At 40.9% G+C, this 288,358-nt stretch overlaps 3 protein-coding genes across 7 annotated transcripts in view; 2 read left to right on the top strand and 1 right to left on the bottom strand.

Annotated features, from left to right (window-relative positions):
* AGO3 (Argonaute 3) overlaps positions 1-107,405 on the top strand; it is a 431,904-nt gene extending 324,499 nt beyond the window's left edge. The window contains exons 14-21 of the mRNA XM_068374249.1: positions 11,619-11,813; positions 12,547-12,771; positions 33,072-33,254; positions 34,314-34,502; positions 44,269-44,373; positions 75,654-75,794; positions 96,482-96,589; positions 106,902-107,405. Coding sequence (XP_068230350.1) covers positions 11,619-11,813; positions 12,547-12,771; positions 33,072-33,254; positions 34,314-34,502; positions 44,269-44,373; positions 75,654-75,794; positions 96,482-96,568 — 1,125 coding nt within the window. The 3' untranslated portion in view covers positions 96,569-96,589; positions 106,902-107,405. The remainder of the gene's footprint in view (positions 1-11,618; positions 11,814-12,546; positions 12,772-33,071; positions 33,255-34,313; positions 34,503-44,268; positions 44,374-75,653; positions 75,795-96,481; positions 96,590-106,901) is intronic.
* A 53,224-nt stretch (positions 107,406-160,629) lies between these two features.
* On the bottom strand, positions 160,630-282,873 carry LOC137641561 (protein CASP-like). Of its 5 annotated transcripts, none has more exons than XM_068374245.1 (9): positions 282,737-282,852; positions 241,827-243,081; positions 227,167-227,397; positions 207,414-207,577; positions 180,986-181,073; positions 176,419-176,565; positions 170,526-170,648; positions 169,731-169,892; positions 160,630-161,894 (listed from the first exon to the last, which is right to left on the bottom strand). In XM_068374245.1, exons 2-9 carry the CDS (start codon positions 243,057-243,059, stop codon positions 161,646-161,648), a joined length of 2,397 nt encoding a protein of 798 aa, XP_068230346.1. In that variant the 5' UTR covers positions 243,060-243,081; positions 282,737-282,852; the 3' UTR covers positions 160,630-161,645. The 5 variants fall into 5 exon arrangements, with proteins under 5 accessions (XP_068230346.1, XP_068230345.1, XP_068230347.1 ...); XM_068374244.1 differs by having other exon boundaries at positions 282,742-282,813; XM_068374246.1 differs by lacking the exons at positions 160,630-161,894; positions 169,731-169,892; positions 170,526-170,648; ... (3 more) ...; positions 227,167-227,397; positions 241,827-243,081 and adding an exon at positions 262,925-269,823 and having other exon boundaries at positions 282,737-282,873.
* Positions 219,896-221,916, top strand: LOC137640401 (tigger transposable element-derived protein 1-like). The gene has a single exon (XM_068372962.1). The coding sequence runs from the start codon at positions 220,834-220,836 to the stop codon at positions 221,914-221,916; it is 1,083 nt and encodes a 360-aa protein (XP_068229063.1). The 5' UTR covers positions 219,896-220,833.
* Positions 282,874-288,358: the final 5,485 nt, after the last annotated feature.

The raw sequence follows: 288,358 nt of genomic DNA, 5'->3' as shown, positions 1-288,358 counted from the left end.
TCTCTCTCTCTCTCTCTCTCTCTCTCTCATTCTTCTTTATTGTTAGTGTTAGAGACATCTATTAATTTGAGAGAGAGAGAGAGAGAGAGAGAGAGAGAGAGAGAGAGAGATTAAACAAAAATGTGTTGTGTACATATGATTTTTTACAGCATCAATGAGTTGAAAGACAATTAAATGTAACTAAAAGAGCAATATCAGCGAATCTGAATTCCTTTATTAACTAAAACACACACACACAGGTGTAGGAATTCCTACACAGGTGGAGACACGATCAGCGAGGAGGTAGAGATGGTGGCTGCGATAGCGTACCATAACTTACACTACGGAAACTTTAATCTAACTTAGCTTATTTATTTTATTTTCATTTTTATATTTCATATTTTTCACACTTTTTTTCTTTTTGATTTTTAATTTTCAAAAGTGATGAGTTACGGTACGTTATTGCAGTCACCATCTCTACCTCCTCGCCGACCGTCTGTCTCCTACTGCGTTGGAATTCCTACACCTGTGTATGTGTGTTTGTGCATACACACGAGTGTGTTTGTATCAATATTTGTTTTAGTTAATAAAGGAATTCAGATTCGCTAATAATACTTTCTTAGTTACATTTAATTATCTTTTAACTCATTGATGCTGTTAAAAATTATATGTACTGTAAACACATTTTTGTTTATTCTCTCTCTCTCTCTCTCTCTCTCTCTCTCTCTCTCTTCGCTGTTAGAGTATTAGAGACGTCTCTAATACTCTAACAGCGAAGAGAGAGAGAGAGAGAGAGAGAGAGAGAGAGAGAAGATATTTTATTTAAAGAGCATGTTAATGCTATGTTTAGAGAGAAACAGAAATAGAGAAAGGACTTTTTTAAAAGAGGTTGTTAATGCTATCTTGGTTTTCTTTGCTTCACTTTTCTCTTTCTTTCTGTTCATCACGCTGGCCCTTCTCACAAATGATCGTTTCCAACAATCTTTTTGTCCTTTATCCCTATCAACTTAAGGCGTTCAATCTCTTCCAGGGTATTGCTACGATGTCTTGAAATAATGGTGATCCCCTTCAATGGTTTGACTGCTTTAATGGCTGCCTTCTGCTTGATGATCGTCGAGATCGTAGACCTATTCCGGCCATATTGTTTAGCCATATCACTTACATGCACACTGCTCTCCTGTTTTTCTATAATTTCTTGCTTCAATTCTAATGAAAGAATTGCCTTCTTCCTTTTCTCACCACTACCTTTACTGATACTTAGCTTCTTAGGCACCATGATTATAGGAAAAATCAAAAAGGAAATGTGAGAAAAGGAAGATAATAAGCACTGTTAATAACAGACCGAACAGAGGACAACCACACGATACAAACAAGAACAGAGAACAGAGCACTCAACGCTCAATGGCGTCCCTCCCACGTGCTGCCATCTACCGGTGTAAACAAGATCTACATCGGATGTTGGAGCATGACTTCGGGTGTCGAGACAAAAATTTTATGGAATTTTACTTCGGATGTTGGAACAATCGTATGTAGAGGTTCGACTGTAATTGTAATAAGTATATATGATACTAAATCAATCATTCCAAACTGCTATGTGAAATTATCTTTCTCGTTAACTAGCAGTAAATTAGTTGTTTGGCAACTATTTTTTCTACAGCAGCTGCTGCTTACCTACTAGCTAATGTGAATTTTAAGTTTATTAAATAAAGTTTTTTTTTTCCTTTGTTTAAACCTGTTTGCATCATTGTTTTGTGTATATCATAGTAAGATACCCGTAACCTGCTAATTTTGAAGTCTCGGAAAACCACCACTACCCCCATCTCTAGCAAATAAGGTAAACATTCCTAGTTGTTCAAAACACATTTTTTTTTTGGTAAGGGGAAGTATTTTAACAGAAAAAATTCATTCTTATTTTCATTTTACTTGAACGCACCACTACAGTGTATGATTATACTGAGCATATTATATGCTGAAGTCAATCCTTCCTAACTAATATGTAAGGAAAATTATTTACCTGTATAAATATGGAAAATTATAGGATTTGGTCGATTAGGCTAAGCCTACCAACAGGTTCACACAGAGCCCAATTATAGCACAGTCGAACCTCTCGATACGAAAGAATCTGTTTACGAAATTTTCGCTCTGGGAAACGAGATGCAAACGAGACTCATCACGAAAAATGTTTTGGACAACGAAAGGAGGTAGGGTGCGAGAGCCCGACCGTGTCCAAGACTGATTTTAAAATTAGCGCCACCATCCCATAAACTCGCTACCATCCTCCCGTGCTCCCATTGGTTATCTCCCTACTCGGATGCTAGTTACCACCATGAGATCATGCTCTCCTATTGCTCAGCATCTACGCATTAGCGTTCCTATGTCTTTTCGTTTCAGCAGCGGTATCGTACGCATTGACTTATTGTTTGTGATTTCGCTTTGTAGCAAGTGTACAATACTGTATCATGTCTGATATTACGTTACATCATTAGCCATGGGCCCCAAGAAAGTCGCTGATGTCAAGGGAAAGAAGAGGATGATGCTTTCCATGGAGATGAAGATGGAAATAATCAAGAAATACAAGGTTGGCATGCGGTTAAGAGTACTGGCCAAGGAATATGGCCGAAATCCGTCTATGATAGGAATGCTCCTGAAGCAGAAGGTAGCTATCAAAGGAGCAGCACCTTCTAAGGCTGTGACTGTTTTCTCCAGCAAGAGGAGCCACATCCACAATGAGATAGAGAGACTGGTGCTTTTCTGGATAAAGGACAAAGAAATGGCTGGAGACACTATAGCACCGAAGCCATAAGCTGCCAGAAAGCCAGCGCCATTTTCGATGATATCGTGCATGCTCAGACCGAAGCAGAGAGCAGAAGAAGAAGGAACATTGAAGCAGGAACCTCGAGAGTTCAAGGCTTCTTGTGGGTGGTTTGAAAAATTCAAGAGACGCTTGCTTCGCTTGGGAATTTATTCGGTGGTGCGTCATGGGGAGGCTGCAAGCTTGGACACAAAAGCGGCCGAAGCCTTTGTTAAGACGTTCGACGAGTTGACTGTCCGGAAGGTTGCAGTCCCCAGCAAGTCTTCAATTGCGACGAGACTGGGCTTTTTGGGGAAAAAAATGCCTTGTCGAACTTACATCACGGCAGAAGAAAAGAGGCTACCTGGGCATGAGCTTATGAAGAACAGGCTTACCCTTGCACTCTGTGCAAATGCCAGCGGGGATTGCAAGGTGAAACCCTTGTTGCTGTATCACTCCGATACTCCTCGAGCCTTCATGACCCACAAAGTCACTAAGGAAAATCTAAACTTGTTGTGGAGGGCTAATGGAAAAGTCATGGCAACAAGACTTTTGTTTATTGAGTAGACAAATATTTGTTTTGGCCCGATTGTAAGAAAGTATTGGGAAGAGAAGTGCCTCCTTATGAAATGCCAGCTGGTGCCGGACAATGCCCCTGCTCACCCTCCTGCCCTCGACGAAGATATTGTAGCAGAGTATTCCTTCATCAAGGGTTTCTCATCTTCCACCGAACACCACCCCTCTTCTCCAGCCCATGGACCAGAGAGTGATTTCAAATTTTAAGAAGCTTTATAAGAAATATCTCTTAAGAGATGTTTTGAAATCATTGAGAGCACAAACCTCACCCTCCATCAGTTTTGGAAGGAGCATTTTGATATATGCCTCTAAATCATCAATCAAGCTTGGCCAGAGATTTTGAGACGCACCTTGAACTCCGCTTGGAAGAAGCTGTGGCCTTATGCCGTCTCCGCACGAGATTTCAAGGGCTTCCACGGAGACCAAGCTGAAGCCGATTCTAAAAATGTGGACAATCCAGAACCGGTTGCTCAATCTGAAGTTGCCGAGATCATTACGCTCGGGAAGTCCATGCGTCTGGAAGTAGTTAAGCTTATCGAGGAGCACAAAGAGGAACTTATGACGGATGACCTGAATGAGTTGGAGGTCATGCGAGTGAAGGTCGTTCAGGAAGAGTAGACCAAGAACAAACTAGACCCTTGGAAAATCCTCCAAAACAAATTGATTGGCTGGAAACTTGGAAAATACAGATAGAATTAAAACTATAACACTAGTAAATCTGGGAAACTAGCAAAGCCACAGAGAAAGAGAAAAAGGGTAAGAAATTTCCTCAGTGTGGCTCAATTCAATGCTTAGTTAGAAACAAAATGGAAAACATCTGGGTGATGATAGCTGATTAGGAACTACAGCAGATATCATAGGCATTACCGAGACCTGGATTCAAGAAAAAACTAAAGAATTTATCGGAGAATGTGAAATCCCAGGTTTCAAGCTTTTCAAGAAGGAGTGCCTTATCCAAAAAGGGAGGGGTAATGCTCTATGTTAAAAATCACTTAAACCCCATAGAAATTAAATTAGAAACCAAATGTGAAGTGACAGGTGTAAATATTAACACCATAGGGAAAAACATGTCCATGCTAGTAATATAAAGACATCCACATAAAACACAAGAGTAAGACGAAGAGCTGTATTGACAACTTGGATAAGAAGTTGACAATAATCTAGCTGTCCGAATGGCAGACTTCAATGCAGCAGTAAACTGGGACACGGAAGTCTACATCAAACACAGAGGGACATAGGCTACTAGAATTTGTTGACAATGAATTCCTCCATCAATGGGTCGATAAACCAACCAGGAGAAACAACATACTAGATATTGTGCTAATAACAGAAGAAAATTTAGTATCCAGTGTTTCAGTAGGAAAAAATATTGGCAAAAGTGACCACAAAATAGTTGGGTTTTAGGTAAATATTCCTCATCTAAAAGAAATTAAAATTATAAAACAGCTAGACTACAGATGTAGTAACTGGATAAAACTGAAGGAATACACCAAAAATTTAGAATATGATGAAACAGGGAACATCAATACACAATGGGACTCATTTGAAGAAATGTATAAAGAAAAAAGGGCTGAATATATACTACATAGAATAATTTTACCAAATGGAATAGCCAATGCAATAAGAAGTAGACAGGAAACAAAGCAATGGGTCCACAGCCTTCAATTCGTGAAATATCCGAGCACAAGAAATTAAGCTGAAAAGAAAACTAGTTAGAATGGCCAAGAACAATGAAGAGTGGCTTCATCTAGTAAAGAACACCCAAAAGAATTTCTTGCATATATAAACAGTAGAAAATCAATAAAAAACAACACCCGCCCATTAAGAAACTTAGAGGGTAATGTGATAAAAAAATTATTTGGGAAAAGCTGAGCTGATGAATGCATATTTCACAATTGTTCTCACTAAGGTAGAATCAACGACCATCCCCGAACCAGCTATCAAATATGAAGGGCAAAATCATTAAATAGAATCACCTTTACAATGGATGATGTCAAAGAGGAAATAAAGGGACCCTGTAAATCCAAGACACCAGGTCCAGATACTATTCATCCAAGAGAGATAATAGAACTAGATGAGAAGATAACACCACACTTTTACAAAATGTTCCAAAAGACAGCCAACAAAAGAAAGGTACCACAACGATGGAAACTAGGCAATGTTCCTCCAATCTACAAGAAGGGACCAAAAGAAGAGCCTTGCAACTATTGACTTGTGTATCTAACTTCAGTACCTTGCGAAATATTTTAATCAATTATAGTAGATTCAATAGTAGAACATATGGAGAAAAACGCTCTGCTGATAGACAGCCAACAGAGCTTTAGGCAAAAAAGATCATGTGTTACATCTTTTGGAATTTTTTCCAAATATTTAGCATTTATGACAAAAGCAGGGCAATAGACATCATATACCAAGATCTTCAAAAGGCTTTTGACAAACTTCCTCATAAAAAATTAATGTTCAAAATTAGATCGTTAGGCATTATTGACGATCCAGCTGAATGGATTGAAAATTGGCTAACAAACAGAAAAGAGAAAGTTGTGGGGAGCTATTACAAGCGGAGTACCTCAAGGGTCCGTCCTTTGCACATTGCTATTTTTTATCTACGTTACCGACATAGATTTAGGATTAACTAGTAGAATAGCCAAATTTGCCGACGATATTAAACTAGGCATAATTATTGCGAACCCAAAAGATGTAGAAGCCTTAAGAGAGGATCTTTGAAGCTAGGAGAATGACAGAAAATCACAAATGCCTTTCAACTGTGGGAAATGTGAAGTCATGCTTATAGGTTGTAGTAACCCACACTCAGATTACTCACTGCTGGGTAATAAAATAGAAAGAGTAGACCAGGAGGAAGACTAGTATAATTATCAGCAAGGATTTGAAGCTCACCAAACAGAGCATAAAGGCTAAAAAGAAAGCACAAAAACCAATAGGTTACATAAGAGATAATTCAAATAAAACAAAGCCACTGCACTACATCTGTATACATCACTAGTAAGACCCCATCTAGAATATGGAGTCCAATTCTGGGCTCCAAGTATTCAGAAGGATATAGATAGTTTGGAAGCAGTGCAAGCTAAGCTAAAACCAAACTAGTTCCAACACTAAGGCAATTTGGATATAAATGGAGGATGGAACGTTTGAACTTGTTTGATCTACAAACTTGATGATTAAGGGGACAGTTAATAGAGGCATTCAGAATTCTTAAAGGAATAACAAATGTAGATTATAACAATCTGTGCACGCTTAACACACATCAGTCAAGAGGTAACTGATACGAACGGGAATTGAAAAAATACAACACCACTCATTGAGGCAATGTCTTTATATACAAAATAGCATATACTGTACTTGGAATAGACTTCCAGCGGATGTAGTAAACGTGTTCAAGAAAAAGTTAGACAAGATCATAAGAACTCTCTAAATGCTTAAAGTAAGTTGCTCTACCAAAGAGCAAGTGGGCTCTCTGCGGATAGACTAAAAAGTCTTTGAGACATCCAAAATCCTTGTAACATACACACACACTCTCTCTCTCTCTCTCTCTCTCTCTCTCTCTCTCTCTCTCTCTCTCTCTCTCTCTCTCTCTCTCTCTCAACAGATTTAACAGAAGTCTTCGTTTCATTAGAAAGTGTCAGATAAATACTGTACACAATATAAACTTTTACTTTGCTTAAATCTATTTTGATTGTAGGCAGGGATTAAGATGTCATTCAATTTTGTCAGCTGATCTGTAGTTTTAGCTGACAACATCATGTATACGAACCAAAAGATGTCTGAAATATCTTGGTTTTCAATGTTATCTGAACTTCGTTTGATAATTTTTGTACTTTTCTATAGTCAATTCAAGATGTATTTTAACAAACAGAATATTGTTGATATGATTTTACTCCTTATTACATAATCCTTAAAAAAATAAAAACACTGTCCAACAAACTGTCGACCAGTTTCTTATGAAATGTATATCGAACAACAACAGACTAAACAACTGTTGATGCTGACGATCCACAGCCCTCTACATACGTGATGTAAACAAAAATTTTAGTAGGAAACTTGAAGCAAGAGGAATGCCTAGTAATAATAAATAAGCAATTGATACTATTAAAGATGGCTGGGGGATACAGGCAATATAAATGGTAATTGGTTATGTTTTAAGAATGCCATTATAGGAACCATAACAGATATTGTTTTCTGCAAAACCACTTATGAAAGAAGACATAAGCAAACAGCTTGGTGAACTGAAGATCTACAATTGGCAGTTAAAGAGAAAATTAAAAGATTTAGAAAATGGATGAAGGCATGCCACGCCGAAGACAGAGACAATTGTAACACGGCAAAGCTGGAAGTTGAAAGGGTAAAGCGAATTGCTAATTAAGAATCATTTGAGCAAATAGGAAATGATCTGGAAAATGATTTTGATGGCACAAAAGCAGCTCATATACCATATGACAAAAAATTATAGGAAAGAGTCACAACCCCATCGTATGCAATTAAAGATGAGAATGAAGAAAACTTACTTACAGAGCCAAGGGACATTGTGCTTAGGTGGAGGAATCATTTTGAAAATCTCTTGAACCCACCTGGGTAAGATCTTGAAGAATTTGAAATTAACTACCAATTGAATGACAGTGATGAGCCTGACTTAATGATAGATGAACTAAATAAAGCTCTGAAAAAGATGATAAATGGTAAAGCTCCATACCTGCTGAATTGCTAAAGAATTTGGGAGATGCAGGAACTTTTTGGTTCCTTGAATTTTGTGTTGGTTTCTGGAATGGTGGGAGAAATCTAGATGAAGGAAGACTTTGTATTATATGTCCTGTATACAAAAAAAGGACAAGACAAACTGGTCAAATTTTAGAGGCATATCCTTCATGCCGCATGCCTTAAAATTTATGAAAGAATGCTTGAAAGTAGACTTGAAGAATGCGTGAAACAAACTTTGTGAGTGGCAGTGCGGATTCAGTCCTAATTGAGGAACTAATGCCTTAATATTTGCCCTTAAAATGATAATTGAGAAGACTTGGGAGTGGGACAGAGAAATATAGCTTTCATTGACCTTGAGAAAGCTTTTGACCAATTATCAAGGATGAAATTATGGGATGTACTAGATGATGATTATTACAATATACCCCTAAATTAAAAAGAACAATACATGGTACATACCACAACACAAGATGCCGAGTGAAGACTCTGGGAGCTGGACATGATTGGTCCTCTTAAGTTTGGTGTAAGACGGGGAAGTGTGTTGCCCCGCTATTATTTATAATATACATAGATAAGTGCATGCATGTAATACATGATGAGAGAGCAATTACTCTAGCTTACGCAGATGATAAAGCTGTTATAGCTGATACCCTAGAAGACCTTCAGATATCATTGATAAAAAGGATTGATGTTCTAACAGCAAAAGGAATGAAAATCAATAAGGAAAAAATGGAAGTAATGGTAGTGTGAAGAACACCAGATGAAATTGCTCTCTCTCTCTGGAAGACCATACATTGAAACAATGCAGACAGTTTACATATCTTGGAGTAGTGTTTAGTGAAGAAAATGACTTGGAAATTGAAATAGACCACCAAATAACGAAATTCAACAATAACTTGAGAATGTTATACCCACTTTTGAAAGACCGTTATGTAGCGGTCTTTGGTTATAGTAAGAGTAAAAGAGTTAAAATGCTTATGTACACATCATTATTGTGGCTAATTTTAATGTATTGGCATGAATCATGGGCCCTTACAAGTAAAACCAAAAGCAAATTACAAGCCGCAGAAATGAGAGTTCTACGTTCGATTAAGGGAGTCGCAAGACTTGATAGATTGAGGAATAATGACATCGAAAATGAAGTGGGTATTGAGAGTATATTAGATTTGATAGAAAGAGGCCTGGTACGTTGGTATTGACATGTTAAAAGAATGAAAGATCAGATACTCAAAACAATTCTTATAATGGGCACCAGATGGTAGAAGGCCCGTAGGAAGACCAAGAATTAGATGAAGGGACAGCATTAAGATGACAATAGAGAAACGAGGATCATTTGTTCAAGAGATTGAAAAACAGCAAGTGTATATGGACCGCGTGGAATGGAGAAGATTCTGTAAACTGGGGTATGACAATTGACAAGCTTTTGGCTTACCTGTCGTCTGGTGAGAAGTGAGAGTACTACATTAAAAACTGAAATGTGTTTGAATAGATTATTAACCTTTGTCTTGCTCTCGCTCTTAGGTGGGAAATTGCACACACACACATACATATAGCAGGGTCCCAAATTATGTGAGAATTTGGTCGACAAATGGCCCCTTATAAATGGATAATTGGATAATCACATATTTCGAAACACACACACCAGAAATAATTCCATTAGGACCATAGCAAACAGAAACTTGCCTATTCAAATGTGTTTACCACCCATTTTCATTTCTTTCTATGTACTATGCTGTATTTTTTCTAATATTAAATTTATTTTATAAATAGATAAAACATTTAAAATGTTTTAAAGTTACTAATTTTAATTAGACAGCTGGTGAATAGCAAAACCGTCACTGTATAGACTAGCTTTTGTTGTATCATTGAAAATCCAAAATTAATGAAATAAAGGGGATTATATAATGCCTTTCCTATGCACCCCAAAAAGCACACCATCAAAATCAGAATCCGTTGTTTTGTTAACATTCATCTCTGATCATAGGGAAGAAACGAAGGCCTTCACACATCTGCGTTTAGGTTAGTTTTTGTGGCAGCAGCTATCTTACCAAGTATTGATTACATGAAGATTTTTTTATTACTAATGTTGTTTTACTTAATTTTTCTTAGAACTTCGAAATAATTGAATGCAATTTACATTATGTTTTTTCTAAACACGCCGCCTAAAATGGAAACCTTCCGTTTGCTTACTGTACGTTCTATCGTCGATCATATGAACAAACAAATGCATTAAAACAAATGATCAAGGTGATAACCAATGATATAGAGCTTTTAGTAAATGTTATGTTATTATAAATGTATAACTTACCTTTTCCATATAAATTCCTGCATACGTAGCAAAACACGAAAACCATTTTGTTTGCTTTTATGCCACAATAACAAACTGCCACTAACAACAGTATGATAATATACGATAATGCTAAACTTAGGAAGGATAGTTGTCCATTCCATTTCCAAAATACTTTTCCTAACTTCAGTTATAAGTCGGTTTGATTTCGTATCAACTTGTACCACCCTCAGGTATGGAACCATATACAAAAAAAAAAAAAAGAGAGAATAAAGTATTAGACTGGTTTTGGGAGTCATCGAACAATTGGGTTACCACCATAACGTTCCATGTGACAGAGATTGTGCGAGATTGGAGAAAGTGAGGATAATTTGAATCACGATTAATTTTTAATACCAATGCATATACCTAACCCTCTGATGTAGCGTTTTATTACCATTGTGCATACTTAAAAAGCTGACAAAATACATTTATCGTGCCCTAAACGACTCCTATAGCGCACCCTGGTTGATCTATAAATATCTGATCACAGCCAAAAGTAAAACAAAAAGAAGTCAGCAACACTCGATTGTTAAAATACTCGTAATTTAAAACTAAAAGTACATAAATATTTTCTTAAAGCACAATTAACTTTCTAAATAGTAACAATTTTTCTAGAGTGCAATGATCTCATAAAAAATAGCAGTTTGTTGATGAAATCGGAGGCCTTGTTTTAAGTTACCATTAAAATAGTTATTCAGCAATGTACTGTAAAAATGCCAGATTGTAAGGATCTACATTTACAAATATGTGCATATATGTATCCATAAATTGTTTACTCTTTTTCTGTACTACTTTAGATTATAAAATTTGTTTGTATGCTTGAAGTAGAATCTTTTTACCCATTTATTAATAAAAAATAAAAACATTTGTGAATAAAACACAGAACTGGCCTTATATGAAGTTTAGCTTAGTTTGACTTAGGTAATTTTTTGCCTTATGTCGGTTCTCCTGGCACAAATTACTGACTTAGGGCGAGGTGTACCTATGGAAATATTTTCATTATCTTTAAAATAACTTTTTAAATGAGGGCTGAGTCATGCCTTGCAGGGACTACTATTATTCAATTTTGTTTTCAAAACTCAAAAGAAAGTAATAGATATTGTTGAACATGTATACTAAATTTGATTTGCAAGAAAGACCAATTTCCCATGGCTTTTTGTGCAGCTACCTGCAAATAATATACCATCCAAGTGATCATTTCATACGTCTCAATTATTCATTACCATTTAACAGGTGGATCTCAAACCAAAATGTTGGTTGATTATGTACTTCCACAAAGATGAGCAACGTGCCAATAAGTTTGCTGACATGTTAAGGCAAGTCACTCGTTGCATGGGTATTCAAGTGGGAGAGCCTAGTCTAGTTCGTTTGCAGAATGATAGAATAGACACTTACGTCAATAGCCTAAAGCAGTTTTACCATGATAAGGTTTGTGTTTTAAGTTTATATTTATGAAAGTTACATGTTAATAGTGATGATAAACTTTAAATCTGTTAATGATAGATGTGAGTAGTAGAATATAAAGGGAAATCTTCCACAATGTTTTTTTATGCCTGGAATTGTAGTAAATACCATTATGATAATTTTATTATATTGAATTGCCTATCATAGTAGTTTTTATGGAATTTGTTGGAGAGGCTTTACCTCATAATTGAAAGTAAGATTTATATTTTACTAAGTTTTTTTTCAGTACATTTCAGTGTGAATCTGCTCTTTGGTTTTGTAAGATTTGAATAAGATTGCTACTGTACTATACTTTTAAAGGCCTTGATGTAACAGGAAAATTTTGCTGCAATTTTGTTGGTTAAATAAATGTCTTATTTTATTGCTACACTTGATATACCATAACTTGTTAACATTGACCAGCATCATTAAAGAACAACAAATCCTTCACTTGAGCTCCTTCAGAATCTAGAAATCTGTGACTTTCTAATCTGGTTAAGTTTGTACTGTATCATCTTGTAATTCCCTCTGTTTTTTCATTTAATAGATATGAATACATATACTGTAATTGACCAAGATCATCTCTTTCCTGCACTTGCAAATAGATGAGTGAATTTACACAATGTATAGAATCAGATGAAGTTTGGGTTTAATTTTAGCAATGTTCATGTATCCAATTATAATTTTTACCATGATTTATTTTTTATTTATATTCTAGTTGCAGATAGCCGTCATCATTTTCACTACTCCACGTGAAGATCGTTACTCTGCTGTGAAACGTTTGGCATGCCTTGAGCTTAAGCTACCAACACAGTGTATCAATTCCCGCACAATCAGTCAAGACACTAAATTGAGATCCGTCACTCAGAAGATTGCTTTACAAATAAATTGCAAATTAGGAGGTGAACTCTGGGCGCTGAAAATTCCAATGACTGGCTTGATGGTAAGGTTTTCCACTCTAATAGCATTATGTTCTTGGTGCTGAAATATTTTCAAAATCAAATTTTTTTTTTTACAGAAAAGTTCATACCACATGTTTGGAACTAATTTCACTATATACTCATGTTTGTGTTTATATGTTTATATATATATATATATATATATATATATATATATATATATATATATATATATATATATATATATTATATATATATATATATATATATATATATATATATTTATTTATTTATTTATTCATATATATATATATATATATATATATATATATATATATATATATATATATATATTTATATATATATATATATATATATATATATATATATATATATATATATATATATATATATATATATATGTGTGTGTGTGTGTATATTTATGTGTATATATACATATATATGTATATTTACTTGTGTGTGTATATATATATATATATATATATATATATATATATATATATATATATATGTATATATATATATATATATATATATATATATATATATATATATATATATATATATATATATAATATCTCTTATCATTTTATATTATACTTTGATGTTACAGTTTCTTCTAACCTTAATCCTGGTCCCAAATTGTTAATCCTCTTTGGTGTCATCCATTCATGTACACCTACAGTCTGTCATCAAATACTTATTTTACAGAAGTTATCACTGAAATTTGTGGTACCATCCAAGTAAGTGTAGGTGCTGAGCCTAATGAACAATATATTAAGAAAATATAATAGCAGCACATATGTAGGACTGATTAAGCAGACATTTGTCACTTAGTGAGCATTTGCATTGTTTATAAGTCATACTAAACTTTTTTGTACAGCATACATACTGTAATAAAGAAGTGTTCTTGTTTATTTTTATACATAAAAGGTGATGTTTACAAAAATTCAATTTGAAGTAGAGTCTTTAACATATTTATACTTTTTATGATTATCAAAACTTACCTTATTTATAACTTTTGCATAATTTTCACTTTTTGATTACTTTCAATTGTTACAAAGATATTCTGCTTATATCATGAAAAAGTTTAATCATTTCTTGACCTAATGCCATGAAGTAGAAGACATCAAAGACTGGTCTCTAAGCTCTTAAAACTTTAGCTACTATTTACAGATAGTTGTAGAAGCTTGAGTCATGAGCAGTCACTTCCACGACGGTGAAGTGAATTAATGACCTGGACGAGGTTTTGATGTACGTAGTGAAATTTCTTTGGAAATATGCTAAAGAAGGATCCCTTTCTAATGAGAGGCTATTTCCAGAACCTAAGGTTTTGCTTGTAAGAACTCCAAGTGCTGCAGGAAAAGTAACAACCAACTATCCACTGGTGTGTGGGCCGTATCCACTCATTAGAAACCGCTTAGTAACCATTGCAGTTTTTGGTAGATGTTCATAGTTTTCTCACAGGCAGAGAGATGAGGATTCAACTACTATATTGATTTGGCATTCGTTGTCCTTGTCAAAGTCTCGGTAGATTGGAACTGTGCAGGATTCTTACTATTAGAGTTTTATCTTCTTACATGAATAGGTCTAACTAAATTCAGGTAAATATCTGCTCTTAAAATAAGTTGCAGATTTGCCTTGTCAAATAAGGAACCAGGAGTAAGCAAAATGTCTTGTCTTTGTCAAGCCAAACCAGACTTGCTCAGAGCAAGGATGCTTTCCTCTTCATTGTCAAACTGTGAACTGTATTGATTACCTCACCATATATCCGAGTGTTCCATCAAGGTACTTGAAAACCAAGAGGCTTCATTTCAGGCATCAGAATGAAAGTTAAAGCTTGAACCATTTTGCATATAACATTTTAGGGGAGTGACAATCCCATTGAAACTGTTGTTTTGGGATTGTTTGAAATGTTTCCTAATTTTTTGGTTCTCAACCAATTTAAAGATAATTTTTATAACAAAATACCATAAATCGGGTTTTTCTTACCAATCCTTATTTTCTATGTCAATTTTCCCCTAACTTTTTGATAATAGTAAAGAATACTGTTTTCATATACGGTTTTATCTTTTTCTAAAGACTAGCTATGTTTATTTGTGGCATCGGGTTTTCACATTTGAATGGGAAATATTGGTCGTTGAGCAAAAAAAGTTGTGATAATCTCAGAAAATTTTTTGTTTTTGAGAAATCTGCCATCAGTATTTTTTTTTCTTTTTCTTTTTTAGAAATTGTCTCATTGACTCATGATGAATTAGTGTGGGCTTTTAGCGGTAATTATAACTCACCATTGATCATAAGAATATATCATATTTCAGGCTTATTTACTAAGCAGTGATAAGCTCTACCCTCAAATCTAGAAATGTATATGCTACATATACCAAATGCCCACACATGGTTTTAAGATGTTGCTTGCACAATATATTCTCATTAACGTACTTTCTGGGAAGATTTTAGACTATTCATGTTTTGTTATTGTCTGAAACTTTATATATCTGTCACCATAACCATAACAAAAGTTTTAAATACAGTATATAAAATATCAGACAAAAGAATACAGGTATTGCTCGACTTGGGACCGAGAGATGAGTCGTAAGTTGAGTTGGCCGTATGTCGAACTAGAAAAGTGAAGTTTCCGTAGATTTATTTTGATACGTTATGATTCGGCAATCATCTGGATCATATTTTGTCATTATTTTCTTACTGTATCATAATTCCATTTTCTTGTTTCATAGGATATCATATGCTCTTTAAATGCATTATTGTATTCTATTCATCAATTTTGGAAGCATTTTACAATCGAGTACTGAAAATTTTGTTTACCTTTGGTTATGATCAGCTGATCTGAAAGTGCCGCTACCTACCGTATCAAAATATGGCGTACATACGTATGGCATGTTTTTTTATCATTTCTTAACTTATTGGAAATATCTTCATGATGAATATTACATCAACGCCAATATGTTACAGGAAATCAGTTTCCATACAGTTCGTCTAATCATTAGGTATAATGCGAAATCGTTGTAGCTCTTTCTGTGTGTGTGTGCGCGCTCGCTCTCGCAATCGCATACGGGTAGTTCATTTTTAAAGCTTCATACAGTATTGTAGTTCAATATTAAGCCTTTATATTTCATTAGACATTACTGTGTTTAATTGTGGTTTATTAAAGAACGTTTATATTTTATTTTTCAATTTCTTGAGCATATCAATAATCAACAAATACTTTTGATTTACTTGCGGTTGGCATCAGCTGATCTCAAGGTCACGCTGCCGTATTACTATTATGAGCACATATATATAGTGCGAATAATACTGATTTATATAATTTTCTTGATATTCGAAATTTCTTCATAATGCATATTACATCAGTGCCAATATGTTATAGGGTATCACATTTTCCATACAGTTCGTTTATAGACCTTATTATTAGTTATAAAAGGAATACTCTCTCTCTCTCTCTCTCTCTCTCTCTCTCTCTCTCTCTCTCTCTCTCTCTCTCTCTCTCTCTCTCTCTCTATTATTATTAAAAAATTCTATATATCATTATTCGATGTTTTGATTATGGGAATAGTAACGCATCGGATGGAAATCACTTGATTTGTCTCTTGCCTTCCGCCAGAAATATGACGTCATCAGACTTTTTTCTTAGCTTTACGGTAAGTTGTACTAATCTTATAACTAATGATACAGACCACTAAAACACTTGATATCGTTACTGGGCGTTTCGATGATGGGAATGCTGTAATAAGATTACTCGGTAGCAATGAAAGGAAATCATTCGGTTTGTCAGCGCACTTCCGCCAGATACATGACGTCACAAGTCACGTGACGTAATCTCTACGAAGAATGACAAGCAAAATATGTAAATTCATTTTCTTTGTTTCTCGCAAGAAATGAAAAGAAAATATTAACTTTTAACAAACAAAAGTATTTTATTTTATAATGTAAAAGGAAATATATTATTTTCAAGAAAATATTTGCTCTAAAAGTATATTTTCTTTAGATAAACATTGATCCATTATCAGAGATTAAAAAAGTAGCGTACAGTCAAATTTATGCTACGTAGTACTCATGACAACCGATACAGACCCTCAAAATACTTTGTATCGTTATTTAATATTTCGATAATGGAAATACTAATATTAATCGTTAGCCTATTGGAAGGAAATCACTGTATTGCCCGGAAGCTTTCCGCCAGTGATGTGACCTCACCAGACATAATATGAACTCGACAGATATTAAAACTTTTCTTAATGTATTTTTAACTGAAAATGAATACTGAATATTAACAATAAAAGAAAATAATAATTTACCAAGATAAATCAGTTTATATGTATACAAGAAAATAGATTATTTTCAAGGAAATATTTGTCCTATTTCTGATAAACTTGTGACGTCATCACCCTGAAAAAATGGTGGTAAAGTCGAATAGTCGTATGTCGCATAGGTCGTAAGTCGAGCAATACCTGTATAGGTTTCAAAGATTTTTTTTAGAGATTGGCTTAAATTACTTTAGTATGCATAATTATGGGCTTTCAATGGTATTTCCTTAACAGTGTGGATCATAAGGACATAGTCAACATATTTCAAGATTATTTACTAAATAATGGTGAGCCCCTTCCCTCAGTTCCAGAATATTATATGCTATATGTAACAAATGCCCACATATGAGTAGGACATAACTACTATACAGGTACTCCTCATAGAATAACCTCTCGTTTAACATTTACGAATGTACAGTAGCAGCATAGTCGTGTGCGTAAATTTACACATTGTGTTTGATACGTTAGGCGGAGGTAGCTGGCAGTGAAGACACTTTAGGTACCTGGACGACTGGCTTCTATCCGAGTCAAGATCACAATTCATTTGTCACAGGAACCTCCTATTCAATTTTTGTCAAGAGCTGGGGTTAAACTTCAAGGAGTCCATTCTCCGCCTCCAATGCCGTATACGGTACATGGCCGTGGATATGGACTCTTCCCATGCCAGAGTGTATCCATCCTCAGGTAGAGTCCAGAGGTTGACAGGTTGCTGCTCTTATTTTGGAAAAGAATTTTGAAGATCCCTGAGATGTGGAGACAGAACTCTCATGCTGGCTAAAGGAGTACACTGTTAGCCAGATCTAACCTACAGGTTCCAACTCCAGAGCTTCTCTTTATTTCAGATACTTCTCACCAAAGATGGTGAGTTCATCTATGAAGTGAGAGATTTCAGCTACATGATTACAGAAAGACAAATCCTTCAACATGAATTAGCCAGAGCTGAAAGCAGCGTACCTCACATGACTCCACTTTTCAGAGAGAGACAATCAAGGGTCACTTGATAGTGTTGATGAGTGACAACACAACTGTAGTGACTAGCATCTACAAACACGGGGCTCTGTATCCCATCTGCTGTGCCAGCTAGCAGTGGGAATTCTACTTTGGGCCCAACTAAATGCCATTCACCCTTCAGTACAATTTATTCCAGAGAAGAAGATCATGATTGCAGACAATCTGAGCCTACTACGACAATAGTTGGTTCAGAATGGTCTCTGAATCTTCAAGTGGTAATGAGTCTCCTGCCTTTGGTAGGTTTCCCGATTAAAGACATTCGCTACTCATCCGAACAACAAACTCCCTGTGTATTGTTCTCCAGTTGTAGACCCAGCTACAATGATGGGGGATGCATTTTTAAATATTAAATTTAGCCGGTGAATATATAAATAGCTTACGTCTCCGACGGTCGACAGATTCCAAAAACTCGCGAGCGATCGCCATGAAGGTTGTCGGGTGTGCCTACCAGCGCCGACTATCGGCCAGATACCGCATATACTTCTCAACCAAACCAGTTCTTCTCTGTCGGTGGTCCAGACAACATTGGTTCCGCTCGCACTTGACCTCAAGTTTCTACCGATTGGTGAAGTACTTGGTTTAAATTGCTTTCGCTGTGTTGGTTTTCTTCGATAAAACTCTTGAAACCCTTTTTTGATTATTGTTGATGAACTTGGCTTTCCCTTGGATTTTCTTCAGATTTTCATAATGGCTCACCCTTCTCCTGTCTATCGTAAATGTGCGAAAGACTGTAACAAACGTCTTCCAAAAGCTTCCCTCGATCCTCATACTGTTTGTGCTAATTGCCGGGGTAAATCTTTTCAATTAGGGGATCGATGTGAGGAATGTGTGATTTTATCGGAATTCGTGTGGTTGGAGTATGAGAAATATACTCGGAAACTCGAAAGAGATAGGGTGAGAAGAAGCTCTTCTAGATCTATAGATTTTTCCTCTTCCCATGCCCCTGAACCTAATCCTTCTCCTGTAGTGGTAGTTTCAGAACCCCCTATTGGCACTCATGAACCTTCTATGCGTGAAATGTTATTGGCTATTCAAGCGTTGGGTGAGAAGGTTGAAACCTTGGCATCGGACAGGAACCAGCTTATGTCCGACGTTAATCTTTTAAAGGGTCAAAGTGGTAAAGTGGAAAGTCAAAGTGGTAAAGTGGAAAGTGCGGCAAATGTGTTTAGTGTTGTGACAGAGGGTTCGTCTGTTCGTGCTTGTCACTTGCCTAGTCCGAGATCTTTTTCAAGCTCCCCTGCACCAGGGAGAAGGAATGTCGTAGGACTTAAGGGAGTGAGAGGTGTAAACCAACGTACAGACGTTCCCTCAAAGGTATCAGACGTTGCTCTTCAAGCACGTCCTTACCATAAGACGGGAAAAACTAAGTTCTCCTCGTCTTCCGATGATTCGTTTCATAAGAAGCCTTGGCGTAAGGTTTCAAGACCTTTAAAACGCAAGTCAGTCCCTTCAGGATAGGTCCAGCGTCCTGGCTGTAGTCATTAGGACAGCTCTGACCGTATTCAGTCATCGGATGGCTGTTCTCCTGTTAAGCGTAAACGTGACGCTGAGTCCGAGGGTCTCGTTCGGTGCGATGACTTGCATGCACAGACGTTGCCGACGTCTCGGCCCGTTTCGACTCCCGTTGACCCTAAGTGGAGTGTCTTACAAGACATGCAGTTGAAACTTTCATCCTTAATGGAAGTTTATGATCATGACCAGGTTCGTAAAGATCCTTTGCTTGCGGTTCGTCAGTCCAGCAAGCGTGACTCAGGTCTTCAACCGCCTAAGCGTGATTTGTCTCGTCATTTTGACGTTAGCTCTAATGTTAGCGGTGCTGTTAAACGTGACTCTGATTGTGTTCCTCGTCAGTCACGTCAGTTACGTGACGTTGAACTTCAATTTCCGCAGTCACAGCGTGACGTTCAGCAGCCGTCACCGCAGTCCCGACGTGACGTTCGTCGGCCGACTCCGTTGTCCCGACGTGACGTCGAACGTCAGTCGCCGCGGTCTGGTGTTGTTTTTCAACCTCAAGATCTGCAGTCTGTGCAGTCCCGACGTGACGTCGGACGTCAGTCGCTACAGTCTGTTGTTGTTTTTCAACCTCAAGACTTTCAGTCTTTGCAGTCTCGGCGTGACGTCGTTACCTCTGCTTTTGCTGCGGCTCCTTCGCGTATTGATGTAGCCTGTCAATCGTTGCCGCCTCGGCATGCTTTGCTTTCTCCGTGTAGCAAGACTTTGCCTTTGTCGGATGATGTTCCTTCGGATGAGGAAGTTGTTGATCCCCTTCCTGCTGATGTTCCTTTGGGGATCCTTTCGGATGGAGAGGAGCCTAGGGTTGCCCAGCAATCCCTTGACTTTAAAAAGATAATGCTTATCTTTAAGGATCTGTTTCCCGATCATTTTGTTACTGCTGCTCCTCGTTCACCTCCATCTGAATTCATGTTGGGCATGACTTCTTCGACTCCGTCGTTTACGAAGTTGGTGCTCTCTCGCTCTTCTAAGAGAGCCTTGCGTTTGTTGGGAGACTGGTTAATGTCCAGGAGGAGTTTAGGGAAGTCCTCTTTTGCCTTTCCCCCTTTCAAATTGGCTTCTCGTGCGAGCGTCTGGTATGACACGGGAAAAGTTCTCGGCTTGGGGGTGCCTGCCTCTGCCCAGGGAGACTTCTCAAGCCTTGTAGGCTCTCCTCGTCGTCTGGCCATGAGACGCTCGAAGGTTTGCTGGTCCTCTACAGATCTGGATCATCTCCTTAAAGGAATTTTCCGTGCCTTCGAGGTTTTCAGTTTTTTGGATTGGTCCCTGTGAGCCTTGAGTAGGAAGGTCTCGTCAGCGGACAGGGATGTCTCTATTCAGATAATGTCTTGCATGGACAAGGCAATAAGGGATGACTCTATTGAACTGGCTGCTACATTCACAGCAGGGGTTCTTAAGAAGAGAGAGACTCTGTGTTCTTTTCTTTCTGTAGGGGTCACTCCTTGTCAGAAGTCAGAACTTCTCTTTGCTCCCTTATCTTCTACTTTGTTCCCTCAACAGCTTATTAGAGATATCGCGGCGTCTCTTGTTCAGAAGGACACTCATGATTTAATAACCACGTCTGCTCGTAAGGTTTTACCTTCGTCTTCTCATGTCAGCAGACCTAAGTTTGACACGCCAGCGGCTAGGTTTATCCCGCCTTTTCGTGGCAGAGCCCCCAGTAGGGGAGGCTCTCGTGCCGATAGCAAGCGAGGCAAGAAGAGAGGATCTAGATCCTCACGTGGCAGAGTCTGACTGCCCACGTCCTCAGACAGCAGTAGGTGCCAGATTGACCAACTTCTGGCAGGCCTGGGAGAAGAGGGGTGCAGACCGGGAGTCTGTTTTGTTGCTGAAGGAGGGTTACAAAATTCCTTTTGTACGAAGACCTCCTCTTGTGAAAGTTCCGATAGACCTCTCTCCCAGGTATCGAGAGGAGACAAAGAGACGGGTTACATCTTCAGGTGTGTCTATTGTTAGAAAAGGGGGCGGTGTCGAAAGTCTCGGACCTTCAATCCCCAGGTTTTTCCAACTGTCTCTTCCTGGTTCCGAAGAACACAGGAGGTTGGAGGCCAGTGCTGGATGTAAGTGCTCTCAACGTGTTTGTTGTAATAACAAAGTTCACGATGGAGACCACCAAATCCGTTTTGGCAGCTGTCGCGGTCAGAGAGGGCGACTGGATGGTCTCTATCGACCTGCAGGATGCGTACTTCCACATTCCGATACATCCAAATTCTCAACATTATCTGAGGTTTGTGTACAGGAAGGTGGTGTATTAATTCCGAGCACTGTGCTTCGGCCTCAGCCCTGCACCTCTTGTTTTTACGAGGCTCATGCGGAATGTAGCGAAGTTCCTACATTTATCGGGGATGAGAGCCTCCCTGTATTTGGACGACTGGTTGCTCAGAGCGTCGTCCCGTCATCGCTGTCTGCAGGACCTACAGTGGACTTTGGATCTTGCGAAAGAGTTAGGTCTCTTGGTGAACATGGAGAAGTCGCAACTGACTCCATCCCAGACCATTCTCTATTTGGGGATGGAGATACAGAGTCGAGTTTTTCGGGCTTTTCTGTCTGCCAACAGGATCGAGCAGGCTTTGCTCAAAGTCCGTCTCGTGCAAGAGAAAAACAGTTGCTCTGTGAGAGATTGGATGAGCCTCCTGGGGACTCTTTCGTCGCTGGAACAGTTTATCTCTCTAGGGAGACTCAACCTGCGCCCTCTCCAGTTCCACCTAGTCATCCATTGGAACAAGGAGAAGGGTTTAGAGACGGTCTCGATTCCAATCTCCGATCCAGTCAAGACTAGTCTAGCTTGGTGGGACAGCAATATAAGATTTCGGGAAGGTCTTTCTCTGGCAGTCAAGAACCCACACCATGTGTTGTTTTCAGACGCATCGGATTTGGGTTGGGGGGCGACTCTGGACAATCTGGAATGCTTGGGTCTTTGGTCCGCAGACCAGAGGAGTCTTCACATAAACTGCAAAGAGCTTTTAGCAGTCCATCTAGCGTTAAGGAGTTTCGAGAGTCTGATTGGAAACAAGGTGGTGGAGGTGAATGCAGACAATACCACGGCCTTGGTTTACATATCGAAGCAAGGTGGCACTCACTCCCACTCTCTTTTCGTCATCGCAAGGGACCTTCTCATTTGGTCAAAAGATAGAAACCTCTCTTTTGACGAGATTCGTCCAAGGGGAGTTGAATGTCTTAGCGGACTGTCTCAGTCGAAGAGGACAGGTGATTCCTACGGAGTGGATGCTCCACAAGGATGTGTGCGAGAGACTTTGGATGACTTGGGGTCAACCCACCATCGATCTCTTTGCGACCTCGTTGACAAAAAGGCTCCCGACTTATTGCTCTCCGGTCCCAGATCCAGAGGCGGCCCACATAGACGCTTTTCTTCTGGACTGGTCTCACCTGGACGTTTATGCCTTTCCACCTTTCAAGATCCTAAACAGGGTGCTGCAGAAGTTCGCCTCTCACGAAGGGACCAGGTTGACGTTGGTTGCTCCCCTCTGGCCCGCGAGAGAGTGGTTCACAGAGGTACTTCTATGGCTAGTAGACATTCCAAGAAGTCTGCCGTTGCGGATGGATCTCTTGCGGCAGCCTCACGTAAAGAGATTTCATCAAAGCCTCCCCGCGCTTCGTCTAACTGCCTTCAGACTATCGAAAGACTCTCTAGAGCTCGAGGGTTTTCGAAGGAGGCAGCTAGAGCGATCGTGAGGGCAAGAAGATCCTCTTCCATCAGGATCTATCAGTCTAAATGGGAGGTATTTAGAGACTGGTGCAAGTCCTCCTCTATTTCCTCTTCCAGTGCCTCTGTAGCGCAGATTGCAGATTTTCTGCTTTATCTGAGAAACGGTCGCTCCCTCTCTGCATCTACCATTAAAGGCTACAGAAGCATGTTAGCTTCTGTTTTCCGGCATAGAGGTTTGGATCTTTCTAATAACAAAGATCTTCAAGACCTGCTTAAGTTTTTCGAGACTTCCAAGGAGCGTCATATTTCTACTCCTGCTTGGAACTTGGACGTGGTCCTACAGTTCCTTATGTCAGACAGGTTTGAACCGTTAAATTCAGCCTCCCTGAAGGATCTTACCCTCAAGACACTTTTCTTGGTGAGCTTGGCTTCAGCGAAAAGGGTTAGTGAGATACATGCTTTTGGCAAGAATATCGGCTTCTCCGCTAATAAAGCAGTATGTTCTCTTCAACTTGGTTTTTTTGGACAAGAATGAACTTCCGTCTCGTCCTTGGCCTAAATCATTTGAAATCCCCAGTCTTTCTGAGATTGTGGGGAATGAAGTTGAAAGAGTGCTGTGCCCCGTTAGAGCTCTTAAATTTTATTTATCCAGAACTAAACCGCTGCGAGGTTGTTCAGAGGCTTTATGGTGCTCCGTTAAAAAGCCCTCTTTGCCCATGTCTAAGAATGCGTTGTCTTATTTTATTAGACTTTTGATTAGAGAGGCACACTCTCATTTAAGTGAGAAGGATTGTAATTTACTTAATGTCAAGGCTTATGAAGTTAGAGCGATAGCAACTTCGATAGCGTTTAAGCAAAATAGATCCCTTAAAAGTATTATGGACGCGACCTTTTGGAGAAGCAAGTCGGTGTTTGCTTCATATTACTTGAAAGATGTCCAGACTCTTTATGAGGACTGCTACAAGTTGGGACCATTCGAAGCAGCGAGTGCAGTAGTGGGTGAAGGTTCTACCACTACATTCCCCTAATCCCAATATCCTTTTAATCTACTCTTAAGATTTTTAATCTTGTTTTGGGTTGTACGGGAAACTAAGAAGTCTTTCACAATCTTTTGATTTGGCGTGTGGTCAAAATATTGTTTCTTGAGAGCGCCCAGATTAAGGGTATTGATGAGGCCCTGCTGTAGGAGTGTTCACCCTGGTTATAGCAGCTCCGGGGAAGTCTTTCAGCATCCTAAGAGGATCGCTGGGCTTCGTGAGGATAGCGGACTAATGAGGCAGAGTAATCATCAGAGTCAGCTTCCTTATCAGGTACCTATACTTAAGTTTGTTTTTTTGAATATTTGTCAAAAACTCTTGAGCATATACGCCTTTATTGTTTTAATACTGGTCTCTACCCACCACCATGGGTGTGAATCAGCTATTTATATATTCATAGGCTAAGTTTAATATTTAAAAATGATATTTTCAATTTAAAATAAATTTTTGAATATACTTACCCGGTGAATATATATAATTAAAGACCCTCCCTTGCTCCCCGATAGAGACCCTACAGACTGAGAAAAACTGGTTTGGTTAAGAAGTATATGCGGTATCTGGCCGATAGTCGGCGCTGGTGGGCACACCCGACAACCTTCATGGCGATCGCTCGCGAGTTTTTGGAATCTGTCGACCGTCGGAGACGTAAGCTATTTATATATTCACCGGGTAAGTATATTCAAAAATTTATTTTAAATTGAAAATATCATTTTAACACCCCTGGGAAGGAATGGACATTTATGCCTTTTTCTCATTCTGCCTGCTTCATCAGGTGCTGAACAAAATCAGGTCATTAAAAAATCTAGCAGTAACATTAGAATGGCCCAACCTTTTACATCAGCCTTACATAAAAAAAGTTTTGCAAAGCAGCTCACTGCCTATCTCTTCATGGCTGGAGGTTATCCCCCTGAGAAAGGCTTTCAAAATAGAGTGCGAAGCAACTTTCAAGGTACATCCGCAAGTGCTCCGCAGCGGAGGGATCTTTTTTTTTTTTTTTTTTTTTTTTTTTTATGAGTTAGAATTATTAGTATCACACTATTATTAATTTTTCCGCAATTGGTGTTATAGAAGGGGAATTTCTCCACTCAATACCACTATTCTATAGATTGCAGACTAGTTTTTCTATAGGAGATACCTCTCTCATTCATACCTGTATAAGCATATCGCTCAGTGCTAAGCCAGGTTTTTAGACTGAAGGGAATTGATCTCTTGTTCTTGTTGGAACTCCCAGTTTTGATGAGGAGTTTTGAGCATTCTTGTCCACCTAGAGAACTCAAACCCCCTCCTTGGAGTGCGATTAAGTTTCAGATTGAGACCTTACTCTCAAGACGGTCTTCCTTCTAGCTTTAGCTTCTTCAGAGAGAGTGACCGAGCTACATGGCCTTTTTTATCTTGTTTCACACTCCAAGGTTTGGAGAGATCTGTCTTTCTCTTTTCTACTGTCAAGACTGAAAGTCTATCAATAAATGATAATAGATTTGACTCCCCATATCAGCGATCAAGAAGGTAATTGATGGTCTGGACATTTTGTTACTTTGTTCTATGAGCATAGTTCGTTGTTTCTCTAAAAAAAAAAAAAAAAAGTTTTCTTGCATCCATCCATCACTAACTCGTTTGTAACACAAGTTGAAATAAGAAGGGGGTAACCAGAAATACCATATCTTTCTGGTTACATGAAGTCATACTTAAAGCATATACAGTCAGCCCTCCTAATTCGGGTGGGTTAGGTAGCAGAGACAAGTATGAAGATCAAGAATCCACGAATACTTGCTGCTTTAAGGTTGGATAACTAATCGCTATACCAACTAGCGGCCCATTGCCTACGTGTGGTTGACTAATGCACTAAGTAATGTCTATATTATTATCTTTTACTAGGTTTCTGTCACAGTATAAGTATTTTATAAATGAATGAACACATTTCAATAAGTGTATAGTACAAATGCACAAGAGTGTATTATAGACTATAAACGGTAAGGCTGCAGCATAGTACAGTATGTAACACTACAGTAGTCCTTGTGACGCTTATAATAATAATACACTGTTGTTCTTATCTAATATAACAATCGATGATATTGTAGTATATACGGTATTACTGTAATATATGTATAGTACTAAATTATGCCTCAGAAAGTTGGAGCCTTTCCAAAGTCTTAGAACATAAGCTAGTTGCAACTCAAAGCACTATGTAAAGAATAATGATGGGATAACACTTTAAAGACAGAAAAAGAGCAACATAGATGCAAGAGCAAACTAAAGTAGAGGATATTCTAACAACATGAAGGAAAAAGAAATGGACATGGCCAGGACATGTGAAAATGACAGACAATAGATGAACATCAAGAATAGCAGAATAACCCCAGAAATTGTAAAAGAAGCATTGGGAAGGAAGAGAAGGCGATAGATTGATGAACCATGGAAGTTTGTGGGCGTTGACTGGCACAGAAAGACCATGAACAGCCCCAAGTGGAAGGACATGTCTGAGAGCTTTGTTCTACAGTAGACTCGTAACAGCTGATGATGATGATGATGATGGGAAAAACGAAATACTGTATATAGATAGGAAAAATACAAATTAGCATGTATAGTACAATCGCTACAGTACAGCTGGGCAGTGAGGGAAGGGGTGTGAAGCAAGCCGGGTGCAAAGCAACTAGGTCTGTTTGAAACTGTCGCAGAGCGAGATTACTTCTTTCTTACGAACCTGCGAACGAAATTTTTTATTTAATAGGTTATACGCTTCTCTGTATTGCAAAATTGCGAAGAAAGAACCTATAGATATGGGGCCCCTCCCAAAACACAGAATATACATGGTGTTTCCGCAGCCTTAGCGTTCCTCAAAAACCACTCATTAGCTCAAATTCTTTGTGCTTTTGTTCGGAGAGACAAACCACCTTCACCGCACATTACTTAAAAGACGGCACCTGCAGATCACTGGATACTTTTTTTGGGCCCAGTGGTAGCTGCACACTAAATAGTCTGAGACTTACTGTATACCTTTGCCAGATTGTTAACAATTTATCACAATTGATAATTTTTCTCAGCATAAGTATGTATGAGAGAATAAATAAATCCTTCTTTCACTTTCAAGCATCCCTTCCTTGTAGTATCAGCATGAAAGGAATAAACTACAAATTTTAGAAATTTTTATATTTCTTAGCTATACAATCCTTAGTCATTAAATCTCTATGTCCTGCCTCATCCATCCCTCAAGTCTCAACCATAAGCAAATGATGTGAGTTTCACTGACGCAGTCGCTCCTACCTTGTCATTTAAATAGGTAACAGTTCTAGCTCTGCTTTCTATGACCATACAATAATAAAAGAAAATGAGCTCTTTTTCACCTTAGTTGGTTACCATAGCAACCTCACTGCTGGGCGCCGTTCGCGGCTACCAATAGGCTTCACTTATCTACTGGTAGCTGCTAAGAGAAAAGGTCGCCCCTTTACTATTATGATTGACTTGATCCACACCATATTTCCACTTATAGAGCTTGGTGCTTAGTGCTTGTGTCTTTTCCTTATCATTGTCACTAAGAGTGCTTATAATTATCTGTGCTACGCTTGTGCTTACCAATGTTTAATGCTGTTGCAAACGATATTCTGTAAAATCTCCACATGGGTTTTGTTGTGAGTTTCCGTCCTCCCAGTGTGGAAGATTTCTTTCTCGGTGCAAGTAATGAGCTAAGAGAGATTGTTCTCCTTCTTCATCTTCTTCCAATAATGGTAAAAAGTGTAAGCTTTGTTCTGATTGAAAGCTATCCCCTCTCCTACTCCTTCATATCTTGAACCTTCTGAGGTGCCAGTTACGGAGGACGACTTTTATATTGATAACCTATTGATCATAATTTATATGTATTATCATCTGATATTGATCTTGTGACTAGTGATCCCGAATTGATGCTAGTGACAGGCCTCGGCTTGCTGAACCGGATCCAATCCCATTATCCTTGGTCAATGATTATTCAGAAAGGCATAGATCTCCTTTGCCTCCCTCTAGTATATTGAGGGGTGAACCCTATAGGGTTAATTTTATCCAGTGTTGACTTTAACTTTTGAGATATCTTGCATCAATGCATCAGAAGTCCCCTGTTCCCGTACGGGGAACCTCTAGAGTCAAGACTTATCCCCCCCCCACCTCCCCCTTCATACGACAGCAGTCCTGTTGGAGAATATACTTTATCCTTGGCCCGCTTGTAAGACAGGGTCCTCGGCACTGCTCTTCTTCCATGAATTCTCTGGACTTGTCCCAGAACTTCCCATTGTACAGTGTATTGAGATTGGTCGGACCGCTTCGACCGTGTACACAACCACAACTTTGATCAGACCAAGTTGCTCTGAACCTATTGTGTCTTCTCCTTCCAAACAAACTGCTTGGTAGTCAAAAGTAACAATACATTCACTAACTCCGCGCGTGTTGTCCATACCAAACCCACCTCAGAGATGCTCTCAGGCAAACAAGTCTAAACACACAACAGTGCCCACGTGTGATGACGTCCCTAAACGTGCCGCCATTTCAACGTGTAATGATATTCTTCCCCATGGTGGCTATTATCTTATGTCATTTGATAATATACGTTCTGATCATGCTTGATTTTAGTGCTGCCTTTGACCGTGTTAATCATGAGGCCCTTGTTTTCAAACTGAAACAGTTGGGAGTGGGTGGGTCGTTTCTTAGCATTATTATTGATTTTTTAAGTAATAGATCTCAAAGAGTTGTTGTTGATGGGCACCATAGTGATTATAGGAATGTGATATCCGGTGTTCCACAGGGTAGTGTTCTTGGCCCATTACTTTTCATACTATATACACATGACATGTGGTTTGGCCTAGAAAACAAGCTTGTTGCATATGCAGATGATGCCACTCTCTTTGCATCAATTCCATCCCCTGAATGTAGATCTAGGGTTGGTGAATCCCTTAATAGAGATTTAGCTAGAATTAGTGCATGGTGCAAATTATGGGGTATGAAGTTGAATCCTAACAAAACTCAAAGTATGATTGTAAGTAGGTCAAGGACGGTGGTTCCTCAACATCCGGATCTCAGTATTGATAATGTTTCTTTAAATATGTATGACTCTTTCAAAATTTTAGGTGTGATTCTCGACAGTAAATTTACTTTTGAGAAACATATAAGGTCTGTGTCTTCTTCAATCTCACAAAAAATAGGCTTATTGAGAAAGTCTTTTAAGATTTTCGGTGATCAATCTATTCTGAAGAAGTGTTTTAATTCTTTCATTCTACCTTGTTTTGAGTATTGTTCTCCTGTCTGGTCTTCAGCTGCTGATTCTCATCTTAATTTGTTGGACAGAAACTTACGGTCTATTAAATTTCTTATTCCTGATCTAGATATTAATCTCTGGCACCGTCGTTCAATTAGTTCATTATGTATGTTGCATAAGATTTTTCACAACTCTGACCATCCTTTACATTCAGATCTCCCTGGACAATTCTATCCTGTTCGTAATACTAGGCAGGCAGTTAATTCTAATAGCCAGGCCTTCTCCATCACGAGGCTCAATACTACGCAGTACTCTGGAAGTTTTGTTCCAGCTGTGACCGGGTTGTGGAATGGTCTTCCTAGTCGGGTGGTTGAATCAGTGGAACTTCAGGAGTTCAAAGTTGGAGCAAATGCTTTTTTGTTGACCAGGCGGACATAGTCTTTTTATAGTTTATTTATGACATATTTGTTTTTGATGTTGTTGATAGTTTATTATATGACATGTCTGTTTTGACGTTGTTTCTTATTTTAGAATGATTTATTGTTAATTTGTTCTCTTCATTTATTTATTTCCTTATTTCCTTTCCTCACTGGGCTATTTTTCCCTGTTGGAGCCCCTGGGCTTATAGCATCTTGCTTTTCCAACTAGGGTTGTAGCTTGGATAGTAATAATAATAATAATAATGCTGCCATGACCCAAGGTTGTGTGTGAATGGAACCCCTTATGGTATTGTTCCATTTTTAGCTTCAACTCGATATTGGGTAGCTTCGGCTTACAATCCTCAACAACGTTTGGTTATATGAATGACAAACCTGTCACCTTACCTCAATGTACTCACACAAGTACCCGGCCTAATGTTCGTATTGATTTGAGTTTTGCATGTTTCTTCAGAACAAGAAAAATTTTATTTTTTCATGTGAATCATCCTTTCAGGCTCAAAAGGCACCATAATCATTTCCCCCCATTTTCCCTTGTGATTCCCCATCTGAAACATAATGTCACAGTAATTAGATGCCTTAGGCACGGTCCTCATCGGAGATGCCCTAAGTTACCAGCCTCAGAGAAATCCTCTACAGATTGAGTTCGGAAAGTGAATTCCATTTCATTCCCTTGTAAACTGCTTCAAGTAGAAACTCATATACTAGAAGACAGCATGACTCCTCACTTTCTTTCTCCACCTCCTCTTCTCTCCATTCACTGAATGTTGTTAGAGAGAGGAAAGACGTTCCAAGAAACATTTAATCTTCAAACAAGTATGGCATGGTAGAACCACCAGTTACCCCTAAAGTGGAGCCACTCGTGATCAGGATATCATATTAATGACTGTCCGGAAAACCTCACTGCACACACGGGCACCAGCACCAGGTCAGCTGATGTAGCTCTCCTCAAGGTTCCAATGTCTAGTCCTGAAGCATCACTTTTCATAAAGATCATGAGCCTAATTCATGGCTTGGGCGGCTTAAATGAGCCCTCTCACATGGAAATCCCTAATAAGCGGTGCATTATAAACGCATTATTCCCTCAATCTGGAAGCCAAAAACATAGGTTTGCCCTGGCACTCTCTAATCAGACTTGAAACGTGTTACAGTAGACTTATTTAAACCAAGTCTCAGCTTCGGAGAACTTGCTTAAAACAAGCAGGTCTTCCAAGTTGCCTTCTTGGCCCTTTCATGCCAGGGGAGATTTCATGTCCACCCAGTGTATCTAGCTACAAGTTACCTAACCTCCCCTCCATCTTTTGGGGTCCAAAAATATGGAGGTAGCAGTTATATCTGCTATTGATGCCTGGACCTGGTGAGACCACTGGTCAGGAACAGTATCACACTTCTTGACAGAAAATCTGCATGCTGAGTGTCCTGAAACAATTTGAAGACTTCCCAAGGTCAGGAACCAAGGCTGTAAAATTCTTAATTCATCAGTCTGTCTCCATTTGGGGCAACTACGTTCTAAGAGGATGGCAACGCCTTTTTAGCTAGATGCACTAAACAGTTGTCCTCTGTGGACACTTTGTGTGAGGGACTCCAACCTGGTGGAATCCCTTTCTATTTTTCTCTCCATCAGATCTGGCCACTGCCTTAGTAAATCACAAAGTTGGTCAGAGCTGCGGCACTGAGGATGCCCCCTTCCCCCCTATCTCCATGGAACCCATTTTTTTTTTAAATCAACCAGCAAAGATTTCTTCCTTCTACAGACTTTCAACAGCCTAGGAGGTAAAATTCTCAGCCTACCTTTAGCCATAGAGGACACTCCTCCGACCGTAGAGGTCGTGGCCGTAGAGGGTGCTCTTAGGGAGGGCATTTCTCGCAACTTACCACCAGTACGGGGATGCCTACAAAGCCCTAGGTTTAGGTGGCAGCTCTTCAGGACCGATCCTTAGACCATGATAGCTCTGCATTCAGGATATCGGGTTCCATTTATAGACTGCCTGCTCCCCTCTGATTCTTAACTCATTGGAGGCTCAGTAAAGGACCTCCTCTTGCTAGAGGGGGTGTTTAAGACATAGTTCAAACCATCTTTAGTGGAAGTCTTTGATCACTTTCTGGGCATCCTCAGTCATCTAAGCTTAGTAGAAAATCTGATGGGAGGCTGGAGACACATCATAAGTTTGTCCCATTTTAATTTATTTGTCTTACAAACAAGGTTAAAAAGTGGAGACCTCAGCCATTGTTATTCAGGTAATAAGGAAAAACAACTTCCTTCAGACCATAGACCTAAAGGATGAGTACATTTAAGTTCCCATCCATCCTGCCTCAAGGAAATACCTAAAATTTCCCTTTTGAGACAGAATTTTCCACTTCAAAGTGTTAGGCTTCACCCCGTCAACAGCACCTCAGGTCTTTACCAGGAAGATATCTGGACTACTGGCTTCTAGCAGTCTTTCGAACCCTGCATATAAAACGCAGGATTTCCTCCTCAACTTTTGCAAGGACTTTGGTATTCAACTAAATCTAGAAACCAGTCTCATCCTCCCACAGTCTATCAGACATCTATGCATGTGTGTCAACTCAACCCAGGCCAAAGCATTTCTATCTACCAACAGGGTAGCAAGATTGAGGAATGTGGCAGGAACTTTCTTGAAAGAAATCACTTCCTACCCATTCTTGGTAAAGCTTCTGGGACACCTCACCTCATTGGAGAAGGTAATCCCCTTTGGGTAAATGCCTCTTACTCGGTGCACGGAACTCTGAAAAAGCCATTACTATTCTCGTATCCATAGACAAAAAGACTGCAGCATCTGATACATTTGAAGACCTTGAGTTTGGGATAAATATGAGTGGTTGATTTTTATTAATATAATTTTTTTTTCACATTAAGAACTTAATTTTCATAAATTTAATTGCAAGGGATTCCAAAGGTAATTTCTTGGATTTGCTTTTAAAAACAATGTGTACTGTTGGCTCAGCAGGTGTACAATTTTCACTGTAATTATTTCATTGTATTTGTGATGGATGTATTCTGAGTATAAAGATTAGATACTATATACCAGAAAATATTTTATAGCAATATCCAAAACTACAATAAAAATCTATAGAAGTGTCTCTACTTTTCCTCAAAGGTATGTGGCATTGATGTATATCACGACCCATCAAGGAGGGGTGCTTCAGTAGTTGGTTTTGTTGCATCTATGAATAATACCCTAACTCGGTGGTTTTCCAATACCAGCTTTCAGCACCCTGGTGATGAAATTGTTCATGGTCTGAAGATTGCTCTCCTTGAAGCTTTACGTAGATATCATGGCGTAAGTTTTTTTCTGTATTATTAGTAGCCCTATTAACTAGATTAATTCTAATGTAAGTGAATCTCACAAGATATCCTTTATATAAAGAAATATGTTATTATATAAAGGGTAAAGTGAATGAGTTGAGTTGACACATTGGATGCAAATAGGTTGATTCAGGTCTCAATATATTTAGTGTACATTATTTTATAACAAGACTGGCAAATGTATTACGTCAATGATAGAAACCTCAAGTGTACTGACATTGTACTGTTTCTAGTTCAACGTGAAGGTCATTACAGGTGGTATATCACATTAGCTGAAAACAATGGACTAAATATCTTTGTGAAAATGAATAAACATGTGGCAAAGACAAAGATATAAGAGCAGGCGTAGAAAAGTAATACTGTATAGTAAATCATATATGGTAAAAAAAATTTAAAAGATATGAATTATTGGTAATTAGAAAAGGTAACTGGAAATGTATTTAAGTAGACCTGTTTTTTTTTAGGAGTTTTACTTATCATAGAGGGAGGGGATTAATTATAAGAGAATTTTTATAAAAATAGTGTAGATTTGAGAGAAGCTATTTAGATGTTGGTATAGACGTGAAGAAGAGGTTTGAAAAAAATATTATTTTTAGGGATAGCCAAGGAAGGAAGACTAAAAGGAAACATTTAGGGAGGGAATGATAAGTATTATCGAGTTAGAGAATAGCCTCAAACTTTAACCTTCCTGTTTTTATAAAAAGATTACAAGCCTATAATAATTTAGGATTTTCAGCTATTGCAGTATGACCTGATATGCAACACCCACGATTGCCAGTAATTTATTGTGCTTTACATATTATGAAAATTAATTATTGAATAGAGTAAGCCTAAGTACAGTACTATACAACCTTGCCACACCTTCCAAGCTTTAGGTCTGTGAAGAAAATTGTTCTTGTATACCATCAAAGGCAGTATACTACTGTTCATTGTTAGCCATTACTTTCACATTAATAATTTTGGAGACAATTCAAATTTTGATTGTAGTACTCAATATGTTATCTTTTTTTTTAATGGTAGTTTTTTCTTGCAGCTTCATCATTCCCTGCCTAGAACAATTATTGTGTACAGAGATGGGGTTAGTGATGGGCAGCTAAAGTTAGTGGAAGACCATGAGGTTCCACAAGTTGCATCCATTTTCCAAAACTTTGATTCATATGAACCAAAATTATCATATATTGTTGTTCAGAAGAAACTCAACACAAGAATATTTGCTTCAATGGTAAGTGAACTTTAATTTTTTTAGGTTAATCCGAGTAATGACAGTACAGGTATTCTACCACTCAAATCTAAAGCTATTTGGTAAGGTTGTATAATGATATAGGTACTCCTCATTTAGCGACCCCTCGTTTAACAACCATTCAAAGTAATGACACTTTTCCGAGCAGTCTGATATCTGTTCAACTACAGTCTCATGAAGTTACGACGTGCAGAGTGCAGCGGCACCACAGTTTTGAGCAGTGTATGCGACGGCAACCAACGGAAATCAAAAGGAGAACTTTTGAGTGTTAGAAATCACCAAATACAGCATAATGTTGAAAACCACAAGTCAAAACGTGAAATTTTGAATTAGAAATCGTCCAGTAATATTGCATGGTATTAAAAATCAATAAAGAACACAAGTCAAAATATAAAATGTAGATTTACAAATCGCCAAATACAGCGTAATGTTAAAATCCACAGGTCAAAAAGTGAAAACTTACTTGAAAAACTACATAATTCTGTACACCATCATAATAAAAATTGCGATTGAACAAAAATCATTACAAGAAACTTAACAAGTTAAAATCGCCAAATAATACTGTATGATTCAGGAAATTAGTGAGGATATTGGCAATACTATTGTGACCTTGAAGTTGGCTAACAACAAAACCAAAATGGAAACTATCTCTGATGGCTGTTGTTAGAATATGCCTTAAATTGATAATAGATTATTTATTAGCTGAGGAGATTTACCAGTCAAGTGAATTCATTATAGAAAAGCACAAATATTAAAGGAAGTTCAGTTAATATTGGAAAGCCAGAATTATTTTAGACTTCTTTCAGTACATACAGTATACATTCTGATTTCGTCTAAGGCTAAAACTAGAGGTAAGCTGGTGAAATAGAATTTTGTAGTTGAGGTCCAGGATACTATCAGACGTATATTTAAATGAACTTTAGAGATATACTGTGTAGTATTTTATTGAGGCTTCTAAAAGGAAACAAAAATGTTATTTGTGATCAAGGCTGGTAGTACGCTACGGTATAGAAGGTTTCCCATACTTTCTAGAGTTTGCGGCAAAATTGGTGATACTTTTTCATTTTTGCATCAGACGAGCATTGTTCTTGAGTTGCTACTTAGTATTAATACTTATGTTTCCCTTTGTAAAATTGAGTATGTATGAGACAACGTTGGTCTATTATGTAAAATTTTATCATTGAAAAATATTAGATTGTTGAATAAACCATGCTAGAATAATATTTCAGAAAAAAAATTAAATACGCTAGCATAGCACGAATCTCTCTGTCACCATGACTCCGTGAGACTGACTATTTGGGGAACTGGCTGTCTGATAGAGGAAGTGGAAAAAGGAAGGCGAGGGAAAATAATTTAAGCTTAGCCCTTCAGTCTAATGCTAACAGTTTATAAATTCGGAATATGAATTCAAAGTTATTTAATTTTGCTAATGTCGTTTTGTGTATAAAGTAAAAGTTAGTTAGGGTCGTGGTTTCGAAACTTCCAATAATTTATTAAAAGCCATAGCCTAGGTTATAGTTAATGCTACTGATATAGGTCTAGTTTCCCGAAGGGTTTCTTCAGGGAGAGGAAATAAGGATAATTAGATAAGTAAGTAAGCGAGTTGGTGAGTTATCTTCACTATTAGAAATGTAATTAATTCTACCTCTATTATTGGTTATAATGTATAGAATCTATAATAACAACATATCTCAAATAATAAGGATAGTAATGATGATAATAAGAATAATATGGTTTATTAATCTTAAACATTCTCTATTACTTGGTTTATTAATGACTTTAGGAAGTTTCATCTTTTGAGATTTACTTATGATTTAGTTAGACCAAACTTGTGAAGGTTTAAGTGGCTCAGTTTGCCTCTTCTCGCCTTGCGTCGCCTTACTGTTATATGCACCCATTTCGTACTTTTGATTATATAATTCTTATTAAGCCTATAGGCCTAGAAAAAATAAAGAAGGATGTAAAACACACTTAAGACTGGGGAGAAATTTTACAAATCATACTTTATGGCCAAATAGACACCCTTTGATGTGAATATATATTGCAACTATTTGACATATAGCCATGCCCTAGTATGCTATAAAGCCAAGACTACAAGTAAAATCATTAAAGGTTGAGTAAACGATAGGCCACTGTAATTTAATAAAACATACCTATAATTCTTTGAAATACATAGGCTTACGGGAAGATAAAACAGGCACATTCCAGTAAAACAATTAGAATAAAGACAATTTCATCTTTTAAAGATGTCATTATTTTGTATAAGGGGAAGGGAGATGTGCATGAGTGTTGTAATTCAAGAGGTATTAGTTTGTTGAGTGTAGTTGGAAAAGTGTATGGTAGAGTAATGATTAATAGGATTAAGGATAAAACAGAGAATGCAATCTTAGAAGTACAGAGTGGTTTTAGAAGAGGTAGGGGATGTATGAATCAGATTTTTACAGTAAGGCAGATATGCAAGAAATATTTAGCAAAAGGTAGGGAGGTGTATGTTGCGTTTATGGATCTGGAGAAAGCGTATGATAGAGTTGATAGGGAAGCAATGCGGAATGTGATGAGGTCATATGGAGTTGGTGGAAGGTTGTTGCAAGCAGTGAAAAGTTTCTACAAAGATAGTAAAGCATGTGTTAGGATAGGAAATGAAGTGAATGATTGGTTTCCGGTGAGAGTGGGGCTGAGACAGGGATGTGTGATGTCGCCGTGGTTGTTTAACTTGTATGTTGATGGAGTGGTGAGAGAGGTGAATGCTCGAGTGCTTGGACGAGGATTAAAACTGGTAGACGAGAATGACCATGAATGGGAGGTAAATCAGTTTTTGTTTGCGGATGATACTGTACTGGTTGCAGACACAAAAGAGAAGCTTGGCCGATTAGTGTCAGAATTTGGAAGTGTGTGGGAGAAGGAAGTTGAGAGTTAATGTGGGTAAGAGTAAGGTTATGAGATGTACGAGAAGGGAAGGTGGTGCAAGGTTAAATGTCATGTTGAATGGAGAGTTACTTAAGGAGGTGGATCAGTTTAAGTATTTGGGGTCTGTTGTTGCAGCAAATGGTGGAGTGGAAGCAGATGTACGTCAGAGAGTGAATGAAGGATGCAAAGTGTTAGGGGCAGTTAAGGGAGTAGTAAAGAATAGAGGGTTGGGCATGAATGTAAAGAGAGTTCTATATAAGAAAGTGATTGTACTAACTGTGATGTATGGATCAGAGTTGTGGGGAATAAAAGTGAGGGAGAGACAGAAATTGAATGTGTTTGAGATGAAGTGTCTAAGGAGTATGGCTGGTGTATCTCGAGTAGATAGGGTAAGGAACGAAGTGGTGAGAGTGAGAACGGGTGTGAGAAATGAGTTAGCAGCTAGAGTGGATATGAATGTGTTGAGGTGGTTTGGCCATGTTGAGAGAATGGAAAATGGCTGTCTGCTAAAGAAGGTGATGAATGCAAGAGTTGATGGGAGAAGTACAAGGGGAAGGCCAAGGTTTGGGTGGATGGATGGAGTGAAGAAAGCTCTGGGTGATAGGAGGATAGATGTGAGAGAGGCAAGAGAGCGTGCTAGAAATAGGAATGAATGGCGAGCGATTGTGACGCAGTTCCGGTAGGCCCTGCTGCTTCCTCCGGTGCCTTAGATGACCACGGAGGTAGCAGCAGTATGGGATTCAGCATTATGAAGCTTCATCTGTGGTGGATAACAGGGGTGGGTGGGCTGTGGCACCCTAGCAGCACCAGCTGAACACGGTTGAGTCCCTTGTCAGGCTGGGGGGAACGTAGAGAGTAGAGGTCCCCTTTTTGTTTTTGTTTCATTTGTTGATGTCTGCTACCCCCCAAAATTGGGGGAAGTGCCTTGGTATATGTATATATGTATGTATTATTTTATGGTATAATATGCTTAGGCAACTCTCCCCCCCCCCCTCTCTCTCTCTCTCTCTCTCTCTCTCTCTCTCTCTCTCTCTCTCTCTCTCTCTCTCTCTCTCTCTCTCTCTCTCTCTCTCTCTCTCTCATATATTTATATATATATATATAAAATATTTGCTTATGATGGCCTGTCTGCTATATTAACCTGGAAATGATTATATAAATGAATGTTTGGATATGAAAATTAGTTAACTCTTTGTTTCCTTGAGCGGTCAAGTAGCTGGGTCTCCCATCTCCTAGGATGGCTTTTTAATCTTTCTCCATTGCATTGTTTTAGCCATATATACACAGTTGTTTCGAGGATTGGTTATGTCTTTATTTTTGAAAATCTGGTGAAATACCGCTCAACTAAAGCTATAGTTTCCTGTCGCGGTTGGTTAGCTCAAATCATGTGTGACAGATGACTATACATGTAGCGTACTTTGTGAGACTGTGACTGAGTGTGTCTGTGTCACCGCGACACTGCCACTGTGCCAGTTGATGTCTCGTTAAACTCCGGCCACAATTACATTTCCGATATGTTCCTTATGTTAAATATATTACTATGGTGGTTGAAAATTCAGACTATAAGTAATTGATTTTTTTATCATAATTTAAAATTATTAGGTCAATTTTTTCATAATGAACAAGCCGATATATTGATAAAATATTAGCATTAATTCTCTAAAATCATGCTTAATGAACTATAGCTTTTATTATTATTTTTAGTATTATCATTATTATTATTATTATTATTATTATTATTATTATTATTATTATTATTATTATTATTATTATTATTATTATTACTACTACTACTACTACTACCCTAGTTGGAAAAGCAAGATGCTATAAGCCCAAGGGCCCCAATAAGGAAAAATAGCCCAGTGAGGAAAGGAAATAAGGAAATTAATTAATGATGAGAACAAATTAACAAAAAATCATTCTAAAAACAGTAACAACGTCAAAACAGATATGTCCTATATAAACTATTAACAACGTCAAAAACAGATATGTCATATATAAACTATAAAATGACTCATGTCAGCCTGTGCAACATGAAAACATTTGCTCCAACTTTGAACTTTTGAAGTTTTACTGATTCAACTACCCGATTAGGAAGATCATTCCACAACTTGGTAACAGTTCGAATAAAACTTCTAGAATACTGTGTAGTATTGAGCCTCATGATGGGAAAGGCCTGGCTATTAGAATTAACTGGCTGCCTAGTATTACAAACAGGATAGAATTGTCCAGGAAGATCTGAATGTAAAGGATGGTCAGAGTTATGAAAAATCTTATGCAACATGCATAATGAACTAATTGAACGACGGTGCCAGAGATTAATATCTAGGTCAGGAATGAGAAATTTAATAGACCATAAGTTTCTGTCCAACAAATTAAGATGAGAATCAGCAGCTGAGCACCAGACAGGAGAACAATACTCAAAACAGGGTAGAATGAAAGAATTAAAACACTTCTTCAGAATAGATTGATCACCGAAAATCTTTTAAGACTTTCTCAATAAGCCAATTTTTTGTGCAATTGAAGAAGACACAACCTAATGTGTTTGTCAAAAGTAAATTTGCTGTCGAGAATCACACCTAAAATTTTAAAAGAGTCATAACAAATTTAAAGAAACATTATCAATGCTGAGATCCGGATGTTGAGGAGCCAGCAAAGTTTTAAAATGCTTCGTCCTAGGAACCTAGTCTCATTAGAAATGTAACGAATGTAAGAGTTGCCAGTTAATGACATTCGAACAAAAATCACTGAATTTAAGTATCGCTAGTTTTGCTGCATACTGTACCGTAAGTTCGTACCGTACCCTCAATTATTTTTCCGTACCGTACTGTATGGAAAAAATAACGTACTGTAATTCCGTACTTTTATCTTACTATAACCTAGCTCAATCTAAACGATTAGAATCCACTCCAATCTAAACGATTAGAATCCACTCTTTATGAAAATTTCAAATTTAATAAGGGCAAATTAGCATGGGAACATCATATGCGCATGTGTCTATATTAAGTGGTAATAAACTTAATGATAATAAAAATTATGATAATGATAGTATTAACAATAACAGCGATGATGTCAATACTTATGATAAATTTAGTAATAGCTCCTAGTGATTTATAGTTACAATAGAACTTTTACCTCTGCTACTCACTCTACTACTACTGCCATTGCTACTACTATTGCTGCTAATACTTCTGCCATTACTACTAGTAGTAATGATAAAAATAAAGTCTAGAAGAGTCTAATCATCGATGGAACTTGAACCAATACCTGTCGTTTCCAAGTAATTTGTAACAAAAATCATTCTTCTCAACATTCATAATGGCAGCATGCATCCGGAAAACATATTAGTTCAAACTGATTATGTAACTCCTATTGCCTCTTAGAAACATCAGGGCATCTATTATATCAGCGTACATAGTCCTACTTAGTTTTAATTCATTTAGAATGTACCTCAAAATGGAGAATGTATATTATACACTCACTGGGATGACAGAAAGTGCAATAATTGGAGGAGTTGTCATAATTATAATATCTTGCTTGTTTATGTACGTGGGTTTAGAAAGGGAAAGAGATAAACTTTCTTGATGTGTAATCTCTGATCAGCTACATGTGAATGCGTGAATGTAAATTTGTTTGTGAGTGAGTATACTTGTGGAAAGAAGAGACCTCGATCATTTGTTTTAATGCGTTCATTTGCTCTTTATGATCGACAAGGGAGGTACAGTAAACAAACGTTAGGTTTTTGTTTTAGGCGGCGTCTTTAGGAAAAAAAAACATATGAATCGTTTTAATTTCATTTATTTCGAAGTTCTAAGAAAAATTAAGTAAAACAACATTGGTAATAACAAAATCAAAATCATCTTATAATCAATACTTGGTAAGATAGCTGTTGCTGCAAAAATTAACCTAAACACAGATGTGTAAAGGTGTTCGTTTCTTTGCTATGATCAGAGATGAACGTAAACAAAACAACGGATTCCGATTTTGATGGTGTGCCTTTTGGTGTGGTTAGGAAATACATTATATAAAAAGCGATTATTTCGTTAATTTTGGATTTTCAATGATACAACAAAAGCTATACAGTGATGGTTTTGCTATTCACTAGTTGTCTTACACAAGATATGACTTAAACTTATTAAAATTACTTCTAATTTTAGGTCGTGTTATAAGGGGAAATATATGGTATTTACACCCTTCCTGATAATATCAACCTTTTTCAAGTTATTAAAACTTTAAAACATTTTAAATGTTTTAGCTTCAGTATTTATAAGAACAATTTAATATTAGAAAAAATTAAAAAATGTACAGAGAAAGAAATGAAAATGGGTGGGAAACGCGTTTGAATGGGCAATTTTCTGTTTGCCATGGCCCTACTGGAATTATTCCTGTTATTTGTTTCAAAATATGCGATTTTCCATTTATGCGGGGCCATTTATCGACTAAATTCTTGCAAAATTCGGGACCCTATCGTATATTATAACTATCATTGCACTATCATTGTTCATGAATCGAGATATATATATATATATATATATATATATATATATATATATATATATGTGTGTGTGTGTGTGTGTGTGTGTGTGTGTGTCTCTCTCTCTCTCTCTCTCTCTCTCTCTCTCTCTCTCTCTCTCTCTCTCTCTCTCTCTCTCTCTCTCATATGACACTTTTGTTTCTTCACAAAGTCAACTAAGTACTCGCTGATGGACCTAGAAATATTTCAACTTCTTGAACAACTATGGTGTGCTATAGCAGTCATAAAGGTATTTGGGCAGCCTTGAAAGTATGTGCGATAGTAATAAAACGCTATAGCAGCGTGGTAAGTTGTAATGATGTTTTTATCAGTATAATATTAATTTTTCTTTACAAATCCATTAAGATTCAAATTATCCTCACTTCACCAATCTCGCACTATCTGTGACATGGAACATTATAGTGGTAACCCAATTGTTTGATAACTTTAATTTAAAACTAGTCTAGTACTTTCCCCTTTATTGTTGATAGTTCCATAATTGATGTGGGTACTAGTTGATTTGAAATCAAACTGACTTATAACTGAAGATTTGAAAAGTATTTTGGAAAAGGAATGTTGTATAATTACCCTGTGTTAAAGTTTATAATTATGGTAAATTATCATACTGTCATTAATGGCTGCTAGTTATTTTTGATTAAACGCAAACAAAATGGTTTTCCTGTTTTATGATGTGTGTAGGAATTTTTATGGATTCGTTAAGTAAAATATTTGCAATAGCATTACTTAAAGCTCTTATTATCATTAGTTATCACTTCGATGATTGGATGTGCAAATCCATTTGTTTGTTTGTTATGATTGACGATGAGTTTTAAACAAGTGGAAACGTTTTAGGTGGCTTATTTAGGAAAAACCTGATATAAAATCGCATTCATTCAATATTTTTTGTAAGTTCTAATTGAAAAGAAGTAAAACAGCATTAGTAATAACAAAATCATTATATGATCAATGTTTGGCAAGATATCTGCTGCAAAGACCAACCTAGACACTGATGTGTAAATGTATTTGTTTGTTCGTTATTATCAGAGATTAACGTAAGCAAAATGATGGATTTTTTCCATATTAGAAGACTTGTTTAGGAAAAGCATGATATAAAATCCCCTTTTAGTTAGTTAGAAGTTTTAAATGATACAGCTAAAGCTAGTCTTTACATTGATGGTTATGCAATTCACCATTCGTCTTATGCAACAAATGTGACCTCTAAATTCATGAAAATTTGTCCTCATTTTAGGACGTCCTATATGCGAAGGTATACGGTATTTATACCCATCCCAGGTGTAAATTTAACCTTTTTCAAGGTATTACTACTTTAAAACCTCTTTGATGTTTTATTTTTATGAACAATGTAATAGAAGAAATAATTTTAGTACATTGAAATTATTGAAAATAGGTAATAAAAACTTTTGAATGGGTAAGTCGTCGTTTGCTTTGGCCCTAATGGAGTTAAACCGGTTATGTGTTTTGAGATATGTGATTTTTAATTTGTAAGGCTTTGGATCGACCAGTCTCACATAATTGGGGATCCTACCGTATTTGTGAAAAGCAATAGTATTGGAACCGAGTAAGGTGCATCATTGAAAGAATGCAGAGATTGCAACCGAGGAGGAGGAGGGACAGTTTGACAAAACTCAATCTTCTAAGTGAAATTATAGAGAAATTAAGGATGTAGGAAACCTTGAAAAGTTTTGTAGAAAAAACTCCCGGGTAAAGCTTTGACAGGCTAAGAAGCGATTCTATTTACTGACAATTTGGTGATGCATTTCCATGACCTTTTAAAGAAAAGAACAAGGCAGTCCTCTGTAGATAGATTCCTTATCAAAACTGAGCATAAAGAGAGTGATAAAAGATGACCAAGTGTCAAGAAAGTGAGGACATGACCCACAAGATGCCAGTTGTCAAAATAGTTTACTGTAATTTGGTAATTTTAACAGGATGCCCTAATAATATATAGATTTGAAGAGGGCCAAGCCTTTCCAGTTTTTAAAGATTGATAGAGTACCAGTTTTGAAAAGAAATTTTATGTACGGCATTATCAATGTATGTTTATTATAATGATTTCTTTACTCTATGATATAGCTTAAACTTCTGCATGAATTTTATTTCAGCCTACTTTTCGGTGCAGCTTGTTGGATTGTTTTCATTATCTTTATTTCTACTTGAATTTTGCTTGCCTGTTATACAGTACTTGCATGAATGTGTGCTAGAAGGGACATATTGGGAAGAATAATTAGTACAAAGAACAATGGTAAAGTTGTTTTTTTGCAACAATTCTGCTAATTAATAGCTTATGAAGAATGTTTTTAATTCCAGAGTGGTAGAGATTTGAGTAATCCACCTCCTGGGTCAGTTGTAGACCATACCATAACAAGACGTTACTGGTATGATTTTCTACTAGTATCCCAGCATGTGAGGCAGGTACAGTACCATATCATTCATTCCAACCTTTTGACCTTTAGGAGGCTATTACCATAATGTTAATTCCTTATGTGATTAAAAAAAAAAAGTTAAGGCATATACTGTATAAGTTCTTATACAGCAAGAGAAAGGCTTAGAAAAGAAATTTATGGAGTTTTAATTCTTTAGCTAAATTACATTATATACTGTATGCTCTACAATTACTTTGTTCCACTTCAAACCCATTGTTGATAATTGGCCTTTTTTATTGCATTCAAATATTGCAGATGTGTCAGTCCATCTTTAAAGTTAGGTTTGGTACTTACCAGGTTTAGGCAGGATAAAACCTTTTCACTCTGGTGTTTCCAATAAATTTCAATTGAATATTTTGAACTTTTCATTTAAAATATTCTTCATTCTTTCTGCTTCATTTTTATTTTGTATATATTTCTTCTTGAATTTTACTCAATATTCATAAACCTCTCTGTTAGAATGCTAACCCAAAGATAATAAAAGGCAGAAACAAATCTTCACATTGTAGAATGGTATTGTTATCATTTATTGGTGGTTTTACTGAATTTCAGAAGATATACCATTCCCATCCTGATTTGGGTGAACCTAATATCCAGCAAATTGGTATTAAGTAAAGTAAGGTTTATATAAACCCATTTTCTGGGTCGACCTGTGACGGCCGGTGAAAAAGTCCTTCTTTCTACTTTTTCTGATATAAATCTTCCAAATATACCAGAGAAAAATAAAAGCATGGAATGCAGAGGTTACTACCCTCGCGCGAGCACCTCGTGAGTGTCTTGTATACATCAGGGGCGTGTGAAAACCACTATTCACAGGCTGTTTTCCAACAGGTCTCTCTTCAGAAATAGATTTTTCCTTCGTCAAAATCCCTTAATTTAACATTTAGCATTATCTTCTCCTGATGTGTGTAAAATTAGAGTTCGTTTGTGATTGCAGAAAAATACAAGGTGTGAGAATTTATGTGGTTGAGGTGCTATCCTTTATTAGTATTATAATTTGAGAAGGATACAGGCAGTATAACAGCTAGATTGGAAATGAGGTTAGTTAGGTCCCAGCCACTTTTTTTTTTATATATAAATCTTAAAAAAATGTATTCCTTCCTACGTCCATTTGCCCCCAAGTTCAAGCCTATATGAAGTGAAACTTAGCTTTATAAATGATGGTTTTTTTTAGATAATGTGTTATATTAAGGTATACTCCATAGTGTTTCTGCATTTTTACATACAGTGGAACTTTGGTACTCGAACAACTTACAACTCGAGTAAATCGGTATTCAGCCAAAAAAATTTAGTTCAAAATGTCTCCGAATTCGAACAAATTTTCGTAACTTGACCAGCTGAGTCTACCCAAACTGCCAACTTCACAGCATCAGTTTAAGCCAGCCTGCCATCGAAGGAGGACTTGCGGGCTGCTCCCTTGTATTTTAGATTATGCTAATATGAAGTTTTGGGCCTTTTTTCATTAACTCTGGGCATTCATTATGGGTCCAAAGAAAGCCAGAAGTGAACAGAAAGAGAAGAGGAAAACAGTGAGAACAACAATTGAACTAAAAAAGGGAGTAATTGCCAAATTTGAAAATGGCGTTCTTGTTTCGTGTCTTGCTGTGCAGTAGGGTATTCCAAAATACACGATTTCAACTTTCCTCAAGAACAAAAAAGTGATAAAGGTAGCTAATGTTGGAAAAGGTGTGACTTTGATAATGAAGCAAAGGTTTCAAGTAATGGAGGAAATGGAAAAGCAGCTGCTAATATTCATCAGGGAAAAGGAGTTAACCGGTGATAGCATTAGTGAAGCTTTTATTTGCGAAAAAGCCTTACAAATTTATGGTGACCTAGAAAAGAAAATGCGTGATACAAGTGCCGAAAGTGAAACATTTACGTTCAAAGCCAGTAGAGGTTGGTTCGAGAAATTAAAAAGCAAAACTGGCATACATCGTGTAACAAGACATGGCAAGGGAGCAAGTTCAAACAAAGCTGCAGCCAAAAGCTTTGTTAAAGAACTTAATGCTTATGCAGTATGAAGGAAGAACAGTTTCTTCCTCAACAGGTTTTCAATTGTTATTCTGGAAATAAATGCCGGCAAGTATGTAGATTACAAAGGAAGAAAAATCACTGCCCGGACACAAACCTATGAAGGATAGGCACACACTTTTGTTGTGTGCAAATGCTAGGGGTGAATGTAAAATAAAACCTTTGGTTGTCTATCATTCAGACAACCCTTGGGTATTTAAAAAGAACAACATAATGAAAAGTAAATTGCCATTTATGTTCCAGGCAAACACAAAGGCATGGGTGACCAGACAGATTTTCAATGAGTGGGTGCACGAGGTGTTTGCCCCAAGTGAAGGAATATCTAACGGCAAAGATCTGCCAATAAAATCCATGTTAATCAGGACAATGCTCCTGCTCACCCCAAGTTTAGAGGATGAATTCAGTTTCAACAAAGTTAAATTCCTGCTGCTGAATACGACTCCGGTTCTTCAGTCCATGGACCAACAGGTCATTTTGAATTTAAAAAAACTACAAAATCTCTTTTCCAAAAGTGTTTCAAAGTGACTAATGACACACAGCTAATACGTTGAGAATTCTTGAAAGAACACTTTAGTATCTTGAGCTGTGTGAATGTCATTGACAGTGCTTGGATTGCTGTAACGTACCGCATGTTGAATTCGGGATAGAGAAACCTGGGGTCAGAATGTGTACCAAAGAGAGATTTTGAGGGATTTCAGTGTGAATTGGATTCTCTAGTCAAAGAAAGTGCTGTCATTGATGGTATTTTGACCATGGGAAAAAATTTGGGACTTGCGGTCAAAAAAGAGCACATTGATGAGCTTGTGGAAGGACACTTTACCGAGTTAACAACCGAAGAGTTATTGCATCAACAGCAACAGCAGCAGAAGGATATGGTAGAACACCTTTCACCAGAAGAGGATGAAGGAAGGGAGGAGGTTCCAAGTGCCTCAATCAATAAAATGTGTGAAAACTTGGGTGAACTGCAGCCTTTTGTTGAGAAATATCATCTGGACACAGTTGTTGTAAATCGTTCCGTGAACATTTTTAATGTGTGTGTTATGTCCCACTTCAGGAGAATAGCTCAATGAAGAAAAAATCGGTTTACGATGGATAGGTTTTTGATTAGAGAAAAATTACAGGCAACTGCTGAGATTGAGTCACAAGAGCAAAAGAGGCAGAGAAGGGTAAAAACTCCTGAAAGCAGGTTATTATTATTATTATTATGACTGTATTACACTCTAAGCTACAACCCTAGTTGGAAAAGTAGGATGCTATAAGCCCAGGGGCCCCAGTGAGGAAAGGAAACAAGGAAAAATAAAATATATTAAAAACAGTAACATCATCTAAAAAAAATATTTCCTATATTAAGCTATAAAAACTTTGACAAAACAAGAGATAGTGAAATCAGATAGAATAGTGTGCTCGAGTGTACCCTCAAGTAAGGGAACTCTAACCTAAGACAGTGGAAGACCATGGTACAGGGGCTATGGCACTATCCAAGACTAGAGAACAATGGTTTGATTTTGGAGTGTCCTTCTCCTAGAAGAGCTGCTTACCGTAGCAAAAGAGTGTCTTCCACCCTTACTAAGAGGTAAGTAGCCTCTGAACAATTAGAGTACAGTAGTTAACCGCTTGGGTGAAGAAGAATTGTTTGGTAATCAGTGTTGTCAGGTGTATGAGGACAGAGGAGAATCTGTAAAGAATATGCCATACTATTAGGTGTATGTGGAGACAAAGGGAAAATGAACTGTAACCAGAGAGAAGGATCCAATGTAGTACTGTCTGGCCAGTCAAAGGACCCCATAACTCGTTAGCGGTAGTATCTCAATGGGTGGCTGGTGCCCTGGCCAACTTACTGCTTTCATGGAAGGGGGACTCTCCTTCAAAGCACTAATCCTCCTCCTCCATCTCCATTCCTGTATGCCATCATGCCGCAGTTACAAAGGTAAGCAAATAATACAAAAAGGGTTTAAACTTACTTTATTATGCATTTAGTTTTGAATGTGAACATTTATCTGGTGCTTGGGAACAAGTTAATCTAGTTTACTTTATGTCTTATGGGAAAAATTGTTTCGGTTCTCGACCACAATTCCAGAACGAATTATGATCGAGAACCGAGGTATTACTGTAGTGTCTCAATGCCTGTTCCTTTGTCTGCCAAAGTCACAAGTGTATACCAAGCTAAAAAAATTGTTTTGATGAAGGAGAAACCTTTTTTTGGGGAGGTCCCTTACAGTCTCCAAAAATTTACCGTGAAAGGCTAGAACAGGGAATTAAATACAACAAGAAAATACCTAAGGGTCCAGATTGAGAGGTTTTCTCTTTGGTCGGGTTACCTCCTGTAGGTGCCACTACGAGCTTTACGTGTTTAGTTTTGATTTGTTTCAAGTACTGCTTAATAAATATTTCATGTCCAGACCAAACCAAAGCTCTGTATGTTCTGAGATTTTATATAAGCAAAAAAAGCCGTGAAGCAATTTATCTCACATCATGAGTGATTTTAGGGATGGGGAGAGGATCTGCCTTTATGATGAGGGAGGTCATTAGAATAGGGATAGCCCTTATAGAAAAGGGCTTATTGATCTGGGTATTTTCAAATGCAGTACCATCATCGGATGTGGATCTCTACAGGTATAACTGCAGATAGGTACTGGACTGAGGTTGCTATCCTTTGACTATAGAGTCATGACATGAAGAGGATTCTGCCTCTGGAGAAGCTTTTCATTATTGGTTTAAAAAGAGCCAGGTTTTATTGTAATGCTGCCAATACAGATTCTTGCTCCCAAAGCTATAGCTATTAGAAAAGTAGCTTCCTGAAGTAACACTGTGGGAAACAATAGTATTAGATAACTTGATAAAAAATTCAACCCAATTGAGAGACCAAGAAACCAAAGGAGTAGTTTGTTGGGATGGTTGTTTTTAAGACAAAAGATTGTGTAGTCTAGTGGAACATGTCTGAGTTTAACTCCTACTTGAGAAGTTTTTTCAAAGCAGATATATAATGTAAAATTCTGGATGGTTCAAGTTTTCTTTCTTCAAAATGTGACTAGAAAGGAGGCTAAACATAAAGGTTATTATATAGAAAGAAGGAAGCAGAGATACTGTATTCTAATTCCCGCTTGTCTGACAAAGCTGTGCTGATCGAAGGTTTGACTTTGTCCTTAGACACTGGAATAGAGAAAATTATGAGCCATTCAGTCAGAGTGATGTCACCAGTACCAATGTCCCAAAATACTCTGGAGGAATCTTCAAGACCTTTTGAATCATGCTCATTGGAGGTATAGGTGCAAGTGTATTAGTATGTGTATGTACAAGTGTATGTGTATGTGTACTCTGCTCTTGTCTAAGTATAGGGCATCTCTTGTCACATCCAGGGGATCCACATTCAGAGCTATATAAAGAGAAAGTTTAAAGGTCCACGACTATCTCAAACATTTAGAAACAAAGCTCTGTTCCCACAGAGAAAAGGTCTAATGCTTTTGAAAACGAAGACAGCTCCTACCTGTGGAAGTTCACTAATGAGGTCCTTGACCTCTGCAAAATGAACTGGTACTCATCTCTCCTCTTTGCTGCATCCAAGAGTTTTTTATATATAAAAAAAATGCTGAAGTACTCAGAGATTGAAGCTCAGTCTGAGAAGGTTGGAATTGTAACTTTCTATCACTAAGAAAACATGTTTGTCGACTAGTGCAGTTTGGGTTGAGGGTTTCATGCAAGTTGCCTTGGGAACTCTTGCTGGGACAGAAAACTTCTCTGTTGAAGACAAGTATTAGTTATAAAGGGTTTAGCCTTAGCTATATCCACTAAGGATTGGGGGAAGAGGTGTTCATACAAAGGGTTGCTATAGAGGAACTTCTCCATGAATGAAGAAAGTATACAGACATTTGTGGGGATTATAAAGACTACTCCTTATCATGTCATGTGTAATGAGCTAGTAGAACGATTCAATGTAACATTGAAGGAGATGTGTGCAGACAACCCAAGGTAATGGCATCAGTATCTTGCACCCTTGTTGTTTGCACACAGGCATACCACAAAGGAGTACAAAGTTTTTGCCCTTTGAACATAAGTTTGATCCTACTGTTCATTTGTTGAGAGAGTAGTTATTCTCTGCTTACTGCTTCTCCATGATATTGGTCCACCTGCCAAGATGATTACAAATCCAGAGATATATTTTCTTCCATCATGATCATCTGCATGGTCTGCATCCACCCATGCTGTTATATGTTCTTGAGATTTCTGGTAGCAAATGGCTAAATTTAGAGTCATCTTGAGATATCGTAGCAGATGTTTTGCAGTCTTCAGATTTTGTTAGAGAGGGTCTTGATTTTTCTGGCATAGTGCTGCTGTGGCAAAAGCTATGTCAGGCCTAGTATAATTTACTAGGTGTAACAAGCTACCAGTGATTCCTCTGTATTCTTTTACATGACATACCTCATCTTCTGGGACTCCTTTTCTAAAATTTAGTGCTAATGGCATTGATAACCCTTTCAATTCAGCAAGATTTTGATTTACCAACTCTTCTTGAATGTAGTGTGTCTGATGGATCAGCATTGTTGATGGATCTTCTCTGGTGTATTTCATGGAAAGAATATTTGATGCCTCTCCTAGATGTTTTACGGCTTAATAATTCTGTAATTCTTTCTTGAAATATCACATCATCTGAACTTCCAACAGTGGTAAAATCATCTACATGAATAGCGATAATTGTTGTTTTTGCTTCATTATTGTTGACACATCTGTCAAATTCAGATTTATTCGGGCCCATTTTTGTCAGCTTCTTGTTTAGCTCTTTATTCCAATTTCTACCACTTTGAAGTAAGCCATAGATACTTTTCTCTACTTCACAAACAAATTGTTTTCTGTTTGCAACTTCATAACCCTTTGGTTGTTCCATAAAAATACTTCCTTCTGTCCACTGTTGAGATAGGCTGAATTAACAAGCTGTTCAACAGACCATGAATGTTCAGCAGCTATTGCAAGTAACGGTCTAATGCTCGATTTCCTCACTACAGGAGCATTAGTCTCAATGTAGTCCACACCAGGTGTTAGGCAGAACCCTCTGGCCACATGTCTTGCATTGTGTACATTTACCACACCAAGTTCATTGTATTTTCTTCTGAATACCCACTTGCAATCAATCACTTTGTGGCCTGTTGGTCTTGGCACTATTTTCCAGGTGTCCTTGCTTTCTAACGCTTCCATTTCTTGCAGCATCCCACTTGTCTTTGTCAGGACAATTGAGTGCTTCTTCGACAGTCAATGGGTCGTTCGGAAAATGCTGGAAATCTGTACTGACCTTGCAACGTTGGCACTTCCTTGGTTTCATTTGGGATCTTTTCAAATTAGGTTCCTCGTCATGGTTCTCTTGATGATTTAAATTTTCTTGTTTTTCAGGAATTTCTTCTTGATTTTCTTTACTGTTCTCCCAGTTTTCAGGCTTGTCTTCTTGATTATCTTCCCTGTTTCTATTGCTTGTTTCATCATCGGAGAAATGGTTCTTCCAATCAGTGTTGTTATCAGTGTCCGGATCAGATAAGAAGAGTGTTACTGTTTGCTTCTTGGTTGTGGTTCATACTGCTGATTTCTTTATCTTGAAAGGGTAAATCTCATCTTTAAAGTCAACGTTAATGGCATCGATCATGTCTTATTTGTTGATGTTGCACAACTTTAATCCCTTTGGTTTAGACAAGCCCTCATGTAGACATCTTTCTGCTTGAACTTCTAGCTATGGAGTCTCCCTTAGCTTAGCCCAAGCCAAACACTGATGTATTTCAGGTCATCACGTTTGAGGTTTCTCTCATTCCACAGCATGAATGGAATTTCGTTTATGCCCATTGACATTATTCTATTCTTGATGTAATTTGCATGAAGAATGACTTCAGTCCAGAATTTGTGAAGTACTCCAGACTATATTATCATGCATCTTGCTATGACCAGCAAACGCTGGTTTAGGCGTTCAGCCCTTACATTGTGCTGAGGAAAGAACGCGATTGTCAGCCGTCTCTATATTCCCTTCTCTAAGAAAAACCAAGAATTCCTTGCTGACAATACTGTCTCCCATTATCAGTGTGGAGGCATTGCAAAAGTCTGTTGTGTTTCCTCTTTGTCTTGGCCATGTATTCCTTGAATTTCTCCATTCTTTAATTTTTGGTTATTGTAGCAATTTCACCTTACCTTGAATGGTTGTCCAAAAAGGTGTCTAAGTAATGTCTTCCACTTGCATTTGATGATGGTTCAGGAATCTGACAAACATCACTATGTACTATTTCTAGTACTTCACTACTACTTGATTCACTTGCAGGCATTGGCTTATTTTTGGACTTACCTTCCATTCATGTTGTGCAGTATTCAAGTTTTCCTTTTGCTTCACAAACTTTGGGTAAGGGTTGTACATGTCCAAATCTGTGCCACAAATTTGTCGTTACTCTATTTCCTGTGATTTCTATATTTTCATTGTACTTGAATTTTCTTTCATTTCCTTGTAAAATTTTCTTGGCTTTGCATTGATACATCTTTGCTGCTTCATTCCAGTATCCTTTCAGAAAGATTTCTTTTACATCTCATTTGTTTGACACCTTTGTAGATACACAACTTGAAACCGTTTTCATCAAATTTTCTTTTAGACATCAGGTTTTGATCTAAATTAGGAGCATAGTGTACTTGTAATTTCATCTCATATCCACCATACTGGTCTTTCATTTTCATAATCACTACACCTCTGCCTAGAACTGAAGACTTTTCCATTGCCCTACTTTATATTACCTGTGATACTATTGTCAAAATCAACAAGTATGTCTTTATGAGATGTCATGTGATCACTAGTACTAGAATCGAAGCTCCATATTAATTTAAGATATTCTTTCGCTGATGACTTGTTCATAATGGCATCAACTTTTTCGTCTTTTCGCTTTCATTTTCAGTTGGTGCAGCAATTGCCTTTGTATCTATTCTGGTTTTGGCAACTTTTCCTGAAAGCTCCTCTTCTTTGGATTCACTTTCTCTGTCTATCACTGTCATATTGTGTTCTTCCCCGATATTTTTCTGCTTTTATTTTGTCTCTTCCTTACTGTCTTCTTTCTTCTGTCTCTTCTTTCTTCACTTTCTCTTCTTTCTTCATTATCTCTTTCTTCAAAATTTGGACAGTATTTTGCTGTACTGTATGTCCAGGTAGGCATGGCAGACAAATCTTTTGTCCTCTCTCTTAAAGCCTCTTGCGCCTTCTCTTTTATAATTTGTGCTTGAATTTTCAAGTTCTTTTCTTGAATCTCTTCTAAAGTTTGTTTTATAAACTGAAAGATTCTCTTCGTTTCTTGCCTCAAGTTTATCTTGCCTTTCCTCTAAAAGCAGTACTGACTACAGTTTTGATATTTAAATCTTCAATTTTTGAGAACTGTGATTTTAACAAAATTTGATATTTGGGAATATGTTTAAGACCTCCCGGCACAAACACAACTACCATTGAGTCTCCAATTGAGCCATTTCTTCCCCTAAAGCAGCATTTACATCTCTGGCCAATCTGATTACATACGCTATATAGTCCCTCATTGACATTTCTTCAGTTTTCTTTTGCATCTGCACAGTTCTAGCACAACAATTTGAAATGTATTCTTTTTTGGTGTGGATATCGCTTAAAATAGCCCACGCATGTTTTGCTTGTGTGCATTCAAGGATGTTGTTCAGATCTAAATTATCCACTTGTGTAATATAACTCAGCTCATCTTTATTTCTTTGAAATTGCATTTGCGTCCAGTCGTCTTGATCCTCAGCATATCCTAGATCTAAAGATTCCCACCACCTCTTCTGAGTGAGACCTGCTCTAGTTTATTTTTGCCCAATAGAAATAATTAGATTCATAAAAAATTTAGTCTTTTTCAATCTTCGTCTTCGCCCGCCATTCTCCGTACCTTGCTCTTTTCACGATGTAGTACATGATGTCGTTCTAAATCCAAAATGTTCCCCTCTTTTTATGAGATTTATTCCACTGTTGGCGTACCCTGGACCCATAATCTGTTAAAGTTTGCTTTTGGCCATGTGTAATATTTCTCTTTTCTTAATTACATATTCTCTCTTATACTTTCTATCTACTTTCATGAGTCAGATTAACTAAAACACACCTCTACACTTGTGGTTTGTTTACATTATGGTAAGGAAACGACAGACATTGGCATTTGCTGCTGCTGCCAGGCGGTCAAGCTGAAATTAAATAATTACAAAGAAACAAAACGGAGAATCACATAATTAGATTATTTTAACAGAAGGCAAATCGCAAATTAAGTGATTTCCCTTCAATCCATTACCGATTAACATTAGTGTTCCCATAATCGATACATTGAGCAATGATACAAAATTTCTAACAATATCTGAATTAAAAATCTAAATACGGAAAGTGAGAGAAAGAGAAATGAAGGTATTCATATGATAACTAATAGTAACCTATTGCATAAAACAATCATACACTCGCAGTTTTGCTACAAGTACTCTCGCAGCTCGATAATTTCAAACTAACTGTACACCTTTGCACTCAGGATCCTTCGCGCCATTTTCCTTTCCACACACAGCACAACACCCTCTCTTTATCTCACTTGGCCTCAGTCTTGCATCGCCTCTCCTCACGTGTGCATATCCCACTTTGTTCCTTTTTGTGCAGGATCACATTTTGGTGTAAGGAACCTGTACACAACTAGTGTGCTTATAGTGACTTTAGTACATACATACATATACCAAATGCACTTCCCCCAATTTTGGGGGGTAGCCGACATCAGCAAGAAACAAAAAAAAAAAGGGGACCTCTACTCTCTACGTTCCTCCAGCCTAACCAGGGACTCAGCCGAGTTCAGCTGGTACTGCTAGGGTGCCACACATTTCCACCACATATGAAGCTTCATACTGCTGAGTCCCCTACTGCTGCTACCTCCGCGGTCATCTAAGGCACCGGAGGAAGCAGCAGGGCCTACCGGAACTGCGTCACAATCGCTCGCCATTCATTCCTATTTCTAGCACGCTCTCTTGCCTCTCTCACATCTATCCTCCTATCACCCAGAGCTTTCTTCACACCATCCATCCACCCAAACCTTGGCCTTCCTCTTGTACTTCTCCCATCAACTCTTGCATTCATCACCTTCTTTAGCAGACAGCCATTTTCCATTCTCTCAACATGGCCAAACCACCTCAACACATTCATATCCACTCTAGCCGCTAACTTATTTCTTACACCCGTTCTCACCCTCACCACTTCGTTCCTAACCCTATCTACTCGAGATACACCAGCCATACTCCTCAGACACTTCATCTCAAACACATTCAATTTCTGTCTCTCCATCACTTCATTCCCCACAACTCCAATCCATACATCACAGTTGGTACAATCACTTTCTCATATAGAACTCTCTTTACATTCATGCCCCACCCTCTATTTTTTACTACTCCCTTAACTGCCCCCAACACTTTGCAACCTTCATTGACTCTCTGACGTACATCTGCTTCCACTCCACCATTTGCTGCAACAACAGACCCCAAGTACTTAAACTGATCCACCTCCTCAAGTAACTCTCCATTCAACATGACATTCAACCTTGCACCACCTTCCCTTCTCATACATCTCATAACCTTACTCTTACCCACATTAACTCTCAACTTCCTTCTCTCACACACCCTTCCAAATTCTGTCACTAGTCGGTCAAGCTTCTCTTCTGTGTCTGCTACCAGTACAGTATCATCCGCAAACAACAACTGATTTACCTCCCATTCATGATCATTCTCGCCTACCAGTTTTAATCCTCGTCCAAGCACTCGAGCATTCACCTCTCTCACCACTCCGTCAACATATAAGTTAAACAACCACGGCGACATCACACATCCCTGTCTCAGCCCCACTCTCACCGGAAACCAATCGCTCACTTCATTTCCTATTCTAACACATGCTTTACTACCTTTGTAGAAACTTTTCACTGCTTGCAACAACCTTCCACCAACTCCATATAACCTCATCACATTCCACATTGCTTCCCTATCAACTCTTATCATATGCTTTCTCCAGATCCATAAACGCAACATACACCTCCTTACCTTTTGCTAAATATTTCTCGCATATCTGCCTAACTGTAAAAATCTGATTCATACAACCCCTACCTCTTCTAAAACCACCCTGTACTTCCAAGATTGCATTCTCTGTTTTATCCTTAATCCTATTAATCAGTATTCTACCATACACTTTTCCAACTACACTCAACAAACTAATACCTCTTGAATTACAACACTCATGCACATCTCCCTTACCCTTATATAGTGGTACAATACATGCACAGACCCAATCTACTGGTACCATTGACAACACAAAACACACATTAAACAATCTCACCAACCATTCAAGTACAGTCACACCCCCTTCCTTCAACATCTCAGCTTTCACACCATCCATACCAGATGCTTTTCCTACTCTCGTTTCATCTATTGCTCTCCTCACTTCCTCTATTGTAATCTCTCTCTCATTCTCATCTCCCATCACTGGCACCTCAACACCTGGAACAGCAATTATATCTGCCTCCCTATCATCCTCAACATTCAGCAAACTTTCAAAATATTCCGCCCACCTTTTCCTTGCCTCCTCTCCTTTTAACAACCTTCCATTTCCATCTTTCACTGTCTCTTCAATTCTTGCGCCGGCCTTCCTTACTCTCTTCACTTCTTTCCAAAACTACTTCTTATCCTCTTCATATGACTGACCCAGTCCCTGACCCCACCTCAGGTCAGCTGCCCTTTTTGCCTCACGTACCTTGCGCTTTACTTCCACCTTTTTCTCTCTATATTTTTCATACTTCTCTATACTATTACTCTGCAGCCATTCTTCAAAAGCCCTCTTTTTCTCTTCCACTTTTACCTTCACTCCTTCATTCCACCATTCACTGCCCTTCGTCATGCTGCCTCCAACAACCTTCTTGCCACATACATCACTTGCAATCCCAACAAGTATGTTAGCACTCAAGAAATAAGGAGCCACTGCACCTCTTTAAAACCTTTCTACGCAAGGTCTGCGGCCTACGTAAGCTATGTGTGAAGGTATGAAGAAGTGTGACTTGTCCTAGAAAGTTGTTCTGAAGTTCTTTAGATGGAAACCTGTAGACTAGGACTTTCCCAATACCACCTCGTCAGGGTATGGGGACGTAACAGTATTAATATTAATACTAGGAACACGAGGGAGCATGGTTTAACTGCAGTGGTTTGAGGTCAGCTATGCAGAGAACCCAGGATGCTGCTTTCCCCAAGGGAGAGGATGATGAAGAAAAGAATAAGGGCCAGTCAAACCTTTTCATTCATGTAGACTAAAACCGGGTAACAATGCCCTCAGCCTTCTGCTACTTGTCCAATAAGGAGCTTGAGGTTTTAAACCAGCTGTTGTGCAGCCACCACAGGACCGATAGAGAAAGTATCGAGTCTCCTGTGGGTCACGTCTTGCAGGTAGTGGGATGTGAATGGGGTCTGCCGTTTCCACACCCCAGCTTGAAGAACCTGTGGCACTGAAAAATTTCTTTTGAAGGCCAGGGACGTAGCTATGGCCCTGACATCAGGTGCGACGTGGCGGAGGGGGTATGGAATCAGTGCCAGGTTAATGACCTTACGAATCCATGCAGAAATGGTGTTCTTGGTGACCCTCCTCTTAGTCCTTCCTGTGCTGACGAATAGTGCTGGCACACAAGGACGGGCTGCGGCTGTTCTCTTGAGGTACGGCCTCAAGCTCCTTACTGGGCATAGTAAGAGATGGTCTGGGTTATCTGTTACAGTACGGAGACTAGAAATCCGGAAGGAGTCGAATTGAGGATCCACTACTCCCGGGTTCTGAGTCTTAGCAATAAACTCAGGGACGAAGCTGAACATTACCTCCCCCCATCCCCTTGAATGGGCGATGTCATACTAGAGACCATGAAGTTCGGTGACTCGCTTGGCCAAGGCCAAAGCTAGCAGAAACACAGTCTTCCAAGTTGGGTGGCGATCTGATGTCTGGCTTAATGGTTCATAGGGAGGTCTCTTAGGAGACCTGAGAACTCGAACTACGTTCCATGGGGGAGGTCTCACTTCTGACTGAGGGCAGGTAAGTTCATAACTCCGTATGAGTAGAGAAAGTTCTAGCGATGAAGAAATGTCCATTCCTTTCAGTCTGAAGGCAAGGCTTAAGGCTGAGCGATAGCCTTTCACTGGCGAGACTGATAGGCGTATTTCTTCACGCAAATACACGAGGAACTCCGCTATTGCTGGAATAATGGCAACGAGTGGAGAGATACCCCTTCCACAACACCAACCACAGAAGACTTTCCCTTTTGCCTGGTAGACTGCTGCTGATGACTTCCACAGGTGTCCAGACATTCTGATTGCAACCTGTAGCAAAAATCCTCTCTCAGAGAGCAGATGCAGGATAGTCTCCAGGCGTGAAATGATAGCGAAGCTACGGATTTGTGGAAGATGTTGGCGTGTGGTGGTTTGAGTAGATTGTGTCATGGAGGGAGTTCTCTTGGCAGCTCCGTTAGAAGTTGCAGAAGGTCCGGGAACCATTCTGCGTAATGCCATAGCGTAGGAGGGTCATTGAAAGATTGACCGATGTTTTGGTCTTGTTGAGTACCCTCCTCATCAGACAGAATGGGGGAAAGGCGTAAACGTCGATGTTGTCCCACTGTTGTTGGAAAGCATCTTGCCAGAGAGCCTTGGGGTCTGGATCTGGGGAACAGTACAGCGGGAGCCTGAAGTTCAGGGCTGTTGCGAAGAGGTCTACAGTCGGAGAAGCCCACAAAGTCAGGACTTTGTTGGCTACTAGATGATCCAAAGACCACTCGGTACTCACTATCTGAGATGCTTAGCTCAGGTTGTCGGTGAGTACATTCCTTTTGCCCGGAATGAGGCGTGCCGATAGTGGTATCGAGTAGATTTCAGCCCATCTCAGTATCTCTACTTCTAGATGGGATAGTTGCTGCAAAAAAGTACTTCCTTGTTTGTTGATGTAGGCCACTACTGTGGTGTTTTCCCTCATCACCACCACAGAGTGACTTGCCAGGTACTGTTGGAACTTTTGAAGGGCTAGAAAGACGGCCTTCATCTTTAGGAGATTTATGTGGAGGTACTTTTCTGACTCTGACCAGAGGCCTGAGGTTGTGTGGTGCAGCACGTGGTCCCCCACCCTTTTTTTGAACTGTCTGTAAATAGCATTAAATCTGGGGGGAGAACGAGAAGATCCACCCTCTTTCGTAGGTTCTCGTCTGCCACCCACCACCCACCACTGGAGGTCCATCCGCAGGTCCCATGGGGATCTGGATGTCCTAGGAGTCGTAAGCTTGATTTCTTCGGGACTTGAGTCGCCACTGGAGGGATTTCAACTGGAGGCGACCATTGGGAACTAGATGGGCCAGTGATGAAAGGTGACCGAGGAGACGTAACCACGATTGGGCTGGAAGTTCTTCTCGTCTGGGAAAAGATCTTGCGACCTTCCTCAGCCTTGCTATCCTGTCGTCTGATGGGAAAGGCTTTGTGGAGAGTGGTGTCTATAATCATGTCTAAGTATACCAATCTTTGAGTGGGAAGCAGGGAAGACTTCTCGTGATTTACCATGATCCCCAGATCTTGGCAAAGTCTCAAAAGTGTGTCTCGGTGTTGAAGAAGGGTTGACACCGAGTCTGCTTGGATTAACCAGTCGTCCAGATAACGGAGGAGACGGATGCCAATCCTGTGTGTCTAAGATGATACTAGGGTGAACACTCCGGTGAAGACTTGTGGTGCTGTGAAAAGACAGCACAGCACCTTAAACTGGTATTTTCTGTTGTCCAGGCTGAATCCTAAGTACTTCCTTGAAGATGGATAGACTGGGGGATCTGGAAGTACACGTCCTTTAGGTCCAAGGTGCACATGAAGTCTTGCAGTCTTGCTGCTAGTCTGATCGTGTCTACCATCTCCATGCTGAACGGAGGTTGTTTGACAAACTTGTTCAGAGCTGAGAGGTCGATGACTGGTTTTCAGCCTCCAGACTCTTTACAAGAAAGAGTCGACTGAAGAAGCCCGGGGATCCGTCGAGGACCTCTTGGAAAGCGCCCTTCTTCAACAGGGTTTGGACTTCTCCCCGAAGGGTTTGCCCCCTTGCCGATCCCATGGCAAGGGAGTTCAATGAGACTGGATTCGTGATCAGGGGAGGTAGAGATGTTATGAATGGGACGCGATATCCTAGACTGATCACGGAGATTGTCCAGGAATCGGCCCCGATTTGCTTCTACCTGTTTGAGCAACTTTTTAGACATCCCCCCACTGGTGGAAATGCAGGGGGACTGCCTATCCTAGCGTTTGTGTCCTCGGCTGCTCCCTCTAGGATTTTTGCCTCCCCTGGAGGACTTTTTGCCTTAACTTTCTTTGACAGGAAAGGGCTTAGACACCATTGTCTTCACTGCTGTTGTCGTCGTAGTGCTTTTGGCTGGACGGGACTGTTGTGGTGCTGGAGGCTTATAGGGGGTGGATGTTAAAACCTTATGAAGGAGGGAGTCTTGATGTGACTTTCTCCACCTCTCAGCAGCATGTTCATCATCCTTAGGCTCGAATAAGTCAGACCCCTCCATGGAGGAATGTCTGAGCCTATTGATCTCTGCGCTAGGGACCTTATGATGGAATCTCTCAGCTACTGCATCCCAACATTTCAGGATGGTATTTGCCGAAAAATTCGAGACTTGGGGGGCCAGAAACTCAATCATGCGAATACCTGAGAGAAGGAAGGTTTCCATAGCTTTCCTGGTACGTTCCTTGGAGAAATCCTCTGAACGTATCAGGATACCTAAGGTCCCCAACCAATTATCGAGCCACGAAGTAGCTTGCATAGCACACTTTGTGACCTCCCGATTGAGAATCTCGGCTGCCGAGAACGAGACCTGCCGGTTGGAGAGTCTCTCAAGAGGGACTCCCCTGGTTAGTGGTGAAGTGGAAGAGCTAAACAATGCTTCTCTAGGATCTTGAAGTACCTCCTCTGCTGTACGCGAGGAGGTGGGAGGAGCTTGTTGGTGGTACCGGAGCGGTTAGAGGAGGACATCTCGGAGAGCTGCTGGGAGATCTTGTCCCTGGTACTCTTACCCCTTGAGACCAGGGCAGGGCTGCACTTGTTTTACAGGGCTTTTGAGTACCAAAGACGTGGTCTAAGACCGTGTCTTTGCCCTCTCGAGGAGGGATCTCTGGGTCGGAAAACCTGTTGAGAGCTCTCATTAGAGTGAGAACTTGCCAAAACGCATGTTCTGACTCTTGCTGGTCTCCTCCTGTTGTAGGACTTGCAACAAAGTCTCCTTCTATCCCCGAAGGCTCTTCTCGTGGGGAATCGCGGACATTCCCCGAGTGGCTAGCTGGCTCCATCCTAGCCTTAGTGGAGGACTTAGGCAATACAGTGAACCCTCGTTTATCGCGGTAGATAGGTTCCAGACCCGGCCGCGATAAATGAAAATCCGCGAAGTAGTGACACCATATTTACCTATTTATTTAACATGTATATTCGAACTTTTAAAACCTTCCCTTGTACGTAGTACTGTTAACAAACTACCCTTTAATGTACAGAATACTTAATGCACAGAATACTTAATGCATGTACTACAGTACCCTAAACTAAAACAGGCACAAATATTAAAGGCGATTTTATATCATGCGTTTCCTAAACACGCTAAAAAGCACGATAAAAAATGACAACCAATGTTTTGTTTACGTTCATCTCTGATCATAATGAAGAAACAAACTCATTTAGTGTACACATATATGTATAGGTTAGTTTTTGTATCGATTATATTGATTATACAGTATGTTGATTTTGTTATTACCAATGTTTTACTTAATTTTTCTTAGGACTTCCAAATGAAATGTTTTTCTTTATGACGCCGCCTGAAACGACGGCGTTATAAAGTACTGTACGCTCAGTAAACAACCACGCTCAGAACAAAGAAGGCATTTAACGTGCATGATGAAAGTGATAAATAATGATATTTACAGTAAAAGCATTTACAAAATATGTTATTACAAATATAATTTACCGTATCTATATAAAATCATACAGTACTGTACAGTACATATTGTACGTAGCAAAGCAGGAAAACAATTTACGAGAGAGAGAGAGAGAGAGAGAGAGAGATTGTTTTAGGTACGTACTGTAAATGTAAATTTTAAACAAAAAAAATCAATTTACGAGAGAGAGAGAGAGAGAGATTGTTTTACGTACGTAAATGTAAATTTTAAACAAAAAAAAAAATATGATAGGTTACAACATGTAGACTTTTAAAACCTTCCCTTTAACTTAATGCATACAGTACTAAACTATAAAACAGGCACAAATATTAAAATGTTAGAATATTAAAGTAAAAAATAAAGATTGTTACTGTACTCACCACGAAAGAAGTTCAAGAAAAACTTGAATGATGATGGCTATGAATTTGCTGCACAGTAGAAATGATGATGATGAAGCTGATGATGTCTTCTACTGTGCAGCCAATGATAGTATTTTACGTCTCTTCAGACGGAGGTGTCTTTTCCTGGGACACCCCTTCAACTTCTTCAATTTCTTCCGAAGGCGTACTAGCAGGAGGAACTGGCTCTTTTTTGCGAGGCTGGAAGAACATTGTGATCGGAAGTTGCTGCCGCTGCTTCTTTTTTCGATCTAAGAGCATCCTGTAGGGAGTCATGATGTCATCGACCTTGTTGGAGAATTGCATAGACCGAACCATATCATCGTCCCACTCTTGCAACATTTCTTTCACCTCCTTTATATGGTTGCAGACCTTGGCAAGCCGTTCTAGTGTTAAGCCCGTTTCTTCGACATTTTCTTGGGTCTCTTCCTGGGTTTCACTCTCTTCTTCGCTTGCCGATTTCGTCAGGTCTTCTAGGTCTGCGTCAGTTAGCGGCTGGGAATGGCAGTCCAACAACTCGTCGACGTCTTCAGTCGTCATGTCGCCAAACCCGTTACCTCCAATTATGGCAGCCAACTGCACAGATTTGCGTATTGCAGAATGTTGGATTTCCGACGGAGTAAATCCCTCGTCGTCGTAAACAATCTGGGGCCACAACTTCTTCCAGCTCGCATTCACAGTTGCAGGTTTCATCTCTTGCAGTGCCTTCTGAATATTCTTCAGGCACGTGGCTATGGTGTACTGCCGCCAGTACGCCTTCAAGTTAAAATCTTCATCCTCATCATCTTGGGCAGCATCCACACGCAACGAGGTCCGCCAAGGTATTCTTCGTGTAGAGGGCCTTAAACGCCCTGATAACCCCCTGGTCCATCGGTTGAATTAATGACGTGGTGTTGGGTGGCAGGAACTCAACTTGAACGCCCTCACGCGACAGGTCAGTTGCGTGTCCACCAGCGTTATCCATAAGGAGAAGGATCTTGAATGGCAAGCCCTTCTCTACGAGATATTCATTGACTTGCGGGATGAAACACTGGTGGAACCAGTTGGAGGTCAGCATCTTTGTAAACCATGCTTTTGGATTATGCATCTAGTACACGGGAAGGAGATTCTTATTCTTATTTTTCAAAGCACGAGGATTTTTCGACTTATAATTAAGCCCCGGCTTTAGCAAAAATCCAGCAGCATTGCCACACATCACGAGGGTAACGCGATCCTTGAATGCTTTAAAGCCAGAGGCTTTGGCTTCCTCTTTGAACAGGAAAGTTCGCGACGGCATTCTCTTCCAAAACAAGCCGGTCTCATCCATATTAAACACTTGTTCCGGCTTGTATCCACCTTCGGCGATAATATTCTTGAACGTCTGGTTCACGTAAGTTTCAGCAGCGGCAGTATCAGCCGAAGCAGCCTCGCCATGCAGGGAAACGCTTTTCAGGGCGAAGCGTTTCTGAAACTTCGCGAACCATCCTTTGCTGGCGGAAAAACATTGTTTCTGAGGCTGGGAATCGGTGGATGTCCATGGTTGAGGTTCATCTGCATCATCATCTTTTTCAGCATGGTTGCCGTCGTCGTCTTTAGGTTCCTTTGCAGCAAAATTCTCATACAAGCTCAAAGCCTTTGTTCGGATGGTGTTCGTATCCAAGGCTATGTTCTTCTTCCGGCAGTCGGCAATCCACACAGCTAAAGCGCCTTCCATGCGTACGATCGTTTTATTACGCGTTGTAACGACTCGCTTCGCTGATCTGCTAAAGGTGATTGCAGCCGTCTTTCTAATGTTCGCCTCGTCCTCCTTGATATAGCGAACAGTGGATTCGTTGATTCCAAAATGGCGTGCTGCGGCCGCGTAGCTTCTACCGTCTTTCAACATATCGAGAAGTGTCACCTTCTCAGCAGTCGTCATCATCCTTCGGTGGCGTTTAGGCTCACTACCAGCCTTAGTAGAAGCAGAACGCTTGGGAGGCATTGTACAGTAGGATTTACACAGAAAGTTCAACAAAAAGTTCAACTTTAAACAGTCGCACACAGCACAGATTAAAGTTCACAAACTAAAGAACGTCTACTCAGCGATACGGCGTAAGAGAAAGTGGCCGCGAACAGAGCCTGGAAGCTGGAGATGCGGGCTAAACACCAATCACAGGCTAGATAACAAAACATGAGTTCTGATTCGTCATCTATCAGCGCTTGAACCAATCACAACCCGTCTTATATGATGCGTAGGTTACCAACTCAAAGTACAAGATACTGTACGTACAGTATTAATAATAATAATAAATAATGATGATAATACAGTAATAATAATAATAATAATGATAATAATAATAACAATAATAATTTTATTAACAACAACAACAATAATAATAATAATAACAATAATAATAGCTTTACGTATGCTATTTTATTCTTTTGTAGGATGTGTCTCTCTCTCTCTCTCTCTCTCTCTCTCTCTCTCTCTCTCTCTCTCTCTCTCTCTCTCTCTCTCTCTCTCTTTCGTACGCTTATTCGAGATGTGATTTTTGCAACAAAGAATATTATTGGATGCAGTACTACGTACGTATACATACAAAAGATTCATGGAAAAGAAGCACATCCATTACATTTGTAGTATAGTAGTAGCCATCAGCAGCCTTACACCATTCTAATATGGTATGACTGCATCTGATTTGCGTTTCATGTTCGATTTAATTTTACTACGTACTGTATACAGTACTGAATTATCGTATGATCACATTCTCTTTTCGTGTTTTATTTCTTTCTGTGTTGAATTATATATCATATGTAATGCAATGAACAATCAGTAAGAGCAGATATTGCTAATTACAGTATTAATGGAATTACAGGTATCGAAATACAGTATCGTATTTGGGGTCTTCAGATATCGCGGTATTTTCGAAATTTCCGGAAAATCCGCGATATGTATATATATATGGGTTATGGAAAAAACACGCGAAGTGGTGAATCCGCGATGGTCGAACCGCGAAGTAGCGAGGGTTCACTGTATTTTGGAGTCTTTGGATTCCTCCCTAGGAAGGATGTAAGACTCCAACATTGAAGAGGGTGGCATGTTCCTTCCAATCCCTGCCTGTGTGGAACTCTCGGTGCAAAGAGAGGTTTCCTCCATTGGTGCGATGGGGGGAAGTCTCTCTTCGCGGGATGCCCTTGGGGACGGGAAATCTTTGTCTGAAAGGGAAGGAGAGGCAGTCCGAGGAATAGGATGAACTTACCTCGAAGGTCTGCGTGGAGTCAGCTTCGTCCTCAGGGAATTGACCGCGCCCAGAACTCCTCTTTTCCTCTTCAGTGGGGTAGAGGAAGCCATGGTTCCGTGTCCCAAATTAGAGAGGACAGGCTTGAAAGCCTGACTTATGGCTCTGATCAGGGCACGGAACCAGGGCTGTTGGCTGACAGACACACTGTCAGACATACCCCTTGAAGGAAAGGGACTGAAGGATCCCTGGGAGGAGTCACTGGAATAGGTGGGTTTGCCTGTGGTAGCTTTGGGATCCTGAAAACCTCTGGAATTTCCCTTCTCCCACAATGCGCGGTGGTATGAGGCGATGGCGACCTTGCCTTACGTCGTTCCATGTGATGCTTAGGCTCGTGCACGGGCGAATATTGACGCTCACGCGAGGGAGAATAATGGTGCTTGCGCGAGGGAGAATATTGGGGCTCGCGTGCGTGAGACTGATGGCGCGCACGCAGGAGAATATTCGTGCGGGTGCGCAGGAGAATCACGATGTGCGAGCGGGAGAGTGTTCGCGCGCATTTGCTAAAGGCGTGGGGTGCACTGGCTTGAAGTAGATTCATGCTGGGCGCGCAGGAGAATGTTGGCGTATATCCTTGTGGATGCGCGCAGGAGAAGGCTGGCGCGTTGGTAAGGGATGGCGTGCGGGTGAAGGCAGCATAGCTGACTCATCTGTAAGCCTGCTAACAGGAGAAAGTTGGCGTGCAGGTTTTACCTGGCGCGTAGGATGTTGCGCAGCATGGCACACAGGAAAGTATAATGTAAGGCGCATATGCGTACGTGCAGGAGAATGTTGGCGCGCGGGAGAGCGCTGGCGCGCAGTAGAACGATGGCACGCAGGTGAACGTTGGTGCCCAGGTGAGTGTTGGCGCGCAGTTGGGCGCTGGCGAGTAGGAGATTGTTGACGCGTAAGCGCAGGGCACATGGGCGCACAGGAGATTGTTGGCGCATGTGCGAATGAGGGCGCTCATGACGCATGGCGGAGCTATGCTCTTGCTGGCACGTGTGCGCATGTTTGCTCGTACGCACTTGATGATGCCCTGTGTTAGGGCTAGAAAGATGATCAGCGCGCTGTAGTGATGGGGCCTGACGAGCTACTGATGAGCGCTGGTCAGGTTTCGTGGGGGCATAGCGCGTAAACTGTTAGCGCGCAGTAGCATGTTCAGGTGGAGCCTTGTTAGGCCCATACAGGGACGACGACGGCAGGTCGGCAGGTCTGTCGGGTGGAAGGTTGACGTGTCCTTTAAAAGGACAACCTTCCACTGAAGGAGATCGCGAACGATTTGCAGAGAGGTTCAGGACCAATGCAGGTGCAGTTATGGATGATCGGTCTAGAGGCTCCTCTGCGGGGGACTGCATAGAAGACGTTGAACCAAAGAGAGTCACCTTCTCACCGCAGGTGAAGGAAGGCCTCTATGGCGAAGAGGAAGGCGAGCCTTCCGACGGATGCGCCCTCTGGGGCCCGTTGGATCAGCAAGCTGACCTTCAGCAGTCCTCCGAAGACGAGTCTGTAAGTGAACTCCACTGAGGGGGAGAAACTCTAGCAGGAAAGACTGACAATGGACTTAGTTTCCCCCTCGTAGGATGATCAGAAACGGGAAATTAAGCCGTCAGCTACTGTAGAGTCTGGAGTGGAAGAGGAGATGGGTGAAACTGCATTGGATACCTCTGACACCAGAACGTCAACAAGAGACAGAGGATCAACCTCTGACGGTGACGACGATTGCTTGACAGCAGCACCCAAGCGGATGTAATCAAGCAAAACCTCCTTGGAGGGCAAACCCGTAAGCCCTAAAGAGGACCAAAGTTGAAAAAGGGAAGTTAGTGACATGTCCTCCCCTGGGGGGAGAAGTGGAGCTGCTTTGCTAGGGGAAGCAACGTCATCTCTCAAGACACGAGGTTAGTTAGAAATAATTTAGTCTACACTACCACTCGACAGTCTCGAAAGAGACCGACCGAGTTGCAGCTTCGGAGGAGGTTTGGGCAACGGAAAAAGAACCTTTGGGTTTATCTCCCTTCGAAGCAACCTTCGAAGGAGAAATATCCCGTTTTGACTTCTTCTTCCGTTGTCGGGAAAACCTTTCCCACTGGGAGGCAGACCACTCCCTACACTTGTTGACACTATCACACCGTTGGCCCCTACAAAAAGGACAAAGGGCATGAGGATCAGTCTCGACCGCCGACATGACCGTTCCACAGTAGTGGTCATGAAAAGCAGGGCAGGTGCGCATAGTCACAGAGGCCAACTTCACATACACAGTAACTAGAAAAAGAAAGAACAAAAAGCATTAGATGACTGCCAATATGATGGCGAGGATGAGAGCGGACACGTCCAACCACCATCCGAGCCGAGAGCAAAGTGAGCTCAAGCACAGGTGTGTGAGAGGGTGGGTTAGCAAGCTACCCTCCCCTACCCCTGCTAACTAGCGGTGTGGGTAGTAAACCCTCGTTAAGAATTAATGGCTCGTCATTTCAGCTACGCCGAAAGTAATACCCCTATTAAATAGCGTGGTTTGTATTCCAGTTACGAAACAAACTATGTTATAATAGTAATGTAGATATAGGCTATGTTTATGGCAAGTTCAAGTGGCTTGAATCTACTTCCCAAAAACAGTGAATACTTACAAGTGTTACCTAAGCTAATTAAGCTGTACAGTACTGTAGTAATATTACTGTACATTTATTTAAGTAATATACACCACAGTATTCGTTAAGTGTTATATTAGATACAACAATGTTTTGTTGGTATAAGTTTCCCAATGACTAATATTACTGTAATTGTACAGTACTGTAGTCTTACCATGTACAGTAATTAGTACATGAGTGTACATGTACTATGCACTTAATGAAATTTGTTCATACCATAATACAATACTTCTACAGAGACAGAAGTCAAGTTAAAACAATATAAGGCAGTATTTAATGTGTTTGTCGGTCACGCGTAGGGAATGGGCAGTCGTTTGTTGGGTTAGGAGTTAATCCACCCTAGGGCAGCAAGTATTCACAGATTCTCGCTTTTTGCATCTGTCATTGTTACCTAACCCCTGTGAATAGGGAGGGCAGCTGTACTTAAGACAGACAGCGAGTGTTTCCAAAGGATTTGAGATCAAAATTAAAAGAAATATAAGCCTGGGATGGAGAGCTTTAGGTAGGCAAAATGAGATCATGAAACGTAAAATGTCCCTTTCTCTAAAATGAAAAGTATTCAATCAGATTGTCCTACCAGTATTAACTTATGCATCAGTGTCTTGGAGCATACTAAAGCCTTAGAATATAAGCTACCGTATTTTACAGCATATAAAATGCACAGGCATAAGCCGTACCCTCATTTCAGCAGGTTAGATTCAGAAAAAAAGTTTGTAGTGACACAAAATATTTCAATACCAGGAAATAATAATAATGATAGTATTAGTAATGATAAGAATAATGAAAGAAATCTGGCTATGCAGACATGCAATAAGCATACACAATGCATCTCATTAGCTGGAAATATGCAAGGTGTAAGTAAAGGCCTGCAAAGCAATCACAATGACAAAACATTGGACAAAAATAAAGCCAGCTGTGCATAAAGCACGATGTATGGTAAAGTAGAATCCTTTTTATAAAAGCATTCTGCCACTACACTTAAACAAACTAATAAACATATGAAACCAGCAACGATCAGGGTTGCCAGATACTGTATTGGTTTTAATCAGTTATTGTACAATAAGGCTTCAAAATGTTGTATAATCATTAGAAAAACAATTCAAAAGAAAATGTCGTACAGATGAATAAAAAGTCGTACTGATTTTCTGTTTAAATCAAAATGTCGTAGGTTGTACAGCACTGCATACATCTGACAGGTAGCGCTGGCAACAATCATACCAAAGTTTTATTCCTCACCAGTAAGACAGAGCACCGATCGGCTGATATTTATAAATAAATGCAAGGCACAACATTTCAGATTAGATTGCTTACATTTTCACTAATTCATTTTAAAAGCACCAGTAATAATACAATAATACAAGCAATAAAAATGAAATAAATATGTATGGAGTTTAGGTTAGGTAAAAGTACTGAGCGAAAGCTGGGTTGGTGAGCGTCAGAGAGAAGATTAGCCTCAAACATTACCTAGGATGTGTAAGACACAGGGTGATTTTTTTACACAATTTTTTTTTAAAAGTGCGTCCTATATGTCAAATACAGTAGTTACAACTCAAAGAACTATGGAAAGGATATTGATAGGATTAATAAAAAGTAATAAAAAGAGCCACATGGATACGAGAGCAAATTAAAGTACAGGATATACTAACAATAAGTAAGAAAAGGCAATGGATATGGGCAGGACATATGCTGAGAATGACTGATGATAGATTGACAAAAATTATAACAGAATGAGACCCTAGAGATTGCAATGAAAGCAGGGAAGGAAGAGAAGACAATTGATTGTTGAGCTAAGAAAATTTTTGAGTATAGACTATGACATAGAAAGACCATAAACAGATGGGAGTGGACAGATATGTCCAAGTTCTTTGTCCTACAGTGGACAACAATGGCTAATGTTAATTATGCATTATAGTAGACTTGTTTTTGATGACTTAAATTAGAATTATGCAGTCAGAGAATCACTAAAATCATTGTGCTTGTTTTTCTGTTGGTTAAATTATATAAAAGAAAAACTTAAATTTTTATATAATTCACAATGAATAAAAGATTTTTTAAAGGAACCATATATCAATTACTCTGCCTCTCTGTTATTTAGAATAAAATACTTTATAGAAAAATGTAAAATTTCTGAAAAAAATTATTCTATCATTAGCAGTAAAAAACTGAACATGGAAATATAGGTTAGCATAGAATAAGTTTGCATGTATATCTTGTAGAAGATAGTAGGTTGGCCATGGCACCAGCCACCTGTTGAGATACTACCACTAGAAAGTTATGGGGACCTTTGACTGGCCAGACAGTCCTTCATTAGATCTTTCTCTCAGATTACAGTTCACTTTCCCTTTGCCCACACATACACCGAATAGTCTGACCTATTCTTTACAGATTCTCCCTCTGTCCTCACACACCTAACAACACTGAGATTACCAAACAATTCTTCTCCACCCAAAGGGTTAACTACTGCACTATAATTGTTCAGTGGCTACTTTCCTCTTGGTAAGGATAGAAGAGACTCTTCAGCTATGGTAAGCAGCTCTTCTAGGAGGAGGACATTCCAAAATCAAACCATTGTTCTCTAGTCTTGGGTAGTACCATAGCCTCTGTACCATGGTCTCCCACTGTCTTGGGTAAGAGTTCTCTTGCTTTTCCAACTAGGATTGTAGCTTAGCTATTAATAATGATAGTAATAATAATAATGTACTGAGGGGGGATCCATTGCCTTGTAGTGATGGGATTAAGTTCTGTGAATCCATCTTATTCATTTGGGTAGACTCATAAGAAAGGGATTCATTCTTTTGGTAAGGCAGAATCCCCATTTATTATATTCCACATAGACCAGAAACTCATCATTACTCTTTGGGCCAGGAAGGACATCATCTGGCCATAGACTGTCATTCTTACCACAGATGAATCTACACAACTTTGATTAGAGGCATCTTCCAATATCTAAGACTTTCTGCTAGATTGTTAAGAGGAAACTTGTTTATCAACAAATCTCTTAACGTGAGCATTCCTTCTTACAGTGACCTACCTTTAAAACGGCACTTGAACACGACTCGTATAATCTAGAATTGGTCCATTATATCAGAAATCCATAATAAACAAGTCCATTTTTGCGAGGTTCAATTCTATTTGTAAGAAATTTTAATTTTATTGTTATCAATTCAATGCTCTGCACTCTAGTATAGAGTAAAAATATGAAGGTGTCTTCTGCATTTAAATTGGTTTTTATGCCAAAGCAACAATGGTAGGTTGTTTTAGAAGACTTAAACCCCCTTACCATATGAGCCAAGATAATGGCTGAGCACTACAAACTAAGTATAGACTACAGGGAATGGTTCACTGTTCTCTTTGCTCCAATTATTTGGTCAAACAGTGAAAAGTACTTTATATCTATTAGTTGGTTAAGAAGTGACTAATAGATAGTGCAAAAGGATTGAGAGGAATTACATCATTTTTGGGTCTTTTTCTATACCACTTTGGTCAGTTGGTAGGTAGATCAGTAGATTAAGAATTAGTTTTCAAGGGGCAAAATTGCATTTTTCATTCTCAATTTTCTTCTTTTGTAGAATAATTCTCTAATTTTTTTTTTGCAATATTACACTTATTTCAGATGACTTTCTTACCATTTCATTGGATTATAGAGTATCCTTTTTATCTCTTGGTTAGCGACAAGAATTTTCAAATGCTTTATCCATTCTACAATATCACCTACCCTAAGTTTGTTCTGCAAGTTTGATGGTAAAGGATAACCTTAAAGTTTACCAATTGGTTGATCTTATAGGTATTAAAGATTAATTGGAAAATGAATCTAATACATTAGAGTATGCTAAAATCCCTTCTGTCTTCTAACTTTCGTTCTAGGACAAAGGTGTAAGTTACATGGTTCAAACGCTATTTAAACAACTGTTTCAGCTATTCAGACATCCAAACTATGTCCACTCAATTTGAATCCATTATAGAAACAAGTCAGGACTGTTAATGCATTTCCCAGAGCCGTGACTTCTTTTGCTGAACCAAGCACTCAGAATGAACTTCTGTTTCCAAGCCTAGTGCTCAATAGCCACTTTTGTGTTTCATATTGAATTCCAATAAAGTTGCCACCACATAGATAATTACAGTTTTTTGGTTTAACAAACATTCCCTTGGCTCATAAGCAATTTTGCTGTTGGTAATCATAAAGTTAACATTCTTTTGGCACATTTTGATTCCTCGTTAATTAGTCGAGTAATTTTAAGGATTCATTTACCCATTCACATTCAAGGAAGTGTTCTTTTAGTTGATAAACAGTCAAGAAGTACAGGTCAAACCAAATGGTGGATTCCCTCGTGACATGATGTCCATTTCTGAGTCGAGCTCTTGAAAATTAACGTTTGTATGCCTAGTTTGATATTGTGCCCACCTCTTTCCTCATGAACACATGATTTGAAGTACATTTTTTTTTTATGCTCGGTCGTTGAGTGTTACGTCCGCACTTCAAGTGGTGTCTTACTTTATTATGTACATGGGTTAATGTTAGATTTTATATTTCCTGATGACATGAATGTACATTCCATACTACCAAGTATTTCATTAGTACAGAAATGGTCTATCATTGGAAATCATGTCGATAGGTTACCACAGTCTTTAGGGTGGAATTTAGATGCTGAAATGGCACTTTATAGTTCAGCAAAAGTTCAGGTGAAATGTCACTTTAGAGTGAAATGGTGTTACTTAGATCAAAAGGCTGTGACTTTATAATGAAATTGTGTTAATGGAGAAGAAAATGGTGCCAGTTTAAAAGGAAGCATTGCTGATTTAGGACATAAGAAACTGCTAATTTTAAATTGAAGAGCTGTTTTAAAATTTTAAAATGAAGCAAGGCTAATTTAGAATTTAATGGTTCTAATTAGTAATTAAATTACATTGTTTTAGAACAAAACATGTTTATTGATTCTAATAAAATTAGAGCTAACTTAGAATTAAATTTAGCTAATTTAGAACAAATGAAAGAGGTGTAATTTAGAACAAATTAAATAGCTGTAAGTTAGAAGAAAACAAAATGTCGGTGATTTAGAATAAACAAAATGGTTTTCATTTTATATAAAAAGCCACTATTTTAAAATTATATTGAGAATTAATGTTTATAAAAGTAATGAGGATTGTTTAAAAAATTTAACATTGAATTTTAGGAATCATTGGGAAAATACATGTTTTTCATAATAATTGTTGATAATTACTTTATACTTCGAGTTGAGATTAATATGATAGTTAAGGGACTGTTGTGTGGATTGTTTTAATCTTATCAGAATTTTCAAGTTGAACATTGGTAAAGAAATTTAAGATTATCATAATGCCTTGATTTCCAGTTTTGGATATAGCAATAAATACTTACATAGATAACAATACATTGGATGTTATCCATTCTGATATGGTGAATCTCTTTTTACTAAACTACAGTCTAGTTCAGTATTGTATTCACTAAATATTCTAGGAGTTGATTTCAACTGCAGCTTTTATGTACAAATCGAGTTTCTAGAAAAATTGATAATGTTATTAATGTGGATAGCACAATCGGACCTTATCCTTGTGTTATTCAGACTTGTCTTTATTTAATCAAGCTATGGTAGATTTTTAGTTTTAGAAAAGCTTCTATTTCTTGGAGTGGAAGGGGTAGATCCTGTCAGATTGTGTGGTGTGTGCAGCAGCCAGCAGTATAATAAGGATGAGAGAAGCCCTGATTATTGTAGTGGTTTACATAAACAAGTAACAGACTATTTTGAAATTGTGGTGAAATAGTATGCAATAGAGATGGGAGACATATAAAGAAATTCATTATTTTTCAGACAGAAATTTAAATCAGGGAACTTTTTTATTGTCCTCTGGCAAAAAAAAAATTGCTTTGGTGATGGAAGTTATCAATCTAGTTGTGTAAAAATGTATAAGTAAGTTCTGAAATTGTATTGCTTAAATCTAAATTTGCTAATTTTATAGAAACAATTTTGAAATTAATTATTGTCAGCTTTTCTTGGTTTGTGGATGTTTGTTTTGGATATACTAATAATTTGATAGGAAGATTGATTATCAGACTTTATTTATACCTTTATAAAAGGCAAAAGCAACATGTTATGGTATGATTGGAAGTGTGGCTCACTTGGGTTCGAGTTTTTCAGGATTTAGTTTTCATTTAGTGATTACCATTTTCCCATGACTAGAAAGTGTGCGAGTTAGCAATGAAATGCATCAGTAAACTTCATCAAAGTTAACAGACTTTATATAATAATATTTGTCATTGCTTTACTTAGCTATAAGTCACATTATATCCCTCGCTCCCTCCCCAAGTCCGAATGGTTTTGTGTGTTTACCCTGAGGTCTTTGTCAATTACACTAATGTAAGATCAGAGAAGTAAGGTGGAATATTAAAATACAAAACATGGACTCGATATCACTATATCGAGCAAAGTTCCTGAAGTGGGTGGCACCTGGAAGAGGTGGTATAGGAAATGTTTATTTAGGTTGAGAAAGTAATGCTTTCAGGCCTTTTTTGCATATGACCTTTGGGCAAGTATCAAAATAAGGAATTTTACTTTCAAAATTTTTTTATATTCAAATAAAAGGTTAGTTTAGAATGTAGATCAATAAAAAATGTGATAATTGTAACTGGAGACCACTAGCAGGAGATTCTTGAGAGAATTAGTCTGTTCCTGACCTCAGACTGTATCCACCTGTAAATATAGTGCTTGGTTCTCTCTTGATAACACATTTTTTTTTAGCAGTTCCTGATGTATCTTTACATATAAAAGATCACACATGTCAGCTAATTATAAGTAATATTCTATGTTTAAAGAAATCATTTTTGTCTGCTGTATTGTTAGTGTGAGGAATTAAGTTAACGTCAGTGGTAGTATGATAAGTTTGTTTTTGTCATTTGTATGAATTTTGTAAAATGTTCTATAGAGTTATCATAGCAGATAGTGATAATATTTTCTATTTTTGTAGGGCACTGTATCTCCAACTTACTACATAGTTGTACGAGACACCAGTAATCTTAAAGTGGATAATATGCAGAAGTTGAGCTACAAACTTACTCATTTGTACTATAACTGGCCTGGTACTGTCCGTGTCCCTGCACCCTGTCAGGTATGTCATTAGTACTGTCAGTGTCCCCTCATCCTGCCAGGTATGTCATGAGTTTGTAATGGTTCTATATTGTGGATGTTCATTGCATCATATCATAGTTCAGCTTCTTGAAAGGAGTAAGATAGTATTATCATATTCTTTATGAAAGAACAATTTTACATTCCTATTTAAACGGATGGGGGGCATAAAAAATCAAACTTTAAAAAGAATTTAAATAATTCATTTTATTTCTTAGTGACCTTATTTTTCTAAGAATATTGTTAATACTGTGAAGTTCATTTTTTTCTTTCTTAAGGGTAAACTTAAGCTTTAAGCATGTTTGTATTCTGGACCTTTTTTATTTATATTGACACACTTCCTTTTTATATTTTCATAATTTGAAAAAAAACTTGAACATGAGGCTTAATTTTCTGGCTACCTCTTGTTTTTTTATGTAAGTTTCTGCTTTTGGACACTTAGCCAGGGTACATTTTGAGTAAATTTATAATTTACCTATTGTCTTTTGGCAGATACCAATAATGACCTCTTTCTACTCATAATTAGTATCTGTAATGTTTTACCTGAATGAATTTCATTGGTTCCATTTTAGTTATTAGTGCAATATGCCCTCTCTGAGTTCATCAGCTTCAGATCCTCGGTCAACCATGAGGAATCGGTGCAAAAAAACTATCCATTGTGCCAACATGTTTGGTCAAACAGTGGCTACACACACATGCATAGGGTTAGCTTGGTAAGTTATCCCTTCATGCCCAACAGAAAGATACCCGCTTATTACCTTCAATTCCTCTCATTATTGCTCTGCATCTACCATCATCAGTGTCTCTTAAGAGCACAAATCCACAGTCAAAGAAAAATTTCCAGTGTGTAGTTGGTATGGTCTCTAAATGTGTTGAAAATTATTTGAATCTGAGGTCTTTTAAGTATTGTAAATGTATATAGTATATACCTAGAATAGACTTTGAGATTGAGGATATTAATAGTGTGTTCTTAGTATTATTCTGTGGTGTACTGTATTACTTCAGTTCAGTTTGCAGTAGGACTGTTTTGTATTATTTATATACTGTACATATGTTACTGTATGCGCTCATAAATAAAATGTTCTCTCCACGGATGTTAAGGATCTTTGAGCTTTTGCCTTCCTAGGGATTGGCAAACATAATTATTATGGATAAGATCATACTGTGTTCCTAAATAAATAGGCTCAGGCCCCTCCAGGTAGGATCTGTTTTATTTTTCATTTTTTTCATTGGAGACAGACCATTTCCTGGTATGCTGTGCATGTCAAATCTATCAGTGCTCTGCTAAATTCACTTGCAACACTTGCTGTCTTGATCAAAAGGCCTTAGGGGTTCACATGAAAAAAAAAGCACTTGTAGGGCAATGAATAGTAGGTTCTCTACTTTTGAAGCTACTTTCACTTCTGCTTGACTGTTGTGGTTAGCTTTAGGATCTTCAATTTCATGGTAAGACCCAACGCGACAGTACTATTTCATAGACATACTTTTTTCAATCTTTTCAACCTGGCCTGCATTTGGCTACTAACCCACCTTGCCGCTCATTCTGATGATTACACCAATCCTTCAACTGTAGCTGATCTCCTAGTACTGTAGCCTGTATAGCTGGCTTCTTCCTTCATCATTGGTCTAGGGACTGATGTCAGACTCTGCCCTCAAACAGGTATAGGTGAAAAATTTTGGGTCTAATTTGTTACTATCCAAAAATCAGTGTCTGTGCCAAAACCAGCTGGATTTTCTGCTATTCCTGGGATGTCTGTTTTGCCTTTAGTGTTGGCTGTTAGTGTTGCCTGTTGTGCATGCTTCACTGGGGGATGCACCTGCTTTTACCATTGTTTTAGCTTGGGTTTTATATTGATAATAGACCAGCTACATCTCCGACGCTTGACCCTTTTGTTGCGCATTTGCTCTTGTCAGTCCTTTATTGCCTGTTGACACTCCTGCTGTTCTAGCTGTTTATTCTTTTTTGGTTGACAGCTTTCCACTATGCCTGAGAGGCCCTCTTAAGGGGACTGTTTCTGCTGCGCTAGTAGCTGTTGCCCTGTAACTGTATGCTATATCTTTTACAGTTTGCTTTTCCAGCTGTTCTTATAGTTTCTGTCTGTTTTTTTGTTTCATTGTACTTTGTACTGAGTATTGTTCTCTTGATTGATCTCCAGCTACTGACTTTCGTCTAGATTTAATTGGTAAAAACTTGGTTTGTTAGATTACTTATTTTTTATCTAGATTATACTCTCTGGGACCATCGTTCAGTTCTTTGTGTATGTTGCATTATTTTTTTCATAATTCTGACTATCTTTTGCATTCAGATCTTCTCAGAATGTACCATCCTGTACTTAGTACTAGTTATGCAATTACTCAAATTTTAAGTCTTGCCTTATCCTTCATAAGGCTCAATACTGTACAGTTTGTTCTTTCATGCCATAAAAACCCTCTTCCTTTAATGAGGAAGATTGATTCAGCATAAACTGGATCTGTCATTAAAATTGGATAAAAAGCAGTTATCCAACTGGTGAGGGTGAGTGGTAAAAAGCCCTTCCCCTGCGCCGGCTGAAAGCCTTCACTTTTGATTTGACAGTTGCAGTGTACTAATGTACAGGCAACTCTTGTCAAACATTCATTTTCTATATTTTTTAGATGAATGCTGGATGTTAACAATGGAATGGAAGCTAGAAGTTTGTGGTTTGTGTTTGTGGGGGAAAGGATGGGCTCCACAACCAGTTTAAAACTAAATTGGCTGTAGATCCACACTCCCGCTCTGCGTCTTTTAGGAGGCAAGACTATTCACTGGCCTCCCCATGCGCTGAGTATAGGTTGATGCCTCCTCTGCTATGGCAGGCATAGAGGACTGGAAGGGTAAGAAAAATATAAAGCATTTATCGTAGTTGGATTGGACAACTCCCAAGAAGACTCCCAAGGAAGTGTTTCACTGCTGCTGTCTCCTCGGAGATTGCAACTGTTGCCCCTGTGCATACGACCATACAAGGGTCCTCGTGGAGTACGCTGCACGGACTTGGTGCCCTCAGATCTACATGAGCAAGCATTTCAGTTTCGCTGATGTGGGGAAACGTTCTGCATTTACCACAACCCTCTGGAGGCTGGAAGCTCTACCCCCTTGACCGAGCAGGGTGCTGATGATTACTTCATCCTAAGGAAGTCATGAGCTTCCTTGTGTCTTTCTGGTAGGCCCTCCATACCTTGAGGGAGGTGGTAGCTAGGACTACTTCTCTAGCAGTATCCCCGTGGCATTTGCAACGGCCTTGAGTGTCCCCGGTGATGCCAGTGGTATAAGGCATTGTTGTTCCCCCATTGTCATGGACCTCGGTGGTTTCCCCCCCTAATCTATGTAGCAGCCACCCATTGAGATATTACCACTAGAGTGTTATTGGCTCCTTTGACTGGCCATACAGTACTACATTGTATCCCTCTCTCTGGTTACGGGTCGTTTTTTATTTGCCTACACATACTCCAAATATTCTGGCCTATTCTTTCCACATTCTCCTCTGTCCTCATACCTTACAACACTGAGATTACCGACAATTTTTCTAGATTCAAGGGATTAACTACTGCACCATAATTGTTCAGTGGCTACTTTCTTCTTGGTAAGAATAGAAGACTTTAGCTATGGTAAGCAGCTTTTCTAGGACACCCAAAAATCAAACAATTGTTCTCTAGTCTAGGTCAGTGTTATATCCTCTGTACCATGGTCTTCCACTTTTCTCTTGTTGAGGGTACACTCATCATCATCATCATCTCCTCCTACGCCTATTGATGCAAAGGGCCTCGGTCAGATTTCGCTTTCATCTCTATCTTGAACTTTTAATTAAATTCTTCTCCATTCATCATTTCTTACTTCATGCTTCATAGTCCTCAACCATGTTGGCTTGGGTCTTCCAACTCTTCTAGTTCCTTGTGGAGCCCAATTAAATGTTTTTCTAATCTGTCTTGGGGAGTGCATAGACTATGCCTAAAATATTTCCATCTACCCCTCACCATGATCTCATCCATATATGGCACTCGAGTAATCTTTCATAGCTTCATTTCTAATCTTGTCCTGGCATTTAACTCCCAATATTCTTTTTTGAGTATTGTATTCTCAAATTTACTAAATCTGTTGGAGATTATTTCATTGTCATACCATGACTCATGTCCATACAGTAACACAGATCTCACTAAACTGATATATAACCAGATTTTTATATATAATTTCAAGCAATTTGATTTCCAAATTTTACGAAACCATTGTCTGATTTGCTTTATTCAGTCTTTCATTAAACTCCAATTTTGAAGACCCCTTATCAGAGATCTTAGTTCCCAAATATTTAAATGATTCTATCTCAATACTTTCTCCATTCAATGATATTTCATCTTCCGCTGCATATTCCGTTCTCATCATCTCTGTCTTTCTTCTATTTATCTTGAGCCCAACCTCCCATAATATTTCATGCAATCTGTTAAGCAAGTATTGCAAATCCTGTTTTGTTCTTCTAATAAGAACAGCATCGTCAGCATACTCTAGGTTAGTTAATTTCCTATTACCAATCCAGTCCAATCCTTCTCCACCATCTCCAACTGTTTTACGCATTACAAAATCCACGAGCAGGATAACATAGATGACAACACATCCTCTTGGAGTACTTCGCTGTTCGTTGGAAATTCATTTGATGAGACTCCACTAACATTAACTTTGCACTTTGCTATGCTTATTAACGGACTTACACAAATTTACGTATATAAGAGTAATTCCATAATGAAGCAGGATTCTCCACAAAATTGGCAGGTGCACACGATCAAATGCTTTTTCATAGTCCACAAATGCCATCAAAAGTAGATCTCTATATTCTACACATTGTTGTACAATATATTTCAAAAGGAAAATCTGGTCTGTACAACTTCTACCTTTTCTAAATCCTGCGTGTACACTTAGGCATACTATTCTCATATTATCCTTCCTCTTATTTATTTTTATGTTTTTATACAGTAGATTGTATATGAAAGATGTAATTTAGTGTTATTGTTCTTAGAAAAATTTATTTGGACCATTCATTATTTCTCGTCGTTTATTTTCTTGTTTCCTTTCATCACTTGGCTAGTTTTCCTTGTTGGAGGGTGGAGGTGGATGGCAAAGGGCTTTGTTCATTATGCCTTAAAGCATTGGGCCGTGGTTGCCTTGACCCGCAGTAGGAAAAGTACATTGTATGTCTCCCGATTTTTCTAGGTCCTCTGCCATTGTCTTGCTTGGTCCTTCATTAGCTTTTGATTATGTTTTTGTTCTAACCTTGGGATTGAACAGTTATACTTTGGTGGGGGGAGCAATCTCAACGAATCATTCTGCCTCTGGCCTTGGCGAGGCATTAGGGTGCTTGGAGGCAGGATATCTCAAGGATTCCTGTCCGTGGTCCAGAGCCTATGAGGCAAACTACCCATAGTCAGAGTTCCTTCATGAAGGTCCTTGCCCTCATTCGTAAGTGCAATGGCCTGGGGAAGGCAACTATGACACTGTCCTCGGGGAGAACCTCGGTTATTGATAATTTCTTCGGTTTCCTTTAAAGATCAAAATCTCATTAAAGTTGCCATGATTGGATCTCCTGAACTTTGCTCTGGATCGATTGAGTGGTCAGATCTGTGGATCTGATATTTCACTCGAGTTGGCCTGGCAATATCCTGCTGCTCCCACTCTAGGCAGCATATGTTCTTTTTTCCAGAAAAGCCTCTTCTTCACCTCTGCAGGGGTGGCTCTATTGGAGAGATTTACTGCAGAAGGCACATCCGTCTTGGGCTCTCAAACGAAGGTCAGGAAGGTTTTGGCCTTAGCCTCTCTCCACACTGTTTCCTAGCTTAACCAGTGGTCAGGAGCAGTGATGTACTTCGCAAAGTCAATGAGGTTGTCAACCCCCGAGGCTTTGGAGAAGTTCAAGTCTTGTGCTGTCGGATGGGGAGGCTGACACCTTCCTTGCCCACCAGGCTGCAAACCTGAGGCCTAACTGAGATTTGAAAAGGTGTAATGCCATGGTTTCTCACTTTTCAAAACAAGTTACCTCAGAGGTGGGATTAGCATTATCGAACTGCTAAAGAGCAGTGGCAGGCATTGGCGGTGGAATCATGGAGGATGCTTCACAGGACTCCCTGATCCAGCGTACTTCCTTCTTCAGGGTCCCTTGCCCTTCAAAGGAGGCAGCACCCAAGCCTCAAGGTTCAGGATCCTCAGCGAGGAAGGGCCTTGCACCCACTCCAAGACTCTAGTCTGCAACTTCTGCAATCTCCTCCCAAAAAGAACTTGTACATACACAGCCTTTTCAAGCACCCCAGACTGCTGATTTTAGCCTTTACAAGCACCCCAGACTGCTGCTTTTTGAAAGGGGATTAAAGTGAATAGAGGAGGGAGAGGAAAACTTCTAATGCTAACATTCTCCCTCTCCCATTGCCAAGAGTCAGGGTTTGCCTGTCTCGCCACCAGGTAGAGAGAGAGCAGATTCTTGGGTAGTGAGTGTCCATTGGGATGACTACTTACTACCCTTTCAGAACCACCCCCTCACCTCCTCCATCTCCAGTTCCGATAGTGTGTGAGATGAAGCATCCAACATCCAAAAAAATCATAGCCTTTTTGGGAGAGGTGGAAGAGAGATTGAAAAGAACACAATCGAAGTTGCTTTAGACTAGTCTCTGGGCCTCTACAGTTGGCTTATCCTAGTTGAGAAGGTGACTGGGACTTGAAGGCCGAACATCAACCTCTCCCACTTGAACAACCTTTTTTGCCAAACAAAGTTAACGATGGAGACAATATGGTCTGTGCTGTCTTCTATCAGAGGGAGAGACTCCATGCTTTTTGTAAATTGGAAGAATGCATACCTTCAAGTGTCTATTCATCAGTCCTCTTGAAAGTACCTTTGCTTCTTCTTCTATGGTAAAGTTCACCAGTTCAAGACTGTCCTTCGGATTGTGTATGGCTCCCCAGTTGTTAACTCGATTTTTCACTTTGGTAGCCACTAGGGCCCATTCATGAGAGAGGCAGATACTTCTGTTGATGTTTCTCGATGATTGTTTTATCCTGGCCTCCTTCAAGAGGCAATTGCTTCAGCATCAAAATAAGATTCTCACATTTTGCTACAATCTAGGTATTGTGGTAAACTGGAAGTAGTCAAATCTCACACCTAAGTAGAAGTTTTAAGTTTCTGGTCATGCCAATAGACTCAGCAGCAGTGAGTCTTTCCAATAGATGATAACATCAGCAGGTTCAGGGAGGTTACACTAGCATTCCTGTCCAAGACAGAAGTACCAGCTTGGCATTAGCAATGACTTCTCAGTCTTCTATCCTCATTGGAAAAGGTTTTTCCTCACAGGCATTTCAGCCAGAGATCGCTTTAGTGGAATCTGAAGTATCATTGGTTAACTGACAAGGATTCCCCGTTCCATCCCGTTCCAGTGGGGCAGGAGTTTTGGAGCAATCTGGCTTGGTGGCTCGACAAATACAACTTTGACGGGAATTTCACTCGCCTCTCCAACATACAACTTTTTTCGGTTGCGTCCATGGAGGGGTGGGGAGCACACCTAGTCTACCTGGTCATCTCCGGGGTATGGACTGAAAAAGAAAGGCATCTGCACATCAATGTCCTTGAGATGTAAGTAGCCTGCCTTAGATTGCAAGCATTCCAAGAACATTTTAGGAGACACTCAGTTGTGTTGATGAGCGAGAACACCACCATAGTGGCCTACATCAGCAAGTAAGGGGGGAACATCTGGGTGGCATTTCATGCCGTTGAGTTGTCATCAAGATACATTCCAGGCAAAAGGAATGTACTAGAAAACACAGTTGCGAGGCGAATATTGTAGGAGCAGAATGGCTTCTACATCCTTTGGTTACAGAAAGGCTTCTCCCACTGTGGGGCTTTCCAGAGATTAGCCTGTTTACCATCCAGCTGAGCAGGAAGCTCCCTGTGTTTTGTTCCTCCATTCCGTACCCATGAGCTGTATTCGAAGATGCCTTCCAACACCCATGGGAGCACCTTAATATGTACATCTCTCTGATGTTCACCCTGATGTGGCTGGTTCAACAGATTATGTCAGGACTCAGGATAACCTTGATGTCTCCCAGATGTCCCCATGTTGAGTGATATGATTTGGTTGCTCATCTGGTCGAGGTCCCTAGAGAACTCTCCCTGTGTACCATATTTCTGTGTCAGCTACACCTGTAAAGGTACCACTAGTCCATGGAATCGTTAGCTCTTCAGTTGAAGAGACTATCCAGCATCTCTAAAGCAAAATGCTATTCTTTAGACAGTGCACTGATGTCTTTGTATCTCCAAATGACCTCTACAGCTGACGACCAGGCTAAGTAGGCCATTTTCTAGGATTTGTGCTGTAAAAGGAATATCTCTTTTGTTGGATTATCTTTACTACAGATTGCAAATTTTCTCATTTTCCTTTGTCTGTCAAAGGCTACCGCACAGCCTTGAGTGTGGTCGCCCGACTTAACCCCTTCACTACGAGGCAGCAGATCCGATATTCAAGCTATATACGAGATTCGTCACAATTGGATATACAGGCTTTCTTACTCTATAATAACCTATATATCCATGTTTATTTGTTTTACTGCTGATTATAGAATAAATTTATTATAATTTGCTTCTTTTTCTGTAATATTTCACTCTTAACCAAATTTTTGTTCTATTCATTGTGAATAATTTTTCAGAAATTTTTTTTATAAAATTTTCTCTAAATAATAGTAAAGCTCTCTGATTTTGTGTAAAAAATACTTTATATTCATTGAAGTGACTGTTACTTCGTAACAATTTGACGATAGATAGCCGTTGAAAGATATAAAACTACTCATCAGTAATAATAGACTTTACGTTTTACAGAAATGTAATGAAAATATCCATTTGTTTCCTTTGACACAAGAATATTCTATGATGGTATTTTGTGTAGAAAAAACTATATTCATAGAAGTGATTCTTATTTTGTAATAATTACATGATAAATAGCCATCAAAAGATATAAAACTACTCTACAATAGCCATCAAAAGATATAAAACTACTCTACATTAATGATGGACTTTACGTTATAAAGAAATGCAATAAAATTATCTATTTGTTTCCTTGGACACAAGAAGTACAGGTATACCTCAACTTAAGTCCTTTCAAGTTACGTCGATCTCGAATTTATGTCGGTTGTGAAAAATAATAAATGGAAAAATGAAATTCTAGTTTTGAGTCATTTTGTTCTGACTTTCCGTCTGTCCGCCACAAGTATTGAAGTCATAGTATCACTGGAATAGCGTTAAAAGCACACAAAACATGTTACTTTTCTATAAATAAGAGTCAAAGTATATAAAAATATATTTAAATACTTATATCTAACATAAATGTTCACATAATTAACATAAATCCTAGCGAACAAAGTGTGAAAACAGCTCTGGCTGTTTTTATATTAATTGGCAGCCTTTAAAAGCTTAACAGTGATGTTTTCTATGATAGCTCAACTATCTAGCAGTTGAAGCATCAACAGCACAAAAAATATTGTACAATAAATAAGAATTAAAAGTATATGAAATTATATTTTCTTATACTATTTTCTTATACTATTTTCTTAATTTCAAGTGCAACTTATCAATGGTTGTGATCAGCTGATCTCAAGACTATTCGTGAATAAAAAAGATATTTTTTTAACTCATTTATATAAATTACTAATACAAATTACATCAGCGCCAATTTATTAAAGAATATAGTTTTCATACATTTCGTTAATAGCTAGCTAGCTCTCTCTCTCTCTCTCTCTCTCTCTCTCTCTCTCTCTCTCTCTCAAATATTTACAATAATCTTGGTTTCCAATGTTATCTGAACTTCGCTTAATAATTTTTGTACTTTTCTATTATCAATTTGAGATGTATTTTAACAAAAGCAATTACCAATTTTCTATTTTGTTTTTGTGTCGGCTGTTTTCGAGGTCACGAAAGTATCATGATTAGGCTCACATCTAGTTAACAGTGTATTGCTGATATGATTTAGCTCTCTATCACGTAATCCTTGAAGGAAAGAGGAGCACAATTCAACGAACTCTCGACCAGTTTATTAATAATATGAGCATGAAACAACAACAAGCAACGAATCATCTGTTGGCGCTGACGATTCACAGCGATCTACGTATGCCGTGGATGTTAACAAAGATATTGAATGTAAATATTACTGTAAATGTAATAACTATGTTTATATTATACTATTGCAAAAATAGTTATAACTTAATTTGTTATTTAACTTTACAGAATCTTTCTATTTTATGCTATCTTAGAGCTAACGATATTCACAAATAAACAGCGCACGATATACTGTAAACATCTACATTTACAAGTATTGATATACATTTATTCGTGAATATTAGATTACTTTTTTTTCGGTACTAAACTAAAAATTAAAATTTTGTAAGTTTAAATAGATTGTTAATACCATATATTATTCAAATTGCATTTATAAATGAACTACAGAACGGGGAATGGTTATTTGTGGTTTAGCCTAGTGATTAGTGATAAGTAAATTCGACGTACATCATTTTTAAGCTTAGGTCACTTCTCTTGGAACCAATTACCGACGTAAAGTGAGGTATGCCTGTATTCTATAATGTATAATTATAGGGTTTACAATAAACAAGAGAGAGAGTTTTTTTTTTTTTAATCAATTTATTGCATCTATTAGTAGAGAGAGAGACGTAATATAAATTTAGTTCATTAGACATAATGTTTGTTTGTTCTGTCATTTCACCTTGTGTGTGACTGCCACCATGAACTGGAGAATTCCTGTTTTCGGTATTTTAGGGTCTTGGAAGTAGATCATATGATGGTTGAGAAAAAGCAATGAAATAAGAATAAACAAATCTCGTAGTGTGCCAACCACTAGCATTACTGGTAAAACATTTTGGTGATGATGTGGGTTGGACTCGTGGGAGTCAAAGGCGGAGAACTGAGGATGGTTGAAGTACGTAATACTTTTTATGGAACGTTAAATAACCTCGAAGAAGACTAGAATCGCAAGTGTTTCAGTTGGTGTTGGGGCGAGATGGGAGGATTCTGCCTCTCTAAGCTAGAGGGTGTCTTGGGGCTTTTAGTAATGCCTCAAGTAGGGAATGCCAGCAATGGCTTGAGAGAGTAGCGCATTTCTTTATGGTAACATAAAAGCACTAGAATAGGTCTTAAACAATCGAAAATAAAGGCTAGAATCCCAAAGATTTCATTGGTTGGCTGAAGAAAGAAGAAGGGGCTAATATTAGGGAGAGGAAATATTTTAGTGAAATTCCCTGAGTGTGAACTGTGTGATATACAACCATGTGCTATACTCTTTTCTGGGTCGAACCTGTGGCGCCCGGTGAAAAGTCCTTCTTGTATATCTTTTCTGATAAAACCTTCCAATTATACCAGAGAAAGATAAAAGCATGGAATGCTGAGGTTACAACCCTCGCGCGAGCACCTTTTGGGTGTCGTGTATAAAGCAAAGGCGCGTGAAATCCACTATTCACAGGTTGTCTTCCATTTAGTTAATTCCTTCGCCAAAGGGATGGGCCGATACAGAGGCCCTAGACACACCCCCATCGCCGCACCACCCACGCCACGACGCGAGCGCCATCTGAACATCATCCTTCTTTTTGGAATACAAAGTGTTGAATTGTTTTGTTGTGCTCTCGGTCTTTTTTATCAATCGTGGATTTATTTTGTCATGTCCGAAGCTCCATCTTCACACATTCCAATGTTAAGTACCATAGTTTGTTTTGACAGTATTTTATTGTACCGGGCTTTTGTTTTATATCCAGTATAGTCTGTTTTATTATTCCCGTCTGGCCTTTCATGGCGGCCATTGTTTGTTCACTGTTTGGGAATTCATCTTTGTCTGCCCGTTTAGTACTCTGTCACTTAGGTTCTTGGTTAAGTCCCTGGCCTTATGCCTTTAGAACCGTTATTATTTTTATTTTTATTTTTTTTTTGTGTATTTATACTCATGGTACTTTTTGCTAGTAAGTCCAGCCTACGAACGAGATAGCGATTTAGCTTTGTATTTGTTTAGTGCCCGCCCCTCCGAGGCGTTCGTCACTCGACTGTGCTATTTATTTTAAGTTTTAGCAGTTGCTATTCTTCGATCGTAGTGTTTTATGGATGTACTGTACAGGTTTATTTTATACGTTTATAATAGTGTTGTGTGTTTTTTAGTCCTGTTTTTGTGTTTAAGAGAGCGAGAGCTTGGGGTCCCCGTTTTCTGTTCGCAGTCACGAGTTACCCCTTTCTCTCGTTTTCTTTCTTAGCTCCGGTGGGGGAGCGGATTTCCCGTTTTCCGTTTTGTGCGTTCAGCGGGTTCTCCCTCCCTCACCTCTCCCCCTCTGGGTGGATGATAACTTACGAGTTATTTATTTTTCGTGACTTTTCAATTGTTAGCGTTATTTTGGTCCGTGTTTCGTCCTCTCCCCGTTACGGCTCGGGAGTAGTTATGAACGTTTTCCACTCCGCCTTGAGTTATACTCCGCCATGAGGGATTCTCAATAACTTTCGTTCTATTGTTATATTTATATTGTTTACTACATGGGACGGGCTTCATATTGTTTAGATACGACCCTCCGGTGGCCCTTACTTCAGTCTCAGGCCACGGCCATATCCACAATAGCCTTTGTTATTACAACTGTGTTTGTTATTCACAATAATTATTCAGGACCTTTCTTCTCCCTCCGGCCTCACCGGAGATCGTAAATACGCTTTACTATAATCTAAGCTTTAGTCTTTAGCTGCGGCTTAGCTTTTTATCTTTCACAATTGAATTATTAGCCACAATTGAATTATTCAGGGCATCTCATTATCCTCCGGCGTCACCGGAGGTCGCCCACACACTTCACACTTAAAGTTGCCTTAGGTAATTAGCTAAGGCTCCTTTATTCAGGACATTTCATTACGCTCCGGCCTCACCGGAGCTCCGGCTTCACCGGAGGTCGCCCATACACTTCACACTTATATTTGCCTTGCCTTTAGCTAAGGCTGGTGTTTATATTTATTTTAAGGGCATGTCACTGCTTCCCCGACCCTTGGAGGTCGGCGGATTGCTTTAAGCTTATTATCCTTATGTCATTAACAGACATTGGGTGCATTACAAATATACAGACAATTGAATATTAAAGTGCCAACAATGGTATGGGGCGGTATCAACTTAAAGTTAATAGTCAGTTGTTTGGTCAATGCAATATGGGTGCTTAGGTAATTCAGTGAGTGCCAGAACTCTAAAATAATAGGTTTTTTATCCCTTATCAGAGTTTCAAGCAACACCAGACTCATGTCTCCTTTCTTTTACAGAAGGCCCGTTGTACTGCTGAAGGATGCTCTGCCTCGTTCAGCGACCCCGTTGGGCATGACCTCTGCCGGTCTCATGCTCACTGCTCCATTCCCTTTATCCAGGAACCGGGACAGGCCCAATACCCAGTGTGGTTCCCGGATTTGTGCTCGTTCTGTTACGAGTTGTCGTCAGTTCTGCTGAATGATGATGTAAGTGGGTTTTCCCTTTGTTCCTTATTTCTCGTTGGCAGACACTAATATAGACATGAATATGATATACACAGTATATTTGGGAGGGCAAACCCCCTCCTCCATCACTAATCACTGCAAATCTTACAGGCCGATGATGTCTCTCTTCGGTCAGCAAGGGCTACTCTTCGTCCGTGGGTGTCGGGCTTTGGCAGGAATGCCCCGTCTGGCGCACCCTATCTCCTCGATGGGGATATGGCCTCCCGTCTCTTCCCAGGCTCGACTACTGCTGCAGTCTCTCCTGACCTTGCTGCCCCTTTAATTGAAGAAGTCAGGGCTACCATTTCCGTGGAGGACGAAACCCTCGTACCGATGGACATGGCGGGTCTGGATATAGACGTAGAACCCAGGGACGAGCAGGTAAGTGGTGCCGAGTTGGTGGAAACCCTTTTCTCTCCTACTCCCTCTTCTACCTCTTCCTTTCTAGGTTTTGATAACTCTAAGGCTTCTCCTCGGGATCCCTCTGCCTCCGTACGACCCAAGGTGAAGCCACTTCGAACTTATAAGACTTCAGCTTTGCCAGTATCAACGTCACCGGTCCCCGGACCCTCGACAGCTCCTGATATTCATATTGCTCCTCGTAAAACCACTACTCCTAAGAAGTCTAAGTCTACCAAATCCAAGAAAAAACCAACGGGTGACTTTCAGGTACCCTGGGCTGATCTCCTCCCCATCCAACTGATCAAAGGATTGGTCAGGGATCAAGTTCAACATCACTCTGGTGCAATAACAGAGATTAAGGATATGATGGCCACTCTGATCCGCGCCGGAACTCAGTTCCCTCCCCCTTCTGCCCCAGACGCATCGAAGCTGCCGCCCTTCGATAAAAACAATCCTTGGCGGTTTGCTTTGCATGCTCCATTCGTAGATGGCTCCCTAACTCTGGAGGGTATGGGCACCCGCCCTCTAGAGGACCTGGAGTTCTATCCCCCGGGCCTAGCATTCCCGTTCAATGGTTTTGTACGGTTAAAGGAACATGCATTGGTCCGTATGGACAAGGTACCGAAGGAAACGGTCATATTTCCAAAAGAGCAGGCCCAGGCTATCTGGGCCAGAACACTATCAGAGTGGGGGTGTATTAACTCCAAGCTCACCCCTCACAAAGGTTCCTACACTATTTTTACGACAGCGGCCTCCATCTCTTTGCCGCTCATAGACAAAGTCACAGAGCTGACTATACAGGCCATCAAAGAAGGCTCTTCCATGCCGGCTCTCAAGGAGACGGACCCCACCTCTTTGCTTATTCCGGGTTCCTCGGCAGCCTGGGATGCTGCGGCCTCTACCTTCACGGTGGGGAAACTAGACCCGGACTGTGCCTCTACTCTTTTCTCTGAGAAGCTTCCCAGATTAATAGAGAGTCTTCTCAAAACTGAGTTCGAGACCCGTACTAGACTTGCTAGGTCCCTCCAATCCATCACCTCCATGGAGTCCCTTGCATCTCTTTACCCAGAGGAAACGCTGTTCAGAGTCGCCACAAAGAACCAGCTGCTATCCTACCAAATAGATCTCCATGACTTCTGGTCAGCTCGGGTTAGTTGCAGGAAGTTCGTTCTGTCGGAGGCCACCATCAGGCATGAGCCAAACAGACTGATAGCTTCCTCCTGCTGGGGTAAGACCCTCTTCCCTCAGACCGAGGTGGATAAGGTTCTTCAGGACGCAGCGAGGGAAAACCAGAATTTGCAGGTAAGGTGGGGTCTCTCAGCCAAAAAGAGGTTCGAACCCCAGAGACACACGTTCTTCAAGAAGAAGCAGAGGTTTAGTCCTTACAAAGCGGCCCGGGGTACCTCGTCCCCACAGCCTTCCGCGGCCTCGACTTCTCGACAACAGGCGCCTCCTCAGCAGGTAGTCTACCTCGCTGCTCCCCCGGTACACAGCCCAACCCCTCTTGGATGCCCTCACCTGCATACAACCCTGCCTACGAACCCTCCGGTTCCTTTCGTGGATACCAAAGAGGGAGTTCCAGAGGTAGAGGACAGTTCCGCCAACGCGGCGGGCCTAGAGCAAGGGGTTCCCGTGGAGGGAGGGGCCCTAAGTTCACTCCCTCCCAATGATGTGATGCCGGTAGGAGGGAGACTTTATCACTTCCGGGATCATTGGACCTTCAGTCCATGGGCTCACAGCATAATATCAAGGGGCTTGGGTTGGAAATGGTCACAGGGATCCCCTCCTCCACCGGTGACCTTCTTCCAGAGACCCACTCCCATCCTGGAAGAGTACACTGCGGAGTTACTCAAGAAGAGAGCAATCAAGCGGGTTCGATCCCTGAAATTCCAAGGCCGCCTGTTTACAGTGCCGAAGAAAGACTCGTCGGCGTTGAGGGTAGTTCTGGACTTGTCGAAGCTCAACTCTTACATCCTTTGCGACAAGTTCCGTATGCTGACTATCTCTCAGGTACGGACCTTACTTCCCCGTGGGGCCGTCACCACCTCTATCGATCTTACCGACGCCTATTATCATGTCCCAGTAGCTCGAAACTTCTCTCCTTACCTAGGCTTCCGTCTCGGCAAGAGAGCCTTCGCATTCAAAGTCATGCCCTTCGGTCTCAGCATTGCCCCCAGGGTATTCACGAAACTGGGGGAGACGGTGCTCGAGCAACTCAGACACCAAGGGATACAAATCGTCGCCTATCTGGACGATTGGCTCATTTGGGCCCAGTCGCACCAGGAATGCAAAAGAGCTACGTCGAAGGTACTCCATTTTCTCGCCAAACTGGGCTTCCAAGTCAACCTCCGGAAGTCCCGCCTACAACCATCAAGCCTCTTCGAATGGTTAGGCATCCGTTGGGACCTCTCAAAGCACAAGCTCTCCCTTCCTCCCAAGAAGGTGAGGGAGATAGCTTCCAAGGTCAGGAACTTTCTCAAACACAAACAGGTGTCCAGAAGAGCTTTAGAACGAGTCCTCGGCCTACTCCAGTTTGCCTCACTGACCGATCTCCTATTAAAAGCCAAACTCAAAGACATCAATCGAGTTTGGAGAAAGAGGGCGACAATACCTTTAAGAGACAAGACCTCGAAGATCCCCTCTGTCTTGAAAATGAGACTACAACCATGGTCCGATCGGAGGAACCTCTCCAAGTCGGTTCCTCTACAGTTCCCCTCTCCACAAGTGACAATTCATACCGACGCGTCTCTGAGTGGTTGGGGGGGTTACTCCCAGCATCAGATGTTTCAGGGCTCTTGGTCACCCGCCATGAGACAGTTCCATATCAATGTTCTCGAAGCCATGGCGGTGTTCTTGACCCTGAAGAGAATCTCCCCTCCGAGGTCGACCCACATCAGAGTAGTCTCAGACAGCACGGCCGTAGTCCACTGCCTCAACAGGGGGGGGGTCCAAATCACCCAACCTGAATCAGATCCTGGTCACTATCTTCACCTTGGCAGCCGACAAAGACTGGTTCCTGTCAGCAACTCACCTAGCAGGAGTCCAGAATGTGATAGCAGACGCATTATCCAGGACGAGCCCACTGGAATCGGAGTGGTCCCTGGACATGCACTCCTTCCGGTGGATACTCAGGCTGGTTCCAGGTCTCCAGGTAGATCTATTCGCGACCCGACTCAATCACAAACTCCCATGTTATGTGACACCGAACCTGGACCCTCTGGCTTATGCCATGGACGCATTAACCCTGGATTGGAACCATTGGCAGAAGATCTTTTTATTCCCTCCAGTGAATCTTCTACTGAAAGTCTTGCACAAACTCCGCTCCTTCAACGGGGCAGTAGCTTTAGTGGCACCTCACTGGCCAAAGAGCAGTTGGTTTCCTCTCCTCCTCGAGTTGAAACTCCGTCCCTTCCGGATCCCTTTCCCCAAACTGACCCAGGTGGTCCAAACACGGACTGTGTCAGATTCCTCAAGGATAGCCAAAACCCTAACTTTGTGGATTTCATGAAGTTTGCGGCACATAGGGACGCAAACATCGACCCAGATAATGTCCTCTTTATAGAATCAGACAAAAGGGACTCAACGATTCGCCAATATGATTCGGCGGTTAAGAAACTAGCGGATTTCTTAAGGACTTCAGACCATTCGGTTATGACTCCTAATTTAGCCATCTCCTTCTTTAGGTCCATTTTTGACAAAGGCCTAGCAGCTAGCACTATAACCACCATTAAGTCAGCTCTGAGGAAAGTCTTCCTGGTTGGGTTTAACATTAACCTGGCGGAGTCTTATTTCTCATCTATTCCAAAAGCATGTGCTAGGCTTCGACCTTCGGTTCGTCCTCAAAAGGTCTCTTGGTCTCTAAATGATGTCCTCAAACTGGCCTCCGACACGGACAACGAATCCTGCTCTTATATCACTCTTCTTAGGAAGACTTTATTTCTAACAGCTTTGGCCTCGGGTTCCAGAATCTCAGAACTAGCAGCTCTCACGAAACTCAGAGAACATGGATTTCCTCCCTTCAGGTGAGGTACTTCTTTCACCAGACAGGGCGTTCCTAGCTAAGAACGAGGACCCCCAAAATAGGTGGTCCCCTTGGAAGATTATTCCTCTTCTCCAAGATACTTCTCTATGTCCGGTCACCACTCTCAGGGCCTTTTTAGCCAGGACTGCTACCCGATCGTCTGGCCCCTTGTTTATCAGAGAACAAGGAGGTACCATTTCCATACGTGGCATTAGGCAACAGATCCTATACTTCATTAAACAAGCCAATCCGGGATCATTTCCCCATGCTCATGATATCCGATCGATAGCTACCTCCATCAACTATTTCCAGAATATGGACTTTGATAACCTTAAGAAGTACACGGGTTGGAAATCTCCTATGGTCTTCAAACGCCACTATCTAAAGAACTTACAGGCTCTTAAATACCCAACGGTTGCAGCTGGGAGCCTTATCTCTCCCCATTGATCTTTTGTTCTTCCTTTCATCCATCTCTTCTCTTCTCCCTCCTACCCGCCACTCGCACCACGACGCCGCTTCCTTGGTGGTTCGTTAGCCCTAAGTGTATTACATATTAGGTTAATATGATTGTAACTATTATTGTTTTCCGTTGTTATAAAGTTGGGATATTCTTAGCCATGTCAGTTTTGTTGCATGTTTTCCTCTGATACTCAGAGGTTTCCTTGTTATCATGTTTGTTTATCCTTACTCTCACTATGCCCTGTGGCTAGTTTATATTTTATGCCTACTTACCTTAATTATATATGATTTTCTTTACATGGTGTTGTTTCTCTCCCCTTATTAAATTAGTAGTTATTGTTGGGCTTGGAAGGCATTCTCTGGTACATTTTCACCGGGCGCCACAGGTTCGACCCAGAAAAGGGATTTTGACGAAGGAAAAATCTATTTCTGGGGAGAGACCTGTGGCGCCCGGTGAAACCCTTCCCCTTATTTTACACGATCCCACCCTTTCCTTTCCAAGCCATCATGGCCAATACAGAAGGATGTTGTTCAGATGGCGCTCGCGTCGTGGCGTGGGTGGTGCGGCGATGGGGGTGTGTCTAGTGCCTCTGTATCGGCCCATCCCTTTGGCGAAGGAATTAACTAAATGGAAGACAACCTGTGAATAGTGGATTTCACGCGCCTTTGCTTTATACACGACACCCAAAAGGTGCTCGCGCGAGGGTTGTAACCTCAGCATTCCATGCTTTTATCTTTTTCTGGTATAATTGGAAGGTTTTATCAGAAAAGATATACAAGAAGGACTTTTCACCGGGCGCCACAGGTCTCTCCCCAGAAATAGATTTTTCCTTCGTCAAAATCCCTTTTGTAGGATATACTAGTTATACAAGTAATTGTAACCTCCCTATGGTTTATATTTGGAAATAATGTAACTGTACATTATTGTCTGTATCGTCAGGCACGTTTTTGACGTCGAGCAACGTCATCGTAGCGAAGGGCTTAAGAGTATACTGTATGTGACGGCCTATAGGATTCATATTTTTCCCAAAATTTTGGATAAAAAATCACACTGCGTCTTTCATTGTATGTGAAGTTTGAGACCTCCCATAGGCCTAGGCTAATCCTCTCTCTGACGCTCACTAACCCAGCTTACGCTCAATAATTTTACTTGCCCTTAACTCACTGCATCCTTATTTTATTTTTATTGCTGGTATTACTGTATTATTACCTCTGCTTTAAGAATGAATTCGTAAAAATGAAAGCAATCTAATTTGAAATGCTGTGACTTATCTTTCTTTATAAACATCAGCTGATCAGCACTCTGACTTATCAGTAATTTGATCTGTTGGCGACGAATAAAACTATGTTATAATCGTTGCCAGTACTGCCTGCCAGTGGTATGACCCATTGCTGTTCGACAAACAACATTTTGATTTAACTAGCAAATTTTTACAACTTATTAGTCCATATGTACGACATTTTCAATGAATTGTACATTTTGAAAACTTATTTTACAACAATTGATTACTAAGTACAGTATCTGGCAACCCTTATCCCTGGTCGTTGCCAGTTCCTCATGTTTACTCGTATATTTCAAGTGTAGTGGGAGAATGCTTTTATAAAAACGATTCTACTTTACCTTCTTGCATTATGCACTGTTGGCTTTAGTTCTATGTCCAATGTTTTGATATTATTGTGATTGCTTTGCATACCTTTACTAACAGCTTGTTTTTTGCTTACTATTGAAATGTCTTGTGTATGCTTATTGCTTATCTGTACTGCCAAGTTGCTTTTATCATTATTATTTTCATTAATACTGCTACTACTACTACTGTCTTTATTGTTATTACTATTAATTTTATTATTATTATCTCTTGCTATTGAGTTGTTTTGTATAAATACACTAAAAACTTTTTTCCTGAATCTGACCTCCTGAAAGGAGGTTGCGTCTTATATACCCGTGCGTCGTATAAGCTGTCAAGTACTGTAGACCCCAATGCTACCCGAAATTTATCTATGTTCTTGGGGACCTCCGAGCAGTTTTGCTCAGCCTGAAATCTTGGGCCACAGGAGTGGGACGTGAATATGGTGCTCAAAGGCTCATGCATTTTCACTTTAGCTGTCCTTGTTTCACTCTCTAGATATCCAAGATTTAAAGCTTGCTACATTAAATCTTGTATTGAATAGATGCATAACCAGATAGATTTCTTTACAAATTATATTTGATGAGAGACCGTAGTATTATGATCTGTTAATGTATTTGTAAGAATTTTTTTTTTTATATTTCAGTATGCACACAAGTTGGCATATCTCATTGGTGAGAATGTACGAAAAGATCCGGGTCCAGAACTGGCTGACAAACTGTACTTTCTCTGAGGAAGCTCATTTTCAAGAAAGGTAAGTTTTAACTAAATCTTGAATTCAAAAATCATATGAATTTAAGGTACTGACCTACAATGATGATCTAGAAAAAAAAATTTGTTCCTACACTAATACAAACCCTATGCTAGTTGTAGGGATTATCTTTCTGCAAAGTTGGAAGACTAGCAATTAAGACTTTTAAGCGAGGTGGCAACTACTGAACCCTCTAGTTAGCGGGGAGGTTGCTAGCTACCCGTCACTCACACACCAGTGTGTCTGAGCCACTTTTTCTTTTGGCTTTGACGAGAACGGACATCTCTCTGTTTCTCAAAGACTTGGCCAATAAATATACTAATTTTTTTCTCTTTCAGGTGTGCGTGTTGCTTCTTATCGTCCATCATGCAGACATGTCCATGGGCTGGAGAACGCTCTTGCAGAACCTTCATGTCCTACGTTGAGACTGACCCCCATTCATTGTGTCTGACCTGCAGAGGACAACGCTGTGACCAGGAGTGTAGGGAGTGGTCTGCAACTCGGTGATAGATTTGGGTGTTGGCATAAGAAGAAGTCCAAGAGAGATTCCTCACCTATGGGGTCTTCCTCAAGGGCAAAGAAATCTCTTTGACATCTTCCTTGACCCCCCAGTCTCTTCCCTGCTCGCTCATTCTCTTCTGAGGATCGGTCGAGTAGTTGAATGGACTAGCTAATTCCATGACAACCCCAGGACTCCAGGGACATTGCTGCATCCCATAGAAAAGCAACTTTGCTCCAGTCCTCGCAGAAATCCTTTTTTCTCTCTCTGATGTTTTACAGGTTTGGATGTCGCTGGGTGTTGCAGGGCCCCCTTCAAAGGACGTCTTGGTAGAGCTTCTAAAGCATGGGTCCCAGAGAATACCTCCTCTGGTGTCCTCCAAAGTAGTGGTTTTTTTCTCCCACGAGTGTTGTGATCAACGCCCTTGTTGTCTGTGAGGCCCATCTTTTGCCCTCCTGCCCCATTTAGTCCTGCCCACCGATGAGACCAGCACACCCTCTCGCCACCCCAACACCGACCTTCTGTGCTGACAACGAGAATTCTCGCAACACAGGATTTCTTCATCTTCCAGTGACCGTAGTCCCCTGTACACGTCCAGACGTTCAGCCTCGCCTTCTGTCAGGAAACTATCAGATCCCAGTCCATCTGTCTTCAAGGAAATATCTCTGGATCATACATGAGAACAGGCAATACCAGTTCAGGGTGCTATGCTATGGGATTTACACAGCACCTTAGCTATTCACAAAAGTGTTCGTCCTAGTGTCATCTTCGGCTCACAGGATCGACATTCGACTCCTAAAATATCTCGACAATTGGCTAATCATAGCAGACTCGGTGGCAACCCTTCTTCAGCACCGAGACAGACTGCTCAAATTTTGTCAGGATCTAGGAATTGCGATAAATCTCGAGAAGTCATCTCTGCTTCCATTCCAGAGACTTATACCTTGGTATGATTTTGGACACCGAAATGCAGAAAGAGTTTCCATCAGACGACAGAGTACACAGGCTAAGGAAGATAGCAAGCCCATTCCTCTGATAAGATCAGCATCCAACCCAGCAGTTATTGTGTCTCTTAGGTCGCTTGGCTTCCCTGGCGCATCTAGTGCCCAACGGCCACCTCAGAATTTGATCTCTCAAGTGGCAGCTGAAATCCAGGTGGAGTCAGCACACCAAATCCCCGGGTACATTGGTTCCTATGGGACTAGAACAGCTGACAGACCTTCCATGGTGGGTGGCAAACGAGAACCTCTGCCAAGGGACATACCTTTCGTCCCTACCTTGGAATTGGTGCTCTATACAGATGCATCCAAAGAATTGGGGGCCCCACATGCTGCACCACATAGCCTCACGCCTATGGTCCAACACATAAATCTTTTAGAGATGAGGGTAACCTTCCTAGCCCTCCAACAGATCCTTGCGGGTCACTCTGCAGTGCTGGTGAGCAACAACACCTCAGTATTGCCTAATGTAAACAAACAAGGCGGTGCCTTTTTACAGCCCCTAAGCCATTTAGCAGGAGAGATGTTAAGATAGACAGAAGACAACTGTGTATCATCTCACTTCATTCCAGGCAGAATGTTCTTGTGGGCAACCTGAGGAGAGCAACTCAGAATAGTGGTCTTTGAATCATCTGATAACCAAAAAAGTCCTTTCCTTGTGGGGTTCCACAACTGTGGATCAATTAGCAACATTCCTGAACTTCAGGGTCCTGCTCTACTGTTACCCAGTCCCAGACCCTCAGGCTCTCTGGCAAAGTGTATTCCAACAACGTTGGGACAACATCAGCATGTAAGCCTTTCCCCCGTTCTGTCTGATGAGAAGGGCACTCAACAAGACCAGAGCATCCAGCAGTCTATCCATGATGCTCATAGCTCTGTTATGGCATCACGCAGAATGGTTCCCAGACCCTCTGCAGCTTCTGACGTAAATCCCATGAGAACTCTCTCCACAACAGGATCTACTCAAACAGCCCCATGTGAATATCTTGCACAAAGCAGTAGCTTCTCTTCGTCTTCACACTTGGAGACTATCCAGTATCTCCTCTAACAGAGGGGCTTTTTGCAACAGATTGCGAAAAGGATGTCTGGATACTTATGAAAATCCTCTACTTCAGTCTACCAGGCCAAGTGGACCGTCTTCTGTGGTTGTTCTTGTTGAAGGAGTATCTCTCCCCTCGATGCCACAATTCCAACAGTAGTGGAGTACCATTTCTATTTTCTGGAGAAAAAGCTTCTCTTGGTCTGGGCTGTGAAAGGCTACCGCTCAGCCTTGGGTCTTGCCTTTAGACTGAAAAGAGTTGATCTTTATTATTCGTTGGAGTTGTCTTTTCTAATATGAAGTTATGAGCTTACTTGCCCTCAGTCAGAAGTTGGACTTCCTCCTTGGGAGGTGTTTCGCGTCCTTCGGTCTCTGATGGGTGCTCTCTATGAACCATTACACCAGGCAGCAAATCGCCACATCACTTTGAAGACCGTTTTCCCGCTCACTTTGGCTTCAGCCAAGAGAGTTGGTGAACTTCATGGTCTATGCTACGACATTGCCCATTCAAAGTGATGAGGGGAGGTAACACTCAGCTTCGTCCCCGAGTTTATTGCTAAGAATCAAAATCCATTTGCGGATCCTAGTTTCGGGCCCTTCCGGATGGGAAATCTTCGTTCTGTAACCGATGACCCAGATCAACTGCCCAGAGAGTGGCTTAGATATTATATTAAACTCACCGCAACAGCTCACTCTCAAGTGTCTGCACTCTTCATGAGCACAGGGAAGGTAAAGAGGAGGATCACAAAGAACACCATCTCTGCATCAATTCACAGGGTCACTGACCATGCAATGATTCCCGGCTCTCCTGCTTGTTGACCTAGAGCTCATGACGTCAGGGGCGTAAGTACGTCCTTGGAGTTTAAACATATCTACTCTGTAATGCAGGCACTACGAGCGGGTGTATGGAAACGTCGGACGACCTTCACCGCCCACTACCTGCAAGATGTAACCCAGAGGAGCATCAAGATATTCTCCATTGGTCCTGTGGTGGCTTCACAAGTAGTTTAGAATTCCTCAGGCTCCTTGATGGACAAGTAGCAGATGGTTGAGAGAATAGGTTACCCCTGATTAGTCTGTGATGAATGTGTAAGAATGACTGGCTTTCTTTCTTTCATCTTCCCACCTCTGTAGTAACAGCATCATGGGTCCTCTGCAAGCTGGCCTTGCCTATCTACAGGTAATAACCATTTCCCTTGTGTAACCTAGCATAGAATTGATACTTGTTACATCCCCGATACTCCCCGCGAGGTGGATACTAGGAAACATCCATGTTAGATTAAGATTCTTATTTATTGTGGAAAAATCTTACCTAGACAGTTACATTGCTAGTATCACACGCACACAGGTTGCACAGGCTGTTATCCGTGTGTTGCACAAAGTCTTAGTAAGGTGTCAGGGCTTTTCTCAGTTATGTGCCAAGCACAAATGGGAAAATTCCCAGTCAAAGGCCACGCCAGTTGGTCGAACCTTCACCCTCCTAATGGGTGAATCATCCCTATAAATAGTGTACAGTTTGTATAAGTGTTTGAACAAATGACAAATTTTAAAGTAATTTGTATTTTTCCTAACGATACAAACCTGTACGTATTTTTACAAATTTTCTCGCTATATTGGCCCGCTGACTGCGGCCAGATGTAGCGTCCAGACTGCCTAGTGTCCGATTGCCACCCACGCCCCAGCTTTACACTACACCATAAAATATGATGGAATGCCCAGAGAGCTGGAAAAAATAGGTTAACAATCAAGAATGAACTGGGCACTGGGCACCACCCCATGATTTTATATTGGGCAAGGGAACCCAGCTTAGAACTGCTGAACTTAACATTATCTTCTCTTGCCTTGAGCTTGCCGAATAAATGGGTAGTATGACTTTGGATTTAATTCTGGGGAAAATCGCCAATCTATAATAAATAGTTCTATCCTCTTTAAGTAAGATTTCTTCAAGCCTAAGTAAGCTTTGAGAACATTAGGGGAGAAAAAACAATACTAACAGTACTATTATAAGCTGGAGCGTAAAACACTCTCTGGGAGGAAGTGTATTGAAAAAGATCAAAAAGATAAAAAAATATTTTAATCAATAAGAGAAAAATAAAAAAAACAATGATAAGAAAATACAGGCCTTCAAAACCAGGTGACATAGATATCTCTAAATATTTAATATACATATATATATATATATATATATATATATATATATATATATACATATATATATATATATATATAATATATATATATATATATATATATATATATATATATATATATATATATGTATATATATGTATATATATATATATATATATATATATATATATATATATATATATATATATATATATAAAAGTACATAACAGTGTATATATTTGGGCTAGAATCAAAAGTAATTTGGCAGGTTACTTAGTTACTCAAAGGTTTCTTCTGAGCCATCATTTTTTAAGTGATATTTCATCACAGCTGCTCCAGAGTCTTCACAATAATATTCAGTCCCGTCAGATTTACTCACGCTTGGGATTTTCTTTTCAATATGAAAATTCAATTTCTTGCATAATGCATTACGTGGCTTTCAAAGGCAAATGTACTTTTATCTTTTTTTCTTTGGTATACTGGACAACATAAACATTCTACAGGAGCTAAGTCGCTCTATGATTTGCACATTACAAACTACACTCATACAAGCAAGGTATAGGTCTCTTGATTATGTTTACTTGTATTTTATAAAGTGCAGTTTGAATGTTTTAGGGGGGAATTAATGACTGGAGATAGGAACTTTAGCTACCTTGGTTTTGTTGGGTCTCAAATTTTGCAAAGAGGTAACTAAAGAAACCGAATGGTGCACTATCTTATTCTCAACTTAATCAATTGAGGACAGCATGGAATCATCAAGAATAATTTTAGTCTCTAAATCTTAACTACATTGTTTGGTGTTGAAGTTATATATGAGGAACATTTCACTTCTTTACTAGAACGCATCAGTCCCTGCATGGAACGATCCATTGAACACATTCTTGAATCCTATCCACTGCAACTGTTAACTGAATTTTCTGACATCTCATCGTGTTTAAGACACTCTACACTTTGAGAAAAGGAGGATTCTTCTTGGCCTGGGCTTTTTTTTTTTTTTTTACTACAGTTCAGGTTTTGTTATAAATCTACTTTATCTTCAAAAACCCTATTGGGTGTAGGGATTTTTTGTCAGCCGCCTGCTAAGAAAACAAAAAAATTAATTCTGAAAATGATGGACATGAGCTCGCTAAATTACAACAGAAATACTCAATAACAAAATACAAACAAAAATTTAAAAATTTAGATAATTTTTATTTTTTCTACTCACCACCATCACTTGTCTCCCTAGTAATTTCTGCCTGCAATCAAAAGTGACTCAGACACTATTGTGTTAGTGAGAGGGGGAGCTGGCAATACCCACTACCCCTCACTACCCCCCTCCCTGCTAACTGGCAGGTTTGATAGTTGCTACCTCACCTAAAGTCTTAATGGCTAGTCTTCCAGCTTCGCCAAAAGATAATCCGTATAAATAGCTATAGATTTGTATCGTTAGGAAAAAAATACAAATTACTTACAAATTTGTCATATTTTAAAATTTTTTTTTAATTAATTAGATAATGTTAATGAAAGGAAGGTCATTTGATTAGGTTAGGCTGAAACCTCTACAAACATGCAAAGCTTTGGCCTTTATTTGAAAAAATAACATTTCAAGATACTGCACTGTACTGAAATTGAAAAACAAGACTATAGCAGATATAATCCAAAGACTCAGAAAACCTCATATTGTATGTAGAGATGGATCACACCAGAAGCTGATGGCTAACACAATAGAATGGCCTGCCTCAGTCCTTTAACCACTGCTGTTCAGTCTATATACTAATGATCAACCCTCCCCACCAAACGTCCGGAGATTTATCAATGCAGTCGATCTGTGTTTGGCCATACATACCGCCACCTTTCAAGAAGCTGAAACATGACTATTAGGTGCCCTAGAGCAGCAGATAAGGCAGAACTATGACAAGTGGTCTCTAAATCCAAACCCCTTTAAGACTCGAGTATGTGTATTCCACTTGAGAAACTGGGAGGAGCTAGAAAATCACCAGTTTCTAGTGTTCCTAGGGGTAACACAGGATAAAACTTTATTTGCCACCCATATGCAAAATCTTCGAGGGAAGGTTGGCTCTCTCAATCCTCTGCTAAAAAAGTAGCAGGAACCAAATTTGGAGGCAATGCTCACACACTAACAACAACTTCCTTGGCCCTGTGCTACACACCAGCCGAATACTGTGCACCAGTGTAGAGAAGATCATTGCATGCCAAGAAAATAGGTCCTATGTTCAATTAGGCAGGCAGAGTCGTCACACTCCCACAAGCACCCTCTACAAACTCTTTGGTATTAATTCCTCCTCCCCCCCCCCATTATCAAGAGGCATACAACAACAAAAATGGAAAAGAGCAAACAATTCTTGGACTCAAGACACCCATTACATCCTCTAATTCCAGTTCCAAGTAGACTTGGGAAAGAGCTTTGCCACTGTGGAAGGACTGCCAGCCCAAATACCAGTACAGAGTGATAGAATGGACCAATGGAGGGACAGTGGAGAGGAGCTTACCCCACCAAAACAGTGCAGGACCCCACTGAAGAAATTGCTGTTGAGGCACTACTTCCCAGACATGATTGCTGTGCTCTCAACAGAGCTAGAGCTGAAGTGGCCAGAACAGGTAACAGTCTAGTTAAATGGGGCCTTAAAACTGACCTATCTTGCAAAAAATACCCAGACCATCAATCATATTCTCCGTTCATGCCCACTATCTCATAATTTGGACAACTCTAGTTAATGTTAGTGGAAGAACTTCAGTAGTTGGCGGTTTCATGATAAGCTTTGGCGACTGAAATTTGAATGTTTTGTAGGAACATCAATATTATTACAAGCCAAGCTGCATCCCCACTTTAAAAAAACAATGCTACATGGATTAGAATCCTTATCACAGAAAAGAATCTAAGAAATAGAGAATAAACTATAACAAAAGAAATGGAGAATAAAACTTCATTATTAAGCATCATTTTTATACAGGCCTTGGTTGTTAAATGATTACGGTGCAATGAACAATAATGGGATCAGTTAACTCTTAATGCACTGCAGTATATTTATTACATTGGTCAAACTGGAACAAGGTAGACTAGTCAAAGCATTAGAATAGGTTATAAAATTGTACACATTTGTGACACTAGTACCTAACTGTAAGGGGGGAAGATACGGATACAGGACTGGCTAATAAAAATACCTAACCCTCCGTGTAGGGCTGAAAATCTTGTGCATAAAACTTGTACCTCTAATGATGCAGGCTTGATGTAGGAGAGGCCATGGGAGTAACTCCTGACATGAAAAAAGAAATTACTTTGCATTCAGTTGCTGAAACACTAGGTTTTTTGTTTTTGATTTTTATAAGATGCCAAGATCCGATTTAATGGTAATGAACATAGAAAGAAATTCTAATGAAGTGTTTCACAAGTACAAAAAAGAACTCCAATAGTTATTTACGTTCATTCATCTCTAATTTATTAAAGCAGCAATCCAAGAAATCAAATAAACATTATGATGTCCTTAAAACAAAGATAATGCTAAACTGATCTATTGTTTACTTATGGCCATTTCGAATGTTTGCAGGCTTCATGAATTACTTTTCATCTCTTTTACATAATCGGAGAATTCATATTTAAGGCTTTATCTTTATTTGAGAATAATCAAAGACAGTTTTCTTTTTTAACTGAACCATGAACTCTAAATTTAAAAAAGTGTCAAAATTTAAAGAAATGGTTCAGCCTTATATGATTAAATTCGACTAAAAATAACCTTTGTATATAAAACCAAAATTTCTAATTCTTTTACTAAAATGCCATGTTTAGTAGATCAAATTGATATTGATATAAGGAGTATGATTAATATAATCTCAATAAAAGGCAAGAACTATTTGAAAGGATAGATTATATCCAATGATATAATGATATCTCTATAACAGAAAAACCAAAAGTAAACACTGTATCTATCAATAACCAAAGTACTTTAGATTGCTGTAGCCCTAAAGATAAGCGATGTCACTTAACATTCACCCTAGCTATGTAGGTAGTTGTCTTAGTCAAGTTATAAGGAAGTGAGATACAGGCTCAAGTTAATGTGGAATGCCGACCATTATTTGTTATACAGTAAATGCTTGAGGCTTCAATTATATTTGCTGAAGCAGGAAGTTGCAAGTTAAATATACCCCACAAAACAAAGAGTGAAACTAGTTTCTCCAATTGCAGCCTATCTGTAGTAGTAAAAACAAACTGGTGTATCCCCCAATTAGGAAAGAAAACCATGTCTTGCTTGGGCAGTAAAAGGAAGTACAGTGCTGAGCCTTATTCAGTGCAATAGCGGATGCCGGTCTTACTTTATCATGAAAAGTAATTATTAGAAAAGGAGGAAAAACACCCTCTAAATACTGAACAGTCTACCCAGGCTCACAAAATTAGTTATTCTCATGGAAACTTGAAATATAATTTAATCAGTAACTTAAGACATCCTCTCTGTCGTGATTGATGCGTACTGCAATCTTCTTGCTTCCCTACTTACTGTCATTATTTTATCATGATTTTACTACATAGAAACCACATAAGGTCTTGTCAGATAGCATATGTTGGATTTTTATTTTATATGTTATACTTAAGGATGAACGATGTAAAGTCAGAACCGAGGTATATAGAACCATAAAGAGGGGCAGTATTGTTTTTTTTCTTTCTTTCTTTTCTTTTCTTTTTTTAATATTGGGCTGCTTTCCATAGTTAGCCCCTCTGCATTTTTACCTAAAATTAAGAGAGTGGCTATTAGTGATAATTTGTTGTGAAAGATCATATAATATATGTGTAAGTAGTTGGTTGTGTCCTTTATTTAATAATTTATCACCAGATAGTTGTAGGGTAATTTTTACATTAATTTGATAACTATATATTAACAGATAATTGTTTCTGCCTTAAATTCGAAGCAAGTTTGTTTATTTTATTACTTTGAGACAAAGTTCCTAAAAGAGTAGTTAAAGTTCATTCATTTCCATTTAACCTGTTACATCCACATGCTCTATGTGTAGGAAAAAGATCTATTGTTTGAATATTTTAGTTAATTAACAATATTAGATACAACCTGCTATCTTATGAGCTTCCAAAAAATATATGAGCTATAAGATTACCTTTATGAATTTACAAGAGATATTAGGCTTGATTATGTATATATGATATATATATATATATATATATATATATATATATATATATATATATATATTATATATATATGTATGTATGTATGTATATGTATATGTGTATGTGTATATATATATATATATATATATATATATATATAGATAGATAGATAGATAGATAGATAGATAGATAGATATATATATATATATATATATATATATATATATATATATATATATATATATATATATATATATATATATATATATATATACATATATATATATATATATATATATATATATATATATATATATATATATATATATATATATACTGTATATATATATTGGTGTAGTTGACAAAATGCAATTAAGTGGCTGTATAAAAATTTTATATTTGGGTAGAGCCACTGGAATTTGTTAGTTTTTTATACAGTTATTTAAATGAGAGGATATTTTATGTTTGAAAGCTTTGATTTTGACTTTTTTATCTTGTTGTGCATTAACTTTTTAAACTATCTTACTTTCAAGGAGGAAATCAGAGGACTGCATATGGTTGCAATCCATACTTTGAAGGTTTTGCATCTGAAGATAGGACACCTTTTCTCCTGTTCCTAAGATAATTATAATTTTGTTTTTGTATAATGTAATGGTACATTATTCATTTCCTTTTTGCAGTGGTGTAAGCATTGCTATTTCTTTATTGTTGTACAGCTGTTTTCTGGAATTTTGAGGTCGCTTACCAGTACAGTACTCATAAATTGTTTTCTGTTCTTAGTTTCAGTACTGTTTATTAAGATTGTTAAGGTCTGTTGTCTCAAGTTATATCTTAGTCAAAATATCCATAACCAAAGTTTCTTTGCATAAAATTCATGAGATCTATATTGGTTAAATATGTTGAAAGTGTTTAGTGAGCTAAGTTGTTTTTATATGTAACTTTAAAACCACCTGTAACTTAATACAATTGTACTAAATATTTGGGGGAAGACAAATTTGATTGTAGCTAAGCACAACAATATAGGCTATAGTACAGTATTAACTTGTTTTACTCAATTGAAAGTTTACATTTTCTTTTGCTACTGAAGGGTTGTATATGCTTTTTTGTTCACAATTATACACGACTGTTTTATGGTAGGACTCAAAGGTTTAAAAGCCTTCTGAATGCTCAAAATTTAATGAGTGGTATAATTAAATTACAATATGCAAGATAAACGTGTTCAATGCCTGGTATTTTGTCAGTATCATTCATTAAAGGGTTAATTTAATCATCTTTGGCCTTTAAATGATGAATGTTAATAGAGGATCTGACTTGTAAGGTTTTTGGACACATTTGGCATGCAATTACACATACAGTACCTCAGTTAGCTTGAATTTATAACCCAAGGAAGGTTATCAGTGTAACAACATGTAGCAAGAGGCCAATTTAGTTTATCCATCCTGCATCAGGGGTTGCCCATCACCATATTAAATCGTTCCATGCTTTTAATCAGTTCATAAGTATTTTACTTTGTTTATTTATGTGGAATTTTTTTTTTTATTTAAAATCTTTTTATTTTCCAATTCACAGCTTTTTGTTTTAACAGAATGAAAAATATTTATGTGGAATTTTTTTTTTTATTTAAAATCTTTTTATTTTCCAATTCACAGCTTTTTGTTTTAACAGAATGAAAAATATATGTGACTTTTACATTCATTCTTCCAAATATACACACATACATACATACATATATACACACATATATATCTCCAAAAACCACCCAAATTTTAACCACACTGGGAACCTCCTGTTATGTCCCATTGTTGGCAACACTGCTGGCTAAACTGGCAGTTCACTCACCTTGAAATGTAAATGACTAGAGCGTTCTTTTGAAATTTCCAATTCCTTTTAACTAAAAGAGCCTTCTTTTTTCAGAGTTTGTTGGTTCTTGTGTAACACCAGTTACCTTATTGGTGTTTTTTGTGTGATACCCCTGTGTGGATTATCATTAATGTGAATAATTTTTTGTGAAACTCGGCTGAATTTTTTCTGCATAATGGAATCTCGAACAATTCTGCCATGATCCTTTTGAATCTGATCTGGAACTGCCTTTCTGTTGGACTGGACACTTTGTCGAGGGTGTAAAACAAGGTGTTTGTTGGTTTCACCTTCCGTGGTACGTATGTCGGGCTTTTTCTGATAGCAAATGAGTGCTTTTGTTCAACATCTAAATCCTTATATAGCAAATGGCTCTTAAGAAAAGATTGTGTGGTTAGTGTTGAATATCTTGTATTTTGAACTTCGGGCTCCAGCTCTTCAGCTTCAGGCCCCGGAGTTTACAGAGTCAATAGCCATTCCGTGTTAGAAACAACACTAGGTTGTGGTTATAACAAGTACTTCCACTTGTTTCAACATTTCAACTATCTTTTTGAAAGGCTTGGTATTTTCATCCCTTGCTGTTGCTGTTCATTTTTGGCTCCTTGTCCGTGCCCCCTATACCGTATTTTACTCCAGTAGAGTCTAACGTTTTTTTAGCATAGGTTTATTTCTCATGGAGGTCATGGTGGGTTTCTGACTTGGCAGGTACCTGACGATAAGTTACCATGCAAGTCCCCTTTTGATCTCATAACAGCTCTGCAGAGCATTTAAGTAAAGGTAGGGGATCAGCAGTAGGCGCTGGTCTAGTATAGGTAGGCGTCAGGGCTCAGCTTGGTGTATAGGGAGTTGATCACTTTGGGTTAGGTTTTTGTCTGCAGTCCACTATGGTGTTAGGCCCAAGGGCACTAAGTCTGCTCATCAGTTGTGGGAGCCATCCCCCTTTAACTAGACTCTTGTCATTAGGTTATTGGTTGCTCGAGTCAGTTGTTGGTTCCCGTCTCTGGCAAGGTCTTGATCAGACCCCTCTTCTTTAATGCACCTCAGGATGGTTCTTCCTTTTGGGGGCCTTCCCAGTTGCACAATCCGTTGTCATTCCCCTTTGCCCTTGGTTTAAGGGAGTTCGACCTTCATCGTTTTCCCCCTGCTTCTTTTCCCATGTAGTGAGGTTAAGCTTTGTTAGGCTGGTAATCCTTGGCTTTGTGACTGCCTGGGATTTCCAGATGCCTTCCTTAATTTCAGTGGCTCTTTTCGTCAGTTTTCCTGGGTGTCACAGGGCTTCCTCGTTTCCTTGAGATTTCAGGTTTGTTTCTTAGGTCTTTCTTCTCTTTCAGTTTCTGAAGGTCAGAGGTCTCATCTTGGGTTCCGTCCCTTTTTGGCGAGTCCTTATTTTGACTGTCTGTTCTGGTGGTTCAGAGCACTGGAGTTTTTGTCGCTTCTGAAGTCCAGTGGTCCTTTTCCTGAGTTGTTGTCCTCTGGACTTTCTCCCGTAAAGCAAGGGAGGGGAAGCAGAAGGCGGGTGGCGGGGGTGCTAAGCCTTTTTCATTTTTGTCTCATTTCGTTTGTCGTTTCTCCTTGCCTGGTCCCTCCTGTCAGTTCTTGGTACCACAGCTCCCTTATTGGCAAATGTTCCTCATATGGGGAGATTCTTGACGGTTTGTCATGGGGCTTCTAGTGGCATATTTGTTTATCTTTTATTGAACACAATTTGATTTTGTTTGGAGGAGGGAAGAGCCTTAGGGTTTTAGTCTCTGTCTGGCTCCTTTGGTGGGCTTAGCAACGGAGGGGGGTTGGTCAGTTAGGTAGCGGAGGTTTTGAGAAACCCCTCCTTTCTGCTCTTCCTTTCAGTTTCGTCTCTTTGCCCCCCTTCCCTCTGGGAACAGTCTGGGTGAAGGAGCTGTTTGAGCCTCTCAATCAAGTTCACTTTTTCTGTTAAAGCAGTGTCTTCCTTCGATTTGTCTCGAATTGATGTCTCTTCAGCCAAGATTTTGGCTTGGCCTTGTCTCGGCGCCACAAGTTACCTCAGTTTTGGCTCCTGTGTTGACCGTTCTCCCCCAATCGGGATTCTACATGCTCAGGTTTTGGACATCTAGCTGGCTCTTTCGTCTTCTCAGGAATAGGATATCCAAGCGAAGCAGTCCATATTGTCTGTTTTCTGGAGCCAGTCCCTCTGGAGGTCCTTCCTTGACCTCTTGGCCTTCCTGGTCCAACTTATTCCATGTGATTGTCTCAGGATTCTTTTTTTTTATATTTCTGGCGCTTCGTCAGTCTTTGGGTCTTATGTCTGTGGAGCCTCATGTCGCTCCTTCTCCCCATTGTTGAGAGATCCTCTTTCTTGGTTTAGCGACTGCTACAATGATGGGTAAGGTCTCCTTTCGGTCCCTCCTAACTGCTTGATTTAGTCCAACGCCTTGGATCTAGGAAGGGGTTTTCTTCTGGGATCCAAGAGCATTTCATTCTGTTGGTCCTTGGAGATTGAAAACTTTCCTTTGAACCTGAGCATCTTCTGTGGATCATTGGGTCTGGGCTTCCCTGGTTCCCCAGTTTTCACGAGTCATCTCTTTTCTTGGCTGTCTTTCTGTTTAGGTCGACCATGCTCTTTTGGACTCAGGGTCAGGAGTTCTAAGGTGTTTTGAGAAAGAGGTGGCATGTCATAGTCATTTTTTTCCACTCCCCCTTTGTGTCGATGTCGGGTTTTCTTTCGTTTTCCACTCCTCCGGAGCGTTGTCAAGATTCTGTAGCTTCTATTCAGGATCCCCAGAGCATCAATTCTGATGCTCTTTAGCTAGACTGGGAAAGGGCTCTAGGCTTTGCCTTTCCTCCGGTCTTTCCTGTGGTTGGGGGAGTCATCTTCAAGGTAAGGGTAACCTGTCTTTTGAATTTTCCCCTTTTGGCCTCAAAGGAGTAGTTTTTCATCATTTTCAAAGTACTTTTGGAACCCTCAGTTTGTCTGTCTGAGAGATGCGGTCTTCTCAGTCAGCCCCTTTTTTTTCCATTTCCTCCAGATTCTCCTTCTTGCAGGAAGACCGTCAAGATGTTCTCTGGTCAAGAAGATTTTTCTTCCTGGGTCTCTTGACAGTTTTCTCTAGCCAAACATTCACTTGCAGAGTGTTACGAGTTTAGTTGGTCTTCAGAATTTAGTTCCAGGCTTGAAGTCTTTTGAGATCTTGGCCTTCCTTGTCTGAGATTGCAGTTTTCTCAATCCTTCTTCACCTGGACATATTCCTGTGTCCTATGTTTATTTTTGGATGTGGCTAACATGTTAAGGTGAGACTCTCCACGATTTCTGCTTCTCTTGTTCTCAGGTATCTGGTTTTGTTTCAGAGTTAGTTATCCTTGATTGACAATGTGTTGTTTGCCAGAATCACCAGTAGGACGAGCGTTATGTCATGCCTCTGACACTCCTGTCGACTGCCTACAACAACTCTTTGCCCCTTGCCTCTCGAGGTCAGCTACTCACGCCAGACAGGCAGCAACTAGTATTGCTAGTCTTAGTGCAAGCACCAATTGGCTGCATTGTGATAACTTCCCAATGTTTGCCTGACACTAGACCAGCCTGACTCACCAGGCACTCTCTCCTTGTGACTTGAGTCACCTACCCATAGCCCTATCCTCTCCTCTCGCCAACACCATATTGCGACAGCTGTTTGGTACCCCTTACAGTGAGGCACTTGTTGACTGACTACCCCATTTTGAGCTCCTAAGGAAATAAATATCTGTTTGAGGCCTGAGGTGAGGATGGCAGGTTCATCCTTGCCAAGAATCTTGGGTAGGATGTGTTGTACTATACTAGTAGTAGTTTTAGATTCATTTCAGAAACTGGTCTTCTGAACGCTATTTAGATTTTATGAGGACGTCTTGGCTTTTATGGTTTTTAGATTGAATATTCTTTTATTCTTTATTTATAATAGAAAATATCGGCATCAATGACCAGTGGTAATATTAGTGAGTTTTGGTGCCTTTGGGCTGCATTGTGGTAACCCCACAATGTCACCTAACATTAAAACATTGGTCTATCCAGGCACTCTTATTGAATAAGCCACTGCCTGCTTTATGCCACTCCCTTCTCGGCATCAGTCATTCACAAGAGATGTGGCATTTAGTAGTACTGGTGCCTTTGGGTTGTAGTGTCATGCCCCCCAAATTTGTGCCTGTGACGAGACCATTCAGTTGTCATGGTGTTCCCCCGTCAGGTCCAGTTTTGTCCAGGTGGAGCCTGACAGGAGATGAGACGAACAATCTTGACACTCGCTCCTTAGGACTGAGGTACCAGCTACTTTCCTCTCGGATAAGGTGGATGGGGGCATTAATTTTTTTCTTGGCTTATTAAACAAAAGACAATGTGAGCACTTGAAGCACTCCTTCTTGGTCTCAGTCCTGCTTGTTACACTCGGCTCTGTTTCTTTCGTGAAAATTGTTTTGCTCTGGTCTCTTCACCAGCTTTTCATGCCTATTCCTCAGGCCATTGGACATACGCTAGGAGAGGGAGGCAGGCAATGGTGCTGTCCTTTGCAACACCATGGGAAGGCTTAGTCACTCTCTCCCTAGTGGGAGCTTGGAGTGGTACCAGGGGATCAACACGTCCAGTATCTCTCTTGTAGAAAAGCGGTCGGCTGCCGTTCCCTGCACCTCTCAGCGTCAGACATTCACCCAAGACAGGTGGCTTTTAGTAGTGCTAATGTTGGTGCAGTTGCATTGGTGTTATGCTGTGACACCTAATATACTGTCCCCTGACGATCACCTAACGCCCCATAAACTGCCCCCCAACAACCACCTGACACTAGACCAGTCGAACTGATTATGGCACTCGCTCCTTGGGACTGAGTTATCATCCTCTTTTGGTCTCTCTTCTCAGCATTAGACACACACATGAGAACAGGTGACAATTCAGTGCATTGATACTTTTGCTGGCTTAATTGTAATCTGTTGTCTCTTCCCTCGATGTTTGTTTGATGGAAGATCAGATTTTTTGTTCAAACGCTCTCTCTAGGGACTGAATCCCCTCTGCCTTTTCTCGCAGCACCTATCTCTCACTCGAGAATAATTGCTGCTCTGGTCTATGTTGCCTGCTGCTTAGGGACCCTCCCTCTTGGTGGCAGTTGGGAGAGGAAGGTTTGGGTGGATCTGGTCTGACCCCTTGGAAAGGTCCAGTCTTCCACAAACCGGTGTGCCTGCATGATCCAGAGAGTGGAATTCCTCCGGTCACTCGTGGCAATAGGGTCACCTGCTACTCTCTGCACCCCTTCCCTTGCACCAGGGTCACATTCAAGAGCGGGTGGGATTTGGTAGCAGTTTTGCTGTTGCTGCTATCTAGGTTTTTATTAGGCAATCCCACCTTGGACTGCTGCTGTAGACCAGACAGTCCGACCATGAACTCATCCATGGATTACCTGTCTTTGTTTGTTGGCAAAACTGGTCAAGTTTGAGTTCAGTTGGTTTTTCAGACATTAGCAGGAAGACCTATTAATTGCCAGAATAATTTGTTCTGCTGTATTTCTCAGGTTATTTTTGCTGCACCTATCCTGTCCTTGTCCAAAAGAGAAGGGAAAATGTTCTAAATCCCTCAATTTCAATGTGGATAACTGGGCTACGTAAGTTATCTCACATAGTAATTTTGATTGATATAGAAATTTCATTAAAAAAAATATTAATAATACTTAACTGTATAATTTAGCTAGTCCCATCCAGCCATCCCCACATCTGTCAGACCACAACTGATTTTTAAAGTGAGTGTTCAACTGGTTCAACCAGCAGTGTTGCCAAATGGGGGACAGAATAGGGGGTAGCAGGGTTGCCAATGTGTCAAAATTTTGGTGCTTTTTTTTGAGATTCAGGACCAGTTAAATTGTCCTGGTGAATGTTAATAATTTTGAAATTATGAAAATTCCATGTATATACATACATACATATACAGTGTGTATATATATATATGTGTGTGTGTGTATATTACTTTTCTCCATATATGTGTTTGTATGTGTGTATTTAGTATGTATTGATAAATTGTCTTTTTGTTTACTGTTTAAAAAATACATTGTTTATTTTTTCTTGAAGGGCAGCTGTTTTCAAAATATTTTGAAATTTTATTCATTCAGTACATTGTTTGTATATTCTGAACAAAGTCTTTGTAATATTGTAATTCACTTACCGTGGTTGAAGTGGGAGTTCTCATGAATTAAATTACCAGGTACCAAAGGCTTTCCTGGCAGTGCTTTTAATGTTGATACTCATCTGTCCTCTTAGGGTGTTACTGTCATCAATGTCATCTTTGCTAGTGTTTGTTAACTTATTTAGCTAATGTTCTTGAACCTTTTAGGTCTGTGCTGTACCCTCGATACCATGGCCTTTCTGTTTGGTTTTAATTCTCTTGATAAAGGGTCAGTATTGTGAAGTTTTCTTTTTGTGTTTTAGTTTAGCAGTGATGATGTTGTAGATCACAGCATCTACTGTCTTATGTCTCAGGGTTATAACCTATTAGCATGTTTTTAACCATAATGGAATTATATAGGCACCATGAACATGTTGAGATACATAAAAATGTCAGCATTAGGATACTGTATTGACATACATTATAACTAAAGTATTTAGTTGCTTTTATTCCAATGGTGCCTACCTGTCAGTCATAAGACTAGACTATGAAGTTGATAAAAATCATACATTAAGTCTGACTATTGGGTTTAAAATGAGTGATGGAGTTTAGAAAAACTTCTAAGCCTGCTCCCTCTTACTATCTGCGTTATTCATGAGCGACATTTGGGTCTCTGTTTAAATTCTATTGGTTCATTTTCTTTTGGGTTTTTTTATGTACTTAAACATAGTTCATGATAAGTAAGGTATGGCATCTGCTTTTAAAATGCATTTTTATTAAGTTCTCTATAAAAAGGTTGTTATTAAAAGACATAAATTGAGTGTTAACAAACAGACCCTCATACAGTGTGTTACGTGAAGAGATCAGCATTGTTCAGAATGACCCAGTTATTCCGATAATGAATGTGTATAGAATTGGGGCCTAATAGGATGTGTGATAGCTATGTAAAGAATAAGAAATAAAGTATTAGTGTTTTAGGGGAATCATTCATGTCTTCCTTTTACTCCCTTTTCGTCGTCTTCTAGCATTGCATTTATTGTTTGAAAGGGCTGAAATTGCTGGGCTTGAATTAGGTATTTTCTTTTATGGAGCAATTCTCGCATGTGTAATCTCCTCATGTTGCTTCTGTTAATTCTCATTCCTCTTAGTATTTTTACCCAATAAATTATTTTGTTTAATGTGCGGTGTGGTCTCCAAAAGCTTTAACTATGAATGTCTATAATAGGGAATTTGATATGACAGGAAAATACAGTACCATAGAAATATTGTATTCCTTGCTCCCAGGGCTAGTGTATCAATGTACAGAGCATGACATGGTGTGTATAAGGAAGACCTACAGATGCTATGTCAATCAAATTTGTCAAAATATCTCTTGTACTGAAATAAGTCAGGCACACAATGTTACATCGCAAAGAACAAATACTGGAGCCGAGGCTACCTGGTTCCTAGTGTGCTAGTTGGACATCCTCCTCAACCTTATAAGTAGAGTAGAGTTGGTTACCTTCCAGTTTTGTTATTTGTTATTCTTGGTGATAGAGTTAACGTAATAAATGTACCAAATGTTTTTGTCTCCCTATAATGATTACTCTTGAATTTTGTTACTCACCTTTATGAAGGAACTTGTCCTTTCTTAATGACAGCATGAGGACATTTTACCTTGAGATGTATGTTCTTTTCTTTAGTATGTCCTTTGATTATAAACTTGATTGTTCATATTGTTTAACGAATCTTTATTCCTGGTTCTTAGTTTAGGACTTCTGTTGCTGGGAATTCTTTATATTTATCAGCGTACAGCCCCGGTACTATCCCAACTTTTTCACATGTTTGATAAGTATTTTGGTTTGGTATATCTGCTCTTCACTTTTTTTTTTTAATATTATCATGTCATAGACAGTATTTATTAGCCCAACCTAAGTCTTGATCCATGGAGTAAAGTTTTAGGTTAGATAATTCTTAGTTATCAGCATATACAGTACACATATTCTGCCTACATTGTTGTGATCACATGGTATTAGCTAGGATATTGTATTTTTTTACCTCTGTACCTTTGTTGTTTTGTACTAAAGCTTCTGGCAGCACGATTGACAGGGACCTTTCCTTTCATTTGATGTGACTGGGGTTGATCCCGCAGTGAGGCAGCTGTGGACTTCAATTTACCTAGTAAGCTAACATTTTATTCCATAAAATTTATACACTAATCTCAGTTAGGTTAAGAAAAGGGTTTTGAATAATTCTATGCTTAGGACATATAATTAACGCACATTAACTTGTTTTTGGGTAGAATTAACCAATTGGAAAGATATGATTGGTAACTGATCACCCCCCACAAATTCATTGGCCTTTTCTCTGCATTTTTCATTTTATATACACCATTTGTAACTGTGATAACATGCTCTATGCAGATGTGGCTTCCGCCCTCCCCAAGGCAATTTTTTTTTTACTTACAATGGAACGTCTGCTTCTTCATATTTATTCTTGAATAGATGTCGGGTAATGGAATGGCAACTCAATCGATATTGGAATAGTCAGGCTTTATTAGAGCTTCTACTATTATATACTGTATATAGTAATCTGCCTGAAATGAGTTTATGCTGCAAAGAGTAGGGATCCATTAACAACAGGCTTGAGAGAGAATTCTGTTTTCCTCCTTTCTATGAGGTGAAAAGTTTTGCTGAGATCTCGCGGTCCTCAGAGTATTTGCCTTGTAAGGAACTCTAAGATTCATATGTACATTGGCATTACAGTTAGCAGTTATGGGTTTTACTAAAGGGAACGGGGTGGACCATGCTCCCAGGGCCTCTCGGTTATGGGTTTTGGTGAAGTAGTCCTTGGCTGCTTACCCAGGTGTTAGCCAGCTAGCTAGTTCACCCCAACCGAAGCCTATGCTAGGTAGGCTACTGACCCTCTAGGGTTGAGTCATCTTGCATCTCCTGTGGACACCTCAATTATGGGCCAAATATTTGAGACATCAATCTGTTCTTGTTCCCTCTAGAGTGGCCCCACTCAAAGTCCTTCCATGCCCATCAGCTCCTGCATACTTCCTGTTCCACCCTTACTTCAGCCTTGGGACTTAGCATTGAATGGATGTTCACTTCAGCCTGAGTGGTGTATGGACCTTTGATTTTCAGGCTGAGAAGAAAGCTTATTCTCCTGACCTAAGTCTTCCCAGCTTGGTAACTGGGTAAGGAATCAGTGAGGGACATATCCGCCATGGATGTTGAGGAATACCTAGCAAGAAACCTCTGGCAATCAGGTACAGAATGTTCTTACCAGCCTGAATTGAATATTTTTTTGCACTAGAAGCTTCGCTATTCTCATTAATATTGTGGAACTTGAGAATTGTTTTAGGTTTCTTCAATCATGTTGGTGTATCAAGGAAATATCCCTTAGAATTTCCCCCATCTTGCTCACAAAGAGGTTTTATTGTTGACACGCAAGTCTGGTCTTAACAATATAGCAGGTGCAGTCTCAGATGCTGGGAGGATTACTCCAGAATCTAGATCATAGTCTTGTAGATGCATTTGTGGTTAGGAAGACAGTAGCCAGGTCAGAAGACTCCCATCCTGGCCAGTATGGTAAAGATGATTGGGGTTCTATAAGGGATATGTTACTTTAAGGGGATCGGCCGCCTAAAAAACCGAAAAAATATGAAACATATTCGATTTGCTGAAAAAAATTCTATGGCTTCTTAGAGCATTCAAGAATGTGTGCACGAAGTATTATGCTAAAATTCGCCTTACTTTTCTAGTTATGGCCTGAAATGTAACAATAACTTTATACACAGAAAACACCAGTAGCGCAAATTATTTAGTCTGGTATAGTTTTTGTGATATATGTTACAAAAACTTCCTTTGAAATGAAATATATAATGTCAATAATATCCTAATTGGCACCTTTCTGGTTATAACTAGACAAGACAAAACACCCATCATGAGTCATGAGGCTCAGTTGCCTATAAATCTTCACGTAATAAGGTCGCATTTTTTCATGCTCGCTAGCCTTGACTGAACTCTGTTTTTTTCTGCGGTGTTTTTAGTTTTTCACCATGCCTAAAAGGCGCAAGAGTTCACTTCATGCTTCTAGAATGCGGAAACGCCAATTTGATATAGCCATCGAAGAAGTAGAACAGAGAATTCAAGAAACTAATGCCATAGAGGGGAATGAAGCGACGACGAGAGAGAGAGAGGGGCCGCGCAGCAAATGGCGCACGCTAACATCACTGCTGGCCAGAGACCAACCACATCCACCCCTAATCGTCTCTCTATTCGTTCATCACTGCTAAAGGGCAAAGATATTTTAGAAGAAGAATGCAGTGGATCGGAGGCTGATATTATCAACGATAGTGAAAATAAAATGATAATAATAAGTGAAGCAAGACTTGAAAAATTACTTGAATCACAAATACCGAATTGTAGATGCAAAGTAATTCCGAGGATCCATTTGGCAAGGGATGGATTTGAGACACTAATAAAAAAGATATGTCCTAAATGCAGAGGGAAAATTATTTCAGAACTATGATACCCTAGAGTAATACCTTATAACAAGATCAGATAAGGGGGGACCAGGAGCCTAAAATTTATAATAATATGTCTTAGGCACAAAGATAATCAATTGATTAATATTTCTATTCATAATACTTTTGCATTAAAGCAATAGACATTAAAAATAAGATTTGAAATACAGTTAATACTCAAAAAAAAAAAAACATAAAATTAATGGTAACACAGTCTTTTACTTTTTTTTTATGTACCTAAAACTTCGAAGGCCCGTTTCTCAAAACATAAGTTTTTCACCTTCAAAATGTATCTCCTCCCTTAGTATTGGACCAATCTTAATGTAATTTCATATATAATATGGGGAAACATGGTAGATTAAAAAAAAGCCGGGGATTTTTAATATTTCGAGTTTCTGATTTTTGGCAAATTTTTTCCTGTAATTTTTCCGGGAAAATTTCATAAAAAAAAAAAAATCATATCTTGAAAAATAATTGAAAAATAAAAAATCCCCTGCTTTAAATCGAAGGTCCATATGTGTTTTATACATGGTTCAAATCTCATCCCTTAAAACCAAAAATCAAAGGAGGAGATGCATTTTGAAAATGGTCATTTTTGGCCGAAAAAAGCTCTGGCGTCACAAAACCTAAGGTCACTGGACAAAAAAAAATTCCCCAAAAGTTCCACACAATATCCTTTAACAAACCCCCTATATATCAACAACCTGTCGTTAAAAAAGTCGGAAACCGGCAGATCCCCTTAAGGGAATTCCTCCTTACCCAAAGAATGTATCCCCTTCTAAGGGATCTGTTCTAAAGAATCCTCAAGTTCTGAAAGTTCTTTCTCCCAAAGAAATGGGAGACTCGTATGGGCATGTTCCAATTGGGAGATGGTTTTCTGTTCATCGCAGAGTAACTCGGGACAGCATAGTTTGGTGACAACAGGCACTCCTGAGTCTGGTGTCGGTTATGTATTCCCTGGATGTAGGTTCTCTCAGGGTATATCAGATTACCCGTGCAGCTCTAGCAAAGTCATTGTGCTTTCCTACTTATGAGGCTTTACAAAACTTTGTCAAAGTGAATTTGAGGTTGGCTGATTTCAATATGTAAAAGGTAGAAGTGGAGGAGTCTTTCTACGGCAATCCTCTATGTGAATCCTTTTTTTCCTCGGTCTTCCGTTGATAAAGCTAAGCCAAACAAATAAAGTTAGTATTTCACTTCCATAGAGGTATGGAAAAATCTTCGTACCCTTCCAAGAAAGAAAGAGAACCTTCAATTATAACGTTCCTACCTTTAAATTGGCCAAAGTATCAGCCACCCATTAAAATTCTACTGCTATAGAGTTATTGAGTCTTTTGACTGGCCATTTAATAGTACATTGGATCCTCCTCTGGTTACAGGTCATTTTACCTTTGCCTACCCATACATTGAATGGCATAGGCTATTCTTTTCACTTTCTCCTCTTTTTTTTCATACACCTGCTAACACAATAATTGAAAAATTATTCTTCATTCAGGGGGTTAACTGCTGCAATATGATTGTTCAAAGGCTGGTTTCCACTTAGTACGAGTAAAAGAGACCTTTTAGCTAGAGTAAGCAGCTCTTCTATGAGAAGGACACTAAAATATCAAACCATTGCTCAGTACTTTTGGGTAGGGCCATAACCTCTGTACCATGGTCTTCCAATATCTTGAGTTGGTTCTCTTGCTTTAGGGTACACTCAGGCACACTATTCCATCTTTTCTTATTTCCTCTCCTCACTTGGCTATTTTCCCTGTTGGAACCCTTGAGCTTACTGTATAGCTTGCTGCTTTTCCAACCAGCGGTGTAGCTTAGCTAGTAATAACAACAGTACCAACAAAAGTTCACAAAAATCCTACAAGAAGAACAGCATTACAATCTCCAAGCAAACTATCCCAGTCAACAAACAAGTTTGCTTGGGAAGTGGGAAAGTCAACAATCCCAACCTCATCAGAGCCCAAAATCCCGAGTGCTTCAGTATTTTTTCAGAAAAAAAAGTACTCGGAGGCAGCTGGTTCATTTCAAATGAGTAAAGGACTTTCCCTCCTTCAGAGTGTGGTATTAAGCCAAATGAACCTTGGGTGAGTCATTGAAATAATAAGATGGAATTCCATTGTTCCTGTTGAAGAGAGGCACAGGTCAATAGAGCAGTTATGTAAAGGGTGTCCCCTGCCAGCCACTACCATTTTAATTTTCCTTCCTTTATTGGCAGCCACATAAGTTTTCTGGGTCGATCTGTGACGGCTGGTGAAAAGGGTCCCTCTTTACACTTTTCTAATAAATCTTCCAAATATACTAGAGAAAGATAAAAGCATGGAATGCAGAGGTTACTACCCTCGCGCGATCACCTTGTGGGTGTCGTGTATACAACAAGGGCGTGTGAAAACCACTATTCACAGGCTGTCTTCCATTTAGATAATCCCTTCATCAAAGGGGAGGGCCGTGACAGGCCCTAGAGAAGACAGTTGGACTACCCCACCGACACCTACTACTCGCGCCCTCCAGGTCATCCTTCTGTTTTGGACTTGCCCGCTAAGTCGTTAATTAATTTGTTCGGTGTTTTTCGCAAGTGATTGTCGTTAATTCAACATGACGAAATATTTTTTGTATATTCGTGTGTCACTTCCTTGTTAGGAATGAGGAATGACAAGAGGATTTTGTGCAAAATGCCAAGTGATTAAGCTATTGGAGGTGAAAGTAGATCTTCATTTGAAATGTATACCCTGCCGAGGACTCCTTATGTTCCCTGACTGTACAATGCACTACTATATCGCGTGCATATCTGTATCAGAGGATCTTATGAATACCTATTAGCATTTAGCTTAAACAGGGTAGAATATAGGGGAGGTAGATAAAACAGTACAGTGAACCCTCGTTTATCGCGGTAGATAGGTTCCAGTCGCGGCCGCGATAGGTGAAAATCCGCGAAGTAGTGACACCATATTTACCTATTTATTCAACATGTATATTCAGACTTTTAAAACCTTCCCTTGTACGTAGTACTGTTAACAAACTACCCTTTAATGTACGGAACACTTAATGCATGTACTACAGTACCCTAAACTAAAACAGGCACAAATATTAAAGGTGATTTTATATCATGCATTTCCTAAACATGCTAAAAAGCACGATAAAAAATGGCAACCAATGTTTTGTTTACATTTATCTCTGATCATAATGAAGAAACAAACTGGAGGTAGAGCTTTGCTTATTACCCAGACATATTTCCCATACTTTTCCCTTAGAACTACATCACATCTTCCTACTTTAGATATATATATATATATATATATATATATATATATATATATATATATATATATATATATATTTATATGTATACACATATACATACCTACATATATACATAAATACATGCATACATATATATATATATATTACTGTATATATATGGGTTATGGAAAAAATCCGCGAAGTGGTGAATCCGCGATGGTCGAACCGCGAAGTAGCGAGGGTTCACTGTAATGTTACTTTATGATCTTTTTCCCAAGCCTCCCCTTCCCTTCCCTCATAAGCCCAATTAGTGATATGGTGACTCCAATGTAAAAGTATTGGGTCTAGATGATTTAAAAGAGATGGTTAGTGCTAAATTTGATGTTTTATGAAACAAGTGCTGTAGGAAATATATTAAAAAATTGGAATCTCTTCCATCACATATGCATCAGGACAATCTTTGTTGCCTGAATGTGTAAAATTACTGAGGGTTCAAATATTTGCATGAACTTATATTTTGTAATGTAAAAGTATTATGGCTAGGTGACTTAAGAGGGGTTTACTGTTGAATTTAATGCTTTATGAAACAGAAGTACTGTTAGAAATATTGTCAAAATATGGAGTCTCTTCAATCACATATGCATCAGGACAATCTTTGTTGACTGTAAATATAGAATTAATGAGGTTCTAAATATTCTATATAAACTTATTCCTCCTTTAGTGGATCCAGCTATACTAATATCTTATGCAGTAAACGAGCTTGTTGCTATGAATGTTCTATCTTCAGAAAAATTTTCAGGTAGCTGTTCGCTGCATGTACAGATCTCTGACATGTGGTTTAATATTAAACCCTTTAAAAGAAGGAGAATTTTCTCACCCCTTTAAAATAGGAATTTGGAACTTGCCATTGAAAAGAACTTGGGACAGAACAAATGTTGATTTGGTTATCAAAACTATTGAACCAAACTTTGCAGCAACAGTTTTCTACTCACGTTAAGCTCTTGGGTGTTATTGAATTATCTGTAAATCAGTTTAATAGTTGCTGATTAGTCCCTGAAGGTAAGTTGATTACCTCAAAGAAAGGATTAGGATATCTACTTCTTTTGACAGAGAAGGCAGGTGTTTAAGTTCCTTGCGTACCTGCTTCTTTCACCTTAATTACTTCAACAGGTTGTATAGTCTGGGCTTACTATTGAATGATTTAATGTTTATGAATTTGGTTAGTCACAGGAAGGCCCTGAAGCCATACAGAAATATTTCGGGTATGTATTTACAAATATATAATGTAAGATACAGAACAATCCTTGATAGAAAAGACAAACAACTATTACAGTATTATGCTAGGGCTTGAAAATTTACATCCATAATAGGATTGGTCTTGACTTACTCTCCCCTGTAATTTAACAGAATACATATGCTGTGGTGTGTGTGGTCTTATATTATTCAATGTTTTCTATTTTCATTTAAAGTGCATTCACGCACACATTATGAATGCACCTTATTTGAAAGACAAAAAAGCCTAGTGTTTTACAAGACCAATTACAAAACTATATACAGTTATATGATAGGGTAGGATTAAGTTGAGACTGGTTCTGATATGTAAGTGATTTTCATACCCATGTGTAAGTATTGATTTTTCTTTAATATTTAGTGTTATATTACTAAGTGCTTTTCTGTATTTGGTCTTACATAACTATGAAAACTATTGCTTTGGTCTTTTTTTTTTTTTTTTCAAGGCAGAGGTGTACAATTTTTCTGTGTAAGGGAATAGGGAGTCTGCGAGTATCAAGGGTGCGACAATAATTCTTGGTTTTTCATCATTTGCTGGTGTGTGTGTGTTACCTAACCCTTGCAAAGAGAAAGGTTTTACAGCATAACTATTGAGTCTGGCTTACAGCCAAATTTTAGTATTGTGCACACAATGGAATAGCAAGTGCTATTAATGATTAGCTCCTACTCATGCCATATCACAATTAGATAGTGTACTGCCTTCCCAGATAACATCCAGACAAGAAATTGTAGGGAGCTTGTTAACAAAATAAGTAATGAACAACGTGACAAATCACATTTACAGTCTACTCAGGACTTTTTTTTTCACATTCAGAAGAAGAACTAAGATTTTAGAGTTGTATCCCAATTATTTAATGATACAGGTGACTTTCCATCATTGGAAGTATATTCAGATATTAAATAATTTCTAGGTATGAGGATCGATTTTGTGAAGTCTCTTGTAGAGAAAAGGAAATTTGTAGTTCCTTTCTGAAGAATTCAGTGGAATTACGAAAGATTAGAGTAGAATCTTGGAAATAAATAGTTGTATGTACTTCTTTAGTAGCCTCAAAGTATTGATAAAGCACTGTGTAAATATTTACCTGATATTTTTTAATATTTTATGGGTTTAGGTCAAGCATTATCAGGTTTATCTTCAGAACTAGACCAAATATATTGTAACTGGTTTGTATTGAAGGGTAAGATTGGTTTCTGTAATGTATTATTTGTGAAAAGTAAAAAGTTTCATATTATTTTATTCTGTTTCCCAGTTGGTTGACATTACTTATTTATTTTACACTAATTTTGTCGTAAATATGTAATTTCATAATGGTTACTGATTGAGTTTTATTCTCATACTAGTGTTTATTACTGTTTACCGTACTTTTTTGTAATAGGCGGTATTAGAGTTAAATAGGCTTTGTGTTGGAGATACTGTCACAGGCTACATTTTATGTCATTCTTTTTTATGCTTGTACATTACTTTTGATCCTTAAGCTTAATATTAGTATCCACCCGCTAGTTCATGAAAAGAGAATACAAAAATCCTTGTATAGAATTGTGTGCTTCGCAGTTCCAGCAAGGCAGTGTTTGGCAGTCGTGTGCATGCTAACAAGTCTGAGTTAGGAAGATGCACGACAGGAAGAGAAAGCACTGTGGCTCTCACAGTACTGACATGTGCTTATGAAAGTTGAGAGTTTCTTTTTTAACTATGTTACGCTTTAAAGCATGTCTATATTCTAGTATTTTATAAATTGTAGAATTGGATTATTATCTTGCTTCCAGTTTATGAAAATTTTATTTTTGTTTCTTTTTACAAATTTCTGAAATATCACACCTAATTTTGAATATGAGATGCCACTATCCACATCCTAACTGACTAGCTAAGCTACAGCCTTAGTTGAAAAAACAGGATGCTCTAAATCTAAATGTTCCAACGGGAAAATATCCCAACGAGGAAAGGAAATAAGGAAAAAGAATAGTGTTCATGAGTGTTCCCTTGAGCTAAAGAACTCTAACCAAAGACAGTGGTACTCCATTTTGCAGAGGCTATAGCACTAACCAATACTAGAGAACAATGGTTTGATTTTGGGGTATCCTCCTAGAAGAGCTGCTTACCATGGGTGAAGTCTCTCTTCTATCCTTAGCTAGTGGAAAGTAGCCACTGAACAAATTACAGTGCAGTAGTTAACCCCTTGAGTTGAGAACTTTTTTCGGTTATCTTGGTGTTTCCAGGTGTATGAGGAAAAGAGATAATGTAATAATAGGGAATGTAACCAGTATTTGTGTAGACAAAGGAAAAATAGACGTAGCCAGCTAGAGAGAGATCCAATGTAGAACTATCCAGCCAGTCGAAGTACCTCAGTGGGTGGTACTTTTGCCACCCTACTACCACTGCTATTATCATTCCCAAATATAGAATCTTCCGAGTCGAAACCTTAAAAGACTCAAATTAACCAGGATCCCCAACCTTGCCAGTAACCTCTGAAGCTGAATCACTCAAAAATAGCCAATTGTCTTGGTAAAAGAACGTTGACCATAGAATTCTTAACTGTATTGAAATGGGGACCGTCATCCTGGTGAATACTTGAAGGGCCATCCAGAAACTGAAACATAGGCACTTGAATCTGAAAACATATCAACCCAATGAAGAAACAAGTATTTCTTCAAATTTAGATGAATAGGAATATAAGAATATGCATATGTGAGGTCAATTGAAAATATCCACTCTACTTTTGTTATCACCTTTGGAACTGTCAACGGTGTTTTCAAAGAAACTTTGTGATAAATGTAAACTTGATGAGCTTCAAGACTAGAACTGGCCTTTGTGTTTTTTGTGACAAGGAGAAAAGAACAAGATGTGCCTCTATGGATGGTTGGGACTGTCTGAAGTACAGAAACATTCAATGATTTTGTTCCTTATTTTGGGTCTATTTTTGGAGTAAATCGTCATCTCCTCCTATGCATATTGACACAAATGGCCTCAAATGGATGTAAATAGGTATGATAAAGTAATTGCTGAATTGGGTACCCAAATTTCCTCACTATCTTCAAAGGCCTTAGAATTATCTCCTTTAAAGAATTCTCTTCATAATAGTGGTAGAACATCAGGATTCTGCTCTAGTAGAGAGAAGAGTTACCAACTGGAATCAGACTTCTTTTTAGAGAACACTGAAGTTCCTTCCTTGCAAATCCCTGTAGGAGAAAACTTTCCCACTTTTATCCCTTTTTGGAGAGCAGTGACCCAATCTGTGAGTGCTATGCTATAGTCTAATAAGGTTAACAGATCTCTCTACCCTACATTAAAGGGTCAGATTTTGAATCTAGAAATTATGAGACTTCTGGAAGACGTGACAGATGTTTTATAGCAGGTTATTCCTAGTCCCCAAACCATACAAGTTATGTCCTACTGAATATAGTCCTATCCACAGACTACTACTAACATATATAAAAACAGTGAAAGGTAAATTTTGAGATTATGGTGTATGTCAAGGAATTTACCAGTTACTAGAAGTTATGATATCTATTATGAGGAGAATTTAGCTTGTGTTTTGAACCTTTTAAAAAACTTTTTCTCATGTCATAGTTGAAAAAGGGATTTTGACGAAGGAAAAATCTATTTCTGGGGAGAGACCTGTGACACCCGGTGAAAAGGGTCCTACTTATACTTTTCTAATATAAATCTTCCAAATATACTAGAGAAAGATAAAGCATGGAATGCAGAGGTTACAACCCTCGCGCGAACACCTTGTTGGTGTCGTGTATTTATCAAGGGCATGTGTAAACCACTATTCACAGGCTGTCTTCCATTTAGATAATCCCTTCATCAAAGGGGAGGGCCGTGACAGGCCCTAGAGAATACAGCTGGGCTACGCCACCGACACCTACTACTCGCGCTCTCCAGGTCATCCTTCTGCAAGAACATATGGCTTGGCAAGGAAAGGGTGGGTCCGTACAAAAATAACTGCGAAGGGTTTCACCGGGCGTCACAGATCTCTCCCCAGAAATAGATTTTTCCTTCGTCAAAATCCCTTTTCTGGGTCGATCTGTGACGGCCGGTGAAAAGGTACCAGAGAATGCCTTCCAAGCCCAACAAAGTAATAACATAATGCGGAGAATACAATCACCGTGTACGACAATAATATAATATAATAATGTAAGAAACGTCCAATTACCAACTAGCCAAATGACATAGGGAGCGTAAGGCTAAATAACTAAGACGACAAGGAATCAACCGAGTGTCAAATTGCAAAAGGCATCAAACCTTACATGTCTAAGCATATCTAAACCTTAAAGGAACGGTAACTACAATAACAGTTAAACCATAGGAATTAAACATGGCAAATATCATAGGGCTAACAAACTACCCAGGAGAGTGACGACGTGGTGTGAGTGGCGGGTAGGAGGGAGAAGAGGAGAGATGGAAGAAAAGAAGAAGCCGAGATTAATGGAGAGGGAATAGGCTCCCCGCTGCCATCGTCGGGTATTTAAGGGCCTGTAATATCTTTAGATAGTGGCGTAAGACAACCATAGGGGATTTCCAACCCGTATATTTTTTGTTTAAAATCATCAAAGTCCCTGTTCTGGAAGTAATTGATCTAGGTATCTACTGTCCGTATGTCATGAGCCTGGGGAAATGATTCCGGATTAGTATGTTTAAAGAAGTAGAGGATTTGTTGCCTGATGCCGTGAATGGAAATAGTACCTCCTTGTTCCCCGATAGCCAAGGGGCCAGACGAGCGGGTGGCAGTTCTAGCTAAAAAAGGCCTTGAGATTAGTGACTGAACACAGAGAAAAGATCCTGGGGAAGAAGAATAATCTTCCGAGGGGAGCACCTATTTTGCGGATCCTCATTTCTTAGCTAGGAAATCATTGTCTGGAGAAAGGAGTTCTTCGGCTGTAGGGAGGAAATCTGTTTTCCGGGTTCGTGAGAGAGCTGCTAGTTCTGATATTCCATCACCTTAGGCCAAAGCCGTTAGAAATAGTCTTCCTAAGAAGAGTGATAAGAGCAGGATTCATTGTCCGTATCCGGCGCAAGTTTTGAGGACAACGTTCATAGACCAGAGTCCTTTTGTGGCCAAACCGAAGGTCAAAGCCTAGCACATGTTTTTGGAATAGATGAGACATAGGAATCAGCTAGGATAATGTTAAACCCAACAAGGAAGATCTTCTTCAAAGCTTTCTTGATGGTGTGGTTAAAGTGCTAACTGTTAGGCCTTTGCCAAATAAGAACCTCAAGAAAGAGATGTCTATATTCGGAGACATACCAGTATGGTCTGTGAGGGGCATTTGAAGACCAGCTGGCACCACCCCAAGTATGCATCCCCCAACTAGTGCACCAGCTGAAAGTGCTGTTAACAATACGCACTCACAGGCAGAATACACTTCTGCCTTTTACGAATATCAACAAAACCCTTAGCATGTATGAAACAAACTCTCCGTTTTTTTTTTTTTAAGTCAACGTATCCCGTTACAGGTACACTTACAGGTGAGAATACTAGATCTACATCTACATGATATCCTAAAATAAATAAAGATTTTTCAATTTTACAGGTGAGATCACAGCACCAGTGTGAGAGGAATAGAATTGTAGAACCATATCGGCCATTTCCAGGCACCTACCCCTTTCCTTCTACTTATAGTTGAGGAGCCCAGTGGAGTTCATTTACACTTTTGGAAATGAAAGGTTTCATCATCTTGATCGGCTGCTACTAATATGGGAATTAATAAAAAGCATTTCATAAGTTCAACATTTCTGGGGTTTAGAGGGGGCAAGCCCCCAATCCCTCCCAAAAATAGGACGTTGTTAACACTTTGAAGATTGAAATTAACATGGATCAGTACCATCGTACTACTGAATTGAAATATGCAACTTAAGAAAACAAAATTTCGGGGGTTCACATTTTAGAAGGGCTCTTTTGGGAATCTAGGACAATTATTCGAAAACAGTTGTTCGATATTAATTATTTGAAAACCAATTGATCAACACTACAGTTGCTCGAATTAACAATTGTTCGAAAAAGAAAGCTATAAACTAGAAAACATTATTTGATAGTACTCTAATAATTAGTAAATACTTTGTTCATTGTCAATGCATGTTTTCCAAGAAAACCCAAAAAGATATATTTAGTTTACAGTGAACCCTCGCTACTTCGCGGTTCGACCATCGCGGATTCACCACTTCGCGGATTTTTTCCATAACCCATATATATACAGTAACATATATATATATATATATATATATATATATATATATATATATATATATATATATATATATATATGTATGCATGTATTTATGTATATATGTAGGTATATATATATATATATATATATATATATATATATATATATATATATATATATATATATATATATATATATATATATATATATATCTAAAGTAGGAAGATGTGATGTAGTTCTAAGGGAATAGTATGGGAAATATGTCTGGGTAATAAGCAAAGCTCTACCTCCAGTTTGTTTCTTCATTATGATCAGAGATAAATGTAAACAAAACATTGGTTGCCATTTTTTAACGTGCTTTTTAGCGTGTTTAGGAAACGCATGATATAAAATTGCCTTTAATATTTGTGCCTTTTTTAGTTTAGGGTACTGTATTATATGCAGTAAGTGTTCTGTACATTAAAGGGTAGTTTGTTAACAGTACTACGTACAAGGGAAGGTTTTAAAAGTCTGAATATACATGTTGAATAAATAGGTAAATATGGTGTCACTATTTCGCGGATTTTCACCTATCGCGGCCGAGTCTGGAACCTATCTACCGCGATAAACAAGGGTTCACTGTAAAGGATAAACCCTTTGCAAAAAACATGGCTGAATTTATTTAAAGCAAAAAAGAAAGAGCCATGCTATTACAGGATGGATTCTTATATGTGAAGGACAAGCAAGTAAGGTCAAAGGTCTATTGGAAATGCCAACATTTTCCGGAAAATTGCAAAGGCCATGCTATAACAGTTGATGGCTCGATCGGTTCTGCTTCTGGTGAACATATCACTCTGGAAATTCGAGAAATGTTGAGGTATGGAAGTTTTTAGATTAAGTGAAGACGGATGCAAGAACAAAACTAGGTTCTCCTCATTTTATCATGTCTCGCATAGCTGCAGAATTAAATGGTTGCATTGCAGCTGCTCATCCGCAAACCAGCAGCATAAAGCGATCAATCAATCGAGTGAGGCAGGAAGAACAATGTAGTTCAACTGTTAATCTTTGAAACAAATAAGCATTATCAGAACAACATATGAGAACAAGCAAGGGCGAATCTTTCTTCTTGTTCGATTCAGAAGTAGAAGACAGAATGCTGGTATTTTCAACGTAGAAGAATCTCCGTGTACTTGCTTCATGCAAGAATTATTTTATGGATGGTACCTTCAAAACTGTGCCAGTTATTTTCGAGCAGCTTTATACAATTCATGGAATGGAAAACAGCTATGTCCTACCTTTGGTTTATGCCTTATTACAGAATAAGAAAGAAGAAACATATAGAAATTTGGTTAGAACTTTAGATGTTGAGTCTGTAAACACAGATTTTGAGCCTGCTATAGTAAAGGCAGTTAAGGAAGAATTGCCATCTAGTAATTATTGCGAGTGTTTTTTTTCTTTTGTGTCAGTGTGTACAGTATATAAAAAAGTTTTGAACTCGGCCTCAAGAGAAGGTAAGACACTGGTGCTGAGTTTTTGTTAAACATTCCCATGCTACTAGCTCTTGCCTTCGTTCCTGAAAATAGTGTCATTGAAACTTTCAACGCACTAATTGATGAAAATACATAAGGTTTACCTATGCAGTAGTGGACTAGTATGAAGATACAGTACCTGGATTGGGCGGGCTAACTGTAGGAATATGCGTCGTCTACCTAAAATTGAAATTGAGAAGTAGTCCTGTTTTGAAAGGGTACAAGAAGATTTGCCCAAGACAAACAACATAATTTGAAGAATGGCACTGCATATTTCTTCAAGTCTCTGGTTGTCATCCCACTATCTGGGAATTCTTAGCAGCACTAACAAGAGAACAAGCCTTGACTGAAATCAAGATTGAAAAGTTATGTGGGATTGATAGTAACACAAGGAAAAAGAAATATCAAGAGGTCTGCAGAACGCTTTAAGTCGTTTACTAATGAATTCTTCGAGTATCAGAAAGTGATCAATTATTTACGTGCGATTTCATATCATTTCAATCTGTAAACTTGCAGATATTTTGTTTTGATAATGTCATTTAATTAAACTGAATTTTATCATGTTTTACTTAGAAATAAATTTATGACCATTTTAGAGCCCTTTTATATGTGCTTTAACCCTGGATAGGTACGCTCCTCGGACACCCCTTTAAGGGTATACTCGGACGCGAACGACCCCGACGCCAAAAAAAATTCTTGAAAAATCAGTTTTTGCAGTAACCTCCTTTTTTCTTTTGCCAAAAAAAACTTCAATGAATGCTTAAAACAACTGTAAAGATAAATACTACTCATCTGCAGAAAAACTATTTATTATAAATATTTTAAAAAATTAAGTAGAAAAAAAAAGACCTGACATAAAAATTCATAAAAAAAAAGTTTATACATATATACACAAATCCTTTTAGGAATTGATTCTTGAATGTTTAGGACACATCTTGATGTATTTTGGATGAAGTCAGACCCATGGAGGTGAAGATCTGAAATGAGAAAAAAAGGGTAACTTTTTTTGGCCAAAAAAATTTGTCCAAATTTCATGAATTTTTTTGGGTACCCAAATGAAATAGGAAGTGGCTAATTTTTTTAGGGAATAAACATATGTTATCCTAAAATAGAAATATGTAAAAAAATCTTCATTATTTTGTAAATTACATTTATATCAGGGGCCATATCTAAAGGTAATTTTTTGAGTACTTAGAAATTTCGTAAAAAAATACATATATTTAATATATAATATGATATTTATGCAGGTAAAAATATACCAAAATATCACAAACTCTATAGGGAACAAGAATATATATAGATAGGGCAGCTTACGCTTCGGATATGTCCACAAAATGGCCGCCAACCACACTGACTCAGACTCCCTAATCTGCCACTTGAAATGTAGGAAGGGTATGTCAATTTCAAGGTGTTATTTACTAATCTAATTATTATTGGATATGCATAAAAATTGTATGGTGGGTTGCTGGATAATTGTCGATTATTTTACGACTATAAAATTAAAATTCTGACCCAAAAAAATTTTTTTGAAGGGAAATAAAATCGAAAAAAAAAAAAATGTAAAACAATATGATATTTTAGCTAAAAAAAATTGATGATATTCAATCAAAAAAAAAAGTAAACAAAATTTTCCGACAAATAAACATCTAGAGGAATCAGTACGTAGTACGTAGTAATTTTGAAAGAATTGGGAAAAAACTAAAAAATGGCAATCACAGGAAAATCGAACACATACCTATATATACGCCATATCTGGCTAAAAAAAAGATAGGCATGGGTAGCCAGATCATCTAGAAACACTTTCCAACACTATAAAAATATAAGTTTTGCGACACTACTTGCCAATTCCTTACGGTAACATGACTAAGCGAAAAAATGCAAAACAAATAAAAAGGGGCACTCGCGGAAAAATGGCTAACATTCTAATATACGACATTTCAGAAAAAAAAAATTCAGCCACGTGCTAGGCAAACCATCAAGGCACATTTTCCGACAAATAAACATCTAAATGAATCATTACTCTGTGATAGTTCCTTAGTACGTAGTAATTTTGAAAGAAATGGGAAAAAACGAAAAAATGGCAATCACAGGAAAATCGAACACATACCTATATATACGCCATATCTGGCTAAAAAAAAAAAGATAGGCATGGGTAGCCAGATCATCTAGAAACACTTTCCAACACTATAAAATTATAAGTTTTGCGACACTACTTGCCAATTCCTTACGGTAACATGACTAAGCAAAAAAATGCAAAACAAATAAAAAGGGGCACTCGTGGAAAAATGGCCATTCTAATATACGGCATTTCAGAAAAAAAAAATTTCAGCCACGTGCTAGGCAAACCATCAAGGCACATTTTCCGACAAATAAACATATAAATGAATCATTACTCTGTGATAGTTCCTTAGTACGTAGTAATTTTGAAAGAAATGGGAAAAAACGAAAAAATGGCAATCACAGGAAAATCGAACACATACTTATATATACGCCATATCTGGCTAAAAAAAAAATAGGCATGGGTAGCCAGATCATCTAGAAACACTTTCCAACACTATAAAAATATAAGTTTTGCGACACTACTTGCCAATTCCTTACGGTAACATGACTAAGCAAAAAAATGCAAAACAAATAAAAAGGGGCACTCGCGGAAAAATGCCCAACATTCTAATAAACGGCATCTCAGATAAAGAAAAAAGACATGCACGTGTTAGCCCAACCATCAAGGCACACTTTCTAACACATAAACATGAAAAAAAAATCAATAATATACGGTAATTCCTTACTACGTAGTAAATTTTTACAAATATTGAAAAAAAACAGAAATTGGCAACCGCAGTTAAATACCCAATATACCAATAACTACGTCGTATCTGACAAAAACAAAATCACGCATGGGTAGCCAGATCATCTAGACACACTTTCCAACACTAAAAAAGCAAAAGTTTTACGACACTATTTCGCAATATCTTACGGTAAAATGACTTGGCAAAAAAATGAAAAAAAATGAAAAAGGGGTACTCGCGGTAAAATGCCCGACATTCTAATATACGGCATCTCAGATAAAAAAAAAGACATGCACGTGTTAGCCCAACCATCAAGGCACACTTTCTAACACATAAACATGAAAAAAAAAATGAATAATATACGGCAATTCCTTACTACGTAGTAATTTTTACAAATATTGAAAAAAAAACAGAAATTGGTAACCGCAGTTAAATACCCAATATACCAATAACTACGTCGTATCTGACAAAAACAAAGTCATGCATGGGTAGCCAGATCATCTAGACACACTTTCCAACACTAAACAAGCAAAAGTTTTACGACACTATTTGGCAATATCTTACGGAAAAATGACTTGGAAAAAAAATGAAAAAAAAATGAAAAAGGGGCACTCGCGGTAAAATGGTCCTCGTGGTGATGAACGACATTTTAACTAAAAAAAAAATCATGCACATGGTAGCCAAACAATCCACCAAGACTTTCCACAACTGATAACCTATACAAGTTGCACCATTCTACGACAATTTCATAATACGTAATAACTTTGATAATTATGCAAACTACCTTAGAAGGGTAAACTCGGTCGCGCTCGACCCCGACGCGTCTCAGAAATCGGGGAAGGAGTACAGCTACAGCAATGCACATCTGGACACTACTAGAGTGTGTAGGGGAGACACCTCCTGCAGGTCGATCACCCACAAATTCAGTCACGGGGGTGAGTCACGTGAGAAAAACCTGTTTTTTTTTTACGCTCGGGGTCGCGAACGACCCATCGTACCTATCCAGGGTTAATAATTTTTTCTATTTTTATAACAAAAACAAAATGAGGGTTTCCAAAATAATAATTTTTTGAAAAACTTTTTATAGATATCTTCTTTTGAACAATTGTTAATTTGAACAACTGTTGTGTCGAAAATTGGTTTTGGAATAATTATTATCGAATAACTGTTTTCTAATTATTGTCCGGATACGTTTTTTTGGGGGGGTTCAATAGGGTTTTTTTTTTATTACACTTGCAAGAACAAGGTTGAAACTCATACTGGTCAATGACCTTACATACTTTATCCAAAATACGTCACTTGAGAAAACTTATTCCTAGCATTTTTGCTTAATGAGATCAGGTAGGGTCAAAAGTAGGTTAAATTTCAGAGAACAATGGTGAATTTCATGTTGTTTATATTTTTTGCATCCCTATTTTGAAATATCTAGCTTAAGAAACTATATTTTCAAGACTCCCCATTAAAGGAGGGTTCAATAGTTTTTTAATTACACTTTTGAGAACAAGGTTGAAACTCACACTGGTGAAGGACCTTACTTTATCCAAAATACATCTCTTAAGAAAACATATTCCTTGGTATTTTTGCTTAAGAAAGATCAGGTAGGGTCAAAAGTAGATTATAATTGCATTTCAGAGAACAAGGGTGAATTTCATGTCACTAATATTTTTTACACCCCTAATTTGAAATAACTAGTCTGAGAAACTATATTTTCAGGGGTTTACATATAAGAAGGGTTTTTTGGAGGGTTCAATAGGATTTCAAATATATCTAGAACTTTTCCAAAATACATCACTCAAGAATTAATATTCTCAGGTATTTTTGTTGAAGAACGGCAAGTTATGGTGAATTGGCCTAAAAATTATTGTTAGGAACTGTGAGAACTATTTTATAGCTCACTTTGATCATATCTTTTGTACCATAAAGAAACTGGACTTTTTATGGATGGAGATGCATGCTCTGGGAATGGAAGGTATTCCCATGTGGACTGGGTTCAATGGTCAAACTTGCATAGATTATCTAACAAAACTATCAATCCTCTATGTGCATAACATCAGTCAATCACTGACAGATAATGATGTTGGAGAGATTTTTTTCATTACTCAAAAATGTGCAGAGGAATGTGGGCAGACATACGGTGTTGTGATATATGACTTGGACATTGCCAAAAGGGCCATAAAGATACAGATCACTGAGCACCCAAGGTTTGACAACATATCCATTATGTTTGGAGTGTTTCATGTACAGATGTACCTATTTAGAGCTATTGGAAAGATCATCAAGGAGTCTGGAATGCCTGAAATGTTGTCACATCACGTCACTAAAAGGTTTCTTGGAGCGCAAGAATTTCAATCGATGCAAACGCTTACACCCAATGTTAGCACTTGCCTTTCAGATACTACATTTCCATAAATTCTTCAGGGAGCACCAAGATGAAGTTGACTCTCTCAGTGATATCCTAAAATCTTCCGTATGCGACAACAAGGAGAGTACAAATCAGCTCTGCGACACTTCAGAATTCAACATGCTTTTTGAAGCACATACTCGTTACTCTCAATCAACATTTGGTGGAACTCATGGCCCAACTGCAAGACTTTACATGCAATACATAAATAGAATCAACCTGTACTACACCATAACATTAAGAGCAAAGGCAGAGGAAAGCCTTCGAGAAGGCTGTCTCCCAAAATTCCTTGAGAAAATTTGATAACCAAGGTGCAAGAAACAACCGAGCAAGCATCCACTTGTGAAGGAACTTGGACTTCTTTAGATGGATTACTATCATCCTTGCAAAGAGGGAAGTAGACCTGGAATACCTTCTGCAGTACTCTCTCATTCCTATACCTCTCACTCTGTGTCAGACAGATGGCACTATGGTATCCATAGCGCATGGGAAGAAGGACGGCCTTTTCAGAGTCCTTAAGGACAGAGTAACAGTTCATGGTTCACAAATGAAAATAAAATTAACCATAATTGATGGTAACTTCGCCCTTCGCTCTCTTCCACCAAATTTACCTCCAGCATACAGTGGCTTTCACAAGCTTTCCTGAAGTTAGTCCTGAATCGACCTTCAAAACGGGTAGACATTGTCTTTGATACATATGAAGAACTTTCCATTAAGAATAATGAGTGTGAGTGCCATGGGGTGGAGGACACCATTTATGTCATCAGAGCAGCAGAACAAATTTGTTCACACAACTTCAGAAAACTCTAAAATCCCAGTACTGTACTTCAAACAAAATCTACCCATCTTTATTGTGAAAGATTAGGGAGACAAGCAGAATTTTACTGTGCTGAATGGTAGGGATATCTATGTTGGTGTAGACACAAGCTGTGTGCAGTTCAGGGAAATCAATGAGTTTGTTGAAGTTACACCAGTAACTCACTTGGATTGTAACCATCCAGAGGCAGACACAAGAATCTATCTCCATGCAATTGATTCTAATATCACTCCAGTAGCCAGGTGACATAGTTGTGAGGGTCTCAGATAGTGATGTTGCTGTTATCCTCTTATATCATTGCCATCGTATGAAAACCAATGTGTGGATGGACACTGGCACCAAAGGTCAAGATAACAGGTGCTATGTCAATATTTCTGCCATTGCCAGAAAGATTGGGTCCAAAGTTTGTGAAGCCCTAGAAGGTTTTCATGCTTTCACAGGATGAGATGGAAAGGAAGAAGCGCCCTCTAAAAATTGCTGATGACAGTCAAGTCTACCCTGGTGCTCTCTCTATATTGGCAATGGGTGAAGAGTATACTGCCAAGATATATGGTACAAAGAGGGTAATATCCTTGAACAAGTACAGGTTCCTATGTTTCGAGAAGTCGTTTGGACCAAAGAAGGGCAAGGGGCTGTTTGCAAGTCTGAAGGTTGTAGATACAAGCAGTATTCCACCCTATGAAAATGTTATCCAGCAGAAGATACATCACAACAACTTTGTGGCAATGACATGGCATACAGCGTGTGACAAGATGATCCCCAAAGTTCCATTAAAAGGATGGGAAATCGTGAACAATGCCTACCAAATTATGTGGAACACCAGATGCCAGACTGTTCTCCCTAACTCTGCTTTTCCATCTAACGACGACAGTGATGCTGAGACCCAAGAGCCCTGCTTCAACTAAGACTTCGATGACAGTGAGAGTGATGTAGATGTATGCAGTGAGATTGATGATGACTCTGACTGATGGTAAATTAAAATGTAGCTTGTTTCAGCAAGTTTCCATTATAATCTATTGTAATTGAAAACCTGCTGAACCCTCCAAAAGAACCCTTTCTATATGTAAACCCCTGAAAATATTGTTTCTTAAACTGGATATTTCAAATTAAGGATGCAAAAGATATAAGCAATGTGAAATTTACCATCGTTCTCTGAAATATATTTCTAACCTATTTTATTACTCTATCTGACCCTGAGCTTTAAGCAAAAATGCCAGGGAATATATTTTTTGCAAGTGATGTATTTTGGATAAGGTATGTAAGGTCAATTACCAGTATGAGTTTCAACCTTGTTCTCAGAGGTGTAATTGAAAACCTATTGAACACTCCAAAAGAACCCTTCTTATATGTAAACCTCTGAAAATACTGATTTTTAAACTAGTTATTTCAAATTAGGGATGCAAAAAATATAAGTACTGTTACATGAAATTTATCATTGTTCTCTGAAATGAAATTATACCCTACTTTTGACCCTAACTGACCTTTCCTAAGCAAAAATGCCAAGGAATGTTTTCTGAAGTGATGTAATTTGGATAAGGTAAAGTCATTCACCAGTATGAGTTTCAACCTTGTTCTAGAAACGTGTAATTGAAAACCTATTTAACCATCCAAACGAACCCTTCTTAAATGTGAACCCCTGAAATTTTGTTTTCCCAAGTTGCATATTTAACTCGGTAGCATGATGGTACTGATCCATGTTAATTTCAATATTGTTCTTCAAAGTGTAAATGAAGGCCTATTTTTGGGAGGGCTTGGGGAGGCCCGTCCCTCTAAACCCTAGAAATGTTGAACTTGAGAATTTATTCTTTTTTCAATTCCCATATTAGCAGCAGCTGATCAACATGATGAAACCTTTCGTTTCCAAAAGTGTAAATGAACTCCACTTGGCTCCCTGACTACTAATGGGAGCAGCCATCCCTTAAAGACAGGGTAGAGTCCCCACCATATTATTCAGCTCAAAGATACAGTACAGAGAATCTCTGTGCGACACGCCAGAAGTATCAAGACTGTCACTGCAGTATTTAGGGTCAGCAAAGGAGACTAAACCTTCTGTCCCAACTCCATCTTATGAACACAAGGTCCCGGTTCGTAATAAAAGATTTCACAGCCGTTCTTTTCCCTTAGCTCCAATACACATTTCAGGAGCAAGTTGAGAAGTGAAGGACATCCAAGAGAGGGTTAAAATCCCTTAAACCCTGTCCTTATGATCAAGCATGATTGATGGGCAAACAGTGATACCGGACCACAAAGGTAGTAAGAATGAGGGTTGATGACATGAGGAGCGGGAAAACCACAGACAGGGATCTGGCAGTGTTTGCTGCCAGATCCCTGCTAGTGGTTTTCCCGCTTCTGATGTCATCAACCCTTATTCTCACTACCTACTGTGGTCTGGTATCACTGTTTGCCCAATGAACATGCTTGACCGTGTGGACAGGGCTCAAGACTTTCCCAAAACAGGAACCCAGATCATCAGGGTCCAGAGCTAGAACTAGATCCCAAAATTCTTCAATGTTGATTTTCATAGAGAACTTCCCAGAACAAGTGGTTGCAAAAGCAACAGTTGTTGCTCCCTTAGAGGTACCAATGGCAGAATCAGGGGAGGCATCTCATTTTCTTAAAATAACGAGCCTCATTCGTCATATCGATGAACCGCCTTGTGCCTAAGTAATGGGGAACTTTGCACAATTCATGGGGTTTTTCCTAAACCTAGTACTCTCAACGGAAGGTTGATGTCCCCTTTTCGAATCAAGTTAGGGAAACCATGGACCGTCTAAACGAACAGATTTCTGGTGTAGAGAACTCCTTGAGATCGAGTTAATCATCGACATTACCACTTCCTGCTATGTCTCGACAGAGGAAGTTCTAGGTACACACACAAGCACACCCTAGTCCTCTTCCGATTAACCACGACATTGGAGATCTAACACTGGGCACATCTAATGACAAGCTGATGCATCAATCTTCATGGTTTTCTGCTCCAGAGCTGCAGACCATGGAGACTGCAGCTACTGTATATCAGTATTTCTGGGCTCCGAGCTGTGCCGCCCAGTGAAATACTCCTAAAGCACTATTTCTAAGGAATATAACTGCTATATATTACCAGAGAAAAAAAGCATAGGAATGCCAGGTTGAACCCAGCTCGCTCACTTATATAAGGTGTCGGTATAATATACTGGGGCGTGATAATTCACAACCAGAGGTCTCGCACTATTTAGATATCTCCTCTTCAAAACCCCCGCCACAGCGAGGTGCCGATCAACACTACTACCACTAACCCAACCCACGCCAGTGACGTCACTCCTTTATAGCACATCTTCTATGAACATTTGTATATTTTTCTCTTTGGTTTTTTCGTTCATATCTCATAACTTTTTGCCGATGGCGGATTCCCTGGTCCCCATATCTAAGTTAAGTACCAAATCTATGAGTTTTGAGCTTTTGGGGGTAGCATTGCCATTAATTTTAATTTTATTCAAGGTTTTATTTTTTCCTCTTGTCGGACCGCTTGCGGCTCCCTTGCTGGCTTGCTACCGCCTTCGCTTGTTCTTAACGTATTGCAATTGGTCTTCCATACTGATTGTTTTTCGTTTCGAACCTTATTTTGGAGGTTTTTCTCATCGATTACACCTCATCATTGTGCTTTGGGTATTATTTTGATGTTTTGATGATATACTACGTATCATAGTTTTGAACTCGATTGGCAAGCCTGCCTTCGGGCATGGCCTAGTTGGTTTCGCTACCGCATTAAGTGTTTATATTATTATATTATTGATATTATATATTGATCTTATTAATAATTATTGCGATTACCTTCTAGTTATCGCTTAGTTTGAGTGGGACTCTCGCGGGGCAGTTGTTATTTTATTTGTTTCCTACCGTTTGGCATCTACCCGAGGTAGATGTTATGTTGGTATCCCGGTCCAGCGCGACTCCTCCCGCTCTGGAGGGCTGCCAGCTATTATCCCCCTGCCATTCCCTTGCGTCCTTCTCTTACTAATTTTATTTTAAGTTACGCATGCCAATAAACCAGTTCAATGTGTTACATCATTTAACATTATTGTACACTATTTTTTGCTTATTCCGTTTATGATCATTCCGTTTTACTTATGTGGTTCCAGCAGTCAGGTTGGTACTCCTGTCCTCCCTCATGCCCACGTGATCGCCTCCTGCCCTCTCATTGGTTAGTTCTCGTTGCCTCCTTTCCCCCCCATTATCCCCATTCAGGGATTCCTCCCGGTTGCGTGAGCAGTTTGGCATTACGGATCGAGTCCTTCTCGTGCCTCAGCCTTGCCACCACCTCCTCCCCCCCTCACACCATCCCTTCCTGGGATACCTTATGACTCACTATAGTTCGTACCGAGAACATCCACCAGGGTTTCAGTCTAGTACATTCATTCTCATGCCTTGTCGTAGCCCTTTTTCCCCGCCGCTCTGACTGGCCATCGGTCGGCTGGGGGAACTTGGTTGTGTATTGGTTATGTTTCGTTATGTACTGTATTATTTTAGTTTCTACTATAATGTAGAAACTTTTGTTCGTGGCGTATCACGGAGGAGCGAATATTTGTTGTTATATTATTTATTGGCGGTGTCCATTTGGGTTCTTGTGGCTGGCGGGGAGTCATTGAACCCCTTCCTCCCTCCCCTTTGACTCCCCCTACCCCGGAGGCATGTTACGACCCCGGGGTCTCTCATAGTTGTCTCCCCGGAGCCAACAGGTAGCATGTTATTATAACATGCTATTATAAAATTTTTATCCTATACTTCCCCAGTAACAACGGGATAGTATATCTCCTACTATGACAACATTATTTCATTGAATGATCATATCTCATTACGGAATTGTTTAACAGGGAACATGTTATTATAAGGTAGCATGTTATTATAAACCCTTTTTTATTTTATACCTCCCTGGTAATGACGGGATGGTATATTCCTCGCTATGACAATATTATTTCATTGATAATCTTAACTTATTACGGAATTGTTTCAACAATGTCAGTTAATTTTTATAATTTTTTCCCCGGTTACTATACCGGTTCGAAATTTTGTTCATAGCCTTATGTCCCGATTTCATATCGGTCTATTTTAAGAATCCGGAACACCCGGATCTTTTTAGGTTATTAACCTATTATGGGATACTCACGTATCTGTATTTTATTCTATACTTCCCAAGTAGCGACGGGATAGTGTATTTCAAGCTATGACAATATTATTTCATTGATAACCTTAACTTATTACGGAATTGTTTTAACAATGTCAGTTTATTTATAAGTTTTTCCCCGGTTACTAAACCGGTCCTAGAGTTGTTCATAGCCTTTTGTCCCGGTTTCATATCGGTCTACTTAAAGAATCCGGAACACCCGGATCCTTTTAGGTTACTAACCTATTATGGGACACTCACGTATCTTTATTTTATTCTATACTTCCCAAGTAGCAACGGGATAGTATATTTCTCGCTATGACAATATTTTTTCATTGATAATCTTAACTTATTATGGAATTGTTTTAACAAAGTCAGTTAATTTATGATAAGTTTTTCCCCGGTTACTGTCAATCAATATACCAAGGCACTTCCCCCAATTTTGGGGGGTAGCCGACACCAACAATGAAACAAAACAAAAAGGGGACCTCTACTCTCTATGTTCCTTCAGCCTAAACAGGGACTCAACCGAGTTCAGCTGGTACTGCTAGGGTGCCACAGCCCAACCTCCCACATTTCCACCACAGATGAAGCTTCATAATGCTGACTCCCCTACTGCTGCTACCTCCGCGGTCATCTAAGGCACCGGAGGAAGCCGCAGGGCCTACTGGAACTGCGTCACAATCGCTCGCCATTCATTCCTATTTCTAGCACGCTCTCTTGCCTCTCTCACATCTATCCTCCTATCACCCAGAGCTTTCTTCACACCATCCATCCACCCAAACCTTGGCCTTCCTCTTGTACTTCTCCCATCAACTCTTGCATTCATCACCTTCTTTAGCAGACAACCACTTTCCATTCTCTCAACATGGCCAAACCACCTCAACACATTCATATCCACTCTAGCCGCTAACTCATTTCTTACACCCGTTCTCTCCCTCACCACTTCGTTCCTAACCCTATCTACTCGAGATACACCAGCCATACTCCTTAGACACTTCATCTCAAACACATTCAATTTCTGTCTCTCCCTCACTTTCATTCCCCACGACTCCGATCCATACATCACAGTTGGTACAATCACTTTCTCATACAGAACTCTCTTTACATTCATGCCCAACCCTCTATTTTTTACTACTCCCTTAACTGCCCCCAACACTTTGCAACCTTCATTCACTCTCTGACGTACATCTGCTTCCACTCCACCATTTGCTGCAACAATAGACCCCAAGTACTTAAACTGATCCACCTCCTCAAGTAACTCTCCATTCAACATGACATTCAACCTTGCACCACCTTCCCTTCTCGTACATCTCATAACCTTACTCTTACCCACATTGACTCTCAATTTCCTTCTCTCACACACCCTTCCAAATTCTGTCACTAGTCGGTCAAGCTTCTCTTCTGTGTCTGCTACCAGTACAGTATCATCCGCAAACAACAACTGATTTACCTCCCATTCATGGTCATTCTCGCCTACCAGTTTTAATCCTCGTCCAAGCACTCGAGCATTCACCTCTCTCACCACTCCATCAACATACAAGTTAAACAACCACGGCGACATCACACATCCCTGTCTCAGCCCCACTCTCACCGGAAACCAATCACTCACTTCATTTCCTATTCTAACACTGTACCGATCCGAAATTTTGTTCATAGCCTTTTGTCCCGATTTCATATTGGTCTAATTCAAGAATTCGGAGCATCCGGATCTCTTTAGGTTACTGACCTGCTATGGGATACTTATGTATCTTTATGTTATTCTATACTTCCCCAGTACCGACGGGATAGTATATTTCTCGCTATGACAATATTATTTCATTGATAATCTTCACCTTTTATGGAATTATTTTGACAACGTCAGTTAATTTATGAAAAGTTTTCTCCCCGGTTATTATACCGGTCCGAAATTTTGTTCATAGCCTTTTGTCCCGGTTTCATACCGGTCTATTTTAAGAATTCGGAACACCCGGATCTTTTTGGGTTACTACCCTACTATGGGACACTCTGTAGGTGCCCCTGTCGTTACTATCAATAATTATAACTTCGGATATAATCTTTTGGGATTTTCATTTTATTTCCTTTGTGATTGATCGATTTAAACATTTATTCTCGATCTATTTATTTTACATTCTCAACGGAGTTACCTTGTTCATTAGTAACGATATACCCTCTTTCGGAGCTCGCAGTCTTCCATGACTTCTACCTTGGCGACTCTTTAGATCTGGGTTGGCGGGTTTGCCTGGAGTGTCAGGGCAAAGAGACCCTGTGTCTCTTCCTTTTAGGGTTTTCAAGGAAGCACGTGGCTGATGTCGGGCCACGTCCTGTTGTCCCTAAAGTTAAAGCTACCTGCCAGCCCCTACCAAAGACTCACAGGTCTTCCAAATCACCAAACCAGTTAAGACTTCTCTTGGATCGAGAGCGAAGCCCGGCCTGAAACCTACGACCCCGGAGGCTCACTTCGATCCGGCAGCCCTTTCAAGATTGATGCAATGGCCTCTCGTGGCATGGTTGGTTTCAACCTGACCTTTCATTAGAAGAGGCCAGCGACCGATCCCAGGGATGAGGTAGAAATTTATTTCTATTTGAACACGATGTTGTGTTGATATTCATCCATATATATACATATACTGTATATATAATTTACGGACCTCTGTAGCTCACTGGCTCAAACCTCGTGTCACATACCGAGTCACCAGGAATTATATGATGAAAGATTCCTGGTGCCTCTGTGAACTTGACAATTGAATGGAATAATTGCCCTTTAGGGGGAAGAGAGAGTGCTAAACCAGATAGCCTCATACAGGGTCTCATTTGTTATGGGCTACCTCAACAGCACAATATATCATCCCGGATGCCTCTAAGCTCCCAGAATTCGTCGAAAGCAATCCGTGGAAGGCGGCCTTGCACTCTCCCTTCAAAGATGGTATGTTAAGCATCAAAGAATTTTGGCACCCGGACTGTAGAAGATTTTGAATTCTACCCGCCGGGTCTACAGTTCCCTCTCTCTGGTTTCGCATGCCTTACCGAGGAGACACTCGTAAGGTTTGTCAAGGTCCCCAAAGAAACCAAAATGTACCCAAAGGGGCAGGCTCAGTCCACCTGGGTCCGGCCCTTAAACGAGTGGGAGTGTGTTAACACTACGTTAACACCCCACAAGAGCCCGTACACGATGTTTCTAGTGGAGGAGTAAACCCCTACTCCGTGTGTCACTAAGATATCGGACCTTGCTCAGCAGGCAATAAACGAGGACAAGCTGTTACCGCAGCTGAAAGAAACGCATCCGACTTCCCTCCTGTCCCCGGGGATCACGATTGCTGGACTAACGCCCCGGCGACCTTCACATCGGGTAAATTAAGCGCTGACTGTGCTTCCATTCAGTTCAGTGAGTGGCTACCCAGGCTTCCGGAATCCCTGATATGCCTCGAGTTCGAAGCCTGTATGCGCCTGAGTAGACCTATCAACTCGGCTACAATGGCAGAAAAGACCTCTTTAATGTATGTAGAAGAACCACCTTTTAAGGTCTTGACGAAGTCATTACTTCAAACCTTACTGTCTGATTCCTACGACTTCTTTGCGGCCAGATGTCGTTGCTGTAGGCATGTCTTGTCTGAGGCCACTATCAGACATGAGCCTAACAAGCTCATTAAAACCCCAGTCTGGAGCCCTGACTTATTCCCTGAGGATTTAGTCAACAACGTCGTCAGTGGAGCTGCTAGGGTCAATCAGAGCCTCAAGGTTCGATGGGCTTAGTCCCCAAGCTCAAGTTCGAACCGGCCAGCAACTAATCTCGAGGTAGTAAGAGTCTGAGATCTTTCCATTCCTTCCAAACCGGCGGTCCCAACAGGTGGTTCAAACCATCCCGGTGGCACAAGGGAGTCAACCTTTCACTTCGAAGGGTCAACCCCAACAGCGATACGTGCTGGTTCCTCAGTCCCAAGTAGCAACTACCTCCTATGCTACTTCCCCAGCCCTTAGGCCCACCTTTGAAACTCAGGGTGCTTTCCAGGGTTACCAGCGCACCAGAGGCGCTAGCTCGAGAGGAACTTTTCGCAACAGCTACTCTCGAGGCCGAGAATTCCGCGGAGGCCGAGGAGGTAAATCCGCAGCAAATCATTGGGAATTCTCAGGTAGGGGGAAGACTTTACATCTTCCGGAACTGTTGAACGTTCAACATTTGGGCTTTCAGCATAATTTCCAAAGGCCTGGGGTGGAGTTGGATAGAAAGGCCCCCTCCACCAACCAGTTTTCATCAACATCCAACGGAAGAGCTAGTCTTATATGAAAACGATCTATTGCAAAAGGAAGCAATAAAGAAAGTAAATCGCTTGTAATTTCAGGATCACTTGTTCAGCGGGCCAAAGAAAGACTCAGAATAGCGAAGAGTAATCCTGGACCTGTCGTTTCTGAATTCTTACATTCAATGCGACAAGTTTCACATGCTGACCATCTCTCAGGTGCGGACCTTGCTTCTCTGTGGGGCCGTCACCTCCTCTATGGATCTTGCAGACGTTTGCTATCATGTTCCGAAAGCAAGGCATTTTCGTCCGTTTCTAGGCTTCAACTAGGCAAAACTGCCTCACAGCAACTACAGAGTGATAATCTCTTACAACAGTTTTGGTTCCAAATCAACTTCGAAAAATCTCGTTTGGTCCTGAAGACAAGTTTCAATGGTTAGGATTCAATGGGTTCAATGCTCCCACACTCTCCCAACAGCCAAGAGGAACGATATAGCAAAACACAATACGTTTTCTCAAAGACAAATTGTCTTCCAGGAGAAATCAAGAGAGAATCCTGGGTGCCCTCCAGTTTGCCTCAGTAACAGATATACTACTGAAGGCCAGACTGAAAGATATAAGCCGAGTATGGTACTCCAGGAAAAAGAGTAATATCGAGACAAAGGGCTCGACTCCAACCAATTCTGAAGAAAAGACTTCAACCATGGACAAAGGTCAAAATCTGGCAAATCCGTTTCCTTACAATATCCACCCCCAAGCTGGTCATTTACACAGACGTCTCCTTAACAGGCGGGGGGGGGGGGGGGGGGGGGGGGGGGGCGAATACTCTCAGTACAAGAAAGTCCTGGGGCTATGGTCGACAATATTCCGCCAACTTCATATCAATGTTTTAGAGGCAGTGGCGGTATTTTTGACCTTAAGCAACCGGCTCCAGCCAAAAACCAACATATCAGGTTTCTTCTAGATAGATAGTGGCGGACGCACTTTCGAGGACAACTCCGCTGGAGTCGGAGTGGTCAGTAGACCCAAAGTCCTTCAGTTGGATTCTTTCTCAGGTTTCGGATCTCCAGATAGATCTGTTTGCAACAGAGTCCAACTACAAACTAGAGTGCTACGTAGCTCCCAGCCCGGATCCTCGGGCTTACGCCACAGACGCAATATCATTAGTCTGGAACATTTGGGAGAGAATTTACCTATTCCCACCAATAAATCTGTCGATGAAAGTGTTAGACAAGCTCAGGACTTTCAAAGGCCAAGTTGCTCTAGTAGCCCCCATCTGGCCCAAGAACAATGGGTTTCCCCTTCTGGTGGAACCGGGTCTCCACCTCGACAGATCCCCAATCCAATACTAACACAAGCAGTACAACTCGCAGTGTGTTAGCTTCCTCAGGTTCAGAATGCCCTACCTTTATGGACTTTATGAAATTTGCAGCTCAAGAGGTGCAGATATTGATCCTCAAATACGTTATTTTTATGATCAGATAAGAGGGGATCCACCCTTCGACAGTATGATTCGGCTGTTATGAAACTTGCCAGTTTTTAAGGGACTCAAAGGTTGAGACGATGACTATGAATCTGACAGTAACCTTCTTCAGAATTTTATTTGAATCAGACTTAGCGACTTGTACTATTACCACAAATTAAGTCAGCCTTGAAGGTTTTACAATTGGTTTTAATATTGCCCTTACAGATTCATACTTCTCATCCATCCCAAGAACCTGCGCCAGATTGAAACCATCAACTCACCCTAGCTCAGTTTCCTGGTTTCTGAATGACGTACTGTACTTAAGTTGGCTTCAGACACTCTTAACGAGACTTGCCATTATATTCCATTGGTTAGGAAATCCTTGTTCTTAATGAACCTGACTTCTGGCGCCAGAATATCAGAACTTTCAGCCTTGTCTAGAGATCCAGGTCATATTGAATTTCTCTCGTCAGGGGAAGTACTCCTTTCCCCTGACAAAAGGTTTTTAGCGAAAATGAGGACCCCCAGGACAGACGGTTCCCCTGGAAGATTGTCCCACTTCCGCAGGACCCATCTTTATGTCCAGTAAACACTCTGGAAGCCTACTTAAAAATATCTCCCGTTCAGTCCTCAGGGCCCTTACCCATTAGAGAAGGTGAGGAACCATCATCCTGAAAGGACTCAGACAGCAGATTCTGCATTTCATTAACGGGCTACCTAGAATCATTCCCACATCACTCCCTCACGTCCATGATATATGAGCTGTAGCTACCTCAGTTAATTACTATGAACTTCACTGGACTTACTAAATATACAGGCTGGAAGTCTCCAACAGTATTTAAACGCCACTGCTTAGAACCTCTGGAAGACTTATATTTGCTACAGTGGCAGCAGGGAATGTGATTCCTCCTGAACATAGTGAACCTTAATCAACTATGTCTTGTTATCCCCTTACCTGTTATTTTGGATTTTATTTTACTTCCTCAGGTATTGTTCCAAGATTTGGGACCATTTCTCTGGTACTATTTCACTGGGCGGCACAGCTCGGAGCCCAGAAAAGGGATTTTGACGAAGGAAAAATCTATTTCTGGGCGAGAGACCTGTGCCGCCCAGTGAAATGCTCCTTAAGCACCATTTCAAAGGAATATAACTGCTAATATTACCAGAGAAAAAATGTAAAGGAATGCTAGGTTGAACTAGCTCGCTCACCTAATGGTGTCGGTATAGACTGGGGCGAAATACCAGAGGTCTCGTACCATTTAGACTTCTCCTCTTCGAAATCCCCCAATAGTGAGGTGCCGTTCAACCTCCCCTGCCTCGCAGACCAGTACTACTAACTCAACCCACGCTTGCCCATCACTCCTTTCAAGCACCTGTTTCATATAAGTCCAAGTATTTTATTCTCGTGTGTTTCTTTGGATTTATCATCAACTTTCTCTCGATGGCCGATTCCCAAGATACCCCATCGAAGTTAAGTACCTTATCCATGAGTTTTTAACGAGATTGGGCAGTGTAATCTTTGTTTTTATTATTGAGAAGTGTTTATATATGAGCGGTGTCCCCGTTCTTACTTTCGCCTCTGCCCTTTGTCTCGTTAGTTCGTCCGTCTTTTATATTCGTTCGATCCTTTAGGAGTTTTTTCCTTATATTCATTTAGTACACCGACTTTATGCTTTCATATAGCATTTATTTTATGTTATCCTATATCGGTGTTAGCGTTTCATCAGGAGTAGGTTATGTTGGTATGCCTGCATTCGTGCATGTTGGTGGATAGCGTCACCATTGAGATTGTTTCGCTAGTTCTAGGAGCTTTAATTTCGACCATCTCACTTATTATTAGTAAAACCTTTAGTTTTATTACGCTCCACCTAGTTTTACGTTTGGTTCGAGTGGGACTCTCGCGTATTTTGTTGTTTTTACTGTTCGATCTACCGCTTCAGTAACTAGGTTGGTACCCCTGCTTTCCATCTCCTGATGGCGTCATGCTCCTCCCTTTTTACTCGCCCGAGTCCCTCTCTCGCCATATTTTTTCTGCATACCTAACCTTACTTACGTGATTTCGCTTTTAATTCATTAATTATTTTTATGTATTTGTGCATTGATATTATATTTATTGCTTACTCCGTTATGATCATATTTTTGGGATTTTCATGTCATGATTGAGGGGATCTCCAGTTGGTAGCCCTGTCTACCACTGCGCACTGGCGATTTCCCGGTACCATTACCCCCCCCCCAACAAGTTGGGGAGGCTATTCTATCCCCCCCCTTCAGTGTACACCCTTCCTCTCACTCGATGGTTGTTGGTTATGATTTACGGGTCAAGTATGCTTGTACCTCAGTCTTCCATCAACGTTCCGACATATTGAGGACTGAGTATACCAACGGGGTATGACTTAGTCTCATTCATTCATACCGGGCGGTTTCGTCTCCCCCCTCCCGTCGCCATCGGTCGGGGAGGGGGAAGGCCGGGACCACCGGGGACTATCACACGTGATTAGTCGGTATAACTGCACCTTGGTGTAACCTTGCTTTTAGCTACGGTTGTTAGAATGAGCACTTATATTAGGAGTGTCCTCACCTACGGTACCTCCTGCTATTATCGTCCGTATAGGACTTATTATATCCCATATCATTATATTATATTCTACATGAATCATTACCTTTGTCCCGGTACCTCCGGTAAGGTAGGGGGGTTCCACTGGCTCCCCCCGCGCTCTCCCGTTGTACCCTCCCGTCATACCCTCCCGTCATCAGACATCGGAGCCGCCGGGCTCTTAACTACAAGATCGGTTGACACTGACACGGTTTTGATTAATATCCTCCCTCCGGGAGCCCTATTCATTACAGACATTAGTTTTAGATCATAATTGGCGTTTTCTATTTATGTACTTTAAGGATGTATCTTGGGTACTTTAAGTTTACTTTAAGTTACTTTAAGTTTACTTTAAGTTTACTTACCAACCCTGTTCCCCGGCCCCGGGGGCCCCGGAACGGTTGTTAGAATGAGCACTTATATTAGGAGTGTCCTCACCTACGGTACCTCCTGCTATTATCGTCCGTATAGGACTTATTATATCCCATATCATTATATTATATTCTACATGAATCATTACCTTTGTCCCGGTACCTCCGGTAAGGTAGGGGGGTTCCACTGGCTCCCCCCGCGCTCTCCCGTTGTACCCTCCCGTCATACCCTCCCGTCATCAGACATCGGAGCCGCCGGGCTCTTAACTACAAGATCGGTTGACACTGACACGGTTTTGATTAATATCCTCCCTCCGGGAGCCCTATTCATTACAGACATTAGTTTTAGATCATAATTGGCGTTTTCTATTTATGTACTTTAAGGATGTATCTTGGGTACTTTAAGTTTACTTTAAGTTACTTTAAGTTTACTTTAAGTTTACTTACCAACCCTGTTCCCCGGCCCCGGGGGCCCCGGAACTAGTTATGATTATATATTCATCACTGTTTTTTGCATCCTTTTGGAATAGTCTCAGTTCTCTGCATGTTTAGTCTAAGGCTATACATTTATTTTATTAACTGGCAGGTCCCGGACCCTCCGGGACCCCTTATAGAGAAACTAGTAGATGCTCATGGACTATTCCTTTTACAGGTGGTCCGTTGCCGGATGACAGCCTGCGCGGCCGTCCTTCACCAGCCTTGCGGACATGCTGTCTGTCGGTCCCACGCGGACTGTGGGATCCAGATGGACGATATTGTGGTATGGCACCCTGACAACTGCCTTATCTGTTATGACCTTATCTCCACCCTCGCTTCAGATTTGGTGAGCCTCTTTCAGTCATTTTTGTATTTACTTCCCTTCACTGGGCGACATCAATATGATAGATAATCATTGACTTCTGTTATGAATCTTCGGGTTCATTTATCATTTTGTCCCTCGGGTTTGCTAACCTTATCCCCGTCCTTTCAGAGTTCCCAGGCGGTTAAAACTTCAGCAAGAGCCACTTTAAAATTGTGGGTAGGCGGCTTCGCCCGTAACGTAAAGGCCAGGAAGCCCTACGTCCTCTCAGAAGATTATTGTAGACTTATCTACCCGAACGCAAAATCTTCGGCAGCAGTGCCTAGGCAAGTGGCGGCTCCTATAATTGCTGACATTGCGGAAACCGTAGAACTCAATCTCGTCCAGGATACAGACATCCCTGACGACCCGGACCCCATTGAAGACAATGTTACGGCTCTGACCTTAGACATAGAGCCCATGGTTTTTGACGAACCAGACACAGGTAAGGTTGTAAGTGAGGCAGGTGGGTCTGGCGCTAAGACCTCTCTTCTTAGCCCCTCTTTTTCTTCAACTTCTAATAATTCTTCCTTTCTTGGTTTTGAAGGGAACCACGAATCCTCCCCGAGATCGCTCTCGGTTCCTGCCAAGGTCAAATCTCAGAAAAGACCTTTAGTGAGGACTCGTCAGAATCCTACACTACCTGGATCATCGAAGCCCAAGAAGGCTCCCCTCCCCGGAGCTCCTAGTGACTCGACTAGCACTGCCCCTATGTCTCAGGACCCGGGAGTGCAGTCATCCCCCTTAATTACCACAACCAACCTCGACCCGGAGGAACTCACGAATATGTTGTCGAGGGTCGTTACAGAGCAGATTAGTTCTATACTTTCTGCCGTCACCAGAAGACTAGATACCCTGGAAAGTGGACTGCCTCAACAACAGCAGTTCCTCATCCCGGACGCCTCAAAACTTCCACCCTTCACGAAGAACAACCCGTGGAAAATGGCGCTCCACTGTCCTTTCACGGACGGAATGTTGACCATCGAGGGTTTTGGGACCAGGCCCATTGAAGATTTTGAGTTCTTCCCTCCCGGTCTTCAATTTCCTTTCCCCGGCTTCGCCCGGCTTACGGAAGAGGCTCTTGTCCGACTAGATAAGGTCCCTAAAGAGACCGTTATCTTTCCGAAGGAACAGGCTCAGTCTGTTTGGGTTCGAACCTTAAATGAGTGGGGTTGTACAAACACCATGCTGACCCCCCACAAGAGTACTTACACCATGTTTCTTGTGGACGAACAGACCCCCACTCCTTGCGTCACCAAAATGGTTGAATTAGCCCTTCAGGCAGTGACCGAAGATAAGCCTTTGCCACAACTCCGGGAGACAGATCCTACATCTCTGCTGTTCCCATCAGATAATGAATGTTGGCTTAACATTCAATCGACATTCACTTCTGGTAAGCTATCCGCGGACTGTGCATCGACGCAATTCAGTGAACGCCTCCCAAGACTACCTGAAACCTTAATCCGACTCGAGTTCGAGTCCCGGTCTAGGTTTAGCCGGAGCCTCAACATCTCGACTATGGCGGAGATGTTTTCTCTTACTTATGACGAGGAACACTCTTTTAAAGTTATGACTAAAGCCACCCTGCAATCTTTGTTAGCAGATTGCTACGACTTCTTGGTGGCCAAAAGACGTTGCCGTAAGCATGTCTTATCTAAAGCCACTATCCGCCATGAGCCAAATAAGCTCATTAAAGCCTCTGCTTGGGGTCTGGACCTTTTCCCGGAGGACATGGTCAACTCGGTATTGAGCGAAGCTGCCAGAGTGAACCAGAGCCTCAAAGTCCGTTGGGGTCTCACTCCCAAACGGAAGTTCGAACAATCGAGCATTCACTCCCGGGGCAGAAAGAGGCTACGCCCTTATAGCTCTACCCAATTCCGCCAACCTATTCAAGTAGTCCAGTCGGCCCCGGTCTCTCAGGGCATCCAACCCTCCACCTCCAAGTCTCAGCCCCAAGTGAAGTATGTCCTCGTCCCTGAAAACCAAGTGGCCTCGAACTCGTTTACCTCTCCTGTTTATAACCCGGTCTATGAGTCCCGGTTTTCCTCCCAAGGATACCAACGAGGCAGGGGCCCCGGTTCGAGGGGTTCTTTTCAGAACAGAAGCAAAGGGAGATATTTCTCCCGTGGAAAAGGGTCACGTGGTGGCCGAGGCGGTAAAACCTCCAACTACTGACGGTCTTCAGGTAGGAGGGAGACTTTATGTGTTCCGGAGTCGCTGGAAATTCAGTCCTTGGGCCTTCAGCATAATCTCCAAGGGCCTGGGGTGGAGTTGGATAGAAGGGCCTCCTCCACCGAACAGATTCCATCAACCCTCGACACCGGACCTACTTTTGTTTACCCAAGATCTTCTTCGCAAGAACGCGATCAAGGAAACGAAATATCTGAAGTTTCAAGGTCGCTTATTCAGCGTTCCGAAGAAAGACTCCGACAGCCGAAGGGTCATCCTCGATCTGTCTCGACTAAACTTGTCCATTCAATGCGACAGGTTTCACATGCTTACCGTCTCGCAGGTACGAACCTTGCTTCCCCGTGGGGCCGTCACCACCTCCATCGATCTTACCGATGCTTACTATCACGTTCCAATAGCGAGACACTTCCGCCCATTCCTAGGATTCAGACTGGACGACAAGGCTTACACGTTCAAAGTGATGCCTTTCGGGCTCAACATCGCGCCCAGAATCTTCACGAAACTGGCGGAATCGGTCATTCAGGAACTCCGATCCCACGGAATCCAAGTCGTCGCATACCTGGACGATTGGCTAATCTGGTCAGACAACGTCGAGGATTGTCTCAAGGCAACAAACAAGGTGATCCAATATCTTCAGTTTCTGGGATTCCAGATAAACTTCGGAAAGTCTCGTCTGACACCAAAGACCAAATTTCAGTGGCTGGGATTACGGTGGGACCTACGTTCTCACACTCTATGTCTCCCCAGGTCCAAGAGGATAGAGATTGCGAAAAATACCAAACGCTTTCTCGGGGAAAAGGTAACTTCCAGAAGGAACCAGGAGAGGATTCTAGGGTCCCTACAATTCGCTTCAGTGACAGACCTCCTTCTGAAAGCGAAACTGAAAGACATCAACCGAGTTTGGCGCTCCAGAGCGAACACCAAACGTCGGGACAAGAAGACACGCCTTCCTCCCATTCTTCGGAAGAGGCTTCTCCCATGGACAACCGCCAAGAGCCTATCAAAGTCGGTTCCGTTGCAGTACCCCCCTCCAAGGATAGTCATCCACACGGATGCCTCCCTATCAGGTTGGGGAGGCTACTCCCAACACAGGAAAGTTCAGGGCCTTTGGTCCACAATGTTCCAGCAATTTCACATAAACGTCCTGGAGGCCATGGCTGTCTTACTAACCTTGAAACGTCTTTCCCCGGCCAAGAAACAACATCTGAGGATAGTCCTCGACAACGAAGTCATAGTCCGTTGTCTAAACAGAGGGGGCTCCAAGTCAGGTCCCATCAATCACGTGATGGTGGCAATCTTCTCCCTGGCGGCCTCAAACCAATGGCACCTATCCGCCGTCCATCTGGCTGGAGTTCGGAACGTTGTGGCAGACGCACTCTCCAGGACGGTACCGTTGGAGTCAGAATGGTCACTAGATCGCAAATCCTTTCAATGGATCCTCTTCCAAGTGCCGGATCTCCAGGTAGACCTCTTCGCGACGGAATCCAACCACAAGCTGAAATGTTATGTGGCCCCCAACCTGGACCCTCGGGCTTACGCCACGGATGCCATGTCTCTCGACTGGAACGCCTGGGAAAGGATTTACCTTTTCCCACCGGTGAACCTACTGATGAAAGTGCTGGACAAACTTCGAACCTTCAAAGGTCAAGTAGCCCTGGTGGCCCCCAATTGGCCCAAGAGCAATTGGTTTCCTCTTTTACTGGAGCTGAATCTCCACCCTCACCAGATTCCCAACCCGACTTTGACCCAGATAGTACAAACGTGCACTGTGTTCGCTTCCTCAAACATTCAGACCACCCTAACTTTATGGACTTCATGAAGTTTGCGGCACACAAAGGGGCTAACATAGACCCCCAGAATACTTTATTTTTAGAATCTGACAAGAGAGACTCCACTCTTCGTCAATATGACTCAGCGGTCAAAAAACTAGCTAAGTTTTTGAAAGATTCTAGTACTGACTTTATGACACTAAACCTAACGGTAACCTTTTTCAGAACCTTGTTTGAGTCGGGCTTAGCAGCTAACACTATTACTACCATCAAGTCTGCCTTGAAGAAGATTTTTCTAATCGGCTTTAATATAGATCTAACAGATTCATTGCTAGCTTCGATCCCAAGAGCCTGTGCCAGACTGAGACCATCTTCTCGTCCTAGCCCGATTTCCTGGTTTCTCAATGATGTTCTTAAACTAGCGTCAGAAACCGTCAACGATTCATGTGAGTATATCCCTCTACTCAGGAAAACTCTCTTTCTCGTGAGTTTAGCATCTGGCGCCAGGATTTCGGAATTAGCTGCCTTATCAAGGGATCCAGGCCACATAGAGTTCCTTCCGTCAGGAGAGGTCCTCCTCTCCCCAGACAAGGTCTTCTTGGCCAAAAATGAAGACCCTCAGAATAGATGGTCCTCCTGGAAAATTATCCCTCTCCTTCAGGATCCTTCCCTATGCCCGGTTACCACTCTAAAGTCCTTTCTATCAAGGACTTCCTATAAGACCTCGGGACCCTTGTTCATCAGGGAGCGGGGAGGGACTATAACTTTGAAAGGGATCAGACAACAGATCTTGTATTTTATTAAACAGGCCAATCCAGAGTCTTTTCCTCACGTCCACGACATTCGGGCGGTAGCGACCTCAATAAATTTTTTCCATCATATGAACTTTACAGATATCTCTAAATATACCGGATGGAAATCCCCCTCAGTGTTCAAGCGGCACTATCTTAAACAATTAGAGGCCCTTCAACTCGCTACCGTAGCTGCAGGGAGCGTGGTATCCCCCGGACAAATTCCTTCTAACTAATCCCTGAATCCTATATCTTCCACCTTCTTCCTCTTACCTGCCTCACTTACAGTTCCTACCTGAGTTCGGTTTGTTGTATCACACCCATGGGTGTTCCTAGTTCGTAACATTGCCATTTTATTATCATTGTTCAATTTATTCTTCCATACGAACTGTATTTCTTTAGTGTTCAAGTGTATGTAATTTGTTCCAGTGTTTGACCTTAATTGGTTTTGTTTTAAGTTAATGTTCTTTTGTCTTCCCTTCCTGGGATATTATACCTTATCATGCTGATGTTATTAAAGACGTCCGTCTTCTACGTTAACTTTTGATTAAACCACTGTTTGTTATGTTGATTTTAATTCGTTCCCGTATAGTTAATAAAGTTTGGGTTCGTTTTCTCTGGTACTATTTCACTGCGCGGCACAGGGATTGAGCCCAGAAAAGGGATTTTGACGAAGGAAAAATCTATTTCTGGGCGAGAGACCTGTGCCGCCCAGTGAACCCACCCTATTTGCTCCCCCCCTGTTCAGACCCCTTGACTTCCCTCCCAACATGGGCCCCAAACCTTGGGTGCTATCAGGAGTGACGTCACTGGCGTGGGTTGGGTTTGTGGTAGTAGTGTTGATCGGCACCTCGCTGTGGCGGGGATTTTGAAGAGGAGATATCTAAATAGTGCGAGACCTCTGGTTGTGAATTATCACGCCCCAGTATATTATACCGACACCTTATATAGGTGAGCGAGCTGGGTTCAACCTGGCATTCCTATGCTTTTTTTCTCTGGTAATATATAGCAGTTATATTCCTTAGAAATAGTGCTTTAGGAGTATTTCACTGGGCGGCACAGGTCTCTCGCCCAGAAATAGATTTTTCCTTCGTCAAAATCCCTTTTTAGGCCTGCTTTTGGTTGGATTATTCGTCAGGGGCAGTATCTTATTTTGCATTCTTAGAAAACCTAGCAATTCCTGAAAGAGAGAAACAATATGAAGACCTCGTCTGTTCAGGGGCAGAAGCGTTTGAGTTTTTTTGCCACTAAACAGCCTTCATCTAGAGCAATTGTGTGCCAAAAAGGAGGAATGCAAGAACGGCGAAGTTTGTCAAGCTTATAACTCTGAGATTCTCTAAATCTAAGGAACTCTAATATTACAGATCATCCAGTCCCCCCCACCCCCAATTAAAAGTAGCAGTGTGGTGGAGAAATGAGAGAAAACTAGCCAGATATCCTTCCAGAGAAGAGCTGCAGCATCCAGATTCTCAACTCCTCAGCAGATGCCAGCTCCTCATTGTTGTCTGCTAGCAGTCGGAATACTTTCAGCATTACGAACAAAAGACAGCCAGAACCCTCAATTTCCTTTTACTGTACTGCAAAGAACGTACGTCCCTCCGACCGAAGGAATCAAGGACACCAAAACTCACCACCTGTAGCAGGATGCTTGCAACATCTCTAGACAGGGTGGAGTTCGAGGCAGATCCTTGGACCATGGGAGTTCTTAGCTCAGGGTATCGCATCCCGTTCGTGGGTTGTCCCCCTCCACTCACTCAGATTCTGACGATCCCATCATTGTATTTGATGGGGTCTCGGAAAGATCCACTGTATTAGAGAAGGAGGTATTACAGAACTTTGAGGACACAGTAGAGGAATTTTTAGAGAGGTCTCCAGGTTTCTTTAGCAACCTCTTCCTAGTAGTGAAATTTATAGCAGGTTGGAAACCTGTCATAGACTTTTCCTGCATGTGTTCTAAACTCGGTTCAAAATGGAGACCACCAACACAGTAATACAGACCATCAGAAAGAGCAACTTCCTGCTGATCATAGACCTTCAATATGTATACTTTCACATCCCAGTACATCCAAGATCAAGGGAGTACCTGCACTTTATTTCCTGAGAAAGAACTTAACAGTTCAAGTTGTTATGATTTGGCCTGTCAATAACCCACATGAATTCACTCATCTGTTCACTCTAGTCTCCTATGAGCTCATGCCATGGGAATAAGGCTCCTGCACTACCTGGACGACTGGCTCCTACTGGCTGATTCAAGATTTCATCGGCCACAGAGAACTGCTTCTTGCTTTTTTAAGCAATCTGGGGATCTGCTTAAATTACAAAAAGTCCTCACTCGACCATCAATGTCCTCTACGGTACTTGGGCAGGGATATAAAACCAGAGTATTTCCATCTGCAGACAGTCCAGCAATTAAGACAGATCACAACACCTTTTCTCAAGAAGAATTCCTTTCAACCCAGTTACTATATAGCAGAAGCTTCTCGGTCATGCTTGCCTCCTTAAAGAAAATAAGATCCTCCTGGAGAATGCATCTTCTTTCATTAAAGTGATCACTAAAGAGCCAATGGTCAAACACATCCATTCCCCCATCAGCTCTCATGAAGATTCCTTGAGATGTGAAGTCTTCTAATGGTGAATAAGAGGAAGAGAACCTGTTAGCCAGATTGCCTCTACAGGCTCCAGTCCCAGACTTCCTACTCTTTCAGATGCTTCAAACCAAGGATGGGGAACCCATCTAAAGAAGGACAAGTCATTTCATACAAACTACCTGGAACTAAAGGCAGAATACCTAGCATTATTCCACTTCACAGAGACTGTCAAGGGTCACACAATGTTGATGAGCAACAACACAACCCTTGTGATATATGTCAACAAGGAGGGGAGCTAAGTATCCCACCTCCTCTGCCAGTTATTAGTAATTCTAGGCACAAGTGATTGCCATTCATCTCTTAACCCGATTCATCTAGGCCCTTCTAGGGGAAAAAGAACATTTCAGACAATCTGAAATGACTAGGGATGGTAGTTGGTTCACAATGGTCTTTGAATCTTCTAGTGGGAAAGTCTTGACTGTGGGGTTTCTCGATCATAGACTTGTTCGTCACCTATCTAAACAACAAACAACTAGTGTACTGTTCACTCCCGGACCCAGAAGACGCTTCCGGACCCAATAGCAGTAATGGAAGATTCTTTCCAACACGACTGGGACTGAATGGACATTTTCCACCATTCTGACTAAGAATAGTGCTAGTCATGCCAAGGTGGCTACAAGTGGAGTGGTAACTGGGCCTTATAGATTTTTTCATATTAGTTCCATGAGAACCTGCAGATTGGCTAAACCTTCTATGTTAGCCTCTCGTAAAAAGATTTTCACAAAGCAGTTCACTGCCTGCCTCTTAACAGCTGGAGGTTATCCAGCACCTCCTCAGAAAGAAACGCTTTTCGAGACCGACAAAGTGCTGGTGTCATAGAATAAATATTGTTCCACTTAAGGACACTATACCACTGATTGAGGACAATCTACTTTTTCTGCTTGAGGACACTCTACTTTTTCTGCTGGAGAAAGGTTTGTTAGTCCCTTAGGTAAAAAGCTATTGCTCAGCCTTGAGCTAAGTCTTTAGACTGAAGGGAATTGACCTCTCCTCCTTGTGAGTATAAAGGTTTTGGTCCCTAAAGTTGATACCCTATAAACCACTCTGCAAAGCAACAGACACACTTAACATTGAAGACAGTGCTCCTTTTGGCACTAGCATCATCAAAGAGTGTGAGCTTGCTACATGGTCTGTCTCATTCAGTGTTACACTCCACGGTGGGAAAAGATCTGTCGTTTTCATTTGTATCAGAATTTGTGGCCAAGAACTAAAATCCATCAATAAATTTGACTCGTCTACAATTTCAGCAATCAATGAGGTAACTGATGATTCTGACAGTTTTACTTTGTCCTGTATGGGCAGTAGGGCCTACACCTTTATATAAAGAGGACGACATATTTTCGTCCTAACATCCCAAACTTTTTTTTATAAGTATGGGTCGAAACAAGAACATTATTTCTTTCTGGTTATGTGAAACAATTGCAGAGCAACCATATTTTGGTCATAATAAAAACATTTTAGTATTTATTCAAATTGGCATTAGATGGAAATTCAATAAATTGATAAGGAAGACACAATTAGCTTGTAAGACAAAATTTGAATGACAGGTGAAATGACACACTAAGCAGGAGCAATAAATGTGTACAGTTTACTACTTTATCCAAATCTAATGTAGAGTTTTTACAATGGATAAATTCTTTATAAAAAAAAAAAAAATTCAGAATAATTACAATAGGCACAATATCATTTCAAGGTTTCTTTTTTTAATTATACTTCCAACTATTATCTGGTAATCGTAGGTTATTACAGCACTTCAGTTTATTAAACATTCAGTGTTTATGTTTAGTAGTTAACTTATACCATTTATATTAGTTTTCTTTCCATAATAAATAGTTTGTTTCAATATATAGTACTGTAGTGTAAAATTTTCTCCATCACTAATAAGAAATTATATATAATTTGTCAATTTTCTACTTTGTCTATAACCAGACCAAAATTACCATCAAAATGCCTTTATAGTTTTCATTACCATAATCACTAAAATAAAATTCATTATAGCCATAGCATGTGTTTTTTATATTACCAAATTGCTAAATGTTGCTAACAAGTTTTCAAACTAAATTTTCAATATACAGTACACTACATTGCTACAGAAAATAGGTATTAAACTTTTCTCTTCGTTATTCCCTAAGCTATGTTTGTTTTTCTTGTTTACAATTTATACATTCACTAAAGGAAAGACATCATACTTTAAGGTATAAACACCATTTTACAAGCTTTTCACCACTTGTCAAGATTTTATATATTTATTACACTGAAAACAAATCCTGTACATACTATGAATGTATATTCAGTAAGTTTCAATGCAATTAGTTGTTGAAATGTTTATTCACACTGACACACAAAACTTTCACACAGGCTAATAGGCAAAGTACTGCAATACAGCATATTGGATTGCACTTGATTCAAATTGGCAGATAAGCAATTGTATCATGGCTTTTATTAATTTCACTTGCTTCCACAATGTTAATTAAATGCTACGTGTAACTAAAACAGAATGAATATTTAAACCATTATAACATTACCTGATTATTTACATCGCCTAAACTTCCCTCAAATTATGTTCGAGTGACTTTCTTCATTACTGAGGTTGAAGTTTGAGAGCTGCTACATTAAAGGAGTCTCCTTTATGTTGAGCAATAAGGGAAAGGAGTTTCAATTTGTTATGGTGTGCATTGGATGATTCCAATTCATACATAGTGGCCAAATTGAGAACGACAGCCTCGTGAAGAAATCTTTCTGGTTGGGAGAAGACTGCACCTTCAACTAGTTTAATTGCATCACTTACACGACCAGTGTACATAAGACAGACTCCTAAGTTGTTTATTACCTGCAAGTTGAAAAAAAATCCATGAATCATCACTGGTTATAAAATTTTAAGCATTGTTATAAAATTATAGAAAATAGCAACATTACAAATATTAATCTTAAAAAATGCAAGTGCCACACATCAATTCCAACACTATATATAACTTTTCTATATTAATATACTGACTATATTATACTGATTACAATAGTCTTCTATAAACGTTATGTGAACATTAGTTAAACTTTTAAAATGTTTTATCCCCACTTACCTCTGTATTTTACATTCAATTTTTACTAAAAGAAAGATCCTAATATCATCATAAAAAATATTTATAATCCAAGGAATGAACCTCATACTACAATACATTGTTTATACATCACTATTTTGGCATTAGTATTACTGAAAGACCTCAACTTACAAAATTAATAAGTTCCAAGGAGCTGTTTGTAAGTTTAATTTTGTTTAATTTTGGCCCAGGGTAGTCCTACCTCGACTCCCATGCCTAGAATTTCCAGCTACAAAAGTCAGCAAAAGGTCCAGTTTCGTATGAAACAAATATCAGGTTATAGCCAATGTTGTTTTGCTTACAGTAATAAATGATACAATAATTATATTACAGTATATAAACTTTTGATACAATATCTGAAATTTATGATTTCAGTTGGATTTGTGTTTGTAACTCAGAGTGTTTGTAAGTTAAGGACCTTCTGTATTAGTAGTTTACATTAAATTTCCACCAGACCTTTATCTTTTGGAGAAATAAAATTTATTTTTTACTTTTTTTTTTACTTCATAAGAAAACCATCTATTTTACTCAATTTTTCTAGTGAGAAAATAAAATACTAGAATATATCCTCTTTATACAACTCTGAAGGGGTTAGTGACATCACATTACTCTTAAGGTCTTTGCGACATCTTATCGGGTCCAAACTGCACTGTACCTCCATGCCCACTTATATCATGCAGTTTTTTGACTGGTCCCTAACATTGAAACTTTGTACCCAGTTTCACAAAGGTGTCTTATGGCCGCCTGGCAACAAGTTATAATTTGCATCAAATTACTCACTAAAACTTGCCCTTCATGAGACATCTTAACTGGTAACATATAGGATGGAAAATTTTTAACTATTCTCTTGGTAGTTTGCTTAATGGCCTGTGATGGCCATAATCAGCCCTCCTCATCCCCAGTTTACCTACTCCACTTACACTTAAATGTATTCAACCATATAGATATTTTCTTAAATATAAAAATAATCACTAGGGGAAAATTTAATCAGCAAAAATATTAATAGATTTCTTCTAGATTATAAAAGTAATTTATATAAATTCTATCATTCTTAATTCTTGCCCTAAAATCGTGTTTTTTCTAATTTAAAGAACACTAAACTTTACAATGAACTAATTAAAAAAAAATACCAGTACTAAGAAATTGATTTAATTCATACCTTAAAAAAACAAAATATTATTCACAGTTTACAAAGGTTAATTTTCCTTTTTAGCCCTTTAGTCTTAAGCTAAAGGCCTAGAACCTACACACCATTCCCTTTTAAGTTGCCTCTGTTTTGGTTCAAACAATGGGGAAATATTCTTCTTTAAGCTTTAAAGAGAATAATTTTATTAATATAAAGGATTTCAATACTTGCTGACATTCATCACTGCCCCTCTTCTGGAAGCAACATTGTAGCACACTAACATGCAGGGCAGCACCCTTAACAGGGTGCTTACTCAATGAGTGCATAACTATTTTTGTTCTTGTCACTCTTCAACACCTGAGAGTGTATCAATAGCTTTGAAGAACATTTTTCAATCATTATGTGTGGAGAAAAGGAATGCAAATAAAAAAACTATTTCAAGTATTGAACTAACTCCAATCTTGTAATTATTTGTTTTTATGAGTCTTTTCAAAGTTTATTGTTGCCAACAACAATAATGAAGCAGGACACCAGTTATCATTCCAAGACTTTCCAAAGAAAGAATTTTGCAGAAATGAAGTCATGTAGCTGTGCTTCTAATATCATGAAAGTTGACCTTCAAGTTCTTCATCTGACTCTAATACAACTTTTTGTTATCCTCTGTGACCAAACTTTTAACAAGAATGGACATTACAATTTTGAAGAGTATAATTTGAAATCCTAACCCAACTAAATAATATCGAATCATTACCCCAAATGTCTACAACCTTGTCTAAATAATACTTAATAGCTCTAATAGGACAAAGTAAGAGAGTTAAAATCTTAAGCTTATTACTATCAGACCCCTAAAACTTGTTAATAACTGCAGCCATTATAATCATCATTCTCACAGTTATCAATTAGCCTACTTTTCTCTAAATTTTCCCCTGAACTAAATGTTGGTTTACCTTAAATTTCGGAAGTCATACACTCAGCTACCATTATTGGAATAGACTTCTTCATAAGAGGAACAGTAGGCAATTATATTTTTCACAAACATTATTTAAATCAATATTTCAGTACAGTACACAATAGAAAATGAGGATCATTACCTTCTATCAATAATTCTCTTGAACAACTCGCTAACAAATCCAGAGGAAGAAATCACATTTTATAACTAATAATGACAATCACAAAACTGACCAGATCCGAGGGGGGTACGCATCGATACTAATCTAACTTAAGCTGACAAGATGACTTGAAAGATAAAGGGGCTGTAGCATACACAAGCAGAGGGTATTGCCATTAACTATCAGATTATCTCAATATTGTACTAAAGACCTCAACCTATGGAAAACAAATAAAAATGACAAATTTAAAGTAATTTCTATTTTTACTAATGATACACACCTTGAGCTCTTTATTAGGGAAGATGCTTTTGGCAAAGCTGACAGACTAACCATTAGGCTTGTAGCGAAGTGTACCTACCTCACCGCTAGTTAGTACAGGATACTCCACTCACACACACCAGTGTTGTCTCGTCACTTTTGATTGCAGGCAGGACTTGCAGGGCGGGCAAAATTTGTGTAAAAAGCTCAAGTTTTGTATTGTTAGGAAAATTGCAAATTACTTTAAATTTGTCATTCATTCCGTCGCTAAATACAAACCCTTTTGCTCTTTATTAAGGAAAACTCACCCCTAAGGTAGTTGGAAGTCCTAACCAACTGGCTGGATTTTGACCAGGGTTTTCCCCATGTGCTATGCACGCATAAGGAGGAACACCATGACACCTTGCTAAAACTCTGTGCAATAGCACACTTTAGCGGCGTGAGTAATTTGTGTGATTGTGGGATACTAGCAATGTGACTAATCTAGGTACGAATTCTCAAAAATTGTAGGATTCTTTGAACCAACCACAGACGTTACCCAATCCCACCTCGCCAGGAGGTATGGGAATGCCACAAGTATGCATTTCTATACAGTACCAGGTTACACAAGAGAGATATTTATTACCTGCAGACAGAGGAGACCATCTTGCAGAGTACCGTAGGTACTATTCCCTAAGAGAGAGGAAGAAGAAAGAAAGAATAAACCAGTCAATCTTATCATTCACCCCAGACTTAATCCCGAGTAACCTCTGCCCTCTATCATCTGCTTCTTGTCCATCAAGGAGCTTGAGATGTTTACAACACTTGTGCAGCCACCACATGACTGATGGAGAATGTCTCCATGTTTCTGTGGGTCATGTTTTGAAGGTATTAGGCAGTGAAGGTTGTTTGACACTAACACTCACCCGATTGAAGGAATTGTGTCACAGAGTAATTCTCAAGTGCTAGGGACACACCAATGCCCCTAACGTCATGTGCTCTAGGTCTCCTTATCTATGGAGAAGGATAAGGATTTGAGGCCCGGTCTATGCCCTTGCGAATCCACGCTGAGATCATGTTCTTGATGATCCTTCTCTAGACCTTCCCCGTGGTGACGAAGAGTACTCTCACTCAGGGGAGAGCTCCTGCACTTCTTTTGAGGTAGCACCCAAGGCCCTCACTGGACAAAGTAGCAGTTGATCTGGGTCATCAGTTACATTACGAAGACACTCAATCTGGAAGAGCCGGAATCTAGGATCTGCTATTCCCGGATTTTGAGTCTTAGCGATAAACTCGGGGATGAAGCCGAGCATTACCTCTCCCCATCTCCTTGAATAGGGGACGTCATAGGAAAGACCATAGAGTTCACTTACTCTCTCAGCCGAGGCTAAAGCGAGACAGAAAACCGTCTTCAGAGTCAGGTAAAGACCTGAAGCCTATCACAATAGTTTGAAAGGGGTTCTTTTCAGAGACCGAAGAACACAAACCACATTTCATGGAGGAGGTTTAACTTCTAACTAAAGACAGGTACAGTACGCTCAAAACTTTGTATGAGGAGAGACAACTCCAAGCAAGAAGAAATATTAACTCCTTTCAGTCTAAAGACGAGGCTTGAGGCTGAGCGATAACCTTTCACGCCGAGACCAAGAGGAGCTATCCGGACATCATCTTTGCAATGTGTTGCAAAAATTCTCTCTGCCTGAGGAGATATTGGAACACCTCCAGGCATGACGTGGAAGAAGTTCTCTTGGGGTTTCTGTCAGCAGCTGAAGAAGGTCCGGAAACTATTTCGCAAGATGACGTAGCAGAGCTATGAGGGTTATTACTAGATTGGAGGAAGATCTTACCTTACTGAGCACACTTCTCATCAGGCTAAACAGGTTAAAGGCATAGACATGATGTTGTCCCACTGAAGTTGGAATGCATCTTCCCTGAGAGTCTGGGGATCCTGGACCAGGGAACAGTAAAGCGGGAGTTTGATGTTCAGCAACGTTGCAAATAACTCACAAAGTCAGGACTTTGTTTGCTACTAGATGATTCAAAGACCCCTCTGAACTCACTACAGTATCTGAGTCGCTCTTCTCATTTGTCCTCGAGCACATTCTCTTGCATGGAATAAAGCAAGCCAATAGTGAAACTGAATTGTCTTCTGTCGACCTTAGCATCTCCACTGCTAAATGATAAAGGTGCTAAGGTACCGTCTTGCTTGTTTACGTAAGCTACTCGTGTGAAGTTGTCGCTCATCAACACCAGAGTGACCAGCCAGGAACTGTTGCAAGACTAAAATGGCTGCCCTCATCTCCAGAAGATTTATATGCTGCGATCTTTCAGACTCGGACCAAAAACTAGACGCTGTGTGATGCAGCATTTGCCCCCCCCCCCCCTCTTATAACGCACCTGATAAAATCATTAATTCTGGGGGAGGAGTGAGAAGGTCGACCCCTCGGCAGAGACGGTTGTCTGTCGCCCACTATTCTAGGTCAGTCCTCAGCTCGAGCCCCATGGGGACCAAAGAATCCAGAGAATCCTCTCCAACGAAGATGGGGCGTCGATCGTTTGGAATCCCTCGGGAGAGTGACGAGAATTCCTGGACTCCAAAGTAGGAACTGGGCAGGGCAAAGAGGTACCACGTCGAACTCGCTGGGTGCGAGCAACCTCATCCTCACAAACTAGCAAGCCATACTCTGAGGGGCTAGAGAAAGGCAAAAGCAAGGCCCGCCACCTGCTCACAGTCTCGCACGATGGAGACCACTCTGGAAGAGGATCTAACTCGCGAACGGGAGAGGTGTCCCTCGAGCATGACAAAAAAAGCCTCCTCCGCAGGCTGAGTGAACTCAGAACAAGGGGCAGCGCCGTTGTTGACGCACTGGGCTGGAACTGTGGCAGGAGAAGTCGGAGTCTGGGCAGGAGAGAGTGTGGCGGATACGGAAGCTAGGGACTCGCCCGGTACAAAACCTTAGGAGACCCTAGAGAAAGATCAAGGTCCACCTCTGAAAAAGGCAGTGTGCACTTCCTTTCTACTCCCAACTCAAACAGTGCTTCCTTCAACAGAGGGACAGCGATACCGAGGGAAGGCCAAATCTGTAAAGATTGTCAAGAGAGAAAGTCCCCCACGTAGAAGAATGGCACACCTTTGCTAGGGGAAGCGGCGATGTCCTTCAAACCTGAGGGTTGTGCAGGGGTTATAGGTCACCACATCTGCTCGATCAATCCCCTGGGGAAACTGATTGCGGAGCTTCGGGCATAGATCGAGGGGTGGAAGAAGGAAGTCGAGGTTTCTTCACCTTGAAGTATGACCCTGCAAGAGAAGAATCCCTCTTTGACTTCTTGCGCCTCCTGTTAAACCTCTCTCACTGGGATGATGACCACTCCCTACACTCCCCATAGGTGTTGTCCTGGTTACAAAGTCATCCTCGGAAGGTCGGGCATAGTGAATGGGGGTCTGTCTCAACCGAAGACTTGAAGGTACCGCACTTGTGCATCTCAAGTCCGCATGACGATCTGGAAGAAGAAACACTCACAACTTGAAAAGAAAAACCAAAGAAAAGAAAAGTCATTATTATAATGGCCAGTCAGTAAAGGGAGCAGAGAAAGACAGCGCTCACTCTCAACCGAGCCAAAAGCGATGAGACAACACTGGTGTGCGTGTGTGTGAGCGAGGTAGCCAGTACTACCCCTTAGGCCAGCCCACGCTACCTAGCGGTGGGGTAGTTACACCTCACTAAAAGTCTTATGGCGAGTGTTCTGGTTCGGTGAAAGTATATTCCCTAATAAAGCACGAAAGGGTTTGTATTAAGTGATGGAACAACAACAAAATTTTTAGTTGTAGGATATACATCAATATAAAACCAGGCTTTGAGAGAGAAGCATAATGAACATTCAGGGATATTAATAAAAATAGATTCAATCTTGTCAGAAACCTAGTTCATAATATCTGTATAAATTCCTGTTTTAAGTTCTGTAGTTCTTAAATATTTTGTCCTATTTCTGGAATGGAGAAAATATGTAACATGACAGAAATAAAAAATTAAAAAGAATTGCCAAATGATATACATATATCAGACTCCTGATTGTTTAACAAAACACTAGATTTACTACTAGCATCCCTTTTAATATTAGAGCCATCTTTTTTTCTTTCTTTCTCCCTAATAATATTATGAAATATATATGAAGACGTCTGTAACTCTTCTAAAATTTTACATTTTACATATCTGATTACAAAAGGACATTGTCATATACTCATCTAAAGAAACATTACTCATCCTCATACAATGGCAAATATTGCAAGTGTGAAACTTTAAGTTAGGAGTACATACCTGAGACAATCCAACCAAAACAACCACGCAGAAAGATGGAATAAATCCAAAATAAAAAGGACCAAAAATTCTTGTTCATATGTAACTAGATATTTAATGGTGGACTGAACTAATTCAGTATCCACTCATGGGGATAAAAGCTATTGAGTAGGGTGGGCTAGTTACTGTTATTTCTATTTACCAAAAAATTGAAAGCTTCTGATTGTAACGGCATTGTGCCTTTGGGTAAGGGTCACTGAAATAATAACAGAGAGACTTGAGACACATTCAAAAATAATATCCGGTAGTAAAGTAAAAGCTTTGTTTAGGAACCATACATGTAGCATAACATTGTTCATAATTCTGACCATCCTTTGCATTGAGATCTTCCCAGATCTTCTAGATGTGACAAGATTGTGGAATGATCTTCTTAATCAGCCAGTTGAATTGGTGAAAGTTGTAGAGAATGTTTTCAAGTTAAACATGCTGATAGGAACTCTCTCTTCATAGTCATTATATGACAGGTCTATTCTAAAGTTGTTATATTCATTATTTATACTTTTTTATGCAGTACAGTATGTTTCCTTATTTGCTTTCTTCGCTGCGCTATTTTCCCTGTTGGAATCCATTGCTTTTCTAACTAGAGTTGTAACTTAGCTAGTTATAATAAAAGCCTATCATAGAAATATATTAAGGTTTAGCTGAATGGAGCTACAATAGTAATGTAATCTGCTTCATATGTAGAAATACTCCAGACACTGAAAGATTTGTAGAAACTACTACAGACAAGGACAAAATACTTACAAGTCCATTATTTGGATTAATTTTGTGTGCTTGCTGAAGAATCTCCGTGGCATCCTTAAAAGCATTCTGTGCAATAGAAACGTAAGCAGAGTGTAAAAGTCCTTGCACTGGATCATGGTTTGGTGGTGGAGAAGTATGCTCGAGGTACTGGTTAAACGTATCCTACATGAGGAAAAATGAGTTGGTCAGTATTTTGTATTACTATTTCAATATGTTTTTATCATTTTATCATACTCACTCTCACTCACTCACTCACTCACTCACTCACTCACTCACTCACTCACTCACTCACTCACTCACTCACTCACTCACTCACTCACTCACTCACTCACTCACTCACTCTCTCTCTCTCTCTCTCTCTCTCTCTCTCTCTCTCTCTCTCTCTCTCTCTCTCTCTCTCTCTCTCTCTCTCTCTCTCTTATTATCCAAATCTTTCACATCATGGCAGTAATGATGTAGCACTGTTTCTATACATATTATTCCACAATTAAACTTGTGAAATATGCCAAAATGGTAAAATTTTTATTGTAAGTTGTGAAAAAAATACCAAAGATCTATCCTCATGAATTATTTTATCTTGAACAGCACTACATGGAATTCAAAGATTTTCCCCATATTAGTACTTGGGATCATTTAATTTCCCTATGCAAAATATAAAACCTAAATATATAGAATGGTCACCTTTCAAGTAAAACTGTAACGGTTGAAATATTTAACTGTGCTGATGAAGTTACAGTTAATTCTATTACTGTATATCCTGTATGTTTCTTCATACCAATTTGGAAAAGCTTTTACCTGTGCTGCTGTTACATCACCTAACTGCAAACAAAGCCTCCCTAATGCTGAATAAAGACCAGCTGCAGAATTAGGATCTTCTTCTATGAGTTGTTCCAACAGTCCACCTGCTAATCGGAAATCCTGTAATGATTAGGTATGTGTAATATATTGTATGTTTGAGCATTTTTATTTTAAAGGTTATCTAACAAACTATAATTTTATCAGCATACTTACCTATATAGCTACAAAAGTTATTTACAAGAGTACATTCATACTTTAAAAGAGTACAGTACTTCCACTAATGGCAAAAAGATTAACTCAAAATATTGTACAGTAAGGTAAGCATATTAAGTCAAAGAGTCCCAAGCACTTTCCCTTATGTAGATGGCAGTAATCATTATCTTAGCTTACAGCTAGACAACTGTTCCAAGAAAACTTGTCTGATTGTCTCGTCAAACCAGAAAGAACAGAGTTCAAGAATTCCTTCTTATTATTCCTTACATTTCCGTACCAAGAGTCACAGTGTCTTTCCAGGATGTGGAGTCATCCAGATCCCTGCTAGTTGCTTCTTGTAGGGTAAAGCTGAAGAAGAATATGAAGTTGTGAACACCTGGGTTTAGGTCTTGGCCATAAACTCTTGAATCAAACCGACAAAGAAAGACCCATAGGTTCACAATATGCTACATGCGGCTTGAACTCAACAAGAGTCCCCAGCTCCTCATGACTCTTGGCCTTTATTATTATTATTATTATTATTACTATCTAAGCTACAACCCTAGTTGGAAAAGCAAGATGCTACAAGTCCAGGGGCTCCAACAGGGAAAAATAGCCCAGTGAGGAAAGGAAATAAGGAAATAAATAAATGAAGAGAACAAATTAACAATAAATCATTCTAAAAACAGTTACAACGTCAAAACAGACATGTCATATATAAACTATTAACAGCATCAAAAACAAATATGTCATAAATAAACTATAAAAGACTCATGTCCGCCTGGTCAACAAAAAAGCATTTGCTCCAACTTTGAACTTTTGAAGTTCTACTGATTCAACCACCCGATTAGGAAGATCATTCCACAACTTGGTAACAGCTGGAATAAAACTTCTAGAGTACTGCGTAGTGAAGTTTCCATGGCTAAGTCCTGGTTGGAAACTTGGATCGAGGGCAGACCGGTATTTTCTCCACAGAGATTGAGGAGCTTCTCCAATAAGTGAAAACAAAAAACAAATGATCTAGATATAATCTAGGGGTTAGGTGACATTTCATCACTTGTCATTCAATCACCCGAAACATCATCATACGACATTTGATCATGCGTCAAATTACCATCAGACAATGCTTCACCAGAAATTTTATCACTCGACTCTTCATCATCGATACATTTCATCATCACAACTTTACATCACTTTTACCTTAATAGATTGTATTTTATACAATATACTATTTGAAGATAAAACACACATCCAAGTACTATAAAACAAAAATATAATTATGAATTTTCATTCTAAAATTCATATTATGATACTTATCTGTGTTTATAACTGGAAAAATATTGATAGCACAACTTTAAAAAGTCCTGTTTGCAAGCCACATATCCGCACGGGATAACCAACTAACATTACTTGGTCTCTGAACTTCAAGAATCTTTCTGGATCTTCAATACCAGAGTTATGTAAACAAATTACCATATATATCTTTTAAATTCATCAGGAACTTCAAAATCTATGGAGTTTGGTGAACGACCAAGGGCATCTGAATTCTTAGTTATGTGTTGTACGGAATGCTGAAGACTTGGTTTCCTTGGCAATCTGATAACAGTTTCACTAGATAAATTTTTACTTTGACTTCCTATAACTGCCATGGATGTTACACCTATTCCAGTTATCACATTTTTTTCATCTCTGCTCTTGTTTAAAGGGGCTCGGCCAGTATGCCAATATATTGGGGTATAGGATGAACAACACAAAATCCTGAAAAACTTCACTGAGCTTTGTATGGCAATGGAGAATGCATATACGAAATATTTCTCCAAATTCCGCTTACTTTCATAGTTACAGAGTAATTAGTAAAAGTAATTCAATAAACCAAAAACATTGATCCCTACAAAAAAATGTAGTATTTCTTCTGTTATCGTAAAATTCTATAATTATTACATTTTAATATAAAACAAATCATGAGCAATGGCATCTGTATAGATTCCATGAGTCACAAGACGAAGTATTACACGGTAATTACACCCTTCGGCCTTCAGTGCTAGCACAAACCTGAGAGAGAGTTCACGTTTAAGTTTGACTTCTGACATTCACTCGATTTTACGTCTGTTTTTCTTGGTTCGGCAAGAATTTAATCATATCAAAGAGGAAAAGACAATTTCAACATCTTGCTAACATAAGGAAGAAGAAAATTTGCTCTAATAAGAGTTCAGAAGTGGGTTATATCCACGACATTAGTAGAGTTAGTGAAGGATAGAGATGATGAAGGAGCAACCGTCTCGCCAAAGGAGCAACATATTGAGCAAGGGTATCTTCATTTATGATTAAATCATGATAAACAACACTGCTTTGGTTTACAAATATCCGAGAAGGAACATAAAATTCATAATAATCATGATTTGTTAATATTGTCTTTGTAAAAATACAAAGAAAAACTTTGAACGCCCATATCTCAAAACTATACTTGATGACCTTCAAATTCTATCTTCTCCCTTAGTTTTAAAGATATGCCAAAGAGGAAAAGACAACTTCAACATCTCGCTAACATAAGGAATAAGAAAATTCACTCTAATAAGAGTTTATAAGTTGGTAATCGGCCATAATAGTGGAGTTAGTGAAGGAGAGAGATGATGAAGGAGCGACCGTCTTGCCTAAAGAAGCAACATATTGAGCAAAGAGATCTTAATTTATGATTAAATTATAATGAATAAAATTGTTTTGGTTTATCAATATACAAAAAGGAATATAACATTCATAATAATCATGAATTATTAATACTGTCTTTGTAAAAATACAAAGAAAAACTTTGTATGCCCGTATCTCAAAACTATACTTGATGACCTTCAAATTCTAACTTCTCCCTTAGTTTTAAATATATGCCAAAGAGGAAAAGACAATTTCAACACCTCGCTAACATAAGGAAGAAGAAAATTCACTCTAATAACAGTTCAGAAGTGGGTAATTGGCAATAATAGTGGAGTTAGTGAAGGAGAGAGATGATGAAGGAGCAACCGTCTTGCCTAAAGAAGCAACATATTGAGCAAAGGGATCTTAATGTATGATTAAATTATAATAAATAATATTGTTTTGGTTTATTAATATACAAAAAAGAACAAAGTTCATAATAATCATTATTTATTAATATTGTCTTTGAAAAAATAAAGAAAAACTTTAAACACCCGTATCTCAAAACTATATGTATTGACCTTCAAATACTATTTTCTCCCTTAATTCTAAAGGTAAAGCAGTGAAATTTGGTGCTGTATATAACTTAGAAAGAAATTATAAAACAATCTAATGGAGACCTTTTTCCAATTTTTTGTTTCATATTTTTTACCATAATGAAAAAATTCATATCTAGCATAAAAATGACTTTTAGAAAAATAACTATTTTATTGGAAGTCTACATCAGGTCTAAATAGGGTAGTAATCCCAGGTCTTAATAGTAGAGTAGTAATCCCAGGTCTTAATATTAAGTATCAAAGGAGGAGATGGAATTTGGAAAACACTAATTTTCAGTATAAATCACCCTGGCGTCGCAAAACCGAAGATTAGAGACAAAAAAAGGGATTTTGACGAAGGAAAAATCTATTTCGGGGTGAGGAACCTGTGTCACCCAGTGAAATGCTCCTCTAGCACTATTTCTAAGGCATAGTTATTGCTGAATATACCAGAGAAAAAAGGATGCATGGAATGCCAGGTATAAACCTAGCTCGCTCACTCTTTGAGTGTCGGTATAGAAAACTGGGGCGTGATTGAACCACAACCATAGGTCCCTCACCAATTAGACCTCTCCCTCATCAACATCCCCCGGAACGAGGTGCCGTCCTACACCCGCCTGCTGCCTCCTACTACGACTATCCTTCCCCACCCCTACACCTCCCCACCCCCTTACCTCATTCCTCCACAGAACCAGCATTGGTCAGACATGTTTTGCTTTACTCTGTGTTGTTTTGTGTTTTTGAAGATGTCCGACATTTTAGAGATCCCTGCACAGTTTGATGTCCTAAGTCACCGTATTAAGTGGTATGAATGTAAAAGTCTTGTCCTTAAAAAAAACCACATTAGCCGGCCGGCCCCTCAAATGCCATTTCCATACTGAAAATGGGAATGCTCTGAGTCTAGAAGTGAAATAACACGATTTGCTAATGTAGTAATGAATGTTCTATACTTTTCCGCTAGTATTCTCTGCATCACCAACGGTTAGAATTGTCTTCAGCGTTTTTCCAAAAGCACGCTTGTCTTCCATCTCATACAATGGGTATTATTAGTTTGTTTGGAAATGTTTATAGAAGTGCAAGCATTTCCTGAATTGTAGAATTGTTTAGAAAAGAGTGATTATCTGATTAAGTATCATATCATGAAATGAGCAATGATTAACTGTTGATGTGATTAACTGTCAAATGATGAAATGTCTCTTTGATGAAAAGACGAGTGGTTAATTGTCGGATGATGAAATGTATGATGATAAAATCACGGGTGATGAAAAGTTGTAGCACCAATCTGGTATGCAGGTGCTTGGGAGCATTCAGGGTCACACTGAGCTTCAGTGTCATCAATCAACTGTTGAGTAATAGGTAAAACCAGAAAATGAGTGGAAAGGCGTTAGTGTTTAGAATTCCCAGAGATGTTGAAAAACATCCTCGAATGCATACAAAAATCTTGGTTTGGAGAACAGACTACTGGAAGTTTCTTATTCAACTGACTGGCGAGCAGGTCAAGCAATGGTGAAATCTGATAAGAAAGAAATCTTTTTGCCACACAATGATGTAGGGATCACACTGTCCTTACAACATATGATTAATGACTGAGCGGGTCTATTCAAACAGTCCTTCAGCCTGAATGAGCCTTGCAAACAGTCCACCACATTGTCGATTTCCCAAAAATGGATCTGCTGCTAAATTGTAAAGGGTCTGAAAAACAGACCCTAAGTGAACAAGTTACAAATAGTGTTGTTGATTGGAAGGAAGGAAAACAGGAAATTTTTCTATTTTAAGGGGAAAAATTGACATAGAAGCTTTAGAGATAAAAGCAATATGAACTTATGGGTGAGATTCATATAAATAAAAGGCAGTTAATGGTAAAATGTGGTTAAAAAGGGGGGGTTAATAATATAGTAAATAAGCATGAAATCCTATATTTTTTTAATTAAGTGGTTGACTTGTACTGAGCATAATTAATTAGTAAGCATCTTTCCTCCTTCAATATTTTACCTTTTAATGAAACTTGTCAAACCATAATTTCTAGAGATAATTCATTTATGAGTAGGTAAGGATATGTGGACACAACTGTAATGTTCTTCAAACAAATAACTGAGCCCATGTTTAAGTTATCAAAAACATCTTTCAAATTTAAGAAATATTAAATAGGTTCATAGTTCACCAAACTTTGTTAATTACCTGAGTAAATTAAGACATACATCAGAGGGATTTCTTTCCAAGATATACTAAATTGTGCTACTATTTATATTACTGAACTACTTTAATATAATTGATTGAGTCCCTTGTTAGGCTGGGAGGAACGTAGAGAGTAGAGGTCCCCTTTTTTGTTTTTGTTTCATTTGTTGATGTTGGCTACCCCCTAAAATTGGGGGAAGTGCCTTGGTATATGTATGTATGTACTTTAATATCACAGATACTTGAACACATGATAAAAATTATAATGTAACACCAGAAAAATAATGTGAAATTTACATTACCTTCAAACTAACTGCACAGTTAGTGATGGAATAGATAACTCGTAATCTTCTGGTTTTCCACAGTTTCAGAGAATCATCACGCATGTTTGTACTCATCTCTAAATTACTTCCATCTTCACTTAAACCGTTATTCAAATTTTCAATTATCTGTTAAATGAAGAAATTTATATGTAATTTCCATATTAAAAATGAAGATACAGTATAAACATTTCAGGTAATTTCTAAGAAAGAATATCTTTTTTTTTAGTTTCCACACAAACATATGATTAATGAAAATAAACTTTTCAGCCATACATTGCACAAAGACCTATACAAAAACCCATGGATCCATGAAAAAGAGGGACAGGTGGAGATTTAGACCTTATGCAGTTTTAGGCAGTAAGAAAACATGATATACAATTAAGAGAACTTATTTCACATATAACTGAGGAGAGAAAAGGTGGCACATAGATATTTACAGACTTATAACAACTACTCTCCTCCATTACTTATAATACCTTGAATGTCTACAATTGAAATGCCAATAATATCTCTATGTATAAGAAAGAATTAAAGGGATAAAATGAAAAGTATGCCCACAAAATATCCTCACTCCATTTGGGCTTAACAAAGAAGGCTTTAATTCTGTACAGGTAACGGAAAATTCCCTGAGACACATCACATGCTAGGGGCAGACATCTGATGTACATACATGATTACATCACTGTATCTATCTACAGAATTTCAAAATCCCTTAATGCCTTCCTGCTAATATGATCATAACTAAACATCTAATACAGGTAACTAAAATCTATGAATTTTTATGAACAATTTACTGTCGATGCTAAAATGTGATTTCCATTAGTCTCATTCATGGTCTTCACAAAGTTTAAACACTCAAGACAATAAAAGACCTTATGACACCATTCTCACTACCTTTCTTCCCTCTTGTTGTTCGACATTTTTCAGTTTTTACTTTATAGTCCAGCTACAGTACTTGGTTTTCTGCGGCACTGAAATGCCTCTAAGACCCAGCACCAGCCATATGGCCCAAATTTCATACATTTATCCAAATGCTGGGTTTGTATTGAAGATCTTTCTTTTTTGCCTTTAAGACTAATTTTATTTTCATAATAAACCCCTCATCTACAATAGCCTGAATTGCTACTGAAAAGGGTGGATCAAGTTGCTGAAACAAACTCCAAACCCAAAAATTAACTGGCTAAAAAAAATGATCCCTCTGAGGTAAAGGAATCATAACTCTACAGTATAGTCAAACCTGTAGAATGGTATTACTGTATAGTCAATCTAAGCAGTTAACTGCTTATGTCTTAAAGGATGCTACCATGAAACAAGAGAGCAAGACTGCATGATGAGGAACCTCCTACATACCTTTAACTGCAGTATATACGGCCCTTTGCATCTCACTCCTAATTAGATTTTGATGGGGAGAGTCCAGTCACATTAAAGTGATGATACTGTGTACAGTATTTTTATTTTCAGACAGATTGTTAACCTAAAAAGCAACATTTGGCAACTACAGCAGTAAATTCTGTGAATAGGCTGATTTAAAGGGACATGTTATCTTTCAAATTACAGTATTTCTTCTGTTATTGTAAATTTTGATAATTATCACAGTTTAATATAAAACAAATTGTGAGCAATAGCATCTGTATAGATTCCATGTCACAAGACAATGTATTACACTGTAATTACACCCTTCAGCCTTCAGAAGTAGTACAAACCTCATGGAGGGTACATCTTTGAGTTTGACCTCTGACATTCACTTGTTTTTACGTCTTTTTCTCGGTTTCGGCAAGAATTTCATCATGCCAAAGAGAAAAAGAGAATTTCAACATCTCGCTAACATAAGGAAGAAGAAAATTTGCTCTAATAAGAGTTCAGAAGTGGATAATATCGGCAAAATTGGCAGAGTTAGTGAAGGAGCAGCCGTCTCATCTAAAGATGCAAGATATTGAGCAAAGGTATCTTGATTTATGATTAAATTATGATAAATAACTTTGTTTTTTATTAATATCCAAAAAGGAACATAAAATTCATAATAATCATGATTTATTAATATCGTCTTTGTAAAAATACAAAGAAAAACTTTAAACCCATATCTCAAAACTATACTTATTGATCTTCAAATTCTATCTTCTCCCTCAGTTTTAAAGATATAATATTGAAATTTGGTATATAACTTAAAAAGACATTATAAAACAATCACCAATTTTTTTTCAGATTTTTTTTCTTATTTTTTTTCCCCGGATTTTTAGGGTTTATTTTTTTACCATAATGAAAAAATCATATCTAGCAAAAAAATTACTTTTAGAACAAACTTCATTTGATTGGAGGTCTACATCAGGTCTATATAGGGTAGTAATTCAAGGTCTTAATATTAATTATCAAGGGAGGAGATAGAATTATAAAAACACTCATTTTTAGGATAAATTGCCCTGGCGTCGCAAAACCGAAGGTCAGAGACAAAAATCCTATTTAGTTTGGAGATGTCGTAAGTCACTTTATTAAGTGGTATGAATATCAAAGTCCTACCCTTAAAAACCGGCATTAGCTGGCCAACCCCTTTAAACCATACACCTGATACAGCAATGGAGGCCACTACCTACACTGCACTCGAGGATAATTACGAACAATCATGCTCCTAGCAAGAGCACAATTTGTGTGTAGATTTATAGAAAGTTTTAAATAAGAATGTAAAAATCATCCTCCCCTGATTGAGTGTTTTGCATCATATTATAAAAATCAACAGCCAGCATTTACTTCCCAAAAGAAAAAGAAAATGTCAAGTACAATTAAGGGCACATTGGTACACCTGTACTGCACTCAACGCGGACAAAAACATAAGTGAAGAGACTTTGACAGGTAAGCGGGTGGGTTTCCTCGCCCTTGATCAAACCTATGACTTAACTGCTCGTTAAAATGATTCAATGGCCATGCAGCTCATGCTAAAAACATATTCTCTACCTAAAGGATGATGGTTTGCATTTTACATATAATCAAATGCGAGTTATTTTGTTCCTATTTTTTATTGTTTATTATTAATTTGTACTCATTTCTGATGTTAGAGGTTATAATTTTCTCTTTATATTACAAAAACATTAAAAATGATTGTATGTGTACTGATGGACAAGTGGAGTGCATTGAGTAAATTTCATTCATTTCTTACTGGGGAAAATTATTTTGGTTTTGTGTTCACTAAGTGTAAAGTGAACCCTCGCTACTTCGCAGTTCGACCATCGCGGATTCACCACTTCGCGGATTTTTTCCATAACCCATATATATACAGTAATATATATATATATATATATATATATATATATATATATATATATATATATATATATATATATATATGTATGCATGTATTTATGTATATATGTAGGTATGTATATGTGTATACATATAAATATATATATATATATATATATATATACACACACACACACACATATATATATATATATATATATATATATATATATATATATATATATATATATATATATATATATATCTAAAGTAGGAAGATGTGATGTAGTTCTAAAGGAAAAGTATGGGAAATATCTCTGGGTAATAAGCAAAGCTCTACCTCCAGTTTGTTTCTACATTATGATCAGAGATAAATGTAAACAAAACATTGGTTGCCATTTTTTATCGTGCTTTTTAGCATGTTTAGGAAATGCATGATATAAAATCACCTTTAATATTTGTGCCTGTTTTAGTTTAGGGTACTGCAGTACATGCATTAAGTGTTCTGTACATTAAAGGGTAGTTTGTTAACAGTACTACGTACAAGGGAAGGTTTTAAAAGTCTGAATATACATGTTGAATAAATAGGTAAATATGGTGTCACTACTTCGCGGATTTTCACCTATCGCGGCCGCGACTGGAACCTATCTACCGCGATAAACGAGGGTTCACTGTATAAGTGTATAGGGAATGTATAAGTCTAAATCAACTTACACGGGGTCTCTTGGAACCACTTACAGTCACAATGTAGGCCGGGTTATTACTGTAGTAGCTTTTACATCTTGTAATAAAAAAAAAAAGTACTTACATTACGTCTTCAAGGTAAACAGCAAGCAGTATGGCTATGCAAAGGAGTGAATATTTCACAAATTATACAAAAAAAAAAAAAAAAAAAAAAACTGGGCAATGAATTGTATCAATTCATGGATTCTCTAAACACACAAGTGACAAAAAAATTAGATACAAATGTTATGAAAGTTTCAGAAATAATAAGAGAGGAATTGAATACACCAAAATAATAGTTATACAGTACTGTATCTAAGAATGAAAATCTTGTTAACGGCAAACCAAATACACAAAAAGAGAAGATCTTGCCTGTCTAGAGCCTAAAAATCAATGAGGTGCTAATTACAGTGCTGCCAGCTAGCCAGAAATAATCATTACCTTCCATTAACATGTAAATGGAATGTGTATGATTTGTAAATACTACATATGGGAGTTGATTTAAATAATGGATTTGAAATTACAAAAAAGTATTCACCTAGTAAATCTTTAGAGCAATACATCTACACCATAAAAAGGATTGGTTATTCACCTGGTTGCAAGTTCTTTGAAGAGCACTAAGTCTGTCTAGAGCTTGCGTGTGTTTTCCAAGATACTGTGGAAGTTCTGCTACCAACAACCTTCAGGCATAAGAAGAAAAGCTAGGTAAATTAATAAGATATAACACAACCATTAAAAAAATAAGTTATAATAAAGATTCTTAATTAGGACTGTGTTGTATAAACTTCAAGGAAGACATTTCATACTCCTAACCATATAAAAACAAGAGTAATTCAGAAATTCATCTCGAATATCTTCATTCTAGATAAATACTCCTATATCTCCCCTAAAACAATCAAGGAGTCTTCAAAATATTATATTATCTAACATTAAGGATACATAAACTTCATAAATAGTATATAGTTTATATACTTTGTAAATTGTAATTTTTAGTAAAAAAAAAAAAAAAAAATCATGCCATCATCCACATATAATCCAATTCAAGTCTTTGACTATTATGGCACACCAGACAATCTTATATAACAAACAGACCATCATCATCATCATCATTATTATTATTACTATTATTATTATTATTAAGATGCTACAAGCCCAAGGGCTCCAACAAGGAAAAATAGCCCCATGAGGAAAGGAAATAAACAAACGATATGAGAAATAATGAACAATTAGAATAAAATATCTTAAGACCAGTAACATCATCAAAACAAATATTTTGTGTACAAATTAAAAAAAAGACATGTCAGATTGTTCAACATAATAACATTTGCTGGAAGTTTGAACTTTTGAAGTTCTACAGATTCAACCACCCGATCAAGGAGATCATTCCACAAATTGGCCACAGCTGAAATAAAACTTCTAGAATACTGTGTAGTATTGAGCCTCATGATGGAGGACTGACTATTAGAATTAACTGTGCTTAGTATTATAAACTGGATGGAACTGTCCGGGAAGATCTATATGTAAAGGATGATCAGAATTATGAAACATCTTATGTAACTTGCATAACACAGACCTCATGTGTTTCACAAAAGTAAATTTGCTGTCGAGAATCACACCTAAAATTCTAATTGTCGTACAGAGTTAAACAAACATTATCAATGCTGAGATCCGGATGTTGAGGAGTCACTGAGTTTGAGTTTTATTAGGATTCAACTAAAAATAAAATCAGTTGTTTCCATACTTGCCTGCAAATCAACCGATGTTCATTCTTTCAATATACAAAGCTTGGCCATGGTAAAAATAGATAAAAATTTTTTTTACATACATGTGTACAAACCCCTGGTTCCCACTAGTGAAGATACAGAGGAGGAATACCTGTTGTGTAATTAATACCACACACCAGCCACCCCATCTTCAATGTTCATTCTTCTTTTAGCCCAAACTAACTGAAGCAGTTTTTTTTTTTTACTGCAGTCTATACACTATATAAATCACTTGTTTCACAACTTGTGTAGCTTGGGAATGAGGCTGCTTTCATTATTGGCAAGGAAGGAAGGTCCCCACCTCTCCTGCCCTTCATTTGAATATCATCATCATCTCATTCTATGCCTGAGTTAGATTTTGCCAGATTTTGCCAGTCATTTCTATCTTGAGCTTCTAATCAATACTTATCCATTCATCATCTGTTACTTAACACTTCAATCCTCAGCCATGTAGGCCTGGGTCTTCCAAATCTTCTAGTGCTTTGTGAATCCCAGCTGAAAGTTTGATGAACTAATCTCTCTTGGGGAGTGCAAAGAGCATGCCCAAACTACCTCCATCAACCCCTCACCAAGATCTCATCCACATATGGCACTTGAGTAATCTCTCTAATAGTTTCATTTCTAATCCTGTGCTCCCAATATTCTTCAGAGGGCTTTGTTTTCAAAGCTACAAATTCTGTTGGATATTGTTTCATTGTCCTACCATGACTCGTGTCCATACAGTAACACCGATCTCACTACTAAACTGATATATAGCCTGATTTTTATATGTAATTTCAGGGGATTTGACTTCCAAATTTTACTTAACCTAGCATTGTCTGATATGCTTTCATCAATCTTTCCTTAAACCTCATTTCTAAAGACCCTGTATTAGAGATCATAGTTCTTAAATATTTAAATGATTCACCTCATTAATCCTTTCTCCTTCCAATGATATTTCCTTTTCCATTGCATATTCCATTCTCATCATCTCTGTAAGTCCTGTGGCATATTGCTGATAAAGACAGCATCATCAGCTTACTCTAGGTCAGCTAATTTCCAGTTACCAATCCCGTCCAATCTTTCTCCGCCATCCCCAACTGTTCTATGCATTACAAAATCCATGAAAAAGATAAAAAATAAAGGTGATAGCACATTCCCTTGAAGTACACGTATTCAACTGTTCACTGGAAACTCATTCATACAAACCCATCAATCCTAAATGAAACATCCACTTGCCACTTCTTATTCCTCGCTGAGTAACATACAATCTACAAGAACAATAAGCAGGATTATATATAACTCATACACTAAGGGGTAAAATGCACACATACTATAGGATCCCCAAATATGCAAAAATTTGGTCGATACACGGCCTCATGTCAATGATAACTCACAAATTTTGAAAACAAATAACACGAATACAGAAATTCCATTAGGGCCAAGGCAAATGGCAACTTACTCATTCAAACATTTTTATTACCCATTTTCAATACTTTCTATGTACTATACAGTAATTTTTCTAGTATTAAATTTTTCTTATGAATAAATAAGACAAACATTAAAAAGGTTTTAAAATTGGGTATAAATAGTGTATATTTCCGCATGCGAGACAACCTAAAATTGGGACAAATTTTAGTGAATTTAGGTCATAGCTGTTATATAAGACGACTGGTGAATTACAAAACAATCAGAGTCTAGACTAGTTTTTGCTGTATTCTTTGAAATCTAAAATTAACAAAATATGACAAACTTATAACAGAGTTTGTATTTTTCCTAACATACAAACCCGAATTCTTTACTATAGGAGATATTTTAGCCCGAGCTGGAAAATACGGCAGAAAAACCTTAACACGGTCGTTAACGAGCAGGCAGGCAATTACCCACCTGTTAGCGGTGGGGGGACCGCCGGTCGGTAGCTGCTGTTTACCTTCAATCGGATTCTAGCTAGGACTATCCTAGGGGGCGGTGATGGAGGGAAGATTTGTGTAAAGAATTCGGGTTTGTATGTTAGGAAAAATACAAACTCTGTTATAAGTTTGTCATTTGTTCCTACACTTAATACAAACCCTCATTCTTTACTATAGGAGACTTAGTCTTGAGGCCAGGGTGGCCAAGGAGTTCCCTATTCCTAGGGAAGATAGTCCTCAGACTAGACTCTTTTGAAGCAACAATCTTCCGTTAATCTTCTTTCCTTGTAGATCCCTATAATCTCAGCACGACTGAAGGTTTGTAGTTTCTAGGAAACAAATATTTCAGGATGAAGTGGGTCAGGAACATTCATCTCGGACCCCTTCAAACTTAGGATTCCCCCGACCTTGCAAAGGGGAAACCTCGTGACCACAAGTATGACTTATATCCTGTGAGAGGAATCAGATGAGTATCTTACCTTATTTCCATTGGCGAGTCCAGCTGAAACTGGATACAGACTAGGATCCCCAGATGGGAGGGAGAAGGAGACGAAGAAGATAGATGGATGTCCTTCTTAAAACCTAGTGTAACCCAGTATCCTCAGCCAATGGTTACTGTCCCCTGAAAGGGCGTAAGGTAGCTACAGCACCCGTTGACCTGTCACAATAGGCCCTATAAAAAGGGTGTCTAGAGACCTATGTGTCACGTCGCTCAAATAGTGAGCGGTGAATGTAGATTGGCGTTTCCAGACCCCAGCACTTAAGACTTGGGAGACTTGAGAAATTTCTCTTAAACGCCAGTGAGGCAGCCACTCCCCTAACTTGATGGGCTCTGGGTTGTGCTGCCTCTGGGTCTCCATGAAAAGACCTCGCAATAACTCTCTTCACCCAGAAAGGGATGGTGTTGCGAGAGGTTCCCTTCTTTACCTTGCTGGTACTAAGGAAGAGATGATGGAGACATGGCCTGAAAGGTCTGGTGCGCCTCAGATATTTCTTTAGCACCCTGAGTGGGCATAGTAACGACTGGTCTGTATCCTGTGTTACCTTATTGAGGCTGGAAAACTGAAATTTTCGAAATCTCTCATCAGTAGATGAAGGATTAAGAGTCTAGCCACAAAGCCTGGTACGAAGTTGCGAGACACTCCCCCCCCCATCCCTTAGAATGGGTGACGACGTAAGACAGACCATGTAGCTCACTGATCCTTTTAGCCAAGGACAGAGGTACGAGGAAGACGGTCTTAAGGTTCAGAAAGTAGCCTGAGGGCCTTGAGGGCTCATAGTGCAGACCCTTCAGGGAACCTAAGACACGTCTCACGGTGATGGTCTAATCTCAATTGGGGGGCAAGATCACTCAAAACCCCAAATCAACCAAGGTGATGTCTTCTGAGGCGGAGAGGTCAACCCCTTCTCAGTCTACAGATGAGGCTCAAGACTTAGCGATAGCCCTTAATCGCTGAGACTGAGAGGAGCTTTTCCTCACTGAGGTACAAAAGGAAGTCTGGGAACTACTGATTCCTTCCTTTTGAGAACCCAATTGCTCCACATGGTAACTGTTGTAGCGGTTAAGAAGTCCAATGTCTTGGCCCCAGCAGTTAGGACTTCCTGTGGGGAGAGCCTGGAGCCTTGGTTTGACAAGTCCTCGTGGTTTGCGAGGTAGCTGACTGTACCAGTCCACGTGTCAAGCCAGAAGGGACATTGAAGTCGCTTCCATTGCCGAGGCTTCTGTGACTGAGAAGAGCTTGGAAGAGTAGAGTGTCTCTTCTAGGATTAGCCAGGTGTGAGCCTCACCGTGAGGGGATCCAAGATCAGAGGAGAAGAGTTGACGTCTCTGATCTCGGCGAACAGACCAGGTTTAAAGGTTTAAACGTCGCTCAAGAATGGCAGAGGCAAGGGACAGTGACATTGCACTAGCAGTTAGAACAATGCCCTAGAGACAGACCATAAATTATATGGTCAATGTCCAAGCCTCCTCTCCATTCCAGCTAGGACCAGGGAGGGCCAGGCAGTGGCTGCTGATGACTCAGCAGATAGACCTATAGGCTCCCCCAAACCCCCCAACCTTAGCTCACAAGGATGGTAAGGTTGCAGGCACTAATGGCACTAACGAGTCTGAGCGGGACTCAAACAACAGTCAGAGACGTTACCAATCAGGCCACAGCCAGAAGATCAATTCTGGTCTTAGGGTTTGGGGTGGACGACATAGCCTGTCTAAGGCTGGAGCGTCAAGAGGTCGAGGAGGCAGATGCAAATCACCGAGGCATGAGATACTACACATAGTTCTTAAGAGTCCTTAAATAGGAGGATTCTAAGTCCCTCGACGGCAGCTCCTCAGGCTGCGCTAATTCCTCGCGTGTTATTACAGGTAAAGTGGAGACGCGAGTAGCAGACAAACCTTATGTATTACCCCTCGCATCTCTCTTATCGAAAGGGGAAGAACGTCAGAAGTCGGAGTGTCTGGAGATAATGGCGAAGACCGTTGACGAGTGTCAGAAGACTCTATCATAAGAGTACAGTAAAACTATTGATGACGATGGTCACGCGCATAGCGCTAATTGCGTGCGTACGTGGAGACACTGTGCTAATTGTTACGAGAGCCCAACGACTCAGCGTAACTGAAACTCGAAGGTTCCAAGTCGTGTGAACTCAAAAGGCCAGCGCGACAGAGGCCCGAAGGACTTCTAAGGTCATGAGAACCCGTAGGATAAACATGACGAGAGTTCAAAGGCTCCCGATCCCGCCCGCCGAAAGGGTGATCGTCACGAGACCCAGAGGGATCAATGTGAGGAGAACCAGTAGGTTCAAAAAGACATCTCCTTGCAGCACGAGGGGGAGAACGTCAGGGATTAAGATAACTCCTCCGCAGGGTAGATTTGTTCTCCCAAAGAAGAACGTCGCTTCAGATAAGGCTCTCGCTCCGCCCCTGGAGGAGAACCAAAAGCGTAATGGGGAGGAGCGTAGATCAGCAAACTCCAACAAGTTTTCTCTCGTGAATGGGAGGAAGGTTTTCCTGAAGGGGATCGCCTAAAACAAGCTTTCTCCCTGCTCTATGGGGAAAAGCGTAGGCGTAATAACCTCGAAAACGAGGGAGAAGTCCTCCCGAAGGAGGATATTGCCTAAGGCAAGATTTCTCCCCGCTCTATGGGAAAAAGTATAGTCGTAATAATTTCTCTCTCGCGAACGAGGGAGAAGTCCTCCCAAAGGAGGACATCGCCTAAGACAAGCTTTCTCCCAGTTCTATGGGAAAAAAGCATAGGCGTAATAATCTCTCACCTGAAGGAGGACATCGCCTAAGACAAGTTTTCTCCCAGTTCTATGGGAAAAACGTAGGCGTAATAATCTCCCTCTCGTGAACGAGAGAGAAGTCCTCCCGAAGGAGGACATCGCATAAGACAAGCTTTCTCCCAGTTCTATGGGAAAAAAGTATAGGCGTAATAATCTCTCTCTCGCGAACGAGAGAGAAGTTCTCCTGAAGGAGGACATCGCCTAAGACAAGTTTTCTCCCAGTTTTATGGAAAAAACGTAGGCGTAATAATCTCCTTCTCGTGAACGAGAGAGAAGTCCTACCAAAGTAGGACATCGCCTGAGCCAAGCTTTCTCCCAGCTCTTATGGGAAAAAAAAATGTAGGCGTAATAATCTCTCTCGCGAACGAGGGAGAAGTTCCCCTTGAAGAAGGAACAAGCCTTAGACTTGCTTTTTCCCCAGCTCAAGGGGAGAAAGCACAGTCTTTGGGGACAAGATAGCAGAGGTAAAACTCATCGAGCTGTTCGCAACTCTTCACGAAGGAGGGAAGGTTGCTGAATGGCTGAAGTGGGGAAGCTCTCCCTCGGAGGGGGTTGGTTATCTCACGCAGCCCAATTCCGAGGAAGGTTATCACTCCCTCGTAAGGGGAGGTTCTCTAACCCCTAGAGGCGAACCTCCTAGCAGCAATCTATGTTTCCCAACAACAAGTTGATCAAGTTGCAGGTTGACGAGTGCTACCTCGTAACATGGGCAGCTCATGAGTTGCCACATGAAGGGCAGGATAACGAACAGAGGGGTCGAAGCCATCGGCATTGTGTTCTACGTCGCTGCTATCTAGATGTTTTCTTTTAGCCTCTCTAACACGTTTCCCCTTTTCCTTCCGCTCTCAACCGAAGAGAAGGGCCAAACCCCTGCATCTTCTTCCGAGGTTTCCGAGAGACTCGTAATCCTTAACTCATTAGGAAGCAAAGGAACTGGGGAGGTTGTCCTGTCTGAAACACGAGAGCGAAGGATTGACCCTGCGAGTGTATGATTGGAGATTTGCATGTGTAGCGCTAATTGCATGCGAACACCTTGTGTGACGGGAGTCTGAAGACTCTGCCATAAGAGTAAAACTCTTGATGGTCATGGGCGCAGTGTTGGTTGAGCGTACGCGAAACTCCGCGCGACAGAGTCCAAAGACTCTCTGTCGTAAGTGTAAAACTCTTGGTGACTTGTTTCACAAGAACCAGAAGGTTCAGCATGATCACGTGTGTCCCTCGAGGTTGTGTTGCTAGAACCCAAAGGGCCAGAGCAATGGGAAACGGAAGTTTCCCTCGTCACGAGACACCGAAGTGTCAGCGTGACTAAATGCACGAGAGGCCGAGGTTTCAGCAACTTGAGTTGCGTGAAAACGAAGGGATAACTCACCGGGAAACCGAAGTTTCCTTGTCACGAGAGGCCAAAGGGTCAGAGATCAAGAAGTCGAAGGCGAGAGCGATCTTCTCTGAAGATAAGGAGTGAAAGTGAGGAGAAGCGCTCTTTCTAACTTTTCTAGAGCAAACGGAGACCCTCAAACTATTATGCGAAGAAGAGGGTTCGAGGTCAGGACGTGCTTTGCCCTTGGCCGCGCTCCTGGCTTCTTAGATGATCCCTCGCAAGAGAAAGACGACAGCAAGGCAGAACGATGACGAGAGGGAGCGCTCTTCTTAGGTTTGTGCCATGAGCGCTTATAGTCTCGAAGAGAGACAGAAGGGGAGGAAGAGCGAGAACGATGATGTCTCTTCCTATATCGCCTGTCTCTTCAGCGAGAACCTCTAGGTAAAGGCGCGCTAGCTCTCCTTTTCCTCTTCTCTCTCTCCCTCCTGACCTCCGAAGAGGGCGATGACGAGGAGGAAGCGCTTTTCTTTTGTTTGTGACGAGAGCGCTTATAGTCTTGCGGCGAGACATCTTGTGAAGAGATAGAAAGCGAGGAAGAGCGAGAACGATGATGTCTCTTCCTATGCCGCCTGTGTCTCCAGCGAGAACGTCTGGGCGAAGGAGAGCGAGCTCTCCTCTTCCACTTCTCTCTCTCCCTCCTAGCCTCTGAAGAGGGTGAGGACGATGAAGAGGAGGAGGAGGTACTGAGATGTCTGCGCTCGCGACGTTGTAATTTGTAGATGCGCAACGGAGTGCGAAGTAGGCGCCGCAGGAGCTGAAGTTACTATATCCACTAAAACTTCCGTGGGCACCAACTGAGTTGATGGGAGGTAGGCGAGGTCCAGAACTCACGAGGGTTCCAAAACAGAAGGGACCTGAGGCCCTACCTTGCCCGCAAGGAACTGGTTCCAAACTTCCTCCGAAGGGAAACCAGGAAGTCCAAGGGCACGCCATACCGCTCGTACATGATCTGGAATGGAAGCAATAACAGAGTCATTCCCGGTGGCGGAGAGTATTGCCCCACTGGGGAAGGCAACGTGATCCACCTGACCAAGAGGAGCGGGAGTTAAATCAATGGTGCCACTCTTCCTCGACTTCCCCACGGAGGGAGGCAGGCAAGGAAGAGAGAAAAAGTCTGAAGGGAGAGATCGAGAGGCCGAAGAAGAGGTCTGTGACTCCTTGCCTTCGACGGCGATCCTTGAGGTAAAGAGTCCTTCTAGGACTTCCTATTCTACCTTTCTCGAACTTCTCCCACTGAGAGGGCGACCACTTCTACATACTTGGCAAGGGGAGCCTTCAGAACACCTATGACCTCTGTACCCAGGGCATAGGGAAAGAGGATCCACCTCCAGCGGCGACATAGAGGTGCCCGGAACACTTCCTCTTATTAGATGACATCACATCTAACAGAGAAAAAGAAAAAGGATTAATCAAAAAACCCAAAAAGAAAGGCTAGTCTGCCAGTCAAACAAAAGCAGGAACAACGGTGTTACCACTGCGACGGCTAGAATTCGATTGAAGGTAAACAGCAGCGACCGACTGGCGGTGACCCCTCCACTAACAGGTGGGTAATTACCTGCCCGGTCGTTAACGGCCTTCTTAAGGTTTTTCTGTCGTATTTTCCAGCTTCCGCTAGAATATCTCCTATAGTAAAGAATGAGGGTTTGTATCAAGTGTAGGAACAAAAAGGTGATTTTATATCATGCTTTTTCTAAACATGCCACCTAAAATGGAAACCACTGCTTTGTTTATATTTCACTGCCAATTATAATGAACAAATGAGGCATTTACACATGCAAGAGTTAAATAATGTTAATAAAAATATTTTACTTACTATATCCATAAAAATTCTTACGCACGTCATAAAACAGGAATACCATTTTGTTTTCGTTCAGTCAACAATAAAAAACTACCGCTAATGACAGTATGATAATTTACAATAATTCTAAATTGTTACGAAGAATAATAATTGTACATTCCATTTTCAAAATATTTCTACCAACTTTAGTTAGGTCAGTTTAATTTTGTATCAACATGTACCCACATCAATTATGGAACCACCAGCAAAAACAAAGAAAGTACTAGACTAATTTTGAATCAAAAGTTATTGAACAAAGCTACCGCTATAACGTTCGATGTGACAGTGAAAGTGGAGATTGGAGAAAGTGAAGATAATTTGAATCATGATGGATTGTTAATGAAAATTCATATAATGCTTATTCAAATATTATTACTCCCATCATTAATACAGCCATTAAAATTATCAAAAGGTTAGAGAGAGAGAAAGATAAAAGTTGCTAAGGACGTAACCACAACTCGAATTTTACATTTTTGGGCTCAGCCATGTCGTCCTGATAGAAGGTTCCTTTAGGCAGCTTTCTAAGGGATATTTGGCTACAGTGATACTCCCAGAAAATTAACCATAGGTCTCCAGAATTCTAACTCCTGGCGCGAGTATCCTTGATATAACTTTTAAGGATACTGTATCGCATAAAATCAGGGGACGTATTTCTTGATACAACATATGGCAATCTTCACCCCGAGTAGATTTTACTCTTTGAGGGGGAAGTGGCGAAATGAAGGGGAGCCGTTATCAAGGTTACCCGGTGGATCCCCTCCCAGTACTACTACGGCGTACCATTCCTTTTAAAAGTAGCATTTAAGCACGGTGTTCTCCCACGCTTCTCTCGGTATTGTTACTTATTTTCAAGGAGTATTATCATGCAATCTCCAGCATCTTCATCCTCTGGAAAGTTGACTATTTAATCTTTCCTGTGTATAATCTTTAGCTCCCTTCTCACAGTTAAATTAACATAATTTAGGTGTGTTAAGCGGAGCACTGCCATCCCCGGAGGCGGCCATTTTAAGACCGCTGTCGCACGCCATAAATGCTTTATTTAGTTATTAGTGCGACATTCCTGGTAATTAGCTATAGAGAAATTCTAGTTCTAGCTAGTTAGGCAAAATTATACTAGTGAAGATAAGCTTTACACATGTAATATTTCCTCTTCCGAATAAACGTTTCTATCGTATACGATAGGGCCTCAGTGGTACTAGCGTAGCCGAGATCCCGACTCGGGTTAGGCTAGCTTAACTCGTTTTAGTATACTTTAGTAACGTTATCCCCCGTTTAACCTCTAGTATCGTTTTATTATTTCCGTCGGGGAGATAGATTTCTCCTAGAATTACTAGTATAATTCGATACGCTTCCCTTTCAGAGAACTGAGGATAAACCCTTCCTTCCCCCTGAGCGCCGCCAGCCCAAGCGACAACCCTATCTTCTGTCATCGCCATCGAGTAGTGTACTCCGGCTTGACTTGGATAGCGTTTTCTGTCGATCTTCTTTGCCGGCGAGTATCCCGGCTTTGAAATACGATAGTAACTCAGGATATTCTGTCTTTTTGCCGACAATGCTACCGATAGGGGAAGAGTCATTCTCCTGCCAGTTACATCGTTGGCGGCATAGGAAGTTCGGCTTCCCTAGTCCACAACCGAAAGTGGGTAGTATAATTGCCGCCACCTTTCTCCCTGTGGACTAGAAGACATGTCTTATATCCGGCAATGTCTCAGGCTAGGGAATCGTTATTTCTCTGCCGTCCAAGACGGTGCCGGTATAGGAAACTATGCTTTCTTAATTTACAGCCAAAAGTAGGAGGCATACCTGCCACCACCTTTCTCTGTAAAATATAAGACCCTTTCCCTTCCCCTTCTGTCCTTTAGTGCTGTCACGATTCCTGTGGCCGGTATTCTACAATCACCCCGCTTGCCGGGCTGACTGGGTTACCGGCCGGGCTCCTACAAAGGCGGTTAGGTTACCGCTTCGACCATCTCCCTAACGGAAGCTAAGCTCCAAGAAAGGTTGAGCTGGCCCTGATGGCTACCGGTGGGAAACCCATTACTCTTGAGTATTCTTCAGTCCTCTCTTGGACTGCCATCCACAAACCCTGTAACTGGCAATACAGCCGGCAACAGAAATTGTGGCTGGATGGAAGCTAAAATCAATGTTTTCCTCCCCTTCCATTTGAATCCTCATTCTGGAAAGAAGGCAGTAGAGGCAGTAGTCCCTACACCCCTAATTATTGTACTAAACTATAATAATACGGTAGTCCTTCTTTCCATTCTATCTCTCTCTCTCTGTCAGCTAGTGCCGCCAGGTACTAGCCTAACCCGGTAGCATACCGGCAAAACTACAGTATAAGACAATACAGTAGCCAGTATTCCTGCAGTATAACAATACAGCAGTTAGAAAACTACAGTATATAATGATATAGTACAGTAGTATGAAATTTTCAATATATTCTGTGTATCCTTTCACAGTCCATTGTTGTGACTGATTAAAAAATGTTGAGGTGAAGTATTCCTTCAACATTCTGATGAATCCTAGATCATCGGAACACCCATGATTACCTTTCAGTATTAATATTCTACAAGTGGTGGAGTTAGTGTTAGTATCCACTGACTCCGGCTCTATGTACGAGAGTTATTCCACTCTGTATTTTCCCTAATAAGGAAATTAAAAATATTAATATTGTAGGTCACAGCAATTGCCTGGAGAGGAAACACAGATATGTGTCTTTCCTACCTCTTTTCTTGCTTACTATCCTAAGCTATTATAAATGATCGTAAATTATACTATTTTATGCATGTGTAATTTTATCAGTGAGATAAATTACCCCATACTCATTTCACTCTTTCTTTCCTTACAGGAAGTGTGCAGTCCTGTTCTGCAACCACAGAAGTAGGGACCTTTATGGCCACAAGATGTGCTGGTCTCATGCCCCCTGTTCTATCGCAACTGAAACCCTGAGGCATTGGGATCCGAAGGGTTGCACCACCTGCTCGGCCCTGATGACTGAAGGATTCAGTGAAGATATCCCCAAGACTACGGAGTCAAGGGATACAGCGAGAGAAACTCTTCGGAAGTGGGTAAGAGGGTTCCAAAAGAACTCTCCGGGACCTTACCTGCCCAACGAAGCTGAGATGCCTTCTGTTCCCTAAGGCCAAATCCGACGCAACAGGTCAAGCCTCCCTTCATCCAGCTGACGATAGAGGCTACCATCAACAAGGCACTTGAAGGCATGGACATCCACCAAGAACGGATGTCGGAGGTGTCCACCGACACAGAAAAGGATCTTCTGCAAGAAAATCCTGAAGAGGAGGTGGCTCAACCACCCACGGAGGAAGAAGGATCCGTGTCAACGATAACGGAAGACCCTCAGTTTTCTGTGACGGCATATCAACCTGTGCCGTCAACTTCATCGGCCCCAACTCCCAATCTGGAACCGCTGATAGCCAAGAGCAAGGCGCTCCTAGGACAGCTTCAACAGATGATGGAATCGTTCCGCAAGGAACAACAAGAGATGAGAAGGGAAGTAAGAGAAGCGAAACGCTCGGGCGTTCTCAGAAGCTCTCACAAGCCTATCAAAGTCTCTGACTTACCTCAATGCTCCGAAACCAACCCCTGGAGGTATGCGGAGTATATGCCCATGATGAATGGGAAACTGTACATCTCCGAGAAGATGGGGGCCAAACCCCTCAAAGATCTCCAATTCTGGCCTAACATTTCGGATTACCCAGAATGTTACGTAAGATTGCGGGATGAACCAGCATCTCGTGAGGAGACGGAACCTAAAGAGGTCATGATCTTTGTGCATGACAAGGCGCAGGCTCTCTTAACAAGTACCTTAAAAAAAGCCAGCTACACCAACTCCAAGGTTTCAGCTTTGAGCAAGAAGCACCCTACCTTCCTTGCTCCTTCCTCTAGAGCTTTACCCTTTTCGCCCAAAGCTCTCAACTGCGTGCTGAAAGCAGTTGACGCGGGCAAACCATGCCCAACGCTACAGGTAGTGCAGACCATTGTCTTTAGCCCTGCCTACCTGCAAGAAGGAATGGAACGAGGTTCATCTAACCTTCTCAGTCTCGAAACTGGATCCAGTTCAATGAGAACCTTCCAAAGCTGTCGGAACATCTTTTGAGAAGGGAACAGGAGACAAAAGAGAGACTAGCTGCCTCTTTCTCTCTCCAGAACTGTATGGAGATGTGTGCAGGCCTTTCTAATACCTCAGATATGTACATGGTCCTAGCCAAGACTCACATGGCTACCCTTGTTAAGGACATGTACGCTTTCGTGAATGCCAGGAGGGCCTACAGAGAGCATGTGTTTGCCAATGCAACGGTCAAATACGAGCCCAGGAAGTTGATAACTTCATGCATCTGGGGCAAGGACCTCTTCCCAAAAGAAGTGGTCAAGGAGGTCATTGCTAAAATCGCCACGGAGAATAGGCACCTTCTCCAGAAGTGGAGCATGTCTTCCAAGAGGAAATCATCCTCTGACGCTGGTCCCCAACCCAAGAACAGGAAGACAAAGAAGCCACGTGTATCTCACAGGCCTGCACAGCATCCAACCGTCATCATGACCACAGTGCCCCAAATGGTTGCCCAGCCGCAAACCTCCTTCCAAATGGTTGCCCAGCCGCAAACCACCTTCCAAATGGTTGCCCAGCCGCAAAACACCTTCCAAATGGTGCCCCAGCAGCTGGTAGCTCAGTCGCCGGTATTTAACCCAGGCTTTGAGAGGCACACTACTACCTTTCGCCCAAGAGGTAGAGGCTCTAGAAGAGGCTCCTCAAGAAAGCCCTCAAGGGGTAGAGGAGGACGTGGTCAAGGTAGCATACCCTCTGGAACATCTCAGCAATGAGATGCTCCAAGTAGGAGGAAGACTTCCACTTTCGGGATCGTTGGACCTTCGATCCCTGGGCCCACAGCCTAATCAAGAATGGACTCGGGTGGAAATGGAACAAAACTCCACCCCCTTTACCTCAATTCTTTCAACACTCCACCCCCTTATTGGAAGAATATACCTCAGAACTCTTGAGCAAAAAGGTAATAAGGAAAACGAAGTCCATCAAATTCCAGGGAAGGATGTTTTGTGTTCCCAAGAAGGACTCGGACAAACTCAGAGTCATTCTGGACTTGCCTCCACTCAAGTCCATCGAGAACAACAAGTTCCGGATGCTAACCCTGCAACACATAAGAACCCTGTTACCGAAAGGGGCATACACAGTCTCGATAGACCTGGCAGATGCTTATTGGCACCTACCAGTCAGACGCCCCCTTTCCTCCTACCTAGGATTCAGGCTACAGAAGACAAAGTATGTCTTCACAGCCATGCCCTCCGAACTAAACATAGCCCCAAGGATATTCACAAAACTTGCGGACACAGTCGTCCAACAGCTATGCTTAGAAGGCATTCAGGTAGTGGCATACCTGGACGACTGGCTGGTATGGGCAGCATCCAAGACAGCTTGTCTGCAGGCAGCCACAAAGGTGATTCAGTTCCTGGAACACCTGGGCTTCAAGATCAACCCCAAGAAGCCTCACCTCTCTCCAGCTCAGGAGTTTCAATGGTTAGGAATCCATTGAAACTTGCAGTCACATCGCCTCTCCATTCCACCGAAGAAGAGGAGAGAGATTGCGGGATCTGTTAGGAGACTACTTAAACTCAAGAAGATTTCAAGATGCCAACAGGAAAGAGTAATGGGCTCTCTCCAGTTTGCAGCAGTGACAGACCCAGTGCTAAAAGCACAACTAAAAGATGCGTCAGGAGTCTGGAGAAGATACGCATCAAACGCTCGAAGAGATCAACAGAGATTGACACCGACCCTACTGCGAACGCTTCTAAGGCCGTGGTAAAAGGTCAAGAGCCTGACAAGGACAATTCCCTTACAACCACCTCAACCTTCAGTGGTCATTCACACGGATGTCTCACCAGAGGGATGGGGAGGCCATTCCCATCTGAGGAAAGTGCAAGGGAACTGGTCGCACCAGTTCAAGACCTTTCACATCAACATCCTGGAAGCCATGGCAGTCTTTCTAACGTTGAAGAAACTATCCCCTTGCAGATCAGCCCACATCAGGTTGGTCTTGGACAGCGAAGTAATAGTGAAATGTCTGAACGGACAAGGCACGAGATCACCTCGCATAAATCACGTGATGTTAGCCATCTTTCACTTGGCAAGGAAGAAAAGATGGCACTTATCAGCAGTTCACCTGCAAGGGTTACGCAATGTGACGGCAGATGCTCTATCCAGGCAAAAGCTGATAGAGACAGAATGGTCCCTGGATGCAGACTCATTCTCCTTCATCTTGGAAAACGTCCCGGAACTGCAGATCGACCGCTTCGCAATGAGCGACAACAAGAAACTACCTCGATATGTAGCCCCTTACGAGGACCCTCGGGCAGAAGCGACGGACGCATTGTCCCTCGATTGGAACAGATGGAATCAAATCTATCTATTCCCACCAACCAACCTCCTGCTGAAGGTCCTCAAAAAGCTGAGATCCTTCAGGGAAACAACAGCAGTAGTGGCCCCCAAATGGCCCAGGAGCAGTTGGTTCCCTCTAGTTCTAGAGCTAAAACTGAAGCTGTTTCCTCTACCGAACCCAGTTCTATCCTAACTGGTTCATAAGTCGACTGTCTACGCTTCATCCTTAAGAACCCAAACCCTACATTTCATGATTTTCTCGCCTTAGCAGCCAAGAAAAGGTTCGGGATCTCAAAAGACAACATAGACTTAATAGAAGAATACATACAAGTCAAAGTCAACCAGAAGACAATACGAATCGTCTTGGAAGAAGTGGGTTTCATTCGTGAAAACGATGAAACCGGCAGAAATCTCAATAGACTTCTGCCTTTCCTTCTTCAACTACCTTCATGAACAAGGCCTGGCTTCCACCACAATAACTACGTGTAAGTCAGCTTTGACTAGACCTCTTCTATACGCCTTCCAGGTGGACCTGTCAAACGAAATCTTCAAAAAGATTCTGAAAGCATGCGCTAGACTCAACCCAGCAACCCCTCCAAAGCCCATATCATGGTCTTTGGACAAAGTCTTGCACTATGCTTCGAATTTGAACAATGAAGATTGTACCCTAAAGGATCTAACACAGAAAGTGATATTCTTGCTCGCTATAGCCTCAGGGGGTTAGAGTTAGTGAAATAGTGGCCCTATCCAGAAACGAAGGCCATATTCAGTTCACAGGAGAGGGAGAACTGAATCTTTTCCCCGGTCTTACCTTTCTAGCTAAAACGAGCTGCCCACCAAAAGGTGGGGTCCTTGGAGAATCTACCCTCTGAAGGAAGATGTCTCTCTATGTCCAGTAGAGTGTCTTAAGGTCTATCTTCGAAGAACTTCAGACTTCAAGGAGGGACAGCTCTTCCGAGGCGAAACCTCAGGATCAAACTTATCCCTAAAACAACTGAGGGCAAAACTTACCTACTTTATTCGCAGAGCGGATCCTGACAGTACACCCGCAGGTCACGATCCTAGAAAAGTTGCTTCCTCGTTGAACTTCTTTCAACATATGGACTTTGATAGATTCCGCTCATATACGGGTTGGAAATCATCCAGAGTCTTCTATAAACATTATGCGAAGCAAGTGCATGAAATAACACACTTTGCGGCGGCAGCAGGTAGTGTTATAAAACCTGTCGTCTAGTGCTACGATGAACAGTGGACTGTTTTGGGACTTAACAGTGTATTGGGTGAACAGGTATTAGCACCTTCAAGTGTAATACCTTTTAATGAAAATCACTATGGTGATTTGTGGACTGTTCTATATAGGTGTAGAATCTAACCAATAACACCAGTGCCGTGTGAACATTTGCACACAGTGTTGAAACATATCTGAGTGAAATCAAACAATTAAGGGATTTTGACGAAGGAAAATCCTATTTCTGGGAAGAGACCTGTGACGCCCGGTGAAAAGGGTCCTTCTTTACACTTTTCTGATATAAATCTTCCAAATATACCAGAAAAAGATAAAAGCATGGAATGCAGAGGTTACTACCCTCGCGCGAGCACCTTGTGGGTGTCGTGTATACAACAGGGGCGTGTGAAAACCACTATTCACAGGCTGTCTTCCATTTAGATAATTCCTTCATCAAAGGGAAGGGCCGTAACAGAGGCCCTAGAGAACACACTTGGACCACGCCACCGACACCTAACACGCGCGCCCTCTAGGGTCACCGGCCGTCACAGGTCGCCCCAGAAAATTTCACAATATTGAGTGGCATTTACTAATGAACTGATATATGTATTTTCTTCCCTTACAGGTTAAAAATATATATACCTAGAGGTGTAGATATGAAGGATAGATTCTTTCTAATGATACATTTTGCATTTTGCATTTTTATATTTTGTCTATAAAAATAAAGGGATTTTGACGAAGGAAAAATCTATTTCTGGGCGAGAGACCTGTGCCGCCCAGTGAAATGCTCCTAAAGCACTATTTCTAAGGAATATAACTGCTATATATTACCAGAGAAAAAAAAGCATAGGAATGCCAGGTTGAACCCAGCTCGCTCACCTATATAAGGTGTCGGTATAATATACTGGGGCATGATAATTCACAACCAGAGGTCTCGCACTATTTAGATATCTTCTCTTCAGAATCCCCGCCACAGCGAGGTGCCGATCAACACTACTACCACTAACCCAACCCACGCCAGTGACGTCACTCCTCATAGCACCCAAGGTTTGGGGCCCATGTTGGGAGGGAAGTCAAGGGAGGGTTCACTGGGCAGCACAGGTCTCTCGCCCAGAAATAGATTTTTCCTTCGTCAAAATCCCTTTTCTGGGCTCCGAGCTGTGCCGCCCAGTGAAATAGTACCAGAGAAATGGTCCCAAGTCTTGGAACAATACCTGAGGAAGTAAAATAAAATCCAAAATAACAGGTAAGAGGATAGCAAGACATAGTTGATTAAGGTTCACTATGTTCAGGAGGAATCACATTCCCTGCTGCCACTGTAGCAAATATAAGGCTTCCAGAGGTTCTAAGCAGTGGCGTTTAAATACTGTTGGAGACTTCCAGCCTGTATATTTAGTAAGTCCAGTGAAGTTCATAGTAATTAAATGAGGTAGCTACAGCTCATATATCATGGACGTGAGGGAGTGATGTGGGAATGATTCTAGGTAGCCCGTTAATGAAATGCAGAATCTGCTGTCTGAGTCCTTTCAGGATGATGGTTCTTCACCTTCTCTAATGGGTAAGGGCCCTGAGGACTGAACGGGAGATATGTCTAAGTAGGCTTCCAGAGTGTTTACTGGACATAAAGATGGGTCCTGCGGAAGTGGGACAATCTTCCAGGGGAACCGTCTGTCCTGGGGGTCCTCATTTTCGCTAAAAATCTTTTGTCAGGGGAAAGGAGTACTTCCACTGACGAGAGAAATTCAATATGACCTGGATCTCTAGACAAGGCTGAAAGTTCTGATATTCTGGCGCCAGAAGTCAGGTTCATTAAGAACAAGGATTTCCTAACCAATGGAATATAATGGCAAGTCTCGTTAAGAGTGTCTGAAGCCAACTTAAGTACGTCATTCAGAAACCAGGAAACTGAGCTAGGGTGAGTTGATGGTTTCAATCTGGCGCAGGTTCTCGGGATGGATGAGAAGTATGAATCTGTAAGGGCAATATTAAAACCAATTGTAAAACCTTCAAGGCTGACTTAATTTGTGGTAATAGTACAAGTCGCTAAGTCAGATTCAAATAAAATTCTGAAGAAGGTTACTGTCAGATTCATAGTCATCGTCTCAACCTTTGAGTCCCTTAAAAACTGGCAAGTTTCATAACAGCCGATGATATGAAGTTGGCGGAATATTGTCGACCATAGTCCCAGGACTTTCTTGTACTGAGAGTATCCCCCCCCCCCCCCCCCCCGCCTGTTAAGGAGGCGTCTGTGTAAATGACCAGCTTGGGGGTGGATATTGTATGGAAACGGATTTGCCAGATTTTGACCTTTGTCCATGGTTGAAGTCTTTTCTTCAGAATTGGTTGGAGTCGAGCCCTTTGTCTCGATATTACTCGTTTTCCTGGAGCACCATACTCGGCTTATATCTTTCAGTCTGGCCTTCAGTAGTATATCTGTTACTGAGGCAAACTGGAGGGCACCCAGGATTCTCTCTTGATTTCTCCTGGAAGACAATTTGTCTTTGAGAAAACGTATTGTGTTTTGCTATATCGTTCCTCTTGGCTGTTGGGAGACAGAGTGTGGGAGCATAGAACCCATTGAATCCTAACCATTGAAACTTGTCTTCGGGACCAAACGAGATTTCTCGAAGTTGATTTGGAACCAAAACTGTTGTAAGAGATTATCACTCTGTAGTTGCTGTGAGGCAGTTTTGCCTAGTTGAAGCCTAGAAACGGACGAAAATGCCTTGCTTTCGGAACATGATAGCAAACGTCTGCAAGATCCATAGAGGAGGTGACGGCCCCACAGAGAAGCAAGGTCCGCACCTGAGAGATGGTCAGCATGTGAAACTTGTCGCATTGAATATAAGAATTCAGAAACGACAGGTCCAGGATTACTCTTCGCTATTCTGAGTCTTTCTTTGGCCCACTGAACAAGTGAGCCTGAAATTACAAGCGATTTACTTTCTTTATTGCTTCCTTTTGCAATAGATCGTTTTCATATAAGACTAGCTCTTCCGTTGGATGTTGATGAAAACTGGTTGGTGGAGGGGGCCTTTCTATCCAACTCCACCCCAGACCTTTGGAAATTATGCTGAAAGCCCAAATGTTGAACGTTCAACGGTTCCGGAGGATGTAACGTCTTCCCCCTACCTGAGAACTCCCAATGATTTGCTGCGGATTTACCTCCTCGGCCTCCGCGGAATTCTCGGCCTCGAGAGTAGCTGTTGCGAAAAGTTCATCTCGAGCTAGCGCCTCTGGCGCGCTGGTAACCCTGGAAAGCACCCTGAGTTTCAAAGGTGGGCCTAAGGGCTGGGGAAGTAGCATAGGAGGTAGTTGCTACTTGGGACTGAGGAACCAGCACGTATTGCTGTTGGGGTTGACCCTTCGAAGTGAAAGGTTGACTCCCTTGTGCCACCGGGATGGTTTGAACCACCTGTTGGGACCGCCGGTTTGGAAGGAATGGAAAGATCTGACTCTTTCTACCTCGAGATTGGTTGCTGGCCGGTTCGAACTTGTGCTTGGGAACTAAGCCCATCGAACCTTGAGGCTCTGCTTGACCCTAGCAGCTCCACTGACGACGTTGTTGACTAAATCCTCAGGGAATAAGTCAGGGCTCCAGACTGGGGCTTTAATGAGCTTGTTAGGCTCATGTCTGATAGTGGCCTCAGACAAGACATGCCTACAGCAACGACGTCTGGCCGCAAAGAAGTCGTAGGAATCAGACAGTAAGGTTTGAAGTAATGACTTCGTCAAGACCTTAAAAGGTGGTTCTTCTTCATACATTAAAGAAGGTCTTTTCTGCCATTGTAGCCGAGTTGATAGGTCTACTCAGGCGCATACAGGCTTCGAACTCGAGGCATATCAGGGATTCCGGAAGCCTGGGTAGCCACTCACTGAACTGAATGGAAGCACAGTCAGCGCTTGATTTACCCGATGTGAAGGTCGCCGGGGCGTTAGTCCAGCAATCGTGATCCCCCGGGGACAGGAGGGAAGTCGGATGCGTTTCCTTCAGCTGCGGTAACGGCTTGTCCTCGTTTATTGCCTGCTGAGCAAGGTCCGATATCTTAGTGACACACGGAGTAGGGGTTTACTCCTCCACTAGAAACATCGTGTACGGGCTCTTGTGAGGTGTTAACGTAGTGTTAACACACTCCCACTCGATTAAGGGCCGGACCCAGGTGGACTGAGCCTGCCCCTTTGGATACATTTTGGTTTCTTTGGGGACCTTGTCAAACCTTACAAGTGTCTCCTCGGTAAGGCATGCGAAACCAGAGAGAGGAAACTGTAGACCCGGCGGGTAGAATTCAAAATCTTCTACAGTCCGGGTGCCAAACACTTCGATGGTTAACATACCATCTTTGAAGGGAGACTGCAAGGCCGCCTTCCACGGATTGCTTTCGACGAATTCCGGGAGCTTAGAGGCATCCAGGATGATATCTTGTGCAGTTGAGGTAGCCCATAACAAATGAGACCCTGTACGAGGCTATCTGGTTTAGCACTCTCTCTTCCCCCTAAAGGGCAATTATTCCATTCAATTGTCAAGTTCACAGAGGCACCAGGAATCTTTCATCATATAATTCCTGGTGACTTGGTATGTGACACAAGGGTTGAGCCAGTGAGCTACAGAGGTCCGTAAGTTATACATATATGTATATATATGGATAAATATCAACACAACATCGTGTTCAAATAGAAATAAATTTCTACCTCATCCATGGGATCGGACGCTGGCCTCTTCTAATGAAAGGTCAGGTTGAAACCAACCATGCCACGAGAGGCCATTGCATCAATCTTGAAAGGGCTGCCGGATCGAAGGGAGCCTCCGGGGTCGTAGGTTTCAGGCCGGGCTTCGCTCTCGACCCAAGAGAAGTCTTAACTGGTTTGGTGATTTGGAAGACCTGTGAGTCTTTGGTAGGGGCTGGCAGGTAGCTTTAACTTTAGGGACAACAGGACGTGGCCCGACATCAGCCACGTGCTTCCTTGAAAACCCTAAAAGGAAGAGACACAGGGTCTCTTTGCCCTGACACTCCAGGCAAACCCGCCAACCCAGATCTAAAGAGTCGCCAAGGTAGAAGTCATGGAAGACTGCGAGCTCCGAAAGAGGGTATATCGTTACTAATGAACAAGGTAACTCCGTTGGGAATGTAAAATAAATAGATCGAGAATAAATGTTTAAATCGATCAATCACAAAGGAAATAAAATGAAAATCCCAAAAGATTATATCCGAAGTTATAATTATAGATAGTAACGACAGGGGCACCTACAGAGTGTCCCATAGTAGGGTAGTAACCCAAAAAGATCCGGGTGTTCCGAATTCTTAAAATAGACCGGTATGAAACCGGGACAAAAGGCTATGAGCAAAATTTCGGACCGGTATAGTAACCGGGGAGAAAACTTTTCATAAATTAACTGACATTGTCAAAATAATTCCATAAAAGGTGAAGATTATCAATGAAATAATATTGTCATAGCGAGAAATATACTATCCCGTCGGTACCGGGGAAGTATAGAATAACATAAAGATACATAAGTATCCCATAGCAGGTCAGTAACCTAAAGAGATCCGGATGCTCTGAATTCTTGAATTAGACCAATATGAAATCGGGACAAAAGGCTATGAACAAAATTTCGGATCGGTACAGTAACCGGGGAAAAACTTATCATAAATTAACTGACTTTGTTAAAACAATTCCATAATAAGTTAAGATTATCAATGAAAAAATATTGTCAGAGCGAGAATATACTATCCCGTTGCTACTTGGGAAGTATAGAATAAAATAAAGATATGTGAGTGTCCCATAATAGGTTAGTAACCTAAAAGGATCCGGGTGTTCCGGATTCTTAAAGTAGACCGATATGAAACCGTGACAAAAGGCTATGAACAACTCTAGGACCGGTTTAGTAACCGGGGAAAAACTTATAAATAAACTGACATTGTTAAAACAATTCAATAATAAGTTAAGGTTATCAATGAAATAATATTGTCATAGCTTGAAATACACTATCCCGTCGCTACTTGGGAAGTATAGAATAAAATACAGATACATGAGTATCCCATAATAGGTTAATAACCTAAAAAGATCCGGGTGTTCCGGATTCTTAAAATAGACCGATATGAAATCGGGACATAAGGCTATGAACAAAATTTCGGACCGGTATAGTAACCGGGGAAAAAATTATCAAAAATTAACTGACATTGTTGAAACAATTCCGTAATAAGTTAAGATTATCAAAGAAATAATATTGTCATAGCGAGGAATATACCATCCCGTCATTACCAGGGAGGTATAAAATAAAAAAGGGTTTATAATAACATGCTACCTTATAATAACATGTTCCCTGTTAAACAATTCCGTAATTAGATATGATCATTCAATGAAATAATGTTGTCATAGTAGGAGATATACTATCCCGTTGTTACTGGGGAAGTATAGGATAAAAATTTTATAATAGCATGTTATAATAACATGCTACCCGTTGGCTCCGGGGAGACAACTATGAGAGACCCCGGGGTCGTAACATGCCTCCGGGGTAGGGGGAGTCAAAGGGGGGGAAGGAAGGGGTTCAATGACTCCCCGCCAGCCACAAGAACCCAAATGAACACCGCCAATAAATAATATAACAAATATTCGCTCCTCCGTGATACGCCACGAACAAAAGTTTCTACATTATAGTAGAAACTAAAATAATACAGTACACAACGAAACATAACCAATACACAACCAAGTTCCCCCAGCCGACCGATGGCCAGTCAGAGCGGCGGGGAAAAAGGGCTACGACAAGGCATGAGAATGAATGTACTAGACTGAAACCCCGGAGATGTTCTCGGTACCAACTATAGTGAGTCATAAGGTATCCCAGGAAGGGATGGTGTGAGGGGGGGAGGAGGTGGTGGCAAGGCTGAGGCACGAGAAGGACTCGATCCGTAATGCCAAACCGCTCACGCAACCGGGAGGAAACCCTGAATGGGGATAATGGGGGGAAAGGAGGCAACGAGAACTAACCAATGAGAGGGCAGGAAGCGATCACGTGGGCATGAGGGAGGACAGGAGTACCAACCTGACCGCTGGAACCACATAAGTAAAACGGAATGATCATAAACGGAATAAGCAAAAAATAGTGTACAATAATGTTAAATGATGTAACACATTGAACTGGTTTATTGGCATGCGTAACTTAAAATAAAATTAGTAAGAGAAGGACGCAAGGGAATGGCAGGGGGATAATAGCTGGCAGCCCTCCAGAGCGGGAGGAGTCGCGCTGGACAGGGATACCAACATAACATCTACCTCGGGTAGATGCCGAACGGTAGGAAACAAATAAAATAACAACTGCCCCGTGAGAGTCCCACTCAAACTAAGCGATAACTAGACGGTAATCGCAATAATTATTAATAAGATCAATATCTAATATCAGTAATATAATAATATAAACACTTAATGCGGTAGCGAAACCAACTAGGCCATGCCCGAAGGCAGGCTTGCCAACCGAGTTCAAAATTATGATACGTAGTATATCATCAAACATCAAAATAATATCCAAAGCACAATGATGAGGTGTAATCGATGAGAAAAACCTCCAAAATAAGGTTTGAAACGCAAAACAATCAGTATGGAAGACCAATTGCAATACGTTAAGAACGAGCGAATGCGGTAGCAAGCCAGCAAGGGAGCCGCAAGCGGTCCGACAAGAGGAAAAAATAAAACCTCAAATAAAATTAAAATTAATGGCAATGCTACCCCCAAAAGCTCAAAACTCATAGATTTGGTACTTAACTTAGATATGGGGACCATGGAATCCGCCATCGGCAAAAAGAAATGAGATATGAACGAAAAAACCAAAGAGAAAAATATTCAAATGTTCACAGAAGATGTGCTATAAAGGAGTGTTGTCACTGGCGTGGGTTGGGTTAGTGGTAGTAGTGTTGATCGGCACCTCGCTGTGGCGGGGATTTTGAAGAGGAGATATCTAAATAGTGCGAGACCTCTGGTTGTGAATTATCACGCCCCAGTATATTATACCGACACCTTATATAGGTGAGCGAGCTGGGTTCGACCTGGCATTCCTATGCTTTTTTTTCTCTGGTAATATATAGCAGTTATATTCCTTAGAAATAGTGCTTTAGGAGCATTTCACTGGGCGGCACAGCTCGGAGCCCAGAAAAAAGATATAAATGTAGCTGCGTCTTATTTGCCCTTTATGAATACGAATAAAATTATCCAGAGCCTTTTATTTTTTCATAAAATAAAATTCTTGAGAGTAAAATCTCTAAAAGAACAACCTGGTAATCTCTACAAGTTCCACCTTGTTCCGACAGAATGACAAACTTTGATACCTTATAGTCGAAATCGACAATTTCCCTGCAGGGGGCAGGAAGCCCCAAGTTAGTTCCAAACTTAGTGGATATGAAAAATAACGGTAATGTCATATATATAAGGTCTGGTAGACCATATAAGGACCTCATTCAAAGTAAAGGCACTTATACAAACCCACAGATATAGTACTTTGAAGTAATTATCTGGTAAACGGATTTTGAGTAAAGCTGAACGCTCATCGAAAACAACTGATTTCATTGTTGTCCTGGAATTCTTCCTTAAATAGGCTTTTTATTATGAAATTATGCCAATAAAATGCACAGTGAATATGGTTTGGTTACATTTATTATCAGTTACTGTACCTAGGCCTATGCTAGCATACCAATGTTTAAAAAGGCAATAGATTTGATACGTTATATGGCGCGTGACTCGCAAACTTTGAATGACTTCGCAGATACAGAAAATTCAATTTTGAGAACTAGCAACCTCACAAATGAGGAATAAAAATTCAAACACATATTTCGGGACCCTATTCTTCAGCTTCTTCTATTTACCAGACATAAACATATATAACAATCCCATGGTAAGAATTAAAATACAAAACCCTTGACTTTATAGTCAATATATTTAGTTATTCCATTCGACGAGAATAATCAGAAAAATAAATATAAGATGGTATTACTAGCTGGTGACATTGTGGGTCCTAGAGGCCATCGTACATCTACGATGAACTCTTGGATTTTCTTTTCATTGAAGAGATAACCGCACTTGAGGGCAGAGAGCAAATGGATTTTGGGAGATTGAAATAATTTTTTTTTTCATATTTCCCGAAGTCACATTTCCCTACTGAATGGCAAGTCAGAATTTTGCTTCTTGATAGATATTTCTTCTTTTTTAAGAAAGTTAAAAGAATAAAAGATAAAACAGAATTTTTTACAATACCTGAATCCGAATGGCACCATGGAACCTTTCCTGCCTCCATATAGCTCTGGATAAAATTCAAAATATAAATCAGGAGCATCCAAATCCCCAAAATATTGGCACTCAACTTCAGCTAACGAAAATCGACGTAGTTTTATAAGAAGAGCAATTCTTGTGAACCAGAGCTGCAAAGAGAGAAGGGAAATATGAATATTGACAAGTATTGAAAAATCTATCTTTATTTCAATTAAACTACACCATGAGAGCAAGCATTTTATATATCAACTTGATTGAAATTTTAGAAATCCACCAAACACTTTTAGTACATACAGTATATCACATATTTTTTTTATTCTATCTGCACCACAAATCAATCATTTAAATCTAATTCAATCGTGTAAATCCAATTTTTGTCTGATGAAAGTATCAGCAAAAAATGTATAGCACATACAAACTGGTGGTCAAGTTACAACACTACAATAAATAGTAAGCTGATTTGACAATGACAAGACAAAACTACAGTACAGTGAACCCTCGCTACTTCGCGGTTCGACCATCGCGGATTCACCACTTCGCGGATTTTTTCCATAACCCATATATATACAGTAATATATATATATATATATGTATGCATGTATTTATGTATATATGTAGGTATGTATATGTGTATACATATAAATATATATATATATATATATATATATATATATATATATATATATATATATATAAATACACACACACATATATATATATATATATATATATACACACACATATATATATATATATATATATACATATATATATATATATATATATATATATATATATATATATATATATATATATATATATATATATATATATATATATATATATATATAAAGTAGGAAGATGTGATGTAGTTCTAAGGGAAAAGTATGGGAAATATGTCTGGGTAATAAGCAAAGCTCTACCTTCAGTTTGTTTCTACATTATGATCAGAGATAAATGTAAACAAAACATTGGTTGCCATTTTTTATCGTGCTTTTTAGCATGTTTAGGAAATGCATGATATAAAATCACCTTTAATATTTGTGCCTGTTTTAGTTTAGGGTACTGTAGTACATGCATTAAGTGTTCTGTACATTAAAGGGTAGTTTGTTAACAGTACTACGTACAAGGGAAGGTTTTAAAAGTCTGAATATACATGTTGAATAAATAGGTAAATATGGTGTCACTACTTCGCGGATTTTCACCTATCGCGGCCGCGACTGGAACCTATCTACCGCGATAAACGAGGGTTCACTGTATGCCCATTAGAAATTTAAGACATATCACCACCATTATCATTCATAATTTTGGAGTTAATATGATGTGTGATCTCCAAGAACTTTCCTATAGAAAGCTATAGAATGCTAGATCATGGAATTCAATATCACAATAAGATACCAAAGAAATATTGTCACCCCCTCTTCCTAGGTCATGTATCAACTTGCAGAGCACAGACTCATCGAGTCTAAGGGAGACCCACGATTGACTTCCACCTTTTCTTTTATTGTCAGAAAAATAAATGGATGTACTGTACTTTTCTGCATGCTTCTAGCACCAGAAGATTTGGGCATCATCTTCAACATTAAAGTCAAGTACAGCTAATGGTTCCAAATTTGTTATTTGTTATACCTTGTGATAGAGTTGATATCATAACCATACCAAATTATTCATTTCTGAATTATGTTTACTTTGAATTTTGATACTCCTCATACAATACCATTTATTACTTGTTTACTGAAGCGAGGTGTCCCGGATGTTGACGGTCAGTCGTCTCCACCTCTCCCTGTCATTTGTATCACTTGATTTTGTGTAAAATTACCCACCAAGCCCACCACATTACTATCCATGTACAGGTACTTTGTCCTTTGCCTCCTCCTCGATCTCCTCCCTTCTATCCTCCCAGTGAGACATAAGTACTCTATTTTTTCTATTCTTATGACATGCCCAACAAAATTCAGTTGTCTCATTTATTTCCTTTACCATTGCTCTTTGCACTCTAAGTCTTGCCATTACCTCCTCATTAGTTACTCTGTCCCTCCAAGATACTGTATTCTGAGCATCCTCCTGTAAAACCACATATCTGCCGCATTTAGCTTGTTTCTCAGCTCTCGATATTGTCCAGCCCTTTGACCCATTCATAAAGGTGTACACATATGTTCTTAAAGCTCTAATTCTTGTTTGAGTACCAATTCTATTACTGTATTCATCAGCAGATTTTCATGTTTGTAAAAGTAATTTTGGCCATAAGGATTCTCCTCTCTATTTCTTGTTTTGCTCTACCATCCTGAGTCACCATACTACCCAGGTAAACAAAGTTGTTTGACTGCTTTATTCTTTCATTGCTTATTATTATGTTGTATATTGGAGGTTCGGAGGTCTTTGAAACCACTACCATTTCAGTTTTCTTACATTTATTCTTAGTCCCTTTAATTCACTCTCTCTGTTCACTGTATCCAGAGGTGGTTGTAACTTTTCAGCAGCATCAGCAATGATCACTGTGTTATCTGCATAATGAATGTTATTTATATTGACTACTCCATTACTAATCCCTTCCATACCTATTATGTTTCTCAAGATAATTTCCCCATATATTGGAAATAGATCCCTGACACACTCCAATATTTATTTCTATCAATGCCGTCAGATTGTTATCAAAGTTGACTGCTGCCAGTTGACAACAGTAAACAGTAAGTTGGTAATGAGTCTGATGTCCTTGCTATCTACTTTTAATATTTGCAGAATTTGTATTAGGGCTGTGTGCCTCACTTTATCAAATGCTTTCTCATAATCAATACAGCACATACATGCATCTTTTTGCATAACTAATAAATCTTTCTGTTATCATTCTTATGATAAAAGTAGCATTTCTAGTACCTTTCCCCGTAACAACCCCATTTCTGGGCTCCGACCCGTGTCGGCCAGTGAAATGCTCCTTTAGCACTATTTCTAAGGTATATAACTGCTATATATTACCAGAGAAAAAATTGCATGGGAATGCCAGGTTGAACCCAGCTCGCTCACCTGTATAAGGTGTCGATGTAATACTGGGGCGCGATAAATCACAACCAGAGGCCTCGCACCATTTAGATGTCTCCTGTCAAAATCCCCGAACGGCGAGGCGCCGTTCAACCTCGTACTACTACTAACCAACCCACGCCAGTGACGTCACTCCTTTTTTAGCACGCAGTGTAATAACAATACTTTGTGTTGTGTGTACATTTCGCTGTTTTTCTCTGGATTTACCTCAAGATTCCGACTCCACTGTCACTACATCTAAGTTAAGTACCAGAGCTATGAGTTTTGAGATTTTGGAGGGAGCCTTGTCCGTTTTGGTTTATATTATTCAGTGACTGTTGGCGGAATGCCCCAGCTACCTTTTCAGTAGGTAAGTTGAGCCCGGACTGTGCCTCGACGCAGTTCAGCGAACGGCTTCCCAAACTCCCAGAGTCTCTACTTAAATTAGAATTTGATTCTAGGTGCAGGTTCGGCAGATCTATCAATTCGGTCACCCTTTCCGAGTTGGCCGTTGCCACTTACAACGAGGAGGACCTCCTTAAGGCTCTCACTAAGTCGTTACTGCAAAACTTCATGGCTGACGCCTATGATTTTGCAAGCGCCAGGACCCGATGTCGACGACACGTCCTCTCTGAAGCCACCATTAGGCACGAGCCTAATAAGCTCATCAAAGCTCCGGTCTGGGGCCCGGATCTTTTCCCGGAGGATTTGGTTAACTCGGCCCTTAGTGAGGTAGCTAGGGCCAACCAAAGCCTCAAAGTTAGGTGGGGCCTCGTCCCAAAGAGGAGATATGAGCCGACTGGTAACCCAATCCGAGGTAGGAAGAGACTGAGGCCTTTCCACTCTTCCCAATTCAGGGTTCCAACGGCTCCCCAAGGCCCCCAGCCTTCTACATCAAAGGGCCAGCAGCAAGAGCCATATGTCCTGGTCCCTCAGTCTCAAATCGCCTCCACGTCCTTCTCCCCCGCCTTTAATCCCATTTATGAGGCTCAGACCTCCTTCCGTGGCTACCAGCGTCACAGAGGTGCCAGGGGTGCCTTTTGCGCCCGAGGTAGCGGAAGGGGTTACCACCGGGAAAAGTCTACTCGTGGAAGCAGAGGAGGCAAATCATCCTCCACCCAATGAGTCAACGCAGGTAGGAGGGAGACTGTACCTTTTTCGAGACCGTTGGAAGTTCAGCGATTGGGCTTCCAGCATTATCTCCAAAGGACTAGGGTGGAGCTGGATACAGGGACCTCCTCCACCGTACAGCTTTTACCAATTGCCAACAGAAGAACTATGTTCCTTCACGACAGATCTGCTACAAAAGAATGCGATCTAAAGCATACGTCGCTTAAGATTTCAAGGGCGCTTGTTCAGCGTGCCAAAGAAAGGCTCAGACAAACGAAGGGTAATGCTGGACCTGTCTCGTTTAAATTCCTTCATTCGTTGCGACAAATTCCGTATGCTTACCGTCTCGCAGGTGCGGACCTTACTTCCCCGTGGGGCCGTCACCACCTCCATCGATCTTACCGATGCCTACTATCACGTTCCAATAGCAAAGCATTTTCGTCCTTTTCTGGGCTTCAAGCTAGGCATACAAGCCTACGCATTCAAAGTGATGCCGTTCGGACTCAACGTGGCACCCAGAATCTTCACCAAACTAGCAGAGCCAGTCATTCAAGAGCTTCGCACTCAGGGAATACAGGTAGTGGCCTATCTAGACGATTGGCAAATCTGGTCAGACAATGCCCAGAATTGCCGCGTAGTAACGAACAAAGTCCTCACCTTCCTTCGTCAACTGGGATTCAAAGTCAACTTCGGAAAATCCCGCCTGGTCCCGCAGACCAAGTTTCAAAGGCTGGGTCTACAATGGGACCTATGCTCCCATACGCTGTGCCTCCCCAAAGCCAAAAGAAAGGAGATTGCGAGGAAGACGAGGCAATTTCTCAGGGAGAAGTTGACCTCCAGAAGGAACCAAGAGAGGATCCTAGGTTCCTTGCAGTTCGCCTCCGTGACAGACATCGTCCTACGGTCCAAACTCAAGGACATAAACAGAGTGTGGAGATCCAGAGCAACCGCAAAACGCCGCGAAAGACGTGCCCGCCTTCCCCCACTCCTGAAGAAAAGTCTACAGCCTTGGACGAAGGTCAAGAATCTCTCCAAGTCGGTTCCCTTACAACATCCGGTCCCGGGACTCGTCGTCCACACAGACGCCTCCTTAACAGGGTAGGGAGGTTACTCCGAACACAAGAAAGTCCAAGGGTTATGGTCATCAGTCTTCCGACACATGCACATCAACGTCCTCGAGGCCATGGCAGTCTTCCTCACTTTAAAACGTCTCAATCCAGCCAGGAATCTCCATATCAGACTGGTTCTCGACAGTGCAGTCATAGTTCACTGCCTCAACAGAGGAGGCTCCAGATCAGCCCAAATAAACGACATCATGTTGCAGATTTTCTCCATGGCGGCAATGCACAAGTGGCACCTGTCAGCAGTCCATCTAGCAGGAGTCCGGAATGTGGTAGCGGACTCCCTTTCCCGGACGGCTCCGCTAGAGTCGGAATGGTCACTAGACCATCGATCCTTCCAGTGGATACGATCTCAAGTCCCGAGTCTCCAGGTGGATCTGTTTACGACGGAATTCAATCGCAAACTAGATTGTTACGTAGCCCCCAACCTGGACCCTTAGGCTTATGCCACGGACTCTATGATTCTAGATTGAAATACCTGGAAGACGATTTATCTGTTTCCTCCGGTGAATCTCCTGCTGAAAGTTCTGCACAAACTCAGATCCTTCAAAGGTCGAGTGGCTCTCGTAGCCCCCAACTGGCCCAAGAGCAATTGGTTCCCCTTGTTGCTAGAGCTAGGTCTCAGCCCCCGGCGGATTCCCAATCCAGTGCTCACACAGACAGTACAAACTCGCAATGTGTTCGCTTCCTCAAGGATTCTGAATGCCCTAACTTTATGGACTTCATTTAGTTCGCAGCCCAGCGAGGTGCGAGCATCGATCCTTCGAATACTATTTTCCTGGAATCCGACAAAAGGGAATCTACTCTCCGACAATATGACTCAGCTGTCAAGAAATTAGCTAAGTTCTTGAGAGATTCCCAGGTTGAGAAAATGACAATGAACCTAACTGTGATATTCTTCCGGACCCTCTTCGAATCAGGTCTGGCAGCCAGTACCATTACTACAATTAAGTCAGCCTTGAAAAAGATCTTCCATATTGGTTTTGGCATTGATTTAACGGATTCATATTTCTCATCCATCCCGAAAGCTTGTGCCAAGCTAAAACCTTCCACTCGCCCTAGCGCAGTTTCCTGGTTTTTAAACGATGTTCTTAAGCTGGCCTCTGACACTCCAAATGAATCCTGTAACTATATGGCATTATTAAGAAAGTCACTTTTCCTTTTGAGCCTCGCCTCTGGCTCCAGAATCTCGGAATTGTCAGCTTTATCTAGAGACCCAGGTCACAGAGTTTCTCCCTTCCGGTGAGGTCCTTCTCTCCCCTAACAAAGTGTTCCTGGCTAAAAATGAGGATCCCCAGAACAGGTGGTCCCCCTGGAAGATTGTTCCACTTCCTAGGGATCCATCCCTGTGTCCAGTTACCACCCTGAAATCCTACTTAAGTAGAACTTCCACTACAACCACAGGGCCCTTATTTATTAGAGAGTACGGAGGAACTATTACCCTTAAAGGAATCAGGCGACAAATTCTTTATTTCATTAAACAAGCTAATCCTCAATCATTCCCACATGTCCATGATATTCGAGCTGTGGCTACCTCAATTAATTTTTTCCACCATATGAAATTTGATGAGCTCTCAAAATATACCGGTTGGAAGTCTCCTAAAGTTTTCAAGCACCACTACCTAAAACCTTTAGAAGCTCTTAGATTTGCCACAGTAGCTGCGGGGAATGTAGTTCCTCCCGAGGGTACTGAGTCCTAATCACAAAGTCTTGCTCTGTCCTCTTTCCCTCCTGCCTGGCTTACCTGTTGTTCCTACCTGTTTTACCATGATGTATTATTTATTATTCAATTGATCGATTTCTCGAATTATTTTGATTTCACTTGTTTTTGAAATCCCAGAGCTGATCTTCCTTTGTTATGTTATTTATATCTATGATTGCATGCTTTACTGCATTTTGCTTACCAACCTGTATTAATATTATTCATACCTGTTGACTTTCCCTTCGGGTTTCATTTTGTTTATGTATCATGTCTAATTGTCTCTGTCTTTTATGTGTTGGTCTGTTTACGGGTTTCCATGTCCCTCTTTTTTTATATTAAAATTCATCAGCTATATTAATTTTGTGTTATTCCCTCCAGGTAGTTAGCCTTATTGGGTCCCCATTCTCTGGTACGATTTCACTGGCCGACACGGGTCGGAGCCCAGAAAAGGGATTTTGAAGAAGGAAAAATCTATTTCTGGGCGAGAGACCCGTGTCGCCCAGTGAACCCGCCCGTCCCTCCCTAATTGGGCCCCAATCTGGGGTGCTATAAGGAGTGACGCCACTGGCGTGGGTTGGTTAGTAGTAGTACGAGGTTGAACGGCGCCTCGCTGTTCGGGGATTTTGACAGGAGACATCTAAATGGTGCGAGGCCTCTGGTTGTGATTTATCGCGCCCCAGTATTATATCGACACCTTATACAGGTGAGCGAGCTGGGTTCAACCTGGCATTCCCATGCAATTTTTTCTCTGGTAATATATAGCAGTTATATACCTTAGAAATAGTGCTAAAGGAGCATTTCACTGGGCGACACGGGTCTCTCGCCCAGAAATAGATTTTTCCTTCGTCAAAATCCCTTAATATTCTGAAATTTCTGGTTTCAACCTTTGTTTCATTCAGTTTAAAATTACTTTCAGCATAATTTTTGTAATTTGACTCAGCAACCTGATAGTCCTAGATAACTCTACAATTTTTATTATTCCAAAATCCCCACTTGCTAATCTCATTTCAATTGTCACATTGCCATTACCTGGGCATTTCCCTTTTTGAAATTTCTAATAACACTAATTATTTTCTCATCTAGTAAGTCTGAGCCATTCATGTGAATGTGAATTCTTGGTCTCTCACCCCTATTGTCGTCAAAAAGGTCCTCGGCATTCAGAAATAATATGGCGAGAGAGGGACTCGGGCAAGTGGTAAGGGAGGAGCATGACGCCATCAGCAGATGGAAAGCAGGGGTACCAACCTAGTTACTGAAGCGGTAGATCGAACAGTAAAAACAACAAAATACGCGAGTCCCACTCGAACCAAATGTAAAACTAGGTGGAGCGTACGAAATAAAACTAAAATGTTTAATAATAATAAGTGAGATGGTCGTCTTCCTAGAACTAGCGAAACAATCTCAAAGGTGACGCAACCCACCAACATGCACGAATGCAGGCATACCAACATAACCTACTCCTTGATGAAACGCTAACACTGATATCATAGGATAACATAAAATTAATGCTAGATGAAAGCATAAAGACGGTGTACTATATAAATGTAAGGAAAAAACTCCTAAAAGTTCGAACAAATATTAATGACTGACGAACTAACGAGAAAAAGGGCAGAGCCGAACCATGAACGGTAAGAACGGGGACGCCGTTCATATATAAACACTCTCCATTAATAAAAACAGAGGTGACACTGCCCAATCTCGCTAACATACATGGATAAAGTACTTAACTTCGATGGGGTATCATGGGAATCGGCCATCAATTATAAAATAATGATAAATCCAAGGAAAAACACGAGAAAAAAACATGTTGGACTTAATAACAACAAGTGCTATAAAGGAGTGACGTCACTGGCGTGGGTTGGGTTAGTGGTAGTAGTGTTGAACGGCACCTCGCTGTGGCGGGGATTTTGAAGAGGAGATATCTAAATAGTGCGAGACCTCTGGTTGTGAATTATCACGCCCCAGTATTTTATACCGACACCTTATATAGGTGAGCGAGCTGGGTTCAACCTGGCATTCCTATGCTTTTTTTCTCTGGTAATATATAGCAGTTATATTCCTTAGAAATAAGTGCTCTAGGAGTATTTCACTGCGCGGCACAGGTCGGAGCCCAGAAAAGGTCCTTTACATACTTCTCCCAACATTTCAACAAGACATCTTCAATCTCCACAATTACTCCCTCCCCATTTTCAATCACATTTCCTCTTTCTGTTCTCTTCCTTCTCCCCACTTCTTTTATCTTTGTGCATGCTTTCAATTTCATGATGTCTATCTAGTTCCTCTATCTCCCTACACAGATCATTAATCCAATCCTCCTTTGCTGCATCACATGCCTGTCTAATTTCTAGGTTCAGCTTTTCATACCTTTGTGGGCTCCTTTCTTTATGCACTCTCCTCTCTACTATCATATCCAAGATCCTGTTAACCATCCATCTCTGTTTCCCCTTTTTCTCTTGCTTGGGCTGAATTTCCTTCATTGATTCAGTGGGAGCTAGTTGTATATTCCTCCAGTCGCTGTCAGTCACCTCCTCTCCCTCCAGTGGTTCCTCACTGTTTAACACTTCATATCTATTTGCCACTTCAATGATATATGCCTCTTTAAGCTGTTAATTTGTTCAAAGATAATAAATAGAAGACAGGAAAGCCCTATAAAAAAGTTGTGCGCCTGAGCAGTGCTATCTATTGCCGATGTGCCCTACTAATTTCATAAGTTTCATATGTTACAATAAAAGTTATCCAATAAGTGGTCTATTATTGTTCAGCTAGTGATTTCCCATATTTTTGTATTAAATCGTATTGATCATTAGACTACCTACATTCTTTTTCATAATTATATAGCTTGTTGTTGTTCATTTACAAAATGTAAGTCAAGGTTAGGCTGTGTATTTCATTGCTTATATAATACAAATATATCTTAAAAAATATCTGAAAGACATGCATCCGAAATAGGAACTGTGCCTAAGACTAAACTAGGGGGGGAGAAGATTAGTGGTGGATGGTCTAATATGGTCTTAGGCTTGTCAAGTCACATTTTTCTCATACCATATTGTTTAGAGATATGGCCAAAAAAGATGCTCTATTTTTTTTTAATTCAATGGGATTTTTGTTTCTAGAGGTACGAGTTTGTGCTTACATTAGTAAAATAAGGGCCTCTTAAAGTGACCTTAGCCTCTATTAGGACCCATTTCAATGTATAATCTTGGATTTTGATAAAGTACACAATGTTCTGCAAGTTATAATCATACTGTATATACCTCCAATATACAACCTTACTTTATCTTAGCATCAAAAAATAAGAGGAAAAATGCACCATTAAAGGATAGTTTATGCTTGAAGGGCATATATTCCACATATACTTCTTGTTTTACTTATTGCAACGACATTGCTACAATTGTTTTGAAGACTCGAGTTAGCGTTACCCACCTAATAGATCCTAAATTCCCCTGAGAAGGATGGAAATACAACATAATCATGAGCTTAAATGAAAATATAAAACCATGAGTATGTTTTTTCAATGTTAATTTTTCCTTCAATCAAAGTGTAGCATATATTTGTATCATACCTGATAAAAAAAACACCCATCATAAAGAAAAGAATGCTGTTGAAATTTTTCCCTCTGACAACACTGACTTGAGAAAGCAAGTAGCAGACGACAAGCACAGCGTCATCTGTTGCGGACGCGCCCTACCAAAGCGGGCAAATGTTCACAGAAATCTAAGCAACATTCCTGTCTTCCCTGTATTGTCTTTGATTTGTTGAAAGTAGTTTTAGTTCTCTTTTGTCTTCTCTTCTTGACTTTCAAAACAATGTCTGCTATCACAGGAACAAGATCACTATAGCAATCCAACCCTGGGTAAATCCTGACATCCAGCACTGCATTTCTGAACTGTTCATTTATAACAAAGTTTATCTAATTTTCACTTCTTCCTCCAAGACTTTTCGATGTCCATAGATGTCTATGGTGTTACTTGAACCATGTATTTGTTAATATAAGGTTGATAGCATAACATCATGAAATCAGCCTCTCTCCCCTGGAATTGTGATCTTCCAATCCAAATGGTTCAACTTGATCTTTGAATTGTCCCCTCCCTACCTTCACATTAAAGTCTCCTAATTTCACAGTGATTTTTGGTAATTACCTCCACCAACAAAGTTGGAAGGAGGTTATGATTTACCTCCTGTTTGTGTGTATGTGTGTGTTTGTTCATGAACAGCTTTCTGGACCCAATTTTAATCCTGAGTAATGAAACTTGCAGGGATTAACTGTTACACAGGAAACTGGAAATAATTAAATTTTAGAAGGTCAACATGTATTAATTGCCATGGATTTTCATACACTCAAATATGAATTAAGTTTGAAGACTGCAACAATAATGTACTGTACAAACCTATGGCCGATTACGTCAAGCAAAATGTCCAATTCACGTAATCAGCCATAAGTTTATACAGTACATCGTTGTCTCAGTCTTCAAACTTAATTCATATTTGAGTGTATGAAAATCCATGCCAATTAATACATGTTAAGGTCAAAGGTCAAGGTCAAGGTCAAGGTCAAGGTCAAGGTCAAGAAATAAGCTGCCATGGCTGAGGTTTGCACTCTACTGAGTGCCCCTCTAGTTTGCATTGTTTTTGTGCTTCTACTATTTAATTATAAAATTCATTCACCTCCTCTGTCATTCCTTGTATAGGTGCATAAACTTAGATGACATTTACATTAAGTGGATGGCTCTTTATTTTTAATATCATTAACCTGTCAGACACTGCCAAGTACCCCAAAACACAACTTGACATTGCTTTACTCACCATATCACCCACTCCTTTCTCAAACCCTTCTCCAGAGTAAAAAAAGATGAGACCATCACTTGACTACCTTTCCAACTTCCATCCATCGTACCTCATTTAAGCTCAGGATATTCAAATTCATTCTTTTCATTTCTCTTTCCACTTCCTTAAATTTGCCATTTTGTCTCATTGTCTTTACAATCTATATGCCCACCTTAATCCTACTTCTATTATTTATGTTTCCCCTGTTTCTGTTCAAGACATTTAAATCTCTATACACCACATTAAAATTACTACTGTTAACTCATCAGCCCTACTATCATTCCCTATATCATCATTGTTGTTGTTGCGATATAAAAAGAAAAAAAGTATAACTAGGAAAATACAAATTATTTAAATTTTTATTGTTATTTTACATTTTCTTACTATTAAAGTATTTCTTGTTAATATTGTGAGCTCTTTATCCCTTGTTTCATGACCCTCTTTCTTTGTTTCTACGGAGTAACAGCGCCCTGTACCCAGCAGGGATCAGGTTTTATGAATTCCATGGTGCACCACTGTAGTTAGAACAGTGCCAAATGCTAAACTTAAATTTAGAGTAATTACTAACGTGTAGAAGAACAATATTGTAGAATGTTTATCACACTAGTGAGTTTGTCTTCGTGATTATCCTAAAGTGTCGTATCTGCAGAAATATTTCACCGATAACATGAAAGGTGCATTAAATCCATTCACTCTAACATATGAACATACATGGATGACCAGGTTGTTGAGAAGCTGGGCAAGGCTCTAAATGGAAAACTACTAGATACCTAAAAAACAAGACTGTGTAGTAGATTTCAATGTGAAATTTGAGACCCAACAAACACAAAGTAGATTTCACAGAGGTAACCAAGGAAACTGAATGTGAAATTTGAGACCCAACAAACACAAATTAGCTTTAGTTCCTATCTTCAGTCACTACTTCCCAAATACCATTCAAGCTGCACTTTATAAAACACAAGTAAACACAACCAAGACCCCTATACTTTGCATATGTGAGTATAGTTTGTAATGTGCAAATCTTAGAGTGAGTTAGCTTCAGTCGAACGTCTGTGTTGTTCAGTATACTAAAAACAAAAAGATAAAAGTACAATTGCCTTTGAAAGCCTCAATGTATTATGCATGCAATTGAATTTTCATATTGAGAGAAACTCCCAAGAGTGAGTAAATTTGATGGGACTGAATATTATTGTGAATTGGCCTGACTATGATGGAATGATACTTGTGGAGATTCTGTTTATTCTTTCAGTAAGTTTGTAGGGGGAAGAGGACAATTCTATGCTGCACACCTTTGTGAGTGATTTTTCACTAAATCTGTGGCTAACTGAGTTCAGTCGCTCCCCTAATTACGAACATTCGAGTTACGAACAACGGTACATACGAACATGTCTGCGCGTATGTCGAAAAATGTTCGGAAAGAGATGCTGTAAGTTAGATTTTGTATTGCGCGCCTTTTTCCAAGTAGTGCTTCTTTCTGCCGCTAATACCGACGCTTGGCGCTGTGAGAGCTCACCCAGCATCCACCTTCCTCTGCCCAGTTCGTTGCAGTGCATAAGTGCGTGAACGTATCTCCAGTGCGCAAAGAACTTTTTTCATTTTCATCATTAAATATCTCGTGCATCCATTATTCAATATGGTTGGTGAAAAGCGAAAGGCTTCTAGTGAGAGTGGTAGTGCAAAGAAGAGGCAAGCCATTTCATTTGAAACGAAAGTGGCAATAATAAAGAAGCTTGATACGGGTGAGAAAATGGTGAGCGTTGCACGGGCATACAACTTGAATCGTTCGACCGTCAGTACCATTTATAAACAGAAAGATCGTATAATGGAACACGTGAAAGGTGCAGAGCCGATGCAATCGACGATCATTAGCAAAAAAAGAGGGAAAATCATAGAAGAGATGGAGAAACTTCTCACCATTTGGCTCGAGGATCAGCAGCAGCGGCGTATTCCTCTGAGCCTTATGCTCATTCAGGAGAAGGCCAAATCTATCTTTGAGGATGTCAAGGCTAAGGCTGGGGAAAGCGCTGCCGAAGAAACGTTTTCTGCCAGCCACGGGTGGTTTTCCCGTTTCAAGAAGAGGGCTAATCTCCATGTGTCCGTGTCCGGAGAGGCAGCATCTGCGGACAAAGAGGCTGCCGAGCGATTCCCCCAAGTGTTGAAGGAGAGCATTGAGGAGGGTGGCTATTCGGCTAAGCAGATCTTCAATGTCGACGAAACGGGTCTTTTTTGGAAGAAAATACCAGAGAAGACCTACATTAGCCGTGAGGAGAAGACGATGCTCGGATATAAAGCGGCTAAAGACCGCCTAACCTTAATGCTTGGGGCGAATGCTGAAGGGTGCTACAAGCTGAAGCCGCTGCTAGTTTACCGGGCAGCTAACCCTCGAGCCCTGAAGAACGTGACGAAAAGCTCTCTCCCCGTTATATGGATGTCAAACCTGAAGGCATGGGTGACATTTGCTGTATTTGAGGACTGGTTCTTCCACCATTTCATCCCAGAAGTGAAGTTGTATTGCCGGGAAAATGGAATTCCATTAAAGATCCTGCTGGTGCTGGACAATGCCCCTGGCCACCCCCCGCACTTGGATGATTTTCATCTGATGTCAAAGTTGTGTACCTGCCGCCAAATACAACTTCACTTCTGCAGCCGATGGACCAGGCCGTTATCGCCAATTTCAAGAAATATTACACCCGATGGACGTACAGGATGGCCTTGAAAGCAGTGGATTCTGACCCCGAGATGACCTTACGGAGCTACTGGAAGTCGTATAACATCTTTAACTGCGTAAAAAACATTGATGCATCATGGCGTGAGGTTACCGAGGTCAACCTCAACGCTGTGTGGAGGCCTCTATGCCCTCAGTTCGTCAACGACTTCCGTGGCTTTGATCAGGAGGGCATCGATAAAGAAATTCTCAGCACTCTTGTCGGCCTAAGTGACAAACTCGAGCTTGACCTGCAGGAGGAGGACTTCGAGGAATTGCTTGAGTCCCATGGGGAGGAATTGAGTAACCAAGACCTCATGGTGTTGGAGGCTCAGCAACGTGTCGAGGAGGAGGAGGAGGAAGAAACGCCTGTCCCCATGAAGAAATTCGAGACGAAACTCTTGGCCGAGGGGTTTTCCCTCATAGATAAAGCCATCGCACTCTTCGAGCAGCAAGACCCAAATATTGAACGTTGCACAAAGGTTGCAAATCAATTGAATGATGCCATACAGTGCTACCGCATCATTTATGATGAAAAAAAGAAGAAAACTGTGCAATCGTCGTTAGATCGCTTCTTTCGGCCAGTTTCTAGTAAATCCTCCAAGGAAGATACTCATCAACCCTCATCTTCTCCTCGACCCTCAACTTCTTCCTACATTGAAGTTACGGAGGAGGAAGTAACTTTTGAAGCCCATTCCAGCGACGACGAAGACCCTCTCATGATATAAAATCCTCCTCTTCCTCCTCCTCCTCCTCCATCATCTCCTTAAGCATCGAGTACATCTTCCAAAAGTAAGTTAAACTTCATTTTATTTATCTTATTACGTACATGTACATACTGTGTCTCTCTCTCTCTCTCTCTCTCTCTCTCTCTCTCTCTCTCTCTCTCTCTCTCTCTCTCTCTCTCTCTCTCTAACATACGTAGTACAGTACTGCACGTATTCTCTCCATTTTATTAAATGTTTTTTTCAGTACAAACCAATACAGGTTACTTATACAAGCCTTAAACATACTTATATAAACCTTCAATATACTTATATAGGCCTTAAACATAAATTATAATACAAAATATAGCACTGAAGCAACTTACGAACTAATTCACCTTACGAACGATCGTTCGGAACGTAACTCATTCGTAAGTTGGGGAGCGTCTGTAACCTGTTCCTGATGATTTGTATTGATATGAGTGTGTCAAACATGTGAACGGTTTATTTTCCTCAAATAATTATTTTAGTCCAGTTAATGTAGGACTGAAGCGTAGGGGAACACTAGTTTTCTTTTTCCTTTACAATACAAATTTTGATATTGAAATTGTAGTTTCATAAATTCATGCATTTGTCAGCCTACTTTTTTTTATTTTGGTATGAATTTTTTTTTTTTTTAAATCTTTTCTAAATACACTTCCTACCAGAGGTTGTTTTACATTCCAGACTGTATAAATTCATTATGATGCTTTTTTTTCTATGCCTGGCCACAGTCCACAGACCACAACAGCGATCACAGTTGCCCCTCCGACTAACCTGTCCTGCCTCTATCACAAATCCACTGAAGTTGAGGAAGTAGAGAGAGATGAAAAGAATGAATTTGAATATCCTGGGATTAAATGAGGTATAATGGACAGGAGGCAAAAGTCGTTTACATCATCAAAACCACTAAAATCTCTTCCATAACTACAACCCCAAATAATCAAATGAATCATTAAGTTTACTAAGTTAACACCTCCCACCCAACCCATATACCTGCAGTAACATCATAACGACCCGGATGTAACTGGAGACCTCAGAAATCCCTACCAAGCAAGGTTACACCAACCTTGTTATTGTCAGTGTCCCTATTAATGCCGTAGGCTAGATCAGATTGTTTTGGCTCCTGATTGTCAAGGAGAAATTACATAATTGGATCTCCAGTCCTATTCCAAGATGGCAACTATTGCCCTACTATGTGTCAGGCAAGCTCTTTCAGCACCATACCAGTTTTATGTCACACCTTCTCTTCCAGTGTCTTAATAGATCATACATTGAATCTTCTGCTCCAGACTTTGCGTACTTAGAGGTGACAGCCTCTATTTCACTGTACGTCAATAACACAGCTACCCTCAGATGATTTAGCCTATCAGCCGAGATAGTTTACCGGGATGTGGCCAACGCAGTACACTTGCATCTTCTTGGAGTCACATCTGTGAATTGGGTGATCTATCCATGATCAAGTATACAGTATGTTGCCTCCCCTTTTGGGAGCGGCTACTACCCATTCCTAGGAACTAGGCTTGGTTTGTTTTTTCTTGACAGCATGGGAAAGGTTATGCTTTAAAAGTTTGTCATCTCTTTTACTTCTTTTGAGTATTAAAAATTTTACATATTTTCTACTGTGTCTAAATCATAGTTCTTAGATTTAGACAATAGTACCCTAGAATTGTTTACATTTTTCAACATAGGGTACCAGTAGTGGGCAACTTCAGACTCCTTTCATGTAAATTGGAGAAGTGTTTAGGTTTAGTATATCATTACTTCTTTATTTCTTAAAAAAATTATCATGCTGCCATATAATTTATTAGCTTAATCTAAGCCTTGATCTTCCGGGTATGTTTTCAGGCTAAATCTTTTACAATAATCAGTGTATTCACCTTTACTGCCTAAGATTTGGTTAGCGAGTCAGTGTGTTTAGGGTAAAGTATTTTGTTACTTCATTGTTTCTACTGTTTCAAGATTTTTGTACATCACAGACTGTCAACATGATTGAGAGCGACCTTGCTTTACATTTGAGAGACGGATTTGATACCAGTGTGAAGCAAAACTGCAGTAATTAGCCTCTGCTATATACCTAGTAGGCTAACATTTAGCCACTAACCCCAGTTAGGTTAAGCAAGAGGTGTGGAGTATTTTTGTGCCTTGAACCAATAATTAACACACATCAAAGAGTTATTTAGGGGAATTAGCTCGTGGGAAGGATATAATTGGTAGATGTCTATCCCACACTTATTAATTGCTGTATTTTCCGCATTTTAATTTCATACATACTGTTCGTAAATGTACTAACATATCATGGACAAAGACGGCCTCTTCCCTCTCTAAGGCAGAATTTTCTTTCATATCATAACCATAACATAATTGGTGCCCAGACTCAGTAAGTCCAAACCTTTTGGTGACTTGGCATTGTCGTTTGCCAAGGGTCGCACGACCAAGAGCAACCTTAAGAGAGATATTAAGTCTCAGGTTCCTTCTAGGTAATTCAATTGTTGAGGTTAAATCCTTGACACTTTAACTGCCGATATGGGAAACCATCGAGTCATCGCTATCATGTCCTGTGGCCACTCAGGTCACGACAACAGTAACAACCAGTACTCCCTCCACTGCACCAGCTTGGCCGAATGTCAATGGTCTATCACTGCCAGTGACTGGAGGGGGTCAAGTGACTGGCAGACTCCAGCAACCTCCAAGGTTCAAGACTGCAACTCAACTTGTAGCAACTTTAGGAGATTCTCTAGGAATCTCCTATCTTGTTTGGACCACTTCCCCCCCGAAACCAGCTAATAACCCCTTTAGCCCACTTAAGACCCATACCAGCAAAGTAGGGAATCAGTTCCTAGCTGACAAGATTAAGCATAGCAGACAGGAAGTGGTCCCTGTAGCTACTGCTGATTCGGAAGCTGCCAAGACAGAGACCATTCGAATAAAAGCAGAGATTCAAGGGCAAGGCCAAGAGGAGACCAGATCCACTGGTATGGCCAATAACACAGGAGTCGTCCAGAGGATTCTAGCAGTGATTCCTCTGGCAATCACGATAACTCCTGCTCTAGGGCCAGCATAGCTGACAGTACCTCTGCTGAAGAAGACAGAAACTTACTGTCAGAAACCATCTGTCTGACTTTGCCAATGCCATCGACTCGGGGAGGAGTCGCAAGCCTAGGATCTCCCAGTTAGAAACTGGCCACAGCTTCTGTTTCTTGAAAGATTTTGACACATACTGCATCAACATATATGCTGAGGAAAGCTCCGGTTGGTGGCCCGCTGAACTGGGAAGGTTCCTGGCTGGGGAGATTAAAAAGGTTTCTTTAGACTATGGGGCATCTGAGAACTCCTACAAGAAGATAGTCTTTCCTCCTTAATTGGTATCAAAGAGCCCAAGAGGGACTGGGCACTGAAAGAAGAGCCCATTTCAGCAACACCACCTGAAAGGAAAGCTCACTGCTGAAGATTTACGCTGTACGATTAGCAACCCTGTACTAGTTTACCTAAACTCATCCTAGTTTAGACCAGGAGCAGAGGCAGAAGCTCCTCAAAACAGTGAGGTAAAAAATTGGATAGAGAATTTCCTGGTAACCATCAATATCTCTGCCGGTCATCAAGCCACTTGGCAGGATTTCATGCACCTGCTGGGTGTCCTGGATGAGGCTACTTGGCAGAGGAACCAGAAGCCAGATAATCATCTGGCCATTAGTCATTTGGGTAGGTCGTGGCATGGCCGGTATGCTGGTAGGGTTGCCATGGCTGTTCCTAAGTGTATAATTGTTCCTATGCATGCCCATTCTCACACGCCTCCTCGACCTATTCCACCTACGCTTGCCACCATCATGTACACCGGAGAGGTCTCCTCAGTTCCAGAGGAAATACTGCATTTTGTACGAGAGACCAGGGCACACACCCAATGAATGCTGGAGACACTTGAACGTGTGTTGACACTGTGACTCAGCTAGCCACCATGTTGCTCAGTATGAGCAGCAAACATCCCAAGGTACATGTCCTCAGTTCAGAAGTTGGCTAATGACAGCGACCCTAGGAGAGAAGTACTCGCTAGGGTTACCCAGACACCACTGCCCTGCTTTGGTTTAACCACTAGCAATGAGATTTAAAACAGTAGTGAGACCAGTGCTTCTCAAGTAGTTGGGAAGAAGGATGAGAGCAAGAAGAAGTCAAAGGCCAGGAAGTTCACCCGTACAGAGGAGTACAATAGTGTGTTAAAAACCAGGCCTTCGGTGCAGATGATGAGGCTACATGAAAGGAGCGTAAGTCCTAGGAAACATGCTCCTTGTATTCCGATAGCAGCCTCAGAAATCATGATTACAGTAAAGAGGTTACCCCACAACCTGAAGATATTGTGCATCCAATGACACCACAGACTAACTACAACCACAACTTTTTTTTAAATTTCAGTAATCATTATAAATACCTGGGGAGGTTCATATAAATAACATAGAGAAGGTCCTTTAAATATCTTTAAAAATAATTTGAAACGAAACCTGTTTCTGGGTATGAAGAGTATTACCTGAATGGAATGAGCTGTATGTTTGCTTGGATGGCCGGCTCTTCCTTCTCCTTGACCATAAACAGTAAGAAGTTGTGTTGTTAAGTTCACAGCAGCATGGTAGCATCCTGCAGCGATCAGCTGTCGTAACCCACGATCGTCTTGTGTAACAGATGAAGCAGTTAATACCACACGCTTCATTGCAGGATCTTCACCCAAGTATGTCCTCACAAGATTTTTTACAGGGTCACCCTGGAGCAAATTACAAAAATACATTCAGCTGAACTACAAAAAAAACATAAAGAAAGAAAAAAATTTTGGTAAATGCTAGTCAATATAATAGATATAATAGAGATACAATTCAAATTCCACTTGATAACTTAGATAAATTTGTGAATATGCCACATGAAAATTCTTACAGCAACAGTTCATTGAATAAGATATACATGTTTCAGTAGTAAAAATGTAAAGAAATTAACCATACTTACTAGAATCTATAAAAAGCAATGTTTCTATTAATGATTGTCAATTCATGCTCAATAAGACAGCACTCGTTATTCAGAAAGCAGACAGATACAGGGTTGGGGTTTCCTTATGTTCCTGATATGACAAATTCTAAGATAATTTGTATTTTTCCTAACCATACAAACCTTAGCTATTTACAAAGGGTTACCTTTTAGCGCAGCTGAAATGGCGAGCCATTAGAATTTAACGAGGGTGTATTACCCCCGCGCTAGTTAGCAGGGGGGTAGGGGAGTGGTAGCTAGCTACCCCTCCTCCCCCTCACACACAGGTGAATACTCACTTTCACTTAGAGGTAGGACTTGTCTTGGGGGACAGGGCTGGTGGGCAAATATGTGTAAATAGCTAAGGTTTGTATGGTTAGGAAAAATACAAATTATCTTCGAATTTGTCATTTGTTCTGTAACCGAAATACAAACCACGCTATTTACAAAGGGTGACTTACCCCTTAGGTAGAGTGGAAAGTCCCCAGCCATACTGGCTTTGGCTTTACCCGGGGACTCAGAATCCGAGTGAGTCGCACTCGAGAAAGGGAGTCCCTGCACCTCACAAGTTCCTTGCTCCGCAAGGAACCATGTGGCCTACGTAAGCTTGTGTGTGAAGGAAGAAGTGTGACCCGTCCTAGGCAGTTGACCTGGAGTTCCAGAAGGAACTCTGGGTTAGGACGTTCCCAATACCACCTCGTCAGGGTATGGGGGACGCGACAGTATTGACTCAATACTCGGAACACAAGGAAGCATGGTTTACCTGCAGAGGTTCGAGGTCAGCTATGCAGAGACCAGGATGCCGCTTCCCCGTAGAGGGGATGATAAAGAAAGAAGTAAGGGCCAGACATACTTCTTTCGTTCATGCAGACTAAAACCTGATAACAATGCCCTCAACCTTCTGCTACCTGTCCAAAAAGGAGCCTGAGGTTAGACCAGCTGTTGTGTATCCACCACAGAGCGATAGAAAACGTATCGAGACTCCTGTGGGTCACGCCCTGCAGGAAGCGGGCTGCGAAGGTCAATAGACGCTTCCAGACTCCAGCTTGTAGCACCTGCGTCACAGAGTAGTATTACTCGAAGGCGAGGGACGTTGCGATGTATCCAACATCGTGCTGTAGGGCGACGTGACGGGGGAGGGTCTGGAGACAGGTCGAGATGAATGTCCTTGAGTCCGGGCTGAAGAGGTATACTGGTGACTCTCCCCCATGTCCTCCTTGTGCTCCCAAATCGGCTGCAACTGAGGACAAACTGCAGCTGTTCCCAGCGCTAACCTCTCGATTCCTTTACTGGCAAGAAAGAGAAGGTCTTGGGACATCAGACACAGAATGGAGACTCAAAATCTTGAATGAATCGGACCGAAGGGCCGGGACCCCCAGATTCTGAGTCTAGTCAACAACTCAGGAGCGAGCCTGAATGTTGCCTTCCCCTCTTCCTTAGAAAGGGGGGAGTCGTAAGAGACCAAAAAGATTGCTTACACACTGGCCGTGGCCAGAGTGAGCAGGAAACCCAAGCGGAATACAATCCGAGGCCTGTCGTAAAGGGTCTTGAGAAGATCTCTTAAAGGACTAAAAGTCCGAGCCATGCTCCAAGTTGGAGGTCTTCCTCCGACTAGGGCAGGGACGATTGTAGCTTCGCATGAGCGAGGATAGATCCAGCGGGCAGGAAAAAGTTATTCCTTTAAGCCTGAAGGTCAGGGAAAGGCTGAGCGACAGGCTTCATTGCCGAGAGCAGAAAGGAGTTTCCTCCCGCCGAAAGGCAATAAGACCGTTATTGCTGGCGAAGAGGCCTCAAGGGAAGAGGTATATCTCCCACGGCACCAACCACCTTAGACTCTTCACTTTGCCTGGGAGACCCCTGTGGATGACTATCGCAGATGACGCGACCTCCGTACCGCGACTGTAGCGGGTTGTCTCTTCTTGAGGAGGAGGCGTAGTGTCTCCAGGCATGAAGCCGAAGCGACGCCCCGGTTCGGGAGAGATGTCGCAGTGTGGTTGCTTGAGTAGTCTGCGCCGTGGGAGAAGCTCTCCCGGGAGTTCCGTCAGGGGAAGCAGAGGGTCCAGAAACCGTTCCGCGCATAGTCCCAGTGGAGCTTTCCCATTGAAAGGTTGACAGACAACCTGGTCTTGTTGAGACCCATTGTCCACAGACAAAAAGGAGGGAAGACGCAGGCGTCGAAGTTGTCCCACCATCACCGGAATGCATCTTGCCAGAGTCTCGGGGTCTGAGACTGGGGGGAAGAATAGCGGAAGCTTGAGGTTCCAAGCTGTCGCGATCAGGTCCCCCAGACCAGTACTTGCTGGTTACCCAAGGTCAAAGACCCCCAGGTACACTCTCTCTACGAGGCTCTGCTTGGATAGTCTGAGAGAACATTCCCCTGCCTGGAATGAGAGAGCCGATGGTGGTACTGAGAGAATCTCAATCATCCCGGTATCTCTACTGCAAGATGTGAAGGTGTGAAAATGCGTCCCCTGCTGGTTAGAATACGCCAGAATCATGAAGTCGACGCGCACGGGGCGACTCGGCAGGAGCTGTAGGATCTGTAGAGGGGCCAGACTACAGCCCCTAAGCCTGCCTGAATGATGGAGAGGTATCCTTCAGGTCTTGACCATAGGCCTGGACCGGAATATGCCCCCCCCCCCCCTTTCCTTTGACGAGTCCGAGAACCGCATCAAGAATGTGGGGAAAGGACGAGAACATCCACTACCATCAAGAGGCTCCATAGGTCAACACCCATTGCAGGTCTAATAGTTCCGCTGGTCCCATAGGGGCCAGGAAGTCCGGTTAAACATTGCCTGAAGCCACCGGAACTTGGATCACCCCACATGGAACTTATCCTGAGGCGACCGTTCGGACTATAGACGGGTCAATGAGGAAAGGAGAACCAGGAAACGTTCCAAGGTAGGGCTGAAAGCTCTGCTTGACTGAGAACAGGTACTGCGACTCTCCTCAGTCTTGCCACAGTCAACCGAAAGGAAGGCTCGGAGGTTGTGGTAACAGAATCTGGCGTCCCCAGGTGGTCACCCATCCAAGTACCGACGTTGCTTAACCTCGCTGGACGGACGAGAAGCGGGGTTTCCAACGTGGTAAGGCCGTTGACTCAATATCATGGCCAGATACTCCAGATGTTGAGGCAGAGGAAGAGAAGGCTCCAAGCAAAATACCATGAGCCCACACTCATGGTAAGCATCCGGAAGCTTGTCCCGGCGCTGAAGAAGGTCGAACCCGAGCCTACCGGAGTTGACCAGCCCTCCAAACAGCAGAGGAGGCGGAGGCCTGCACCTGAGCGGCCAAGAGGAAGGCAGGGAGAGTTCTCTGGGGAAACAAACCTGCTATGCCACGACGGGATAGCCACACTGCATCATAAGCAGGAATACTTGTAGTCTAGGCTGAATTCGACGAGCACCCTGGAAGATGGATGGAATGGAAACTGAAAGTACCCGTCCTTCTGATCCAGGGTTTAAGGAGTCCTGTCGCCTCGTTACCAGTCTGATCGATTCTGCTGGTCTACGCTGGCCGAAGTTTGTTCGACAAACTTGATCAGGGCTGAGAGGTCGACTACGGACATCCCCTCTCAGATCCTTCCTTACAAGAAAGGATCGACTGAGGGGGCCGGGGGTGAAGCCGTCGATGATCCTAAGGAAGACCTTCGCCTAAGGTATGGATCATTCTGCCCAACCGGGCAACTCTGCTGACACTATGGCATAGAGGTTCAGAGACACTGAAATCGCTGACAGAGACGGCAGGCGCGATATCCTTGGCTGATCACAGAGATTGTGCGGGAATGGGCATCGGGAAGCTGTCATTCGGATGAGTAACCTTAAGCATCCTCCCAGCGAAAAACCTGCAATCCTAGAGTTCGTGAACTCCTTTTAGGACTATGCCCCCCCGGGGGAGTCTCCCGTGCCATCTGTTCCTGACAGGAGGAAACTGCAATTGGACACCTTGTCTCAGTTGTCGTAGCCGATAACTTAGGCCGACGTGGTTGAAAGAAAAGGGCGCTGGAGCCCTACAGAGTCTGGAAGAAAGCGCCTTGGAGGAGTGAAACCGGAAGTCGATTTCCTCCGCACAGCAGCTGTCTAAGTCTCTGTCCTTGGGCACAAACAAACTCTTCTCAAGGATGGAAGGGTGTCTGAGGTCGTCGACCTCCACAGATGAGACACCCGAAGGAAGCCCTCAGTCAGCGCGTCCAGATGGTACAACATCGAGCTTGTCCGTAAGTTAGATACTTGACGACGAAAGGCCAAGGTGCCTGAGCTCGAGAGGAGGAAAGTACCCCTGATCTTCCTGTAGCTTCCTTGAACCAAACCTCGGGCCGTAACCGAGGAGGGAAAGAACCTGGTAAGCTCCCAGAGGAAAGGGTAAGCAGTCACCCCTTGTCCGATGGTGAAATCTCGAACAGAAAGCCCACCCGCCAAAAATCCTTCCAGGGAATGACGGGGAAGGGCTAACCCAGGTTCAGGAAAGAGGAGTGTTGCTCAGATCTCCCTTAAGTTTCTCCTATTCTTGTAAGTGCCATGCTCTGCGTTTACGGGGTGAGGCCGTGTTCTGGAAATATGCTCCAGAAGAACTCGCCAGGCTGGCCATGCTGCGAAAACCCCATTGGGAATCGTGGTCGCAATCGCCCTGGAGCTCGCGCGACGGTAATTCAAAGATTTTCGCGTGGGCGAACGTGGAAGCGCCCATGCGCGGTAACGCGAGCGAAGGAGCGCAGAAGGAGGGCGAGCGTGGTAGGAAGGGCGAGAGCTGGTGGTCGGCGAGCGATAACCCATAGGCGAGCAATGGATACTGCAAGAACTAAGCCGACGTTTGTGCGAAGAAACATTGTAGGTTTGCGCGACGGAACACCATCCGTCCGCGTGATGGAAAACCGTTGGTTCGCGCGTGGGCGAACATTGGAGAGCATGGGCGCGGACAGACATGAGCGTAAACGTGCAGGCACGTGGGCGTGTGGGCGCGCGGGCGAATGGTCGTGCGGTCGCGCGGGCGAGCGGTCGCGCGGGGCGCGCGGTCGTGAGGGCGCGCGGGCGAGCGGTCGCGAGGGCGCGAGGGCGGGAGGGCGCGCGCAGGCGAGCAGTCGCGCGGGCGCGCAGGCGAGCGGTCGTGAGGGTGGGCAGGTGGATGAGCGCGAGTCCAAGGCGGCGAACGCAAGCGTTAGCGCGATGGCGAGGAAACGCGCTGCCGCATGGGCGAGGAAGGCCGCTAGCGATATGGATCAACAAGTGATCGGTGGTGAGCTGGTGAGCGCTAACGCGCAGGTTGGCGATGGCGCGTTGTGTTATGCCGACGCGATGGTCGAGCAGCATGCGCAGGTGAGCGATCGTGCGTTGGCGAGCAATATGCGAAGGTGAGCGATCGCGAGCAGCATGTGCAGGAGGGCGATCGCGCGATGATGATCAGCATGCGCAGATGGGCGGTCGCGCAATGGCGAGCAGCCTCTGCTGGCTATCAGCATGCGCAGGGTCGCGCGATGGTGATCAGCATTCGCAGGTGTGCGGTCGCGCGATGGCGATCAGCATCCGCAGTTGAGGGTCGCGCGATAGCGATCAGCATCCGCAGTTGAGGGTCGCGCGATAGCGATCAGCATCCGCAGTTGAGGGTCGCGCGATAGCGATCAGCATCCGCAGTTGAGGGTCGCGTGATGGCGACCAGCATCCGCAGTTTGAGGGTCGCGCGATGGCGACCAGCATCCGCAGTTTGAGGGTCGCGCGATGGCGATCAGCATCCGCAGTTTGAGGGTCGCGCGATGGCGACCAGCATCCGCAGTTTGAGGGTCGCGCGATGGCGATCAGCATCCGCAGTTTGAGGGTCGCGCGATGGCGACCAGCATCCGCAGTTTGAGGGTCGCACGATGGCAATCAGCATCCGCAGTTTGAGGGTCGAGCGATGGCGATCAGCATCCGCAGTTGAGGGTCGCGCGATGGCGATCAGCATGCGCAGGTGAGCTAGTAGCTGGCGAACCATGTTCCATCAGAAGAGTTGGAGAACGTTGGCGTGCCGGCTGTAACACACGCGGGCGATCCGGAGATCGCCAAGAGACAGGTGATCGCTGGCGAGCTGATGCTGGCGAGCTGATGATCGCTGACGAGCAGAAGGCGACGAGCAGAAGGCTACGCGTGGAAGCCTGCGTAAAGAAGAAGAGTCCTTGTCCCCGACCTGAACCGAAGTTCTAAATCGCGAGGACGAACGTGGGCGCACAGGGCGCATAACAGGAACCAACAGGAACAGCAGGGATGATCATCATGAAAGCGCTGACGAACAGGAGAGCGCTGATGAGCAGAAGAGCGCCTGTGCATTAACACTGAGCAGGAGCAGGAGAGAACACAGCAGAAGGGCGCGCAGGGAAACCCTGACACGCAAGGGAAGAACCCCCGTGGGAGGCAACCCTTTGCCCCGAAGGGATCGTTGTCCGCCGGGAGACTGATGTCCGTCGGAAGACCGCTGTCCGTCAGGAAGACCGTTGTCCGTCGGGAAGACCGTTGCCAGTCGGAAGACGAGATCAGACTGCTGTCCATCTGCACCAAGGCGGAAGATCGAGAAAAGGGAGTTGTAGGCTGCAAACGGAGATTCAAAAAGGCGCCTCAAGCACCCTTATAGGGAGATGAGAGGCCCTTACGACGAGGCGGACGGTGGGCCTTACGGCGAGGAAGGCCAACAGCAACAGCAACAGAAGAAACCTCCGAAGAGGAGTCTCTATGAGTGTACTCTCTCGCGAACGAAAGAGAAACACTTCGTAGAAGAGACCGGTCAGCAGTGACCTAAAAGGAGTAATCCTCCGAAGAGGAGCTCCTGCAGTTGCCCAGCCCCTTGAGCGAAACTGCAGGTGTGACCGCTCAGCACCAAGAGCATAGTCGCACGAAAAAAAGGCAAGAGGAGAACCCTCCATAAGGGGAAAAACTCAAGCCTGGACAGGAAAAACTTCCCTCGGAAGGGAAGTTACCTGCCCAAGGAGGCAAGCCTCCTGAGAGTTCTAAAATGAACTGGAGAGCTGTCCGTCGTCACGGGAGTACGTCCAGTAGAAGGAGACACGCCCCTGACGAAAACACAAGGGGGGAGGCAGCAACAGAATCCCCAGGACTCAACAAGACAGCTCACACCGTTGCCATATTACAGAAACGAAATAGATCGGTAACTGTAAAAAAATAAAACAAAAAAAACATTAGTACACATTCATTCCCCCGGGAAGGCTCTGAAGAGGAATCCCGAGGGAAAGGAAACAACAATTACACAACAGGCACGTGCCCTCACAACCACTTAAGCTCACGGAAGGAGAGCTGTAACCAAAACAGAATTATAACAATTATAATTATGTAACTATGTAATTATGTAATTTAAAAATGAATGAACACTAAAGAAAGAACGAAAACCCCGAAAGGAATCGTTCTACAAAGCTGAAAAATCAACAAATCCAATTAGAATCATAAACTAATTGAGGCAAACGTACGGCGTAGCAACCCCCCCACACGGGAAGGAAGCTACAAGGGGCGTAGTAAACGTAGTAAAAGGGTGAACGACCTCAAGAGAGAGAGAGAGAGAGAGAGAGAGAAAGACATAAGTCAAACTCGATCGCCACCCATAACGCCGTGGCGGCCAACTACCGAGGACACCACGTAGAAAATACACTACACACACAAATCTGAAAAGGAAACTTACTGATTTCTATACCTGTACTCAAATATGTATACAAACATGAAAACATGTTTACATATATATTGAGTAAAAGAAAAGTAAGCGATTAAGTAAAGACAAAACAAACAATGGCTGCCAAGAGAGGACCAAGACAGAGACGTCTGTCACAGTCCGAGCCAAAAGTGAAAGTGAGTATTCACCTGTGTGTGAGGGGGAGGAGGGGTAGCTAGCTACCACTCCCCTACCCCCCCGCTAACTAGCGCGGGGGTAATACACCCTCGTTAAATTCTAATGGCTCGCCATTTCAGCTGCGCTAAAAGGTAACCCTTTGTAAATAGCGTGGTTTGTATTTCGGTTACGGAACAACTGCACTTTAGCAAAGCAGAACTTGACAAATTACTAATGGCTTTCCCTATCAATGCTGTATCTTAATACAGAGGTATGATATATATCAAGGTAAGCTTCAGAGGAAACATGAAAGACTAGCCATAACTTACTATAAAAAAAAAGACAGAAGTATCTTTTCCTTATCCATGGATAATATGACACCTAATACTGTACAGTCAAGGAACGAATCTCCAAAACATAATATAAGTTCTCGCCAAAAAATTAAACCTCGCTAGTTATCAAGTGATAAAACATCACAAATTTTAAAATAATTTGTATTTTTGCTAACTATATAAACCCGAGACCTTTAATATGAGTATGACATCAGTGAAGGTGAAACTGCCATTTATATTAATTTTATTATTATTAATCATCATCATCATCATCATCAATTACAGTGATACCTCGGTAGTCGAACGACTCTATACTCGAACAATTCGGAGTTCGACCAAAATTTTCGAGAAATTTTTGCTGCGGTGCTCGACCAAAAATTCGGTACTCGACCAGCCGAACACGTGACGACCGCATGGGCTTTGTGATGATCGCGCCATCTCGGCCACTCTCGCTTGTTCGGGAAGCATCAGTTCTCTCGAGAGCGTCACTCAGACAACGCGCGATCAGCATTCGTTGTGATTTAGTGATTTTCAGTGCTTTTAATTGCTTTTTTAGCTTTCATAATGAGTCCCAAGAAAGTAATGAGTGTTAAGGGGAAGGAGAAGAGGAAAACAGTGCGAACAACGATCGAGTTGAAGAAGGAAATTATAGCGAAATATGAGAATGGTGTACGAGTGTCCGATTTAGCGGTAGAATACGGAATGGCGAAGTCGACCATTTCTACGTTTTTAAAGCATAAAGAAATGATTAAGAAGGCGAATGTTGCAACGGGAGTTACGGCGGTAACTAAGCAAAGGCCACAAGTGATTGAGGAGATGGAAAAGTTGCTTTTAATATTTATTAAAGAAAAACAGTTGGCCGGGGAAAGTGTTAGTGAAGCGTTCATTTGTGAAAAAGCGTTGCATATCTATGAAGAATTAGTGAAGAAAAGTCCGAGTACCAGTGAAAGTGATTCATTTACATTTAAAGCGAGCAGGGGTTGGTTTGAAAAGTTTCGTAATAGAACAGGTATTCATCGTGTTACTAGGCATGGGGAGGCAGCTAGTTCGGATCAAATTGCAGCCGATAAATACGTGGGGGAATTCGATCGGTACATAAATGAACAAAATTTGATCGCACAACAAGTCTTTAATTGTGATGAGACTGGGTTATTTTGGAAGAAAATGCCAGCCAATACGTACATTACCAAGGACGAGACGAAGATGCCAGGTCACAAGCCAATGAAAGATAGGCTAACATTGTTGCTGTGTGCAAATGCAAGTGGCGATTGCAAGATCAAACCCTTGTTAGTGTACCACTCGGACAACCCCCGGGTGTTCAAACGAAATAATATTTGTAAAAGTGCACTACCAGTTATGTGGCGCTCGAACACTAAATCTTGGGTCACAAGACAATTCTTTACTGAGTGGATAAACGAAGTGTTTGCCCCCCAGGTTAAGGCTTACCTCATTGAAAAGAGCTTGCCAATGAAATGTCTTCTGGTTATGGACAATGCTCCTGCACATCCTCCAGGTCTCGAGGATGACTTGAAAGAAGAATACAGCTTTATCAAAATCAAATTCTTGCCCCCCAATACTACTCCCATACTCCAGCCCATGGACCAACAGGTCATTTCAAACTTCAAAAAACTCTATACCAAGGCCCTTTTCAGAAAGTGTTTTGAAGTGACCAGTGACACGAAGTTGACCCTAAAGGAATTCTGGAAGGAACACTTCAGCATCCTCAACTCTGTTAACATGATTGACCAAGCTTGGCGAGGTGTGACCTATAGGACATTGAACTCTGCCTGGCGTAAGCTGTGGCCATCATGTGTCACAGAGAGGGAGTTTGAAGGTTTCCAACCAGAGGCGGGTCCAAGCACTGCTACCCCTGTAATTTCTGATGACACTGATGTCGTTGAGGAAATTGTTGTCATGGGCAGGAGTTTGGGGCTTGAGGTCGACAAGGATGATATTGATGAGCTTGTAGAAAGCCATTCTACCGAGTTGACTGTGGAGGAATTGTTGCACCTGCAACAACAACAGCAGCAGGATCTGATTGTGGAGCAGGAATCTTCAGAAGAGGATGAGGTAAGGGAGGATGTTCCAAGTTCTCTCATCAATGAAATTTGTTCCAAGTGGGCAGATGTGCAGGCTTTTGCTGAAAAATACCACCCAGAAATTGCAGTAGCAAACCGGGCAGTGCATATGTTTAATGATAGTGTCATGTATCATTTTCGAAGAATACTGCAGAGGAGGAAGAAACAATTAACAATAGACCAGTTTTTCACAAAAGAAAAGAAAGCTGCTACATCAAAGCCTGTTTCTCCTCCAAAGAAGAGACAAAGAAGAGAAGAAACCCCTGAAATAGATCTGCCCACCCTTTCATTGGAGAGAGAAACAACTCCTGAAGGAGAACTACCCCGCCACATCATGGAAGGGGACTCTCCTTCCAAGCAGTAACCTCCCCCTTCCATCCTCTCCACATCCATCCCTGTATGCCATCGAACCGCTGCTCAAAGGTATGTTCACTACAGTACAGAAAATGGTTTAAAATTGTTTTATTTTAGTACAGTAAATGGTTTAAAATTGTTTTATAGGATTTTCTGACCAATTTCATACACATTTAGATAATTATTGTTGTTTAGGTACACGTTTTATTAATATTTTGGGCCTGTTCGAGTGCTTGGGAACGGAATAGAATATATACCATTATTTCTTATGGGGAAAAAAAATTCGGTACTCGAACAAATCGGAGGTCGAACACGGATCTCGAACGGATTATGGTCGAGTACCGAGGTATCACTGTATTATTATTATTATATTATTATTACTATTACTGTTATTATTATTATTATTATTACTAGCTAAGCTACGATCCTAATTGGAAAAGCAGGATGCTATAAGCCCAAGGGCTCCAACAGGGAAAAATAGCCCAGTGAGGAAAGGAAATAAGGAAATAAATATAATACAAGAGAAGTACACTAATGAACTATTAAAATACAGTACTGTAATTCAAGAACAGTAACATTAAAATAAATCTCTCGTATATAAACTAATTTAAAAAAAAAAAACAAGAGGAAAAGAAATAAAACAGAATAGTGTGCCCAAGTGTACCCTCAAACATGAGAACTCTACCCCAAGACAGTGGAAGACCATGGTACAGGGGCTATGACACTACCCCAGACTAGAAACAATGGTTTGATTTTGGATTGTCCTTCTCCTAGAAGAGCAGCTTACCATAGTTAAATGAGTCGCTTCTACACTCACCAAGAAGAAAGTGGCCACAGAACAACTACAGTGCAGTAGTTAACCCCTTGAACAAAGAAGAATTATCTGGTAATCTCAGCATTGTCAGATATATGAGGACAGAGGAGAATGTGGAAAGAATAGCCCATAATATTCGGTGTGTGTAAGCAAAGGAAAAATGAGCCGTAACCAGAGAAAAGGATCCAAGGTAGTGCTGTCTGACCACTCAAAGGATCCAATAACTCTCTAGCAGTAGTACTTTTAACAAGATAAACACAGTTGGTGGATGGGTGGCAAGTAGACAAACCCTCACTTTGAACTTTGGCCTAGGTGCTTGCAGGGATATTGAGGAGGGTCTCAGGTTTGTACAGTTAGGAAAAATACAAATTACTTTCAAATTTGTGATTTATTCCTAAATGTAATACATACCCTTGAGCTTTAATTGGAGACTCATCCTTATGAGTGACAAGTTCTTATGACCAAAACTGGCTTGATTAACTGATCCAGGAAATGTCAATGAATTTTGGTCCTAAAGAAGATTGAAAGTCATGATTCCTGTCAACCCCCATAACTTCTCGTGCATAGGGATGCAAAGGCAGTTACGCAAGTCAATTAAGAATTGAGATCTATAGGATGTGTTGTCAAGTGTATAGGCATTACAGTATATGATTATTCAATGCGTATACAACGGGTCCATCATTCTCCTTGCTTAAAAAATGAAGGAAATACTTCGGATAGAAAACCAAATTGAAAAAAAAGGCACTCTGGTGCATAGCTTACCTGCATCTACAGTCTGGTTTAACAACATACTGTAACAGCACAACTGCTGCATCCCATGAGAAGAGAAAAAGAAGGAAAAAATTGCCAGTCATTCTTACATTTCAATTTAGCCTTTCATCACAACCACTATTGAGACATGATGCCCAAAGGTAGTGGCCACTGAAGGTCTTTTGATGTTTCTAATCTCCAACCTTCATGACCTGCAATACGGAAAGATTCTTCCCGAAGGCTAAAGTTGAGCCAATAACCCAGACTACGGCTCCCTCACCCTCGAGGGGCCGTCACCTTGCACATTATCTGGGGTGAAAGAATGTGCAATGGTTTCCCAAAGTCAAAGGAAGATGTTATTTTCAGAGATGGGTGCTCAGGTCTGAAGCACCGAGTTCTTTTGAGGTACTGCTTCAAACCCTCACAGGACAAAGCAGCAGATTCTCTCGATCCTTAAGGAAGGAAATGGAGAAGGTTTTGAACCTAGAATCCTGACTCGTTAGCTTCTGAGTTTTTGTCACGAGCTACGGGACCAAGGAAAAAAAAAAAAGGAAAAAAAAGAAAGGAGACCTTCCAACATTCGATATGACTAACCACATCTGCAATGCAGTGTAACTCTCTGCCTGCTTGTTGGTGTAGGCCACCTGAGAAGTGTTGTCACTCATCAATGCCCTATCAAACTCTGTTGGAAAGCTCACAGGGCTAAAAGTGTGGCTTGTATTTCCAGCAGGTAAATGTGCAGACATTTCTTTTCTTTGAACTACTGTCCGAAGTGGTGTTGTCCCTAAGGTGTGCTAACCCATCCCTCCTTTGATGTGTATATGGACAGCAGCATCTCCGGAAGAGGGGAGTCAAGGGAGACTCCCCTGGTGAAGTTTTAAACCCCCACTTTAGCTTTAGATCCTCCCTCATCGCTATATTCACCAGAACAAAGGAGTGGGGAGGATCAGGGATGCTTATGACACCACTATAGCAATTACAGGTGGATGAACCTGTGGAGAACATATTTTTCCAAAGACAAAAGATACCTTAAAAGATGTTGCCACTGACATGTCGATGAACGTTAAATTGTAAAAAAAGGGTCGCGCAAACTCCCTGAATCTGCTGATACAAGCCTCTGTCAGCTAGACCCTCACTGCTGCCGTATCTATCAACATCCTCAGGTACTCTTTCCTTCTCTTGTGCTCATGACAAGACTTTTTCCAATGAAATAGGAGAATTCCTCACATCGAGATACCATTATTTACCCCAGTATATGGTACACAATGAGTGGGGATCAACTTTTCTGGATAGAATCCTATTAACTCAGCACTTGCTTAAAAAAAAATCAGTGTCCAGTGTAGTCTCAGCAATGAAGAAAGAATAAAAGACTAATAGGTGTTGTACTTTGGCCGGTCAGTCTCTTGTGTGCAGCCAGATATCATGAGCTGGTGCCCTATAATGTTGGAGGGGTAAGTAATACAGTACAGTATACTGAAAGAATTATTATTTTAATGATCAAGAAGCTCTCTCTCCGAAGGACATAGCTACTGTATGTGACTACCAGGTAAGTGACTGAAATAATACCACAAAGGTTACACCAACTAAAAGGAAAATCAGGGCAATCACTGAACCTATAATGTTGATTCTACAAAAGACTAAACGGTCAATAGGACATAAACAATCTCTAAAACTAAAGCAAAACAAATACAAAATTCTGTCAATCCATTAACCTAACAAGGTGATAAAAAGATAATAAAAATTTGGAGCCATAACAAGATGATAGAACAATAAGAAAGCGTGAAAACAAATGTTTCATACTTCAAAACCAAATGGCCCTGCTCATTTGTGGAAAAAAAAAACCTGAGTACGGAAAATGCATGATGTCTGCCTACCACTGACAGTAATAAAGGCTTTATAAATTTTGAATTGTTTACCTTTACAACATTCAGTAAAGGCCATTATAAGTAAAATAGTAAGGCTCACATTTATGTAAAACTCATATTTCTCTACACTACTGTACATATCATATTTAAAGAGAACAAAAAAATAAGAGGAATACTGTACTTACAAAGTCTTCTTTAATAGCAATCCCTGGCATGGTTAAAAGTTCCTTTTCAGGAAAGTATGTCCCAGGAGGATTTGTTGCCATGGCAACCAAAGCTTGCTTTGTACTTTCCGAGGGTATCCAAGCATCATGCCTTCTATCGGCATCACTTGACAGAAGGCTTGCTGTAAAAACATCCTGCTCTGTTGCTGGTGTTAAGAAGGAATCTGGAGATGGAATGGCATTACTAATGTTGAAATTATCAGTTGGTGACATGTAGACAGGATTCATCATTGCAGAATCATTCCCTCCTACAGATGTTGATGAAGTGATGTTATCAAAAGGACTTGCAGTCTTGTTGTTGAAATATTTATAAAGTTTTGACTCATTCTGATTAGATTTATCATTTGATGGGTCTTGCATTGAAGCAGTTTGATTTTTAGGAATGGAAGGTGTTATCATCCCTATTGGCACACTAGTTAAAGTATTTGTAACAGGTACAATGCCCAAAGAGGCACCACCACTGTTGGACTGCAAAGCTGGAGAGGAAGCCATTGGGGAGGTTTCATCAAGGCTAGCTTGACGAAACTTTACTGTTGTTGCTTCCATGTCCATACTTGCATTTGGAGAAGTATCAGTAACAAGCATTGATGTAGACATGCTCATCATCATTGCAGGTTGACCAGGAGTTAGGGGCTTCAAAGATTGTTGAGGATATAAAGCATTCTGTGATGAAACTGGTGTGGAATGTAAAAATCTCTGGCCACCTGGATTAAATTGAGGTGTTAATGGACCAGGAGACTGAATATATGGGGCATTCTGTATCACTTGTGATGTCTGGGTTGGTGCAGCAGCTTTTAACTGGTTATTACCCTCACCTGGAAGAAATATTGATGGTTGCTGAAGGACATTTTGATTACTTGGTGTCTTTAATTCACCAACAGTAACATCCAAAGTTGAGGCTATACTTTGTGGAGCACCTGAAGGACATGATGTGTCAGTGATTGGAGCATTGGGAGGGTTTCCTGGCAGAGCAGAGGATGGTGGATCTGGAAACTGCTGGGTTGTTGTGTGTGGACCATATCCCTGAACAAGCAGCTGGCTAGAGGTGTCTACCCCACTTGGAGGCTGTTTGTCATCACATCCTGGAGCAACATCTTGAGCAGCTTGGGAGATCTGATCAAAGATACTACTGCTATTCTGATCAAAATACTGACTGAGTGATGAATTCTGTAGTCCAGAGGGGTTACCAGACATGTCCCAATTACAAAATAAAAACCTGAAAAGAAAAAAAATTCTTGACTTAGATAAATGAGCAAGTAAATTGCAGTGTAAATCTAAATATCGTAAGCTAGTTATGCATAAGGCTGGTTACAATATTCCTAAGATATGAATTATATTATACAACATACCATTCTCTCAGAATTCAGTTTATTCATATACAGTACTGTATCTTGCACATGGTAGTCTTGAATTTAAAGATTTCTCTCTCCACTAAAGTTCTATTCCTTCCACTACATTACAATTATTATTATTACAAGCTAAGCTATAACCCTAGTTGAGAAAGCAAGATGCTATAAGCCCAAGGGCTCCAACGGGAGAAAATAGCCCAGTGAGAAAAGAAATAAGCATATAAATAAACTACAAGAGAAGTAATAAACAATGAAAAATGGAGTTTTTATGATAAAACAAAGTTTTATGAATACTTACCTGGCAGTTATATATATATAGCTAAGTCTCTGACTGCGGCAGAATTAAATCGAAAATCGCGGCAACCGCCTTGTGGTGGTTGTGTGGTTAGATGGTTAACAACCCTTACAGGGTGGTACTTGGAATCATTCCCATTTTCTGTTCCTCAGATTATCTTTGCCCGACCTGTCTCCTGAGGGGAGGTGGGTGGGCTTTAAAATATATATATAACTGCCAGGTAAGTATTCATAAAACTTTGTTTTATCATAAAAACTCCATTTTTATGAATAGAACTTACCTGGCAGTTATATATATATAGCTGATTCACACATTTGGAGGAGGGAAACAGACAGAAAAAACATAGTTGGGGAAACAACAAAAGAGTTGTAGGAGAACAAACACCTTGATTCCTTACCTGCTAAGGTAGCCGACTTCAAAGGTAACTGCCTCTAGAGTCGCTTTCCCTTAGGAGTGTTCAGCCAGGAGTAGACCCGCTACGCTGCAAACAACTCAATCGAGTCTGTCAAAGGGGTAGGACCAACAACTTGACTAGACTTCAGAAAACTACCTTCCCATATAAAAAACCTGCAACCTTACTAAAGCTAACCATCTAACCTTGCAGAAATAGATATAAACTATCTATCTGGACTGAGGGAACCGTACCACAGGACGAGGACCTCAGACAACCATAAAAAACACAAATCCATATACAAGTACATAAACTAAGGTTGAGTGGGGGTAGTAACTCCTTTGCCTAATACAGAAGCCGCAGCTACGTATGGGCCCAAGGTATAACACTTATCATAGTCCACTCTTACCTCTCTGAGGTAATGAGAAGCGAAGCCAGAGTTGCTCCTCCAGAACGTTGCGTCCATGATCTGCTTAACTGACATATTTTTCCGGTATGCCAGCGAAGCAGCAATGGCCCTTACTTCGTGAGCCCGTACTTTTAATAGGGCGAAGTTTTCTTCCTCACAAAAGAGGTGGGCTTCCCTAATAGTTTCCCTCAGGAAAAAGGACAAAGCTTTCTTTGACAGGGGTTTTTGAGGATCCTTCACTGAACACCATAAGGAGTTGGAAGCACCCCTCACGCTCTTAGTGTGAGCCAAATACGCCTTGAGAGCCCTAACCGGGCAGAGGAGGCTTTCCTGTTCCTGACCTACTAGATCCGTGAGGTTAGGGACTTCAAAAGTCCTAGGCCAGGGTTTCGAAGGGTTCTCATTCTTGGCGAGAAAGTCGAACCTCAAGGAACAAACCGTTCCATTTAGGGTGAAGCCTACACGCTTCTCGATTGCCTGGACCTCGCTGATCCTCCTGGCAGTCGCTAGAGACAAAAGGAAGAGGGTTTTCTTAGTCACATCTCGCAGAGAAGCTTGCGAGATAGGCTCAAACTTCCTGGAGCACAGAAACTTAAGCACCACATCCAGGTTCCAAGAAGGGGGCCTTAAGTGCACCTGCTTCATTGTCTCAAAAGACCTAATGAGGTCCTGCAAGTCCTTATTCTGAGATAACTCTAAGCCTCTATGCCTAAAGACGGTTGAGAGCATGCTCCTGTATCCTTTAATGGTAGATGATACAGCCAGCTTAGCATCCTGCCTGAGGTACAAAAGAAAGTCTGCAATCTGGCTCAGAGAGGTAGAGGACGAGGAAACCTTGCGCCTCCTGCACCAAGCTCTAAAGGTCTCCCACTTTGACTGGTAGACTCTTTGTGAAGAGATCCTCCTTGCCCTGGCAATAGCTTTCGCCGCTTGTGCCGAAAAGCCTCGAGATCTAACGAGCTTCTCGACAGTCTGAAGGCAGTCAGATTGAGAGCGAGGGAGTTTTGGTGAAATCTCTCGAAGTGGGGTTGTCTGAGAAGATCTGGACTTGCCGGGAGTCTTCTTGGAAAGTCCATCAGTAACCCTACCACTTCGGTGAACCATTCCCTCGCAGGCCAGAATGGAGCCACTAGGGTCATTCGTCCCGAATCGAGGAGAGCGAACTTCCTGACAACCAGATTGATGATCTTGAACGGGGGAAAGGCATACATGTCCAGCCCCGTCCAATCCATCAAGAAGGCGTCCACTGCAACAGCTTCCTCGTCCGGTACTAGGGAGCAGTAGTTCGGGATCCTCTTGTTTAGACCGGAGGCGAAAAGGTCTATTACTGGTCTGCCCCACAAATTCCAGAGGCTCCGACAGACATGCGGATTGAGAGTCCACTCTGTAGGAAGGACCTGTCCCCTCCTGCTGAGCATGTCTGCCCTGATGTTTCTCTGCCCTTGAACAAACCTTGTCAACAGCTGGGTCTCGTTCTCGTTCGCCCAGAGGAGAAGCTCTCTCGCAGTTGAGAACAGAGAGAGGGAGTGAGTTCCCCCTTGCTTCCTTATGTACGCGAGAGTTGTGGTGTTGTCGGAATTGATCTCCACAGTCTTTCCCGAGACCGAGGTTTTGAAGGCCTTGAGCCCTAACAAAATGGCCATCAACTCCTTCCTGTTGATATGCCAACTGACCTGACTCCCTTCCCAAATACCTGAGACCTCTTTGTTCCCTAGTGTTGCTCCCCAGCCTGACTCGGACGCGTCTGAGAATAACACTAGGTCGGGGTTCTTCTTGAACAAGGAGATCCCTTTTCCCAACAGAGCTGGGTCCAGCCACCACATTAAAAGATCCTTGATCTCTGTCGGGGTGGGAAAAGAAAAAGTGTCCTCCTGGATCTTTCTGTTCCAAACCTTTGCGAGGAAGTGTTGCAGAGGCCTTAGGTGCAGTCTCCCCAAAGGGACAAACTGCTCCAGGGAGGATAGAGTTCCCAGCAGACTCATCCACTCCTTCGCTGAGCATTCCTGCTTCCTCAAAAAGTCTTTGACTTTGTCCAGGCACCTGGTCTGCCTCTCCTGGGAGGGAGAAGCCTGAAAAAGAACTGAATTCAGAACTATCCCCAAATAGAGAATAGTCTGATTCGGCTCGGTCTGAGACTTCCCCCAGTTGACGATGAGTCCCAGGTCCTGAGTGATCGTATAAGTTTTCATTAGGTCCTCCAAACATTTCTCTTTCGACTGTGACCGGATCAGCCAGTCGTCTAGATAGAAGGAGACCCTTATCCCCTCCTGGTGTAACCAGCCTGCCACATTCGCCATAAGTCTGGTGAAGACTTGGGGAGCTGTGCTGAGACCGAAGCAAAGTGCCCTGAACTGGAAGCACTTGCCCTGGAACACAAACCTCAGATATCTCCTCGAAGACGGATGAATGGGGACGTGAAAATAAGCGTCCTGTAGGTCGAGAGAAACCATCCAGTCTCCTGGACGAACTGCAGCCAGCACTGACTGAGTCGTCTCCATGGAGAACTTTGTTTTCTCCACGAAGGCGTTCAGAGAGCTGACATCTAGGACTGGTCTCCATCCACCCGAGTTCTTGGGAACCAGAAACAGACGATTGTAAAAGCCTGGTGAGGCGAGGTCTTGAACTGGCTCTATTGCTCCCTTGCCCAACATCTGGTCGACTAGCTCCAGAAGAGCCTCTCGTTTCCCCGCGTCGGTTTACTGAGCCACTAAGGCCAGAGGAGAGTTTGAGAGAGGTGGTTTCTTTAAAAAGGGGATCTTGTAACCTTCCTTGACGACTGAGAGGGACCAGGTGTCCGCCCCTCTCCTTTCCCAAGACTACCAAAAATGAGACAGTCTTGCCCCTACTGGTGTCTGGAGGACTTCCATCTCATTTTTTGGACCGAGGCCTAAACGCACCCCTGCTGGTCCTTGGCCCTGACTCTTGTCTTCTCACCCTAAAATCAGCTCTCGAGGAGATCCTGCCCCGAAAGGGCTGTTGAAACTTCTTCTCCTCCTTCTTCAGAGGAGCAAGAGCAACAGGTAAGGTCTTTCTAGCCGACCGAGACAAAAGGTCCTGAGTAGCCTTCTGAGCCAGAGAAAGGGAGATATCTCTGACCAGAGCTTCAGGAAAAAGATGACGAGAAAAAGGGGCGTAAAGCAGCTCCGACTTCTGGGCAACAGTCACAGATCTAGAGGTGAAGGAGCACAAAAGGGCCCTCTTCTTTAAGACCCCTGCTGAGAAAAGGGAAGCCAATTCATTAGCTCCATCCCTTAGAGCTTTGTCCATGCAGGACATGATACTCGTCAGGTCCTTCTTGTCGAGAACGAGAGGCAGTATCGTCCTGGCGGCGGGAGGGGGGGGGAAGGAAATTCCTGGCAGCGTGCCGATGAAGAGGGTGCACGTTGTCGTACGGCCGACGAAGTGCGCAGAGGTTTCTTGGGAGAGATACTAAAATCTCTCTTAGAAGAAGATCTCTTAACAGGCAAAGAGACGTCCTTACGTCTGACGGACTGAGAAGGGTGGCTGAAAGCTTTAACTAACGATGAAAGTTGTTCCTGCATAACAACCATGAAAGCTTTAGCAACCTCCGCTGGCTCTCGCGGTGCCGAAGACGGCAGTTGTCGTACGGCTTGACTGGGAGCGCTGGCAGAAGAAGCAGGGAGTCTAGCAGGATTAACTGGGCTAAGGACTCTCTGTTTCGCCCTTTTAACAGGAACATCGAAATCGTCTTCCGAAGGATCAGGGTCTCTGCTACTCGAACCGGGAGAGGGAGAACGAGACTGCACGTCCCGGTTCCACCCTCTCTTCATTGGTCTTGATTCGTAACGCCAATTACGTCTGGGAGAACGATCAGGCGAAGACACAAACGTATCCGACACGCCTTTCCTACGGCGGTCAAGAGCAGCCTGGGAGATCGCAACAGGACTGTCTGAGGCGACGACTGACCTCTCACCCCCTTTCAGCTTTCGAGGTACCTTCTCCCTTGGTCCTAGGAGCTTGGTAGAGGTCTAGACCTAGGGGTATGACAGATTCGATCAGTCGCCACCTCCACTGCACTTTCACAAGCACTAATTTCACCAACACCCTTACCTTTAAAGGCCTCCAACTGTGCTTTAATGGCCTCCAATTCAGCAGCTAATTTAGCATACCCAGGGTCATCCGTAGGCACAGGTCCTGTAGAAGGGGCAGGAGTCACTACATTTGGGGAAGGAATACCTTCCAAAGGGGTTACAAGCAAAGGGTCAATAGATAAATCTAAGCTAGGCTCACTAGCAGACTTTGACTTTGATTTAGCTCTTCTAACTCTATCAATCTCGAGTTTGCGCACATAGCGCTGCATAGCTAACCAATCATTATCACTTAAAACCTCGCATTCCTTGCACTTATTATCTAAAGCACATTCAAACCCCCTGCAACCCATACAGATAGTGTGAGGGTCAACCGAAAATTTCGGCAACCTCACCTTGCAAATATCATTCGCACAAACACGATAATGAATTTTCTCACTCATGATAATAAAGGAAAAAGAGACAAAAAACAAAAACAACACGATTGCCAAATCCTAACACAGTGTACTTCACCAAAAACGAAGTCCAAAAAGGCGATGAAGGGAAAGCGATCCGAAAAACTCTGAAAGGCGGACCAACGATGTTGTCGATCCGGCCGGCAGAGATAATCTGAGGAACAGAAAATGGGAATGATTCCAAGTACCACCCTGTAAGGGTTGTTAACCATCTAACCACACAACCACCACAAGGCGGTTGCCGCGATTTTCGATTTAATTCTGCCGAGGTCAGAGACTCAGCTATATATATATAACTGCCAGGTAAGTTCTATTCATAAAATAATATATTTTAAGAAGAGTAACAATATTAAATTAGATCATTCATATATAAACTATAAAAACTTCAAAAACACAAGAGGAAGAGAAATAAGATAGAACAGTGTGCCCGAGTGTACCCCTAAGCAAGAAAACTCTAATCCAAGACAGTGGAAGGCCATGGTACTGAGGCTATGGCACTACCCAAGACTTGAGAGCAATGGTTTGATTTTGGAGTCTTTCTCCTAGAATAGCTGCTTACCATAGCTAATGTCTCTCTTCTACCCTTACCAAGATGAAAGTCACCACTGAACAATTGCGTTGCAGTAGTTAACCCCTTAAGAGAAGAACTGTTTGACAATCTAAGTGTTTTTAGGTGTATGAGGACAGAGGAGAATGAGGAAATAATAGGCCAGACTATTCGGTGTAAGTGTAGGCAAAGACAAAATGTCGTAACCAGAGAGAGGGATCCAATGTAGTACAGTCTGGCCTGTCAAAGGACCCAATAATTCTCATCATAAGGTTTGTTTTACTTATATTGGTTATCAGTCCTCTCCTCTTCATTCCACTTTAAATCACACAAAACAATCTAACATATTCCTCTAATTCTGCTGTCAACACTTGGTAATTTCTCACGTTAAGTGAAATTTACAAAAAAGGACTTTGATCTGTCTCCAAATCTTTTCGGTCCTTATCTTTTTAACATCATCAAGAAGGTTATGATTTTACCTCTGTTTGTTTGTCATGAGCCTAACTCTATAAGGTACGGATGAATGTTTATAAAAGTTTCAAAATATTTCAAAAATAGGCTAACTTAAAAGTGATTAGAGTTTGGAGGTGATCTGGATTACCATAGGGATCCAGAATTTTTTTTAAGGATTCTTCACTATTGCAATATTGGACAACTTTGGATACTTTAACTTATTACTCAAAAAGCTACAGATGATTTTTTATTAAATTTCAGGATACTTCACAAATGTGCTAACTTAGAAGGGATTAGATTTTGGCAGTGAACAGGATCATCATCCAGATCTAGGATTATTTTTATAGAATTCTTAGCTGCTGCAAGATTGGACAAATTTGGAAATATTTTCTTTCACTCAAAATGTCAAGGATAAATTTTAATGAAAATTTCCGGATGTCAGAAATGGACCAACTTAGAAGTGATTGGACTTTGGCGGTGATCCAAAACACCATCCAGATCCTGGTCTTATAAAGGATTCTTCATTATTGTGAGATTGGACCAATTTAGATATTTTTTCCTATTACTCAACAAATCAAGTACAGAATACTTGGTCAAAATCTCAAGCATAAAGCCATCATAAGTTGTAGCAATCACCAAATTCTGGTCCAGACCTGTTGATCCAAAATGGGAACAAATAAATATTAATCTAGTGATGGTCAAGATGGTATGATAGAGGAAACAGAGCTGCCTTGGTGGAGGTCTGAACTCTCTGTGTGTTTTTTTTTTACTTGTTTAATTTTATTTTCTTATACAGTACTCTGGACAGTTCACAAATTTTTCTGGTTGCTTATAGCAAATTACTTTAATCACAATGTCATTACTCTTATAGATGCCTTATTTCAATAGCTGAAAATCCCTGATTATACAAAATGCTGTGAAAAATGGCCTACTGGGGAGGGTACCTGGTTTCAAATGGATTAACCCACTAGTGCCACGTCTCTACAGATCACCAGCCCTTACTCTGTCCTGTTATTCTCTTTCCCCTAATTATCACCAATTCCCTCTGCTTATATCCCTTGTAACACTCGCTTGTTCATATATTCATATTACATGTCCTGCATTTATAACCAATATTATCCGAATTCCCTTTCATTCTTTATTACATACTTTAATCATGATATTACCCTGGGTTGTGCCTTCCCCCTATACTTTCCACCTCCCTCATCCCCCTCACCTTTCATTTAAGCAACTCCAACCGACCATTTATGTAAATCACGTTTTCCTTTTATCATATTTTTTTTCTTTCACCCCCTTTACTGCTCATTCTCTTAACCTGATATTGCTCATCTTCCTTGGGCCTCCCTGCTCAGAGTACACTAATCCCGTCCCTTTTCCCTACAGACCATTACACACTAGACTCGCTTGGTGTAAAACCTTCCTTTCCTTAATTCATCACCTATTTCCCTTACATTTATACCCTTCCTTTACCCAAAGAGGACTGCTGTTCTGAGCTAACTCTTCCTTATTGCTATAAGATTGCATCTTCTCATGGTCACTGAAATAGAGCTTCCCCTTCTTCCATTGCCAAGATCATATGAAGTTTTCACTGTGATTTTGATATCCATATAAATTTACCTAATTCAATTTCATTCATCATCCTTGCTTCTTTAATAATGAGATTTTACCCCAAACCATAATTTTCTGCTCTACAAGAAAGTTTAGCAATGTGCAATTTCCTATTCTAAAATAATATGCAATTTGCATAATTACTTTCATCATAGTCCCATCCACTAATTAGCACACTACTTTTATTGGTCTCTAACCTATATCCCCATTCACTGTTACATTTTGTATACAGTGTAGTCTTATTTTTTACTTTTACAATTTTACTATCTGGTTTTGTATTTCTGTGTTAGATTGGTATCTATTTCAAGAGTTTTATTACGGTAGCTTCCCTACACCACAAATTTTATTGTACTTTTTCTAACTTTACAAACCTGAGTCCTTTAATAGTATTATATATTTCTGGCAAAGCAGGGTATGGCTGTTAAAATTTAACAAGGTGGTGGTAGATAGCTGGAGGGTGGCACGATACGTCCACCCAGCATACCACTGAACTCCTATTTTGCCCTTAACCTAGGACTTGTAGGGTGGTTGAAGCCGGAACTGTAACTTGAAGTTAGTTAGGAAGAATACAAATTACTTTAAAAAACTTGTGATTTGTTCCTACACAAAAAACAAACCTTTATCCTTTAATATGAGACTAACTCCTAGGTCCCTATACCCAAACTGGCTGGTTTACTTCCCATGAGAAATGTCAAATACTGTACAGGAGCAAAGGTGATGACTCTTGTCTACCTCCTAACATCCTAGGAAGGAAGATGAGGCAGGTGTTAGGTTAGGTCCTTACTAAGAACTGATAAATGGTCAAGGAAGAAGCTCTATCTGCAAGGGGGACATAAAGTACAGTACGAATGTATGATCATTTATGAGAAATGGGTTTACATGCATTTGACCCCCCCCCCCTCTCATCTGGGAGGATGTGAACTTATTTGTTAAGAAAACTTGCTCAATCATGGGACTTACCTGCATCTAGCATCGAATCCAGAAAATATTGAGCAATTGCTGGCCCCCAAGAAAAGGGAAGAAAAAAAAAGAAGAACCAGTTGATCTTGCCTCTCTTTCTAGACATACATCACAACACTATCTTAAATGAGAAATTTCTTGAACTGTGAAAGAGCTAGGTTTGCTGCACAATTTGTTGAGTAACTACAAACGGGACAAGGATATCACAAATTTTATGTAATTTGTATTTTTCCTAACAGTACTTGCCTCAAACTACTTTCTTAGGAGCATCTGGGATCTCCTCCTTATCCGACCAAGAATTTTGCGCAGTCCCCCCTATCTCCGTTTTCCGTTGTCGGGTCCCACCGTGGCGGAGGGATATGTGCCCTGAGGCGACCCGGGGTCAGCATGTGGGTGCGCTACTGGGTCGTTGTCGTCAGTAAGCATCTGGTCGCGGCGTAGATCACATCTCACTGCTCTCTCTCTCTCTCACATCCCGTCCGACCCACCATGTGTTACCTTTGTGTTTTCCCGTTCTCCGATAACGTCTACTTCAGCTCCTTCTGAGAGCGGTTCCCCTTCCCCTCCAGCTCTTCGTCGTCGGAAGACTCCAGCGACCAGGAGATAAAGAAAAAGAAAAAGAAATCAAAGAGGAAAAAGTCGAGCGTGAACTCAGGCCCGTCTAGGAAGAAGGCCAAAGTTGCTAAGAAAAAGAGCAAGTAGTAGTTCCAAAAAGAAGAGGGCAAAATTGGGTAAGTTAGTTTTTCCCCCTTGTGGGTCGAACATGGCTCTTGCCGTTCCAGTGCCTGCCTTGGCGGCTGCTGGAGCCGCTAACGTGCCTTTACCCAGTGTCTCTTCGGCTCCGTCCACGCTTCGGATGCAGCCGTTGGCACACACCAGCTTTTCTTTGCCCTTGCCCGGCAAGTCACCGGCTCCATCCATTCAGCAGAGGCAGCCACTGGCTCAGCCCAGCAGCATTGTTCCCATGCCCAACGTCTCACCGGCTCCATCCATGCATTGGATGCAGCCACTGGCACAGCATGGCAGTCACTCGCCACGGATTCCTCCGGGAGGGGGTAGACCCATGACGGCTACCTCCTCCTCGAGGGATCCATCCGTGATGGAGATAGCCGCTCCGTCGAGTCGGCCGGATGCCAGGGGTACGACCGCCCCCACGGTTCCATCCGTGATCGAAGAATCAGCACACGGCGGATCAAGTGGTAATGGGCTTAGTGGATATATATATATAATATCAGGAATCTGAGGGTATACACCTGTAGGTAATGGGGGGAGCAGGTTGCCTGTCCTCATGAAGGTGGGCTTAAACAGTCGAACAGTTCGTCAAACGTGGTTTGACAGACAAGTGTTTGAAGTGATCTTTGAAAGTGTGAATGGGGTATTTGATTGTTGAACACATTCGTCAAACGGTTCAAAGAAAGTCTGTTCTCACCTGACTTTTATGGGCGGGGCTTCATTGTCCACAAACCTTATGCATTTGTGGCTGACTCCACCTCTTCGAACCATTTGAGAAGCAGGTTCGAAAAGCTGGTTCGACCGTGTAAACCCCGCTTAAGATTCTTGTCTACAAGAAATGCATCCCTGACAGTTTTTCCATGAGATCTGTGATAGATCCAATGTCTGATTTGTGTGCTTGAATCCAGGGTGGTCCTTTTGTCACCTTGCTTGCACGAAATGCATGTCTTACCGTCCCATAACGAGAAAGAAACATTGTTCTAGAATCTTTCCTCTTATTCCTTCTGTTGCTGTAAGAGTCATAGTGTCCTACGACAGGCAGGCAACTCATCCGGGTCCCTCCTAGTTACTTCTTATAGAGAGAGATGAAAAAGGGCTTCAAGTCATGAATGACTGGGTTTCAAGATATGACTACGAAGCCCTGAACCAAAGTGATGGAGATCTTCCATCCTTCAGAACGACTTGGGATACTGGCAATTATGCCGTTTCCTATTCATTCATCAGGGCTAGGCTAGTAGAAGATTGCCTTAAGGGTCGAAGCCCTATCTGCCATCCGTTCCACGGGTTCAAGTGGGATCGCTTGGAAGACCTGCGCACTTACAAAAAGTTCCATGTGGCTTGAAATCCCAAGGAGCTCCTCATAAATCTTGTCGATTCTTGGGAAGAGTATGAACCCAAGACCTAATTGAAAACTTGGATTCAAGGCCAAGTGGTATCCTTCAGCACAAAGATTGAGGAGCTTCCCCAATGAAGGAAGATAGAAAACAGCTGCAGTGGGTACAATTCACTGAGTGGCCCATTGGGAGCAATTAGTCATGCAGAGCCTCGATGTCTTCAACCGACTATCGAGTACTGTATTCAGTGAAATGGGAAAATGGGCAGAAAATAGAAAGCATCTAGAATTCCTAGAGATATTGAAAGATATCCTCATGCATTGCTGATGAACTAGAAATGGGGAGCAGAATACTAAAAGTTTCTTGTCCTATGTAACGCTTCGTCAGTCGAGTGACAGTGAAAACTTGTATAGAGAGACTTGTCTGCAATGCAACGGTGAAGGGATCCCAAATGAGCACTACACTGAGACCCTGTCAATTTAGCTAATTGTGTTTGCTCAGATAGTTCTCCCGCCTGGGTGAATCGTACTAACATTTCTATAATGTTGTTGACTTCCTGAGTGCACCAGACTCCCTGAGAGTGCACCCACTTGTTAAGGGTCTTTGAAATGAGCTCCTTTGTTGATATATGTCCTGAAAGAAAGCAAAACGTTTTGTTAATACACTACTACCAGTGCTTTACCAAACTCCTTGGAAGGCTTGCCTAGTAGCCACAATGCATACATTACTGACAGGTTGGGAAGCAGGAGTGATTCTCCAGTGGATTATATTCCCGAGACGGATGGAATATTTCGGTGGGTGACCCATCCCTCCACAGACGTGTGTGGACAGCAGATTCCCAGAGCAAAGGTGTTCCAGCAATGAGGATCATAGGCAGCTACCAGTGTAAATTGTCCCATATTCCTGCTCCAACAAAACCAGAGGGTAAGGGAAATACTTACTGCTGACTGGGAACACTTCAGGAACTCCCAGAGCATTTGCAGGGGAGTTGTCCGTGAGGACGTAGGTTCTCTGCTAACTAAAGAAGTCTTGTCAACAACCTTGGTAATTGTAGATTGAGTCCCGGAGATCAATGCCTTCATAGGTAATGGACTAAAGTCAGGTACCGCAGGGTCGATGATTCTCTTGACATTCTTTGACAAATCATTTCTCCCACAAGACATTTGCCAGTCAGTCCGAGAATGAAACGGGGTAATCCCAAGTGGGGGAAGAAGGGATGAACAAATGCTGGCTGGTCTCCTTCGATGACTGAACTGCTTCTAGCTCTCATATTTTCCAAGACTATAAAGGCAATTTGAGTGAGGGATAGTGGGAAATACTTAATCCTTTAATGATAGGACGTCTCAAGAGACAGTCACTAAAAAAGCTTGGAGAAAAAAAGGTAAGGTTGATTGAAACAAATGGAAAAGCTACTAGGGCTACATATAAACTGCAGCAATAACAAAAAGAATGGATGATGAGAACAAAAGCAGCCATGTACTAACCAGGCATCTCACCATGGCTGGAGGAACTACACAGGGAAACATCATACTGATGGGGATGGCCATATACATGTTTCTACTTTAAATCTACTTGTGGAAGCTGTACCTTCTTTCATAAGAGGAATAGCAATGAATTCAGGAATTTTGTTGAAATAATTACTGATCCTTTTGTATGTTCAACAGCTATTACACAGTTCCTCTTTTTCAGACTCAGCCTTATACGTAACTTTAATATGTTATTTTCATTAGTAAAATAAATTTTTGAATATACTTACCCGATAATCATGTAGCTGTCAACTCCGTTGCCCGACAGAATTCTACGGAAGGGATACGCCAGCGATCGCTATACAAGAGGGGGGTGTACTCACAAGCGCCACCTGTGGCCAGGTACTGCAGTACTTCTTGTTGACACCACCTCAATTTTTCCTCGGTCCACTGGTTCTATGGGGAGGAAGGGTGGGTCAATTAAATCATGATTATCGGGTAAGTATATTCAAAAATTTATTTTACTAATGAAAATAACATTTTTCAATATTAATCTTACCCGATAATCATGTAGCTGATTCACACCCAGGGAGGTGGGTGAAAACCAGTGTACATGTATATCAAGAAGCTAAGTATCCCGTATTTCATATTATCAGTTATTCAAAATAACAATGAAATTATAAGTACCTGGTAAGGAAGTCGACTTGAGCCATTACTCTGCCTTAAATAAGTTCGTCTTCCTTACTGAGCGCAGCGTTCCTCTTAGGAGGCTGAACAACTCTAAGGTGCTGAAGTATCAAGGGCTGCAACCCATACTAAAGGACCTCATCACAACCTTTAACCTCGGCGCTTCTCAAGAAAGAATTGACCACCCGCCAAATCAACAAGGATGTGGAAGGCTTCTTAGCCGACCGTACAACCCATAAAAAGTATTCAAGAGAAAGGTTAAAAGGTTATGGGATTATGGGAATGTAGTGGCTGAGCCCCCGCCTACTACTGCATTCGTTGCTACGAATGGTCCCAGGGTGTAGCAGTACTCGTAAAGAGACTGGACATCTTTGAGATAGAATGATGCGAACACTGACTTGCTTCTCCAATAGGTTGCATCCATAACACTCTGCAGAGAACGGTTCTGTTTGAAGGCCACTGAAGTAGCCACAGCTCCCACTTCATGTGTCCTTACCTTCAGCAAAGCAAGGTCTTCTTCCTTCAGATGAGAATGTGCTTCCCTAATCAGAAGCCTGAATAGTAAGAAACTGAGTTCTTAGACCTTGGAAAAGAAGGTTTCTTGATAGCACACCATAAGGCTTCTGATTGTCCTCGTAAAGGTTAAGACCTTTTTAGATAGTACCTAAGAGCTCTAACTGGGCAAAGTACTCTCTCCAATTCATTCCCCACCAAGTTGGACAGGCTTGGGATCTCGAACGACTTGGGCCAAGGACGTGAAGGAAGCTCGTTTAGCAAAAACCGAGCTGCAAGGAACATGTAGCCGTTTCAGATGTGAAAACAATGATCCTGCTGAAGGCGTGGATCTCACTTACTCTTTTAGCTGTTGTCAAGCACACGAGGAAAAGAGTTTTTAATGTGAGGTCCTAAAAAGAGGCTGATTGGAGAGGTTCAAATCTTGATGACATAAGGAACCTTAGAACCACGTCTAGATTCCAGCCTGGAGTGGACAACCGACGTTCCTTTGAGGTCTCAAAAGACCTAGGGAGGTCCTGTAGATCTTTGTTGGTGGAAAGATCCAAGCCTCTGTGGCGGAAAACCGCTGCCAACATACTCCTGTAACCCTTGATCGTAGGAGCTGAAAGGGATCTTACTTTCCTTAGATGTAACAGGAAGTCAGCAATCTGGGTTACAGTGGTACTGGTTGAGGAAACTGCATTGGTCTTGTACCAGCTACGGAAGACTTCCCCTTGAGACTGATAGATTCTGAGAGTGGATGTTCTCCTTGCTCTGGCAATCGCTCTAGCTGCCTCCTTCGAAATGCCCCTAGCTCTTGAGAGTCTTTCGAAAGTCTGAAGGCAGTCAGACGAAGAGAGCGTGGAGGTTTGGGTGTACCTTCTTTACGTGAGGTTGACGTAGAAGGTTCACTCCTAGAGGAAGAGTCCTGGGAATGTCGACCAGCCATTGCAGTACCTCTATGAACCATTCTCTCGCGGGCCAGAGCGGAGCCAACCAACGTCAGCCGTGTCCCTTTGCGAGAGGAGAACTTCTGAAGTACCCTGTTGACAATCTTGAACGGCGGGAATGCATACAGGTCGAGATGGGACCAATCCAGCAGAAAAGCATCCACGTGAACTGCTGCTGGGTCTGGAATCGGAGAACAATACAACAGGAGTCTCTAGGTTATCGAGGTAGCGAACAGATCTATGGTTGGCTGACCCCACAGGGCCCAAAGTCTGCTGCAAACATTCTTGTGAAGGGTCCACTCTGTGGGGATGACCTGACCCTTCCGGCTGAGGCGATCTGCCATGACATTCATACCGCCCTGAATGAACCTCGTAACCAGCGTGAGCTTTCGATCTTTTGACCAGATGAGGAGGTCCCTTGCGATCTAGAACAACTTCCACGAAAGAGTCCCTCCCTGCTTGAAGATGTAAGCCAGGGCTGTGGTGTTGTCAGAGTCCACCTCCACCACCTTGTTAAGCTGGAGGGACTTGAAGTTTATCAAGGCCAGAAGAACCGCCAACAACTCCTTGCAATTGATGTGAAGTGTCCTTTGCTCCTGATTCCATGTTCCCGAGCATTCCTGTCCGTCCAAAGTCGCACCCCAGCCCGTGTCTGATGCGTCCGAGAGGAGACGGCGGTCGGGTTTCTGAACAGCCAAAGGTAGACTTCCTTGAGAAGAAAGCTGTTCTTACACCACGCGAGAGAAGACCTCCTCTCTTCGGAAACAGGAACTGAGACCGTCTCCAGCGTCATGTCCTTTATCCAGTGAGCAGCTAGATGATACTGAAGGGGGGGGGAGGTGGAGTCTCCCTAACACGATGAACAGGGCCAGCTATGAAAGTGTCCCTGTTAGACTCATCCACTACCTGACTGAGCATCGGTTCCTTCTCAGCATGCTCTGGATGCATTCTAGGGCTTGGAAGATCCTTGGGGCCGACGGAAAAGCCCGAAAAGCTCGACTCTGAAGATCCATACCCAGGTAGACAATGGTCTGGGATGGGACGAGCTGAGACTCCTCAAAATTGACCAGGAGGCCCAGTTCCTTGGTCAGATCCATAGTCCATCTGAGAATCTCCAGACAGCGACGACTTGTGGGAGCTCTTAAAAGCCAGTCGTCTGACGGAGCCGGACACAAGATCATGGTACTGCTGCACAGTCTGTGAACTGTCAACCATGGGGAAGCGAGGAAGTACAGTGACAACCCGAAGTTGTCTAGACTGTCTGGGTCGTACAGACAACTCCTTATCGGGTTGTTGAGGTTGCCGCACTGCGTCACAACAAGTCACTTCTGCTGGTTGTTGAACGTCTTCCCAGTGACACACTGACTCCGTAAACAAAAAAAAAATCCTCTAACAAGGACTAAGCTTGGACTGCATGTCTTGCAACACAGCTCAAGGTCTATGGGAGCAGGTGTGGTAACAGACGGGGTTAGCGACTGAAGTGGAACCATTACCTTCCCTGGAAGCATGTTATGCTTAAATAAAAGTCCATAGGAGGCTACGCAGCTAAAGGCTCCTCTCCAAATGACAGAGTCCTCAAGGGAATATCAGAAGGAGGGAGAAAAGCACTTTCTCATCTACAGGGACCATATCCGAGAAAAGCTAAGTTCTCTCAGTGAGGGTTTCACTGGTGCAAAAGCAGCAGACTAGAAGGCAACGTTATGAAACTGCTTGACAGTCTAGTGAGTTGGCAACAACCAAAGATGTGTGACTGAGAAGCATGCGGTAAGGTATGCAGAGCATGCTGTATGCAGAGCATGCTGTATGCAGAGCATTCTGTATGTAGAGCATGCTGTAAGGTAAGCAGAGCATGTTGCATGGCGTGTAACATTTCTCAGAAATTCCATGACCAGTGCTAGATTGAGTAATATCGCATTACTGTCCATTGAAAGTGCACGTGCCGAGGGAATTGATTTAGACTGTTTTGTTGATGAATTTGATAGCCGGCATGATAATCGTAGAATTAAGCTGCACTAAATATACGTACTATAATCTACTTCACCTCAGGAAAGGGAAACTCGCCCTGTTGGCAACACTGCATTACTTCATGCATGCTTGCATGGGGTTTTAATATCAACATAATATTTACATTACATTCATAACTCATGATTCATTTTTGTTTTGAAGATATTTTTGCCATATTTTGCGATTTTGTTAAAAATATATTGCAAGGAATACATATATATTTTTTTTTTTTTTTTTTTTTTAAGTAATACGAATAACCTCCATTATCATAATGTTTGTGTAGGCATACATGTATATGATTACAAATGCAAGTTATGAAAGTAATGAGGTGTTATTATTGTCATTTGTTATTTCAAAGTTTAATGGGAAGAGGCTCAAGTTGAGGAGAAAGTGGCAGATGCATGCGTTGAGGTGGCTGACTCATAGCATGAGGTTCCTGCCTCAAGAGTTGCGCTTGCCTCAAGGGTTGAGGTGGCTGCGCAGAGAGAGGCTCTTGACTCACGAGTTGAGGTTCTTGAGGTGTGAGCTGCGAGAGTTGAGGTAGCGGCTGCGCAGAACGCAGTTCCTGTCTCACGAGTTGAGGTTCCTGAGGAGCTAGCCTCAAGAGTTGAGGCTCTCGCCTTGAGGAAAGTTGAGGTAGCAGCTGCGAGAGCTGAGGTGGCTGCCTCAAGGATGGTAGAGGTTGTCATACCTCAAGAGGTTGTTGCCTCGAAGATGGTCTAACTGCAAGAAAATCTTGCCTCAAGGCATAAGACTCCTGCTCCCATTGTTGAGGTTGCCTTAAGGAAGGTTGAGGTTGCTGCACAACGCTGGTAACTGGCAACTCCGAACGCGGTAAGGTAGCTTGAGGAACCTCAACTTCGTACGCCTGGCAGACTGGACTGCGGTGAGGCGGAGCGCTCGCAGGAGGAGGTGTAACCTTCTCAGCCTGAAACTCACGCATTAAGACCGCAAGCTGCAACTGCATGGACTGCAGCAAAGTCATCTTGGGATCAACAGACGATAAGGTCTGTTGAGGCAAAGCCTTAACAGAAGATGAGGTCTGTTGAGGCATCGCCTTACCTCTCTTAGGAGGTGTGCAGTCACCTGATGACTGCGGAGAGTCAGAGCTAACCCAATGACTGCATCCGGGTTGTGAACTCTAGAGGTCTGGACTTTACGTTTAAGAGGTCTTGAGACCTGAGTCCAGCGTTTTCTCCCCGAAATTTCTTCTGCAGACGAGCAAAATAAGGGCTCAATCGTCTGCGGGTGGGAGTGACGGTCTCTGTAAGACACGCCCGCAACCACCGAGGATACTTCTGTGCGCCGATCAAGGCCTGCCGAACCCTTTTGCCCTTCGACATTGCTTCTCCCCTGGGCTTGGGAGCTTGCAAGAGGTCCCGGACTGGGAGGACGACTGGCACGCACAGAAGTACCCTCACGCACAACACTGACACACTTTGCGCTAATCACTTATCACTTTTGATTTTCTGTTTGCACTTATTTCACTGAACTCGAAACTTTAAGTGGTTTGTACCTGAAACACGCAATTCTATCCTTCCTTAAAAGTTAGTAATTGCGAAAACAGAATTACAATGTAACAGAAAAATCTAATGAAAGATAAATAATTCAGTGGCTGGAAAGAGACTAAACACTAGATCAAATAAACTACGTTTAAAATCTCTCACCGCATAAAGCTTGAGAACAAGAATAAAACTCTAGAAACGTTTACCTTCTTCCCCTAAAGAGACTAGGGAGAAGAGCAAAAACGATAACAACGTTACTCGCTTGAACGAAACGTTTATCCAGCTCTCTCTCCCTCCGTCTCTATCTCTCTCTCTCTCTCTCTCTTGACTTAGAACCTGAGAGAAGAGCCCAATCATATATATCGTTAAAACATATTATTGTTAAAGGAAAAAAACTGAAATATTTCCCAAATAAAAAGTTCCTTTATTAGAATTAAAACCATTAAGCTAAGAAAGAATGAACAAAACGCTAGAAACGGTTACTCTTACTGCAACGTGACACCGTGAAAATTCTCTCTCTATCGTAACGATAGAGCGCAAGTTGAACGTTCTGAACGTCAACAACTGCAGAGACAAAACAAAACGTTAGTTCAACTTTGAAAACAGTACGAGACTATCAAAGAAATTCTTTCAAAAACATTAAAATAGCATAATATGTTAACAGGTAAAACCGAAATGACGGGCTCAATGTTAATTAACTTCGGTACCAAGAAAAGACCGCCTACTATTAGGAAAGGTCGAATATAAACAAATATAAAAATTAATTTTAATAAGTTTATAATAAAAGGAAGTTAATCGAAGAGGCCTATAAAAGGCGGAGAGATATAAAATAAATCTATAACTTTTGTTAAGCAAAATTAAGAAAGAGAGTCTATACTCTCTTAGACACCAACACTTCCGTCTAAGGGAAGGGTCGGCCATTTAAAAGTGAAAGAGAGTTCATACTCTCTTCGTCACCATAATTAATCAAATTAATTCCAAAAGCTAGCTAAGCTAATGATAAAACTTCCTGAATAGCGAAAGCTAAACTCTAGAGCAAATACATCACCAAATCGTGAGCAAAAAACTCCAGAATCAACAGCGTATCCATGTAGGTCTAGCCGGAGGCACGACAGAGGAAAAATTGAGGTGGTGTCAACAAGAAGTACTGCAGTACCTGGCCACAGGTGGCGCTTGTGAGTACACCCCCCTCTTGTATAGCGATCGCTGGCGTATCCCTTCCGTAGAATTCTGTCGGGCAACGGAGTTGACAGCTACATGATTATCGGGTAAGATTAATATTGAAAACCTCATATTCAAGACTAAAATTGTACCAAGAGAGAGAACAGTCAATTATGCCATGCTAAGATCTATGGAGGAATAAAATGCAATTTATACACTATGTGTATTTCAATAAATTTCTTACAAATTAACAAAATATTTCACTTTGGAATGATTATAATTCATAGTTTGTTGAAATGTCTAAAAATGTCAATCTAAAAAGAATATGAAGTCTGAACTACACTAAGAACCACTACTACCCAGGATTGCCAAATCTGAACATCAGTTTGCTCCATGATAGCCACAAAAAAGAAACCTTTACCCATTTCATTTTAATATCCTTGTTTCTATGTGAAGAAGGAATCACAAAATAAACTGTATACCAATATATGCTGCAAAGGTTATTTGATGACAATTTTTCATCAAAATCAAAAGCTCACCATCAAAATACTGTACTCACTTGATTGAGAACATGATCATCTCACTCAAAACCCTTACATCACATACAGTATAGATTACACTGCATACTTGAGTCTTATACTGTTGATGACTTACTTTAATTTCACATTAAATCACACTGTATATCTGTTACAAATAACATATGTGACAACTGTCAAGGTTTTCTTGATATTTCCATAACATTAGGTGTTAAGCATAACCTAATAAAACTAAAAGACAGTGAAGTATTGTATAGCTCAATGCACCAGGTAATCTTTGTAAAGCAGTCATCTCATTGCATAAAACAAATTCTTCTGTATCGCACCACATGAATTGTCATCAACATGCTACATGAAAAACTACCTCTTTCTTCTGTCTAAATTCTCATTTACAACCTGTTAATTATAAGTCTAAAAAATACTGTTAATCTTGATGAGTTGCCCATAAAACTTAGGATATACTGACTTTACACTAAACAAATGTTATTCCTTCCCGGCACAAAAACAACTATTTCTTAGAAATGGATAAATTACTCCCTAGGACAGACTTCCAACTGAACTTGAGATTATTAGAAGATTGAAAACCATTATAAGCTGCTATTCAAATAATATAATAAACATAAATAATAAAAATAAGAAGTGGTGATGAGGATGAGATGATGAAGATAAGGATGGCAAGATTTCTGGAAGAACTGAAATACATGCTTTACTTTTTCATTTCATATTGAACCATATTACTTCTCTAAAATCATTTCTGTAGTTACACAGAATCATGATAATTGTGTAAATTTTCTGATGCTCAGCCAATTCTGCAAACATATCAAAGTATAAGCACTATAAATAAAGCCCCTGAATGAGAGCCCAGGAATCATTTGTATGGTTCTATCAAATGAAAAGCAGAAAGAAATGTAACAAAATACAATTGTAAAAAAATTTCACAATGCTTTAATGAAGTAAATAGTTTTAACAGGCCATCATTGCAATAAGGCCAGTTTCAAGATTGCGAATCGTATTTATAGTTAATCAACCTTTTACTGTAACAATTAACAAATAACAAGTAATATCAAGTCGGATTAACAAAAAATACTTCATTAATTTCCTACAATAGCAAAAAGACAGCATTATTCTTAAGACTGGTAGATAGACTCCCTACTATTAGAAATGGTTTGTATACTGTGAAACACTTATTTTGTTTCAAAAACTCAAACTTCAAGTGGGTTAGTTGGTGTCTCGATCCCAATATATAACTCGCCATGCAACATGAAACCTCAAATATAGATCACATTATAGTACTGTATTTATTACTCATTGTATACTTAAAGTCTTTTTTTGTGAAAATTATCAAAGGTAATTTGGATAAACCTGTACAGTCTACACCTGTGAATGACTTGAGAAAAAAATAAATTCAAAGAATAGTAGAAAGGAAGATATAAAAATCTTATTGACAGCATAAAATTCCAGTCAAAATCTCACCAAATGTCAGTCTCTTTAACTTGCAATACAATTGCAGGGTTTGGATATTTGTAAAAATAAAATTAATTCCATTCCACTTGTGTGATTTTGTAATAATGTCCTTAAATTAAGGAAGGTTCACTTCAGCTGCTATTTTAAGTCAAAATAGCTGCTGGTCCTCATGGACTACAAAGATAGGTATCATTACAGGTAACCCCAAACACCAGATTTTATTTGGAAATAATATTCTTCAAGGTCAGTCTTTGCCCAACTCATTGAGCTTAAAACTTTGACTGTTACTGGTAATCCTAACCAATGATCATATTAAAAATAGACTATGAAATAGAAAGGGACAAGAAAGCCCAGGGAAATACCGTTGAAACACAACATAGAATCACAAGTACTTGTGCAGGATGAAAATTATATTGGTTTCCATAACTTCAAAATTTATGGAGTTTCCCCCAACTATGTAACTCAAAAATGTCGATTGAAATTATAAGAAATTTATCTTTACTTGCAACACCCCTTTTGATTTCATATTCTTCCATGAAAAAAAAAGACAATAATAACACTAGAGACTTCCGATTACCTACCATCTTCCTGTTGAGAACAAATGCAGTCACATACATTTTTGGAAAGGTGCTAAGAATATGAAACAATTGTCACAAAGACAAGATGAAATAGTACAGTCATAGGATCTACAGGTCCCAACACTAATACAAACCATCAATAGTAGTACTAGTGCACTGGCAAGCCTTAGGGAGGTATATCCCTAAAAAATTATTTGATTGATTGTTCTAAGTATCCATTCCAATACCACGAGATAAACATGATTATTGACTGTAAATGTATTGATGAAAGTAAGAATATAACATAAAAAACCTTGGTCACTTTGAATGAAGTTTACTTAGGAAACCAAGCTATTTTTTCTTTAATAGCTAAGGTTTATAAATAGTTTTCAACAAACTTTCCCCATATATCATCTCCAGGCCACACAAAAAAAAGAGGTACTAAAATAGCTGGTTTGTAGTGTTAGTGCAATACCAAGTGTAAATGACCTATACTTAAATACTAACTTCAGAAAGGGGTCCTCCAAAATTATATTGTATGATCCTAAAGGACACATTATTCAACTTAAAAATACTGTACTTCCTCTGTTTGCTCTAAAATTTAAAGTACATTATAGTACATTGCAATGAAACAGACTTATATTTTCAAAGCCAATAAGGCATTATTTTTCATAATACAATAAAGTACACTGCAGAAAATATACTGGATCCTTTTCAATATTACCCTAATTACTATTCATAATATCATAACATAACTGTCATTTGAAAATAGAGAAGTTCATCAAGATTACTACATCACATTTTCTATATTCAAGGAGCCCTGGACAAAGGAATTTGTTTGGACATAAGTCAAAAATTAGAAAAATAAAAATGAATAGTTGAACAGTTAGGCAAAATAACTAAATAATTAAACAAAAAGTACAAGGTAAAAATTAATGCAAATGGGGACCAAGAAAAGCTACAAAAAAATTTAGCCTCCACTTGGTAAGATGTACATGGGATAGTGAAGGCAGTAACTCACCACACAGTATCATTGAAGTAGACATCCCAAGTAAAAAGGAAAGTTGACAATGTCCATGAACATTCTCACAGAGAGTTTGTCTTACAGTGCTACAATACTACCAGATAGTCAATAACAACCGTTTACCAACAAATATGGAACTACAATAAGATCAGATGATCTGATAATCACATGACCAACAATGTCAAAATGCAAAGTATTACAAAACTACAAGAACGTCCATTCCCCTAACAAATACAGAATACAACATGATCTACGAGTAGATATGTTTTGGTTACATGATTTTTTCAAAAGCAAGAGAAAAAATTTCAGACCATTACAAGATTCTGCATAAAGGACCAGTGGTTATGAAGTTCAATTTATAAGCTGACCCATCAGTTATTCTTGGTATACAATTTTTCATAAAATAAAATATGTAGTGATGAATAAGAAAATATACTGTAATATGTGTAAATCAAGTAAAATTCCATCTAATGTAAAGTTTACAAACAATCCTGTTAATCATGACTGGAAAATAAGTGCATGTACTGATTAGAATTATTGTATTAACAGAATAATTACAAAAACACTCAAAAAGGGAATAAAACTGTCTGCAAGTACAAAATAAACTCATGCAAACAAACATTACTGTCCCCATGACTATATTACAAAAAGGGAAAACATTAAAAAGAATCCTATATTTACAGTACAGTAGTGTTAATATAGATATATTTGTCTATCTAACAATACTGTACAGTATATAAAAATTTGACCCCTTCATAAAATTTCATTGAAACAAATATTTTAAATACCATGTGGAAAGACAAACAGAAATGGATGAATGTTGTGCATGATATTTTCTACTGTAATTATGAAAATCTGGAAGACTATCCAGATCTATTTTGTATATATTTAGTTTTCAGTTTTTAGAATACTGTACTGGTTAAATAATTTAGCGTTCTACATTAAGAATACAACCTTTCAATCAAACGTAAAGCTTTTCTATTTATTTACTTTAGAGAACATTGTACTGTCATGTAATTTATATATAATTCTTCAGTTGAAGAGGCATTTTGAAAAAAGTGCCAAAGTCCCAATACATCAATGAATGATTACGAATCTTCAATACCCAAAAGCTAAATAAACAAGACTACCAAGAACCATGAAATCTTGAAATCCCAACTAAACCATTAAAAACAAGTTTATACTTTGATAATGCTAAGATAGATGGAGAGGATTTGTACACCCATAAATAATTTCACTCACTATATATCTACATTTTATTGCTCAAATATAAATACTATTCAGTTTACCAATACTGTACTTGTTATTTAAAACAACAACTCACACATTGTGCCACTAAAAGCTTCAATCACAGTTACATGTTACCTTTCACCATCTACTCTAACCTTGAAAGTCATGGAAGTCACTGTGGCCATGAACTTGGTGCATATGTTCAGCAAATTTCTGGGCACAGTCAGTAGCAAAGTCTCGCTTGCATGACTCAGTATGTGCTAATTTGTAAAGCACAAGGAAAATAAGGCTATGCACTAAAGCAGTATAAATGAATGTAACACTTCGGGCAGTTTTATTGCTCAATATGAAGCGACCCATTGACAAAGTCACCTTCTCAAATGGACTAAGGGCTGCATATCGTCGAAGCTTTTCTTTACGAGAAAATGATGAAAACGGGTCTAAAGCTTCTTCATACTGACTGCTATAACGAGACTCAGCAGCTGTGTCCTCTCTACTATGCTGACCTTGGTAAGACTGTAGAAATCTGATCTTTTCATAGAGTTTGAGGTTATCAGCCCTCAAAGTATCTAACTCGTTCTGAAGAAGAACTACTTGCTGACCTTTGCTTGTAAGTTCAACTTCTAGTTCCTCATTCCTCTGACGGAAGCGCTCTCTCTGGGCGGATACTATTGGCAACAGAGATTCTGCAGCAGATGGAAAATCAGGGGAGACACCACCCGGGACTGGAGTAGATGGAGTAGAACCAGACTGCACGGAGACAACAAGAGGTGGAGTGCTACTAGTCGAGGCCCTTACGGCTTCGGCAACAATTTCTGGCATCGACGATCCTTCTCCTTCACCGCGATACATGGAAGATAATGATTGAACTGAGGAAAGATCAGATTCTAAATTCACAATGAGTTCTTTTTGTTCTGACACCAAGGAATGCAAATTTGCAATTTTTTGTTCAGTTTCAGTAATTCTTTTATTTGCCGAGGCATTTTCTTGCTTCAAGGCTGTATTCTCATTTTGCAACATTTTAGTTTTCTCGAGTAAAAGAACTTCAAGCGGTTTAGGAGGAGTTAATGAGCCTTGAATCTCCTCAGTTCTCTTTTGAGATGATACCCCAAACTCTACAGACTTCATTATGTTTAGTTCCCTTTTAATTTCCTCATAGTCCTTTTGCTGGCTAATCCTATCTTCCAGCTTGGTGATACACTGGACCTTATCATATAAATTTTCTTCAAGCTCCTGAATCTGTTTTGAAGATGTGTCCCTTAAGCTATTTAGAGATAACTGGAGTTGCTTAATATCCTCAACTAATTGAGAAATTTCCTTGTCCTTTGAAGCCAACTCTATTTCAAGTGAGGATCTTGCCAAGTTCTCTGCAGAAGATTCCACTTCATTTACAGACGAAACAGAGTTTGACATGCTGTCCATTTGTGCATTGTGAGCGATAGTCAAGGCTTCAAGCTGTTCCTTGAGAATTGCCAACTCCCTTTCAGCTATTACCGCTCTCTGATTTGCTCGTTCAAGATCATTCATTAGCATGTCTGTTTCATCAGATCTAGCAAAATTTGACTCTTCTGATTTACTTTTCAATTCAAATAACTCAGATTGGGACTGATCTAAGGTAGACTGAAGCAACTGTGCCCTGGTCTCTGCTTCTGTGAGTCGTCTCATAACAGATTCCTGAGTTTCATACAAGAGCCTCTCCTTCTCTGCATATTGCCGTGTCAATTCTTTCTCTAGTTCTTTAGTTTTTGACTGAACAGTGTCATCCATCAAGTCTTCATAATGTTTCACCTTCTCCTTCAATGCTTTTATGGTTACATCCTGGTTTCTGACCTCCTTAAACTCTTCATTATACTCCTTAAGAGTTTCCCTTAAATTCTTATTCTCAATTTCTAGATCGGCTAATCTTCCAACTTTTTTCTCCAAACCAGCACAATACTCCAAAGTTGGAAGCGGGTCATTGATATCTATCACTTTCTTGTAAACATTCAGAAAAGCTCCTTCAACAAACTTGCTTCTTTTGTTGAGGTAATCAATTTCACTCTGAAAGCTTTTCAACAACGGAGCAACATGCTTGCGCACATCATCTGGAGTATTCTTCTTGAACTCTCTCGACAACTCCACCAGCTTTTTACGCGAAACTTCCGATTCATCCTGCCTGGTGGCTAATTCTGAAGCAGTCTCATCCAAGTCTCTTTGAACCTCTGCCAATTCAAATTCCTTCCAGGCTGCTATAATGGCCTGTACTTTGATAGCCATGGTACCTTAGGCCCATCCAATTACATCAATTACCTTGACACCTGGAAAAGAAACCAAATGTTAGCTAATGTATTTCAAGCTCTCTGATATATATACACACCTAAAATTACTTTTGTTTATAAGAAAAAATATATTATATAAGTTGTTTTTAAAGCAAAAAAGTGATGTTATAATAAAACACAAAACTATAATTTCAGAGAACTTCGAAACACAAGCTACAAATGGATTCTTCCTCAAGTGTTATAATTTAAAACTAGTGATTTGTATCGAAAATTAAAAATGATAAGTAGAGTACTAATTCTGTCTATAAGATCACTTTTTTGCAAAAATCATTAATCCCTGTTGTAGATTTATTAACAATATCCTCAATAACACACACTCAATGAGATATTGCTGTACATTAGTCAATAATATAAAAAATTATTCCAGACAGAAATGCAGGCCCAGTAAACTCATGAAATACTGCAGAGAGAAGTACTACAATTTCCAGCAAGGTACAATTAAAACTCTCTATCAGAGTCAACCATATAACTAATGTAAAAAAAAAAAAAAAAAAAAACTATCTTCAGTGGTCCACTTATCCACATGAAAAGCAGGTGTGGAAAATAAAAAAAAAATTAAAGTAATTTGTATTTTTCTTATCTATACAAACATGAGTTCTTTAATAGGAGCATGATTTCAGCAAACATGGAAACTTGGCTGTTAAAATTTATAAAGAGGTATAAATAGTTCCTGGCGGGTAGCGGAGAAAGGCTATCCACTATTGGCTCATTGAGTAACCACTTTGACCTTCGCCTAGGACATGCGGGGTGGATGAGGAAGGAAACATGACAAATTCGTAGATAATTTGTATTTTTCCTGACGATATATACCTTAGCTATTTATCTAGGGGTATTACAGTCTGCGAAGCTGAAATGACGAGCCATTCAAATTTAGCAAGGGGGGTGGCTTGCTACCACTTCCACTTACACACCGGTGAATTAGCAAACTTTGCCTGGAGGTAGGACTTCAAGGGGGATAGGGATGGCGGGCAAGTTTGTATAAATAGCTAAGGTTTGTATCGTTAGGAAAAATACAAATTATCTACGAATTTGTTATTTGTTCCGTGACTGAAATACAAACCTACGCTATTTATTTACAGGTAACTCACCCATTAGGAAGGGTGGACGTCCCTGCCAATCTGGCTTTTGGCTTTACCCAGGGGCTCCTTACCTGAGCATGTTAGTACTCAAAATAAGGAGTCCCTGCGCCCCGCTAAAACCTTGCTACGCAAGATCCGCGGCCTACACAAGCTGTGTGTTGAGATATTTAGAAGTGTGACTGTCTAGGTAAAGTTATTCCAAGTTTTTTGTAGGAAAAACTGCTGTAACCAAGACTTTGCCAACACCACCCTGCCAGGGTATAGGACGCAACAGTATTAACTTAATACTAGGTACACAAGAGAGCATGGTTTACCTGCAGTGGTTTGAAGTCAGCTTATGCAGAGAACCCAGGATGCTGCTTTCCCAAGGATGGGAGAGGATGAAGAAAAGAATAAGAGCCAGTCAAATCTTTTCATTCACGTTGACTAAAACCGGGTAACAGGAGAAAGGTTGTGAAAGTCACCTGGAACATTCACACCCTTGCTTGTAAAACCTGCATCACAAAGTAATCTGCTTAGAAGGGCCCAGGGCACAGCTCATCGTGAGTCGACATGTTGGATGAGGATCTGGATTCAGGGTGTAATTGATGATTCTGTGAATCAAGCAGTGTGAATGTTATGGTGATCCTCCTTTTGTCTCTCCCAGTGCTGATGACAAGAGAAGGGACCTGGGCGGGCTGTTGCCTTTCTCTTAAGGTAGAGCCTCACACCTTATCCTGGGTACAGTAACAGATGATCTGGATCGTCAGTTACCGAGTGGAGACTTGTGTAGGATCCGTCACCTCTGGAGATTGTGTCTGGCGACATACTCTGGGGCGGATCTGAACGTTACCTTTCACCGTTCTCATTAATGGGCAATGTCGAAAGAGAGACCGTGAAGTTCCTCGACTCGTATGGCTGCTGTCAAAGTGTGTAGGAACACTGTCTTCTAAACCAGGTGAAAATTTGTTGCCTGGTGAAGTGAAACATAAGGAGGTCTCCTTAGAAACCGGAGAACTTGAAACATGTTCTGAGAGGAAGGTCACAATTTCGACTGGGAAAAGGCAAGTTGTAAGTCCGTATGAGTTAGGAAAGATCTAGCGATGAGAGAATGTCCCTTCTTTTCATTTTGAAGGCGTGGCTCAAGGTTGAGAGATCGTCTTTACCTGTTGAAACTGAAAAGGGGGGTCTTTTCTTCTTGTATATACTCGAGGATTCCAATATTGCTGGAATAGAGGTATCGAGTGGAGAGATACGCTTTCCCATAACACCAACCACGGAAGACGTTATACTGCCTGGTAGACTGATGCCGAGGAATTCCTTAGATATCTAGACAACCTTTTTGGAACTTATCGCGAAAAGCCTCTGTGAGAGAGGAAGTACTGGGTAGTCTCCAGGCGTACAATTATAGCAAAGCTATAGCTTGTGGTGGATGTCGAAGTGTGGTTGTCTGTGACGTGGAGAGGGGTCTCTTGGAGGCTCTATCAGGAGCTGCAGAAGGTTTGGAAACCATTCTGCATAATGCCATAGGGGAGCTATGAGAGCCCTCGAGAGGCTGACCGATGTTCTATCCTTCTTGAGTACCCTTCTCCAGACAAAACAGAGATGAGACGTAAACGTCATTGTTGTACCCACCATTGTTGGCATGCTTCTTGCCAGAGAGCCATGGGGTCTAGGACTGGGGGGCAGCGGAAGCCTGAGGTTCAGGGGTGTTGTGAACAGATCCCTAGTTGGAGAACCCCGTAAAGTCAGGACTTTGTCAGCTACAAGGTGATCCAAAGACCATTCAGTACACCTTATCCGAGATGCTGTGCAGATTGTCGGCGAGCACATTCCTCTAGTCTGGAATGAAGCGGGCTGATAGTGGTACCAAACGGACTTTGGCCCATTTTAGTATCTATACTGCTAGATGGGAAGAGGTTGCGAGCAAGTTCCTTCTTGCTTGTCGATGTGAGCCTCTATGTGGTGTGTGGTGTTGTCGCTCATCAAATCACTGAGTGGCCCATTAGGAACTGACGAGGCTGTTGAAACGACCGGAAAGTTGACCTTCATCTCTTAAGAGATTAAATGAAGGAACTTTCGGACTCTGTCCAGAGGGCTGAGGTCATGTACGCAGCACTATGGTCCCTCCTCCCTTCTTTTGATGTGTCTAAGCACAGTATCAAGTCCGAGGGGTGGGGAAGGAGGAGAAGGTTATACCACCCCGTAGATTCTCGACTGACACCCATCCCTTGAGGTTCGTCCAAACTTCTGGTCAGATGGGGGTCAGAATGTCTGGGGGATCAAAGGCCTGATTCCAATCGGACTCAAGTCACTGAGCTGGGCTGGGAGTTCTTCTCGTTTTGAGAAAGGGTCTTGTGACTTTCTACGCCTGTCTTTGATGAGAAGGTTTTGTGGAGATTGTGTGTCTAGAATCATTCCCAGATACACCAGTCTTCTGAGAGGGAAGTAGGAAAGACTTCCACAGGTTTACCTTGATCACTGGATCTTGGTAAAAAGACTTCAGAAGTTCTGGTGCGAATGCAAAGTTGCCACCGAGTCTGCTAAGGTCAGTCACTCGTCCAGAATCGAAGACAGAAGCCGATCCTCTGAGACCAGGATGGGTGTAGTGGAAAGACCGAAGCACAGTGCCCTGAACTGGTATTTCAAGTTTGTCTAGAATGAATCTTCAATCCTTCTTAGATGGATGGTTTGGGCCTGGAAGTATGCGTCCTTTAGGTCCAGTGTGCAAATGAAGACCCGAGGTCTTAGCCCTTGTCCGAACTCCAACATGGTGTGGACATCGACCCATAGGGACAGCTCCTTGCAGATCCTTTCGCATCGGAGATTGTTGATGCTGGGGTCTTGATTTGTGGCGTAAAAGATGGGACATGATACCCTGAGTAAGGATTCTTCCCTGGGAGAGAACTCCTTCAACTGATAGAAGTAAGGCAACACTTAACACTACCATGCGCCCTGATGGGATTGATGCTATTCCTTAGAGCAGCATCAGTCTGGCGAATGTTAATCAATGGTTAACGGCTGGGTATCGTGGTTACTGTGCAGTTGGATAGTGCTCGCAAGTAGTCACCTGTCGAAAAGCCACTAATGAGGGTTGTCGATCGCTTGCCAATCATTTTAGTGGATTGGCATGATGGCGAACGGCCAGTAGCGAGAAGTGTGTTGTATGCCTTCTGATCTAGGGAACCACAGGCAGAGTCACGAACTGCTGGCGATTTGTCGATGATTGGTGAATCGGCGATCTGTGAGCCGAAGATGGTAATTGACAGGCAGATGAAGACTGTCTGGTCAGTCAGCCAAGGAAACTTGGCGATAAATGAGTTGGTAATCTGCTTGGAGAGCCCTGAGAGACAGCAGAATGGTTTAATGATGGTCAGTTGGTGATAGCGAGCCATTGATGATCAGCGATCGATCATGGACCCGTGATCTGTGAGCTAAAGATCAGCAAGCTGACGATTGGCTGGTCAGAGATCAACAAGCTGACAATTGACTGGTCAGAGATCAGCGAGCTTAGGCCTAGGTCAATGATCGAAGAAAGATGAGTTGACCATCGGCGATCTAGTGATCAGCAAGCTGATGACTGGTTATTGACTAGCAATTGGCGATCGGCGCGCTAGAAATCGGAGATCATTAGTAATTGGAGAGACTAGAGGTCAATGATCAGAGAGATGAGCTAGAAATTGGGGATCTGGTGATCGGCGAGCTAGCGATCAGCTAACAATGATCTAGCGACCAGTCGGTTGATGATTTCTTGTTTGCTGACCGATGGTAGATGAGTTTGATTCCCCTTGGAAGATGGAATCTTCGGGATCTTGAACCCTTCTGTGAAGCCTCTTCCCTCTTTTCCCAGCAGCCATGCTGTTATGCGTTTGCAGGGAGAGGAACGGGGCAATGGTGACCTGTCAAAAAGTTTTTACTCTTTTTGCCTATTGCGCGAGTGTGCAGAAGAGTACTGGAGCGATGGCACACAGGAAGATGCTGGTGCTCATTTTCTGCTGAAGCGCAGTTTTCGGTGAATGCACAGAAGAGCGCTGGAGGGCAGGCAAGCGCTGGTGCCCAGGTGAGCACTGGTTCTTTGGCAATAGCTGGCGCATCGGCGAGCATTGGATCTGCGAGCACTGGTGCGCAAGTGAGCGCTGGCTCTTTGGCAAAAGCTGGCGCATTGGATCTGAGACCGCAACTACGCAGGAGGGCTGGATCTGAGAGTGCAGAAGTGCGCTGGTGAACAAGCAAGCGTTGGCTCTGTGAAGAACTGTGCATTGGCGAGCGCTGGATCTGAGAGCGCAAGTGAGCAGGAAAGTGCTGTTTCTGAGAGCGCAAGTGAGCAGGAGAGTGCTGGATCTGTGAGCGCAAGTGCGCAGGAGAGCGCTGGCACGCAGTAAGGCACTGTGTAGCATTTTGTGCAGTCTCCCTAGAATGTGCAGAAGCACACCACTGGTGGAGCAAGGGCAGGTGCCTGGCCATGCAATTGTGGGCGAGAAATCGCGCGTAGGGAAGCGCGGGGAAGGCTGCTGCCATGCGGGGAGAGTGCTGGCGCACGCGAGCGGGAGCGTGCTGGCGCACGCGAGCGGGAGCGTGCTGGCGCACGTGCATGGGAGTGTGCTGCAGCGCTAACGCGGGAGAGAGCTGGCGCGCTCGCGCTGGAGTGTGCCGGCGCGTGTAAGAGGTCTGACGCGCGTGGGTGAAGGCTGATGGCGCACACACGCGGAGAACAGTGCTGGCGCGCGAGGAACACTGCTGGCACACGTGCGGAACAGGGCTGATGCGCATGCGCGGAAGAGTGCTGGCGCGAGCGGGGAACAGTGCTGGCGCGCGCGGGGAACAGTGCTGGCGCGCGCGGGGAACAGTGCTGGCGCAAGCGTGGAACAGTGCTGGCGCGAGCATGGACCAGTGCTGGCGCGAGCATGGACCAGTGCTGGCGCGAGCGGGGACCAGTGCTGGCGCGAGCGGGGAACAGTGCTGGCGCGAGCGGGGAACAGTGCTGGCGCGAGCGGGGAACAGTGCTGGCGCGAGCGGGGAACAGTGCTGGCGCGCGCTCGAAACAGGACTGATGCGCACGCGCGGAAGACTGCTGCCACGCGCATGCGGGGGAACAGTGCTGGCGTGCGGGGGAACAGTGCTGACGCGCGGGGGGAACAGTGCTGGCGTGCGGGGGAACAGTGCTGACGCGCGGGGGGAACAGTGCTGACGCGCGGGGGGAACAGTGCTGACGCGCGGGGGGAACAGTGCTGACGCGCGGGGGGAACAGTGCTGACGCGCGGGGGGAACAGTGCTGGCGCGCGTGGGGAACAGTGCTGGCGCGCGTGGGGAACAGTGCTGGCGTGCGTGGGGAACAGTGCTGGCGCGCATGCGCTGGGAACAGTGCTGGCGCGCATACGAGGGGAACAGTGCTGGCGGGTGCGCCGAAGAGTGCTGGCACGCGCGCGCAAATGACTGCTGGCACTCCCGGAAGTGATTGCGCGCAGGCAAACGCTGGTATGCCGAGATGGTTGGTGCGCAGGAGAGCGCTGGCGCGTAGAACAACGATGGCGAAAGCGCACGGGAGCGTGATGGAGCGCAGGAGAATGCTGGCACACACAGGAGATAGCTGGCATGTAGGAGAGCACTGGCACACAGGTGCTGGAGAGCACTGGCACGCAGGTGCTGGAGAGCGCTGGCGCGCAGGCGCAGAAGATTGTTGGGCGAGCAGGAGACCGAAGTTGTGTTGCACCGGTGATCGTAGGTTGGTTGGCAAGAGCTGGCGCATTGGATCTGAGACCGCAACTGCGCAGGAGGGCTGGATCTGAGAGTGCAGAAGTGCGCTGGTGAACAAGCAAGCGCTGGCTCTTTGTGAAGAACATGCGCATTGGCGAGCGCTGGATCTGAGAGCGCAAGTGAGCAGGAGAGTGCTGGATCTGAGAGCGCAAGTGAGCAGGAGAGTGCTGGATCTGAGAGCGCAAGTGAGCAGGAGAGTGCTGGATCTGAGAGCGCAAGTGGACAGGAGTGCTGGATCTGTGAGCGCAAGTGCGCAGGAGAGCGCTGGCACACAGTAGGGCACTATGTAGCATTTTGTTCAGTCTCCCTAGAATGCGCAGAAGCGCGCCACTGGTGGAGCAAGGGCGGGTGCCTGGCCATGCGATTGTGGGCGAGAAATCGCACGTAGGGGAGCGCGCGGAAGGCTGCTGCCATGCGGGGAGAGTGCTGGCGCACGCGCGGAAGTGTGCTGCCACGCTAACGCGGGAGTGTGCTGCAGCGCTAACGCAGGAAAGTGCTGGCGTGCTAGAGCTGGTGTGTGCTGGCGAGTTCGCGCTGGAGTGTGCTGCGCGCACGCGGGGAACAGTGCTGGCGCGCACGCGGGGAACAGTGCTGGCGCGCGCACGCGGGGAGCAGTGCTGGCGTGTGCTGGCGCACGCACGCGGGGAACAGTGCTGGCGCGAGCGTGGAATAGTGCTGGCGGGTGTGCGGAAGAGTGCTGGCACGCACGCGCAGATGACTGCTGGCACGCCCGGAAGTGATGGCGCGTAGGACAACGAAGGCGAAAGCACGCGGGAGCGTGATGGAGCGCAGGAGAATGCTGGCACACACTGGAGATAGCTGGCGCGTAGGTGCTGGAGAGCGCTGGCACGCAGGATATCATTGGGTGAGCAGGAGCGCTGGCGCGCAGGCGCAAAAGATTGTTGGGTGAGCAGGAGACCGAAGTTGTGTTGCACCGGTGATCGTAGGTTGGTTGGTGCGCTGGCAAACGTTGCTCTCTGTGGCGAGGTTGCGCTGGTAGGTCGGCAGGTCGGCTGGTAGGACGATCAGGAACTGGGATGTGCCCTTTGGAGGGGCGAACATCCACCGATGGAGATCGCGAACGATCCACAGAAGAGTCCAGGACCGAAGTCCAAGGACTAGCTGCAGCGTTGTCAGGAGAAGGTCCAGGAACAGATGACACCCATGAGGGCCGGTGAACCAACAAGCTGACATTCAGCAATAACAATCCTCCAAAGAGGAGTCTCTATGAGTGGCCCCTCTCGCGAACGAGAGGTGACCACTTTGCAGGAAAGACTTGCCTAAGGCTATGTTCCGCCCCCGAAGGAAGAGAGACTCAGCAAGGGGGGAGCGTAGTCTAGGCGAAGACAGCAACAGCAGTCGGAGTCGATGAAGTGATGAAGATGCAAAAAGTTCTCCCTCGGAAGGGAGAAACAACCTCACACTTGGGGAGGAAAACTCTCCCTCGGAAGGGAAAGTTGTTCAACCCCTGGAGGCGAACCTCCTGGTAGCCCTTTAAGATGATCGGACGAGAGCGCTACCTGAGGAAACGTAGCCAGAGCTAGATCCTCGAAGATGAAGTACTGAACAGGAGTTGCCACGAGCGTACTTCTAAGAGAAGGGATGACGCCCATGATGACGTCCTCTGAGGGACGGCAGTGATAGCAGATTCCCCGGGCATGAACAGAACAGCTCTGCTTCGACGGCATCGCTAACTGAGGAAAAATAAAATAAACTGTGTAACAGAAAATTCCCTCGGGAGGAACACCTAATCCGCGACAGGAAGAGGGACTACCGAGGGAACAAACATAAAATAAGTATTGCGCCCTCCCTTCCCCCATTGACATTGACGGGAGAAGGGGAGCGGAGAGAAACTAATAAAACAAGAATTACAATTATTTAAATCAGCTAAAAATATTCACTAATAGGAAGAACCACTGATCCTCCGAAGGGAAGTGTTCCCCACGGAACGGAGAAGAAGCTGAAAAGTTCAAAGTACAAACAATTATACTGTAATTTCACTTAAATCGGAAGCGCAACCTAGCCACAAACAGGAAAGGTGCTCCCCCCGTTAGTGCACTGTCGGAGGCCCATGAAAGCTGAACGACCTTGAGAAGAGAAAGACCGTAGTCAATCTCTGAGAGGCCACAATCCCTTAACTCAATAATCCATGTTTCCCATAGTAAGAAGAAAAGGCAAAAACAGTTGAAAGAGGAGGGTGCAAACGATGCCGATTCCCATGGCGGCGGCCGAGTCAACGGTAGGTTATATGCCGACGGGAAGACCGATGGAAAAGGGGGAGAGAGGTCGGAAGGGACAGTTCCCCAGCCTTGCGCAAGTGTCTTGAGAACCTGTCGTATACGTATCACACGCACAGCACAAACACTGAAAAGGAAACTTACAATATTTCTATACATATATACATATATATATATATATATATACAGGTATACCTAAACATTAAGAATGTTTTCATATATATATACTGTACATATAAGAAAAAGTAAGTTAAAAGACAAAAATCAATGGAAGTCCAGAATAGGCGAGGAGGAAGAGCGGATACAACCGTCTCCATCCGAGCCAAAAGTAAAGTAAAGTGAGCTAAATCACCGGTGTGTGAGTGGGAGTGGTAGCAAGCTACCCCCTTAACCCCCGGGTAACTACCGGTGCGGGTAGTTAACCCTTGCTAAATTTTAATGGCTCGTCATTTCAGCTTCGCAGGAAGTAAAACCCCTAAATAAATAGCATAGGTTTGTAGTTCAGTTACGGAACAAGTAACTTTTGAATCAGGTTTGATTGGTTAGGAAAAATACAGTTTACTTTTTAAAACCTGCGATTTCTTCCTACACGAGTACAAACGTTTGTCCTTTAATAGGACACTTTTCATTCAGTGGGAGGAAGCTTCTATAACCAAACTGGATGGTTTAAAATCCCGGGGAGTCAGAAAACTTGTAGGAAAAATATAGGGTAATATAGGTAATTCTCCAGAAGAAAGCCGCATCACCATTTTCTATAAAAAAAAAGTAAATAAGACTTATCTTATGATATATTTTCAATGAATCTGACCTTATTTTTTTTGAGGAAATGTTATCTTAACCCCTTTTCCCACCCTAACCCCCCCCCCCCCAGTTAGGACTTGGAGATTTTTGGTGGAGTAAATACTAAATACTAGTGCTTTGCAGCAATATTAATCATCAGAAATGCATGATAAACACAAAATACCCAGTTAGAAAATTATATAATTCATGTGACATGATACTTTAGTATCATAATCCTCTATGATTCACTCCATGTCCTCCTAATGTTTTTTGCTCCGCCGCGGCTTGCTGCGCTCGCATAATTAACAATAATGAACATCACTGATCCCATGTTCTGGTAAGCAGTACGTACATGTTGAGCTATGCATGCAAACCCCGTAGGTCATTATTTCAGAACATTTCATAAAACTTCTAATGTTTTTTTGCTCTGCCGTGGCTTGCTGTGCTTGCAAAATTTACATTATATCACTGCTCCTATGTTCTAACGAGCAGTGCATGATGTGCTATGCACACAAGCCCATGGGTTATTATTTTGGGACATTTTTACTTTCACATGAGCAACAATACCTATACTGTACACTGATTGGAAAGCATTTTCAACACCAAAATTGATGAAATTACACTGAATCAATATTCCTGTTGTAGTTGCTCCTACATATAGCTCCACAACGCATTTGCTTAAGAATTATTATGTCTTTGAGCAAATTCAACCACTAGTTCAATACCACCATGAGCCAAATAATGTTAAAATTCACTGTAACCAACACAGCACAGCAAACAATTCATAGGAATTTGGTCTTTGTCAAAATTAATGTCAAAAGGGCCAGCCACTGCTTCTGCCCTACCTACAAGAGAAAAAAAATTTTCCCCTCATTATTCGAAGTAACCTGTTAAACACAGATACCAGTGGACGTTGAAGTAACTTAATTACTCAACCGAAATCATTGTAAAACTGTGGTTTCAACTGAATTTGTTCGTAATTGGTTATGAAACCACTATGCCATAATGATGTCACAGATCTCAGCCAATAATCTTTATTTGGAATTGCTTGAGTTTGCGTAAGAAAGTAATATAAAGGGTTCATTAAAAGTAAATATTGCCATAGAGGAAAAATCTCTCCAGAAGTAAAAACTTGGCAAGCTTATTTTATTTCACCTCGTTCAATCTCTCAAATAATGACTACGCTTTTTATATAGCTTTTCACATGCTCTTCGGATGTGAGTGAATACTTTTTTAATAGAGTGCGGCAAGTTCCACAAGTTTTACAAAATGAAAGTAAAGTACCATATTTAACATGAAGGTTTTTTCAATCATAATTTCAAGAATTTTTAAGTCTACATGTAAAAAAAAAAATGGATTTCAGATAAATTTTTTCAACAGATACGTTCAAATTACGAAATACACACTATGTAAATCTCTTATCTTCTTCATTACGGATATGGTACAAAAGTACAATTTCACCTCAGAAATCTCATTTAAGACAGATTCTGAAAAAAAAAAATGTGCTTAGACGTAATGAATACATGTTTCGTCATATATTCGGTCAGTATCAGTATCAATATATATTCAATAGGATTCTACTTGACATTTGGGCAGACGATATAAAGTCTTCCAAGAAGCTGAATATTTCAATATTTGTTGAATGTTATATTGTGAATTCTATAAATGAAATGGACTATGCCATATGATTCTTCAAATACTTGAATATTTGTGATTAACAAATCTTGGGGGTCATGTAGCTTACCAAAAATTTTTTGTGTGGAGTGGAATCAGAGAGGGAGTTTTTTACAGTACTGATAAAGCTTAACATATATAAGAACATTCTTCAATAAACTTATAACTAACCAACCAGCAGCATTTACACCGACAACGAATCTGAAAATGGCAGACGAGTTGGTTCTATTGTAGTTTATTACAGGGTAATGTAATCTAGGGAAATAACTACTTTTTTCTGTATAGAAAGATCCGTTCTCTTCGAAAATGACACTCGTTCCTGTTGGAAATGAATAGTTTTAGATATATATATTTATATCCGCTGATAATGTTAGCGAAGCGAGCCAGAGGCAGAACAAGAACCATTATATTTAGCGTTGCTAATGTTAGCATGCGCAACTCAACATTACTGCTTGCCAGTTCACAAGAGCTTGATGTTTTTATTTTCCGACGAGTGAAGCGAGCCCGCAGCGGAACAAGAGCCATTATATTTAAATATTTCAACAGAAAATATATGTTTTCCTCTAATAAATAACGTGATTTAACCGGTTGGAGCCTTTGTATATTAGCGGCCAGTTTCTCCCTTGTGGAATAAAATTGGACATCAACTAAGCTCAACTTTCCCCCTTAACCTAACCTAAAAGCCGTGTCCTTACCTACCTACCTAACCGGGGGGCTAACGGCCCCCTGCAATCCCCCGTACACTGCCGTATTCTAAGTTACACATAATAATACAAACAGGTGGCTGCTATCATACATACAACCCAAGCGGTTTTCACCTTCATTTCAACCGCAACAACAACAACAATCAGTTCGGCTACTTGATGTTAGTCGAACTGGTTGTTCTGTTTGTTTGCGGTTGAAATTAAGGTCAAATTTGGTAAATACGTTATTAGCTACAGGAAAACTTATTTTCTGTTCGAAATGATACTCTGTAGACTTTTAAAGCTTTACCGACGAGTTCTTACCCAAGTTTGTCATCTCATAATCCAGCCTAGCATAGCCTCATTTGCGCCATATTCCCTACCGATCCAAAATGAATTTCAACAGAAATCCTGTATAAAGACTGGCATAATGCGTTAGGGTAGCAGTGGCATACTGTTCATAATTAGGCTGACCTAGTCTTGGTTAATCACTGAACTTGAATGGAATTAATATTAGTGTTTAGTTACTACGCTAATTGAACTTGGTGTGGCATGGGATACTAATTGACTTTCTTTGCCTATGTTTCACGTCAAGTATACCATTGACAAACCTTAATGACTTATACTTCACTTAGACATTGAATATTAACTAATATGAGTGGAAAATAGGCGAAATAAAATAAAAACAAAGGAAAAGTGGACCAACCTTACACGACTTTACGTGGCACAACCCATAAGCAAAACATCTGACACACTTGTGTTCGGATTCCTTCCTTTCATTAACAAATAAACTAACAAATTACCCAAATAAAAGATTTTACCCGTCGAATTTAATAATAATTAGGCTTTAAAATTAGAAATATTCAATGAATATTTTATAACAGTTATCCTTTTGTATAGACCAAAAAATTCACTAAAACAGAAGAGCAGAAGCTGTTTTAAACAAAACGAACACAGTCTATATCTACTTGTAAATGTTTCAAGGAAAGTGGGAAATTTATCACAATAATGATTTTAATATATCCAATTTTCGTGCATTAAAGAGGATAGTTTCCTTATACAACAACTCATATGATTTACAATTCGTGCAAGGCCTAATGAAGCTATATCATAGTTAATTTGACAATCAATACCTCATTGCAAAAACATAGCCTAATTTTCTTGCATTACTCTGTATATTGAAAATAGAAAGATATATAATTCCTAAGGCCTGTCTAAATTGACAGTTCTCATAGAATGTTGCAATTTCTACAAGATAAAGGTTACATTGACCAAAGGCAGTATTTATTTCCAAAATAACTCAGATGTACTTATCCCATAACAAACAACAGAAACATGGAGTTTATTTGTCTAATTTGTTTATATCAGTTATTATTTGCATATGTTGAAAATATTATCATTATCACAACCTACAATAAGTACAGAATAAAGTAGAACATTTGCAAGTAAGCGAAAGAATCTACCATTCATTGCCAGAATGAGGAAGTCCTTCATACACCCGAAGAATTGAGAGAGAGAGAGAGAGAGAGAGAGAGAGAGAGAGAGAGAGAGAGAGAGAGAGAGAGAGAGAAAGAGATCAGTCATACAATGACCACGTTTATTTGAAATAAATTTAGATAAAACAATGTTACTCTTTATAATAAGGAAGACTTGATAGTAAGGATGGAACCGGATAAAGAATCATAACCTTTTACATCTCCCTAAATCTACAGTAGGCTACACTGAAATGCATAAAATGAAGTCAGTGAAGCCAGGTATAATTATGTGACAAATGTGCACAATTCTATTAACATATATGTGGATTTACAGGTTGGGAATCTCTGTAGATTCAATTTTTATCAGCATATATCGTAGTCCATTGTAGCATTACAATGCCCACTGGTGAGCACCAAGCAATTAATAAATTGAATAGTTCATATCACAGTCAGTATGCTATGCTGGTGGATGGGTGACATGGGGAGTGAGTGCAGAGATTGGTGTGCAAGAGTGAGACCCTATACGACCTGGGTCTGCAAAGATGGGATCGCCATTGAGTAAGTGGGTGCCGTAGCTCCAGGTGTTGGTGGTACGGGTGTGGCATCCGCAAAGAAAAAGCAACATACAGTGTTAAACGTGACCCTTGAAATTGCTTTGGCTGGAGAAAGGCCTCAGGCATGGACTGGTGCTCATGACTAATGTTTGTGGCATAGACTCCTTTAACGAAGGACTGGAACGTCCCCTGCTCGGGGTTTTTAACTTGAGTCTGAAAGATTAACTTAAGTCTGGACTCAAATGACTTCTAGAAGGGCTAGAAACACGTTCTCTGGATCAAAATGGAGGTTTTTGAGGATGGTGAGTTCAATGGTAACATTTTCAACACCACCTGGGGTCATCTTCAAGGTCTAAAGGTCATTTATCAAGGTCAAATTTGTGAATTTTGGTCATTTTTGCTCGTTTTTTGTGTGTAACTCATAAATGGTGAGAGATAGCTGATTATAATACGAGGCAAGTCTGCAGAGCTGTCCGAATTTAATATATATTGTCATATATCGTCCTTCAAGAAAGGACTGGAACGTCCCCTGATCGGGGTTTTTAACTTTAGTCTGAAGGATTAACTTGAGTCCTGGACTAAAATGACTTCTAAGAAGGGCTAGAAACACGTTCTCTGAGTCAAAATGGGGGTTTTTGAGGACGGTGAATTCAATAGAGAGAGAGAGAGAGAGAGAGAGAGAGAGAGAGAGAGAGAGAGAGAGAGAGAGAGAGAGAGAGAGAGAGAGAGAGAGAGAGAGCTCTGTCATACAAAGACCACGTTTATTTGAAATAAATTTAGATAAAACAATGTTACTCTTTATAATAAGGAAGACTTGATAGTAAGGATGGAACCGGATAAAGAATCATAACCTTTTACATCTCCCTAAATCTACAGTAGGCTACACTGAAATGCATAAAATGAAGTCAGTGAAGCCAGGTATAATTATGTGACAAATGTGCACAATTCTATTAACATATATGTGGATTTACAGGTTGGGAATCTCTGTAGATTCAATTTTTATCAGCATATATCGTAGTCCATTGTAGCATTACAATGCCCACTGGTGAGCACCAAGCAATTAATAAATTGAATAGTTCATATCACAGTCAGTATGCTATGCTGGTGGATGGGTGACATGGGGAGTGAGTGCAGAGATTGGTGTGCAAGAGTGAGACCCTATACGACCTGGGTCTGCAAAGATGGGATCGCCATTGAGTAAGTGGGTGCCGTAGCTCCAGGTGTTGGTGGTACGGGTGTGGCATCCGCAAAGAAAAAGCAACATACAGTGTTAAACGTGACCCTTGAAATTGCTTTGGCTGGAGAAAGGCCTCAGGCATGGACTGGTGCTCATGACTAATGTTTGTGGCATAGACTCCTTTAACGAAGGACTGGAACGTCCCCTGCTCGGGGTTTTTAACTTGAGTCTGAAAGATTAACTTAAGTCTGGACTCAAATGACTTCTAGAAGGGCTAGAAACACGTTCTCTGGATCAAAATGGAGGTTTTTGAGGATGGTGAATTCAATAGTAACATTTTCAACACCACCTGGGGTCATCTTCATCATCTTCAAGGTCAAAAGGTCATATTTCAAGGTCAAAATAGTGAATTTTGATCATTTTACTCGTTTTTGTGTGTAACTCATAGATGGTGAGGGATGGCTGATTATAATAAGAGGCAAGTCTGTAGTTCTGTCCAAATTTATTATATATTGTCTAGCGATGTTCATCTAATCAAATGTTAATGTCTTTGAGTTTTGTTGTGACGAGAAATACCGTTCTTTATTTCTTATTTTAGTGTTTCATTGTTTTAGGGCTTGTTTGGAATGTTTGAGTAATACAATATTTGACAATATATATTAAATTTGGACAGAACTACAAACTTTCCTCTTATTATAATCAGCCATCCCTCACCATCTATGAGTTACACACAAAAACGAGTAAAAATGACCAAAATTCATTATTTTGACCTTGAAATATGACCTTTTGACCATGGTTAGAGATGCTGCTCACTCTCAATATTGCTACATGATGACGTGTAGGTCACAGACTAATGGGGCACCCTCATTTTGTTAATCATGGGGAACTTATTGGACAGTGATGTAGATCATTTGTCTAGTTGTAATATGCTTGTTTATCTTGTCTGGACCTGAAAGATGTAGGAAAGTGGCACCAATAATCCTGATACCTGCCTCATTAACAGTGAGCTTAGTCATTGTTACATTGATGAGTTCAGTTTCATATAAGCCAAGGAGATGAAGGACTTTGGTCCCAGCAAGGAAGCTTTGGCAGCCTGTGTCAAACTTGAGCATAGTACGCAGCATGAAGCTTAGGTCTGTGTAGTCCCCGGGGCAGATCTTGATAGTGAGGTTGATGACTGGTTGGTGTCTAGAGTGTTCCTTGATCCAAGCGTTTGAGAGTAGATCATAGAAGTGGTGTGGTCCATGGCAATGGGTTTCCCGCAATATTGGTCTACACCAGCAGTAACAGTACTTAGAGCATCAAATGTGGCTTTATCACAGTCATTAACAATAGGGGCGGGGGTGGGGTATTCACAGTACTTTTTACATTTGTTCTTGCTTCTGCAAATGCTCTCTAGATACCCATATGCTGGGAATTCTCTTCTGCATAAGGAGGCATGGGAATATTTTCCATTTCCTCTCTTGCTACAATATCCACACGGATTAATCCTTTCTCCTGTGGCCACTTGTTTGCCATTCTTGTATGTGCTTCTGGCTGCTTCAACAGCATTGTAGTTAAGCAGATGGGAGGTAGGCCATTTACAAAGAGGAAGACATCTTCAAGAGAGATATTTTGCTTCTTGTCACTAACGAGATCTAGCTGGATTTTGGGGTCGGTAATACCACAGGTGAATAGGCTACGTCACAAAGGATTTCTTCTATATAGCTGTCATCATGATTATAGTTGGAGCACTTGAGAGAGAGCTTACAGACACCAACATGCCTATGAAGGTATGCTCCAGTGCTGCATACTAGGTCATTGTAGTCTTAGAGCATATGTGTAGTGCAACACTAATGACCACAATGTTTTTTTTTTCATGAAACGCAAGTTTTATAAGTTTTATAATGTCAGTGAGCACCTCACTTTCAGTCGTGTTGATGGGGCTGCCCCTTGCTTATCTTGTGAGATCAAGGCAAAGGGCGTCATCACAACATTCCAGCTACTCACTACCCAGTCTCAGCTAGTTATTTTTATGGCATTATTGTACTCAGACCCTGATGATGTAAAGTAAGATAATTCATCACTAGAACCAGCACTGGCTATGGTAAGTCTTTCAACTTTCTCAACCTTGGGAGAACCAGCAGGAACATGGGTAGTATTGAGGACAGTGATGAGGGCGGATACAATGGTTGATTCTGAGTAATTATTCATATAGAACCATCCTTGGATAGTGCAAGGCTGTTTCAAATAAAGGCCTGGTCAGTGGGGAGGGTATAAGAAAGGTATAACGTTGTCATATGTGTGGTGCTTACCTAGTGCTATTATATGCTGTGCCAGAGAGCTGTTAGAAGATAACTGAAAGGTGAGGTGAATACAATTAAATTTTACTAAATTATCATCGAGTTTATATACGAGGACTTGCAAGCAAGGTCATAAAAAGTCAAACATATAAGAAAACATGAGGTAGCATGCTTACACAGGTTAGTCTTTTGACAGTGCAGGGAAGAGCGAGTGATGAGATAAAAAAGAAGCAAAACCATTACATTGTATAAGCGTATATGAAACGTGTACGGTGCATGGCTCCCCCCTAAAAATAACATACATATGAAATATGGCATCCTGCTTTAGAGAGACGTACTGTAGGTGGGTCATCTGGCAGGAGATATACAGGTTTTAGGTGGTCAATAGAGATCCAGTCTTCTTTGCCATGAATGTTAATTAAGAATCCTTTCGGCGTACAACGGATCACAGGAAAAGGCCCATGTAAGGGAGTGATAGCGGTGGCTTGCTAGTGTTGTTGTGCAGGACAATGTGCATTGCTGAGTGCAAATTTGCCTGTATGTGTTGTTTCACTGGAGGCTTGTAAGTCTGACGGCAAGGAGTAAATTTTCCCACGTGACGTAGATGCTGGAGATTGTCAGAAGAGGTTGTAGACGGAAAACATTCGGCAGGGACGACCAATGAGTCACCCTACACCATTTCAGCTGTCGAGACATCAAGGAAATCTTTAAGAGTGGTTCTTAATCCCAGGAGGACCCAGGGATGCTGAGTAAACCAGCTGGAGTCATTCCAGTGGGACATCAAAGCTACTTAGAGCCTTAGAGGGCGAGATAAAAATGTTTAACCATTCCGTTGACTGC

This window comes from Palaemon carinicauda, chromosome 5, assembly GCF_036898095.1.
Source record: "Palaemon carinicauda isolate YSFRI2023 chromosome 5, ASM3689809v2, whole genome shotgun sequence".
NCBI classification, from domain to species: domain Eukaryota; kingdom Metazoa; phylum Arthropoda; class Malacostraca; order Decapoda; family Palaemonidae; genus Palaemon; species Palaemon carinicauda.
Note: the sequence above shows the minus strand (reverse complement) of the source record. Positions and strands in the feature narration are given on the sequence as shown.

Excerpts from the sequence above, each read along its gene's own strand:
- LOC137640401 (XM_068372962.1), top strand. The coding sequence starts at position 220,834 with ATGGTTGGTGAAAAGCGAAAGGCTTCTAGTGAGAGTGGTAGTGCAAAG.
- LOC137641561 (XM_068374244.1), bottom strand. The coding sequence starts at position 282,776 with ATGTTTTGCTTATGGGTTGTGCCACGTAAAGTCGT. Across the intron at positions 227,398-241,826 it reads TTGCTATTAAAGAAGACTTT|GGTGACCCTGTAAAAAATCT; the intron begins GTAAGTACAGTA and ends AATTTGCTCCAG. Across the intron at positions 176,566-180,985 it reads TTCAAAGAACTTGCAACCAG|ATAATTGAAAATTTGAATAA; the intron begins GTGAATAACCAA and ends TTCATTTAACAG.